Source organism: Natator depressus, chromosome 6 (assembly GCF_965152275.1).
Source record: "Natator depressus isolate rNatDep1 chromosome 6, rNatDep2.hap1, whole genome shotgun sequence".
Taxonomy (NCBI): domain Eukaryota; kingdom Metazoa; phylum Chordata; order Testudines; family Cheloniidae; genus Natator; species Natator depressus.
This window is the reverse complement of record NC_134239.1, coordinates 67,304,299-67,547,669: the sequence shown is the minus strand read 5'-3', so window position 1 is coordinate 67,547,669 and position 243,371 is coordinate 67,304,299. Positions and strand designations below refer to the sequence as shown.

The window sequence follows — 243,371 nt, the reverse complement described above, 5'->3', positions numbered from 1 at the left end:
AAAACTCTGTTCAATGTGTTCTCCTGAGAATTGAAATCTTGAGTTTTAAAATGCAACACTTAGCTCCCAGGGAGCCTGATGTCGCCAGGGTATGAGTGCCCTTCTCTAATGGGAGTGAAAATGCTTGATACCTTGCAGGATTGGGCTCATGATCAGTCTAATTTTTTACTTCTTTATACACTGGAAGACCATCCTCTTTAGGGTCAAAATGTATTTGATAGGCCCAAAGTAGGCTTTATTTTTCCACCCCATAAAAGCCCTACTCAGCTCACTATAGAGCAAATGGCCTGGCACTTTCTCTTTGTTTCTAGCAAACAGTCACTTTTAGGAAGTCAAATTAAGTTACATTCTTTTTCTCATTCTTACTTTGTTAGCAACCTGCACCCTACGCTATCATTTTTGTTCTGGCATCAAAAGCAACACCCACTATGGAAGAAGAGCATTTCAAGCCTGCTGCAGTAGGTTTCCATAAACCAGAGTCCTAACAATCCTTTCCATTCAACCCAATGACACCCGCTGTGTCAGCACTGTAAGGACACTGGGCAGGATTGTGAAATCTGCTCCTTATTGTTGTCACTGTAAAGTCTACAGCCAGATAACAAGACTAAGAGCTAATTCACAAGCCTGTTTCTCAAGAGCTATTCAGTAATTTCCACACACACCCCCACCACCACAATCATATGAATGCACTCACTCAGTGAAGCATCTCTTACCAGTAATCTTGGCCTATCTCCAGCTGCATTTCTCTCTCTTAGGGATTTTTCTTATCCTCTGTTAGTTTGTGGTCTGTAATCCTGGTTATCTTGTACACAGAGCCCCAGCAAGAAAATAGTTTTTCCCTAAATTTGAACAGTACAATTAAAATAAATTAAGAGAAATAATAATTAAAAGGGCCAGGGTCACTGTGAAATAACCAGATGGAAGAGGAGAGAAGTCTAAACAACTTCTTCCACCCATCAAAAGGAAATACATAAAAACTTGCAAGATAAAGCTGAAATTGTGCAAAAGATGTGAGCCAGATCCCCAGTTGAGTTGTCACGTCTCATTCCCAGTGGGATCCTGCAGTCTATTTTATTGGGATTTATTAAGTTTATTTTTATGCTCACAATACAGGCCATCCAAGACTTGGTAATATTGAACAGATAGCATCTGCAGTGTCTCTATAGCAAGTGTATAAACACAAAGCTGCAGACTCCCAGACTCCAGCCTTCTTGCTTTTCATGGGAGGGAGGAGGAGTAAGTGTGCATGAGGGGGAAATCCACATAATAAAATGAAAGAGAAGAGAAGCTGGAAGAAGTAATTGCACTATAGGATTACCTTGTGTATGCACAATTGAGACACAGGGTACAATCTAGCTGACCCCACCCCCATCCCACTTCTAGTATCAGCACAATAGACTTTTAATGTGCACAAGGCATGTTCTTTACAAGCTATTTGGGCAAGGCTTTTTCTCCCAATAACTATGCTAAAGGTAATGGTTTCAGACCATGTGACGGGGGTCCCAGGGAGCCAGGCTGAGGTTACTCAATTAGGGTGAACTGCAAAGAATGGGGTAGACAATCCCCAAAGCTGGTGGATATTCCAATACTTAGATTTACCAAGCCAGCACAAAACAGCTTCTGTAATACCTTACTGGTTACCCAGAAGCTAACAACATAGTTCCCTTAAAGCAACCCAGCCTCAGGCCTCCACCCAGCCACCCAAGTCAACTATGATGAGGATTACTGAAAATCTTATTCATCATATAAGAAAGTTCTACGAATCCCAAAGGATTGGACACATTACCTCCCAGGTTAATGAATATTTCAGATCTGACCCAAATACATGCTTACAGCCAATCCTTATTATCTAAACTAAAGTTTTATTAAAGAGAAAAGAGAAAGAGTATTGGTTAAAAGATCAGTATACATATAGACATGAAAACAGTTCTGAGATCAGATTCATAGTAGTGATGGTGAGCTTTGTAGTTGCAAAGAGTTCTGTCAGAATTAATCCATATATTATAGTCCAATGTTCATATTCAGGGTGATCCAGATAGAACTGGAGATCTCAGCCTTATGACTTAAGCTTCCCCTGCATGAAGCATCAAGCAGATCTGAGATAAAAAGGATCAGGACCCAAGGGTTTTTATACAGTTCCAGGGCTTCTTTTGACAGCTCAGAGTCCTGAGGCAAACAATAGGCAATCAGGGAGACTTCGAAGTAGACCCATTTTCTAAGGTTTCAGAGTAACAGCCGTGTTAGTCTGTATTCGCAAAAAGAAAAGGAGTACTTGTGGCACCTTAGAGACTAACCAATTTATTTGAGCATAAGCTTTCGTGAGCTACAACTCACTTCATCGGATGCATACTGTGGACACAGTATGCATCCGATGAAGTGAGCTGTAGCTCACGAAAGCTTATGCTCAAATAAATTGGTTAGTCTCTAAGGTGCCACAAGTACTCCTTTTCTTTTTGCTATTTTCTAAGCATCACCAGTAATTAGCTACAGGGGTTAACATAAGGCAATTGCCTGTTTTCCACCATTTGCAGGTGATTTGCTATACAATTCAAAGAGGGATGAATACAGTGATATCACTATTTTTACAGTTCATTTAGATGTTAGGATTTCCTTTTGATCTCTGAATTAGCAGAATACAGCATAGACAGGGACTTCTCAATTACACTGTTAGCCTCTAACAGTATATATGTAAACACACAAAAACACAAAAATCTACCAATATGTCCCTAAAGGTTGAATCTGGGTCAATTAGCCTGAAAGCTGCTTAACCCTTTCTGGCCGTGCATCACAGACCGTTTTTTATCCTAACCCATGGAGGACATACAAAGAGCAGCCCGGGAGAGACAGGGATAGAAAAGTTTTGTTCATGCCTTAAGCAATGTCTCATGGCACAGGAATTATTCAAATTCCTTCTGTATTAACAGTGACCAATTGCTGTATAGCAATTTATCATTCACTCTTTAAGCAAGTTTCTGAAGATGAAAACATCCTATGATTTTAGTGATCTCTGTTTTGACATGACTGCTGGACTATAAGATCTTGCACACACTAAGGATTTTCTGAAATCCTCCCACCACCCCTCTAGCATCAGTGCAGTTCCACCAGTGGTAGAAGTGTAAATGGGAAGCCAGTGTTTTAACCACCATGTCATCTAGATTTGCTCACAGCACAGTTCAATGTCATGGTGGTAACAATGTCTGCTGACACAATGCTTACACCTTTGCTAACACCGGTGGAGCTGCTCTGGGACTAGAGGAACAGTCAGAAATTTTGAAAAATTCTCACTGCTCATCCACACACATGAATTGTACCACTTGAACTATACCAGTATAGTCAAAGTGGTACAACATTTCCCCCCTGCTCACCCTGTTGCGTGAACACAGTTATATTGGTATAAAGGTGTTTTCATTGGTTACATTATTCCTTACTGGAATACGCTTAAGTCCTTGCCCCATTACACCGTTCATAATGTAATTAAAGAACTGAGATTTATGTAGTAACAGTTCAGAATCAGAGTCATAGAAGTGTAGGTCTGGAAGGGACTTCAAGAGGTCATTTAGTCCAGCCCTCTGCACTGAGGCAGGACCAAGTATACTACTATATACTATACTGAGGTGACACATTTGGGCATCTAGCATACTGCAGTGAGAATATGGAGCTTGTACAGTATGTTCATGCAGGTATAATAAATTTGTGCAAATGTTCTAAAGACCTTGGGGACAGGGTACAAATCTTACCTCTTCCTCTGTAACCAAGGAGGGCCCTGTCTGGAATGGAATTTAATCAAAGTACTTCCACTGGGTAGAAAAGGGCAGGACTTAAGGAGTACTTAGTCCACATCACCTGTATGTCACAGGGAGCCCTGTTCTGCAGGGATTACTCCTGAGTGAGGTTTGGGGGACAGGACAGGGGACACTAGGGTTTGGGCTTTTAGATCGTCTGCTATGCAGACTTTACCAGTCATTAATTACCCCTAGAAAGCATAAGCAATTGCAGCTTCAGAGCTTTGCTCCCAACCTGAGGCCTTGAGGGTAGATTCCTTTCTCCCTCATCTGTTTCAGAGTAACAGCCGTGTTAGTCTGTATTCGCAAAAAGAAAAGGAGGACTTGTGGCACCTTAGAGATTAACCAATTTATTTGAGCATGAGCTTTCGTGAGCTACAGCTCACTTCATCGGATGCATACTGTGGAAATTGCAGAAGACATTATATACACAGACACCATGAAACAATACCTCCTCCCATCCCACTCTCCTGCTGGTAATAGCTTATCTAAAGTGATCATCAAGTTGGGCCATTTCCAGCACAAATCCAGGTTTTCTCACCCTCCGCCCCCCCACAGACAAACTCACTCTCTTGCTGGTAATAGCCCATCCAAAGTGACCACTCTCTTCACAATGTGTATGATAATCAAGGTGGGCCATTTCCTGCAGAAACATTGTGAAGAGAGTGGTCACTTTGGATGGGCTATTACCAGCAAGAGAGTGAGTTTGTCTGTGGGGGGGCAGAGGGTGAGAAAACCTGGATTTGTGCTGGAAATGGCCCAACTTGATGATCACTTTAGATAAGCTATTACCAGCAGGAGAGTGGGGTGGGAGGAGGTATTGTTTCATGGTGTCTGTGTATATAATGTCTTCTGCAATTTCCACAGTATGCATCCGATGAAGTGAGCTGTAGCTCACGAAAGCTCATGCTCAAATAAATTGGTTAGTCTCTAAGGTGCCACAAGTCCTCCTTTTCTTTTTTCCCTCATCTGTGGAAGTCCTTGATATAAAGCTTGGCTACATGCTGCAGGAATTTGCTCTTGGACCACTGCAGTGAGTGAAAGTGCAATTCTATGAAAGACTCCCTTTATAGCCATCTTTCTTCCTCCATCATATCCTCTCTTCCCCTTCTCTGTCATAAAACAGTACGTAGGGGAGCACAGTTCAGCACCTGGTGGCACCAGCAGAGCGAAGAAGAGAAGCAGCAGTGAGTTAATTTAAAATCTAAAGACTGGCTTCAAGATAGATAGTTGTATAAATTGAATATAACCATATTGTATATTTGGGCTTTTTTTTACATCTGATAGCAATACCCTTGGTTTATACTTACCAACTAAGTATGACATCACCTATGGAAATGAAAGTCACCCCATGACATAAAGATAATATATTCCTTTGGAGTCTGGGTTTAAAGCTCAATGCGTAATCTCAAATTCTTTGTTAGTGATAGTGAGTCTAGAGTCTAGCTTCAGTAAATTGGATGTAGAATACAACCAAAGCCACTTGGGACATACCATATTTGAGGGACGTCAGGTCAGAATTGACTTTAGATTTTGTAAAAATAAGATTTAAAAAAATTAAGATCAATAGATTAGTTTCCATGATTTATTAAAATTTCAGCTGAAACATCTAAAATGTATGTTAACACATGCCCTTGGAATCTAAACCACTGGTTTATTGTGTTAGTGTATCAGAATTGCAATGTGAAAGTGACTAGAAGCTGACTGTAAAAAGTGAACTAGTTGTTTTCACTCTCCAAGCAGAGTGATCCGCAAAGGGATAGTGAAAAAATAAGACTTTTTTCAGTGTTAGCACTGAAAAATGTTAATAATTAATGTTATTATTTCTATAACAATAATGTTAATAAAATAATAATTTTGTGGTTAAGGCACTGCACTGAGGGTCAGGAAGTCAGAGTTCACTTCTCCCTTCTTCCACAGACTTCCTATGTGACCGCGGGCACCTAATTTAGCACAACATTTTCATAAATCATCACTAATTTTAATTCTCATTTTTGGATGCCCATCTTGAGACCCTGTGGGCCTGTTTCTTTGTTGCTCCAGTCCTATACCTTATTCAGAAAAAAGTGGTGGGAGAGTTGCTTTAAGTAACTTGCACTTTTCTATTCTTGGGGCAGCTGAAGGCTCTGGGTTGCTGTAATTTATATTTTGGCTGAAATAGCCTCCGAGAAGACTTCAGTAGATGAGAATAGCTACTGCACAAAGTGTGGGTCACTTGGACACTGCATGCAAAACATTACCATGTCACTTCTGCTTGATTTTTTGTCTCCTTGCTGAATAACACGGCTGCTACTCTGAAACTTGCTGAATTTAGCAACCGAAGATTGCAGGGAGGGACACTGGTTTTTACTTCCTCAATTTAGGTGAGGAACTAGAGAGAACAGTGTCTTGAAAATGCAGAATCAAAAGGGTTAATCTACCAGGGGTGATAGGTAGTATTCCCTCTTGATCATACAGGCCTGGTCACACTGTATGTCAAGATCTGTCCTCTGGATTAATGGCTTCTTTATTTAAAAGTATTCTATAGAACTTATTATTGTGTTATCAAAACAGTTCATAATGCCCCTGTGAGGTAGAGAAGTCTTATTATCTCCATTTTATAGATTGGGAAATGGAGACACCACTTATGTAACCTGTCATTCAGGAAGCGTTTGGTAGAGATAGGAATAGAACTCAGATATGGTGCTTCCCAGTACTATGCCTAAAGCACAATACAAAACTCCCTTTCTCAGGAGGATGAAGGTGGCTGCTATCCAGTGCATGCTGAGTCAGGCATGGTGACTCCTACTTTGAGAAAAATATGGCTACAAGTAGAAATGTACAAAATGGGCAACATTTTCTGTGAACTTTAATATGCAAGTGATTGGTTTCATTTTAGAACTCTTGCACCTCAAACATTTTTTTTTATTACACAATTTGGTTTTGACAAAATAACTAGTTTGGTATCAAATTTCAGAGTAACAGCCGTGTTAGTCTGTATTCGCAAAAAGAAAAGGAGTACTTGTGGCACCTTAGAGACTAACCAATTTATTTGAGCATAAGCTTTCGTGAGCTACAGCTCACTTCATTGGCTCAAATAAATTGGTTAGTTTGGTATCAAAAGCAACTGATAATTAAAATTCCAGATCTGAAGCCTCCTTTTGGTGGACAAGTGTCCCCTTTCAGAGTGAAAATGTAGAGAAACACAGCAAATTGTTTTGGGTGAAATGGGCTGTTATTTGAGTTCATACATGTGAAACCCTTAATATTTTAATAGTTTCACCTTGCCTAGTGAATTTGAAACCCATCTAGAGCTCGACACCTTCCCCCCACCCCCCGAATTAAAACGGGTAGGGGATTTAATCCAGGAGCACATTAATACACTTAAAATCTCCATGAGCATCCATAACTCTGTGGGGACAGAGGAATTGCTTGAGCGAAGTACCTCCCGCAAACAGATAGTTAATTATGTCCAGGTACTTTCTTCTCTCGCCTCCTGCCGCCCTGTCCCTCCCTGCTGTGCAACCAAACTCAGCATAAGGGAAGTACATCCACCTCTACTGCAGAGGAGGGAGGGAGGCAGGTGGGCGCATCGAAACAGCTGGCATCCCTACCATCCTATCCTAACTCTCAGCCTCAACGGTTTGAGCCAATCAGGAAGACGTAGGGGGGGTTCTAAACTCTAGAGTGAATAAAATACTGAGGGTGGGGTGGGGTCGAGACCTTGACAGGCATCTGTTTTCCCCAATCACAATCAGGATTTGCGGCGGGGGCGGCCAATGGGATGTGAAGATGGGCGCGGAGGGCAATAGGGCGGGACTGGTTGTTAGGGGCGGGAGGGGGCGGCTGCGCTGCTTGGTGGCGACCGGCGGCCGAGGCGGCACGGAGGGGAGGAGGTTGCGGGCGGCAGGTGAGAACGGCAGGGCCTGAGAAACTGGGAGGGGCCGGGGGCTCGGGGTGGGGAGCGGACCCCAAAGCCGGAGGCGGTGAGAAGGGGGGGTGGGGCCAGGGGGGCTGAGGGGAGGCCCGGAGCCCCGGGAAGGGGCAGAGCTGCCCCGGGACCGGGCGGGCGGGGCTAAGGGCCGGAGTCCGAGGCGGGTTGGCCAGAGCAGCTGGGGGAGGTGAGGGCCTGAGCTCCCGCGGCAGAGCGGCGGGTTTGGCTTGAAACACTGGGGTGCGGGGGGCGCACAGGTTTGCGCTCCAGCGCAGGGGGCGAAGCGCCTGAGCCATCCCGGGGGGGGGGGGAAGGTGAGCCTGAGGAAAGTGGGGGTCGAAGAGGGAGGGAACCGGAGTCCTGGGGAAGAAGAGGGGCGTTGAGCCCCCCGGAGATAGGGAGGAATTGGAGGGCCCCGGTCGCCGAGCCCCAGGCACCAAACCCATCAGCTTAGTTAGAAGAGTTACCCAGTTGGGAGTGTTTCAACTTCCTGATTCACTCTCCTAGGGTTGCCTGGCACTTGGCTTTCTTTTAGGCCCTGAGTTCTGCCCATCTCTAGGCTTTGTGAAGGGGGCTTTTCCCAGCAAGATTACCCAGAGGGCGCCTCTTAGGGTGTGTGCTTATGCCCTGCACTCACTGTCTGTGTGTGTGGTGTTTGCGTGAAATGTTTCTGGATTCTGAGTTTTAGTACTTGGGACTTTGGAGGTCTAGGGTAGGAGGGAGAGAAAGGCAAGTAACTTGGTTGTACTTGAATCTAGAGAAATACGTTTCTCTCCCCCCCCCCCTTTTCTTTTACTGTGGTTGTAAGAAGTGAGGTTGGAATATGCTTTGATAAATCTGAGATTAAAATCTTTTAAACCCTTCTGGTGAGAGCAATATAAAAATATTGGTGTCTGAGATAATGTAAAACTGACTAGATTTCAAAATGTGTGTGTCCCTGTAAGGGAGAGCATTGTTCTTGACTTCATAATTAACTTGTTTCTGTCACCTGTTTGTGTTCATGTAATAAATAGGCTGCAAGATGGTGCAGAAACACGTACAGGGTATTTTTATTTTTCATGCAAAATGCAGCAGAAATTGAGGTACAAAGTGCATAATACTTGTGACTTCTTTAAGTACTCTATGAACACTATTTCCTGATGTAACTTTTTTGATTATTAACCAGTTAGCTACTGGAAACTTTAAGTCAAGGGCTAAATGCAGCTTCTGTTTCAAGGAATTAATTTATTTTATTGTGGTATTAATGAAAGTGAACAGTCTTGAAGAATGAAAGGATATGTCTCCCTAGCTACAGCTAACATGTCTTGCGGCAGCTGTCATCTAAAACTCTGCTAATCCTCAAGATTTATGTAACCTGCTCATTAATGTTTTATGAAACTGTAAGGGAGCTTCTGGTTATATTCTGTTTAATGTGTGCATTGTCATCTTTTCCAAGGTTAATCTTTGTCATTTGTTCACTATCTGGTTATAACAAATGGTTGCTTAAATGTTTTGTGGTCTTCCTGCCTGTACCCATGTCCTCATCAGCACAGAGACCGTTATAATGGGAGACAAGTTCATACAGTCCAGCTACAATATTGTTCTGGGTATTGCTTGTAGCATAAAATGTAAACTTAAATGGGTTAACCGACTTACCAGAGAAAAACAGCACTTTGTTACTTTTCCCACTCAATATAGGTCTTCCATTCCTTCATTTATTGGCCATTCTTTGTGGAAACTCTCAAAAAAACATTTGAATGATCTCAAATCATGTGAACAAAATTTAAACATAAGTTGAATTAGGAGTGTGAGATCAATCATCCTTGCTGATTATCCTTAAACAGTTTTGCTTATCTCATCCTACAATGAACTTCATTAATTTATACTTGAATAAAATAGTGGCTTTAAGCATCAGTGAAAACTTTGATTTGCAGAACAACGCTGTAACAAAACTCAAAGATCACATAACAAAGAATGCTTTTTCAGGTAAGAAATGCAATTAGCATCAAGCGCTTAAATCTGTTCACATTGGCAGTTCCTGAACAAAATACATTTTTCACACTGAGTTTTATTTCCTGAACTCTTAGGCCTGGTCTATACCTAAAACTTAAGTCGACCTAGCTACGTTGCTCAGGATTGTGGATAATTTCACACCCTGTGTGATGCAGTTAGGTTGACCTAACCCTCAGTGTTAGCATTTGTCTGTACTGCTGCTGGAGGCATGCCTCCTAGCCTGGGTAGACAGACATTCGCTAGCTCTGTTTGCTGTTTTTAGCACTTTAGCTTAGTGTGGACATGATGGCAGAGATTAGCCATAAGCTTGCTCTGTTTGAGCTAGTGCTCTAAAAATAGCTCTGTGGATGTTGCTGGCAGAAGTAGCCACCTGATTACAGACCCAGGGGGTTGGGTGCTCTTGTACTTGGGTCACTAGCTTGTGCTGCAATGTCCATGCTGCTTTTTTTTTTTTTTAAGCATGTTAGCTTGACCCTTATACTATTTTTCTTTCCCATCTCTGCTAAGTTAGACATGTGGAAAATGAAGGTGCATCTAAACTAGAAAGTGTGTAGTCCTGTAGACCCATTGTTTTGAAGCATTGTGATTAAAAAAATGTCTGAGGAAGCAGTTTCTGTAGTGGAGGACAAATGCTCTGTACACCAACAACTGACTGGGGTTGCAAATGCCACAGTCTAAATCCTCTTTCTTGTTGAAGGTCTGGAGCTGAGCAATTGTCTTCCTCAGGCTCTAGAGTGGAAACAAACCTTCTTAGTTATTCTAAAGCAGTGGTTCTCAACCAGGGGTATGCATACCCCTGGGGTTACACAGAGGTCTTCCGGGGGTACATCAGCTCATCTAGATATTTGCCTAGTTTTACAACAGGCTATATAAAAAACACAACAAAATCAGTACAAACTAAAATTTTATACAGACAGTGGCTTGTTTATGCTGCTCTATATACTATTCACTGATATGGAAGTATACTATTTAGATTCCAATTGATTGATAATTATATGGTAAAAATGGGAAAGTAAGCAATTTTTCCGTAATAGTGTGCTGTGGCATTTTTGTCTGATTTTTGTAAGCAAGTAGTTTTTAAGTGAGGTGAAACTTGGGGTATGCAAGACAAATCAGCCTCCTGAAAGGGGTACAGACATCTGGAAAGGTTGAGAGTCACTGATCTAGAGTATTAAATCTAGGGCATTCCGGAAAAACTGTTTTGGATCTAACTTCAAAGTCAAATTCACCAGTCTTCTGATTACTAGGTGAAAATCAAGTAATTTCAAATCTTAGCCTAAAAGTTTATCTGCAGAAAGAGAGATAAAACAGCTCAGAATTGTTTCTGGGTAGCATACCTTTTCTTGAAGATTTAAAGTGGGGATTTTTGGTATGTTGGGTCCTAAACACAGCCCTTTTCTGTTCACTAATCTATTGGTCTGTATGCCAAAAGAATCTATTAAACTGAGCTGTTTTTGTATAATATCCAATTATCTTGGGCTTCTGTGCCAGCTGGAGATCTAGAAACCACAAATGCCATCATCAGGCAGAAATTCTATATTGATGGATTGGTCCAGAAGCAATTACATAGAATATCAGGGTTGGAAGGGACCTCAGGAGGTCATCTAGTCCAACCCCCTGCTTAAAACAGGACCAATCCCCAATTTTTTGCCCCAGATCCCTAAGTGGCCCCCTCAAGGATTGAACTCACAATCCTGGGTTTAGCAGGCCAATGCTCAAACCACTGAGTTATCTCTCCCCTCCATCAGCCAATTCTGACCTCAACTCAACCACTTTTCCTAGTCAAAACAAACTAAGAGTAGATTGGGGGTGGGAAGAGAGAAATAGCTTTTTTTTTCCTTTTCTTTCCAAAAAAAAAAAAAAAAGTTAGTTTAACAGTCTTAAAGGTGCTAAATTGTTAATCAAGTTAGCCTTGGTTCCATGCTAGGTAGATAACTTTTTAAAATTCCATTTCCTCTAATCCCCACAGACCCTGAGAGATTTTGATTTTCCAAAGGCCACATGCCAAGTCAAGAGCAGAGGTGGGTCTGGAACCCAACTTTTCTAATTCTGTGTGACTAATCAGTGATACTGTCTCTCAACTTAGGGCTTGTTTACACTTGAAAACAAAGCAGTGGTTTTCAACCTGTTTTTGTTTGTGGATCCCTGAAATTTTTGAAGGGAGGTGCGGACCCCTTTGGAGATCTTAGACATAGTCTAGCTTCAGAGGCACAGCTACACCGTTTGAGTACGCATTACCTATGCCAATGGAAGGGGGTTCTCCTGCTGTTGCAGGTAATCCATCTCCCTGGGAGGCGGTAGCTAGGTTAATGGAAGAATTCTTCTGTTGACCTAGCACTGTTTACACTAGGGGGTTAGCTCAGCTTAATTACATCCCTTGGGTGTGGATTTTTTGTGTTCCTGAGTGAAATAGCAGGGTCAACTTAACTTTTTAGTGTAGGCCAGGCCTGAGTCTTTCCAGTAACAGTTGACAACTTGTAGCTCTGGCTAACCTAGATGCTAAGTTAATTTCTTTAGGAGTTGTTTACCTGCGATCGTAGTGAAGATAGCCTGTCTACAAAGGCATTCTTCCATCTATTTCAAAAGTAAAATTTTGTGTAGAGGCTTATGAAATTCCTCTCTTCCACTACAGAGTAATGATACAAAATAGCTTCTTGTTGCACAACTGGTGAGTTGGTTCTGTTTTTGTTGGAAGCTGCCATAGAAACGTGAGCTCGAGGGAACTTTTATGTTTTACTTCTGTACCTATTTGATTCTTGATGGTATTACTTTTTCCTCAAGATCTTCAAAAAAGTTAAGTCCTTTGTAGTTGTTTAGCTGTACAGTTTTGTAACTTTTGTTTTGGACTTTTCTGATATTTGAGCTTGGTATCATTAGAATATGTAGGTGAAGCATGTGGCTTGCCAAATAAAAATCAAGTTCCCTCAGATCAGGTTGCTATATTGACTTTTTGCTACACTCCTTCCCCCTTCTCTTTTGTTCCTCAGAAAGAGGTGAACTAAGTTTTTTGTGGAAAATCACTAAATCAACTAATTGTTTTTCCTCATGCAAACATGGTTGGTATGTAGTTGACTTGTACTGACTTCTGTGGTTTTGTGGCTGTAGAGTTCAGTATTTCTCAAGTAAGGTATTTTTTGGGAGCGGAGGAGGTTGGGTTTGTGGTCTGCTCGCTTTTCTTAACTTTGATTTAAAATCACTTTGAATGGCTTTAATGGGCAATATCCTTGGTGTGTTATCATTATATGAGGGTAGATGTGTAGGTTTCCTTTTGCAGAGTTGACATGTTTTATGGCTAACTTGCAAGTCTGCTTTACAAGACTTTCTGTTCTGTTACCTGTTTTTCATTTGTGAGAAGATGTGATAAATGCCTTTACTAAACATCAGTAAGTATGCTGTAGAGTTAAGTACTTTAGAGATAATTTACTTCGTTTGTAGATGGGGGTATGACTAGTATTTTAGGTTAGAATTCTGTTCACATTTCTTGTTTCAAAATATGTGTACAGAAACTTGCATCTGTGTTTTATGCAGGTAACCATCTGAGACACCCAGGGAAGAGTTTAGAGACCAAAAATGAACACACATGTGAATTCCATATGGTTCTGTAGTTAGTTGTCTAATGATTTATGAGCTGTGTTTGAGTTTAAGCCTCAGTATATGATCAGAATGTACATATTTGGATCATAAATACCACTGATTTGAAGGAAGTCAGTGACTGCAGCATTGCCTTTTGCTATTCTTCTAGCAAATGTTTAAGTACTTGATTTTTTTTGTTTAAATTATTTGTTAGGATTATTTTTTCCTACTGTACAGGTAGTTGCTTTAGTTTTACATGCTGTCGTTGTACCTTTTCATAAACTGACATCTTCAGAAACAATGATTTGTCCTGTGAGCTCTAACTGTAGTTAGATCACTCTTACTTCATCTACCTAAACTCTGTTTTTTATATTTATAACTTATTTATTTAGAAGGTTGCAAATCATTGCCAAGTAAATGTCGTCCAAACCTATTTTGCTTAGAGAAACATTGTGCAGTAATATAATCAAATCTTTCTGCTTAACATGGTGGTGTTATATTACAGTGTGCCACCCAGGACACATTTCTGGTAATTTTATTAAGTTGAGTGAAACTACTGACTCTACTCATATTTACTAAACCAGGTGTGTCTAACAATATTTTAAAAATTGACAGGTATGCTGTTTTTTTTGCAGGTGAATGTACTTTGTCTGAGTACTGAACAAATAGTAATTCTTTTTCTTGGGTGTACGCACTTCCACTCAGAAGCCCTAGAAAGATTACCAAAGGATGCTTTGTTGTGATATCCCACCGTCTGTAATATCTGGTACAAATGCCATCAATACTCTGGTCGTGTCCACTACATATGCATAAAATCATCTTTTACCAGAGTTTCTTCAGCATTTATTCTCATTCCTCTTGGAGTAATTTGTCTGTCCAAACCACTTTCTATATTGTCATTTATATGGATGAATATGTAGGTGAAGCATGTGGCTTGCCAAGTAAAAAAACAAGTTCCCTCAGATCAGGTTGCTATATTGACTTTTTGCTACACTCCTTCCCCCTTCTCTTCTGTTCCTCAGAAAGAGCTGAACTAAGTTTTGAAAGTACTGACTCTACTCATATTTACTAAACCAAGTGTGTCTATCAATATTTTAAAAATTGTCTTTCCAGTAACAGTTGACAACTTGTAGCTCTGGCTAACCTAGATGCTAAGTTAATTTCTTTAGGAGTTGTTTACCTGCGATCATAGTGAAGATAACCTGTCTACAAAGGCATTCTTTCAATATTTTAAAAATTTTGTTAGGAAGGTTGTCTGCAAAGATTGAGGTAAATTAGTTTATTTTTTGTGTTGTAATCATCCAGAAGTCCATCACTTGTATTAAAGTTAACTTTAGTACATAAAAGAACTTTCCTAGAGAAGTTGAGAAACATAGTGCCTAACTTGAAGGTACTGATACCATTTCAGAGTGAGACAGTTAAAGTTAGTTTTGCTATCTAAATAAGTTAGAAAAGTTTCTTTGAACGGGTGGCCGACCATATGTAGTCCAAGGCTCTCCTAGGCCTTAACATTCTGATTTTTATTTCTATTTGCTTATGGGTTTATCTTAGTGGAACTATGATCATAATAATTAAAAATTGTTGCATTCAGGTAAACATCCTGAATAATCATCTCTAACAAGCCTAATTTTCTTCAGCACTTTTATACTTGATCAGATACTCTTCCTGTCTGTATACACTTTGGTGTTTGTTAAAACTAAAATTGGAACCTATAATGTGTAATTGGTAAATACAGGCAATATTATAAAAGAAAACTGGAATAACTGAGTACAGCATAGCCGCACTAGATTAAATATATTCCTAGAATTGACTATGTATGATGCCAGGTGAGGCCCTGATCTGACTTTGGGCCTTTAGTCCCCATGACAATGTGTAAATAGTCTCTATTGAATGGGTTAATGGGAAGTTGGGACTACTGCTAGTTAAACTGAGGTACCAGTGTAAACCCACCTAAAATATAAGACACATCTTGCACATATACAAGTTGAGAGCATAGGCAAGTAGTGCATCATGAGAATTCTTCAGTTTTCCTCTTTGCATTTGAGCAGCCTCAACACTCAACCTCTGGAGTTTTCTTTACTACAGCTGGATCCATGGTGATCTGTGGGTTATAGTGTCCAGGTAAGGAAAGGTCACTAGAATTTCTTCCAGTACTAAGACTCAAAATTACCCAAGGCAGTCCAAGGAAAAATAGCTATGCAGAGTGAAAGGTTGTAAGATTAATTTGGTAGAAATGTATTTTAGGTGAAATGGTAGTTCTTTAAATTTTTTTTTTTAAACTGTAAACTTCCTCTCAGGTAGGGAATGTGTCTATCTGCTGTATAAATGTATAATGCTACAGAAATTTTTAACTTAAAAATGCAAAGTCTGATTCTCAGAAATGACACTTGCTGTTTGAAAACTATTTTTAGATAAAGTTATTGACATGGACAAGATTGAACTTCATGACAGTGCCCTCACATGACAGCACACTGTCAGAAGCAGAAAATTAAATTAAAACACATTAATTATATTAAAATACTGCTTGTATTCCACTACTCTGTGGATAACTGAATCTTGCTTCTGTGGACATGACACTTACATGAAAAGAAAAGGTTTTCAAAGTAATCAGGATCCAGACAGACAAGACACTAATGGCTTGTCTACACTAGTGTACTGAGCCCATGCTAAAAAATTTAGCTTAGCTTATATCTGCCTTTAGTTTATTTAAAATGCCATGTTTTTTAAAAGTAGGAGACTGCAATAAATATGATTTCAAAGAAAGCAGTATTTTTGTGATTGGTTCAGATAAATCAAACTGAGTCTGTTCCATGTAAATGATAAATGAAAATGCTGATCTATCAAAACTCTTTTTGGTGCTGTAGAACTCTGTCCTACCCACTTTCTTCCTAGACCCTCAGTGTGTCTGATGTATCCCATCACTATAATATCTGAATGCCTCACAAATACTAACCAATGTAGCCACGCAAAATCCGTGTGAACTGAGAATAATCTGTCTTACAGATGGTTAAGATGTGTGCACAGAGGTTAAGAGACATGGCTAAGGTTACACAGTCTTCAACAGAACCAGGAACTGAACCTTGATCTCTTGAATGTTTACCTTAACCATAAGACCATTTTTTGTCTCCTGGTTGGTCTCGCTATGGATTGAATTACAAAAGTATAATTTCTGTGTCTCTGAAAGAGATGAGAATGTTACTTTACATGTGATGGAAGGAAGATAAACCAAGAGGTGGGGGAAAGGGAGGGAGTTTCTAAATTGCAGAGAGCTATTTGGGTCTGTTTGTGTCTCCTACCCACAGGAATTTGAACCATCAGATGAGACAATCTCAGAAACTTGTACCTGTGCTTTGCACCTCCTGCAGTTTACAAACCTGTCTGGGCCACTCAAGTCCACAGAAGAGGTAGGAAACTCTTGGTCTGTAACTTGTTAGATGTAGCCCTACTTCCACCTTTGCTTAGCCTCATTAAATGTGTTGAGTATTTCATGGGTTCTAGACCTACCCCATTTGAGCTGGTTATTGTTATCTTTGTCTTAGCTCTGTGGAAAGGAATATAGAATCCTGGTTACTGCTAGGTATGTAAATGTTGTTTAAAAAGTTAACCATTTAAACAGTTACAAAATCTTTCGTTTAAACAGTTAACCAATTAAAAGGCCGGCTAGCACAGCTGGGGCTGCTCCGGCTGGCCGGGGGTTAATGGTTAAGACGGGTTACACAGTAAGACTAATGCTTACCGTTTAACATTTTACATCCCTAGTTACTACATGGCTTCTTATTCTGAGTCAAAATGGTCAAAGCCATTTGGTTTAGGAGAATGGCCTTTGGTTTAGGAGAATGGCAAAGCTCTGAATATCTTTTTAGGACCTCTCCCAGAAAAACAGCACCGTCCAAAAAGGTCAGTACACTTACAGGGGTCTTCCAATATCCTATCTATAGGCCATGCTTGTAACTTTTTAACAGTCTGGAATTTTCTAGTTTTTTTCACTTCTGGACAATATGCACCTGAAGCCTCTTTTCTTCTGTCATGGCAGCTGATGTAATCACCTTTTAAAGAGATCTCTGGAACATGACTTGTCTGTAGCGAATACAGATACCAGTCTGTCGTGGGAACAGGTTCAAGTTGTCTAATTCTACAAGAAAAAAATATCCGTTTGGAGAAAAGGATGTACATAAGTTAATCAGAATTTGGGGATTGGGGGGAGGAGGTGCTTTAGCCTTCAAAGTCCTTAGTAGAGAAGACAGTACTTTAGTTTCCCTGTTTGAACAAAAGTGGACTACCCAGCCTATTCTACAGAGCTGGATCAATTTTCTCTTTCTCTGTCAGAGAAAATTGTTATGAAGACTAATGATCACTCAGGTGTGACCATGCCTGTATGGTCTTGTATTACTTGAACTGAAAGGACCAGGCCTATTGGTTCAAAGGTGGTAAAGACTGGCAAAGCTCTAATATGGTCTAGCCACTAGAGCAGCATTCCTTAAATGTGGCCACCACAGCTGCCAAAGTGCCCCAAAAATCACTGAGACATTAAGTATTAAAGTTGCCTTGTAAATGCCATAAATCATAATGCGCACTCATTCCCTTCTAAGTATTATGGTACGGTGCAGGCAGAGCTGAACTACATAGGCTTGGTTTTCTTTCAAGTCACAAAGTGTATACGTTAGCTAATTACTGTTTACATCTCGTACTACTGTAGCTCTGTAGGCAACTACTGGCCAACACCATCGTTGGCAAGATCACTGCATGGTGTTTGGGTAGGTTGAGATTGTTTGTTTGTGGCAGAAGGTGGAAGAGTTAAAAACATGAATGGATATAAGAAAGTTTTCCCAAAAAAATCAGTACCAGAAAATGACCCTGAATGTGATAGACTGTCCCAGAGGAGCCATCTGCTGCAAAGAGAGCAGAACATGGAAAGAAGAAAAACATTTCAGGACCAGTGGGAAATGGAGTTTCTTGTGGTTCTGAAGCCATCTGATTTAGTTTCCAAGTTGCAATGTGCACTGTTTGTAAGAGAAATTCATCAAATTAGAATTTACACAATGCAATGTCATTATTAGCATTCATGCAGGGGAAGTTGAACAGAATTACTACGGTGAGTTTCAGAGGCACAAGCTGTTAAATAATGCAAAAACAGAGTTTGGAAGACCATGATGGCTCAGATTTTTGAATAAAGTGAATCAGATACAAGTGGCTACTTTTAAAGTTGCACTACTTTTGGGAAAAGCAAGGAAACCATTCAGCGATGAAGAATTTGTGAAGAAAATTGTTCTGGCCATACAACCAGAAAATATGCTTGTAGAGAGATACCACTGAGCAACGACACATTGCAGAGGGAACACGAGATCTGGTGAATTTTCTACAAAATGAAATAGCTGAAAAAGTCTGAGTGCCCTTACTACAGCCTTTGCTTGGATGAGAGCCTTGATGTCACAAGGAATCCCAAGATAATCGTATGCGCTCTTTTTTTGACTGTGATTGCCATTGTTTTTCTGAAGGTGTTTTATGTCAGTTGAGTCTCCATGACAGGCCAACTAGAAAACGCATTTTTAGGCGAGAATGGAGGAGTGCCCCCATTCACTTTGACAATCTGTGCAGCTTGACAGCTGCTGGGGAAGTGGTTTTGCAAGGTACATGAGTAGGGGTGCTGAACCGCTTCCAAGAAAGCGCAGACTTTTTTGTTATACTGTTTTGCCCACCAAGAAGTACTTGCCATCAAGGCTTCAATGAAAAGTATGATTGAGGTTGGATCCATAATGAAAAAGTGCATCAATGCTGTCAAAGCCAGCAGTCAATAAAGGGAGATACAAAACTGGCTGCGAGACACAGGGTGCTGCTGAATTATAATTATCCAGTCTGCTGGCTTAATTTTAATGATGGTGTAAACAGGCTGTTTGAGCTCCAGGAAGAACTCATTGAGGTTTTGAACACAGTTTCACTGTCAGTTTTGAACTGTCCCAAAAGGTGCAAGATCCAGAAGTACATGGTTGTATGCTCCTTTTGAAAAAGTTTTTACCAAAGCTTGCTTTCTTGAATCTGGAGCTTCAGAAACCTCAGCAAATGATATTTGACAGTATTGAAATAATACATTCAGAATGACAATTGCTGATATTGTCCTGCATCTACGAGAGGAACAGGACTTTTCAGTTTTTTACGAGCTTGGTCAGTTTCTCAGCTGTCAGGATGAGAATGTGAGCGAAAGCTCTAACCGAATACCAGAGTATCCTCTCAGAGGATCTTTGAAAATAGTTTCAGTGAGAGAAACTCTTTCCATCAGTACCCCTTTCTGACTGACGCATTCAGCAATTCTGGTTCAGGTTTTTTGTCTGCAAACAAGCTGTCTTGCATGACAGATTAGCTTCCTTAGACTCTTTGGATTTAAGCAATCTTGGGTACCTCATACTGCCAAATGCACAATGATGCAAGAATGAAAACATACTTCAGTCAGCCTGGTGTTACAGTAGAGGAGCTCTGGAGTAATGTGTACCTCTTTGAGGACACCCACAAGCCCCTAGCTAAAGTTGCTTTGCTTTTCTTGTCCCTATTTTCTGCTACTCTAGAACTCCTGCATTAGAGGACAAAGAGCTACCATGTTTTAGCATGGGATGCACAGGGAAATCAAATCACTGATACTACACATGTCAACTTCACTTTTGAAAATGACAAAACTAAAAATGTGGGTAATTAAGTGTCCTTTGGTGAGACTCCTTCCTCCTTCTCTCCCCCCCCCCCCCATTTGTAATATCAAAGATGCCTAATGGGACATGCATGGGTTTGAGCACTAGTAACGGGCGTTGTTTTGGAGCATATTCCTCCCCCCATGTGCTCCTGGTGAGTGTGACGCTCGTTAGATTTCCTTTGTTAGCAGGACAGGTTTGTATGAATAATTCTCTCTTCCCAGAGCCCCCAGGGAATAAAGATAATCTTCCGCCATGCCCCTTGAAATCCCATAGATGCTCCTTGTACCCAAGAGTAATTTTCTCTTTCCCCAAGTACCTTGTGCCAGTTCTTAATTCCTTCTAAACAAAGCTGGGAGTGAAGACTTGCAATTGCTTCTGTACTCTTAGCCCTCATCTACACGGGGGCTGGGGTCGATCTAAGTTATGCAACTTCAGCTATGTGAATAATGTAGCTGAAGTCGAGGTACTTAAATCGACTTACCGTGGTGTCTTCAACGCAGTGAGTCGACTGCTGCCGCTCCCCCGTCGACTCAGCCTGCGCCTCTCGTGGCGCTGGAGTACTAGAGTCAACGGGAGAGTGCTCAGGGGTCGATTTATTGCGTCTATACTAGACATGATAAATTGATCTCCGCTGGATCGATCGCTGTCCGCTGATCCAGCGGGTAGTGAAGCCATACCCTTACTGAGCCTGGCTGCTCAGTACTACCTGGTACTACCAGACTATGTTGCTAACACTGCTTTGCCAGCTGAGTGGAGGGGTCAAGAGAAGTCTAGAGGCTCTGCTGTATCCTGGCTTTATTTTCCTCCTAATTGTATGGACACCTGTCTGATCTTGCTCCTTTCTCTGGCTTCTGTGGGGATATAAGGCCTGATCTACACCTAAAAATTAGATTGACCTAGCCAGGGTAGATTTGATTTAAATCACTAGTCAGGAAGACTCGATTTAATCATGGATTTCTACATAAAAGTGCATTCTTGTTGGTTGTTATAACCTTAATACATATTCTTCACAACTCAGAGATAGATGTAGGCTTCATTTTTAGAAGGTACACACTATACATTTTTAAACAGTGATTTATTTTGAAAACTTTTCAGATTAGTTCTACAGCTATCTCAGAAAATAAATGATTGTTTGGTTATTTCATTTACCAAAGGTAATTGAAGCAGATATTTATGAAGTCATTGGGAGGTGAACTATCTCCAATTCAACAGGCTAATCATTAACATTTGGAGGATTTTCTTACCATGCTGTATTAGGAGAACGTCACCAGACAGACATTTAAATTTTTATTTAGCTAAAACAACATTATGTATTCTGGATTTTTTTCTTCAACAGCAAACATAACAAAACAAGCATATGAATTTTTGAATTTAGCTAAACATTCAAGTTTTTTAAAATTAGGTTTGTTTTTGTTTTAACTAAAATAATTAAATGAAGAAATATTTTAAAAAAACAGCAAAAAAACAAAAAATTAGACTGTCAGCCAGGTCAACACGAGAAACTTAAAATATTGGCTTCTGCAGCTAACTCGGTCATCTTCACCTTCATTTTCCTGTTTGTTCATAATCTGGAAAAGAAAAACAAGCTCTCCTGCTTTTTCAGGTCCCAAACGGTTTCTCAATTTGGAATGAATTAGTTCAAAGGAAGAAAATATTCTTTCTACACCGGCAGAAGAAGCTACTGCTGTTCAAAGTGAGATTATCACATCAACTGTCTCTGAATAAGTGCTTAAGTGACTTCCACCAGTTTACTGGTGTGACTTTCTTAGCATCACCAGGAAACATATATTTCTTGAATGGTTCACCCTTCGCTCTGAAGTTTATTATAGTTGGCATTATGGAGGGATGATTGCTGGATGTCCATGTCATAGCCAACTCCTCCTCTTCAGCAGTTAAGGTTTAACCCTGCTACTGAGTATTGAGAATATTTGCAAGAAAATGAGCTGGAGATAGTGCTTGTCCCATTTGTTTTTTTTAGTGCTTGTAATTTAACTCTGTCATTGCATATTTCTCTTTTTAAGATCTCACTCAGTTCTTTCCAAATTTCAACAGCATCAGCAATAAAACAGCTATTTCCCTGCATTTTGTTCAAGGCTACAGAAATAGGCTTCAGGATACTCAGCATGTGTTCAACATTTCTCTTAAGCCCAATGTTGAGAACTTTGGCTGTGACAGTGCCATCTATTTTTTTCATGATTTTTGGTTCACAAACTGTCATCAGATTAGGCCAGTTCTTGATATAGTGCTCAACACAGTCCACTAGTGAGTTCCATCACACATTTTGTGGGAGAGTTAGCTTGGTTCCTCCACTTTTTTCAGAGCAGCTGCTGCAAAATGGTTGTTACGGAAGTATTTTGCAATTTCAACAACATTAGTCTTTATTTCCGGAACACTGAAGTCTTTGGCTAGGAGGTGCATCAGATGAGCGCTGCAACCGTATGTTATTAGCTTGGGACTCTCTTCTCATCTTGGGTGCATTGTCTGTGACCAAGCTGCGTACTAGACATTTGAATTTTTTTTCCAGTTTGTTATAGCTTTTACTGCTACTTCTTGTAAGTATTCTCCTGTGTGTGCATTTCCTGATGTATCAATTGTTTCTGTAAGGAAGATATTCCCTTCTGTTGTCACTAAGCACATACAACAGAATCATTGTGGACATTGCTTCACCCATCAAGACTCAGGTTAACAATTTCACCCTCTAGACCTTTTGCACACTGCTCAATTTCTCTTTCATACACTTTATCCAGCAATTTGCCTGCGACATCTGCTTTGTTGGGCGGACTGTATCCCGGTCTTAATGACTGAACCATGTTAATGAAGTGTGGGTTCTCAATCATATGGAAAGGAGAGTTTGTTGCATAAACAAACCAGGGAATTTTTTCAACAATTACCTGTTCTTGTAATCTGCTGGTTCTTATCACAAACTTATCTCTGGTTGTTTCCGCATGATGGAGATTTTTTTCTTTTTGCTACAGGTGAGATACTGTGGCTATGTGACATACATGATGTGACTGAAACACTATCGTTGGCAGATAACTCTGAAACTAGAGAAAATGATGGTGATCTTGAAGGTGGATAGTTTTCAGAATCCTGTATGTTGAGGATGGATTCTCCTAAACAAAATAAGTCAGTGCAGTTATTTAATTATTACCATACTGCTCATTTAGTATTACTCATTGCATTCACTGGCACTCAGTACTACTTTAAAGATGAAATTGTAAAAGGAAGATCTGCCTATTTCAGCTATTTAGTTTTTTATCACAACTGCATCTAAAATGATAGTACCACAGGGTAACAACTATATTTTTTTGCTCAAACATGAGAATTCAAGAATAGTCCAGAAGGAAGACAGGCAGTCCTTAAGAAAGAAGTATGAAATTAAAAAAAAAAAGTTTACCAACCTGAAGATCCTGCATGTTCAGACATGTTCCTTTCATTATCTTCAACGCAGCTTCCTGCTGAGAAGGAACATGTTTCATTTGCATTTCTTTGTTGCACTGTTTGCATTTTGCACACATACCTGTCTTATCCACACCTAGATGAACTTCATTTAAAATATTCCCAAACTGGGTCTCTTTTACAGCCTGCTGCCATTATAGGTTTTCCCTTCTAGTGAGAGAATGGTATGATAGATCTCAAATCAATGAAGGCTACATTGAGAAAGACCTCAAGACTTCTGGAATGTGCTGCTCAAACAGTTTCACTTTTGTTTCTGCCTTCCCCTCCCTTCTCACATTTATCATCAGACTTCTCTTTGTCCAGATCTATTCCGGCTCCAACAATCTTCTATTCATTGAACTTTTTTTGAAACTTTGCACTTTTAGAGAGGTAAGGGATTGACTCTGTGTACACAAATTTGCAGAGGGACAATAGGGTTGAGGTCCGTTATTTCTCACCTCTATATATTAGTTATTGATTTATTTAAAAACATTGTTGCTGTTAACAAGCATATTATCTCTGGAGACACAAATCCCAGTTTGAGAACTGCAAAATTAAGCATCTCTGATATCTTCTAGACGGAGCACTGAGTCCCATTGGGTAGCTAGAAAGATTAACCTAAATCTATACAGAAGCCCCTGGAACCCCATAAGATTGGGTCCCTAGTCCATGAACTGTTGGAACTCATTTACAAAACTTTTCTTAAACATTACATGAATATATTCTCATATTATAGAATTAGAAAGTATAATTGATATTCCATTGAGATCTTTGAGCTATAATATATCTTTATCTTAGGTTTTTTTCCCTCAAAGCATTTTATTAAAAAAATTTTGATTTTTATCCACCCTGGACCTAGCTATGTTATGCAGAGCTGTGAAAAATTTTTTGCCCTGTGCTACGTATTTGGGTCAACCTAACCCCTGTTGTAGATGCAGCTAGATCTACAGAAGAATTCTTCTGTTGACTGAGCTACTGCCTCTTGGAGAGGGAGATTTCCTACATCAACAGAAAACCTCTTCTGTGGACGTAAGAAGCATCTATACGACAGCTGCAGTGCCATAACTGTGCTATTGTAGTGTACTCATACCCTTAGAGGGTTAAACGCTTTCCTTGGCTCCTATAGATATTCTGGTGGTTGGGAGCTGTGCTGTTGGTTCCCATGCCAGGCACCTACAATACCCATAAACATTGCATGACAGTCTTTCTAAAAAAACAAAACAAAAACTTTGGATATAGGAGCCCAATTTCAGCCATGTGGGTTTTCATGATTGTCTAGAAAGTCATGCGCTACCATAACATGAAGATTAAAGGCTTGTCTACACAAACACTTAATTTGCAGTGAGCTGGGCTGTAACTCTCTCCCACACTAACTTGCCGCACACTAAGTGTCAACGTGGACCCTATTGATACCCGCTAAAAGATCGCTAGAGGACTTTGATCTACTCCTGATTAAAGTGCAGTACAGAACTTTTAGTGTGCAGCAGCCTGGTCCATGTGGCACTTAGGGTATGTCTACACTTAAACTGCAACAGCAGCACAGCTGCAGCACCATATTTGTGCCTTTCTAATGTAGACATACCCTTAGGCAGCTCTTCAGTGTAGAGATTACTGGACACACACTGACAGGAGGCATTCTCCTGTCAGTGTAGGTAATCCACCTCCCCCTGAATGTGGATAGCTTGGTCGACAGAAAAATTCTTCTGTTGATCTAGTGCTGTCCACATTATGGGTTAGGTCAGCATAGCTATATTTTTCAGGGGTGTGAATTTTTGTAAGTTCCCAGTGCAGATCAGCCCTTAGTGTGTGGGAGGCTAGTGTGGGGGTAGAGTTACACGCCATCGTGCTGTGAACTAAGAGCTGGTTTACACTGGGAATTTACATTGTCATAGCTGTGTGTCTCAAGGGGATGAAAAATCTAAACCCCTGAGAGAGGTAGCTATCCTGACCTAACCCCTGGTGTATACAGTGCTAGGTTGATGGAAAAATTATTCTATTGCCTTAGCTACTGCTTCTCAGGGAGTTGAATTACCTATGCTGACAGGAAAACGCCTTCAATTGGCATAGATAGTGTCTATGCTGAAGTGCTGAGGGTATGTCTGCATTACAAAGGCACAACTGTAGGGCTGCAGCTATGTCATTCTAGTGCTATATAATAGACACTTTGATAGAAGGGTTCTTTTTGTCAATGTAGTTAATCCATGTCTCTGTGGGGGGGCACGGCTCAGGGTTCCGCCACTGCCAGGGTGGGGTGCGGCCTGGGGTTCCGTTGCTGCTGCTGCTGCTCTGGGTGTGGGGTGGTGGGCCGGGGCGCTGCTGCTCCCAGACCACTGCTCCAGGGCAGTGCCCAGGAACAGCTTCATGGGACTGTCTGAGCAGCAGCCGGTGCGGCTGTTCCTGCGGCCACCTCACCTACTCCTGCAGCCCTGGGGTCAGCTGCACTGGCCACTGCAGAAATCATGGAGGTCCTGGAAACTCATGGAATCCATGACTTCCGTGACCTCCATGAAAGACTTGCAACCTTAGTTACAGTTAACAATAGTTACTAAAAAAAAGACCAGACGAATATGACCCTTATTGTTCCCTCATGAAAAACGAAGGTCTCTTCCAGCTGTAGGGAAGAAAGCTGGATAGAGACCTGGAAACAGTCTCTCTAGTATAGTACATGTTCTGAAATGCCAAATGTATTGGCCCTAAATTCCTCCTCAACTACAGTGCAACAAAGTACAGAACATGCTATGAGGTGTAATATTGCAAAATTACTTAAGAGGAAATAGCTGTGTGCTCTTCTGTGTGTCATACTTATTCCTTATGGTAGAACAAAACTAACATTTTGCTGGCAGGTTTCAGAGTAGCAGCCGTGTTAGTCTGTATCTGCAAAAAGGAAAGGAGTACCTGTGGCACCTTAGAGACTAACACATTTAGGTGCCACAGGTACTCCTTTTCATTTTGTTGGCAGTTGACTGACTCCCTGTGACACTTATTTGCCAAGGACTTTCAAAATAGAGAACCTTTCTTAATCTTGCATCTGAAGTTTCAGATACAGCAGTGTTTCTTCACCTGTGCTAACCTCTTTAAATTTTCTGTGAATAGCAGAAGCTTTGCCTGTGGCCCTGGGCACAAGGGCTAGTATCTGTTGGGGGTGGGGCAGAGAGAATACTCTTGCTTACAGTAAACTAATCATTCTTGTTTTCAGCAGTGCCTCTCATGTTCTAGTTCTTTTTCAAGCATAAAAAGCATGGCCCCTGTCCCAAGGATCTTATAGTCTAAAAGACAAATGGTAGGGGAAGGGTCTGTCTTGAATATCTGAGGTCAGGTCAACATTAAAAAGTTAGATTGACTCAGCTACATTGCTCACGGTTGAAAAATCCACACACCTGAGTGAGGTAGTTAAACTGACTAACTGCTGGATCAACAGAATTATTCCGTCAATTTAGGTGCTGCCTCTTAGGGAAGTAAATTACCTATGCCAATGGGAGAACCCCTCTTGTCACTGTAGTGAGTAGCTACATTGAAGTGTTACAGCAGTGCAGTTGTGCTGCTATAGTGGGTTAAGAGTAGAGAGAGCCTGAGATCTGATAAAAATTAAAACTGAGTCATGGTTGTTGAGTCCTCTTTATAATGATGAGCTTAGAAACATCCTTTTGTAAGGGATTGGCGAAACATCCCTTTCTAGGTCTAAAATGCAACTACCTGTTCATCTGTAAAAGCAACTGGTTTTGCTTCCTCACCCTCTAGTAAACGGCTGTAACTCCTTTTTACAAGGGTTTGATTCTCCATATTTTCTAAACTCTAGAACCTCTTTTCTTTCAACTCAGTAGAGTTGCTCACTCTTTATCTTGAGAGTCCTCCTTGGTTACAGTTGAGTCTCAGGATGTGTCTACATTTAAACTGCTACTGCGGCACACCTATAGTGGTTTAAGTGTAGACCCTACCTATGCTGACAGGAGGGGTAGGGTCTTGGGACCCTTACTAAAGTTCCTGCAGGTCGATGGAAGATTTCTTCCGTTGGCCTAGCACTACCTACATGGGGGTTAGGTTGCCGTAGTTGCATCTCTCAGGATGTGGATTTTTCAAACCCTGAGCGAAGTAGCTATGCCAATGTAAGTTACCAGTGTAGACCAGCACACTCACTCCATTATAAATTCAATTTTGCCACTTCCAAAGTCTTGAATAATGTGGCTGAGCTTCTAGTCTTAACTTTAGCTTAGTGACTCTTTGCCTGGGATCTATTTTTTCCAAGAGCTGTTGCATAGAAGTCAGGAGGTTCTGGTGAATGAGGGTGCACCTGAGCTTCTGCCACTAGTAGGTCGGTGGTGAAAAACCTACAGCAGGCATTGTTTGCCTTTTCCCACCTCCACACTGTTTAAAGGCATTCTGCAAAGGAATAAACAAAATGGGGCTTTTGCCTTTTTTTGCTTTATTGTACATAAAGGAGATCTGGAAAGTTTTTCCTCTTCAAACTTTCTGCTTTTCCAATATTAGAAATGCATATCTTACCTATCCTAGAACATTTTGGAAGAAACTAGAAAGATTATGGCAACACAGCTACCAAAGAAGTGAAACCAGAATTTATTGTAAGGGGAACTTATTTTTCTCTGGACTGTTCAAAACTTTTTAAATTGGTGGTAAACATTAAGGATTCAACAATCTTGCCCATTCGATTAACAGCACTGCTTATTGCTCATTTTTGAGTCATCCAGTATTTTCTCAGGCAAGAAGAAAATACTGGCTATGCTTGATTTGTTTAAAAGGGGGAAAAACAACCTTTTTATTACTGCAGAAGCAAAACCCCACAAACCTGGTTTATTTTGTTGCAGGTAACCTTTAAAAATCTTTGATTCTCAAGGTAGCTTTCAAATGATTCAGAATTTTTTTGATATACAGCACAGGGATATTTTCTTTCTATTACTTTGGGATGAACCATATGGCTGAAAGCAAGTACAGGATGAATTTAAAATCACATCTACTGGACCTATATTGGAGATGGTTCACTGAAACTATACTCAGTTAAAACTCCACCCAGCTGTTACAAGTTATATTAATATTGGTAATACAACACAAATTGTAATCACTTTTTACATATCCCCGTAATCTAAAACAGACATTCTCAAACTCTAAAGTGGTGCTCCACTTTCTAATGATAGGTTCCCCTGGGTGTGCCACCTGGAACTGGGATACCACTGAGCCCTCTGACCCACCAGCCTGGGCTCCTTCTCACACTGTTCTGATGCGACAAGTTGCAAAGCCCTCCAAGCTTTCACTTTCAAAGGCATTCACACAGGTAGGGACACACCCAGCTGCAGTCACATGTGGGCTATCTAACCACCAGCCTAGGATCTCAGAGCAGTACCATTCTGCTCTGGCCAGTATATGGGTTTAACACCCGGTCTACCTCTTCCTCAATATGAAGAGGACTATGCACACTTGTGGTAACCAAGCTGAGATTTTCCCCAGACACCTTAATCAAATGCACAATGGTTTGGATTAAAACATAAAATAAGTTTATTAACTACAAAAGGATAGATTTAAAGTGATTATAAGTGATAGCAAACAGATCAAAGCAGTTTACCTAGTAAATAAACAAAACCACAAACTCATCTTAACATACTAGATAGGTAGGATATGAATTAGCAAACTCTCACCATGAGATAAACAGACTGGCAGATTCTTAGGGCATAAGCTGCCTTGGCTTTTCAGCTTGGGTTTCCCAGGTTTTCATACACAAGCTAGAAATCCCTTTAGTCTGGGGACCATCAGTTCCCCCAGTTCAGTCTTTATTCCTCAGGTGTTTCCAGGTATGTTTCTTTGTAGAGAGAGTGAGGTCCCCCCATGATCTCATTTCCCCCCTTTTATATCTTCCCACTTGCTGGAAAGCTATTCTGCTGTGACCTGGGTCAAATAGTTCCCATTGTGTAGTTCTATCTCTGAGAGGTTTCTGTTGTACACAGTTCCTGGGGTAATCCTTGTGTTTGTGTGCATTTCCTCAATAAGCCATTAACATTGTTTGGCCTTTTTACTGTTATACCTGAAAGGCTGCTTGTGGGTGTTTTCAGCCTCGCAACATGTTTCAGTAACACATACATAACCTAACTTCACGTACGACAATAGCACATACAATCCAATTAGATATTACTATCTGGCAGATCAGGACTTTTAGAATTACACTTCACAAGGTATACTTTTTATAAGACATACCCTAATTACATGACAGTGGTGAATATTGGGGTGCCAGGGTGTCACGGATGGCTTTTCCTCACGCCCATAAATTTGCACTGACAGCTAAAAATTAATAAATTCTTCCTTAATACCATTTTGCCATGTAAGCAGTTGCTGGACACACATGAGACTGAACAGAGGTGGTCCATGGGTTTGCATATGAGATGTTGGCCATAACGTGAATAAGTTTGATAAGCCTTGCTTTAAAATAACTGCCTGACCTATTCACCCTGCCTGGCATGATCACTGAAATGTCATGTTTTTGTGTTTGAAGTTTCATGTATCTAAATATTTGCTCTGCACAGTTTTTTGGAGTGTATCAAAACTAGATATCAAAGAAGAATTACTCTGTCGACCTACTCATCGCCTCTGAGGAAGATGGATTTCCTATGCTGATGGAAGAACTCCTCCCGTCTGTGTAGTCAATATCTACACTGAAGCGCTACAATGTAGCATTTAAAGTGTAGACAAGCCCTAGGAGAAAGTAACTTCAATCTGCAAAATGGGGATAATCCTTTCTTCCATTGTCTGTCTCTCTTCTACTCAGATATAAGACAAAAGTAAGTTCTTAATGGCAGACTGCCTCTTCTTTTGTGTTTGTACAGTATTTAGCACAATGGGTGCTGATCTCAACTGGAGCCTCAAGGTACTATCATAATCTTAATTTTAATCTTAAAACATTCCCCCACCCCAACTTGAAATCAATCTTTATGGATACAGCAGCTGAGTCAGAGCCCTGCTTAGAGAAGGCTAGCAGCCAGCAATTGCAACTCTCAAATGTGCCCAAGGATATATGGGTACAACGCACTTTGTCGTGTTGCAGTCAGTTCATAAAATGGCTCAGATTGCTGCATCCATTTGACTGTTAGAAATTAATAAACTCTAATTCTTCTTCTAATCTTAGTCCCATCTACGCAGGGTCAGCTGTTCGAGTCCTTCTCCATTCCTTTCTGTCTTGAAGCTGTTGTTGGAAAAGCCACAGCTAATCAAACTAATGCTTAACTCTGAGACCTCTAATTCATTAGACAAAAGATGGAAAAATAACTGCTTTGTAAGCATAACAAATGACTGCAGCAAATCTTGTAAGATTCTCCCAAGTTATCTCTTGGCCTTTAGCAACAGGTAAACACCTTGATGTAATAGCCCTTTTTTGTAGTGCACGGGCATCATGTTATCAAATAACTCTTATCTTAGTAGCAAATGGGATGTAGACTATATCATGGTGGTTACTTGCCAATAAGACCTGCCAGTAGAGAACAGAGTTTCTGAAATGCATAGCAGTTGTTCGTTGTAGACAGCTCTGGCATGGATACATAAGGCAAAAATTAGCCTACTTGGTTTTAATTAAGCTTTGGAAGTTTCAGAGCTAACTTCTCTTTTAGTGGAGCAATTGGCAATGTCTGTCTTGAGGTGCTAATCAATTTTAGCACTTGAAGCAGAAGTATGATACATCAATTGCACACTCTAGAGTGTGCACCATGTGTGTTAGGTGCGAAAGAAGCATTTAATTTCAATCTGTACTCTGATAAATTTCTGCTGTTGTATGAAGCAAACATTTTTCAGGTTGAATCATAGTTTTTAAAACTTCAAGATGTTTGTGTTAATTGCATTTGCTGCTTTGCCTATTTACACACACAAAGTTTATAATCATATTTTAGTTGTTTATCCTTTGTATTTTTGCATTATATTTTCTAACCCAGATAGTTCATAGTTCATTACTCTAGCTGCATATTGGGAAAGTCAGAATTGCACAAAAAGCAACATTTGAAACGTAGATTCACGCTTTTAATTGTTTCCACATTTTTTTTGCTGTGACTGCAGCTGATCTAGAAATTCTAACGGGTTTGTATTTAATTATATTCATAATGAGGGAGGTAGACTTGGTTTGATTAAGGTGGTGGTATTTTGCCAAAAATTTCTCATTTCCCACCATAGTTATCCCAGGTTCAGCTCTACCAGTGGTAGCAATGGTAGAAGTACTAGTTGACAGGCTTCTGGCATTCTAATCACTGTCCTCTAACCCTACTGACTGTGTTTAAAAGGCTAGCAGAATTTTTTTTCAGCGCTAGTGCTCCCACTGATATTAGCATGAGTGAAACTGACCTTATATTAGCAATGGTCAGAAATCTTTTAGAAGTGTTAGCGTGAAGACTCATAGCTCAAAGTTCTTATTTTTTCATTTTTACTTGCTGCTATCAGACAATGCAGGCACACTTATTTTACAATAATGTATCTGCTATTGATTTTTTCCCATCTAACAGGGAAATAGTTTTCTCCCTTCTCCACAGCTAAGATTGTAGATATGTCAGAACTTTGCATGTTTTTTGGCCATCCTTACAATACATTAAAGATGATGGCGGCTGTAAATGTGGTGGGGTAGGGGTGTGTGTCTGTCTGTGTGTGTCTCTCTCTCTCTCTCTCACAGTTTTGATCCCTCTTCATAGTCTAGCGAGCCCCTTAAATAATCCAGTGTTTCCTTCTGCATACACAGTGTACCAGTTATAGGAAAACTATCATAGTTGAAGTATTTTAAAGCTAAATATTTAGAAATTTATACTTTGATAAACTCCCAGGCTGTAACATGATTTGATCCAAGCAAAACAGAATTAGTCTCAAGTGTTGCGGCCCTACTATGTTATGTTTAGAGCCATACCAAACTCATGGCCAAGAAAAACACACCATGGACTGTGAAATCCGACCTCCCCGTGAAATCTAGCTATTGAAGGGCTGGGGAGGGATGGGACTTCCTCTTCCTCTGGAGGCCGTTCTTGGGGGAAGATCAGACCCACCTCTGTGTACCTCCCCTGGCTACAGGAAGCTCCATGACTGCCAGCAGCTGAAGGCTCCCCACAGCACAGGGGAGATCAGACCCACCTCCACCTCCGGGAATCTCCCCTGGCTGCGGGAAGCTCCACAGCTGCTGCTTTCTGAAGGCAGCGCAGAAGTGAGGGTGGCAATCCCGCGACACCCCCCGCCATATCAGCTTTACAAGCCTCCTTTTGGGTCGGGACCCCCACGGTTACAACACCATGACATTTCAGATGTAAACATCTGAAAATGTGAAATTGACCAATTAAAAAACCCTCTGGCTGTGAAAATGATCAAAATGGACTGTGAATTTGGTAGGACCCTAGCTATGTTTCCCCAGCATGTTTATTTTTGCTATAGATAGGAACCAAAACCAGGACTGTCATCTTGAATTTGTCCAGTTAATTCTGCATTACTATATAATAACTCAGTTACTTAAGTCAGCAAGGTGTTTAATGTGTAAAATAGCGTATACTTGGGCACAAAAGTAGTTACTTGGATTTGTACCAGTGCAAGCTAGCTTGGACAGTGAAACAGAAAACCCACCTTTAGACCTGGGCTTAGTTTTACAGATGTGGTTCTAAAGTTTGAGAATTACAAAGATATATCTGCCAGGTGTCTGGGGGAAGGTGCAGGTGCTGTAACTTTTTGAGCAGCAATTTAAGCAAAGGACAAATTCACAGGATAATGTGGTAGTGGATAGATCTCAGTTTTCTTAAGACATCTTTGTCCCACTTCAAAGAACGAATGGATAGGTAAAAATACCATCTGAGGTAGTGAAGAATGTAGTGAGTATGAAAGCAATTGATTTTAAAAAATACACTGAGGCCAGTTTCATTTAAAAACATTAATTTGAAATTCTGGTTCAGGTTGCAGCACCTCTTAGGTGAGTCAGACTGTGGTAAAGGGTCATATCTTTGCTGCTGGACTGGAAAATGTTTGCAAGACGGAGATGTGTCCAAGTTTGTAATGGAAAGTTTGAAACGGTAAAAGCTTAGAGACTCTTTAAAATGAAAACTTAAACTTAGAAGGATCTTTTGAATTGTTGGGAGTTTCCTATATCTTGTTCAGTTTTTCAGTAGTCCTGACAATGCCTTATACTCATTAAAGGTAACCTGCAAAGCTTTTTAAATTTATTCATGTTTTCAGCTTGACTCATCACCCATGAAAATGCGCTCTGTCAAAACCCTTGTCTTTATTATTCTTAACTTTAAACAGTGGTTCAGAACCCCAAACTCCTAGAGAAACCTGAGTGACTGTCACTGCTTACTTAGCCTGTACTGAGAGGTAGCAATATTTAAGTCTTAATCAACAGAGTTAACTCAGGCTCTTATTTGAGTGTTGCCCCTAACCTCTCTCCTGTCCATGCACAAAATCCTCTCACCTGAGTTTAGTAGTGCTTTCAGTCTGAGCTATATGGCCCATCGTGGGGCATTGGTTAAAGGTTAGGTGCTCCTTTCACTTGGGTTGGTAACTTGCCCACTGAATTTTTAGCAAGGATGTAGGTTAAATCATTTGAATGCTGATAGTCCTTTGGTGCCTTTCCACAATTCCCGTATGTGCCCAAAAGGACAGACAAGTTCTCCCACAATTAACTGGGAAAGAATCAGAGTGGCTCAGGTTATTGCGACACAAAGAACCATGGGATAGGAGCCCAGAAGTCCAGTCAATTCAGGATGCAGAATTTGGGTATGGCTGCTCAGACCTGGGTGTCAGTCATCTGAGTTGCTTCTGAAATGAAGACAACCCAGAGTGTGGTATGAGGAAAAAACTCAGACTTCTAGGAACTCTGACTACTGTTCTATGATTAGTGTGTATGGGGTCTTTGATATTTCTATTTTGTGAGCATAAAAAGGTGTGTACAAAATGCAAACTTCAAGGAATTAACTTGTAAGTTTCTTGTTTTTTTAATTTGGGTGACTTGAACAAATGTTAACATATAAGGGTTCTCTTATTTCAGTAAACCTTTGCAGATCATGGTTAATGAATACAAAAGTCATAAGATCTATCCTGATGCTTTTAAGATCTGTTTTTTGGATCACAAATGGGAGAAATTACTTGAGTCATGACTAATTGTGAAACCTGCATGCAAGTTTACTCTTGTGATTAGTTCAAGTCATGTCAGCTAAAGCTTTTTTATCCAATAAATTTAAGTGTGCATATTTAACCATGTAAAATTCCTGAAATACTGCATCATCAGGTTAAGGTATGTAGGAAACTCAAACTCAGCTGCAGTTATGGCGTAACTCATTGGTTCTCCATCACGGGTCCGCGAGCCCTTTCAGGGAGGCTGTAGGGCCCCACAGCTGAAACACAGTGCCCTGAGCCACGATGCCCCCCCTTTCCCTGTGGGGCTGAAGCCAGGAGCCCTGGTGGTCCCCCTCTTCCTCCCTGTCTGAAGCCGGGAGCAGTGAGGGACTGAAGCCCTGAGCCCATGGGCAGAGTTGGGGGGAGTGAGTACAAAGGGGTTGCCCCCTCAAACTGCAGTGCCTTACCCAGAGTGGGGCAGTCTGGGGACAGCTCTGCCCCTCAACCTCCTCCTCTACCCCAGCTCCCTCAGGCAAGCCTCTGGCCAGGTTGTCGCAGGGACACCAGAGCCAGGCAGTGCGGGACAGGTGCTCCTCTGGCTGCTGGTGCCATGGAGTGTGCAGCTGTGGCATTCCCCCGTCTGCTGCTGCTGCCCAGGGTTGCAGCTGCTCCTCAGCTCCCAGCCCCCTTTGACTGCTTATGCAGCCAGTACGAGCTACCTGGGTGGCGGGGACCTGGCTCTGTGGTTGGCAGAGCCCTTGGGGAGCTGCCAACACAGGGGAGCCCTCCCTGCACACAGCCCCTAGCTACCCCTCTCCCTGCACCGTGAGTGGTTTTCAAACTTTCTGAGCTGAGTCCCCTTTGAGTTACATTTTTTCAGTTGCGTCCTCCCACAACCCAGATGGACTAGGTGGCCTGCTGAGGTGAGTCGGGGGTGGAGGTGGCACACTCTCCTTGGACCTAGCTATGGGGAGTTGGCCTGAGTCCCACTGGCCCTTGGCCGCCTCCTCCCCTCCCCCCCAATCAAACTATGCCTATGCCCAAGGGTCCCGCCAGGCCTGGAGCCCTGAGTCTCCCCTCTCCACTCTGGAGTTTCTATAGCATGTTGAGGGGGGTGCTCAGAAAGAAAAAGCTTGACAATCCCTGACTTAACTGACCTAGAGGTTAGGACCATCCGACCAAGTGGTGTGGTTCTTGAATGCTGGGGACCCTGGGGAATCAAAATTGTAAATTAGCAACCTTTTTTAATCTAAAATTTCTGATATGAAAGTGCTATAGACCTTGTTTTAAGTCCTGCTTATATAAATAAATGTTGCCTCTCAACTCAGACAAGGGGAGAGTTTAAAAATAATAAAAGGAAATAAGTTTTAAAACTTATGTGGTATTCATTGTCACAAGATTACTGAGTCCTAGAATTTAGCAAGAGTCAAACAGTATTTTTATTTTAGGACCTAAGATTCCTTAACACAGCAGCTTTTGGGGAAACTTCATACTTGTGCAATTCTACCAGTAGCAGTAATGAGGTAAGCATTGGTACAGACCAGCTGATTGCATTTTTACTCTACTGCCCTCTAATTCTGAGCAGGTCTGTATGATAGTACACCTAGTGGCCACCAGTCTACTGTAGTGATTCTATTATTGCTGCCACTTGGTGGTGCAGTGGTGGGGGATTTCTTGAAAATATTCAGTATGTAAAAGAATTAGCTGGGTTTCTAGGAGGAAACTGTCACCTTCTTCTGAAGTATAGATACCTGGTTTTGTGTAGCTCCGTATGTGGCAAATTAATGACCTAACTTGCTTATTGGTAAATTTGCATATAGCCATAGACACTTAATCTTCAAAGTGTGCCTTTGCTGCTTGTGAAAGGAGTTGTTTTGACAGCCTTGGTAAAATAGAAAACACTCGGCAGCAGGACAAACTTCCTATGACTTGGTGGTGCTGGCAGGGCAACTTCGTTTTAGGGTCAGTTCAGTCTGTGGCCCTTGCAGGACTTTACCTGTCTGAATCTGCCAGTTATTACTAAGTGTGGTGACATGGGACAAAGTTTGACTGAGGAGGTAGAATTGAGACCCACCAAATACCCTATAGATGGGAGCAACTTTGAATCCCTTCTGAGTTGGTCTGGATTGGTGATCTCCAGGAGAAAGGCTATAACTTGTTGAGGGATCCAGCTCCCTGATAAGTGCTAATGTTTCTTCTTCAAGAACTAGGGTATGTCTTCACTACCTGGCGGGCAGCGATCGATCCAGCAGGGATCGATTTATCGCATCTAGTCTAGATGCAATAAATTGACCCCCGAGCGCTCTCCTGTCAACTCCTGTACTCCAGCGCTGCGAGAGGTGCAGGTAGAGTTGATGGGGGAGCGGCAGCGGTTGACTTACCGCAGTGGAGACACCATGGTAAGTCTATCTAAGTACGTAGACTTCAGCTACATTATTCACATAGCTGAAGTTGCGTATTTAGATTGATTCCAAAAAAAAAATGTAGACCAGGGCTAAGACTTGCTTTTTGGAAAGACAAGCTTCTAAATTCTGGTCTTTCTTTTTGGAGCTTACACGCACACAGGATCTTCTCTTCTCTGGACATATGGGCAAAGCTTCCCTCACACTGTACAACTAAGTAGCTCACAGTGGTCTTAAAGGGACAGCTTGCTAACAATACAAACCATTAAAAATACACTAAAATGTTTAACACAACATCCTAATTCATTTTTTAAAAGTGTTTTCAATATAAAATTACTAACAATTACTATTATTCCAAGGTCTTTACACTTAGGGGTCATTTTATAGAGAGACTTACATAAAAATTCCCCATTTTGTGGAGGAGATGGGCATAAGCAGGATTTGAACCTGCAGACCTGTAGTATGGACCCATTTCCCTCTGGTAGTAGAAGCAGGCTGTTTATCCTATATGGGTATATATACACTTCAAGCTGGGAGTGCAGTTCCCTCTAGCGCTCATCAAGATAGCATGGTAAAACTAATGTAACTGTAGTGGTGGGACGCTAGCTGCTCTGAATAAATGCATAGGGTCTCAGGTGGGTATGCACTTGGGGCTGCTAGCCCATCCTGCTACTTGTGCTTCCATAGGATACATTCTGTTTGTAACATGCTAAGTCTGAGAGCTAATGTGAGTGTGTCTCCTTGAGCTGGGAGTTGCACTGAGCTCAAAGTGTAGACATAACATCTGTGCACCCATCTGTAGAGGGAAATGTAACCCACTTTGCCAGCGGGTTACAAAACTGCGTGTGCACGTTCTGTGAATTAGGGTTTTCATCATGCTACCTAATTTAAAAGCAACTGAAGTTTCCCCAGTTCTGCCAACTTCATCTCCAGCAAGTTCCCTTTATTTGCCTCATTCAGCTTGATATTGAAAGCTACACCCTACTTAAGCACAGTTGCATTGTAGGATGAGTTTCAGTAATAACATTAGTAACACAAAAAAAGGAATGAAGTCTCATTTACTTTAGTCTAGCTTCATGGGCACACTAATGCAGTCTTCCATCTAACTTTCTCCCTTCATTTCCTTTAATTTATTTGACATGGATTTTTCTAAAACCAAGTAAAACAGTAGTATTGTTCAAGTTTAGTTTTTGAAAGTCTTGTATTGATAATGTAACCAAAAAAAGAAATATCTCACAATGTGATCTGCCCTGCTCACTGTGCTAAATGGTGTAATGTCTTGTAAATTTCACCTCATTGTTTCCTGAGTCTAGTGCCGAGTTTTCAAACACCAGTCTGAGGACTATGACCAAATACCTTAAACAGCTATTATTTCTTCTCTAGTGTGGGGATCTGCCTTGATCACCGCAACTGGGATCAATATCTATGTAGCTCTATTGGACCAACTGCTAGAATTGCAGCTTTGTCTGTCTAGAGCAGTTCACCCTGGTTTCAAAGTTTTGCCTAATTACGGCTGGGGTTGAAATGTTCTGCTGGCTGTAAGTGAGGCAGGTTCAGACTGCACCAGCAAAATATTTAATCCAGAGAACAATGCTGGATTACTACCTCATCTTGACACTGTGCATGTACATTTTGTTCTACTCTGAGTGTAACTTGCAAGATTGGTAGGCTTGTGGCTATTTTCTGGAGCTGACCTGCTTTCTGAAAAGATGCAACTAAGGGTATGTCTACACTACGAAATTAAGTCGATTTTATAGAAGTCTATACAGTCGATTGTGTATTTCCACACTAAGCGCATTAAGTTGGTGGCGTGTGTCCTCACTACTGTGGCTAGCATCAACTTAGAGTGGTGCACTGTGGGTAGCTATCCCACAGTTTCCGTGGTCTCCGCTGCCCATTGGAATTCTAGGTTAAGCTCCCAATACCTGATAGGGCAAAAACTTTGTTGCGGGTGGTTTTGGGTACATGTCGTTAGTCCCCCTCCCTCCCTCCGTGAAAGCAACAGCAGACAATCGTTTCACGCCCTTTTTTCCGGGGTCCCGTCCACCATCCCCGCTCAGCCCGCTGCCTGCCTGGATGATCGGAACCCCAGGCAGGCAGCGGGCTGAGCTGCTCAGCTTGCTGCCGGTCTGGGGCTCCATCTGCTGGCTCCTGCCAGCCAGGGTCCTGGCTGCCGGCCCCGCTCACCCTGCTGCCATGCTTGCTGTACCACAGCAAGCATGGAGCCCGCTCAGCTCACTGTCACTGTATGTCTCCTGGGTGCTGCTGGCAGATGCGGTACTACGTTACTACACAGCAGCAGCTCCTTGCCTTCGCGGCAGACAGTGCAGTAGGACTGATAGTCATCGTACATCTCCTGGGTGCTCCTGGCAGACCTCGGTGAGGTCGATCAGGGGCGCCTGGACAGACATGGCTACCCTCTTCTTAGAGCACCGAATGGGAGTGACTCCAGGTCGTTCTCTTCAAGTTTCGTCTCATGAAGATTCAGTCCTGCCTGGAATATCATGCGAGCTTGAGGTTTCTGTCTCAGGCTGCTCTCCCAGCCGGCAGCACCGCATGGTCGCAACTACCCCAGCCTGCCCCTTGCTCCCATGGCTCATGAAGCCTGGACAGTAGTAAGGAGCAGTTCAACTTGTGGAATGACAAATCCATAACGAAGGATTGCACTCTATGGGCCATGTTAAGATTATTTTAGAGTCCTAGATAGCATTTAGTCCCTATAAGACTTCATGAAAATTTTCCCCCACCCTTAACAAAAATGTTAATTTATCAGAGGAGCTGAAAGGGTAAGGAACCCAGGACTATAACTTAGAGACCGCTTCCATATTACTTAACTCATAATTGATATAATTCAAAGTAAAATTTCACAGTGCGGTCTGTTTTAAGACTAAAAATGCAGGAGGGGAGTCAGAAAAAGGAACAGTGACCTGTTTCCACCCAGTTTCGAACCAGGGACCTTTCACGTGTTAGATGAACATAACCACTACACTACAGAAACCCAACTTGAATGTATCCCTCGCGTGGTCCCTATTATATTTTATGTAATGTGTGGTTGTGTATTAAGTTTGTGTCACGGGGCTTCTTTTTTTGCCACAAACTTTGCCGAAGGCACAGGAATGTTTTCTCTAGCTACAGAAGCTACCTAATGCAATGTCTATATCTATGGCCTTCCTGCTCAGAAAGCAGTCATGTCCCCGCCCAAGGCTGACACAGCGACCTGGCTCTGGCAGGATCACTAGCGAGGCATGGTACTTTCGCTGTTAAGCAAACACAGCAATTCTTTCCTGGCCTCTGCCACTGAATGCCTCCATGCATTAAGCTGTGCCCTATCAGTGCGGGAGGACTGCATGAGCTCGGAAAACATGTCCTTGCGAGTGCGTTTTTTTTTTGCCTTCTAATCTGCGATAACCTTAGGGACAGAGATGATAGGGGGAGCGTAGAAACATTCTATGCTCTACGATTCTGGGGGGACTGCATGGTCACCTGTACTGCTGAGTTCGCCACGCTGACCAAACAGGAAATGAAATTGAAAAATTCCCAGGGATTTTCCTGTGTACCTGGCTAGTGCATCAGAGTTCAAAGCACTGTCCAGAGCGGTCACAATGGAGCACTCTGGGTAGCTCCCGGAGGCCAATACCATTGAATTGCATCCACATTACCCCAAATTTGACCCGGCAATGTCAATTTCAGCACTAATCCCCTCGTTGGGGAGGAGTACAGAAATCTGTTTTAAGAGTCCTTTAAGTTGACGAAAATGGCTTCATCGTGTGGACGGGTGCAGGGTTAAATCAATCAAATGCTGCTAAATTTGACCTAAACTCATAGTGTAGACCAGGGCTTAATTGCTGTTCATTCCAGATATATTAGGCTGTTGGAGGCTTAAGTCTATCAAAGCCTATTGACTGTGCAATGTGGGGAGTTACCTTCTCATCATCTTTCTGTCGGACTGTAAAAATCACTGAATGTTATAGTCTCATCTCCAATCCAGTGGGATGAGATGGTAGGGAGTTTGTGTTTTTTTCACTGAATTATGGAAGATGTTAGCAGATAAGAACGTAAGAATGGCCATACTGGGTCAGACCAAAGGTCCATCCAGCCCAGTATCCTGTCTACTGACAGTGGCCAATGCCAGGTGCCCCAGAAGGAGTGAACCTAACAAGTAATGATCAAGTGATCTCTCTCTCTCTCTCTCCTGCCATCCATCTCCACCCTGTGACAAACAGAGGCTAAGGACACCATTCCTTACCCATCCTGGCTAATAGCCATTAATGGACTTAACCTCCATGAATTTATCAAGTTCTCTTTTAAACCCTATTATAGTCCTAGCCTTCACAACCTCCTCAGGCAAGGAGTTCCACAGGTTGACTGTGCGCTGTGTGAAGAAGAACTTCCTTTTCTTTGTTTTAAACCTTCTGCCCATTAATTTCATTTGGTGGCCCCTAGTTCTTATATTATGGAAACAAGTAAATAACTTTTCCTTATTCACTTTCTCCACACCACTCATGATTTTTTATACCTCTGTCATATCCTCCCCCCCCCCCCCCACTCGTCTCCTTTTTTCCAAGCTGAAAAGTCCTAGCCTCTTTAATCTCTCCTCATCTGGGACCCGTTCCAAACCCCTAATCATTTTAGTTGCCCTTTTCTGAACTTTTTCTAATGCCAGTATATCGTTTTGGAGATGAGGGGACCACATATGTACGCATTATTCAAGATGTGGGCGTACCATGGATTTATATAAGGGCAATAAGATATTCTCTGTCTTATTCTCTATCCCTTTTTTAATGATTCTGAACATCCCGTTTGCTTTGACTGCCGCTGCACACTGCGTGATCGTCGTCAGAGAACTATCCACGATGACTCCAAGATCTTTCTCCTGATTAGTTGTAGCTAAATTAGCCCCCATCATATTGTATGTATAATTGGGGTTATTTTTTCCAGTGTGTATTACTTTACATTTATCCACATTAAATTTCATTTGCCATTTTGTTGCCCAATCACTTAGTTTTGTGAGATCTTTTTGAAGTTCTTCACAGTTTGCTTTGGTCTTAACTATCTTGAGCAGTTTAGTATCGTCTGCAAACTTTGCTACCTCACTGTTTACCCCTTTCTCCGGATCATTTATGAATAGGTTGAATAGGATTGGTCCTAGGACTGACCCTTGGAGAAGACCACTAGTTACCCCTCTCCATTCTGAAAATTTACCATTTATTCCTACCCTTTGTTCCCTGTCTCTTAACCAATTCTCAATCCATGAAAGGATCTTCCCTCTTATCCCATGATGACTTAATTTACGTAAGAGCCTTTGGTGAGGGACCTTATCAAAGGCTTTCTGGAAATCTAAGTACACTATGTCCACTGGATCCCCCTTGTCCACATCTTTGTTGACCCTCTCAAAGAACTCTAATAGATTATCTCCCTTTACAGAAGCTATGTTGACTTTTGCACAGCAGTTTATGTTCTTCTATGTGTCTGACAATTTTATTCTTTACTATTGTTTCAACTAATTTGCCCGGTACTGATGTTAGACTTACCGGCCTGTAATTGCCAGGATCACCTCTGGAGCCCTTCTTAAATATTGGCGTTACATTAGCTATTTTCCATCATTGGGTACAGTAGCTGATTTAAAGGACAGGTTACAAACCATAGTTTCAGAACTCTTGGGTGAGTGCCATCTGGTCCCGGTGACTTGTTACTGTTAAATTTCTCAATTAATTCCAAAACCTCCTATAATGACACTTCAATCTGTGACAATTCCTCAGATTAGTCACCTACAAAAGACAAAGATTTTTGTCTAATTCCTAGCTTTTAAAACCTTGTAAAGTAAGGATAATTGCCTATTTGGGGTGGGGGGAAATCAGTGGAATATTTTTTGTTAGCCCTGTTATGCTAAAGTTTAATGAACAAATATTCTGTTTATAATATGGAAACTTTCAGCTAACTATCGTTTTCTAATCAGATTTTTGATGCAGGGTTTTCTCAGTTCAAATCCATAGCTTTTTGGTCACAGATGAAAATGAGTTTGGGCTGGCATCTCATAAATCCTAGAGAAATATTGTCCTATATTGCAAAAATTGACGTAATTGACTACTTTCCTAAAGTTTCCTATGCTTGTAGATTAAAACTATTATGACTGTCATGTTTGTAGGGCTAGCTACATCTGTCCCCTCTTGGTGTCTGAGTGCACCCTCACCTATCCTGGGACAGAATTCCACAGTTCTTTCACTGTTACACCAAACTCTGGGCTAGAGTATCTGTGTATTTACCATGCTTACGGAGCAGGTTTTACTGAATTCTAGCACTTGGATTCTTCTGTTTGGGACTAGTGGTGGTTGTGTGACATTCCCCTGGTGTTATCTGGACCAGTGATCTGCTAGGTTACTCCAATCCTTGACTCTGGGGGCCAACCTTACTCTGCTCCACTGAGAACCCCCACTCCAGGCTGTTCACACGTAGTGTCTAGTATGTAAGCTTCTTCCAGCTACGCAAGTGAGCACTTTTGGCCAACCGCTGCTTGGATTGTGCAACCGAATGACACTAGCCAATATCTCCAGTCCCAGACACAACTCTAGAAACCTCCATCTTGCAGTGTCCAGTTATGTCCACTGGACGCTGCAAGCTTATATGAGTTCGTCAGTTTAACAAAGAAAATTGATATGTACCAGGCTTGTTATCCGAAGGGGAGTCTCTGACACGCTTCAAACGCACTGCTTCAGGTAGAATAAACAAATGTATTAACTACCAATGATGGATTTTAAGTGATTATAAGTTAAAGCACAAGAAGTCAGATGAAATAAAAGCAAAATGCATTTTAAGCTGACATCAACACTTTCAGTGCCCTTACAAATTTAGATGCTTCTCACCACAGGCTGACAGTTGCCCTTCAGCCAGGCTCTTCCCTTTGATCAGCGCTTCAGTTGCTTGGTGGTGGTGTCTGTAGATGGAGGTGGAAGAGAGAGCATGGCAAATGTTTCTCCCTTTTATCATGCTCTTTCTTCCCTCTTGGTTCCACCCCCCCTTTCAGAGTTAAGGTGAGCATTACCTCATCGTAGTCCCAAACTGACCAAGGGAAAGGGGGGGGTGACTCACTCGAGAGTCCAACAGGTCCTTTTTTTGCTGCCTAGGCCGGTGTCCTTTGTTCTGTGAGGCTGGGCTGGGTTTGTCCCATACATGCCCTGATGAGGTGTGAACTGCCCCTCTGCTCCTGGAGAGTTTTGCCTGGGCTTGTTTTAAGCCATGAGGACGCATTTTCAGCCTCATAACTATATACATGAGATTACAACGTATAACATTACTATAGCAACAATGCTCAGTGCATCATGAGCCTTCAGAAGACACCTGACATGACAAACTTTGCATTGGATACCACACAATCATATTCTAAGGATGAACATGGGGGTGCAGGGTGCTCTCCTGAGGCACAGAGTGTTACAGGTGGTCAATGACAAAACAGCTTTCTTAAGAGAGAAATATTTTGGTTTTAACTGTAGGATCAAAGCAATTAAAAAGACTTGCCAGCGTGCACAGGTCTTTCTGTCCTGGCATTGTCTCTTGTCCCTCAAGTGTCTGAGGAGAAATGGCTTCTCTTTGTTTCCTGCATGTTTTTCCCTGGTATCCCATATTAAACTGAACCAATATATTCATATGTTAAATCTCTTAACCAGATCAACATACATTATTCATAAATTATTACAGAGCAGCTCCACTTCATCACAATTATCTAGACCAGTGGTTCTCAACCTATTTACCATAGTGAGCCGCATCCAGTGCTACCTGTATGGCCCTGAGGCTGTCACATGGGCCGCAGCTCTGTGCTGATTGGGCCGCAAGTGGCTGGTGGGCTTCAGGTAGAGAACCATTGATCTAGATTGACTTGTGTAACATAAAACAAAGTACATCACCTATTAATTTCTGCATCAAGGCTGTAGTTTGAGCTATAGCATACTTTTAGGAAGATATCCAGTTGTGATTTAAAGACTTAAAGTGAAGGAGAATTTATTACATCCCCAGGTAAGTTGTTCCAATGGCTAATTCCCTCACTGTTAAATTCAAACTGAAAATAAAGTGCAAAGTTTTTGTCAAGCTGCAACTTCCAACCACGGGATCGTATTATGCCTCTCTGGCAGATTAGAGCCACGTACAACTTGAAATCCCTTCCCCATGTAGAAACTTGTAGATCAGGGGTTGGCAACCTTTGAGAAGTGGCGTGCCAAGTCTTCATTAATTTAAGGTTTTGCGTGCCAGTAATAAATTTTATATTTACGGGGGTCCCCCAACAGAACCCCAGACTGGCAACGGGCTGAGTGGTGCCGGCAGCCGGGACACCGGCTGGCAGGGGCCGGCGGCCAGAACCTCAGACTGGCAGCGCACTGAGCCGCTCAGCCCTCTGCCAGTTTGGGGTTCCATCTGCCGGTCCCTGCCAGCTGGGGTCCCGGCTGTCAGCCCCACTCAGCCCGCTGCCGGCCCAGGGTTCCATCCATCCAGGCTGGCAGTGGGCTGAGCGGGGCCAGCGGCCGGTACCCTGGCTGGCAGCAGTGTGCCACTAAAAATCAGCTTGTGTGCTGCCTTTGGCACGCATGCTGCAGGTTGCCAACCCCTGTTGGTAATAAGTCTTCCCTGCTGTTGCTTGACATTCCCCTACTTACACGACAAAGGATTATGTTCTCCCTCTTAGCTGCAGCATTACATTGGGAACTCCTATTCAGTTGGCTGTCATTTCCCTGAAGTACTTTCCACTGTCACTGGATTCCCAGGATACTCCCCAATCTTGTAAGCGTGACTTACATCCTTTGTTTCTAGACATATAACTTTACATTTGACTATATTAAAATGCATGTTGTTCAAATGAATACATTTAGAAAGTGATCCAGATCAGTCAACATAACTCCTGTCCCCATTGTTTACCTCTCCAGTTTTTGTCATCTGCAAAACTTAATAGCAATTCTGTACTCCAGGTCATTGATTGCTGTTGAATAGCATTGGACCAAGAATTATCGGGTGACTGTTCTCCATTTACAATTACTTTTTGCAATCTGTCAGTTAACCAGTGTCTAAAAATTTAATATGGGCTGTTCTGGAACAATTGACATAAAGATGTGGTGGATTCTTCAGTTTGAGTCTTTAAGATTTGGATATCTGTCTAAAAGGTATGATCTAGCTGAATAAGAAGCAATGCATGAATTACTGGGTGAACGTTATGGCCTGTGCATTGTTGGATGTCAGACATGGTGATCATGATGGTCACTTCTGGCCTTAAAAATCTCTAGGACTTTCTCTTCACTATTAAAAGAGTAGCAAAATTGTAGGCCAGGGCAGAAGTGCATTGGGTAAAGTTCTTTTGGCTGGTGCGGGGAGGAGAGGCTCTGAGAGACATAGGAGGAAAACAAAAGGAAGTATTTCAGTGCCTGCCAGCACATGGTTTTGTTAATTCTGGTACTATTAACTTGAGAAACAAATGTAAAAATAGGCACCTTCTTTATTTGACAGATATTGAATATAGTGTGTTGATACTAAAATGTTGCTACAGAAGCTCTTCAAAAATATGAAGCAAATATATGAACCTGCAGAATGCTCCACCTTATTGCATATTTCATTCTAATTAAATGTAAGGTTCTGTATACATCAGAAAAAGTGGTATTTGAAAACTAGCTTTTCAGTCAGCTTACCAGGTAGCTTGTACAGATCTTGGTGAATTGTGTTCACCAGTTAAAGTCTACTCAAGGAGTGCTTCTACCACATGCGTATAGTATATCTTATGAATCTCATGTAGTGTACAGTTCAAACTGATCCATGTAAGTTGGTTAAGTAAACTTTTTTGTGGGGTAGGGTTAAGGGGAATAGAACTGAGCAGTATTCTGGAAAAACTGTTTTACAGATTTTCAATTTATCTCACTCTTCCAGAAGTAGAAAGGGCTATGTCAAAATCAAAGTTAAAGCGCAAAATACATTCCAGTCTGTTTCAAAATCAAGCAAAAAACAGAAAATCAAAAATTTTGACATAAAATGCTTTCAGACATAAGGAATGAAATGTTATTGGGAATGTTACAAACCAAAACCCTCAATGGGCATTCTCCAATTAAAAGTAATAGTGAAGCAAACTAGTTTCAAAGCATTATCTGTAGTATTACTTGCCCCAGAAGTTTGGTTGGGGTATGGGGTGGGCGGAGAAGATTTATTCTACATCTAAACTACTGCATGCATTAATAGTGTTCATACGGATGAAATTACTAACCTTGTAAAATGTCCAGAGACATCTTTGGCAAGCTGTAACCCCATACACTGCTTCCTCCTATTAAGAACCTTTGTCTCCACGCACCTGTCATCTAAAAAAAGAGAATAGTCTTGGGTTCATAAAGATTTCAGAGCCTGTCACCCAGATCTCAATTTGGTATAGGGCTAAATTTCTTTTTTTTAATGACAGATTCCGGAAATAGCAAAATCCTCACACTTCAGCTCTATTCCTGTTAAATAGAAAAAGTGAAATCTTCAAAAATTAAATCAGGAGCTATAAGACAACTGTATTGATGCAAGTATGATGAGACTTACTGGATGTAAGTTAACTGATATGGTGTATGTGTGGATACATTTTTGTGGATTAAGAGAAACCGTTCTCATTGCTGATGTGGAAGACTACAGTTGGGTAAACTCCGAATTTGAGACTGATGTCTCAGCTAACCATGTAGACCAGTGTCTTTCAACCTTTCCAGACTTCTATACCCCTGTAAGGAGTCTGATTTGTCTTGCGTATCCTAAGTTTCATCTCACTTAAAAACTACTTGCTTACAAAATCAGACATAAATACAAAAGTGTCACACTGCACTATTACTGAAAAATTGATTACTTTCTCATTTTTACCATGTAATAAAATAAATCAATGGAATATAAATATTGTACTTATATTAGTGTATCGTATATACAGCAGTATAAACAAGTTGTATGAAATTTTAGTTTGTACTGACTTTGCTAGTGCTTTTTATGTAGCCTGTTGTATAACTAGGCAAATATTTAGATGAGTTGATGTGCTCCCTGGAAGGGTCTGCGTGCTCCCTGGAAGGGTCTGCGTGCCCTCTGGTTGAGGACCGCTGATATAGACTGTTTAGAAAGGAGGATCTTAGTAAATATCAACTACGCCCACAGCCTTAATTCAGGAGGTGCAGTAGTCCATGTTGAATACCTGTGTGGTGGAATTGAGGTGTACAATAAGGCCTTGTCTAAACTATTCATATTTTTAAAACCTTTTCTGATAGAATTTTTAAAAACATTCCTACATGGTATCTGGAGCCCAAACATTGCAATTCTATACTAGTGTACAAGAGCATAGTCTGAACAATGAAAATCTAAAGGGGGGGCGGGGGAGAACACCGTAAATGAAAATTTTATTTCTAAGCTACAGTAGAAATCACAAAATAGATAGAAATTTCTAAGTAACCTAATCTGGTGCTCTCTCCCTTTAAAAATGACTAAACTATAGCACTGTAACTGGTACTATAAGTACAAAAAAACTTAGTGTTCAGTGTGGTTTTACAATGTGTTCAAATATCTCTATCGATATTTTAAAAGCTTGATTACCATTGTATAGTTGTGTCCAAAACAAATAGTAAACCCCAACACAGTCTAACAGGTTAAAAGGCCAATTAATTCATGGGATGTTTCTGACTTGTGGTTTGAAAGGATGCTGTAAGGTAGGTTAGGACCAATATTTTGATGGCTAATTTTATTAAACTTGTTTAAAGAAACATTACTAGTGCACTACTGTTCAAATATTTCCTTTATACTAGTTATAATTATAAGATTAGTGAATTAGAATTAACAAAAATGACTAAAAGAAGCCAGTTTAGTTTTACTGACTGACGTGTAAAAGCAAAATGACATATAGGGTAAACTAGGTACCTTCAGAATTCCCTTTTTATATCTTCAGTTTTCAACTAATCGTTAGAGGATCATCAGGAAATAATTTAGCTGTAGTAGATATAGCTTGAAGATGCAAGTGTCTCTTGGTCTTGTGAAGAATTTGGCTGTAGTTCACTTTATGAAGGCTGCAGATTCTTACTTTTTAAGTAGTGATGACGGCCTTTCCACAGGTAAGGAAAACTGTTAAAAAATCTCTTGACATGGCTGCACAAACATCTTTTGGACCTGTATATATTTGAAAGTAATATATTCAATAAATACATCTCTGCCAACCAAACTGTTTGATATTTACAAAATACTGCTCTTCAGAACTAGCATTTCAGAATTTTTGGGAATGGGCACCCCAGGTGTTCCTGTGATATTAGCCAGTTGGCATTCGTGTCCTCCAATATTTCAAATTTGTAAGTGCTGGTCCCTTTAGTGCTCGTGTAGTATCAAATGTTTTTGTATCTGAAACAGAGTGGCTATTTAACGAAGTTGACTGTAAAACAAGTCTGGCATCTTTAAGACAAAGATGGGATTTAAACTAGTGGTGGTAGATATAAAGGAAAAGAAGGGGGAAAATGGGGAACTTCTACACTGCATCACAGAATTTTCAAGACTGAATATTTAGAAGTTGTCTGTTAACCTGACATCTTACGTTGGTATCAGCATGGCAGCACAGTTCCGGTATTTTACCTACAGAGGATAGGTAAAATACCGGAACTGTGCTGCCATGCTGATAACCTGACATCTTACGTTGGTAACAGGCAACTTCTAAATATTCAGTCTTGAAAATTCTGTGATACCTCAGCCTTTGCAGTATTGAGATCAGATTTACATTGGAAATGCTGCTACAGCAGCACAGCTGTTGTGTAGACACTTACTGCATTGACAGGGGTTCTTTTGTCACTATAGTAAATCCACCTCTCCAAGAGGCGATAGCCTAGTCTACATAGAAGAAATCTTCCTTTGACCTAGCGATGTCTGTTAGGGCTTTCGCAGCCCTGAGGGTATGTCTACACTACGAAATTAGGTTGAATTTATAGAAGTCGGTTTTATACAGTTGATTGTGTGTGTCCCCACACAAGTGCTCTAAGTCCATGTAGTCGGCGGAGTGTCCACAGTACCGAGGCAACCGTCGACTTCCGGAGCGTTGCACTGTGGGTGGCTATCCCACAGTTCCCTCAGTCTCCGCCGCCCATCTGAATTCTGGGTGGAAATCCCAGTGCTGATGGGGCTAAAACATTGTCGTGGGTGGTTCTGGGTACATATCGTCAGGCCCCCATTCGTTCCCTCCCTCCCTCCGTGAAAGCAAGAGCAGACAATCGTTTTGTGCCTTTTTTTTCGAGTTACCTGTGCAGACACCATACCACGGCAAGCATGGAGCCCACTCAGCTAACCGTCACTGTATGTCTCCTGGGTGCTGGCAGACATGGTAGTGCATTGCTACACAGCAGCAGTTAATTGCCTTTCTGCAGCAGACAGTGCAGTATGACTGGCAGCTGTCGTCATCGTTGTCCTGGGTGCTCTTTTAATCGCACCTGGGCAAACATGGGAGTGACTCAGCCAGGTCATTTCCCTTTTAAGTTTCGTCTCGTGGCAATTCAGTCCTACCGGCAGTGCACGGTCTTTTAACCTCCAGCCAGCAGAAGATAATGGCTAGTTGTCACACTGCACTGTCTTCTGCCGAGCACCCAGGAGATGATGACAGCTAGCGATCGTACTGCACAGTCTGCAGCCAGCAAGATGTATAAAGATAGATGAAGTGGCTCAAAACAAGAAATAGACCAGATTTGTTTTGTATTCATTTTCTCCTCCCTCCCTCCTTCCCTTTGTGAAATCAACAGCCTGCCAAACCCAGTTTTGAGTTCTATCCTTGAGGTTTTGAGTTCTATCCTTGAGGGGGCCATTCAGTTTCTTGCAAAGCCACCCCCTTTGTTGATTTTAATTCCCTGTAAGCCAACCCTGTAAGCCATGTCGTCAGTCGCCCCTCCCTCCGTCAGGGCAACGGCAGACAATCGTTCCGCGCCTTTTTTCTGTGCAGACGCCATACCACGGCAAGCATTGAGCCTGCTCAGATCGCTTTGGCAATTAGGAGCACATTAAACACCACGCACATTATCCAGCAGTATATGCAGCACCGGAACCTGGCAAAGTGATACCGGGCGAGTAGGCGACATCAGCGTGGTAACATGAGTGATGAGGACATGGACACAGACTTCTCTCAAAGCAGGGGCCCTGGCAATGTGGGCATCATGGTGCTAATGGGGCAGGTTCATGCGTTGGAACGCTGATTCTGGGCTTGGGAAACAAGCACAGACTGGTGGGACCGCATAGTGTTGCAGGTCTGGGACGATTCCCAGTGGTTGCAAAACTTTTGCATGCGTAAGGGCACTTTCATGGAACTTTGTGACTTGCTTTCCCCTTCCCTGAGGCACAAGAATACCAAGATGAGAGCAGCCCTCACAGTTGAGAAGCGAGTGGCAATAGCCCTGTGGAAGCTTGCAACGCCAGACAGCTACCGGTCAGTCGGGAATCAATTTGGAGTGGGCAAATCTACTGTGGGGGCTGCTGTGATGCAAGTAGCCCACGCAATCAAAGATCTGCTGATATCAAGGGTAGTGACGCTGGGAAATGTGCAGGTCATAGTGGATGGCTTTGCTGCAATGGGATTCCCTAACTGTGGTGGGGCTACAGACGGAACCCATATCCTTATCTTGGCACCCGAGCACCAAGCCGGCGAGTACATAAACCGCAAGGGGTACTTTTCAATAGTGCTGCAAGCACTGGTGGATCACACAAGGGACGTTTCACCAACATCAACGTGGGATAGCTGGGAAAGGCACATGACGCTCGCATCTTCAGGAACTCTGGTCTGTTTCAAAAGCTGCAGGAAGGGACTTTATTCCCAGACCAGAAAATAACGGTTGGGGATGTTGAAATGCCTATAGTTATCCTTGGGGACCCAGCCTACCCCGTAATGCCATGACTCATGAAGCCATACACAGGCAGCCTGGACAGTAGTCAGGAGCTGTTCAACTACAGGCTGAGCAAGTGCAGAATGGTGGTAGAATGTGCATTTGGACGTTTAAAGGGGCGCTGGCACAGTTTACTGACTCGGTTAGACCTCAGCGAAACCAATATTCCCACTGTTATTACTGCTTGCTGTGCACTCCATAATATCTGTGAGAGTAAGGGGGAGATGTTTATGGTGGGGTGGGAGGTTGAGGCAAATCGCCTGGCCTCTGGTTTCGCACAGCCCGACACCAGGGCGGTTAGAAGAGCACAGGAGGGTGCGGTGCGCATCAGAGAAGCTTTGAAAACCAGTTTCATGACTGGACAGGCTATGGTGTGAAAGTTGTGTTTGTTTCTCCTTGATGAAACCCCCCGCCCCTTGGTTCACTCTACTTCCCTGTAAGCTAAGCACCCTCCCCTCCTCCCTTCGATCATCGCTTGCAGAGGCAATAAAGTCATTGTTGCTTCACATTCATGCATTCTTTATTCATTCATCACACAAATAGGGGGATGACTGCCAAAGTAGCCTGGGAGGGGTGGTGGAGGAGGGAAGGACAAGGCCACACAGCACTTTAAAAGTTTAAAACTTATTGAATGCCAGCCTTCTGTTGCTTGGGCAATCCTCTGGGGTGGGGTGGTCGGAGGCCCCCCCCCACCGCATTCTTGGGTGTCTGGGTGAGGAGGCTATGGAACTTGGGGAGGAGGGCGGTTGGTTACACAGGGGCTGTAGCGGAGGTCTGTGGTCCTGCTGCCTTTCCTGCAGCTCAACCATACGCTGGAGCATATTGGTTTGATCCTCCAGCAGCCTCAGCATTGAATCCTGCCTCCTCTCATCACGCTGCCGCCACATTTGAGCTTCAGCCCTCTCTTCAGCCTGCTACCTCTCCTCCTGGTCATAGTGTGCTTTCCTGCACTCTGACATTGTCTGCCTCCATGCAGTCGTCTGTGCTCTGTCAGTGTGGGAGGACAGCATGAGCTCAGAGAACATTTCATCACGAGTGTTTTTTTTCGCCTTCTAATCTTCACTGGCCTCTGGGAAGGAGAAGATCCTGTGATCATTGAAACACATGCAGCTGGTGGAGGAAAAAAAAAAGATTTTCTAGAACAATGGGTACACTCTTTCACGGTAAACCTTGCTGTTAACATTACTTACACAGCACATGTGCTTTCGTTCCAAGGTCGCATTTTGCCTCCCCCCACCACGTGGCTAGCCCCTCTCCTCTCCCCTCCCCCCTCCCCGTGGCTAAGAGCGGGGAACATTTCTGTTCAGCCACAGGCAAACAGTCCAGCAGGAACGGCCACCTCTGAATGTCCCCTTAAGAAAAGCACCCTATTTCAACCACGTGACCATGAATGATATCACACTGCTGAGGATAACGCAGAGAGAGAAAGAACGGATGTTGTTTGAACGCCAGCAAACATACACTGCAATGCTTTGTTCTACAATGATTCCCGAGTATGTGCTACTGGCCTGGTGTGGTAAAGTGTCCTGCCATGGTGGACGGAATAAGCTGCCCTCCCCAAAACCTTTTGCAAAGGCTTTGGGGGTACATCCAGGAGAGCCGCAAATGCCAGGGCAAATTAATCATTAAACATGCTTGCTTTTAAACCATGTATTGTATTTTAAAAGGTACACTCACCAGAGGTCCCTTCTCCGCCTGGCAGGTCCGGGAGGCAGCCTTGGGTGGGTTCGGGGGGTACTGGCTCCAGGTCCAGGGTGAGAAACAGTTTCTGGCTGTCGGGAAAACCGGTTTCTCCGCTTGCTTGCTGTGAGCTATCTACAACTTCATCATCATCTTCCTCGTCCCCAAAACCTGCTTCTGTGTTGCCTCCATCTCCATTGAAGGAGTCAAACAACACGGCTGGGGTAGTGGTGGCTGAACCCCCTAAAATGGCATGCAGCTCATCGTAGAAGCGGCATGTTTGGGGGTCTGACCCGGAGCAGCCGTTTGCCTCTCTGGTTTTCTGGTAGGCTTGCCTCAGCTCCTTAAGTTTCATGCGGCATTGCTTCGGGTCCCTTTTATGGCCTCTGTCCTTCATGCCCTGGGAGATTTTGACAAATGTTTTGGCATTTAGAAAACTGGAACAGAGTTCTGATAGCACGGATTCCTCTCCCCATACAGCGATCAGATTCCGTACCTCCCGTTTGGTCCATGCTGGAGCTCTTCTGTGATTCTGGGACTCCATGGTCACCTCTGCTGATGAGCTCTGGCCAGCATGGCAAGCTGCAGGTGACCATGCAAACAGGAAATTGAAATTCAAAAGTTTGCAGGCCTTTTCCTGTCTACCTGTCCAGTGCATCAGAGTTGAGAGTGCTGTCCAGAGCGGTATAGCTCTGGGATAGCTCCCGGAGGCTAATACCGTCTAATTGCGTCCACAGTACCCCAAATTCGACCCGGCAAGGCCAATTTAAGCGCTAATCCACTTGTCAGAGGTGGATTAAGGAAATCGATTTTAAGAGCCCTTTAAGTCGGAAAAAAGGGCTTTATCGTGTGGACGGGTGCAGGTTTACATCGATTTAATGCTGCTAAATTCGACCTAAACTCCTAGTGTAGACCAGGGCTGAGAGATGTAGTTAGGCTGACCTAACTTTGTAGTGTAGACGAGGCCTTAGCTTAGAGGGACTTTACTGGAGCTGTAGACTCATAAACTGGAGCAGCATCATGATACAAGCATCACAGAACACAAGGTTGCATCAACATGCAGTTTTATGCAAAAACTGTCATAAATGTTAACAGACCATGATTTTAGAGCACTTTTACTTTTAGGCATAGTGTTAATAAGTAATTCAATTTTGACTTTTTTATGCAGTGGATTGTAATGATGGAAGGTGATACAACATTTACACTGCTGTGCATATTTCTAAAGAAGAAAATCTTGAATGACTTTGATGTCAGAAAACTATAAGCTGTTCACTATTGTGCCTACACTCTCGTCATTTCCCTGTTTGCTCCATTATGGTTAAGTTGTGATACTATAACTCACTGGTTCTCAACATCTGTTGGAGCCCCTCTTAGATAACTCATCTCTTGACCCAGTTGCTTCTCTCCCTTTTTTCCCTGCTTCTCTTTTCCATGTTTATTACATGATCTTTCTGATTCTACCATTTACCAGAAGATTGTTTTGGGTAGTGGTGCGGGCATTCATTTGTGTTGTCCAAAGTTGAGGTGAGTGCTGTGGCAGCAGAGATGCCCAGGCTGATGCTGAGTCTGCAGTTTTGCATATGTGAACTGTTCATGCAGTCAACTACAAAGGCAACTTCTTGAAAGCAACCTCTCCTTGTCTTCCTGTTCCTGTTTTGGCCAGTCTCTTTACCTGCAGACATGTGAGCACATGTGGAGGAGGAGGAGTGGGGTAGGTGGTGGATCTGGAGTTCCTGCAGCTTCCGTCTCCACAAATGAATCCTGTTCTTTGCCTCTCATTTGCTCTCCACTGTGGGAGGTTCTACTATACTCTAAGGCAGTAATTTTCAGACTACGGTATGTGAGTTCTTATGGGGGTACATGATAAAAATCCTGTAATGCCAGAAAACACATCTTACTTAGTAAGACTTGGCGATAGGTCATAATATACTTATGATTATATCTCAGATGGGGGTACGTGGTATACTACATTATTTGGAAAGGGGTATGCAATCCTAAAAACATTGAAAACCACTGCTCTAAACGTATGTCTACAGTGTAGTGTAAGCCCAAGGTTTGAACTCAGGCTCAAGACTAATCCCCTTCCAGCTACACACACATCCTGGTAATTAAGGGCTCAGATAGAGGGTCCCAGGTCTCTGTTCATCTTAGTAAAGTGGAGGGTGTGAGCCTGAGTCAAACCAGGACCCAGGGTTCAAGCCCTATTGCTTTGTAGTGTAAGTGTTAACCCTCTGGACTTATGCTCTGGGAGGCCATCAAAAGCATCCCACAGGATGACTTTGTCCTCTGAACAGTGAAGTTTGGTGGACAGTAAAGTTTTCTGACACTGCATCATGAACAAAGGGTTGCAGCAGCCACATTTTGGGAAGGTGCTAGGAAATCTGGGATATGGGTGGTTGGACTCAGTCAGGCCTGCATAATGCAGTGTAGATGCTGGAGGCCCAGGTTACGACCCAGGATACAACAGTTACTAACTTTGGGTTACAAATGAGTGTGTAATCTCAAGCCAGGTTAACAAATCCAGGGTCTGTTAAGAAGAGTTCTGCTAACCCTGGGCTTACATTGCAGTGTAGAAATAGCCAAAGAGTCCTTTGAATTTTAATTGTTTGTCACCACATGTCATGAATTCATTATATGAAGTTGAAAATGTGGCATTGCTGTCTGTTCCATTCTTTCATGGTAGTATCTTTCACTCCCTGCCTCCTAGGCATCAGAGTTCTTATTCTTGTTAGAAGTGTTAGTATCTACAGCTGCAGTTGAAAAGCTTTTATAATAGTTAAATACTCCCAGGCCATTTCTGTTTTGGTTCTGGAGCAAATCTAGCTTTGTCTTTTCCAGGACTTTTCTGTTTTGGTTTTTTTATTTCTCTGCTGTCTAAGGGGTTGACTAGATGAAAGTGATGGCACTTCGAAACAGAAATAGATCAAAGCACACTAGGGTACTTTAGTGCATGGTAGCAGCATACACATGGACAGTTAATGTGCAGCATTCTAGTATGTTGTAGATTTACACCCCAGCTTGCCATGCACCAACTAGTCATCTAGATGAGCCCTTAGTTTATTTACCATAGATTAAGAGCCACTACCCTAATCATCTAGTGATCAATGGCTCCATGTCTAGTTGGCAGCCGGTGTCAAGTGGAGTGCCCCAGGGGTCGGTCCTGGGGCCGGTTTTGTTCAATATCTTCATAAATGATCTGGAGGATGGTGTGGATTGCACTCTCAGCAAATTTGCAGATGATACTAAACTGGGAGGAGTGGTAGATACGCTGGAGGGCAAGGATAGGATACAGAGGGACCTAGACAAATTGGAGGATTGGGCCAAAAGAAACCTGATGAGGTTCAATAAGGATAAGTGCAGGGTCCTGCACTTAGGACGGAAGAACCCAATGCACAGCTACAGACTAGGGACCGAATGGCTAGGCAGCAGTTCTGCGGAAAAGGACCTAGGGGTTACAGTGGACGAGAAGCTGGATATGAGTCAGCAGTGTGCCCTTGTTGCCAAGAAGGCCAATGGCATTTTGGGATGTATAAGTAGGGGCATAGCAAGCAGATCGAGGGACGTGATCGTTCCCCTCTATTCGACATTGGTGAGGCCTCATCTGGAGTACTGTGTCCAGTTTTGGGCCCCACACTACAAGAAGGATGTGGATAAATTGGAGAGAGTCCAGCGAAGGGCAACAAAAATGATTAGGGGTCTGGAACACATGACTTATGAGGAGAGGCTGAGGGAACTGGGATTGTTTAGTCTGCAGAAGAGAAGAATGAGGGGGGATTTGATAGCTGCTTTCAACTACCTGAGAGGTGGTTCCAGAGAGGATGGTTCTAGACTATTCTCAGTGGTAGAAGAGGACAGGACAAGGAGTAATAGTCTCAAGTTGCAGTGGGGGAGGTTTAGGTTGGATATTAGGAAAAACTTTTTCACTAGGAGGGTGGTGAAACACTGGAATGCGTTACCTAGGGAGGTGGTAGAATCTCCTTCCTTGGAAGTTTTTAAGGTCAGGCTTGACAAAGCCTTGGCTGGGATGATTTGATTGGGGATTGGTCCTGCTTTGAGCAGGGGGTTGGACTAGATGACCTCCTGAGGTCCCTTCCAACCCTGATATTCTATGATTCTATGATCTGTTTTCAGAGAATTTATCATTCTTAAGTACATAACCCATGACTGTAGTGTCACTTATCTTCAAAGATGTTGAGATCTCTGTTCATCTTAATAAAGTTAGCTTATAGAAGCATTGTACACCCTATAAGGACAAAGAAAAACTGCTATTTTTGTCTGTCCAAGGCAAAACCAGCTTTGTTCAGTGGTAACTAATGGAATACAGTAAAGGGATGCACTTACATCTCGTGAGCACCCTCTTGCTGAATGTGTTCCTACAGTTTTTTCCTCAGTTTTTTCTCCTCTGCTCACAGTGCCACCCCGTCGGTTGCTGTGGTTGTCGGGGGGGGTTTTGGTGACTCAGCCTTCCAGCCAAGTCACACACAGTTCATGTTAAAAATAAACAAATCACTTCCAAAATGTCCTGCAGCCCTCCCCAGGCTTAGTCCTTTAAAAGTCCAATTGGGCCCATCACTGTACCCCTCTGTTGGCAATGTTTCTGTTGCCCTCCCTGGGCTCAATCCTCAGTCTGACTAACAGGGCCTATCTCAGTACTCTGCTTGGCCAGCTTATGTGGAAAGGTTCCTGCTCTGGGGTGGAGCAGCACTCCCAGGACTTCCTCCCGGGAGGCTCTTTGCCTGTCCTTTAGTCCTCTGACCCTGGCTTGCCAGCTGGGTCAGTCTCGGTTCAGCCCTTACAGCTCCTGCAGCCAGCCCAGAGCACCTCTTGCTCCCTCAGTCCCTACCAGCATCCTGAACTCGCTCTGTCCCTGCAGCTCCTTTTTATATGAGCCTGCTGAGACCTGATTGGCTGCTCCCTGCAGCCTCTTTCATGATTGACTGCCTGCATCTCACATAGGTGCTCTAAGCAGGTTAGATGACCTCTCAACTGTCCTTTTCTGGGGCGGGGGACGGCAGGGCCATGAAGCGTCCGGCAGGAGGCTTTAGGGCCTAATCCACCCCGTTACAAATAGACTCCCTCCATCTTTGTGATCCATTTTCATTTGCCTCAAGTACTATATAGTATAAACATGTGCTAAACATTGACACATGATGGCCCATTATTTGATAAACTGACCTAATTGTACAGCAGAGTGCACTCGTCTCCCCGCCCCCCCCCCACTTCTATTTGCGAAACTACGTTGGCGAATCACAAGGGATCCAAATTTCTTTAGAACTGTCCCCTAGCACTATATTATAATGTAAATTGCGTAGAGTAACTCCTCACTTGTTATAGTTATGTTCCTGAAAAATGCGACTTTATGTGAAATGATGTTAAGAGAATCCAGTTTCCCCATAAGAATTAATGTAAATGGGGGGGGAGGGGGTTAGGTTCCAGGGAGTTTTTTTCACCAGACAAAAGACATATACATATACAGTATAAGTTTTAGACCATTTTAAACAAACAGTTTACTGTTGTACGCAGCAATGAATGATTGTGAAGCTTGGTTGAGGTGGTGGAGTAAGAGGGTGGAATATTTCACAGGGAATGCCTTGCTGCTAAATGATGAACTAGCACTTGGCTGAGCCCTCAAGGGCTAATACACTGTTAATATAGCCTCACACTCTACAAGGCAGCATGGACTGGGGCAGGAGGGAGGAAATACAATAGATGCAGGGCAGTAGCTGCAAACACTTCCCTGCAAAAACTGAACATGATGATGAGCCCACACTATCCAGCTGGAGTGCACACTCCCTCCTCCTGACAGCACATGCACGGCTGCACAGATGCTGACTTTCCAAAGTGTTAGGGGCATGAGTGAGAGAGAGATGTGCATTGCCCCTTTAAATATGCTGACCTCACTTCAAGTACATTGCCGTTTTAAGCAGATCAGACAGGAACCAACAGCTTCCAGCAAGCTCCCTCCTTTCCAGTACTTTTCTGGAGAGATTCTAGTAAACTCCATATATTGGAATTAAAGATCCTAAGTTGTCTTTTCCTCCCTGCAAATTTCTGTTGCCATTCCTCTTCCTCTTCTGAGCTCTTCACTCCACACGAGTGCAGTGTGACTTTACCTTAATGCAGACAGGTAACCTAGTGGGAACACAAGTTGAAATACTTACGGTAGGGTGTCCTGGCCATGTCTGAATCTTTCCATAGCGACTACCTGCTGCCATATGGTAAAACCGAACTCCCTGAATATAGCCTGTCGCTGAAATTCTGTGACTCGAAGGGTTGAGCAAAGTTTTCATTGCCCAATTAATGCCATTCCTGATAGCCTATCTGGGTTGTTTTCAATGTGTGTAATGGGCGGGGGGGAGAACCCTATTGCATTTCCAGTTCTTGAGAAAAGCTACAGTTCAGGGTACTTTTACTATAACTGAAAATATAGAAATGCTCAGGATCAACAAGTGTTCATTAATGTCACAACTTGAGTCGTCATGAATACATAATTACTGGACTATTGCTGGGCCCATTAGGTCTTAATTTGCTGGGTGACATTTTTATCAGCAATATAGTAGTAAAGACAAGTAGCAGAAATAATGAAACCCATTCTCTAAAATTTTTGTTACAGCTTAGTTTTTCATTTTTTCTTTGGCCTGTAACATAACAAATGTCTGGGGAGATGAATCTTTTCTCTCTGTGATGCTGGCCATTTGCTGTAGCTGAAGTATTCTGGGTGGCTTGAGATCCCTACATATAAAGTTCTTTCTTTGAAAAAGATATGTAATGCTGCAAGGCTGTTGACATCCACAATATAAAAGCAACTTTTTCATAGAGTTTTGAAACTTTTAACCCAGACAGTTGGTACTAACATGGATGCTAAACTAAATTACTTGAATCTTTTTATTAGCAGAGTGCAAGTGATTCTATTTTTCAAGTTGTACATCTCTTAAACCACTGGCTAATACCAGTCACTGGAAGGTATAGATGCTTTTAATCCTTTCAAAAGAAGTTTTTTTTCTTGGTACATATGGGTTTTAGTACTGCGCTGGTTAGGTCTGATAGAGATTTTTTGCACAGATTGTACAATTGATTCCAGATATCTTAATACTAAAAGAAATGCTCTCACATTGCTACTGCAGGGCAGAGCTTTTGTGAGGGATAAAGTGATAAAAATGTTTCCTGTAAACATTCATGAAACTTGACTCATGCAGTTAAAATTTTTTTTAATGTTAATGAGGCCACTTGCCCTGTCCATGCCCAGCTGATGCATTGAGACAGAGGAAGTGCTAAGGTATCTGATTCTGCTCCTGTTTCCCTTGGAGGATCACAAGGGCAATTTGGTCAGAAATAACTGATAGGGGAGTGGATATTGCTAGTACTGGTCTCTGACATTTGACTTCATCAGCAGTCTTGGCCAAAATTACTCCTGACCAGGGTTAAGAGGTCTTGGTTAGTTTAATGAAGTTTAATATAAAGACTGCAATTTCACTTCACTTATTGGCAAGATTGCCAACAGTGAGGAGCCGCTGTTCATTGCTGGATTCTATGAAATTGTATCTTTTTATATTATTGTTCTTGAATATATGGAAGTTTAAGGTGCCTAATACAGTAACTTTCTCTACAATTTAAATGCGTTAAATTTATTGTCAAAGATCCCTTATACTTTTTTGAATATAGATTCTAGCATCCATTCCAGGGAGCTTCAGACCATCGAGACCCACAAATGGAAAAGGCATAATTGGGCAAATTCACTAGTAAAAATTGTGCACGACCAAATATTTCTATTTTGCCAGTCCCCATAAAAAGCTTAAAAGCTTCTAATTCTGTCTTCCTTGCTGCATTATAAGAAGAAAACTTACTGAGAGTGAAAGTTAGGAAAGCACTTTATCTACAATTCTGTTTTTGATGGGTTGGCTGCTTGAAATCTAGCCACTGTGGATCTAGTTAAGCAGTTCACTGTGGCCAGTGTGGTGTGGGGTCAAAGACCAGAAAAGCAGTAACTGTTGTGAAAAGTAAGGGAGCTTCACTGTGCTGCTGCTACTTAAATGTTCTTGGTAAAACTGTGTGTAGTCCTTATGATACGCAATTGTCTCTGAATAGAGCATTGAAAGTCCTCCATTTCCTTTCTTCCTTTATTTGATCAAAATATTAAAATTGTTAACCAGTGGTTCTCAAACTGTAGTTTTGTAGGGTGCTGGCTGATAACAATGATGGTGTTCCTCTTCTTCCTAGCTGTTAAAGACGTTCAATCTACTTATGCCAAATGAGAACCTGGAGGCCTATAAAAGCAGCCTTATTAGGAGCTGTTGCCACAGCTGGATCTGCACTCCTGGAAGGAGGGGACTATCCAACGGACAAAGGAGCTGGGCAGGATCTCCAGGGGAGTAGGAACAAAAATAACTATATGGCTTGGCAGCATGTACAGGAGGGAGAGGAACTTTGGGAGAGGAACATTGATAATGTGTTAAAGACAGTTAAAAATACAATTGCTATAGCTTCCACAGGCATGTCTTGTGAATGACTGGGAGGGAGAAAAGTCATGGCTTGGAGCCCTGTAGGGCACTCTACTCAGGGTTTTGCTATGTTGAAAATTGGCCATATATTCCTCCTTTTTGTCTTAAGCAGTTTGTAATATGGTAGTATTTTACCTTATATTCGATGACTAGCTTTCTTAATAGCTTCTGTCAGAGTTTTTGAATCAGCTGTTTAGTTGATATGTTTAAGGAATCCTAATAGATTATTAAGGAACATCTTTATTTTAGAGAGGCTGTACTGGTGTATTCCCTGTCGTATCACAGTTTGTTCTATTTTTAATCTAATTTTTCATTTTGCCTTGTACTGAAATAAAGGTCATTGATCTAATTCTCAGGGATCACTCCTGGCGCCTTTTAGACATAGGCAGACCACTTGCTATCCCCTGGCGTAGTAGTGGACTTTAATACGTGCACATTTGTTAGTAGCTCAGCCACTTCATTAAGTATAGTCAGAGCTTATTAATGCATACCATTTAGACCTGGTGATTTTTTTCTTTAATATATTAGTTTATTCCCACACATCTCCTTTTGATACCTCTGTGTGACAATGCCATGTCCTAATCATAGGATGGGTAGCATTGTTTAGGTATAGGGAGAAATAAGACGTTTAAGGCTCTGTCTCTACTACAGTTCTTAATCATGATTCTATAATGAGTAAGAGGCATAATTACTAGGGTTGTCAAGCGAATAAAAAATTAATCGCGTGAATAATTGAAATTAATCTTACTGTTAAACAATAGAATACCATTTATTTAAATATTTTTGGATGTTTTCTACATTTTCAAATATATTGATTTCAGTTACAACACAGAATACAAAGTGTACAGTGCTCACTTTGCTTTTTTATTACAAATATTTGTGCTGTAAAAAAAACAGAAGAAATAGTAGTTTTCAATTCTCCTAATACAAGTACTGTAGTGCAATCTGTTTATCATAATTCTACATTTTAAGTTCAACTTTTATGTACAAAAAATAACTGCATTCAAAAATAATGTAAAACTTTAGAGCCTATAAGTCCACTTAGTCCTTCTTGTTCAGCCAGTCACTCAAACAAGTTTGTGTTCATTTGCAGGAGATAATGCTGCCCGCTTTTTGTTTACAATGTCACCTGAAAGTGAGAACAGATGTTCGCATGGCATTGTTGTAGCTGGCGTCGCAAGACATTTACGTGCCAGATGTGCTAAAGATTCATATGTCCCTTCATCTTCAACCACCATTCCAGTCCGTGCTGATGACTAGTTCTGCTCGATAATGATCCAAAGCAGTGCAGACTGGTGCATGTTCACTTTCATCATCTGAGTCAGATGCCACCAGCAGAAGGTTGATTTTCTTTTTTGATGGTTCGTGTTTTGTAGTTTCTGCATCGGAGTACTGATCTTTTAAGACTTCTGAAAGCATGCTCCACACCTCATCTCTCAGATTTTGGAAGGCACTTCAGATTTTTAAGCCTGGGATTGAGTGCTGTAGCTCTCTTTAGAAATCTCACATTGGTACCTTTTTTTGCATTTTGTCAGATCTGCAGTGAAAGTGTTCTTAAAATGAACAACATTGCTGGGTCATCATCCGAGACTGCTATAATATGAAATACATGGCAGAATGTGGGTAAAACAGAGCAGGAGGCATACTATTCTCCCCCGAGGCATTCAGTCAAAATTTAATTAACAAATTATTTTTTTTTAACGAGCATCATCAGCATGGAAGCACATCCTCTGGAATGGTGGCCGAAGCATGAAGGGGCATATGAATGTTTAGCATATCTAGCACGTAAATATCTTTCAATGCCGACTACAGAAGTGCCATGTGTATGTCTGTTCTCACTTTCAGGTGACATTGTAAATAAAAAGCTCACTTTCAGGTGACATTGTAAATAAAAAGCTGGCAGCATTATCTCCCGTACATGTAAACAAGCTTGTTTGTCTTAGCGATTGGCTGAATAAGAAGTAGGACTGAGTGGACTTGTAGGCTCTAAAGTTTTACATTGTTTTGTTTTTTTGAGTGCAGTTATGTAACAAAACAAATCTATATTTGTAAGTTGCACTTTCACCATAAGGCGATTGCATTATGTACTTGTATGAGGTGAAATGAAAAATACTATTTCTTTTGTTAATTATTTTTACAGTGCAAATATTTGTAATAAAAATGTAAAGTGAGCAGTGTACACTCTGTTATAATTTAAATCAATATATTTGAAAATGTAGAAATCCAAAAATCGTTAATAAATTTCAATTGGTATTCTCTTTAACAGTGCGATTAAAACTGCGATTAATTGCAATTTTTTTAATCGCAATTAATTTTTTTGAATTAATTGCGTGAGTTAACTGCAATTAATCGACAGCCCTAATAATTTCCTTAGCTGGCTAAAAGTAACAGTTCAGTTTTCAGAAACAGTAGAATTTTTGCCATCATAACATGTGCACAGCTGCCTAACAGTGTTTGTATCTGTATATTGTGCCTGTTTGTGGTGCAAAAAATGAACTGGTTATAAAAACCACTTAGTGCCAGCTATACCACTAGCTGATTACAGATGGTTTTGACATGCTCTTGCTGTGTTGCAGATGCTTATGCTTAAAGATTACTGACATGCATACTATGTTCTATTAATTGCTATTTCATTTGTTTTCAGTTTGATGGAACAGGATGGGGGTATAGCTTCTAGCTGGGTTTGTAGAAAAATGACACCAGGACAATGGTCTTCATGTAATTCAGGAATCACAAGGTCAGGAGTAGCTTTGGAGCTTGTTTCATACTATTGGAAGTGACTACTGTAGACTCAGGTTTCAGAGTAACAGCCGTGTTAGTCTGTATTCGCAAAAAGAAAAGGAGTACTTGTGGCACCTTAGAGACTAACCAATTTATTTGAGCATAAGCTTTCGTGAGCTACAGCTCACTTCATCGGATGCTTAGTTTCTAAGGTGCCACAAGTACTCCTTTTCCTTTTACTATAGGCTCGTGACACCCATATGTTTTTCATTTTTCAGGGAAGTATTGTTAAATCACACTGTTTGTATTGAGAGAGTGAATGCACATAATAGACATTTTTTGAGAGCTGGGGGTTTAAAGTAAAATATGGCACCAGGATGGTAGGATATGATGATCATGGTAGCCATTTTTTCAGGAGTTTGGAGCGGAGCCCGGAGCTGGAGCGCAGAGCAGCTGTAGAGCTGCAGGTTTTTGCCTGGAGCTGAAGCAGAGCCGGAGCACAGCTCCGAAGCCCTGCATTTTTTGATAGGTCACTTTCAGATTGTGGCTAGGTAGAAAGAGGAGCACTGCACTAACTTAGAGGAACTAAACCTGTTTCTGTGGGGTTCTTTCCTTTCTCTGGAGAACAGAATACATACAACTGCTTTGACATGTAGGTAAAACTTAGTGGTGACACTATCTGTGTTATGGTAGTGCCTCGAGACCTGTCCCCCTCAACCGAGATCAGGGCTCATTGTGGTAAGCAGTATACATACATGTAGTAAAACATGGCCCTGTCCCAAAGATCTTAAAATCTAAGTAGGGTGAGAGATAAGGGCAGAAGGGGTGCAATAACTTGCCCAAGGTCATACAGGAGGTCTGTGGCCCAGTTATGGCTAGAACCCAGGGCTCCTGAGTCTGGGCAAGAGCTGTACCCAGTGGAGCAGTACTGATTCTATTCAGTCCTGAATCAGTGCCATGGAAGCCCCTGCAGATCTGAGGGACCAATGACAATTTTAAGGTCCAAGTATCTAGCTAACAGAGCTAGAAACAATGCTACAGAATGCCACTGGAAAGTAGATTCTAGATCTTCAGTTGGGTGTATATTGTGTTTCTAGTCCTGGTGACTTCAGATCTTACAGCACTAACCAGAGTAGTGCAGTATCTTTCCTTGCTACCAAATTCCAACTTGATTTTTTTTTTTACTAGCTGCTGTAGCAAAAACAGGTATGCCTAGAAATCAGTGTGTTATACAAATGTAAATTCCAGCTTTCATAGATTCTAAGCCCACAAGGGACCATTATGATTATCTCATCTGATCTTCTGCAGAATTCAGGCATAGAGTTTTGCACAGTAATTGCTCCATTGACTCCAGTATCTTGTAACTGAAGTCGTGGAAAGCTGTATTTCCATAAATACACAAACACAGTATTGTCAATTATGGTTAGTCTACACAGAGCTAATACAAACTAAAAAGAGGAAATGAAAAGTTAAAGCAACCGATAGTGCATGCTCTACTCTTCCATTCAAACACTTTGCTGCTAGCACAATCACCATACATCATAGAGAAGGCTAAGATTTTTGTCATGGTTATTTTTAGTAAGTCACAAGCAATAAACAAAAATTCATGGAAGCCATGACCTGTCCTTGACTTTTACTAAAAATAACTCTGACAAAATGGGGAGTGGGGGGATCCAGCACCTAAGGCGGCTGCTGCTGCTTCATAGTGTTCTCCGCCACCGTGGTTGCTGGGAGCTGTGAGGTTCCCCCTTCTCCACCAGCAGATGGAAGCTGCCATGGGGGGGGGGGGGGCCCTCCACCCACAGCAGCTGGGAGCTGCAGGTTGACCATATTTCCAAAGAGAAAATGGGACATGCACAGCCACTTGCTGGAGGGCCCTCCCGCTCAGGAGGCTGTCGCCTGTTGCTGGAACCCAGCTCCAGTCCCGCAGCCCCTGAAGCTGAAGCAGAAAATGTTACGGAGGTCTCTGGAGGTCCGTGACCTCATGACATAAACGTAGCCTTAATCATAAAGAATACACCACCATCTTAACTCTCACCCAATAAGTATGCTAGCTTTTCAGCACCCACCTCTCCAAATTCCATCGTCCCCACTACCATGCAGTTCAGACTCTCCAACCCTTCTGCATAGTTCTGAGACTACATTCCCTCAGGTTTGTGCAAGAGGATGCTTTTTGACAAAAAAAAAAAAAACTAGGTTTTAACACTATAGTCAGATTGAAAAGGTGTTCTCATCTGTTTATAAAATTCTGGTTTTACCATTGTATTCTATTCCAGAAGATTTCGTTATAGGTATTTGAAGTGCTAGTGGAATGCTGTGCAACCGAATGGGTAAGGTTCCATAGACCTATATCAATACTGAGGTAATATCAAACACTGAAGTTTGCTATCTTCATGGTTCTTTGGATCTGTAATCAGTAGGTTATTGGGTGAGAAAGCAGTCATATCTTGTAGTAAGTACTTGGAGTGTATATTCTTTGTCCCCAAATGGAACAGAAATTAGAGTAAACTTAAGGATTTTGTAATCTAAATAAGTGTACGAAATATGGATTTTTTGGTATGAAAAGTTCTTAATCTTTGTGTCAATTTCTCTAGAAGACTAGTCTTGTCCTAATTTAGGACAACTACTGAAAAATCCAGACTTGCATGTCTTCCGCATCCTTTACAATACAGGTTACAAAATAAATTTCAAGTGCAGAGAAACATACCACACTAAACAGTTTAAGAGTTATCAAAGACAAAAGACACTGGAGGGAAGTGTAGTTAAGGGACATAAGAGAAATTGCTTAAAGTGAGTTTCATGGAAGGACTTGGCAGAGGAGAGGATTGTTCCAGGTATGTAGGACAGCATGATAAAAGAGAAGTAGTGTATGTGAAGGGACAAAAAGAGCTGGTAAGGATGTGAATGAGAAAATGTTTAAAATGCTCTGAGTGTCGATGGTGCTGTATAAATAAGCCATAATGGGGAGATAGCTGGAGCAGAGCTGGGGGGATGTCAAATCACATAGGAATTTGTAAGTGAAGAACATTAACCTGTTGTGGTAAGAGATTCAAGGAGAGTGACCTGGATTGTTCGCTGTACCTAACACTTACAGAAGAAGTGATAGTTGCTTAATTTTGTCTGGAAGGTTTCCATATTTCTGTTTTTCAGACAACATTCTGATCTTGTCAGTGCCTCAAGGGACTTTGATCAGCAGTATTGCTAGTGTCAACATTGAGAAACAAATGTATGAGTAAAGAGCTCACCAACTCCAGGACAAAGGATGATAATTTTTGGAGAGCTTTGACACTACACACAGAAAGTAGTGGTCCTCTCAAGTGTAAGGCAGAATAGATCAATAAGATGCCTTTAAATAAGGTTGAACATGAGTCTGCTGTAATATATCCATGTAATAGGCCAGGTGAGACCAAATGACACCTATGGATCTCTTTTAGCAGTGCAACATCTAACATTAGAAAGGACTGACTTTATCAAATGAACTATAACATCTCTAGAGTGGTGGTGCTCAGGAGTGTGCTTCAGGCAAGGTATTCCCTAGAGAGCAGAGTAATGGTGTGATTCTGCAGAGAAAAATATGAATGGCACCTCACTAATCAATAGGTCTAATTCATGCATATGCAATCCTATCTACTGACTATATTTTTACTCTTATTAGCCCTGCAGAGAATGAGCTAAGAATGAGTGGATTCTGTTCCTCCTTGTGCATTACCAGCAGATGTGTCTAAGATCAGTCAATCAGGTAATCAGGCTGCAAAGGTGTCAGTGAGGGCAGATAAGATACTTCTAGAAAGAATACAGTCTTCAACAGAAAGGGGGGGAGCTGTTGTTTGGGAAGTGCCCATCTGCCTTGGTCTAGCCAGGCTCTCAGGCTTATTTTTTTTCCCCAACCTTGAGCCTAGGATCAAAGGGGACACTAAACTTTTAAGTACTCTGTCCTAGAGAGGAAGGGGGTGAGTAGGAAGCAATGGCTGGAGGAGAGATTTGATCACTCTGAGAATGCTGCAGGGGTCGTCTTGTCTCTCGCAGCTAAGCAGTAAGGGTATCTGGGCTGAGTGGAAGTTACTTAAACTTCATTCTTTTCTTGCAAATTTGGGGCAAGATTATTACGTGTAAGCCTTTTTTGTTGTTTTTAACCCATTTCTCTGACTGCTGTGTTCCTGTTGATGAATGAATGTTTTTTTTAAAAAGCTGAACTGTGTTGCTGCATACATTTTTCTGGTTACGAAGCTCCCAAGAGAGAAGGCTTCTGTATGGAGCCAAGCCAAACTGGCCCTGTTAAAGAAGTCATGGTGAGAAATGAGTGCTGAAGCCTAGGGATTCAGTTTATAGGTCTCTGGATCCCCCTTGAGTTAAGTGAGGGCCCAAGCTTATCACTACTAGGGGAATGGTGCACTCATGAGACTGCAGAGGAACACACAGCGTAGCACACCTTGTGATCCATGACGGTTAAAGAAGCTGTCAAAACACTACATCTCAGATCATGCCATGCTTCAGAAATCACTTTTTAGACATATACACTTAATATGCCAATTGGTTCTCTAAAGTAGATGCTGTAATTTTGTCCTGGGATTTTAATACTCTTCGATGTAGGGATGTATTTTAGAGACATTTGATTATGGAACAAAGACTCAGACTATTGAATTGGGTTTTTGTCTCTCTTGAGCATCTGGTGTAGGATTTCTGTATGTAATGGTAAACTGTTTTTTCTCAGTTCTAAAGGCTTTTTTTTGGGGTGGGGACGGGGGTGGGGATGTTTATTTCCAGACAAGATCTCTACTACATCAGGTGAGATCTGGGGAGAATGTTGTCTCTCTAGTCAGAACTTTGTTTCAGTGCTTGTCTAAATACAGAAATTGCACCAATTCTGTTTTTAAATCAGTTTACTTAAATTTGTATAGCACTCTTGTATAATGCTATTAGAGCAATATTTGCTGGTCTTAAATCAATATTTGCTACTTTTAAACCGATTTATCTCTGGCTCACTGAATTAAGCTAAATCAATATAAGGCACTCTTAAACCTCTAGCATTATCTACGGTGGGGTTTTGCCTTGATTGCAGCCATTTGTGGCCACCATTGGGGTAGGAGAACTCATGTACAGACCGGCATAGTTGCTATTTGTACTAGTGGTGCTCCACTGTAATAGGCAACCACAACTCCATGGATGATGCTGGGAGAGCCAGGTGCTCAACACTTCCAAAATCAGGCCAATTATCTTTTTTTTAGGATTAAAATTGCTTTGAGATAACACCTCAGATGCCCGAAGGGCAGAAGGCATGTATATATTCATGAAAGAGGCACCTCTAGTGTTTTATGAACATAAATTGGTGCTTGTCCTATTTAAATTAGGCTGCCACCTGAAATGGCTGGAAATAAATCTTGCAGTGATATCAGGGTAGCAGGCATTTGACCAAGTTTGGTAGGCATCTGGGAGTGGAATGGTTGCTCCAGGCAACCAAATCTTGAAAATTTGCTCCAAAGGTAATTGCCTAGATTGGCCCCTTGAATATATATTATTCCTGGGGGAATTCTGCACCACTGCACATGTGGAGAATTTGTCCCCTGCATATTTCTTTGCTTCCCCACAGAAAAATGACTTTCTGATGGGGAAGCAAAGGGAAGCCACAAGAGCGGCCATGCGACCCTCACCAGCAATATGTTTCTGGGGCCTAGGGAAGCCAGCAGAGAAGTAAATCACTGGGGGGCAGTAGGCCGAACCGGGGAAGACATGGCTGGTGGCTCCTACCCTGCGCCAGGCTCAGCTGCTAGTCCTGGCTGGGCTGGGAGGACAGGACTTCCTCTTCCTTTGCACGACATCTGGGGCTGGGTCAGACCAACCCATAGATTTCTCTCCCAGCTGAAGGAAGATCTGCAAACTTCTCCCTTCCCTCCCCTCCCCTCCCCTCCCTGCTTCCTGCACCCATCGCTCCTCAGTTGCAGGGAGAGGGATCCCTGTACAGGGAGCTGCTCCCCCATCCACCCAAGCCCCTTGCATCCGGACCCTCCTGCCAAGCCTCATTCCCCCTGCACTCAGAACCACTCTCCAATGAGTCCCACTCCCCCTACACCTGGACCACCCTGACAAGCCACCCGGATCCCCACCCCACCAAGCTCCAACCAGCTGTATCTGGACCCCCCAGCCGAGCTCTCTCCCCCACGCTGAGCCCCAATCACCTTCATCTGGACCCTCCGCAGAATCCCTTTACCATTGCACCCAGAACCCCCAATAAGCTCCTGTGCATCCAGAACCCCCACTGAGCTGCCTGCACCGATTTCCCCGTACAGAACCCCCTCAACCCACACCTGGATCCTCTCACACTAAGCCCGTCCACATGTGGATCCTGTCTTGCTGAGCCTGCCTGCCCACACCTGGTGCACCTGGCACAGGGGGGCCAGGGTCCTGGGGTGTTTCTGTGTCAGGGTAGGGTGCAGCCTCACCTCTGAGTCCATGTCCTGGGGGGAGCTGCACAGTGATCTCCCATCTCTGAGCAGCCAGTGGCCTGTGCCCCTGAATGCCATGGTGGCGCCTCCACATTTATTTGACAAATGTGCAGAATTTTAAAATATTGTACACAAATTTTTATTTGTTTTGGCAAGAATGCCCACAGGAGTAGTCTATGTATAGGTTTAGGTGCCTTGTGTTATGATCCAAGTTCTGAAAATATGGTTGCATATGTGTTCTAAAAACTCATTCTTTAGTTTAGTTTTCTTTGACTTTGATCCTGGAGTTTAAGACCTGTCTGGCAGGGAACAGTTAAGAAAAATAGCTATACAGAGATGGCTGTAAGGTTGTTCCTTGTTGAATATACTGATTTCCAGATGCACAGACCTAAGCATGCATTATCCAGGTTTGAATGTGTTCTTTAAGGGATTATGATTAAGGCTATGTTTTAGTCACAGGTATCTTTAGTAAAAGCCATGGACAGGTCACGGGCAGTAAACAAAAAATCATGGCCCATGACCTGTCTATGATTTGTATTATATACCCCTAACTAAAACTTGGGGAGCGGGGGTGACCGGGGCACAGTGGGTGCTCTGGGAGGGTGCTGCGGGTGCTGGGGGGCGAGGGTTGGGGGGGCTGGCAGGCTCCCTACTGGGCTTCATGAAGCCCAGGAGTGGACGGCATGTCCCTGCAGCTCTTAGGGGGAGGGAAGACTGGGGGGGCTCCATGCACTGCCCCGGGCCATGAGCTCCGGCTGCACAGCTTCCATTAGCCGGGAACCGCAGCCAATGGTAGCTGCGGGGGCGTTGCCTCCAGGCAGGAGCAGCACGCAGAGCCCCCTGGCCCCTCTGTCTAGGAGCTGCAGGAACATGCAGGCTGCTTCCGGGGAAGCCACCCTACACCCCAGCCCTGACCCCCCTCCCACACCCAAACTGCTCCGTGACAGACCCGGAGCCTTAATTATGATCTATCCATTTCCTGGCATGCAAGCATCTTGTGTGGTGGTCTCAGCCCTGGTTTGATCTCTGTCTGTGCACAAAAACAAGTTCTTAGAGTGCTTGCTCATGTCCATTCCACGTTAGGTGTGTGTGCATCATGTGCACCGTTGTCTGAGATTTTTCCCTCAAGGGTATCCGTCAGGCCAGCTCTAGTGCCTTCTGTAGATATGCGCTCATGTGCTGGCATAAGGGGCACTGCCTGCCACATACCGTCGCAGTTCTTTTTTACTGTCCTTGATGGTTGCTGGAACGACCCCTCTTGCTTTGGCAAGGCTTCTTCCCAATGGTTTTTGGACTCTGTTTCTTAGCTTTTGTTTTAAACACAGTTTTAATGTCTATTGATGTGGTAGTGTAAATAGTTGGGCCCTATTGTTGAGGGACTCTGTCTGCCCTTGGGGCCGGGTATACCCCTGGGGCTGGGCTTCAGATCTTGTGCCTCCTGTGGCATACCTATGCCCGTGCGCAGCCTGCACTCCAGTTGCTTGAAGTGTTTGGGAGAAACGCACATGAGGGACAAGTACCAGATCTGTCAGGACTTTAGACCCCTGCGTTAAAAAGGAGAGATAAGGCTCAAGGGTCGGCTATACTAACGGATGCTACTCTCAGACTATCCTCAGAGCCAAGTTGCTCCGATTCTGAACCGAGCACTTTGGCTTCAGTGCAAAGTGCTCCTCCGGCACAGCGCTCTTCCTGGCACCATTCACCATCTCTGCTGCTGAGGAAGAAGCACAAAACGCAGCACACCGACACGGCGCTTGCTGATGCAGAAAAAGGATGAGCATGGGGAAGGCAGCACAGTGCAACCCATGGTGGGCCACTCTTCTATCCCGGTCCCATGGTGGCACTGTCCATTGCACTCAGAGCATTGAGTCCGGTGCAGGACTTTCCACTGACTCCTGGAAGCCATTGTAGTACCAGCAACTTGACTGTCCCTTTGATCCTGGAGGCCTTCACAGTGGCCAGGAACTTACTATCACTCCCAGTCCCCTCTACTCCGTTGGGACAGCGGCTGGCTCCAATGACAGGGAGCAGGATGTTAGGTGTGCCCTCACCACCTATATTGGGAGGACTAAACCCTTTTGCAAATCCACGCATCTCTCTGTAGCTGTAGCAGAAAGGATGAAAGGGCTTCCACTGTCAGGCTGGAGGATCTTTGCCTGCTCGTAGTAAGCTCAAATACAGGTGGTCATCCAGGACAACGTCCTGCTGCTGGCCATCCTAACTGCTTGCTTCATGAGAGTTCAGGCCTCTTCATCAGTGTTCCTCGCACAAGTGCCAATCCAAGATATCTGCAGGGCTGCAACTTGGTTATCAGTGTACATCTTTGCATCCCATTATGCCATCACCCAACAGGCTTGAGACAACGCCAGGTTTGGAAGAGCAGTGTTGCTGTCAGCATGTCCATGTACTCAGAACCCATCTCCTGAGGTACTGCTTGTGAGTCACCTAATGTGGAATGGACATGAGCAAGCACTTGAGGGGGGAAAAAAGGTTACTAACCTTCCATAACTGTTGTTCTTCAAGATGTGGTGCTTGTGTCCATTCCATGACCAACAGAGGAGTAACGAGGGTGGATCAGAGTTGTCCGGCCAGAAGGAACTGAGAGGGTGCATGGTTGGTGGCTCTCTTTTTATGCTGGCACATGCGTGTGCAGTTCCAGAGGGTGCTAGAGCTGGTCTGACGGATATCACTGAGAGGAAAAACCTCCAGCAACAGTGCACACGGCGCAGAGACATCTAATGTGAAATGGACAAGAGCAATACATCTCAAAGAACAACAGTTATGGAAAGTTAGTAACCATTTTTTTTAAACATGTCAAGTCTAGGAGTGTTTGTTTTTTTCCAGGGGCTGTAAATTGGGAACCCCTTGTTCAAATGGCTCCAAATTTGGATTGCCCAAAGTTTGTTCAGCAATCTGAGTACACTGTGCAGATTTTAGAACACTTAGAGTTGAGCTGTATACAGAACTCTCGTCATAACCTTAACTTTAACAGAGCTAGTGCTCTTCTATAGTGCAGCACTACACAGGAATAAGTAGTAGACTGTAATCAATATAGAATATTTCCTCTGCTGAACTAAGACTAAGAAATATAACTACAGTAGAACCTCGGAGTTATGAACACCTTGGGAATGGAGGTTGTTCGTAACTATGAAATGTTTGTAACTCTGAACAAAACGTTATGGTGGTTCTTTCAAAAGTTTACAACTGAACACTGACTTAATACAGCTTTGAAACTTTTTATGCAGAAGAAAATGCTGCTTTTAACCATCTTAATTTAAATGAAAAGCATTGATAAGGAAACTTAATCTTTTTTTTAGTAGTTTATATTTAACACAGTACTGTACTGTACTGTATCTGCTTTTCTGTGTATTTGTGTCTACTGTTGCCTGCTTGCGTACTTCCAGTTCCAAATGAGGTGTGTGGTTAACTGGTCAGTTTGTAATTCCGATAGTCTACTGTATTCAAAACAAATGTCAGTGTCACAATTCAGAGGCATACCATTCTTGGTTCCCTTCAGCAGCAGGAAGTAAGAGCATTCTCCACAAGTTGCTTCAGAGTAAGCAATGTACCCACATTCCCAGCTCATAATAATCTTTCTGGACAAAAGAAATAGCCTGCAGAATAATGTTGTCAATTTCTTCTCTGCTTTTTTACTCACCTCTGCCCCCTTTTTACTGCCTCCCATCCCACACCTTTATTACTTCCGTGGCAAACTATTTTGTAGGTTTAAGGGTGTGACTTTTTAATGGAAATGCTGGTATTTGCACTACGAATGAAGATCTTTATATGTTTTACACAGTGTTGATATATAGCTGTCTGTTGATAGTAAGTGCACTGTTAACAGGAACACTTCCTCAAATGCCTTTCTAAGTAAGTAGCAAAAGGTATCACTGTGAAAGTCTAAAAGTTCACTAAATGTGGAATGTGTTCAAAACTCACTTCAGAAAAAAATTTCTATAAGACCTTTGTCCTGTTCAGTTCAACACCTCCCACCTCTTAGTGGATGTAGCTATATTATAGAACATGTTTAGCCTGCTCCATTTGAAGCAGCCAACCAAATTAAAATAAACTAGCAAGTCAGTCTTTCAGATCCTCACTAATGTTTTATATCCTTCACCTCTACATAGTCTGGCTAGTAAGACTGTAACTGGCTTTATAACTACTTTTGGCTTTGGATGTATAAGTGGTAGCTTGATGTTAGAATACAGCTCTTCAGGGAAGACTGGAAGAAATCTGAAGAAATGTGATGTCAGAGGATTCCTCTGGCAGACTTTTTTGAATTAGAGGATGTGGGCTCTAATCAGGATACTTTTCTTATGTGCAGGAACTGTAACAGGAACTCACCACTTCCTTTGGGAATGTTCTTTCTTTCAGTGTTCGGTGGGATGAGAGAGATTACTAAATAATGCTACTTCTTGATTAATGGAATTCTCTCACTTCTGCAGCCGAGTGGAGTGGTACTAGTCTTATTTCAGTGAGTCTTTCAGTAAGACTTCTGAGAAGATATTTTAGGGGCTATCTGACACAAATAATACAGTACTACCTGGAATAATCAAGATAAAACTCACTTTCTAGCTATAAGCCCAAGAATTCTGAAAGGCAGAAAGGCAGTTTGAAAAGCGTGTACAGTTTCTAAGGTGTAGTTGTGTTATAGTGTGCATGGATTTCCACATAATGGCTTGAAAATTTTGTTGTCTAAGGTCATGTCTACACTTAAAAGCTTACAGTGGCACAGCTGTAAGATCACTTGCGTAGCTGCATTATGCCAACGATAGACAGCTCTCCCATCAGCATAATAAAACCAATTCAACGAACAGCGGTAGCTATGTCGTTGGGAGAGCATCTCCCGCCGACAGCACTGTACATGCCAGCGCTTATGCTGGCAAAACGTGTATCACTCAGGGGTGTGGTTTTTTCACACCCCTGAGTGACAAAAGCTTTGCCGACATAAGTGCTAGTGTAGATATGGCCTAAGAAAGCTTAATCATGTTCTGCCTATGATAAGGTGACTGTCCTAATGAAACAGGCTTTCAGACAAATGGAGGGGAGCTGCCTTAACTAAACTCAGATGAAGGGATTTTGAATGATTTGTGTATCTAAATCATTAGAAACAAGATTTACAAGTGCTAAGCTTTCTTTTCTCTTCAAGTGATATAAAACACTATGGTGTAGTACATTTAGTTATACTGGCATGTCCTGTGATTGAATAGCCATGAAGGAAATAAGGGAAAGTACAAAGTAGAATGCCTTTACCAAAAGGAGTAGCTACTGTATTCAAGCAGTAGAATATAGTGACAAAATGCCCATTAGAGCAAAAAACTGAACCACTTACTGCTAATACAAAACTAAGAGGATCGGCTGTAAGCTGGCCATTTATTTTTTGAAAGAAAGCTGCACACCTATTTTGCTTAGTGTAAAAAATACATATTTGTGCAGCAAGAAGTATTATCGCTTTATATATTTAAAAGCTGAAGCTAAAATTTTCAAACCTGGGTGCTTAAAATAAGGCTCCTGCGATCGGTTTTGAAACGCTCAGCTGATGTTTATTTGTAAACAAATCAGTGGTGAATGCTTACAAAAATCGTGAAATCAGAGACAATGTCCTTTTAATAAATTATGTGACTATTAGTTTGCAAATATTAGACTACAATGTGTTTTAAAGCCTTTTACCCTGGACATGGCTATATGCATATGCTATACTTTGGCGCAGCACACTTCTTAGGAGTTTTACTAATAAAACTAAGCAGAAAGTGTCAGTGGATACCTTGGGGAAATCTTTTTTTTGTTTTTGTTTTGTATTTTAAGGAAACTGATCCAGTAATATTTTTATGCACTTTCTTAAAGCTACTATAAGCAATCTTTAAAAACACTCCTTCAGACTTAAGTATTTCTACAATACAGCTGCTGGTTAAGTGAAGTGTTGTCTGTACTGATGGAATCTTAATCCTGTTAGTAACTTGATGGGGGTTTATAGTTGTGATTTCCCATTGGAAGGAAATAATAACTTTGGTGTTGGCTCATGCAAGAGGGAAGGAGCCATCTCCTTTCAGTGAGCCTTTCTGAAATATGTAAGTAAAATGTTGGATCTTCCTTACTGGACTGATGCTGATTCTTGAATAAAGACAGTCCTTTCTGAAACATCAACTACTCTTCCCACTGATATTGAATGAAAATTAAGATTGAGATACAAATATTTCAAATGATCAAATAGCTGCATCTCTTTTCCAGGCTCAGAGCTTGTCTTTGGTGCATGCCTTCCATGGTATCGATATCTTCGCTATAGAGAGAGCCTGGGTGATTGGCAACTGGGTCTGAGCCTAGCCTGGATGTGAGCAGCCACACTGCAAGGCCATACATGAGTTTCTGCTTCCTCACTGGTGCTGTATTCTACTTTGTGTGTTGCCAGGACTTTTAGGGGCATACTGTTGTGCAGTAAACTGAGGCACTTTGATTCTTTCCCAGTGAATTGGGGGAGAATCTTTCCTGTTGGGCATACTGCAGGGATGGGTAATTCTGGGATGGTATTGGAGGACTAGTAGTGCGTGAGTGATTTAACCTGTATCCTTACTGCAATATGAGTGACTTACCAGTGTGAGTGAAAGTGGATTCCAGGCACTAACCCAGATCTCTAACTCTGCTAGGTAGCCCGGGTTGAAAGCACCACTTAATTCCAGTAAATGGTTTTTGTGAAGGAGGGCTAGGTGCAATACACAGGTAAGAGCCCTAACTGTAGTGAAGACATCCTCAGTTGTAAATCCACACAGCATGGATATATTTTTGACCAAAACCTAGTTTCTATCTGTTCTGTATGAACACTGCTGACACAGAAGCCAAGGATCCTTTAATGTTTTGTTTACATAATAAACTGTATCTGAGTGGTTAGATGTTATGCTCTAAAAAGTCAAAATTATAATTAAGTAGCCCCTCCTCTAGGATACAAATGAGAAATATTGGTTCCTACCTGTTTTGGATTGCTGGTGTGGTATCATTCATGTTTCCATCTCAGTGTTGTGTAATTGCACAGATTCATTCAATAGAAATCACTTGTTTTCTTTCTCAAGCGCTTGGCTTTCTTTAAGATGTCTGGGAAATAAATGAATGCTGCTGTTGATCATTACACAGATGGGGAGGATGTTCCAAGCTGTACTTGGAACTGCAAAGTTTTCTTCCTGTTTCCATTATCTCTTATAGACATTTCACGATGAATGAGTTCTCTTCAGATTTCAATATGAAATGCAACTTTTAGCATGCAATTAAATAGTAATTGATGCTAGTAAAAGTATTTCCTGATTATTTAATGATGGGCTAGAATTAAGTGCTCTCAATCCAGTCAGTCATTACTGACCAGGCAATGCTTAACCTAGAGTTGATTTATTGTAGTTACCTAAAATGTTTTTGACCCAGTGTCTGTGTCAACAGTATGCTCTGAGGCATTTGCTTTTAATGCAGTCTTGGTCTAGTGGCTAGAATAGAACTGGCAGTCATGTACAGATGTTATTCTTTGTTACCCATGATCACACACCTGTAGGATAAGTCATTTCTCCAACTGTAAAATGGAAAGGCTTGACTATTTCCAAAGGTGGAGGCTAAATTCGGTTACTTTAAATTGCTTTTGGGTCCTCAGATGGATGTTACCATATCCTAGTCTTTTCCTAGGTGACTTGTATAATAATCAATAGGAAGCTGGGATTTCATTCTAAATTATATATACTTTAGACAGGCTTGAGAAAGTTTGAGAGATCTGATACGTTTGAAAGTTGAACACATTAATTCTTGGGAGAGCTTGTGTTTTTCTGTATGGGCCTAATGGCTTAGCCTGTAAATATCACTGAGAAAAGACCAGTTGACAGGTGCTCCAAATCCTGACATCTCTAATTTACAAACTGAGGCAGTGTGCCAGGTGTCCTTTCCACTGCTGATAAAGGTTTACAGCACACAGTATTAAACCACTGGTCTTTTGTTCATGAAAGTGGGCAAATGTATCCATCTGGCTCCAATGCTTGTGGTCAAGGTGGGGAAGACGAGCATTTTAAAAGAGCTCAGTCAGCTTGTCTTTGACAGAGAAGTCAACCTGCTGAGCTCCTGTAAAGCATTATCAGCATTCTGATATGACTGAGTTTGCTTGCTTTGGAGTCTATTAGTGAACTTATTTTAAGAAATCTTGCAGTTTAAAATATTGGCAAGGCTAAAACAAAGTGTTGCTTGGGAACAGCATCTTCAATTCCCTTCATACTACTATAAGTACTAGGTCACTCCAAATAGCAAGGCATGCCTCTTGGGTAGTGGTGGGGGGAACCTTTGTGCAGCTGGGTATATGCCTGTTGTATTCAGGCATTAATCTGGTTTTCTGTTTGTACCAAAGCACCAAACACTTCAAAAGACATTCCCAAAATATACTGATCTGTCTAATATGTAGCCTGTCTTCTGCCCAAAGTATTTTTATTACAGAGGTCATTCCTTTTATTTTGCTACATGTTAAAGAATTACATTGGTTGGATTTTATTCTTTAAAGTGAATGTTACTGTTGGTGTTTGGTCAGGTGTTAATTGGAAAGGTTTTTTTGTCTTTATTACTCAAAAGTTAGAAGCATTTTTTTTTAAGTGGCAGGCTAAATTCACCAGAAGCTGATAAACCAGCTCCCACGCTTGTCAGATAAACCTTACCACCGAGTTTATTTTTCAAGCCCTGGATTTACTGGCCTCAAATTGTGGTGTGATAAACATTTGTTAGTACTCTGCTCTAGGTCAGAGTTGCTCTGACCTTGTTTTTCTTGCAAAGTAGTCTTTACACCACTGCTTCCTTTGACCAGATGAGCAGTGTGAGGATCATCTTCTAACTTACTCCTGGGGGAATTCTGCGCCACTGTGCATGTGCAGAATTTGTTCCCCGCAGATTTCTTGGCTTCCTCACAGAAAAATTGCTTTCTGTTGGGGAAGCAAAGGGAAGCCACAAGAGTGGCCATGCTACCCTTCCCAGCAGTATGTTTTGGGTGCCCAGGGCAGCTGGCAGAGAGGTAAATCACTATGGGGCAGGGGACAGGACTGGGGAAGACCCAGTTGGTGGCTCCTACCCTGCGCCAGGCTCAGCTGCTAGTCCCGGCTGGGCTGGGAGGACAGGACTTCCTCTTCCTCTGCACGGCATCCGGGGCCAGGTGGGACCCACCCAGATTTCTTCCCCCAGCTGCAGGAATCTCTGCAAACTCTCTCCTCCCCCCCCCCCCCCCCCGGCGCTTCCTGCACCATCACTCCTCAGCTGCAGTGGGAGGGATTCCTGTACAGGGAGCTGCTCCCCCATCTGCCCAAGCCCCTGCATCCAGACCCCCTCATACCCAGACCCTCCCACCAAGCCTCACCCCCACACACACACTCAGAACCCCCTCCCGATGAGCCCCACTTCCCCTGGACCTGGATCATTCCAACGATCCACCCGTATCCAGATCCCCACCCCACCAAGCCCCAGTCAGCTGCACTGGATCCCAACCCCACTGAGCCCCCCACACCCAGACACCCCTGCCAAGCTCTATTTCCCCCCCCAACCCACACCCCCCAATGAGCCTCAACCACCTGAACGCCCTTCTGAGTCCCATTACTGTTTCACCCAGAACCTCACAACAAGCCCTTGGGCATCCAGATCTCCCCCCGCACCCGGATCCCCCACTGAGCTTCCTGCACCCAGATTGCCCCATATAGAAGCCTCTCAACTCACACCTGGATCCCCCCCACATTAATCCCCTCCACACTTGGATCTTGCCTTGCAGAGCCTGCCTGTGCACACCTGATGCACCTGGCACAGAGGGGCAGGGCGCTGGGGTGTTTCTGGCCATCCGTCTCGGATGACCCAGTGCATGTTGTTCATTTTAAGAACGCTTTCACTGCAGATTTGACAAAACACAAAAGATACCGATGTAAGATTTCTAAGTATAGCTACAGCACTTGACCCAAGGTTTAAGAATCTGAAGTGCCTTCAAAAATCTGAGAAGGACAGGGTGTGGAGCATGCTTTCATACGTCTTAAGAGCAACACTTTGATGTGGAAGCTACAGAACCTGAGACATCAAAAAAGAACAACCTTCTGCAGGTGGTATCTGACTCAGATGATGAAAGTGAACATGCGTTGGTCTGCACTGCTTTGGGTCGTTATTGAGCGGAACCTGTCTTCAGCATGGACGCATGTCCTCTGGAATGGTGGTTGAAGATGAAGGGATGTATGAATCTTTAGTGAGCACTGTACACTTTGTATTCTGTTATTGAAATCAATATATTTGAAAAATGTAGCAAACATCCAAAAATATTTAAATAAATGGTGGTATATCTTTAACAGCCTGATTAATCGCATGATTAATTTTTTTAATCACTTGACAGCCCTAACTCTGAGAGATTCTTGCCAACTTCACAAAAGTATATTTAGGTTTCTGTATTCAACAGAATTTTCCATCTTGTTTTTCCTCTGAGGAAAAAGTCTTACAATTGTGTCCTGTGTATTTTGATTCTCTTAAGAGCTCTAGATTTCTGAGCTTTTACTGTCCAAATGTTTACTGTTGCATGCATCTTGTAAGGACTTACCTGGGGGTACGTCAAGGTCTTCTGGGGGTACATCAACTGAGCTAGATATTTGCCTAATTTCACAACAGGCTACTTTAAAAGAACTAGTCAAGTCAGTACAAACTAAAATTTCATACATGAAATGACTTGTTTATGCTGCTCTATATACTATACACTGAAAAGCAGGTACAATATTTATATTCCAGATTTATTTTATAATTATATGGTAAAAATGAGAAAGTAAGGAATTTTTCAGTATAAGTGCCCTGTGACACTTGTATTTTTGTCTGATTTTGGGGATACACAAGACAAATCAGACTCCAGAAGGGGTACAGTAATCTGGAAAGGTTGAGAGCCACTCTACTAAAGGACCTCTTTAAAAGTAAGAGTGGTTAGGAACTTCTGTCTGAGCAGAAGAGTCACTTACTTTACATCTGTGGAGAGTACTAGAATCAGTAAAATGACTGGGTTCAAATGTGTCCTCCATATGTGGTGGTTAGGTCACATATGAAACACGCATAGACAAAAACCTTAGCAGAGCAGTGAAGTTCAACTGGTTGTCTATGAAGCTAACTTACCCATTCCACCAACACTGACTTAAATCTTGCTTCAGTGAAGGGAGAGCAAATCTCCAGTCTCAATTAAATTGAATCTTGCTCAGAGGATTTAATTTGCTAACTGACACATCTGATCACTGGATTCTTCTTGATGCTTTGGCTCAGTTAAATAATGGGGGGAGGGGAGAAATTGGACCAGCTGATCAATATTAGCATTTAAAAGTGGTAGGATAGAGTTAAGTGGCATGTTGCAAAAAATTAACAGTAAGTCCACCCTAAACTCTTGCAGGCAACCACTGACTCAGGACATGGCTACACTTGCAGATGTAGAGCACTAAGAGTTACACCAGCCCTCAGAGCACAGTAGGGAAAGCGTTGCAGTGTGCTCTCACTGTCAGCTGCAAGCACGCTGGCATGGACACATTTTCAGCACTTGCAGCACCATTGGGAGCAGTGCATTATGGGCAGCTATTCCACAGAGCACCTCTTCCCATTCTGGCGCTGTAGCTTGTGGAAGGGGCGGGGGGGGGGAGAGGGCATTCTGGGTCCTGTCCCAACACCCCGTGATGCATCGCTTCGCATCCCAGCAATCCCTGTGCTTCTGTCCACATTTGGCGCCATCTTTCAAAGTTTTTTGTACTGCTCGCTCTGTCTTCCCTTTCGGTCTGCGGGAATGGGGCCTGAAGTGCTGAGGAATATGCTGATGAGTCTTGCCAGCACGTCACAGTCAAGTTACTCTTTAAGCTACAAACTGACAGTGAGGACTCTGATGTCGACTCACGTAATGAATATGACACGAGATTGCTTGTGGCATTCATGGATGTGCTCACCACTGTGGAACGCCACTTTTGGGCTCGGGACACAAGCCCTGAGTAGTGGGATCACATCGTCATGCAAGTCTGGGATGATGAGCAGTGGCTGCAGAACTTTTGGATGAGAAAAGCCACTTTCATGGGACTGTGTGAGGAGCTCACCCCCACCCTGCGGCGCAAGGACACGAGATTGAGAGCTGCCCTGCTTGTGGAGAAGCGGGTGGCTATTGCAATTTGGAAGCTGGCAACACCAGACAGCTACTGATCGGTCGCTAACCAGTGTGGAGTGGGAAAGTCGACCATTGGAATTGTGTTGATGCAAGTTTGCAGGGCCATTAATCGCATCCTACTCAGAAGAACTGTGACTCTGGGTAACATGCATGACATTGTGGCTGGCTTTGCACAAACGGGTTTCCCTAACTGCAGAGGGGCGATAGATGGGATGCATATTCCAATTTTGGCACCAGCCCACCTAGCCTCCAAGTACTTTAATCGGAAGGGGTATTTCTCTATGGTTCTCCAGGTGCTGTGGATCACCGTGGGCGTTTCATTGACATTAATGCAGGCTGGCCCAGAAAGGTGCATGATGCACTCATCTTTCGGAACACTGGCCTGTTCAGGAAGCTGCAAGCCAGGACTTTCTTCCCAGACCAGAAGATCACCGTAGGGGAAGTCAAAATGCCCATTGTGATCCTTGGAAACCCTGCTTACCCTTTAATGCTGTGGCTCATGAAACCCTACACAGGGAGCCTTGACAGCAGCAAGGAGTGGTTCAACAACAGGCTGAGTCAGTGCAGAATGACTGTGGAGTGTGCTTTTGGCTGTTTAAAGGGCTGCTGGCGCTGTCTGTATGGGAAGCTGGACCTGGCCTCCCCATGGTTATGTCCGTGTGCTATACCCTCCATAATATTTGTGAAGGGAAGGGTGAAAGGTTCACTCAGACATGGAACTCGGAGGTTCAACACCTGGAGGCTGAATTTAAACAGCCAGAGAGCAGGGCTACTAAAGGGGCCCAGCGCGGGGCTGCAAGGATTAGGGACGTCTTGAGGGAGCAATTTGAGGCTGAAAACCACCAGTAGTGTTTGCCCTGCATGGGAGTGAAGAGCGGTGGTGCCAATATTGTTAGGAATCTGTGTTTGCTACACAACTTGCAGTTCTTGTTGCTTTCCTGGGGCTAAGGTATCATTTACTTAATGCAATAATAAAGAATGTTTTCAAAGCCAAAAAATCCATTTATTGAAAAGAAAATTCATTTATTGAGAAGAAACACAGCTGCCCAGGAAACAAAGGGCAAGGGGGTGGGGTGGGGAATGATTCAATCACTGATTTGCATATGTCCTGTTATCATACTCCTCCTTCCTGTCTGGAGTGCGGTGCAATGAGTGCTGCACTTCAGGCTGGCTAAAATGCATGGTGATGGGGGTTGAGTGCAGTGGGTGAGGGTCGTAGTTTGCAGGACTGGGTGGTAAAGCTTCAGGTATTAGAGGCAGCTGGTGGCGATAAGAACCCAGATATGGGGGAAAGTGGGTTAGAGGTGACATGGGGGCACAAGGGAACGAGTTTTGGGACAAGGGCTGCGGGGGGTTCAGGGAGGGGACACGCAGTAGTGCTCTGCCTGCGTGGCTACAAGTGCCTGTATCAAGTCCATTTGGCACTCCATAATGCTAGCAGCCGCTCCTTGCTTTGGTACCGGCAATCTGCATTTTGATTTTCATTAAGGGACTGCCGCATTACTTCATGCAGCATGTCCTCTTTGCTTCTGTGTGGCCTCTTCCTAATTCTTTGGAGTCTTTCAGCCAGTGATAACATGGACGGCTGAGATCTCAAGGTTGCATCTGTAAAGGCAAAATGCAACACTTAAGTGTTCACACCAGACAGAGCAATGATTCACCCCTACTTAAAGACGAGCACAGTCTATGCAATAGCAGAATTTGCCCATCCCAAAGCGAGCGCACGTAACCCGTAGGAGCCCAAAAATCATGAGTAAGCACAGGGCAAGGGGGACTGATTGTTTCACGGCCATACTGTCCTCTGGGGTTCTGTGCTTTGGAGAGAGCCAACAGCTGCAGGGGGCCCCTATACTGAACACTGTCCCCACATTTTCCACAGAAGTTCGTCCTGGAAGATATCTGGCTGCTGAGGGTGACCTGGGTAGCAAGGGAGGGTCTTCTACTACAATGCGGCTTCTGCCGTGGCCCAAATGCAGCTTGCCTGTGTGCAGCAATGGTCCCCCCTGCCCCTCACGGCACAGTGGCACGGATATGTTGGCCTTACTGGGACAAGGAGCACAGTAGCTCTCCCAAGGAACCTGTGCAAGCGCATTGGTCAGCTTCCCCATAAGACCTTTGAAGATATCACTGGGGCCGATTACAGCGATTTGAGAGAGCACATCAACACCCTATTCCGCATCTAGGAATGAATGCAGCCCTAATCCTCCTTGCCCCAAGAGCCCGCACCAAACACCTTCCTTCCCAAAATACAAGCCGCTTACCGGGCACCACCTCTGCATGTGTTTTTTGTCCTTCCCCAAGCACTGGCCGCTGCGACTGGCTACCTTCCTCCTGGCTTGAGAACAGCTCGTAGCTGCATGCATCTGGGGATGCTGGGGTGTCTCCCTCCTCCTCAACACCTTTGCTCCCACTTTCCTCCTCCTCCTCCTCCTCCTGCCTTGTTGAACTGGGCTCTGAAGTGTCTATCGTGGTCCTCGGAGTGGAGGTGGGGTCACCCCCCAAGTATTGCATCCAGCTCTTTGTAGAAACGGCAGGTTGTGGGGGCAGCACCAGAGTGGCGGTTTGCCTCAAGGGCTTTGCGGTAGGCATTCCACAGCTCCTTCAATTTAACCCTGCACTGCTGTGCGTCCTGGTCATGGCCCCTTTCCATCATGTCCCTTGATATCTGCCCGAAGGTATAGTAATTCCTATGGCTGGCGTGCAGCTGGGACTGGACAGCTTCCTCCCCCCAAACACTGATGAGGTCCAGCATCTCACCATTGCTCCATACTGGGGATCGCCTGGTGCGTGGAGGCATGGTCACCTGGAAAGATTTGCTGAGAGCACTCTAAGCCTTGCTGAGCAAACAGGAAGGGGATTTTCAAAATTCCCAGAGAATTTAAAGGGCGGGTCTTACTGTTGGTCACCTAAGGGCAGGGCAGTAGAGTTCAAAGTGATGACCAGAGTGGCTAGAACTGGTATTGTGGGACACTTCTGGAGGCCAATCAGAACGCATTAGACCAGGGCATCCACACTGGCGCTGCGGCGCTCCAGCTGGGGCGCAGCAAGTGTTATGTCTGTCTTCAAGGTAGATTACCAGGAGCGCTCCAGCTGCGGAGTCCAGGCGCAAGTGTGGACGTGTCGTGAGTTAGGGTGCCCGGGGCTGCTTTACTGTACTCTAACTTGCAGGTGTAGCCAAGCCCTCAGGAGAATTGTCAGAAGGTTAGCATAGTGTATATTTAGTTGAACAGTTCTAGTGCATTATTAGTTCAGCAACCCATACTTGGATTTCTTACTGCAATAGTAGAATAGTGATCTTCTGTTTCCACTGCTGCAGCCGTAGTCCCACTCTGGACTAGACAAGAGAATTAAGTCCTTTTATTTTTGCAGAGTTGGGTCTATAATAAAAAGAGAATGAGACTGCCAGTCACCCTACCTAGCCCCACATACAGTTCCTAGGAAGCCGTGCTTTAATTCAGATATCTTGTGCTAAAGGCAGTTTGCCACTAGATGACTAGACCAATTACCTCCCAGATCTTCTCCTCAGCCTTAATTTTATATTACTGCCTCACATTGCTTTATATACAGCTGGTTTTTGAGCTTATGTACAGATATTGAGCCAAAGGGTTGTTTCTATACAGTTAGAGGTTTACATCAAATGATTCACCAGAAGTGCACAATTTCATGGTAAAAGCAACTGATTCTGTACCCTAGTATCCTTCCTGTCAAGCCCAGGACAGTGACCAACTGTTGAATTTTGGCAAACATTATACTCAAGAGTGTAGTTCTAGAGAAGGCAGATAGCTTCAGTCATCTTGGCTCCATTACAACAATCAGTCACAGTTTATAAATACAAATTGTAGGCTATGAAAAAGCTTTTCATTCCAGGATATGAAATTGATATGGGCCTGCATTCCTTTTTTGCCTCAAAACCTCTTCACATATAAAAAAATCCAGCTTTTTCTGTCATGTAAGACTTTACTTTATTTGCAATTTGCAAACCCCCAATTCTGCAGGGCAGATTTTTTTTTCGCTGGGGGGTGGGGGGAGCATAGTAGAGAGGCCAGGATTCATTGCGACTAGAGTTGGAGGGGAAAGCTTTCCTGTCCTATGAAATTCTTTGGATTTCAAAACTTCTCCCTTCTGCTCTGGGAGAAAACCAAGACTTTTCAAAGCTTTTAGAAAGGAGCCCCCCAGCCCCAATTTGCTAGTGCTAAGGGCATTCGTCTGGGATGCACAAGATCCAGGTCTGGTTCATGTTCTGAATTGGAGAGAGCCTGTGTCTTCCACGTCCCAGTTGAGTGCCCTGACCACCAACAAGGCTACTGGATATTCGAGGGGGATGGGGGGTGTCTCTTCTTTTTTTGATCAAAAATTCCATCCTGGATATTAGAAACCTTTTTCCTGATGAATGTTGGTTTTTTGTTCTTGAAAGTGGTACGTTCCTGCACAAAGTTCTGGTGAATCTGCATTTTTTCCAGTGAAAAGCAGTTTTTGTCAAATTCTCAACCAGTTCTACTTCCAACTCCCTGCTGTCCGTAAAGTGATGAGAAGCTCCTTGACATACACCTTCCTTCTCTTTCTGCTACAGTGCCTAATACAGGAATAGTCATGTGAACAGATCTAGAGGCTCAAGAGACTACCGAACAAGTAACTTCTGCCCCCCCAATTTTTTTTAAAAAAGGGGGATACCAGGCACAGGGTGTCTATCGACCAATCTTATGACAGGGGAGAAACCAACAAAATTAGTTGCACATGACTGTACTTATTAGTATGGCTTTTCAGTGATTCTGAGACTTATCAAGGCTGAGTGTGTGATTGTCTGAGTCAGTTCAGAATGTGCTTCTGAACACTAGTTTTTCCAGCACAGAGAAACATACAAGATAACACTTCCCCCTCTGTATTATTCAGTGGTGTACCTTATAGAAGTAAGATGGATGTGAAGGGGGAACTCAGACTGTTTTATCATTCAGTTCATCTTGACAATGCAAGATTGTTCCTAAGATATGCTTTCTTACGTTATCCGTTGTGATTTTTAAAAGTCAGAAATGAGGTTTACTTAGGGAGACTTTTCCACTGTTACATTCATCTCCCTGTCAGGAAGCCTGTCCTAATATTCAGTCTACATGTTGCCTTCCTTAGTTGAATCCCATTACTCCTAGTTTTATGCCATTATGCCCACTCCTACCATCTCATACTAAATACGTTTCATCTATCAAATATATAAACTTGAATAACTGGTAAATCAAACTTTTCTAAGGACAGACTAGTTCACCAGAATAGAATGCAGTCTTCAAAATGTTTCCTTGCAACTTCATGAGCTTATTTTAGGAAATGTTAGTTTTGTATAAATGTCTGATTTTAGAATAGAATGTCTTGTTGCTACTTACATGAATAGTCTTTTCTGGCAGTGTTCATGAATTTCCCACTTGTAACCACTGGAAGCAATCAATTTGGCAGAATTTCTGACTGTGCTTTATGTGAATCATAAATGGTTTGTGGCTTGGAAAGTCACAAGATAATATCAAATGCTTTGTTGGTTGCATAACTTTAGTGACCTTCATTGAGAGGAAATTTACTGAGGAGCTATACATGTAACATTTTTTTTTTTTTTTTGTAACTTGGCCTTTCTGTTGCTACCTTTTTTGCTTCTATTGTAGATGCTGGTCTTCTGAGTAAGCACCATGCAACTTTTCCTTGAGCCTGTAGTTGTCATACTTGTCATTCCGATGCTGTAGAAAAGTTGATGAAGTAAAGTCAGTGTTCAGGCTTAGTTGCAGCGTTTGAGAAGGAGACTTCTGTTTTTAAATGTCAATATCTTTGATACTTGGTAAGTTGGTCCATTTCTGTGTAAATGGGATATTTTAATATCATTCTCAAGCATCTCTCTAATAACCTGCAATAGTAAATTAGGCTGCTGTGATTTAGTTTTCTTTTTTTAATACTGCTAAATGGGAGTCCGTGCTTTCCCTAGTTCCCATACTTCAGCAGGTAGCGTGTTTAAAAAAAAAAAAAAGCTCACCCAATGCTCTTTAGAAGAGGGAAGCTTTAAATTCTTCTCTTCCCCGTTGCCATTATATCCCTGAACATGAGCATGGAAGTAGAGATCAGTCCAAATATTTGTCTGCAAGCACCATACAGAGAAGATATTGCTGTGCAGATCATTTCTGTGGAAAGGATTTCCAGAGCAGCACTCAAACCAAATTCAGTGAACAGTAATATTATGGGTATGTCTTCATTGCAGAGTGAGCCCAGGATTGCCTAGTCCTAGTGAAGTGGCCCTGCTATGAAGCCCTTCCTGTGCCAGACTCATGGAGCTGCATCCACACTGATGCTGTACTAACCCATGTGCTTGGCTGGACTTTTCATGGGGTATCCCATGGCTCTTAGTGCAACGCCAAGTTGCACTGCTCTATTAATTTCATTTTCAGTGTAAGATGAGAAAACTTGTCTTTCCTTTCTAGCTCCTGTGTGAAAATGCTCTTACCCTGCAAATTCAGTACATTAAATCACTGATGGCAAGGCATCTATTCCATCTGTTAGTTCAAGTCACATTTCAAGAAAAAAGGGAGGTAGAGGACATTTCCGTATCAGCTTGTCACCCTGAGAAGGTAGCAGCATGCCTTGCTAAGCAGCAATTGCAGTCTGTGTGCAGATGTGGAACAGTAGAGACTAATGATGCAGGTTTTAATAGCTGTGGAATGCCCCTATGCTGGCTGGAGTTCTGGACTGCAAGCACAAGGTGGTGGGACTGCATTGTCATGCAGACCTGGAATGACTGGGAGTTGCTCCAGAACTTCTGAATGAAAAAGGTCACCTTTGGGGAGCTGCATGAGGCATTTGCCCCAGGCCTTCAGTGTGAGGTCATGTAGCAGAAAAGGTCTTCTAGTGCACATGTGGGTTGCTGTTGCCACCTGGAAGCTGGCGACCCCAGACTACTATGTATCAGTTTGGCGTTAGTTAGCGCGTCAACTGTCAGTGCTGTGGTGATGGAGATTTGCAAGCGAATTACTGCTCTGGTTTATCTGTGGGTGGTGAAGGTTGCTAGTGTTCCCAAAGTCACTCTGGACATTGAGTGAATAGACTTCCATTATGTCCACAGCCTGCCCCCAGTGCTTCATATACATAAGCCAGAAAAGATATTACAGGGAGTCCTTGGACTTACACTATTCGTTCTTCAGAATTGCATTGTAAGTTGAAACAGCTTTTAGCATGGGAATCAATGGTATGAAGGGGGGATTGGTTCCTGAACCAAAGCTTGATACACTATTTTCACCACAATAACCCAGTTTTTGTACTAAATGAATTATAGATGACGAATGTTGCAACATCAATGTATTTACTGTACACTGTTTTGTAAACAGCATTTGACTAAACATACAAACTCTCATGCTGCTCAGAATGCTGGCGGCAACAGGCTCAGAAAGCAAGGGAGAATGGCGCACATGCTGACCCTCAGCCAATCACAGTTCAAGCTTTCTGATTGGCTGAGCCAGGGGTCAGGAGCCAATCAAAAACAAGCAGCAACCTGTTGCCTAATCTGTGCCACAACGTTTGACTTAGTTGAAAAGTAGCTGGGTAATGACCTTTTTCTTTTATGTGCTCAGATATTTTCTTCTCTGAGATGTACGTGGCAGATTTCATGGAAAGATTTAGCCATGTTTGGTTATAAGTTACTCAGTTGTCTGCTAACTTTATGTATAATCATACTGGAGTTAATTTACATTTTTGGAAGCTGGTGAGAGATCTTACATTAAGTAGATGAAGCTGGGAAATATACTCTGTAATAGAAAAAACTGGTTTAATGCCTTAACTTGGGAGCCTTGTGGTTTTGAGCTGTTGGTTTAAATCTGAGCTGCAATACAGTTCAGATACTACATGTTGTTGATCCAGTCATAAAATTGAGTGGCTGGGTAGTCATTCCTGGTCAGAAGCCTGACCAGTGTAGTTTATTACGCAGTCCACTCCTCCCTCTATGTGGAGAGGATTCACGCTAGCCTTTGTAAACTGAGCTGAGATTTCCCGAGCACTTTGACCAAAACACACTGTTATATTTAAAATATAAAGCAGATTTATTAACTACAGAAAGAGAGATTTTAAGTGATTATAAATGCTTGGCACAAAAGGTCAGAGATAGTTACCAAAGAAAATAAAAGGTAAGTGCACAGTCTAAATGTTAAATGTTGTTAGATTAGGCGGTATTTGAATCAAGCAGTTTTCTCACTCCACTGGACATTGCAGGTAGGTTATAGGTTTTAATACACAGGCTTTCCCTTTAAGCCTGGGACCAGTCTCTCTTCCGTTAGTCTTTGTCTTCCTGGCATTCGTGTTGCTTTCAGCATAGGTGAGGGAGGAGAAAGGTAAAAGCATGATGCCACTGTCCGCTATTTTAGATCCTCAATCCATGTGCCTGGAAAACATTAGCTCAGACTTGTCCTGGTGGGCTTTGCTGAGTCAGAGTTGAGCAATCCCCCATTGTGTGATTCTTGTGCAGCCCTCTTATATTATTGTGAATCCCTTGTTTGCAACTCCCTTGCTGAATAATGGGAGTGGCAGTAGAGACTCTCAAATTTACAACTTATTTCAGTAACAACCATGCAGCAAAATCTCATAACTTCATACACACTAACTAGGGTTGCCAGCTTTCTATTTGTAGAAAACTGAACACCCCTGCCTGCCCCTTCCCCAAGGCCATGCTCCCTGCTCACTCCATCCCCCCTCCTTCCGTCCCTTGCTCACTCGTTTTCAATAGGCTGGGGTAGGAGGTTGGGGTGCAGGAGGGTGTGAGGGCTCTGGGTTGGGGCCAGGGATGAGGACTTTGAGGTGTGGGAGGGGACTGGGGAAGGTGGGTGCGGACTCTGAGGGGGGGGCCAGAAATGAGGAGTTGAGTGTGTGGGTGGGGGTGAGGGCTCTGACTCAGGGTGTGGGCTCTGGGGTGGGGCTGGGGATGAGGGGTTTGAGGTGTAGGAAGGGGCTCTGGGTTGAGGCAGGGGTTGGGGTGTGGGAGGGCGTGTGAGGTGCAGGCTCAGGGAGGGAGTTTGGGTGTTGGAGGGAGCTCAGAGCTGGGGCTTGGGGTGCAGCAGGGTCTTCAGAATGTGGGCTCTGGGTGATGCTCACCTCAAGCGGTTCCAGAAAGCAGCAACATGTCCACCTGGCTCCTAGGCACATACGCTGCCCAGGTGGCAATGCGTCCTTCCCCCTGCCCCGCAGCTCCCATTGGCCACAGCTGCAGAGTCGGGGGGGCAGGGTGAGGGCAGTGTCCTGAGCCTCCCTGGCTGCCCCTGCATCTAGGAGCCAGAGGAGCATGTTGCCGCTTCCAGGAGCTGCGCAGAGCCGGGTAGGGAGCCTGCCTGCACCACAACTGGACTTTCAGTGGCCCAGTCAGCAGCAATCCAGTCGCAACCTGGACACCTGGCAATCCTAAAAGTATACGTATTTGGACAGAACAATGGGTTTCAGCAGATCATTACTTTTCATATATATCATGGCATGCTTTGTATGAAATATATTGTAATTTTATGACTGTGGAAAAAACTGCAAACATTCATCTCCTTTCTCTGCAAGCCTCATTCTGAGATCTTTAGTTCAGCCATCAACTCATTCTGCAATGATAGTCATTTAGTTGCAGTAGCTTCATTGGTGTGTTACAGCAGCACACAATATTTCTGTAGCTTTCACCTGGTGCTTTTTGATTAAAATCTACTTTACCAAGTGTCTTGGGATATTTCAGTCTGTTCACAGGTGAACAAAGGTTGTTTCAATAGTTATAAGATGCAAGTGATTTGGAAAGTGTCATGCTGAAATGGAAAGCACTCTGAGGTATGTCTTGATGTTTGCCGATTCTTGATGTCAGAAACAATAAGCGTGAACAGTTCGCTCGCTGTCATCAAATAATTCTCTTAATCTTCCACCCTACGAAAAACAATCCTGTAAATTGTTTCAAAAATAGTATCTGTATCATAATGCAAAAACACAGCATTAATGTTTGTGCAACCTTAACTTTGGCCTTTCCTGATTTTGAGTGTACGGATGATCAACTTTAGTGTTTTCCCCTAGCAGTTTTTGATGGAAAATTAAAATATTAAAATCTGGTTAGATAACATGTTCATTGTCTTATTGCACTTATGGCATGGGTTGCATAATGCTTTCAGCTTCACCAATTTCTAGATTATTCTGCAAAAAGCAGTTTCAATTATTGCAAGGACATTTAAGTTTGCAAATCAATTTTGTTAAATTAAAAACTTAATGAAATTTAAATGTATTCATTGTTGAGTTTTTCTGAAAACGTTATGGGTTCTTTCTGAGATATTTGGATACAGTATTGCAAGGGAAATATGTGCAAAGACCTGCACTGGTTTAATGACATGTTCATTTCTAAGATTTTTCATAAAAAGAGAAAATTAACACAACTACTTGTATTGCCATGAAAGAAGGGAGCTATTGACATAGGGGGATGGGCAAGAGGTAGACTAAATGTAGGCGGCCAGAAGTCTCAAATAACATATGTGAAAGATAATACTGATAAAACAGAACTACTTTCTATCAAGTTTATATGCTCATGCAACTAGAAAAATGCTGTAACAAAGATGAGGCACTTACTCTCTCAGCAGGTGACACTGATCCTGTAGCAATTGTAGGCAAAGGACTTGGTTACTCCAATGCAAATAACTGTAGATTAAATCTTGTCTGAAAGCCGACACAACGAAGTGTCCTTTGGTACAATTTACTGGATAGCTCAGTTCTATTGATCAGTACAGTCTCGTTCAGTTAGTGGGAAAAACAGATTATTCATAGGGTTTTTTGGTGTAATTTTATTAATGAGCTTATTTGGACTGGCTAGTTAAATGTTACATAAGTCCTATTTACAATTTAGTATAATAAAACTGATCAAAAAACCTAAGACAGTTTTGTTGCCATGATGATGCAAAGGCAGAATTATGACTACTACTTACGGAAACTATATCCATTGGTATACTATCTACCTACCTTCTGGCTATTCCTCCCATGCTTTGATTAATATTGGTATTCAAACTTTCATATTGTAAAAGGGATTGAGTTCTTAGTTCTGTATAAGACCGAATTACTCGACTAATCACCAGAAACAATGTTGTAGTAGGCTAGATGTGCAGAGGTGTGATGTCATTGTTAATTTTAGTAATATAACCAATAAACCTTTGTCATGGTTACTTGTATGAAGTGAATTAACTGAGGAAGGGATACCCATTTCCTGAAGGTCTGATGCCTTGGGACTTGCTATATCAATAAACATAAATATATCATAAACAGAGCTATCATGCTTTATTATCAATAAACTTAAATACGGGAGGGGTGGTGGGAGGGTGCTGTGCTTGTTTTCTACACTTGTGTCTCAAAGTAGCTTAACTTAGAGTTCTTTTAAAAAAAAGTATATCTATTGCCTTGTCTCCACATTCCTTTCATTTTTATTTTAAAAACTTCCACAGTTTAATTGAGGTCTCTTCTTCAGTGCTTTAGGGAGTTGTTTAATATACAAATACAAAAATAAGTGAGATGAAAGTGTCTTGGGCAGCTACGTTAGGTCTGAGATGAGCCTTTAGTATCTCTTGATTTCTGGTAAACTTTTCCTCTAAAGAAAGAAGATTCAGCCCCAGAGAGATGAAGGTGTGACAGACTTGTAGAAAGAGTAAATCAATTCAAACTCTGGGTAGATTCTCCAGAGAAGCATATAAAAGGCTAAGCAGTTCATGCTTTTATTAATTGTCTAATGCATTTGAAGCCTTACCACTTCACTTGTAAATTAACTATTCTGTTAATATTTTGGCTAGATGCAGTAATAGTAGCTGCCTTACAAGGAGGAATTGGGGTTGTTTTGAAGGTTGTGAGAGAACTGCGAAGAGAATAGCATTGGCATCCCTGTCAGGTGGGGAGAGGGGGCAGCAAACTATGGGTTGGGAACGATGCAGGAATTTTTCTCCTGTTAAGTGGTCAAAAATCATAACCCAGGCCCCCAATAATCATGGGACTCTTAAACGATACATTTTGAATTTTTGCTTGCGTTCTGGGTTTTTGAGCCTTTACAGTTAATATTTTCAGACTTTTCTCTACAACAAAGAGAGCTATCAACTTTATGAAATCAACTGAATCAAGGAGCTGGGATTTTAAGAAAAACCGCAAATATTGCAAGACTAATGACAAAATTGCAAAAGTTGGCATTGCTTCCTGCAACCGATATAAGGCATATTAACTTCTCCTATAACATACTTGACACTTCGGAAATATCTGTCAGTTCCTGCCACAAAACATCTAGGCCAAGACTTCAAAAAATAAAGGGTTCTTAAAGTTAGTCTCTCAAATACTACTCAGGCACATGAATAAATGACATGCCTTTCAAAATTAAGCACCCCCCAGCTCACTATAGTTATATTCAGATCCCATAACTTCTGCATGGTGGGGGGGACTTAATGCACTTCACCAGTGCACATATGGCTGACATGTATATTAAGTTTAAGATCAGAGTTTAGGTTTTATGTTCTAGTGCAGTCATGAGGAATGTAATGCGTATCATTACTATACATGTTGAGGCTATATGAAACTGTATTAAGAGATGTAGCCTAATGTTGAAAGTGGTGAATATGATGTGCAGGGTTTAATCTTATTGAATAAGGATACCTGTACTGGACACTTCATTTTTAACAGTTTATGTGGATGAATGTTAAGAACCTCTAATCCTGTTTTTGGAATTAGATTCCTACCACTGAAAACATTATCTTTGTGCTCCTGTGGGGACTTGAAAACTTGGTGATGGAATTGTTGACAATAACACCTTACAAAGTAAAGGGGTACTTGTGTAGGATGAAGTGAGCTGTAGCTCACGAACGCTTATGCTCAGATAAATGTGTTAGTCTCTAAGGTGCCGCAAGTACTCCTTTTCTTTTTGCGGATACAGACTAACACGGCTGCTACTCTGAAACCTTACAAAGTGGTAGCCGTGTTAGTCTGTATCAGCAAAAAGAACAAGGAGTACTAGTGGCACCTTAGAGACTAATGGCAACCACTTTGTAAGGTTTCAGATTAGCAGCTGTGTTAGTCTGTATCTGCAAAAAGAAAAGGAGTACTTGTGGCACCAGAGACTAACAATGCCCAAATAAACTTGTTAGTCTCTAAGGTGCCACTAGTACTCCTTGTTCTTTTTAGTAACACCTTAGTTATTCACAAGACTAAAACTGCTTGCTGGGTCACTTCACTATTTCTCTTCTGTTAGGTGTGGCTGTAGAGGAAGATACAACTGTGATATCTCAAATTAATTTCCTTTGTTAAAGGAAACTGACTTGAGAAATATTGTCAAGTTCTTGGTAAGTTTTCCAGAAAGAGGTATTGTGAAAGAGTTATGAAGCAAGGGATTTGAATTGGACAGGCCTAGAAATGTTAACGTATTTACTCATTCAGAAAATAAAATTCTTGTTTAAATATTAAATAGCAAACTCTTCATGGCAGGTACTATGTTCTCATGTCTGGAAAGTGCCTAGTACATTATGGACACTGTCCTAGCATAATTAAGATGAAAACATAGTGTAACAGTCTGCAGTTTTTACAAGATTTTCAGTCTTCTTGGAAAATGAGTCCATTTATCTTCAGTTATTTTGACCATGAGGTAAAACTGCTTTTTGCTCCTTCAGTTGCTCCCAGATTTTTCTCCTCTGATCAGTCTCCCACGGTCTTGTGATCTAAGAATTGAATAGAACCCTTTTGAAGACCATTGTGTCTGTACTTCACACTTGTATCTATGGGGTTACTGTTTCTTGTCTCAATTGTCCTCTGTCTGGGGACCTAGTACGCTGGGTTCTGGGCCTCCTGAGTAGTGCTGCAGACCACTGCTGCTAGGTCAGTTGGCTGCCCCAAGGAGTGGGAATTCTTACTCTTTGTAATTTCTATTTCCTACACATGAAACTGAAAAACTACATACAGCTCACTGAAACCACCACATTCCAAACTTGGTTGGAATGGGTTACCTTCTAAAACACATTTAGAACACTCCAGACTCTGTGGATTTGTGCCAGTGAGCTCTCACTTAGGATAGAGCTCCAGCAAGACCTTGGACGATCATTTCATTTCTGGAGCAAATGCTCAAACTGAAAAATGTTGACCTGACAAGCAGTGCAAGGACATATGAGGGGAAGCATGCTTTGATGGAGTTCATGTCTTGCAGCATAGCTGCTGAGTAACCTGTGTTTTTTGTGGGACAAGCTTGCTGTTTTGGGAGGAAAAAAAATCTCCCCATTATCAAAAGCTTTTTGTAAAGTTTGAAAATGTGGAATAATTTCATTTGGTCAAAAAAGTAGAATAAAATTTTACATGGGATTTAAGATTAATGACTTTTTAAAATTTAGCAGATTGAGCCTCTGAGGAGCAAAGAACTTGTCACACTGAGTAAAGTTTTTGTATTCTGTACAAAAAGCTACTAAGGCCTTGTCTACACTACGCAGTTTTGTTGGCAAAAGGCAGCTGCCCCGTGAGGCATTGCAATCCCTTCCCAAAGTACCCTGTGACCAGTTGCACAGTGAGATAGCTGCCCCAGTGCACTGCTCTCTGTCTCAATGCAAGAGCTGCTAGTGTGGGTGCACTCTGCTGACACAAGGAGCATAGTGTGGACATGCAACGACACATTAATTAAGCGGTTGCTGTATGTTTGCATAACTATTGTCAGCAAAACTCTGTAAAGTAGACAAGGCCTGAATGTTAAGATTGGATAGGAAGCACTTAAAGTGAGATCACAGTAAATAACTATGTAAAAATGGCATTGTGAGTCTTTTGGTTTCTCTGTGATTGCTATCCAAATTAAATGTGTTAAATTTACATGTGAAAAGTGGGTTTAATCAGTGTTGCGAACTTTGTGCTTTTACTTTGAGGCTTGCCATATTTGATGATTTTTCTTAAAGCCCCAATTCCTGGAATTCTGTTGTTGAGCATGTCTCTTCTTCCATTTAAGATACTTATTTCCCTTACAGCTTTAGAGAAGAGCAGAACAACATTACCTGAACATACCCTAAAGACCTAAACTAAAAAGCAAATAAAAATAAAACAATTTATTTTTCAGTTTTTTTTTTATTTTTTTTAAAAAAAGCACCAGTCATGATTTTTTAGCAACTTGAGTCATCACATTTAAATGTGGGATTGCAAACTACCAACTCTGCCAGCTCAGTCTGGGACTGATCTACACGAGTTCAGTTTACAGAGCTATACTGGTATAGCTATAAGAACATAAGAATGGTCATGCTGGATCAGAACAATGATCCAACTAGCCCAGTATCCTGTTTTCCAACAATGGCTGGTGTCAGATGCTTAAGAGGGAATGAACAGAACAGGACACTTCGAGTGATATACCCCAGCTTCTAGTAGCCAGTGGTTTAGGGGCTCCCAGAGCATGATGTTGCATTCCTGACCATCTTGGCTAATAGTCATTGATGGACCCACCTATCCTCTATGAACTTTTCTGATTCTTTTTTGAACCCAGTTGTACTTTTGGCCTTCACAACATCCCCTGGCAACAAGTTTCACGGGTTGACTGTGCATTGTGTGAAGAAGTACTTCCTTATGTTTGTTTTTAAACCTGCTGCCTATTAATTTCATTAGATGACCCCTGGTTCATGCTATATAGAATCATAGACTTTAAGGTCAGAAGGGACCATTATGATCGTCTAGTCTGACGTCCTGCACAAAGCAGGCCACGGAATCTCACCCACCAACTCCTGTAACAAACCTCTCACCTATGTCTGAGCTATTGAAGTCCTCAAATCGTGGTTTAAAGACTTCAAGGTGCAGAGAATCCTCCAGCAAGTGACCCGTGACCCATGCCCCACGCTGCAGAGGAAGGCGAAAAACCCCTTCTATGAAGGGGTAAATTACACTTTCTTATTCACTTTCTCCACACCATTCATGATTCATAGACATCTATCATATCTCCCCTTAGTCGTCATTTCCAAGTTGAACAGTCCCAATCTTTTTAATCTCGCCTCATATGGAAGCTGTTCCTTACCCCTACTTGTTTTTGTTGTCCTTCTGTTTTCCAGTTTTAATCTTTTTTTTTTTTTTTTTTTTTTGAGACAAGGCAACCAGAACTGCATGCAGTATTCAAGGTATGGGCGCACAACAGATTTATATAGTAGCATTATGATGATTTTTTCTGTCGTCTTATCTCCTTCCTAATGGTTCCTAACATTATTTTTTTTGAATGCCACTGCACTTTAAGCAGATGTTTTCTGTGTGTTAGTAGAGCCCCTTAGTGTGGATGCAGAGGTTTTGTTCCCTGGACGACATCAGTTATGCTGACAGAAGCACTCTTTGTTGGCATAGCTGTGTCTACAGTGGGTGTTTTGCTGGCATAGCTATGTCAGCTTTTATGTAGTTTTTTCACACCCCTGACTGTTATAGCCATGCATAAAAAACTTTTTGTAGTGTAGACATGGCCTGGTTCTTGATTCATGCTGGGTTGTTTCCATCTTTTCACATTAATAATGGTTCTGCAGGCCAAATTATGCCATTTGTGGCACCTATACAACACCATTGCCTTCAAAGGTATTCCATGGGTCTACATAATTTAAATTTAATAAACAATTCTGATTCATGAGATGAAATAAAATTGAGCTTGTTCTCCCTGGCTTTGTAAGGTAAAGGAGTTAGGGGTAGTAAAGGCTTTGATTACAGAAATTACCACACTTTGTTCTCCCTTATCCTTTTGTGTATTCGGTGCTGCTCTGAAAAGTAATTATTTTAAAGAGGCCCTTTTTTGACTAGTTAGGAAATGTTACGTTTTCATGGAGATCCTTAACTCTCTCGTCTGCATTTGATTTCCTATTTCTCATGCATATGTGACTTTTTTTTTACCAGACCAAACTCTGTGGGTCAAATGGGGATTTTTATTGTAGAATTTATTGGTTTGCTGTTCAGTTCACGTGGGGCTGTATCACAATCCCAGGAAAGATGTTTAATAATGCATGTATGGTTCTTGCCCACTCAACTCTTTGACTTCTCTTACTGCTTCCCAAAAGGCTAAGCAAAGGTCACAGGTAAGATTTTTACGTCCATTTTAGATGCTAAAATGGATGCTAATTAAAACCAAATTACTTTTCAACATTTGGTGGATCTGGCAGCTTGTACAGCACACTGTATAGCTAGCTATCTGTCTGGGAAAATATTTGAGGTATATTTCATATAAAGCAAGAAGATTGCTTCTCTAATAAATTCCCTCTTTGAGATGGGAGTGAGTCATGCAGGACCATATGTCACTGGGTTTGCAAAGATAGTCGAATCTGATAATTTGGGACATTGCTTCAGAATAGTAATTACTGGATAGCTTTTGGGTTCTCTCTCTCACTGGCTGAACTCCTTTTTCTGCATAGGTTCAAGTGGGCAACTGGCTTCAATATGTAAATGAAATAGTTGTTACATCTACAGTGCATTTAATCCTCTATCTTGCAAGAAGCATATTAAAGGTCTCTTGTAAACCTGTGTTTCTCCTGACGGTCCAATATACGAAGGTCTGGAGTAATTTTTTGCATTATGTCACTGCTGACATTTTCAAAATATCACTCTTATGGAATATTAAATGTTGAGCCTGAATTAGTTTGAATGCATATTTAAATCTGCCAACTCATTGCTTGCTCCACCTACAGATTGACAATCTGTGAATGCTTTTATGACTATTCAGATGTATTGAGTATGACATTCCTAGTTTTGGGGCAGGATGCCAGGTAGCTACCGGTATTTTAACGCATTGCCATTGATGCTGAATTAGTTTAACGTTTAATAACCTAATAACAAAATCCTAAAATTTTAGGAAATAATAATTGTATTCTTATCCATAGTTGCTATTGATTGTTAGCATTTTGCAAAGTTCAAGTAATCAATTATTTGGTATGTCAAAAAGGAAATGGGACTAGACCAGTCAACTGTGTTATTTTACCATCTGTTTGTGTTCTCACAGTGAGACTTTAAGCATAGGCTCTTCAGTTCTACCTAGGTCCAACCTGGACAGAGTTTACTTACTCTTCCCCTGCTCCCACAATTCATATGCGGATGTTGGTGTCTGGGATGCTTTACAGCCACCATCAATCTTTCATGAGTAGTCTCATGCAGTCTTCTGCCAGAGTACCCCCATTCCTTTGATCTGAATATAGTTCTAGAACCTGTGCAGTCTTCAGCTCTGTGAGCAGCAAGAGTCCTGAGGTTATTTTTGATCTCCCAGAAACCATTATGTGCAACCTGCTATTACCAAAACAGTGTTACTTAGGATTGCTCCCTTCATTGTGTACCCATTACTGGTTCGGTCCCCCCAACCCAAATGAAAAGCAAAAGTACTTTACTATTTCAAAGCCAAATACAAAACATATTTAAAGAGTTGATCGAGATTTGTTAAACCAATGTACTATTAAAACGGAGAGAAGGGCAAATGTTTTGTCATCTTAGAGCAGAAAGTTTGCCTCAGTATGTACATTATTGGATTTTAATTTGGTAATGAAAGGGTAAATGGGTTGGAAAGTCCTGTAATGTATAATGTGGTTAGTCATACTGTGATGCGTAAGTAGGACTGCTGTGCTTTAGTGAGTGAGTGCTCATATGGTGCATCCTTCCATTTCCATCAGTGTGACAGAGCTGGATTTAATTAGATTTTACAGTATCCAAGCCTCCAGAAAGAATAAACTAATTCAAAACAAAACTCAGCACTGAAAAGCATACAAAGAGTGATTTTGGTATAAAAAGCAAGGACAGATTCTTTCACACAATTCTTGCACTGGAGAATAATTGCAGTGATGCTGATAAAATGTAATAAGGGTTCACTTTCCCAATAGATGTGGGGAAGGGATAGCATCAGTTTGTCCCACACTAAACTCCATTACAGACTCAACTAAAAAGAGAGAACCACCATGTATCACAACCATGTTTAAGAGTGGCTTAAGTGCTCTTGTAGAGGGGAAAAACAGTTTAGCAACCCAATGTGGCTGGAGGCAAACTATTATTCTAACCTGGTTATAACATTTTCTTTAGCTTGTATCTGTCTCTTACAGGAAAACAAAGTTTTATTCAATTCCTTTAAACTGTGGAGATTCTGGAATTGTATTGAAAAGCAAACAGTTCTGAAATTATTAAATTGACTGTTTTTTTAATATATATTTTATATACTGATCAAACTTTTTATTGTTGTGCCTTTAGTATTTTGACACAAGGAAGTGGCTTCTGTTAGAAAAAAAATCTCCTGTTTGTGATGAACATAGAAATACTGTCATGAACGGAGTCTTTTAAATTAATACTTTAGTACAGAGGTGGGCAAACTACGGCCCGCAGGCCCGTCCTGCCTGGCCGGGGAGGCTAGCCCATGGCCCCTCCCCAGCAGTCTCAGCTCGCTGTGCCACCAGCGCTCTGGGCGGCAGGGCTGCGAGCTCCTGCCAGACAGTGTGGTGGCGTGGCTGGCTCCAGAGCGGCGTGGCTGCCAGACATGCTGCTCTGAGTGGCATGGTAAGGGGATGGGGAGCGGAGGGGTTGGATAAGTGGCAGAGGGCCCTGGGGGGGCAGTCAGGGCACAGGGATCAGCTGGGGTTGGATGGGGCGGAGGTTCAGGGGGGCAGTTGGGACAGGGAGCAAGGGGGGTTGGGTAGGGGTAGGGGATCCTGGGAGGGGTCAGTTAGGGGATGAGGAGCAGGGGGGTTGAATGGGTGGGGAGTTCTGAGCAGGGCAGTCAGGGGGCGGGAAGTGGGAGGGGGCAGGGGCCAGGCTGTTTGGGGAGGCATAGCCTTCCCTACCCGGCCCTCCATACAGTTTTGGAACCCCGATGTAGCCCTCAGGCCAAAAAGTTTGCCCACCCCTGCTCTAGTAATATTAAAGCACCAACAATAAACTTTAGGTTCTGTAAGAGACTATGTAGCACACTTTGGTTGTTGCTTTACCTTATAAACTCTTTGTAGATTAAAATGTGAAATCTGGAAAACCAGAAATACATGCATATTTTTTCATATGTTTACTTATTCTGCAATATTGATTGCATACTAAAATCCTGAAAGCTTTGTGGAGTCTAATATTTCCATGAAACCTGAGATATCAGATATTGGCCACACCTTATTACAGGCAAAAACAAGGACCACAAGGCTTATGTTGGGATGCAAATCTTCCTAACAATGTAGAAGAATGTGTCAAGTGTTTTTTCCCTTCTAAATCAGTTACACAAGTAGAACCACCCTTGCTGGATTCTCAGTGAGATTGCAACAGTTTGTATCTCCTCTTGGCTCAGAAATGTCAGATGACTTTGAAAGAAAGCAGCAAAAAGTACTTATTTCCAAACTTTTAACTATCTTACACCTAACATTGAGTGTCTCCGGTACAAAGCATATTATAGACAGAATAATAGAGAGTGATTGTTGCTCAAACTCTTATTTAGATTTTAATTTCTGGGCAGCGTACCTGTCACTCTATGCTAGAGATGGTATATGTTAATTTAGCTATCAAAAAAATCCATTGATAGGTGGCAGTGCATTATTTATTTACTGGGCATGGGCGTCGCTTAAAATTGGTGTAACCAGAACTGCAGAGTTTTTTTTTCTTGACTTGCTTTAAAGAAAGACCTATCGTAAAATGTGCACGGACTTGCAATGTAATGTGGAGGCTAGACTAGTAATGCAGTTCCAGAAGAATCCTTTCAACAAAAACTGTTTTTTAAACCTTGTTTTTTCCATTAGTTGAAATTTATTTACTTAGGAGTCGGACAGATGAGTGAATCTGACCTATTTTCTTCAACGGACTTATACTTGAAAAGGCTGGTTTCCCTTGCAAAACAGGAGGATTGCACAGGGAGCTTCCTCTCACATGACCTTCCTAATTACTTTTCTATTGGCTAAAGATTTCATTGCTACTTTGTACCCTTATATGACCTGTTTGTATTTTGATCAAAGGGATCTGGAAAACATTCAGTATTTGTTTAATCCATGAGTGGGGCAACAGGTGGTACCAAGCACCCTGAACAGTTTCACAAACCTTACCCATGATCAAAGACTTGGTCTAAAATGGATCATATCCCTTTACAGTCCAAGTGGAAAAAGTGTTATTTGTATGTGGCTTGACTATCCCTGGTTCACGTTAGAATTCATGAGATTAAATTTTCGTCAGATTTGTGGTTGGCTGTGTAGTCCTTCAGAATGAGAATTTAACTAGCTGCTCTCTGAATGAGGAAACTTGTAAGGCTGCTAATTTAAACTCTACTAAAGTTTAAAAGTAGTTTCAGGTGCCCACGCCAGACCTGCCAGAGTCGCTCTGCCAACTTTTTCATTTTTATAGTTGCCTTTGCAGATTTTTCCTCTTGTCTGTTGCTGTGTGAAAGACCTATGGAAAGGGGAAATTTACGGGCTAACTGACAATACATAACAGTGAAACTGACTATATGCCAAGTGCACAAAATAAAATGAAATTTTTAAATTGGCTCATCATCTTGGATAACTTTTGAACTTAACCTCTGGTTAGTTTGTAGAAACTTGGGATTTAGTGGGGAACTGGTCTGTATTTATTTTATGGGGTAATCACCTTGATTTTTAAGAATAACGTCATTTCTATGAAAAAAAAAAAAGAGGACTTGTGGCACCTTAGACTAACCAATTTATTTGAGCATAAGCTTTCATGAGCTACAGCTCACTTTATCGGATGCTTTCAGTGGAAAATACAGTGGGGAGATTTATATACACAGGGAACATGAAACAATGGGTATTACCATACCACACTATAATGAGAGTGATCAGGTAAGGCGAGCTATTACCAGTGGGGGGGAGACCTTTTGTAGTGATGATCAAGGTGAGCCATTTCCAGCAGTTGACAAGAACATCTGAGGAACTGCAGGGTGTGTGTGTGTGTGAATAAACATGGGGAAATAGTTTTACTTTGTGTAATGACCCATCCATTCCCAGTCTTTATTCAAGCCTAACTTAATTGTATCCAGTTTGCAAATTAATTCCAATTCAGCAGTCTCTCGTTGGAGTCTGTTTCTGAAGTTTTTTTCATCCAGACCACGCCACAAGATCCATTGTCTACAGCCAAGCTCTACGATACAACCGCATTTGCTCCAACCCCTCAGACAGAGACAAACACCTACAAGATCTCTGTCAAGCATTCTTACAACTACAGTACCCACCTGCGGAAGTGAAGAAACAGATTGACAGAGCCAGAAGAGTACCCAGAAGTCGCCTACTACAGGACAGGCCCAACAAAGAAAATAACAGAACGCCACTAGCCATCGCCTTCAGCCCCCAACTAAAACCTCTCCAACGCATCATCAAGGATCTACAACCTATCCTGAAGGATGACCCATCACTCTCTCAGATCTTGGGAGACAAGCCAGTCCTTGCTTACAGACAGCCCCCAAACCTGAAGCAAATATTCACCAGCAACCACACACACCACACAACAGAACCACTAACCCAGCAACCTATCCTTGCAACAAAGCCCATTGCCAACTGTCTCCACATATCTATTCAGGGGACACCATCATAGGGCCTAATCACATCAGCGACACTATCAGAGGCTCGTTCACCTGCACATCTACCAATGTGATATATGCCATCATATACCAGCAATACCCCTCTGCCATGTATATTGGCCAAACTGGACAGTCTCTACGTAAAAGAATAAATGGACACAAATCAGACGTCAAGAATTATAACATTCAAAAACCAGTCGGAGAACACTTCAGTCTCTTTGGTCACTCGATTACAGACCTAAAAGTGGCAATTTTTCAACAAAAAAACTTCAAAAAGACTCCAATGAGAGACTGCTGAACTGGAATTAATTTGCAAACTGGATACAATTAATTTAGGCTTGAATAAAGACTGGGAGTGGATGGGTCATTACACAAAGTAAAACTATTTCCTCATGTTTATTCCTCCCCTACATCCCCCACTGTTCCTCACACGTTCTTGTCAACTGCTGGAAATGGCCCACCTAGATTATCACTACAAAAGGTTGTTTTTTTCCCCTCTCCTGCTGGTAATAGCTCACCTTACCTGATCGCTCTCGTTATAGTGTGTATGGTAACACCCATTGTTTCATATTCTCTGTATATAAATCTCCCCACTGTATTTTCCACTGAAGTGAGCTGTAGCTCACGAAAGCTTATGCTCAAATACATTTGTTAGTCTCTAAGGTGCCACAAGTCCTCCTTTTCTTTTTGCGGATACAGACTAACACGGCTGCTACTCTGAAACCTTTCATTTCTATGCCCTCCTTTCTCGCCACTTCTGCAGTGGGCAGTGTCATCTACACACTGAACTAGTAATTGTTCCTCTGTTAAGACTGATTTTTATAAAGTACATAAGTCCTAAGTCAAGTGGTTCTGCTTCCCTCAAAGCTTTCAAGTTTTTGTAACAAATTGTAGTACATTTTTGTGCATTAAACTTGGAAGTTTTCCATCTTGGCTCTTAAATAGAACTCTAAACAATATAAAATTTAATTTCTCCATAGTCCCCTATACTGGCCCAGACAAACTGGATACTTCCTTCTTCTAGCAGGTGGAAATTGGCTGATTTCATTTGTGGATGAAACTCTGAAAATGTAAAACACTAAACCATGCTGAGTACAGAAATCAGTAACTGATAATTTTTAGCCATGATAGCCCCTGAGAAGGAGTAGAAGCCATTCTATGACTGTATCCATCTATTTGGTACAGAAAGAATAAATCACCAGTCTGGACTAGAATAGGAGGGTTTACAATAATATTCTTGGATACATGTTACAACTATATGAAAATGCCAAGAATCTGCAAATGACTGGAGTGGGGGCATTTTTTTGTTAGGGTTTTTAAACTATTATCATTTAGAGAACATTGTCATAGGAATTTGAGCATTTTGTCAGTGACAGCATCTGTCTTTGTTTTCTGAATCTCAGATATGCATCCAGTGTGAGTTGCTTATTTAACATCTTAGTAAATCTAAGCACTTTACCTAGATGTACAGACACACTTTTCTTAACCTGTGTACTATATAATCTTTTAACATTAGCTATAATAATTTTAAATCGGATGGGACAGGGGATCACATGTGCATTGCCAATCAGGTGGCTGTTTGTAGGACAAACTGCTTTGGGCTGTCGGGTGATTCTGATAACAGTTCAGCTTCTTTCAGTTTTTCATTGTTTTTCTTTGTTGGGGCAAATGGTTGCTCTGACTAGTTGGACAGAGCCCGCCCTGACCCGGTGCTCTGTGCTGCATGGCACAGCGCGGCTGCCTGTCCTGGTGCAGCCACGCTGCCAGCCACCAGTGCTCCAGGCAGCGCGGTAAGGGGGCAGGGAGGGTGGGGGTTGGATAGAGGGCAGGGGAGTTCGGGAGGTGGTCAGGGGCGTGGATAGGGGTCGGGGCAGGCAGAGGGCAGGGAACGGGGTTGAATGGGGGCAGAGGTCTCGGGGGCAGTCAGGAAGGAGAGGAGGGGTTGGATGGGGCAGCGGGGGGTGGTCGGGACAGGGAGCGGGGGGGTTGATGGGGCATGGGTCCTGGAGGGGGGGCAGTCGGGGGGGGGATTGAGTGGGGTGGTGGGGGGTAGTTAAGGGCAGGGGGAGGTCAGGGAGAAGGGAGGGGGTAGATGGGGCAGGGGTCCCCGGGGGTGAGAAGCAGGGGAGTCGGATAGGGGGCAGGGGCCGGGCCATGCCTGGCTGTTTGGGGGGGCACAGCCTCCCCTAATCGGCCCTCCATACAATTTCAGAAACCTGATGCGACCCTCAGGCCAAAAAGTTTGCCCGCCCCTGCTGTAAAGGGTCTATTTCAATTCCTGAAAACTAAGTTGTGAAAGCACATGATCATAGAGCTCACTGGGAAATGGACTTGTTTTTTTGCACAAAACATTAATATTTTTGGTGAAAATGCTACCCTAGTTCCTCATGGGAGATGTAGTTCAGGGGCCTCATGTTCCCTTTCTCCTCTGTAGGCTGAGTTTTCTGGCTGAAATAAATCTGGTTGGAATGATGCACCAGTCTCCCATCTTGGTGGAGGAAGTGCATCATGAAGTCCCATAGCTGATGGGAGAAATCCAGGTAGGGAGCCTGATCCATAGAGGAGAATGGGGGAGATGAGGTAACCGAAGTACAACTTCTATGAGGCAGTGTGGCAAACAAAATAATTGTTTGGCCAAAATATTTTGGGGTTTGGCGTATTTGGTTTTCTGACAGAAAATTAAAATTTCTACAGAAAGACACTTTCACAAAAAATTGTTTTGAACTAATCTTCTAGCAACAGTTGAGATGGAAAACTCAACCAGTCCTCCTCCTGTGGTTACTGGTTAACTCTGCCTCTTAGTACAAAATAATCCCTCGACAAAATAGTCAGATGACCTGGGCTGGCCAAACTCCTATAGAAATTCATATTCCCTAAGGCTCTTGAGGCTGGAATTCTTAATCTGCATGTTTTTTATCTTAAAGGTGTTTTTCATGTGTAAAGCAAAATTCTAACTTAATGTTACTCTACTATCCTCTTTAGAACTGTTCTGCAGTTTGCTTTGCACACTCAGAATTCTTTTATTATTTAAAGAACTTTGAACTTACTTAGTTAGGACTTCATGAATGTGGAGGAGTTACTTGTTTGGAGTGATTAACTTTGTCAATAGCATCAGCAGAGTTTGTGATAAGAAATGTGATCTCTTTGCACGCAGGTGCTGAGGGTGCACTCATTTCCACATCCTGTTTTATTTTTAGCTAATCAAATCCATGTTTGGTGTTGCTCTAGTTAAATCACATACTAGTTCACACTTTTCCTCTGCTGTTAAAATTGTATTTACTACCAAACTGCTTTACAGTTTTGCCAAACACAAATTCAAAAATCAAGTCAACCCCTCATCATGAAACTCTTTAATGATTAAATCACTTTTGATCTGATTTTTGAACTCTCCTTGCTTACTCCCAGTGTGTTTGATAAGCACAATTCTACTAACTCTTGCATATTTATTAAAATTAAGGAGACTTTTGGGATAGGAAAGAGCAATGAGGACAATGTTGTTTCAAGTAGCTGCTGGGTGAGGAATCATGAATTGCAAAGATGGTATATTGAAGTACCTCCATTGGAAAACATAATCCCAACTATACATATAAAATGACGGGGTCTCAATTGGCTGTTACCACTCAAGAAAGAGATCTTGGAGTCATTGTGGATAGTTCTCTGAAAACATCCACTCAATGTGCAGTGGCAGTCAAAAAAGCAAACAGAATGTTGGGAATCATTATGAAAGGGATAGATAAGATGAAAAAATATCATATTGCCTCTATATAAATCCATGGTACGCCCACATCTTGAATACTGCGTGCAGATGTGGTCGCCCCATCTCAAAAAAGATATATTGGAATTGGAAAAGGTTCAGAGAAGGGCAACAAAAATGATTAGGGGGATGGAATGGCTGCCATATGGGCAGAGATTAATAAGACTGGGACTTTTTAGCTTGGAAAAGGGATGACTAAGGGGGGATATGATAGAGGTCTATAAAATCATGACTGGTGTGGAGAAATTTAGTAAGGAAGTGTTTACTCCTCACAACACAAGAAGTAGGGGTCACCAAATGAAATTAATAGGGAGCAGTTTAAAAAAAAAAAAGGTAACTATTTCTTCACACAATGCACAATCAACCTGTGGAACTCCTTGCCAGAGGATGCTGTGAAGGACAAGACTATAACTGGGTTAAAAAAAGAAGTAGATAAGTTCATGGAGGGTAGGTCCATCAATGGTTATTAGCCAGGATGGACAGGGATGGTGTCCCTAGCCTCTGTTTGCCAGAAACTGGGAACGTGTGACCAAGGATGAATCAATTGATGATTAACTGTTCTGTTCATTCCCTCTGGGGCACCTGGTATTGACCACTGTCGGAAGACAGGATACTGGGCTAGATGAACCTTTGTCCTGACCTAGTAGGGCCATTCTTATGTTGTCCCCATAACAATGTGCTATCCCCTAAGACAGTGGTGGATAGAGGAATTAGACTTACCCCCCAAGATAGTGGGGTAGAATGAGAGTAGGGAGGGGAACTCCCTTACCCCCACAAGACATATGGCAGATGGAGGATTTTACCTTTTTTTACACTCACACACCTCCCCACTGAGAGGAGGAAGGGATTACCTCCCATCCCCATTACACAGCCCTGGTAAAGCTTCACTAGCTGGATAGTCACCAGATTGCTGTATTTGGGTCCCACCACACTGGACCCATGTACTCTTTTATGTTTCCCTTGGCCTGAATAGGGAGCAGCACTCTTTCCTTGACCTGATTAGCACATTTCCTGGGCACAGGTTCTGTTACCTCTGTATAGAAATGGGACCTCATGTCCCAGCTGCCTTAGACCTCCAGAACTAGTGCAGGCCTTAGGCACACCCTTTCCTAGAGTTCCAACCTTGCGTGTTCTGGATTTATAGTTCACCTCTTTAGGGACATATGACAGTGAAAGCAAACGTAGACTATGTAAGGAGTCCAAAACCCAGTCACTCTTTACTTCAGCTAGAACAAGATCTATACATACCTAGACACAACACCTATAGATTTTTCTGCCTTAGTTTCTTCCGCACTCAAGCATTCTTTGGGCTTAGGTCAGAGTCATCTGAGGAGTCCAGGATCATCCTTTCTCTACATGGCTTCCCCTCTGAATCATGGTGAGTGTCTCTTTAGTGCAGCTAGTTTAATTCTTCCTCAACTGGTCCCATAGATAAATAGGATGCCTGTTCCCGTCTCCAGCTTAAGCTTCCTTTTATCTCTGTGGGTATGTCTACACCTAGTGTGTATCTCCACCTAGTTGACAGACATGGAGCAGCAGGGCTCATGCTCTAAAAATAGCTATATATACAGCAGTGTGGGGGTGGGTCTCAGCCACTGGGTTCCAGCCAAGTGGAACGTCTACATTACTATTTTTAGCCTCTTCGCGTAAGCCCCACAAGTCCAAATCAGTTGACCTGGGCTCTGAGACTCGTTTCTGTGGGGTGTTTGTTTGCAGTGTAGATGTATCCTCAGGCTCTGTTGCTTTTAAGACCTTTTTGTTCCGCTTCCTGAGAAAATTCCCCTGGTCCAAACCCCCACACTACAGACCAATTTTGTGGGGCTGGTTTCAGGAGTGCCGGAAGCTCCACAGAGATGTTTGGGCGGGGGACAGATGCCCAAACCATGGTCCCGCCCTCATGCTGCCTCTTCCCCTGAGGCCTACTCGCTACTCTCTGCCCCCACTCCCGGTCATTTGTCCTTAAGGTGAGTAAAAAATGATGGGGCCATGGCCCTCAGTCCCCACCCCAGTTCCGGCACACCTGGCTGGTTTCCCTAGTCTTTCAGCCCTTCCTTGGTGCTCCCACTTGAATGGAGCTGTCAAGGTTGTGCCTAACAGCACAGGGATGACTCCATTTACGCAGTCATTCCATGATACAGCAATTTCATAAGATAAACCGGAATTCATAAGAAACACTTAAATTCCCCAAATTGCCACATCCCACAGTTGACCCCTATGTGCAGGTGGAAGGGGGCTTGAAGATTGTTACCAACGGGAGCTTTTTCTCAGTGACAGGTGGCATCCCTGCCCATATTTGGGCTACCCCCCTCCCCAGGGAATAATTCCTCACCCTCCTGGAGGCGAAGCTTTGTTGTACTCAACTGGTTAAAAGTGGAAGCCAGCTGTGCCAGCTTGCAGGACGGGAGGGATCCCCTCTCCAATGGTGCCCTCTTGGATTCGGGGCGGGGGGAACACACTGTGCTTCCTTGGTGGCCCCAAGGCAGAGATGGAGGCACAAGCTGGTTAGTAACCCCAGAAGCCTGCAGGGGGATCAAGACCATTAACTACCCCGCCCCCCAAGAAGTTTCCCAGGCTGGGGGTATGGCTGGAGCAGTGACGGAGTCAATGGGATTAGGGGACAGAAGTACTTTGGGAGTGGGGAGGGCCAGTGGCTGCAGGGAAGGCTCAGGACAGCAGGTATTGGCTGAAAAGCCCAGCGTGTGGAGGCTTTGATTTGGATAGTAAGTACCAGCCCAACATGTAAGTGGTGAGACATTAGGGCAGGGGGAGGGAAGGTATGTGAGGGACCAGATTGCAGGGAGCTGCCAGTGCCTGGACTGCATCAGTGGGAAGGCAGTGATAAGAAGCAGGAGCTGGGAACAGGGAGTGTGTGGAGCAATGTTGGGGAGTCAAAAGTAGGCCTGGGGAGTGGTGAGGAGTCGTCAGGATTGGCTGTGGCAAGTGGGGAGGAAGGAAGGGATCATGGAAGCAGTAGGTATTTGCAGGGGCTGGGGAGAAGGGAATGGGAGTTGCTCTTAGGGAAAAGGTGAGTGCAGGCTTCTGCTCCCAAATTGCATGAGGGCCGGAAGTCTCCGCATCATTTTGCGAGCACCTGCTGCAGGGAGCAAAATTTTATGTGACTTGTGATAAATTTCTGAGAGTTGGCAATGCTAGCATTAACCAGCTATGGAAATTTTAGTTCCATGCTTGTGTTCTTTCTTTTCCCTCCCTCCCTCCCCCATTTTCATTCCCCATGAGTGCTCTTTCTTGTTTCTGAGGATTCATCTTCTAGGGCCAACCTAGGAAACAGTGTCATTGTTGCAGAGGAAGACTATTTGGTGGTATGAGGAAGGAAGTCTGGCTTGGGAATTTATCTGTAGTGCTTTTTAAATCTTCCAATGAAATTGAAGTGTGAGGCATTCCCTATTCCAGGAACAAGCATACTGCTTGATGTCTTATTGCTAGAATCATAAAGATAAAAAAGTAAAGATAGCTTTAAATGATGACTTTGACAGTGTCACTTTTTAAAATAGGCTATAGGAAAATAAAGAATGCTAGGGAAACAAACCGACTGGCAATCCAAAATTTTGTTTCCTTTGTCTGGGTTTATTAATATCACCACACCCATATAAAACAATAGAGAACTGCTTTGCTCAATTACCATATTAATTTATAACAAAAAGTGACAGTTGCACAAAGCTTGGGGCGGGGGGGGGCAGTTAATGACAACTCAGACCTTTTGTCATTTGGAATGGCCAGAGTGCTTTAGAGATGGAAAGGGGTTGACATTTCTTCTGAAAACTAGGTTAACTAGGAGTGAGGTTGGCAGCAAGTTTCTTTAATTTTTAATCCCTTCCTGTGTTCAGTTATGTGACAGCTGTGGGTTTTGAGGATTTTAAGCCGTTTAGATGTCAGGAATTGTAAACACAGACAAAAGTGAATCATTTTCCATGTAGCTCAGTATCTAATAGTTTTACTTGGAAAGCAAAAATGTTCACTGTGAAACTTTCTCCATATAAGTTTAATGTGGTGCTCTTTTCAAAATGCTTTTGAAATGAGCTTTCAAAGCCCCTCAGCTCACATATTTGGACACACAATCCCCATGCTTCCTGGGGGCCATCCCTTGATCTAAAGAGGCATGTGCCTGGCTTGCCTCGTTTGGTTTGGTTTGCGTTCTAAAACCTCCTGCTCAAAAGGGAGACTTCATTTTGGAGGTGTCTAGAAATTTCAGGATGGAAGGGGGCTGTCAAGGTTGTTCCTTCTAGATTACCATTACTTTACTCCATCTGATGTTGCTGTTGGCTAGTTGAGCATAATGCTCTTATACAAGCAGAGCCTTCAGATCCCATCTCTAGCTGGCTCCTTGTTTACTAAGCCACTTTCCTTCGAGAGACTTCCATCTATTTCTGTAGAAGCACAAATTCTTCGCATAATAACATATAGTGATATTGGTGGGCCTAAACTGTGGAAAAACTTAATTTTGATGCCTACTGAAATATATATTTTTCTTCTCTAGGACGTGAAAACTGAGAAATGAACAAATTACGACAGAGTTTTAGGCGAAAGAAAGATGTTTATGTCCCAGAGGCTAGTAGGCCTCACCAATGGCAAACAGATGAAGAAGGGGTTCGCACTGGAAAATGCAGCTTTCCAGTTAAGGTAAGAGTTTTCTGCCTTTATCTCGTACTAGCCCATGAACCCCAGTCAGTCTTTTTGTTGCAATGGATATTTTATTGCAGAATAGACATACCCTAAGTAACTCCACAGTAATCTCTAGAAACTGGTCAGCTTCTAAGGTGTTGGACACCGAAGCATTACATGCCAGTACACAGAAAGAAAAATGACATTTTAAAGGCTCCTTTCAGAGACACAGGGCATTGTGCAGTAAATAGTTCAGATGTTTTCTGCTACTTTGAAACTGTAATATATAGTATCCCCAAATACTGAGGCTTCTGAAGCATGTGCATGTCGACTATTTGTTAAGCTTTTCTATATTAAATGCTGTGGTTTAGCCTTAGACTAGAAGGGAGGGGCTGTCATAAAGAGCACACACATGATTCAAAGTTCTGATAAGATATTGTAAGAGGCTAGGTATAAAAGCTAGAATGTCTACTAACTTCTAGTCTGTTGAGCATCTGGATTAACTCAAAGTGAAACTGCTTCTGTGATCACTACATGTTGCACTGGCATGAATAGCTTCTCACATGTCATAAGTGTTATGCTACAAGTTAGGGTCTTTAGTTGTAGTAGCAGATGTTTTTCATAGAATTATAAGATGCACCAATCTTTCTCTGGACATGTGTTCCCAAAGATTAAAAACAATGTAACAGTAAATGAGTACCCTCTGGTAAAAAGGTAAGCAAATAAATGATCCTTTACATCAGTGGTCTCCAAAGTGGGGTGCGCACAGGAGGAGCGCCACCGAAGGAGCGCCGCCAGCGCAGCAGCAGTGCTCCTGGACCTTTGATTCTTTTGTGGCACGCCGGCGGCAGCCTGGCTCTCCCCGCTCCGTCTTTGGCGGCACGCTGGCGGCAGCTCTTCTTCTTTTTTTTCTTTTTTCTTTGGCTTCCCTAGAGCTGGCGCTGGGAGTGCGCGATCCAAAAAATTTCGAGACCACTGCTTTACATCATGTAGTGTTGCTGGAGCTTTATCAAAGCCATGTTTTCCTGATCTGTGCTGTAACTAACTTGTAGAATTGAACCATTTTGGTGGTCCTACTGGAAAAATGAATTAAAATACTTCTCATGCATGTAGGTTGCCCTGTGCAGGCTTACTTGGCTCCACTGGTGTATAACAGAGTTCATATTTAAATTCAGATTTAAGATGAGAAATTGAATTCTAATTGCAGAAGTTAACCAGACCTATTGATGATGGTAGCAAATTGCTCTGTCTCAGTACACTATGCATTGAGATGGGCAGTAATGGAAAATGGTTTATTAGCTTTGGGATGTAAAGTGGATGGTAACCAGTATTTAACAGATACAGGCAGGAAGTATGTCATTATGAGCAAACAAGATAAACCAAATTTGAAGTTGTTAGTTTGGTGGGTGGAACTATATTTTGTTGTTTAGAGGAATATAACCTTGCCCAGTTGAAGGAGAGCATCCTGTCAGACAATTCTTGGGGACTGTTCAATAATGCACTGTACTTCAGGAAAGCGTGCTGTTGTGTATGGGTTTATATCTAAATGGGTGTTCCTGCTTCCTGATGAACATCAGTGGAGAACAAAACATTTAAAATTGCCTTTTTTCCAAAGATCCCAACAGTCGGATACACTGTGAAAATAGAAACAAGACCTTCCATTTCAATAACCCATAAGTGAAAGTTGCAGAGACAGCATTTGTGTTAGTGTACTTATGCTGTGGAGACAATACTGCTGCCTCACTCTGCCATCAGCTTTTGTTTTGAGATGCCCAAAAGGTTACTGAACAATTAAGATGATGGATTCAGAGTCTTAAAAGGATTAGGCTTATTTTACAGAGAGCTGAGAATCATCCACATAGTGTTGTTACAATAGGATGTAAGAGATCCTGTGCTGAAGTAAAACATACACTTAGAACTTGAAGCTATATGGAGCTTAGTATTTTTAAAATATTATTGCTAAACAATTATTTAATCTATATCACTGAGCTCTGTTTTGGAAATTGGCCTATTGCTAGCATAAAGGCTAACTAAAGGCAATTAAAGTGTTTGCTATTTGTCTAACTTTTCTTTGTAAATGGGATGAAATGTAGAGATTGAGGAGGGGTAAGATGTAGCTATCAGGCTCTACTTTTTTGACCTTGCGTGGAGTTCTACTTCCTTTGCAGACATTTTTGCTCTGGAATGGGGAACTAAGACTGTGACTACATAGAGGAAAATAGAAAATTTAAGAGCACTATTGGCTTTCTCTGAACCCTCTTGTAAATGTTGTAGTCAGATTTAAAATTCTTAAATCTGTAGTTAATTGTAACTACACTAGTCTTTTTTCCTAAAGCTGCTGTTGGCTTTTATCACTGTTCACCTTGTTCAAAGCAAGTCTAGGCAACATGATGGTAAAGAAAAGACTGGTGGCAGCTGGCACCTTAGCTACACTAAAGCTCCCACCATTGCTATCCCTGCTATTGTGGGTAAGTGAAAGGAGGCAGTTTGAGACTGAGAAGGAGAACAGATAAATAGAATGGAGATGGGAGGTTGAATGACTTAACATTACTGCTTTCTACGGATTGCATTTGTGAGAAATGCAGTCCAGCAACCTTACATAAGAACAGCCATACTGGGTCAGACCAATGGTCCATCCAATCCAGTATCCTGCGGCCAATGCCAGGTGCTTCAGAGGGAATGAACAGAAAAGATAATCATCAAGTGACCCATTCCCAGCTTCTGGCAAACAGAGGCTAGGGACACTTCAGAGCATAGTTTTGTATCCCTGCCAATCCTGGCTAATAGCCATTGATGGACCTATCCTCCATGAACTGATCTCGTTCTTTTTTGAACCCTGTTATAGTCTTGTCCTTCACGGCAACCTCTGGCAAGGAGTTCAACAGGTTGGTTGTGCGTTGTGTGAAGAAATACTTCCTCTTTTTTGTTTTAAACCTGCTGCCTATTAATTTAATTTGGTGACCCCTAGTTTTTGTGTTACGAGATGAAGCAAATAACACTTCCTTATTTACTTTCTCGACACCAGTCTTGATTTTATAGACCTCTATCATATCCCCCCCTTAGTTGTCTCTTTTCCAAGCTGAAAAGTCCCAGTCTTGTAAATCTCTCCTCGTATGGAAGCTGTTCCATACCCCTAATTTTGTTGCCTTTTTCTATACCTTTTCCAATTCCAATACATCTTTTTTTGAGACTGGGCAACCAGATCTGCACACAGTATTCAAGATGTGGACGTACCATAGATTTATGTAGAGGCAATATGATATTTTCTGTCTATCCCTTTCCTAATGATTCCTAAAATTTGTTACTTTTTTGACTGTCGCTGCACAGAGTGAGTGGATGTTTTCAGAGAACTATGCACAATGACTCTCTGTTCTTTTTCTTGAATGGTAACAGCTAATTTAGACCCCATCATTTTATCTGTATAGTTAGGATTGTTTTCCAATATGCATTTATCAATATTGAATTCCATCTGCCATTTTGTTGCCCAGTCACCCAGTGACTTAACTGAAACTTAACTAAGTGTGCTTTTTTTGTCAGGAAAGTTCCAGATTTGTTGTAATTATAATCACAGGTATAGTCTTCAGTATTGACATATATTATCCCCTATCTGCATGTATAAGTTTCCACACTTATAAGTAGGGATCCATGATTTCTGCAGTGGCCAGCGTGGCTGTTTCCGGGGCTGCCCAAGCAGCTGTCCCTGGGACCAGCCGCTCAAGTGACCGCTTAGGCAGTCCCGCAGCCAGCCACACTAACTGCTGCTCTGGCGGCCCCTGGCAGTCAGCCCTGTGGACTGCCCGAGCAGCGGCCAATGTGACTGGCCCCGGGGACCAGCTGAGCAGCGGTTCTGGGGGAGACGGGAGCAACCTCAGCTCAGTGGCTCCTGGCAGAGGTCCCAGGGTGGACTAAGCGGCAAAGGGCCCTCCAGGGCGGCTCCCCCCGGCGGTGGCCAGAGTAGCGGTGTCGCCGCCCCCCAAAACACACACACACACACACACACACACACACACACACACACACACACACACACACACACACACACACAGTTCAGTCAGGGATATTTATGGTACAAGTCAGTGGTTCTCAAACTTTTTTTTTCGCGGACCACTTGAAAGTTGCTGAGGATCTTTCCAAATGTTTGTGCCGCTAGCTAACTATTGTAAAGTGCTTTAGATGAAAGCGCTATATAAAAAAAACCCTTAAGAATAAACTTCTTTTGTTCTACAAATAAAAGCACACAACTCATATTTTAATATCAGTAGTCTTACTTTTCTAATGCGATGGATGTTCCCTTTCTCCCTCGCCGTGGCAGCCCCCGAGCTGGGTCTTGGAAGGAGGGGGGTCTCTCCCTGGCAGCCGCAGCCCTGGAACTGGGGAAGGTCACCTCTTTCTCTGGCCGCTGCAGCCTTACATATTCCAAATTCCCCCCACCCCTCTTTTCACCCCACTGCCCCCGCCTACCTACCCCTTATTCGCCCCAAGGCCACCATCTCACCTTACATGTGCATCTTCTCCAGGATCCAGGCACCTAATTAGTGGAGCCACACCTGCATGGCTCCACTAATTAGGTGGGTGGCCCTTCATTCTCTAGTGTGCGGCCGCCCAGACATGCACCTTAGAGGGAACTATCCTCGGACCACCAGAATAGAGCTTGCGGACCACTGGTGGTCCAAGGACCACAGTTTGAGAACCTCTGGTATAAGTCATGGACAGGTTACGGGCATGATTTTTTGTTTCTTGCGCATGACCTGTGCATGACTTTTACTAAAAATACCCGTGATTAAATCGTAACCTTATTTATAAGCGCACTGGTAGGGAGCATAGTTAAGGGCAAGGATTTGGGTAGGGCTATAAGTGACCAAGGGGTTGAAGAGCAGTATTAATTATATGTTCTTCCAGAAACAATCTTAAATGGCCAAACATAAATGTTTTAAGAAGATATAATCTCAAGACTCTGGATCTGCTCGTTTGGGACTAAATCTGTAACAATTAAAACTATAGGGATATTCACGCTATTGATTGGAGTGGCTTTAGATCCAGAGATGAACATAAGTGAATTCCATTGAAACTACTAATCTATTACCTTTTACATGAATTCGTTTTTGGAAATGGATTTGAATACTCAGTTGTTTTTATGCTCATAGTGTGAAGATATGTTTTTGTGAACAGGGCTAGCAATATTTTTTGGAGGAAGAGACTAGAAAAATATCCTCTCTCTATCTCAGAGATTGCAAAACATTCTACAAAATTAAGTTAATCGAGGACCAAACTACTTCAATAAAATGCAGTAAAACACATTGTCGGTATTTCATCCTGTCTTTAGGAATTTAATTTAAGTTGGATACACAGCTCCTAATCACCTCTAAAGTGAAAGTCTTTGGATTAGTGGCTATGTAAGAAAGCACATTCAGGTTTTATAGTTTGCGGAGGTGACCCCCACAGAGAATCCCATGCAAAACAATATTTAAAAAGATATTTCTTGAAGTGAAGGCAGATTGGTCCTTCTGGCATTTATTAACAGGTTTCTGAAGAATGGCTCACACAAGTGTTGCCTTTGTAAACTGTCAGGGGATAACAAGCAAATACTTACTGCACGAGTCTGTTGTTCAGATGGGTTTATCATATATAATCACCCTTGAGCTCTTGTATTTCAGGGAAGTTGAACATATAGGCAGACTAGCTTAGTTGACAGAGGATCTATCTGGAAGAATGACTCCGCTGATTAGGCCTCAGCTGGAATATTGTGTCCATATCTGGGCGCCACATTTTCAGGAAAGATGTGGACAGATTGGAGAAAGTCCAGAGAAGAGCAACAAAAATTATAAAAGGTAAAGAAAACATGACCTATGAAGGAAGATTGGGGGGGAAAAATGGGTTTGTTTAGTCTGGAGAAGAGAAGACTAGGGGGTGGGAGGGCATAACAGTTTTAAGTACATAAAAGGTTGTCACAAGGAGGAGGGAGGAAAAATTGTTCTTTAAACACTGAGGATAGGACAAGAAGCAATGGGCTTAAATTGCAGCAAGGGTGGTTTAGGTTGGACATTAGGAAAAACTTACTAACTGTCAGGATGGTTAAGCACTGGAATAAATTGCCTAGGGGAGGTTGTCCCATCATTGTAGATTTTTAATAGCAGGTTAGACAAACACCTGTCAGGGATGGTCTAGATAATATGTAGTCCTGCCTTGAGTGCAGGGGACTGGTCTAGTTGACCTTTTGAGGTCCTTTCCAGTCCTATGATTCTATGATCATCTTTGCCTTTTAAAAACCCAATAGGCCCATCTGCAAAATTTGTTCACCATAGGAATCTGTAAAGCTATGTCCTTCAGCTGGTAATGGAACTATGAGAGAGTCTCAATTCTGTGAACTTGTTCCTTTCTACCTCTGGCTCTGATGGAATGTTCAAGGAAAATAGAAAGACCAAAAAAGTTACAATTATCATAGCTCCACGTTGGGCCCAAGAGAGCATGGTGCAGGTGCTTGGTGTGGATGTCCACGGAGGGCAAGGTAGTCCGTCCTGTTCAGAAGGCCATGTTGTCACTGTGTGACCTCTGTTCCCAAATTAAAGGCCCCTAGGGGGAGGGTGGGTGCATGAGTTGTATTATGGTAGTGGAGTAACTGAGCACAGTGTTGTCAAGATTATTAAAATTGAAAGGTTCATTTTCAATTTGTTTACTTTGTACACTTAAGTGTTATAATTAACTGAGCTTATAATATTACAGGAAAGCCTACTGCCTCTAGTCAAGATCAAGGCTCCATTGTGCCAGATGTTCAGACAAATGTGACTTTCAGACTGAGTATCCCCTTAGATACACAACCTTCACATCCTACTAATATATTTTTGGAATGGAAAAGTCATTTGATTCATAGACCTCTTTAAAGTTGTCCCTTAATATTAAATCCACATGCTGTTGAAAGTCTGTATGCCAAGGTGTGCAAAACTTCCCCCCTACAGAAGTGGCTGTTCTGTAGGAGGGGAAGGGAAATGGGAAAGGTACAACAGGAATGTTATGTTGCAACAGTGAATCTAACCTCTGAGTAGAGAAAAAACTGCCAGACATATGCAGTGTACTAGGGAGAGACACACTCACTTCACTTGTGACTCACTTCTCATTAGTTTAAAGTGTAGAAGTGTAGTAGTTTTTAAAAAAAAACAAAAAAAAAAACCCTCTAATTTCAGTGATAGAATTCATAAAATGTATTCTTGTATGCATACTCCATAAACTTATATCCATTACAAAATGTGAAATTAATTTACATATGCACATTTAAAAACAGGCTTTCATGCTGCAGATGCTACCTCATTGAGAATTTGCAGCTGTTTTCCGTTTTAATGACTAAAGTATTCAACATTACAGCTTTTTTTTCTTTCTGAAATGCCTTTTCTAAGGTCTTTCTGGGTAAGTAGTTTTTATTCATACAAGTGTACTTTGGAGTGACTTGTCTGTGAAATTTAGATCAGAAAAATTAGGTCATTTCCCTCCCCACATAACTAAACAAATCAGATTTTTGCACATTCTTAATGCTTTTATCCAATTGGATGTGTCAAACAGACAGTAATAAGTGATTTCCTACTTGTAAATCTAGAATGCTCAGCAGCCTGATAAATCTGGGTTTAATCCATCATTTTTACTATATTCTTTTCTGTGATGAGTGGTTTCTGATTTTAACACACCTAAGAAGGCTTTTGTGGTTGCACTTACTCCAAGAGTAATCACAGGGAAGTGTTCAGATTCTAGAGTATTCAAATGGAATACAGGGTATATTCACCAGCAAGGTCCAAGTGAAAGAGAGATGCAAAACTTTGCCACTTTGTATAAAAGTGAGAACAGAATGGGTTTACATTCTGACATTGGATCCTATACTGCTAGTGTCAAAAGACTTAGGCTTTCCATCAGTATTTGATTTTCCACATTGTGTTGATGACAACTTACTCATTTTTAATTACATCTGCATCATTAATATATCAGAATTTTCATAGTCAATTTTTTTCTTTAGCTTTCTAATTAGCCCTCAATTTAGTGGGGAGACTGAGATGAAATTTTATTGTTTTATGAAAAAAGAAAAGGAGTACTTGTGGCACCTTAGAGACTAACCAATTTATTTGAGAATGAGCTTTCGTGAGCTACAGCTCACTTCATCCGATGAAGTGAGCTGTAGCTCACGAAAGCTCATGCTCAAATAAATTGGTTAGTCTCTAAGGTGCCACAAGTACTCCTTTTCTTTTTGCGAATACAGACTAACACGGCTGTTACTCTGAAACCTATTGTTTTATGCTCAATGATGGCTAAAACAGGGAGGAAGGAAGGATGGACTGCATGAGTTTTATATTAAGATCTTAAGTTGACCATTTACACTACTGCTATCCCCATACAGCAGTGGTCACCAACCCGTTGATCACGATCAACTGGTAGATCCTGGAGCCTCTGCCAGTTGATTGTGATCTCCGAGCCACTAAAAGTCCAGGGGCGCTGCAGAGCTCAGGCAGGTTGCCTGCCCAGCCTGGCCCCACGCTGCTCCTGGAAGCAGCTCGCTGGTGGCATGTCTCTGCAGCCCCCAGGGGGAGGGGAAGCGGGGGAGCTGGTGGCTCTGTGTGCTGCACCATTCCCACAGCTCCCATTGGCTGGTTCCTGGCCAATGGGAACTGCAGGGATGGTGCTTGCGGGCACAGGAAGTGCATGGAGACCCGCTGCCTCTTCCTTCCTGCCCCAGGGGCTGCAGAGATGCACCAGCATGCCAGCAGCTGGACGCTTCTGGGAGTGGCATGGGGCCAGGGTGGGCAAGCAGCCTGCCTGAGCTCTGCTGCGCCCCTGGACTTTTTGCGGGGAGCCTGCACCTCACACCCCAACTCCCTGCCCCAACCCGGAGCACCCAAACTCCCTCCCAGAGTTTACACCCCTCACTCTTGCACCCCAACCCCCTGCCCCATACTCAGCCAACGCACACCCCACAGTTGAGAATGTTACACTAATTTGTGACAATCCCTGAAGGATTTTGGATCTATAAACCACAAATGACACTAGTGGGCGGGGCAGGGCCTCGGGGAAGGGAAGGGGTAGATCCTGGGTTGATCTTAAATTCAAAAAGTGATCTTGTGTGTAAAAAGGTTGGAGACCACTGTCATACAGTAACAGATTTCTTTGATTATAGTATTCTAAACATATCAGATACAAAGCTATTCATATCTACTGTGCACAGACCTTTAACTGTGAATCCACAGTCATGGCAGTGACCCGTCCACCTGCCACCCTTCCTCTGTATCTAATTTGCCTGCAACAATGTTATTGGTTGTAGTGACTCAGTGGTATGATATACCAGTCACATGTCAAAGTTTTCATTAGCTAATTACTTGACCAACCTGCTATTGCTCTTCATAGACTCCATGGCTACCTGTAACTTGGACATTGATGCCTAGAAGGGTACACATGGCACTGCTAGCTTGGCTCTCCTGGGCACTAAGGTACCACTACTGGGAAAGCTGATGTAGGAGCCTAGGGAAAGTCCATAGAGCAAAGAGATATTAGGACTCTGGGATAAAGCTCTCCTGCTCCCTTTCATATAATGCCAGTCTCTCCAATATAATCTTCTAAACCTGTAAATCAGTGGTCTCCAACCTTTTTAAGCCCAAGATCACTTTATGAATAGTTTATACGTAGGGCTTTGTGACTACTGCAGGGGCCAGCGTGGCTGACCCCAGGGCTGCCCAAACAGCTGGCCGCTGCTGAAGTGGTTCTGCAGCTGCTGCTCTGGCAACTCTGGGCAGCTGGCCTTGGGGACCGCCCGAGCAGCAGTCCCGGGGCAGCTGCTGGCTCTCCAGGGCTCCCCCCTAGCAGCCGCTGGCCTATTGGAATCCGCCCCGCAGCACCCACCCTAAAATTCAATCGGGTATTTATGGTATGTCATGGACAGGTCACAGGTAAGAAATAAAAACTCATGGTCCATGACCTGTCCATGACTTTTTTACTAAAAACACCCATGATTAAATCATAGCCTTACTTTTATGGCCCCAGTGGGCTTGACATCAGTAGCAAATCAGCCGCTGTCCTCATGTTCCTGTGTTCCCTTCAACTACCACTTAACCCTCTTCCTGTTTTCTCCTTTCCTCATTCTTGTCTTTAATTTGCATCCTGAAATCTTATTGGTTAAAATGCCTTAATATAAAAATATCAAAAAACAAATGTTGAATCAGTTTATTCAATGCCTTTTTAAGAATGAATTAGTCTTGAATGTCACTTTGCTCATCTAGAGCAGAAGTGTAGACTACTCTGCACAAATACACAGACCACCAAATATAAATAACTTAATATGCATTAATTTATATTATGACCCTTAGTGTTAATTGCTATTTTAAATAAAATCAGTCTGAAGTATTAGTAGCAAGTTGAGCTGCATGCTAGCAATGTATAGGACCTTCTGGAACATGGAAGTTTAAAACTCTGCAACATGTGGGAATGGCATTGTATTAAAAATAATAAAGCAAAGGTTAACATTCAAGGGTGATATAATGTCTTAATTATGCTTCATATAAGCACTACTTTGCATTCCTATTAAAGGAGTAAATGACTATCTTATCATTCTCTGATGTCAGCAGTGACTTATAACCACTCCTAAGAACAAGCACAGCAGCAAGGAAATACTAAATTTTAAAAAGGGCCACAGCAATTACCATTTGAAAATTAATATAAGGAAATAGTGTTAAGGCTATGGAAAAGAACTTGAAAGCCATATAAATAAATGTATGGAAAAGTGGTCACCACTGTTAAGGTGAGTCTCATTATCCATTGTGAGCCTAACTTTGCGTCCCTCCTCTTTGGTCTATCACCAGAACACAGTCTCAGATTTTGTTTAAAATTGTTGTCCAGGTAACCTTTTAAAGATATGGGGCATCAAAAAGATTTGTTGCTCGTAGTTTAAAAATTCTCTTGATTTGATCACACCGTATTTAAAAAACAGCTGATTTGAGATTTTAAATAGAGAGTTTATATGAAAGGTCACTGCATTTTTAGTGCACAGAATGAGATCCAGTATCTCTAACATCAAAATTCATGAGTTCAGGCCTCCCAAAATCATAACTTTTTAAAATCAAGATTCTTTTTATATTGGCCTTTTGGTTTTTGAACTTTTAGGTTATCCTGGGGTCATGCTTTCAAGCCTTTCTCTGTAATCAGGAGAGCTAGAAACTTACTTTCTTAAATGAAAGCCGAGATTCTTGCCTCATCACAAGATTCCAGGAGCTCAGGGCTTTAAGGGGAGAAAAAAACCTGAATAGAAACTCATGATAAAATTGTGAGTTCTGGCAACACTTGATACATTGAAAATCATATTTTAAAGTTAGCCTATGCTGAGTTAGGTATGTCAGAGTGTCACATAAGAGTCAAGTGCTTGGGAGCATGCAGAGTTTATAAGATCTGCAAGCTATGGTGGGACTTGGTGGTTTTCTTCTCTATACCCAAATTATTTTTACCTTCCTAGATGTTGGACTTCCCAAGTGAAACTGATCTGTTCTTCTTCGAGCGCTTGTTCATTTTCCTTTCCATGGTAGGTGTGCGCGCGATGGGTGCACAGTCGCCAGATATTTTTCCCTCAGTGATATCCATTGGGGTGGCTCTAGTGCCCTCTGGTGCTGTGCGCTCATTTGCCCTTATAAGGGGCCTGGCCAGCCCCACACCCTCTGTTCCTTCTTACTGCCTGTAAAAACAGCTTCTCTTGCCTCAGCAAGGCATTCATCAGTAGTTCTTGTTGTTTTTGCTTTCCAAGTTTCGTTCCCTTCAGTTTTTCTTTTGGTAGTAGTGTAAATAGTTGGACCCTCATGTTTGTTTAGAAGGACATCCTCTGACCCTGGGGCCGGGCATGCACTGGTCTCCATGCTTCAAACTCTGTGTATCCTATGGCAAGCCCATGCTGGTGAGTGACCCGCATTCCCGCTGTCTGGAGGAAGGTCATATGTGAAAGCGTTGCCAGATCTGCCACCAGTTCAAGCCTCATCTGGGAAAAGGACACAGAGGCTAGACTAAGGTTCATCCTGATGGAAGCTGCATTCAGACCAGCATCGGAGTCAAGCTGGCCCAGGGTACCTTGGCATCTGTGCAGAGTGCTCCTCTGGTGACACGTGTCTTTCTGCACTGTTCCCCTTCACTAGTGCCAAGGAAGAAGCACAAAAAGCAATGGTCCAAGCACAAAAAGCAATGGTCCAATGTTCCCTGGATCCAAGGAAGGACACTGGGAGTACGACCTGTCGGGCTGCTCCTCTTTTTTACAGTGCAAATATTTGTAATCAAAAATATAAAATGAGCAGCGTACACTTTGTATTCTTGTTGTAATTGAAATCCATATATTTGAAAATGTAGAAAAACATCCAAAAATATTTAAATATTGTTTCACTGTGCGATTAATTATTTTTTAATCTTGTGATTAATTGCAGTTATTTTTTTAATTGTTTGACAGCCCTAGGCAGATCACTGAAGAACTTAGACTACAATCACCCATTCCTCATGTGCTTCATTGACTACTTTAAAGTGTGATACTGTCTGACACAAGCATCTCTGGAGGGTGCTGGCAGACATGAGGATTTAAAGCCTCTTATTGGAGGTCACTACCACCAAGAGATCATGATGTGAATGGCAGTAGGTCACAGTGAGTGGTTTTCCACTGGGCAGTATGAGAGACAAGGGTGTTTTTTGTCCTAAGCGTCTTTACCATATACCCAGAATTTATCATGAGACAAGTCTTCGAAGATTTTGACAGAGTAGAAGGAGCTGGGATATCCATTGATGAACATGTCTTAACTGACCTCAGATAACATGATGAAACGATGCTCTTTGCTACAGCCACCAATGCAATGAAACAAATATTGGAGTCTGTGTAAAAACAGTTAGTGAGGAATATGGACTATTCCTGAATGACTGAAAACAAAATGCATGCATGTTGACCTGACTAACAAAAACAGGATGCAAGCAGACATCACAATTAATGGACAAGCTGTAGAGGCAGTAATGAATTTAATTATCCGAGATCATATATATCCAATCAAGGAGACTGTTCCAAAGAATTGGGAAGAAAACTAGGGCTGACTCACTCAGCTATAGCCTTCCTTAAAGTGTGGAAAAACCATGGCATCTCAAAATCTACAAATTTGTGACTTTTTTCCTTAGTGATTTATGAATGTGAATCGTGGGAAGTTAATGCTGACCAAAAGAAAATTGAAGTTTTTGAAATGTGGTCCTGGCAAAGACTTAGATGTATCCTGGATGGGGAAAAAGACACATGCTTAGGAAATATTATTGGAGAGAAGTAGTTGATATAGGAAATCAACAGACTCAAACTGTGTACACTTTGGTCATACTAGGCCTAGAGATTGAAATCGCTGTTCCTTCCATTACTTTCTCAAGGTTGAGGGTCATGTCAGTATGGGACAAACAGCGAGGAGATGGACTGCATGTTCCCTTCTTGAAAGCACCCCCCAACCTTAAAGATTTTAAGCCTCACGTTTTTCACGCTGAAGGAATAGACTGACCCAGTTCGACTTGCCTCAGCATTATCTAAAATCTTGGGGAGAAACTCTACTTAACCTGATACCGCTGTACTCCTCTTCACATATGATACAGCCAAGGCCAAGGTTTAAATCTTGTTCTCTAGAGTGGAAGGGTCAGGGTAATAATTTGCTCCATCATCCATCCCATAAAGATTGGTTTCTGAAAATGTTCAGATACACTGGTTAAAATAAAATTTTGATGACAGGTTATTAGGACAACCTTCAGTGGTATCATCTTAGGAACCTGTATTATACACAACATACTGTTTGAACTGGGCTCTGTCTACAGGGATTTTAGCTTTCTATAAAGGCATTGTTAGTGAAATCCTGGTGAAAAAGTGAAATGCATTGAGCATCTTAAGGCTGCAAGTTGATAGTGTGGTATCATTCATTCCTGGTTTTGGTTGTCATGGAAGCTAAATGGAAATATGTTCAATGCTGTATTCTTACTATTTACATACTACTGGAAAAAATCCAGCTTTTTGCAGAGAGGTTAGAGATGCCATGATCCTTGTAACAATGACTGCCTTTCACCAATGAATTTGCTGCTTCTCTACTCTTTCAAAAAAAATCTTTCACCCTGTGTAGACTTTGGTATGAAGAAGACATGTACCTGTTTTGTACAAAAGCACATTAAGCTTTTGCCACCCACACTGTTTTTGAGTTCTTGAAGGTTTTTAATTTCAGTGGAATGTTGTTGTATGTCTGTAAAATACCATGCAGACCTATTGTGCTGTGTAACGAAGAACAAGTCCCTGCCAAAGAACTTGACAATCTAAATGTAATGTTTCTCCCTCCTTTGTGTGTTTCCCAGAATGGTCATTTTTGGGGACCGTGAAAGGTTGTGCAGAGAACAATTGGACTTGTTCCAGTTTTGCCGACTCTTATGTGGCCCCCTGAATTTAGTTGGTTCTAACACAATATACTGCTGCAATGCCAACAATTTCAGTGAATTCTGTTGCCATTCACCCAACAATGCTGAAATCTGTAGATTAACTTTCCTTCATAAATTTTAGGGAATAGAGCATGTCTTAGCTCAATGGTTCTCAAACTTTTGTACTGGTGACCCCTTCCACATAGGAAGCCTTTGAGTGTGATTTCCACCCCTTATAAAGTAAAAACACTTTTATATATTTGCCTCCAGCATTTATAATGGTATTAAAGTGGGGTTTGGGATGGAGGCTGAGAGCTTGCAACGCCCCATGTAATAATCTCATGACCCCCTGAGGGGTCCCGACCCTTATTTGAGTACCCCTGTTGTAACCTAATTAGCAGTTTTTCATCAGAATGTGAAATACAGGTCTGCAGAACCATAATTGTTGCTTCATTAGTAGGTGTATTTAGCTATTTCTGTTAACATTTCAGATGTAAGATCAGACAGGAAGGTAAACTTTGTTTTTCTGATCTAAAGTTGATTTCCCCCCCCCCGCTAGTCTTCAGTTCTGTTAAATGCTGGAAATTGTAAACTTACCTTCCAAGTTTCTGGAAGCAAAATTGAAGCCATATGATTGCATGATAGCTTAAATCAGGTGATATGTAAAGTAGTTTGTAGCTTTGGTTAAATATGGGTGTTGTATGCCTCTCCTCTGAGCTGGAGGTGAATGCCACATTTTAAGAGTTGGAAATAAGGTTTCTAAAGATGAATGAGGAGAGAACCAGCTGCTACTGTTCAGTTGGAAACTATTTTCTTCAAGGCTGAGCTAACAAGACAATAACACATTGGCTATGTTGTTGAAAGTTCTTTGCAGCAGAAAAGACAAATTTTTAAAAATCTCGTTCTGTAGAGCACAACAAAGACTGCAGAAATATTTTTTTTAAATTTCACTTGTAGCATTCATCACTGAAGTCAATTGCTGCTATCTTTTGACTTCTGTCAAAATGATATGAAAATAATACACTTTTTTGTCTTTCATCCAAGGATCTCAAAGTTCAAGTGTAGAAAGTGCATTCTCTGTCCCTTCCCCGGTACATTTTGGGGGAAGGCACAGCTGTGCGATTTCTTTTTTTTTTAAATAATTCATTGATGACTGATGTCGAATGAAGTCTGGATCGTGCTCTTCTGGAGTGGGCAGATGCAGTTGATGTGTAATAATGTCCCATTCATTGATGTGAAAGTGCTATTGAGAACTGCTGATGAAACTCATGTTCAAAACAGCAGCGACAGAGCTGTATTAAATAAAATCCTGGTGAAAATCACACCATGTGACTTCTCAAGGAGAGGTTTGGCAACATTTTGGAAAATGGCTCTCTTTTTTGGAGTGGGACATGAGGCAATGTTTATCCTACTCAACTTCTTTTCTTTCTGAGCAAGGGGCAAGTTGCCAAGTACAGGCACTGAATTGGCTGTATCATGTAGATGGAAACACTCTGCCTACACTAGTGTAAATGAGATGCACAAATAGTTCCAAGATTCTTTGAACTATCCTGTATCCGTAAGTGCAGATTGGACATTTCCTTGGAAATAAAATATTGGCCAAAATCCATGGATATGTGATGTAGTTTTACTAACTCAACTCTGATACCATGTTGGCATACTTTTGGTCCTGGCTATGCTGCCTTCTAAGTAGAACTGAAGTAGTTTCTAATCTTGCTTTAAAAGATTGATTACACCCTAACCTATTTTTAACACAGTTTGGTCAGTCAGATTACAAAATTCAGATCATAATTCCCCATTGTTGCAGCTCCACCAGTGGTAGAAAACATGAAAGCAAAGCATAGAAGGGCTCAGGCATTTTTACTATTGTCATACAAGTCATGATTGAGCTGGAAGCTCAGTCTGTATATAGCTGCAATACAAAACTCTGCCTGGAAGCATGCATTTATAACTACTAAAAATGTATTGTAATTGCTATTTGAATGCATTTTTACAGAAATATAATCATATTTAAGTAAACTTCCTGTTCTAGTTAGGGAGTTTTATGAATGCAGGGCACTTCTCCCTTCTTTGATAAGTTTCCACAAAGGCCAAGTGAGGAGCATAATTGTAGTATTGCCATCTGTAAGGGATTGTCTACACTTAAAAGACTGCAGCTGCACTGCTGTAGTGCCTCAGTGAAGATGCTACTTATCCTGATGAGAGAGCTCCTCCTATTGGCATAGGTAATCCACCCCCCTGAGAGGCAGTAACTATGTCAATGGGAGAAGCACTTATGTTGACATAGCACCATCTGTACCAAGGGTTAGGTTGGTATAACTCAAAAAGAAAAGGAGTACTTGTGGCACCTTAGAGACTAACCAATTTATTTGAGCATAAGCTTTCATGAGCTACAGCTCACTTCATCAGATACATGTCACTTAGGGATATGGATTTTCCACATCCATGAGCCACATAGTTATATCAACAAGTTACTAATGTAGACAAAGCCTCAGTGATCAAAAATCTCGAGTTGGGCATGGGATTGGCATAAAAACTAGATCTTAAAAAATGTATTCTTTGTCTTGGGTTGTGTTTTTCATTCATTTTCCCACATTCTCCTCAACCATAAGATTTAATAACTTTTTTTAATGAAAGCTGAAATTGCTGCCTAATCAGATGCCTTCAGGAGCTGGGGCTTTAAAAACGCCAAATGTCATGAGTTGACAACACTGTTTGGGTCTGTCATAAATATAAAGGGAAGGGTAACCCCCTTTCTGTATACAGTGCTATAAAATCCCTCCTGGCCAGAGGCAACATCCTGTTACCTGTAAAGGGTTAAGAAGCTCAGCTAACCTGGCTGGCACCTGACCCAAAGGACCAAGAAGGGGACAAGATTCTTTCACATCTTTGGCAGGGGAGCTTTTGTTTGTGCTCTTTGTTTACGTGGTTGGTCTCTTTGGGGACTGAGAGAGGCCAGACAGAAATCCATCTTGTCCAACCCATCCTAATCCAAGTCTCCAATATTGCAACCAGTATAGGTAAGCTAGGCAAGGCGGATTATTTATCTTTTGTTTTATGTGAATTTTCCCTGTGTTAAGAGGTTTATTCCTGTTTTCTGTAACTGTAAGGTTTTGCCCAGAGGGGGATCCTCTGTGTTTTGAATCTGAATACCCTGTAAAGTATTTTCCATCCTGATTTTACAGAGATTTTTTACCTTTCTTTTTTTAAAATAAAATCCTTCTTTTAAGAACCTGACTGATTTTTCCATTGTTCCAAGGTCCAGGGGTTTGGGTCTTTGAGGATTTTTGTAACCAATTGGTTAGGATATTATTCTTAAGCCTCCCCAGGAAAGGGGGTGTGTAGGGCTTGGGGGGATATTTTGGGGGGAAGACATCTCCAAGTGGTCTCTTTCCCTGTTCTTTTGTTTAAAATGCTTGGTGGTGGCAGCATACTGTTCAAGGACAAGGCAAAGTTTGTACCTTGGGGAAGTTTTTAACCTAAGCTGGTAAGAATAAGTTTAAGGGGTCTTTCATGCGGGTCCCCACATCTGTACCCTAGAGTTCAGAGTGGGGAAGGAACCTTGACAAGGTCACTCTAAAGTTAAATCTTTAATAGTTTCACTACACCTACAGCGTGGTATTTTGGCAAGGTGAAATCTTGTGGAGCTTGTAGTACTAGATTAAAATAATTCTGATGTCCAGTTTAACAAATTTTAAAGTATTTAGTTTTTAAATATAAGTTGACCTCTGAGTTGAATGTATTCTGTCTTTCATTTCTTAATGCCCTGTGAAATGGTAAACTCCTTTTATTTCTGACTGTGTAGCTCAATGGCTGACTTCTATCTTGTGTTATGCAAAAATTATACAACTGAAAGTTTTAAAGATACCTTACAATAAAATATTAAATGGTGGGAATGGATTGCTGAAGTGAAAGATATGGTAACCTGTGTTAACAGTATCATACAGCATTCCCACATTCTTTGCTGGTTAAGACTTTTAGATTTGGTTATTGAAGTAAACTTAAGCCTTATCTTATATTGGGGGCTTTCTCTGAACATTTTAATTATGTTGCAATGGCAGTACGAAGTCTTAAAGTACTCTACTCAGTGGTAGGAAGAACATAAGGGGTAAGGCTCTGTACCATAGTGAAAGTGTCTCTCTGAGATGAGAAAAGGAGTACTTGTGGCACCTTAGAGACTAACCAATTTATTTGAGCATAAGCTTTCGTGAGCTACAGCATCCGGATGCATCCGATGAAGTGAGCTGTAGCTCACGAAAGCTTATGCTCAAATAAATTGGTTAGTCTCTAAGGTGCCGCAAGTACTCCTTTTCTTTTTGCAAATACAGACTAACACGGCTGTTACTCTGAAACCTTTCTGAGATGATTTGAGCTTAGTAAATGTTTGTCGTCTTGGTGCTGGGTCATCTTTAAAAGTGCAATTCAGTATAGGCCCGAGTGACACAGAAAGCCACTTATGCACCTGATCTCTAATTCCTGTGCCCCGTACAGTAAGAATGCAAATCTGAGTCTTAACTCACCCAGTATTTTGTGTCCTTCATCTCACCTAGATTGGTATGGGTTGGAGGTGAGTGGCTTTTTGTAAGCATGTAAGTATTCAGAGGAGCTGCCTTGAAGTCTAACTTTTTTTCTCTTTCTTTGCAGTACTTGGGTCATGTGGAAGTGGATGAATCGAGAGGAATGCATGTCTGTGAAGATGCTGTGAAGAGATTGAAAGCTGTATGTATATCTGTTTCATCAAAATGTTGGCTCATGTGCTGTGAATGTTATGCCAAGATGTTGCTGATTCTGCAATAGCATTCCAGTTTCAAGTTGTGCACTTTTCACCTTATGTAAGAAAAACAGTTGGATCATTTACAAGACCCACTGCATGTGATTATAGAGGCACATGTTAATCTGGGAGTCAGAGGGGAGAGAGTTAAGTCTATTCTTGCTAGTTGTAGTAGCTAGTAGATATTTTCAAAGAAGGGTTAGATAAAGAAAAACGGAGACAACAGTGACCTATACTGAATTGTTGTCCATAAGAGTTGTTATTTTACTGGTATTGGTTAGATATGAAGAATGGCCTCTCCCTCTGGAGTCTGCCACTTACCAGTACTATTGCACCCCTTAAACAGGGGCCTTATTCCACTCTTTATTACACACAGCACTACTGCTTGATTTGGGCTCCTCTTTCCTATGCAAAATAGACTAGTAGCATTACTTCATGCATGCCAAGCTTGGATCTGCTCAAAATGGCCTAAAAGATTACCTGGTTGTGATGTCAGTATGGTGGGCTGCTCTTAGTTTGGCTTCGATAAACATTTGTTCCTGTGAACAGCACTTGTTCAAATGCTTTCTACTCCTGCATCTCACTTTAGGAGATTGTCATCTATATCCTGTAGTGCTGTTGCCACAAAATCCTGCGAAACTAATGAAGTCCAGTCAGTCAATTTTTTATCAAGGAATCAGGCTCCAAAAACCTTGAAGGTTAGGAGGGAAAATAAAATTCACCACAGGAATAATCGTAACTGTGAAGGATACAGAACTCCAGTCCCTTTTATCATTTCCCCTATACATCTTGGCTGTGTAAGCTCTTCAGTGAAGCAGTTCATGGAGCTTCTGTTCAGTAGTGCAGCAAAATTACTTAAAGCAGGTGGTGTTTCTGCACCTTTGCAAATTTAAGGCATCTGCTGCCAGACTTCATTTTTAGCGAGTGTCACATGGTTTCTCACTTCAGTTTCTTCTCTGCTAGCACACGTAAGAGTTGTTATAGATTTTCCTTTTCCTTGTCATGTTATGCTATAAAGTTTCTGAACTGACTTCAGTGCTTTGATTAAACTTCATCTTAAATCTTTTATTTCATTTCTGCCCCAGCCAATTTATAGCAACATGTTAAAGCTACACTCCATCCGTTCTTATGCAATGTAGCAGTGATTGGTTGCTATTTTCCTAACAGGGTTACAGATAATAATGTAAATGAGGCACTTTGTCCTTTATCAGATTTAGTTTATGTAGCTAAAAACACAAATATAGACTGACCACACTATCGAGCTGCATTCATTTTTGTCCTGTTCTGTTCTATATAAGTTCTTTTACTTACATCATTGATGTAGTGTCAAAGCTCCTTCTGTTAGTATATTAAGTGACATGGCTAACATCTGTTGTGCAGCTTATTCTTTTACTTTTCCTCTCCCCGGGGGGAGAATTGTGTGCAGAATGGAGTGTTCTGCTCTGGTAGTTTTTAAAAAAAAAACCTGAAGCCCAAAAGCCAGTTAAGTATGACTAAACTTAACAAGTAGTAAAATATGTACCCATTAAAAGTTCTTAAAGCACAGTGCGTACTGTTTCTTTGGAATCCATACAAGAGCAGGTATCTGATATTAGCTTGCTTGAACTACCTATTTATATACCAAACTTAAATTGAGAATAAAAGTTAAAGGTTTACCTACTTTTCCTGTGGACAGCTAAATATATTCCTTGTAAATAGTTTAATTACCTGAATAGCCTGATTATTTTAAATTGTGGACAAGTTTCCAAACTTAGTTCAGCATTCAAGGTGGGGATAGCTTTTCTGCTTGTAAGAATCTAAAGGAGGTATTTGAATTATTTATTGTGAGTCTGATACAGAAAGTATGACAACAGCACATGCCTATTCCAATTTCTGTCTTCATAGTCCTGTCTGCCAGCTTGGAACCTGAGAAACAGACATAAAATTTTCAGCCATGCTACCTACTGTAAGACTATTGAGCCTACTTTTGGCAGGGATTTTTTAAATGGTAGAACTCCATGAAATCGACGTTCATTTGGAGTTTGTTATTAGCATTTAAGACACTGTCATTTGGGTTTTATTTTTGGAATATTTCCCTCTGTCTTAGGAATCAGATTATTTGAAGCTCTTTACTTTTTTTAAGGCTCTTGTGTGTGTCTGCCATGTGCAAGATTACTAAAATATATGGCTTATTTCCGGCAGTAGCATTTTGACATCCAACAATGGAATTCATCCTTAAGAGGGATTCTTGCTTTCATCCTAGATTGGTAAATTGAGCTGCTCATCTTCTGCCCTATAACCAAATATAACAGTTTGGCCTACAATCCTCTGACTTTGTTTAGGGAATGTCTGACCTTGAGAAGATTTACTTCTCATATGGTTACCATGCCTTTAAATCTATGTTGCCTGTTCTGATTTTATGCAACTCTGACTTTTTTTTGCAGCAAGTGTATTGTTTTCTCAAAATCCAGTCAATAGGAAGAATGGACATAGGATATACCTAGTTACAAGCAGGAGGTAACAGGTGATAGTAGTCTGGAGTTGTCAAAATGCTTGCTTGTCTGGCAGCTCATCAATAGTTACGCTTATTTTTTTCTTTCTATATTTGTTTTAATAGTGTGGGATTTTTCCAAATTCCAGTTTTCTGGACTGCAGTCAACAGAATCGAGCAAATACATTATGCATTGTCTTCCACTTCTTAGGCCTGACTCATCAGCCCAAACAAAATTTTATGGGATCCTTCAGGAAGAGTGTAAAACAGGAATCTCATTGAGAAAATAATTTTTAAATCTTTTTCTCAATGTCCTCCTTAAAAAAAAAAAAAAAAAAAAAAAATACAAACTGACTTCTCCAACACATTTTGCCTGATTTTTAGAGGGTTTTGTTGTCACCTCTTAGTTGATTGTAGCATATTGACCAGTGTATCTTGCAGAACTAAAATTCACAGGTCTGACTTTTTTCATTGCAGTAGAATAGCTTCAAAGAGCCACTTCAGCTATAGAAAGCCTCTGGATAGTGAGACCCTGCTAACCCTGATATCTGCACTGTGCCAAACATTTAGTTTGTGACCTGATAAGTGATAACTCCTTCATTTCGAAACTTGAATACATGAGGAAAGTGTCAGAGAATCAAAGATCCCCTTATAAATACAGTGCAGGATTAATCTTGCATGGGTGAGGTCATGGCCTACGAAATGATTACACTCAGAGAATGAATCTGAAGTGTTGCTTAAAACTGCACTTGGATGAGGAAATAGACTGCATCTAAACATATGATTATAATTTCTATCTCCGTCCCATGAGTAGTCAACAAGATGTACTGTAGCCAGAAAAAGATAAAAGCAAGATTGCATAAAAGCAAAAAGATACAGCTAAGATTGAGTGGTACTTAAATAAACATGTTCTTTCATGTTTTGATGTTGGAAGTTTAGAAAAATAAATTTGAAGAAAAATATTCAAAGTGAGGACTGTGTAGATTTGTCAAAGAAATTTCTGTAACTGTAGCATATTCTATTGCTGCAAGTTAATAGAGGCAGGATGATGATTTTACTTAAAATGCCTCCCTGGTAGAATAGACACTTAGTGTACATGAGAATGTCATTGCTTTTGAAGCCCCTTGTCCTATTTTGATGCAGTGGCACAGCAATCTTGTTTGTAGTTAAGGGGTCTATGTCCATTTGTCATCTTATTAATCTTCTTGTGAACAATGGGGCTTGCACTTTTCTATTGGTTGGCTGTATTACCAGTTGGATTTAAATTGCACATATATTAATGTTGTGATACTTAGACACTATATATAATACATACAATTTTTTAAACCACATTACTGTCAAAGAAAAGCATAGTGCAAATTGAAAAAATCTAACTTCATGCAGGAGTTAAACTTACAGGTCTCTGTCTGCGACTCCTGTGCAAGCAGACAGTACAAAGACAAGACTGTACTTTCTTGTCTCGTGTCATATCTGTTTTGGCTTTAAGTTGCTTTAGTGTGTACTACCAGTTTCTAACTTGTCATTTTTTTTAAAAAAATGATGCATTTCTTTTAATATGTGTTCTTGTTTTAGCAGGTAAAAGAAACATAATTTAATTGTTTTTAAAACATACATTAGTTATCTCTAAACTATTAACTCTTAGTGCTGTTTAAAAAGCATTTTGCATGTTGTCTTTCCATTAACTTTTTTTCCTGGGGTGTTTTAAAGAAAAAAATTTCATGTTTAACAAGTGCTTTGCTGAGAGCAAAATTAATGATTAACTATCCCTGTAAAAATGAGGTCGCTTCTGGTGAATCTGTTTAGCTTTTGCTACATCTTTTAAAAGCTGTTACTTAGTTTAATACAATAGATTTTACTCAACTTGGCAGCAGCATCCAGCCCCTTCTCACTAGGTACACCACAGTGTGATTAATTCATTAGTTCCCCTACTAATATTCAGTATGTCCCATCCAAATAGAGGAGGTTTTGCTTTAAAAAAAAATCTCTTTGGAGCCTCTTTGCTGATATAAACCTTATGTAAGAACATCTCCAAGTTTAAAGAATTTATGTACATTTAAATAGTAAAATGTGTAGTAAGCATTAAATAATTACATCTGAAAAGAATTACAGGCTGAGAATGGGGGCAGGGGCAGCGGGGAGTCAGAAAATGCAAGGTTAAGATTGATGCTCCCTTCTCAGTTTTGAGTTTCCTGGCTTTAGTGGTGTCACAACCTTAGCTTTGTCTAAATATAGAATTTTGTGTTTTAACAATCAGTTTGAATCTCAGGATATGTATAAACATGCAGATCTTTAGTATAAAAAGGCTTAACTATTGGAACATTGGCATAGATGGTGTCTTAAACTGCAGTGGGGAATGAGATGAGATTTTTCCCTGCCGTGGGTAGAGGTATCCTCTGCTGGCTACTGCTATGCCATTAGATTGTGAGCCGTCCTGTAGGAAACAATTTTTTGTTGGCAGAGAGATGAGCTGAATTATCTAACAGATCTTTCACCTCGAATTTGAATAATTCTGTGACCTTGTGGCACAGTGTGCCGTCTCTGCAAATAATTTGGAGGGATAGCAAAGGCAGCATCATGCTCTTTAGGAGCCAGCCATTTAATTATTGAATGGACGTGCATATAGACATGGGATATGAGTGAGCAAGTGTTTGGGTTCTAGCTCAAGAAGATTGTACCTACCTCAGATGTATCTGAGTGTTAGTCTCTTGTTAGACTTTGGCACCAAAGGTGAAGCCAGTAAAATATGAATGAATGAATGAAATGGCTTGGCAAATTACACTTGAAATTTGCACATCTTACCCAATTAACTTGTCCATTTTTGTTTAACACCCCCACCACCAAAATCAAGCCCATGGTGTGAAGATATGCAGAGCACTGGAGTTCAATTATTTCACTGAACCACCTTCCCTCTGTGAGCTGACTTCTGTTGGATATACTTCAGAGGTGCCTTGTTCATCCTGAGGATCTGGGAAGCACACTACGAATTCATTGTACCTCTTTTGTGTAAAGAGGTAACATTGAAAGGCTTCAAAACAAGTGTTGTGAGGAAACTCCTCTTGAAAGTGGGACAATTAAAGCGCAGATGAAGAGGCTCTTCAAGATTCCTGGTAGGGGGTATAGGACCCCCAGGACATAAGGAAGTGCGAGAGAAGGGTGGGCACCAAAAATGATCCATATTGTAGAGTACTTACCAAGCTTGATTCTTTGTTTAGCTTTAACAGCTTCAATTTAAAAAACAGGCTTCTGAAACAAGTGAACTTCTTGGCCATCTACAATTTAAAAGAAAAAAAAAACCTTTCAAAAACAGCAAAAATTTCTTGGCTTTCAGAGGAAACTGAGGGAGCACACAGAAGCAGACCCGCAAAACTTTGAGTCCAGAGCATGTTTTTTATGGCTGAGTTCTAAATTCCAAAAACTGGTTTATAGTGGAAATGGGGTCCCAAAAGTCTCTCTCTGTATTTAACTTTGTGCTATACGGGCAATTTTAGATGTTTCTCCAGTTTGCAAACATTCATCTTGGGAATCCTCATTTTAGTGTGAAACACACTCTTAGCTGTGATAAAAATTAAAAATTTACATTTCTCAGTGGTCTTAAACTACAGAATCTGGATTGTTTAATCTCCACACCTGCTGCCAAGTTTGATTTATAACCGTACTAAAGAGGACTAAACAGGGAGACTGCTGCAGACAAAATAACCACTTTGCATGGAATTGGGTCTCCGGTTCAATTCAGTTCTCATTTCTCTTTTTTCATCAGTTTTGGGGCTGTAGCTTGTGATCTTATTAGCACTCTGTGTAAAACCTGTTTATCTGCATTTTCATGGGATTTTTCACATTTGCCTATCGCATCCTCTATGGATAACTCTAAACTCCCCTTACTTTCCCTCCATTTCCCAACTCTTGTATGTGCTTGTTGGTTTGAAACTTTGGGACACTTTAGCTACCTACAGTAATAGCACTCGACTTGTCCCCCCTGTTCCTCCAGGAAAGGAAGTTCTTCAAAGGCTTCTTTGGAAAAGTAAGTTTAATGCCTCATTTGTGCTTGCACTATAAGGAGTTACATCCCTGGTATAGCACTGTTCTAGATCAGAGTGTTATAGAAGCCACAGCAATCCATTTCAGAATGTCTACTTCTGACTGAGATGACCTGGAATGACACCTGTCAAGAAAAGAATCTGGGTAAAAGGCAGCTCAAAATAACCATCTAATGACAATCCGGCTGATTTGTATGCAAAATTCCAGTTTTTAAATGGTTTGGTCTCCCTGACAAAACCACAGCACTAGATTGGTAATGCTGTTAACACTTCCCCTCTGGTCTCCTGAGCTCAGATTTGGACTCAGTCATATGGAAGCCAGACTGATGTATTAGAAGTTTGTCCACATCCTGAAATCATTGCAAACCTGACCATACTCTGCCCTGAACTGCCGTTTTTGATAGTGTAGGGAAAATATACTTGTAGGCACAGTGCTATAATACGCTTCCCTTTCCTGAGAACCAAATTAATTTAAGGCCATGTGAGGATGGGGCAAAAACTTAGGTTTTGTTTATTTTTCTTACTGAAGTTAAGATAGTGGTTCTCAAACTTTTTTTACTGGTAACCCCTTTCACATAGCAAGCCTCTGAGTACAACCCCCCTTATAAATTAAAAACACTTTTTTAAAATATATATTTAATACCATTATAAATGCTGGAGGCAAAGCAGGGTTGGGGTGGAGGCTGACAGCTCATGACCCCCCATGTAGTAACCTTGCAACCCGCTGTGGGGTCCTGACCCCCCCGTTTGAGACCTCCTGATGTATAACACTTTGGGACTCAGAAACCTGCTGTCTGCAATATTTCGTTTCAATGCAATACTACTCAGGAAAGCAACCTCTTATGTCGAGGAGATTGGCTGTGTGTGTATATATATATATAAACATAAACTCTCCATGTTGGCGTAGTATACCAAAAGTTATTTTGCATGGGCACACATTCTTATAGGGCAGAGATTGTAATCCTCTAACAAATCAAATTGCATTCCTTTAGTACGTCAGTAATCTGTGCCTTCCTTGTACATGGGGAACAGCAGCTATGTTAAACCATTTTAAAAGGTTTTAACTTTGCTTTAATTTATACAGGACAAATAAGAGGATTTGATTTTCAGATGTCTTGTAAAATGTAAGCTTAGCTTAAACACCTGTTAGTGGTTTGAATTTTAAAATGTTTTTATTTACTGCTTAAAGAGGAAAAGCTTTTATGGCAGATTCTCTAATCAGAAGTTTCTTCCACCTTGCTTGGGGAGTAAAAGCAGAATTAATTTCAGTAGACCTTTGGAGAAAACTAAAGTTCTTTGAGTAGATGCAGCCACGTATTCCAATGCACTGGAGCCAGACAATCTTGCCCAGCAGTACCTGTAGGGGTGGCAATTGTGGCTTGTAGCTGTAGCCACTCCCATAGCTATGAGGCTGTGCTGCCCCAGCCGCTCCCCACCCCCAGTTCCTTCTCACCACCCATGGCTGGAGTCAGAGCTCTGTGTGGTAGTTACCTCATGTTTTCTACTTCCTAATTTTCTGAGGTTTTTTTTTCCTCCATGTATATAGTCAGTAATACTATGGATGGTGTTAGTGAAGTTAATGAGTTAGGATACTTGAACACTGGTGAGTGCATCATGCAGGGCAACACTGCCTGTCGGAGGGGAGGGGGATTCTGAATCGCAATCCCTATACAAGTTACTTGCAGGGTTTAGGTGAGAGACACGCTAAGGAGTGGTGCTCCATTTGTAAGTTGTTTTCCAAAAGAACTCAGGTGGCCAGAGACTTAAGCATGCAGTAGTATTTTCTCAAGCAGGCTGTAAGGCCTGAGGGCCACATCTGATTGGTGGTCACCTTCGGACTCTGTGATTGAGGCACTCTGCTTTCCAGTGCTGGAGTCTCCCCCAAGAGATGGAGGAGCCATTCACCCTCTGTGGTTGCTGAGGAAGAAGTCCCATAAAACTAATCAGGACCATCTCAGGGCTTTTGGAGTCTCCTCCTCTTCTGAAAAGGGTACAGACTAGCACCATACCACTTTCAGCACACAGGTTTGAGCAAGTCCATCAGATACTCCTTGGTACCAGGCTGAGACCACCGAGAACCTGTACAGTTGATTCCAGTTCCGGCTTTAGGGTGTCCGTTGAGTCTGGTACTGACGACATCAACACCGACACTGACTGTCTCCATGCCGGTGGCATATCAGGTGGCTACAGATTTACTCTGCCTGTCTGTTCCAGACTCTACACTCGTCCAGCACTTTTTTGAGGCCACAGCCTCCACCATCTCGTCGACACCATCTGGTCATGTCATAGAGACACAGGGTCCATCAAATCTGCGGCCTATAGAATTGAGGCCAGAGCCAGGCCCAGCACAGAGGACCTCGTTGGCACTGGTACACTCCTCAGCACCAACGTTATGTCCATAGGAAATCCCGCCTTCTGCTTCTGTACTGCTGCTGACCTGTGTACCAATGCCTTCCCCAGCATTGGGTGGGTGCTAAATATGTAGTACTAGCTGTGCTAATACCTCGTTGGCAAGAGTACTGTTGTCTGTCTGCTTGCCCCGCGAGTCTCACTGCGTTCTTTAGGGATCATAGAATCATAGAATTGTAGGACTGGAGGGGACCTCAAGAGGTCATCTAGTAGAGTCCCCCAGCACTCATGGCAGGATTTAGTATTATCTAGACCTCGTCCCTGACAGGTGTGTGTGTTTAACATGCTTTTAAAAATCTACAATGATGGAGATTCCACATCATTGTAGGAAATTTATTCCGGTGCTTAATCACCCTGATAGTTTGGAATTTTTTCCTAATATCCAACCTAAACTGCCCTTGCTGCAATTTAAACCCATTGCTTCTTGTCCTATGCTCAGAGGTTAACGAGAACAATTTTTCTCCCTCCTCTTTATAACAACCTTTTAAGTCAGGGATGGACAAACTACAGTCCGCAGGCCAAATCCGTCCCGCCAGCCGTTTTAAGCTGGCCCTTGAGCTCTCAGTGGGGATCAGGGTCTGGGGCTTGCCCTGCTCTGTCACTCCAGCCAGGGCACAGGGTCAGGGGCCGCTCCGCGCGGCTCCCGGAAGCAGCTGCATGGCCCCTCTCCAGCCAGGGCGCAGGGTCGGAGGCCGCTCCACACGGCTCCCAGAAGCAGCGTCATGGCCCCCTCCGACTCCTATGCGGCTCCAATGACCCCCCGCTCCAGTGGGAGTTGCAGGGGCAGTGCCTGTGGATGGGACCAGGTGCAGAACTGCCTGGCCGTGCCTCCACATAGGAGCTGGAGAAGGGACATGCTACTGCTTCCAGGAGCTGCTTGAGGTAAGCGCCGCCCAGAGCATGCACCCCTGAGCCTCTCCCTAAGCCCCAACCCTGATCCTTCTCCTGCCCTCCAAACTCCTCAATCCCAGCCCGGAGCACCCTCCTGCACCCCAAACCTGTCATCCCCAGCCCCACCGGAGAGCCTGCACCCCGAGCCAGAGCCCGCACCCCTTCCCACACCTCAACCCCCTGCTCTAGCCCTGATGCCCCTCCCACCCTCAGAACCTCTCAGTCCCAGCCCAGAGCATCCTCCTATACCCCAAACTCCTCATCCCCAGACAGAGCTGTCCCCACACCCCATTCCCCCTCCTGAGCCCGGAGCCTCCACCTGCACCCCAAACTCCTCATTTCTGGCCTCACCCCCTCCAACACCCCAACCCAAATTTTGTGAGCATTCATGGCCCACCATACAATTTCTATTCCCAGATGTGGCCCTCGGGCCAAAAAGTTTGCCCACCCCCGTTTTAAGTACTCAAAGACTGTTAATCATGTACCCTCTGTCTTCTCTTCTCCAGACTAAACAAACCTAATTTTTTTAATCTTTCCTCGTAGGTCAGGTTTTCTAGACTTTCAATAATTTTTGTTGCTCTTCTCTGAACTTTCTCCAATGTGTCCACATCTTTCCTGAAATGGAACTGGACACAATACTCCAGTTGAGGCCTAATCAACACGGAGCAGAGTGGAAGAATTAGTTCTCGTGGCTTGCTTACAACACTCCTGCTAATATATCGTAGAATATTTATTTTTTTTGTAACAGTGTTACGCTGTTCACTCATATTTAGCTTGTGGTCTACTATGACCCCTGGTATACTCTGATGGTGCAGAGGCGCTATTATGGCAGTCAGCCGCAGCACCACTCACTGCACTTCATTAGGCAGTCTTTTTCCACAAGGCAGCAGGACTACCCTGGAAAGGGTCTTATGTCCTGGAGGCAAATGCCTTTTGGTTCTGGTTTCAGCCAGTTGACTTGTCCCTGTCCCCGTCCCCATCCTTTGGCATCTACTAAGCGCCAGTTTTGTCTTGTGTATCCAGGGCAGCGATCCAGTCATGATTTTTACATTCCTGTCCTCTCTGTTTGGGGACAAGATGGCTCGTTTTTACGATGTTTGGGACTTGATTACCACGGACAGCTGGGTCCTAACTCGATCTGATATTGCTTATGCTATCTAGTTCCTTTCCATCCTTTCTCCCCACCTTCCTTCCCGTCCCTTTTCAGCAACCTCTTTCGTGAGACACTGTTCCTTGAATAGGTTCAGTCTCTGCTAGATTTGGGAGCTGTGGCATAGGTTCCTCCGCAGCAACAGGGTTGGGGGTTTTATTCCTGGTACTTTCCAGTTCTCAAGCTCAAGGGAGGGGTGAGACCTGCAAAATTAACAAATATATCAGTTACGTGAGGTTCTGGATGGTCACCCTAACAACTGCCCTCACATTAAATCACAATGACTGGCTTGCTGCCCTGGACCATCAAGATACTTATTTCCACATAGTGATTTTCCTGAACCACAGGAGATTCCTATGGTTTGCTGTGTCGAACCAGCACTATCAATACACCAAACTCAGTTCCCTGGATCTTTACCCAATGTATGGTTGTGGTGACTGCGTACCTCAGGAAAAAGGAAATTCATATCCTCCATATATGGAGGATTGGTTACTGAGAGGCAAGTCCAGGAAAGATGTCCTTTCTTACGTGCACATCTCAGTATACTTACTTGATTGCTTGGGCCTCACCCTAAACAGGAAGTCAGCATTGATCGCTATTCAAAAAATCTAGTTCCTTGGGGCCTTAATAGATTCTAGTAGTCTGAGACATTTTCAGATGATTCGTCGCCTTTGTCTGGAGCTCAACCCTCTACCACAGTTTGAGTGTGCCTGGAGCTGCTGGGTCACATAACTGTACACACAAATGCTCCATTTTGCCAGATTGCATCTTTGCCCCCTCCAGATGCAGCTGAAGTCAGTCAATCATCCGACCCATCATCCCTTGGACAGACTGGTCCAACTTCCTCTACCAATCCGGGGTACCTTATGGTGATGGAGATTCAGGGCAGTGTATGCCAGGGCATTCCTCTTGCTTGGTCCCCACCGACTAGGATTATTGTCAATGACCTCTCTTTAAGAAGCTGAGGAGCACATCTGGGGTCACTGAAAATTCAGAGCCTGTGGTCAGAACAGGAAGTTTCACTGCATATCAATGTCCTGGAGCTTCAGACCATCTACAGTGCCTGTCACACTTTCCAAGATCACACCAAGGGCTCAGTGGTTCACATACTCACTGACAATACCACCACGATGTATTACGTGAACAGACAAAGGAGGAGCACACAAGTGTTCTGTGTCAGGAGATGATCTTGCTCTGGCAGTTTTGCATCGGGAAGAACATTACTTCGGTAGCCGATTGATTCTTTACCTCAGGTAGAGTAATTTGCGGATTGACTTAGCAAGTGTTTTCCCCTGAGTTATGAGGGGTCTCAGAAGCCCAGTGTTCTGAAGTCCATCTTTCCAGTTTGGGGCATTCCAGTTGACCTATTTGCCACGAGAGACAAGAAATGCCATCTGTTTTGCTCTCTAGAAGCGATGTTCAGTTTCGACTTCCTGACTGATGCTTTTCACCTCAGTTGGGAATTGGCACTCCTAGAGGCTTTCCCTCTGATTCTGATCAGTCATCCTCAAACAGAAATTGGACCATACCCAGCTCATCCTCATTGCTCTGGCATGTCTGAGGCAACATTTGGTTTTCCATCCTTCTTGCATTATTGGTTTGGCCTCCCACATCCCTTCCTGTTCATCCCGAGCTCCTGACTCAGCATCAGTCAGATTTTGCATCCCACAGCCTGATCTCTGCATCTCACTGCATGGCTGCTCAATGGTTAAATGAGGAGGAAGATCAATGTTTAGAGGCTATTTGACAGGTCCTATTCGTAGTAGGAAGCCTCTACCAGAATGGCCTATTTTTGGTCAAATGGAAGCGTTTTTCGATATGGTCATTGGCCTGTGGAGTTCAACCAAAGCTGACAGGTATCCAGGGCATCTTGAAATACTTATGTCATCAGTTGTACTTAATTTGTTGAGGGCACATCTGGCAGCGATTCTGGTGTTTCCAGGGGCAGTTGGTAACAAGGTTCTTGAAAGGAGTCCCTCATCTCCACCCACCAGTGAGAGAGAAGTTCCTTTGTGGACCCTTAATACAGTCTTAGTGGCTCTGATGGGACCGCCATTCAAGCCTCGGGCATCTTTTTTTCCTCTCCTTATGCCAAAATATTGCATTTCTGGTAGCAATAACATCTGCAAGGAGATTGTGAGAGTTGTAGGCTTTGATGGCAGAGCCTCATGACACGCAGCTCTCCAAAGATATAGTGATCTTGTGGTCACACACTAAGATTTTATCTAAAGTGGTTTCTCAATTCATTTTAACCAAGTGGTGTGCTTACCTATGTTCTTTCCTCAGCCACATTCAACCCTGGAGAGCATCATCTTCACATGCTGGATGTCAGGCAATGCCTAGCCTTTTACCTGGACAGGACTAAACCTCTTCATGATTCTCCATGTCTGTGTTGTATGCAGACTGAATGAAGAGACAAGGAGTCTCTTTGCAGATGATTTCTAGGTGGATAACTTCCTCTATCAAGACAGCTTACAAAATAGGTCTGCTACACACCCACAAAAGGTGAAACCTCATTCTGCGAGAGCTCAAGCTATGTTGATGGCATTCTTAAGTTCTGTTTTAATATTGGACGTCTGCAGGGCTGCCATTTGGTCAGCTGTGTGTATGTTTATGAACCATTATGCCACTACCGCAGCATCCAGAGCAGACACAAACTTTGGAAAGGCAATTCTGCAATCCTTGTTTAGATAGACTCCAAGCCCCATCTCCTGTGAGTACTGCTTGTGTCACCTACATGGAATAGGTGGCTGCATCTGCTCAGAGAAGAAAAAAGTTACTTGCCTGTATTGTAACTGTTCTTTGAGATGTGATACAGAAGGGTATTCCACAATCCTCCGTCTGTCCCTTCTGCATCGGTCTATGCGCTTGACCTTTGGTGTGAAGGAACATAGTGAGGCTGGGGCGGTGCCCCTGCAGATAACTGGGGAGGAGCTTCAGCCATGAGTACAACCATACGGGTACTGCTAGACCAGATTCTCTGGCTGCTGGGCACACACACACCTGCAAAGAATACACTTCTGTATCATGTCTCGAAGAACAGTTACAATAGAGGTAAGTAACAGTCTTTTACAGTACATGCCACTTACAGAAAGAGCTACATCTCCATCCATATTTCTTCCTATAAGCTGGGAAACGCATATTCTGCTGTGATGGGTATAAATAATGAAGTGAGAGTCTTTCACTCAAGGCCCACATATCATATGTGAGAGATCTGTCATATAGGACAGATGTAATTAGATTGCTCTGTTGTAAAAGCAGTGTTTAGAAAAGACTCTGCCTAAAACAGCCTACAGTGTTTTGAGTGGAGGTTTGTGCTGTTTACAGCTTAGAATTACAAATATTTCTTTCTTAATGGTGAAGGGAGAAACCACAAAGTTATCACATTAAATGAGATGTCTTTCTCTTTACTATATATTGGCATTCCTATCCAATGTCATGCTATAAATACAAAAGTAGAGATGTGATTGCGTACAGGAACATAAATTGCACACAGCAACTCGTAAAGAGCAATATCTTGCACACACTTTCAGGAAAGAGAACTTACTAAATACTTGAACTCATAAGACTCAGCAACTCCTTTTTCTGATAGGCAGTATTTTGCTACGGTTTTCTCATCTTGCTCTTGGTTGTATTACAATTTCCAAAAGGAAAAAGATTTGGTTCCTTTTAGTCAGTTAAGCTTTCAATCAGCATTTAAAAACAGTTATACTAACCACTAGTGGAATTTAAGAAATTGGTACGTTAACTGCCTAAATTATGACATTGGAAGTCATCATGCAAATCTAGCGGAAAAATCTATTTTTCATATAACAAAGTGTAGCTTTTACCAGGAATATCTGTAATAAATTGTGTTTAACATGCACCTCTGGTACTTCATCTGTATGTTCCCTACTGATCAGCTTCCACTGAGACTAATTAGGTGTTCCAAATCTTCTAGGAGCTTAAAACTACCACAAGTTTTTTTAAAAAACTAAGCAAAACACTTGCCTGCTGTGATAAGAAATCAAACCTGGACCAGTGACATATGAATAGATCTGTCTTTCAACCGCCAGGGCTTGTGCTTCTAATGGGGGATATTACTTGTGGCTAACTTTGAAAGGTTCCAAGGTAGTACACCTTAAAATCATAAAATGAAGTATGAAAATTCTATTTTAAGGTCATTAAAAGTTCCTAAAGCTTCATTTTCTGAGCGCTGTGCAACACATAAATTAATGTCCTGCCTTTATAGGTGGAAGGGTGTAATTTTTTTAAAATAAAACTTGTCTGTGGTGAAGTTGTGATGAGTAAGCTCAGGTGAAATGGTCAGCACATGTATTCCACTGCCACATGTGTATTTATGTGTAAAGTGTAGGCATGCATATGTCAGGGGCATATGCCTGTGTTTGCCAAAAGCTGGGAATGGGCGACGGGATGGATCAGTTGATGATTAACTATTCTCTTCATTACCTCTGGGACACCTGGCACTGGCCACTGTCGGAAGACAGGATGCTGGGCTAGATGGACCTTTGGTCTGACCCAGTATGGCCATTCTTATGTCTCTGTATATATACATAGAAATTATAAATATATCTGTGTATTTTTGTATAGGGTTCAGACTTGAGTTGACACAGCAACAAAATAAATGGAAGCAGCTCGTACCTCTTAAGGTTTGTCTACACTGCAATTAAACAGCCCCTTCCCAAGCCAGTTGGATAGGTCAGCTGCAAGTGTTTAATTGGAATATAGATGTTTGGGCTTGGGCTGGAGCCTGGGCTCTAGGACCCTTTGAGGTGGAAGGATCCTGGCAGCCAAAGCCCAAACATCTGTACTGCAATTAAACAGCCCCTTAGCCCTCGCCCTGTGAGCCCGAGACAGCTGGCACAGGCCATCCACATGTCTAATTACAGTGTAGATATACCCTTAAACTACATCTACACTTGGAGCTAGGAGTGTGATTCCTGGCTCACACAGACATACACTAACTCTCATCAAGCTAGCATGCTAAAAATAGTGTAGCCACAGCACCACAGGCAGTTGTGAGCAGAAGCATGGGCTAGCCACGCTACAAACAAATCTGTGGGGTCCAGATGGGTTTGTATTCAGAGTGACTAGCCCATGCTGCTGCTCACCTCTGCCTCTGGTGCCGTGGCTACTCTACTATTTGTAGTGTGCTAGCTCAATGAGAGCTCCTTTGAGTGTTACACCCCCAGCTCCGAGTGTTGGATGTAGCCTGAGCTATTGTTCTAGTCTAAGGCAGTGCTAACTGGCTGACACTCAGAAATCTGTCTTAATCTAACTGGCTGGAAACTTGTATTTAAAAATGAAATCTTTTATTTTGCAATATCTGAGTCAGCTAGATGCATAGTGGTCAGGATTGTTTTACTTTGCTGTTTTAAAGCTTTTAATGTCACAAAACTTGCATATAGACATGTGAAAAAAAGAGTACTTGTGGCACCTTAGAGACTAACCAATTTATTTGAGCATGAGCTTTCGTGAGCTACAGCTCACTTCATCGGATGCATACTGTGGAAAGTGTAGAAGATCTTTTTATACACAAAAAGCATGAAAAAATACCTCCCCCCACCCCCCCATGTGGCACAAGCTGTCAGCATAGTCTGTGTGGTATGTATATTGTAATGGATTTTTTTACCTTCAGTCCTTTTGGTACGATGTCCATCTGTTTGCATTTGGAAAGGAAGATGATGTCTGTCTGTATCTGTACAAGTTTTTTCATGCAGTTGATAGATTTTCACTCTATACGGCTAAATGCAGTGCCTTGCATAATGACAGGTTTCAGAGTAACAGCCGTGTTAGTCTGTATTCGCAAAAAGAAAAGGAGTACTTGTGGCACCTTAGAGACTAACCAATTTATTTGAGCATAAGCTTTCGTGAGCTACAGCTCACTTCATCGGATGCATACTGTGGAAAGTGTAGAAGATCTTTTTATACACACAAAGCATGGGGTGGGGGGGTGGTATTTTTTCATGCTTTGTGTGTATATAATATCTTCTACACTTTCCACAGTATGCATCCGATGAAGTGAGCTGTAGCTCACGAAAGCTTATGCTCAAATAAATTGGTTAGTCTCTAAGGTGCCACAAGTACTCCTTTTCTTTTTGCGAATACAGACTAACATGGTTGTTACTCTGAAACCTGTCATATAGACATGTGACTCTAATTCCATATTGCCTCTTAATTTTAACACCTTAACTGCCATGAGAGAAACTATTCTTTAGAAAAGAACTTGCACTTCAGTCTGCTGCTTTCTTCTACTACTGATGTCCATTTTTAGGCATTGATGTAACCCACTGGTCAGGGGCCTGCACTTTAACAGCATTGATATAATCCAAAAGCTACCTGTGTGGCGTTGAGAGGCTGCTATAGTCTCTGCATATATCCTTGGTGGAGATCAAGATGGAGTTACCTAATAACATAGGTTGAGACTTTTGGTCCAGCATATCTTGTTAATTTGTGTGTCTAGTACTTTCAGTGCCTATAACTTTTGGCTTTTGCTCACTCACGCTTTGTTGATTATACTTGATGTAATACACTGGGGTCTCTGGCACAACTTAATCTATATAGCCTGGTGAATAGGATATCTTCTGTCATGGTGGAGTCAATACTTCATGCACTCTGTCTTGGCAGCCCCAAATATTGCTAACACAGTAAGTGCCATATGTACAGATAGCCATATCTCCATTCTGACCATTGACACAATCCTCTCATTTTGCTCCACTAATTATGGGAGGAGTTCTTTGCACTTTGTGCTTTGTTAGGATTCAAGAATGCTATCAGCATTCCCTTCACACTGTTTAGTATTTTGAACCAAGCTGAGAAGGATAAGCTAAGGATTCAGCAGATGGAAGAGCTGTAGAAAGTCCACACTTCTAAGGGGACAGAAAAGGAGAACGTCACTAGCTGAATTTTAGAGGATCTGGGACTGTGCAAAAAGGATAAACAAAGCTTTCCCATTTTTAATGTAAAGACTATCAAGGATCTCCAGCGAAAATGGGAGTTCCTTGCTGAAGTCTTCCGATAATCGGGCTTCATTATCTACCTAATTCTTGACCAGGTGATAGAATAAGAGTGCAACAACCTTTGGAATAATTTTCAAATCAGTATAAAAAATAGCAAAACAAACATCTTGTGCTAAGAGACTGCAGGCTATGTCTCACTACAGTTAGAATACAGACTGCAAGGACTATAGTAAGAATTCTGTTAATTTGTTTTTGAGGTAAGTCTTAAAGGTGGGCTCTAGTAGGAAAGTTTCAATCCTTGATTTAGGAGGTGACAGTCCTATGCTGGCAAACTTGAATTTGCGCTGTGCAAGAAGTGGCATACATATTCTCATCTTCCAGTCTCTTCACTCTGAGAAATACATGGAGGAGTTTCATGGCTTCATTAAATTGGGATTTGGCGATATGTGAGTAAAGGATGAGGATATAGTTTTCTTGGGATCAATGCTTGCTTCTCGAAGCACATGGCTGAGTTTGTTTTCTAAAAAGAGTTGTAACAAGTTTTGCTTCTTTAGTAGCTTTTGAAAAGACCCTTCCCCGAAGCTTTACTCTCCTGGAATGAGGTCGTATTTACTCTTTGGAGAAAGTTGTTTTCCTTATTCTTCCCACCCAGCTTCATCACATACCTTTGTTTTTTCCTGACTTCTATATTTGCTGGAACAAAGATATTGATTAACATTATGGATGGTTTAAAAGAAACTGGTATCCATTTTAAAAGAAGTCAAAGGAGAGACATCTAGATTTGTGAAGAATTTTGAAGTTATGGAAGTTGTTGATTGAGAGCTGGGAGCACAGGCCCAAAGAGTGTGGCTATCCCATATTTACTGCCTTCTAAAACAAAGAATTTTAGAAATCATTTATTTATATATTGCAATATTTTCTGTTTGTTCAGCCTGGCTGATAACCTACATTCTAAAACTGGGCCCCTTCCCATAGCTTTCTTCCCTAAAGTCCTCTAAATTAATCTTCCTTACAATTCAGTTCCAGGTACCATTATCAGTGTTTATCTTAATGTGCTGGTCTTCCCCCTGTGTCTCGCTGATTCAGAAATCAGGGACAGTCGGTTGCAGTTACAACAAACTACAAAGTCCTCCCTCTCCCTCTCCCCTCCCCCCCACTTCATCTTTCCTCTGATAATGTAACCACTGTAATACAAGTGAAGGCTTACCACTCCAGCACACCCAATAGAATATCCTATCCATACACTAAAAGAAAAGGAGTACTTGTGGCACCTTAGAGACTAACCAATTTATTTAAGCATGAGCTTTCGTGAGCTACAGCTCGCTTCATCGGATGCATCCGATGAAGCGAGCTGTAGCTCATGAAAGCTCATGCTCAAATAAATTGGTTAGTCTCTAAGGTGCCACAAGTACTCCTTTTCTTTTTGCGAATACAGACTAACACGGCTGTTACTCTGAAACCTATCCATACACTGTAATTCTAAAATCAGTATTGCATAAATGGAACATTTATTGGCTTTAAATTGGGATGAATCGTGGATTTCAGCAGTGTTCCAGTGCTTTATGTATGAGGATAAGTAACTCATGGAAATCCATGATATAGCCATAGAGGAACCATTTTAAAAACCGCAGTTCTTACACAGGAAGACCACCAGAGATCACTCATTCATCCACACTTCTGCTGCTATGCTCCATTGCAGTGGCCTGAGGGATGATACCCAAAGGTCTCACTGAGATGGCTGTTTATAGTACTGACCGTTGTGGCGTGATGGAAGCTTAGTGTATAAAACAAACCAGGAAGAAAGGAAATTGTTTATCTGGCTGAGACGTGAAAAGGATAGGTAAGCATGAAAACCTGAAGTATAGATCCTTTTTATTTTTTTTATTTAATTTTTTAGTGAGGAGTAGGAAAATGCAATACTTTGGAAAAGAAATTTTTCTTCTAGCCGCATTTCTGAGTAACAACCAGCAAAATGGTGTTTTTAACTAAACTGAGAAACTGCTCCATCTCTAATGTGAGATGTCATTCTTTAAAAATTGTTTTATCTGATGATTGGTGTTATGCAGTATTTTGCAATTTTCTCTTAAATGAAACAGTTTAATATCCAAAAAATAAATGGCACTTTTAGCTTTTCAAGTTCTTCCTCTCAGCTTCCCATGTTTCTGTTGGTCTCCACTCAGAGCAGGTAAAAGCTCCCACAGTCAAATTTTGGATGCTTGCCAAAGTGCTCCATGTAAAATATTAACCTTTTCATCTTGTAACACAATGCTGTCTAGACATATTAAACATTTTAATAAAGATTTCCTTAAGTGTCACTGCACGTTTAGTGCATAGCTAATAGCTGAAAAACACATTTACCGTTAATGCTAAGTGCAAGTATTATGCATTAAAGGTGCATAGCACTAATAACATTTTGCAGGTGATTCTAATACTGTGATTTAAGGTGATGCCGTGATTCTGCCACACGATTATTGGGGGAGAGGGCTAGGGTGGTGGAAAGATCAGGTAAGAATTCTTACATTGTTTAAACTTGTGCTATAGAAGCTACCTGTGGTGTAACTCCTTATGCATTAGTGTTATCTGACTTTTTAATTTTCTTGGTTGACCTTTTTAAATGGGTGAACAATTCAATCTTGAATTCTTTGCCTATAAATGAATGTATTAACCTGTCTTTAATTTCACCTGTTCTATTCCTTTCCCTTCCCCTGTCCCCCCACTCATTTGCATTGTGTTTCTGAAAGACTGGCTTTGGCTTGGTTCTCTGAATGTTTTGCAGTTTGATTTGAGTATCTGGCTTTGGGCATCTCTACTGAACTTGGACTTCATCTGCACTTACTATTGTGGTTCTTGGAAAGCGGAAGTAGCTGTACAATCTGAAAACACTGCTGTAATACTGTGTTTTTCCCTTTTTCTTCCCTTGAAAGACTGGAAAGAAGGCAGTTAAGGCAGTCCTGTGGGTTTCGGCAGATGGACTCAGAGTTGTAGATGAGAAAACTAAGGTGAGACTTTGATTTTACATTGTATCAAAATGCCTCTAATCTTTGGTACCCCTATTCTTTTTTGGACAAGTACTTGTCCACTGAAAGAGAGGCCTACATGCACGTGACCAGTTTGTTTATTCATTACGTAGTGAAAATAAACTGAAATTTGTAGTGAACCATTTGAAATGCATATTTTTACTGTCATATTCTGCAGTGCACCCTGTGCTCATCTGACTAAACATAGCAGTTAATGTGAGCCTGGAATCCTGTTTTTGTTTCATCTGCCAGAAAAGCACATTTTCCTAATCATTTCTATCCATGTAGTACATGCAGAGTTCCCCTGACCTTGATGTCCTTTATGTACTAGTAGAGATACATGAGAGATTAATGTATAAAGAAATTTATATTGATCAATCCAGTTTACAGTGCATCTGAAGTTCCAGATCATTGTATCTTATGAGCAAGCTTCCAAAAATGCAGCAAGGGAGTTAAATAAAACGTACAGTAAGGAGAATCATATGTCTCTGAGATTTAGGTAGGTAACATGGAAAATGACTTGTTTTTTTAAGTAAGCACCTGTTTACACTCTTGTTTTTTTGGGGTGGGGGTTTCCTTTAGGATCTTATAGTTGATCAGACAATAGAGAAGGTTTCTTTCTGTGCTCCGGATCGAAATTTTGACAGGGCATTCTCTTATATCTGTCGAGATGGCACTACCCGGCGTTGGATATGCCACTGCTTCATGGCTGTAAAGGACACAGTAAGTTGAGTGTGATAGGGTCTGCATTTAGCTTCTGCTGTGGCTAGGAGGAGGAAGAGCTGCACCCCACAGATTTTTGAAGTCTATATATAATAAAACTTAAATTTACCTAGAGAATATGCTCCAAAGGGTTTTTACCCTAAACCAAAATATTGTATTACTGTTTGATTGCAATTCTATGGTTGCAGTTCTAATTCTTTGTTTGAATTGTTTGCTTCCCGATTTGTGGTAGCCTAGTCATCTTATGGAGAGAGATGGTACCCAGCACGGTGTATAAATGGAAGGCAGTCAGAACAGAACTACACATTTAAAAATAAAGACAGAAGATACTTGTATCTGAAAATGTATACAGCTGAAAACTGAAATAGAAATGACAGTCTGAGGTAAAAACTCTATAGAGGGTAATTAAATATAGACGTGGTGGTAGTGTTTTGAGGCCTCTTGTGTGCAAACACACATAGAAGGCCAAGTAATTCTGATCCTCAGAATTAAAATTAAACTGCATAAATTGTGATCACCTTTGGCTTATAAAAATTAAAAGGAGACTGGGAAGCCGGTTACTTCTGTCGCAACTTATAGGACAGTAAGTTTTTTTGAATTCCAGACATCAGCAGTAATATTGGAGTTGTCTTTTAGAAGGCTTGAAAGCTTTTTATACAATAATAAAATAACTTTGTGTGCCTACATCCAGGCCAGCCAAGGTCAAACTAGACTGAGTCATGAAGATTCTTAGCGTTTCACTGCTGTTGTGATGAACCTCCCTTCCTGGCCTCTCATTTTCTAAATAGGGGGATAAGATGTGGGGAAGCTCCCTTTTGTATCACAGTAGCCTTATTCTTTGTTTAGTAAAACTGGGGTTGTTATGGAACCATTGTAAATCTTAATCTTGAGCATATTATGGACAGCCATTTTTCAAAAAGTCTGCCTCTAAGTACTAGTTTAGGTCTGCAGTCAGGGTCATTACAGGAACAAGTACTCAAGATTTGTGAGTCAGAGAGAGCCCTCTGAAAATTTTCTACCTCTGTAACAGTGGCAACCTTTTGGACTTGAGTGCTTGCTACTCCAAAAAATGGCTTTACGGAGTTCCTCTGAGCACAGTTGAACCCAAAGGCAAATTATTCCACTAGTATCTTAGTCGCAGTTGAACTAAACAGCATATCTGCAAAACTCTTACGCTGGGCTTTTCCAGCAATATTTGTGTAGTAACAGAAGAGAGTCTTTGTACGCAAAGGGTTAATTTAAACCCATGCAGTATGACCAGGCCTAGCAGTTATCTGAGGCTCCTTAATTAGATTCTTCTTGGGAAAGGCAACTATCACTGAGTAATACACAAAACACATGTATGTATGGTTGTGCCAGTTCCTATATGATGCAATGTCTTCTTGTACAGGGGGAACGGTTGAGTCATGCTGTGGGCTGTGCGTTTGCAGCATGCCTGGAGCGAAAGCAGAAACGAGAGAAGGAGTGTGGAGTGACTGCCACCTTTGATGCCAGCAGAACCACATTCACAAGAGAGGGATCTTTCAGGGTCACTACAGCTACTGAACAAGCAGAAAGAGAGGAAATAATGAGACACATACAGGATGCTAAAGGTAAAGGACTGCAAGTTGTGTGATTTTTTTTTTTTTTTGCTTACCATGGACAATCTGTACAAGTGACTCATAGTCTATGCAGAGAATAAAGGATTAACTTCCCCACAAACTCGTATAGTTCTGGGAAAAACAAGGCTAATCACATGGTGCAGCATGCTTGTCATTCGCTGAACATTTAATGTCCGCGTAAAGGTATGAAATGATCCCAGCTGCCTTCACTTCCCTACATGCCCCCTAGAAAATCACAAAACACTGATCCAGGTGTGATTGCAACTAGAAAAAGCTTCTACTTTTTGTTTGTTTTCTTAGCAGGTAGGTTAAAAGGCCTCTTGTAGAGGGAAGATGGTAGGTCCCAGGGTAAAGGGATTTACAATGAAAATGGTCCAGGGACTTCTTTTTAAAAAAAAAAAAAAAAAAAAAAAAAAAATCAGTAAGGAAAAAAATAAAATCCAGCCATTTTTTAAGAGTTTTAAACTCTGGCTTTAGACCAAAAATATCTCTCTGGTTTTGATGATACTGTTCAATTTGCTGGAAAATTGATGGCTTTATACCCAAAGAGAAAATAGTGGAGATGTAAAGGTATCCTTTGAGTCAGTTTTCTTCATTAGTCAGATGAATAAGTGATAATGGGGTTATACAGAATTGCACAGTCAGAATGAGGGACCTGAAGTAAAGGTGTTAAAGGGTCTAGAATGTTTTAGGGTTTGTGTAAAGATGGCTCCATCTTCAGACCCCAATTTTTTTGTCAAATAAATAAACTATTGAATGAGTTGGGGCCTTCCGTATTTTCTAGTAGCCTAGTAATATTACAAAAAGTAGTATTCTCCATTGTTTATCTGACAATTCAGTAGAAGTTCTCTAATAAAAACTCCCATAACAAGTTTCATACTTCCACTCTGAACTTGCTAAACCTTAATCTTGATATATCTTGTAGTCTTCATCAGCTACCCACTATTCCCGATACATCAATTTTAAAACTTACTAACTGAAGCTTTAACTCAGAAGTCAATGTAACTCCAGGGCATGAATCACAGAAAATATTGTCTCAAGGTGTGAAATCTTTTTCCAGGAAGACTTATTAAAGTTTTTTCAGTTGAGTGAACAGCGTTCTGAGTAGTTGTGGCTAATAGGAATTGAAGGGGGTGGGACAGCCCAGTAAGTTCCTTCTTTTAATACTTACGACTTTAGATATCTCCAGAGTAATGTTTGTCTTTCAGATCTCTATTTGTTCTGTTGAAGCCTGTTGGAAGAAATTCACTTTTTTAAGAGAGGCTTGGAAAGCAGCAGCACTGTACAGTTGAGAGGGTTCTGTGCGTGCTGGTTTCTCTACTTAGTGATGTTTAATTCTCCTAAAAATGAATGACGTATGCCACAGCTAGAGAGGTGCATTTTTATACCATATCCCATCCATCATGAGTTGTAGCACATCTAATATTCTAGTAAAGAGTGCCTCCTAGGCCGGAATTATTGTTGTAGTGGTTTAGTATTGTCAATCTGATATGTGGACATTAGTTTGTAAGTGCATTCACTCGTGACCTAATCTGGGCTTAAACTTCTACATGTCCAAAACTAAGCTTGGTCCACTGCTTCACCAGGAAGTAGGTTTCAAGTGACATAACTAAAAATTAAGCATCTGTGCTCTTACATTTTCACCAAAAGCTGCTCAAAGTAACTAGTGACTGGCAGCTGCTCTGTCTGGAAATGTAAATAGAACTGAAAATCTGCCTCTTCGTCCTGTTCTGAGGTAAACCAGAGACTTTGGCTTTCTGGGACATGTAAATTGTTTAGTGAATTAATTGAATAGAAGTAACACTAACAATTCTGTCCATATGCTGTTCACCTCACAATTTTGCACAAGTTTATAAAATAAGAATGGGGCTGTATTTTTAATCTTACAAGTTTTTGTGTGTGTGTTTGTTTCGAATTTTTTGAGCCACAAGTAAAACTGAATTCCTGTTGGTTTAGGAACACTTGACATATCACCACCACCAAGCAGCTAAAAAGGAATATACATTTTACACAGTGCCTGTCCATGTAAAGTGCATGGTCTTACTTAGTGTTAAATACACGTGTGTATAAACAGTTGCCAATGGTGAAATGAATAGCTGTAGAGAACTGATTTTTCTGTTGTAATATTAACACTTTGATCGACAAAGGCAGTTTTAACTATAATTACAGCAAGTTTATCCTCTGAAAACACACCAATACTGCTGACCCGGGAAAAGTGTTTAGCAGTGCTTCACTTTCCTGAACTTTTATGTTGTTTCTTTTCACAGCTGAAACAGAAGTGAAAACAGCAGCAGCTCCCAGTGCTACACCCAGCAATACTGCCCAATCTCCTGGCTCCCCAACCTCTCCCACTGCTGACATCACTGCTTCTCTAGATAAAGAGATGAACCATCCCCATGCTATCCCACGAAGACATGCCCCTATAGAGCAACTTGCCAGGCAAGGCTCTTTCCGAGGTTTCCCTGCCCTTAGCCAGAAGATGTCCCCCTTTAAACGCCAGCTGTCATTGCGAATAAATGAGCTGCCTTCAACAGTGCAAAGAAAGACAGACTTCCCCATGAAGAACTCAGGTAAAAGCAAGTGTGTGTTCTACCACAGTGGTTCTCAACCAGGAGTCCGGGGCCCCATGTGGGGCCATGAGCAGGTATCAGGAGGTCCACCAAGCAAGGCCAGCATTAGACTTTCTGTGGCTCAGGGCAGAAAGCCGAAGTCCCACTGCATGGGGCTGAAGCCTGAGCATTGTAGCTTCACAGGGGGCCCCTGCAGCATGGGGTCCCAGGCAGTTGCCCTGCTTGCTACCCCTTAATGCCAGCCCTGGCTTTTATATGCAGAAAAACAGTGGTTGTGACACAGGTGGCCCGTGGAGTTTTTATAGCATGCTGTGGGGGGCCTCAGAAAGAAAAAGGGTGAGAACCCCTGTACCGTAACATTGTCCTTTGCAAGTGCAGAAGACAAAAGCTTCCTGCATGCCTCTTACCTCCTGGTTTTAACCATGCAGCTAACTTGCTCAGTGCTGTTTAATGTGCCAGTTCCTTCTTTCCACTTCACTTCAGATGGCCTGCCACTAACAAAAGTGTCACAGCTCAGAAGAACTGTGTTGACAGGGAAGGGATTAGGGTTTCACATGTAAATCATCAGCACAAGGTAAACTGACTTGTTCTTGGTGTTTGAGACTTCCAAGAAAAGCTCAGGAAGAGGTGTTGGTGAATTAGTAGGTGGCACTCTTCCCTCTGTCATTAAACCAAAGCCAGGTGTGATGGTAGGGGGCTCTGTACTAATAACGGCTTTTGAGATGTAAAATGCTAAAGTCTTGACCACTTGTGATCATTAAAGATCCTATGACCTTTTTCGCAAGTGTTATCCTAGAGGTCCCTGTCAAATTCTGACTCCCTAAATTCTTCTTCAGAGCAGTTAAATGAGCTGCTTTTGCCTCCCCAATGAAAACAACTTTGTTTAGTATTAAGTGGTGCAAAGTGGCTGTATTTCAGTAGTGTGTGGTGCCATGTCGATTAAACTTCGAAGCTTTCACACTAAATCATCCCAATACAAATGTAAGTAGTGACGATTATGCAATATAGTAATAAAATTATATACACACTCTAGAATCCCAGTAAGTAGGATATCCTGCTGCATGGCTTATATTCTGATAGCCCCATTTTAAAGATCTGTAACCTTAAAGTTTTAAAAAAAAAAAACTGAATAACAACCAAAATAGGCAGTATTTACGTGTCTTCATTTGTTAATCTTTTCATCTTTAAGCTCTGATGTTAAAGCAGAAGTTGCCAAATTTCACATCTGTTTAGCATCTGGTAATGAACAACTTAGTACTAGCTAAATACATTCATGTTAAGAATTTATTCTGTTACTGTCCCATTTTTGCAGTTGTCATTTCCTTTCAGTGTCGGGTTAAATGGGTTCTTTGGGAGGTGTCCCGATAAAGTACTGTCTTGATTAAGCATGTACCATTTAAGTGGCATACACTCCATTTGCTTTAGCCCAGTCTTCCTTTCAGAGTAGCAGCCGTGTTAGTCTGTATTCACAAAAAGAAAAGGAGTACTAGTGGCACCTTAGAGACTAACCAATTTATTTGAGCATAAGCTTTCGTGAGCTACAGCTCACTTCATCGGTGAAAGCTTATGCTCAAATAAATTGGTTAGTCTCTAAGGTGCCACTAGTACTCCTTTTCTTTTTCCCAGTCTTCCTGAATTTTTCAGGTCACTTGTAATCTCTGCAATCCTGTTTTGCTTCCATTGCTTAAATGTACTGCTGAATGGTGTAGGGCTGATATGCAGAGGCACTTTTGGAGAGCAATGCAAGTAGGAATATCTAGAAAATCTGACATTGCCGCACCATTTGCCAAAAATACCTCTCACTTTTTCCACACACATACGGACACTGGGAAATGTGGTCAAGTCTAGTTATGGAATAGACATATAAAAGCTTAACTGTCATAGTTTTATTAAAAAGAAATATACACAAATTTAAGCTGACGTAGTAGTAAGGATGTGGCACAATCAAGGTGAGTTCCCATTATACATCAAATGGGTCCTTAACAAATGATATTGAATTATACCACATGAGCTGTAATGCCTAGGCAGTGTCAACCTCACTTTGTATTTCCTGGCTTTTAACTGTCACAGCCGTAATACTGTACAAATAAGGAATTGTCAGTGGTGTTCCTTACAGCTTCACTTTCAGGAAAACCCATCCCACAATATACCTTTTAGAGGGCAAAGTATGTGATCATTTCCTGAATGGCAGCTACACCTACTGCTAATACATCTTCTTAGCCCCTGTGAGCTGCTGTCCTGCAGTTTGAAGCATATCATTTGAATAGTAACATCCATCTTACATCTTGAATCAGATGCCTTGTGAGCCATTGATACGTTGCATAAGACAATATAATGTACAACTGTCTTATGTCTGTAACAAAGCTGTGTTAGAACTTATTGTCTGAACTTCCTGGGAACAAAACCTGATACAATTACATGTTAAAAATGGATGGCCTGTCCTATCAACCAGGAGATAGACCATGAGAAACTCGCTTCAAAACTGGAAAACAAATACTCCACTTTCTCTCAAGGATAAAACTCCCCAGATATGCTGGATATGGCTTTGTATTTCTACTGCCAAGTCTTCACCATGGATTGAGAGGGTGGTAAACCCAATCTACGTATAAGGCTGTCCAAGTCAACGGAAGGAATATCTTGTGAGATAAGGACAATATTTACTTCATCTTGTCTGTATCCCTTAACTTTCCATGAGTAATGATCTGTGTTTAATTTTCAGTCCCTGAGATGGAAGGGGAAGTGGACAGCATTAGCTCCCTGTGCTCCCAGATTACTAATGCTTTCAGCACACCGTCAGAGGACCCCTTCTCCTCTGCTCCTATGACAAAACCAATCACCGTAGTTGCACCACAGTCTCCTGCCTTTCAAGGTTTGTAACTTTTAAGCTTGCATGGACATGCTGGATGATGCTTGTATTTATGTAATGTTGCTTTCCAGTAGCATGCCATCACCATAATGTCTCAGATTTCCTCTTGCACAACCATTATATCATCCGCAGTTTGAAGACACGTTCTGCTTTATTCATCTCATGTGCATATAACTGTTTGTTTCCTCTGTTTTGTTTATCTCCCAAAAAAGATTCATACACCATCCCCAAAATTGTATTATGTCCATGGGTTGGAGGGGGAGAGAGATAATGGCTACCTTACTATTCTGGCTACTGAATTGCAGTGCGGTCTTAAATGTGGTGCCAGTGTATGCAAATCCGATGCAGAGGGAGATCGAACTGGAGATCACAGATGAAGCATGTATATGACACCCAAATCATCAATTTGTTCTAAAATGTGGAGACATTTTAACATGAGGGGTGATGAGTGGGAGTTATATAATTGTGTTACTGGCCTCAGATTTTTTAGTATATATGAAATCATGTGAATGGAAGCGAGTATTATTATGGGAGAACTTCATTTTTTTAAGCACAGAGAAAACAATCAGTTGCATTTGAGTGTTCTGTTGTGACTTTCACTGCACTGTAATAATTTCCATTCTGATTCTCTCTGCATACCTGCTTTTATTTCAGCCAGTTTGAAACAGCTTTATTCATAAAACTAGCTTCTTATTTACTGATAGGATTTTAGAAAATCCACAGTCCAACTGTGTAGCTAACAGTTGATTTGGTAGAATTAAAATAACTGGCTTTATAAAGTTTGAATGGGCTGTAAATTAGTCACTATTTCAAACTGAGCTAATTTACACAAGCTTTTGTCGTGTGTTTGTACAAGTGGCGTATGTTGGCAGGAATGACAAGGCCCTTTCCTCCAGCCAGCTGCATGCCTTGCCTTGCATGAATTAATTGCAATGATGTTGTCTGCTCCCATTTTAGTTAATGGCACTGCCTCTGCCTTCTGTGTGCTTGCTGTTAAACCATCCCAAGCTGCTGTAGCACCCACAGCTATGCCAGTTCGTGAAACCAATCCTTGGGCTCATGCTCCTGCTGCTAATACTGGAGCTGCAGCCACATTCTCTGGTAAGATTGGGTATAGGTCCTCTGAGTTGTTTTGAGAACTTAGGGTCAAAAGTATGATTGAGCCCCTGGGACAGCTACAAATGTGTCTCATTTAAGGAGTGGAAGGGACAGTGACAAAAGCTGGAAGTAGAAGGTTTTTACCCAAGTGGTAGAGGGAAGCCATGAACTGGGTAGTTATGGGATTATAGGCTGTACTGGGAGTTTTGTTTTAGCACCTGTTGATTTTCTTAAGCTGCAAAAAGGCAAGTCATGGAAATTTAGAGCAAACAAAATTTGGTGTTTCTATACCTAAAATACCTTTTTATTGGTGCTAATAAGGGGAGTTTAATCTGGTGCTATACTGTCTTTAGTGGTCATTATTTGACCCTTTTGGAAACTAAAGCTGCCCCTGAGCAGTTGATCTGGTCCTCGAGGAAGCCATGGCCTTGTATACATGGGAAAGGTTTTTTGGTATAAGCTATGGTGTGAATTTAAACCAATATAGTTATACCAGTATAACTACCCACACATAGGCACTCTTGTTCCAGTCACTTTTTGATATAGCTTATGTTGCTTGGGAATAGATTTAAGCTAAATGAAAAAGCCATCTTTATATCAGAGTAAATGTCTACATGGGATTGGAGGGTTGTTTTACCTGCAGAACTTTCCTAATAGACAGGCCTTGAACTCCTGCTCTGATAGCTTCCCAGGCAGCCAAGGGTTTAATTTTGCCACTCAAATGTTTTCAGCTGTTTAGCATCACATCCAGGGATGGATTATCCACAGATCCTTGAATCCAGGCCCTACACACCAAGGGAGCTCATGTGTAATGACAGCAGTAGACTCTTGATCTGTGGATACAGTGTCTCCACTTATTTCTGCCAAAGTCAGAGAGCTCTCTCTGCCTGATTTTAGGTATTAGACAGTTAATAACTCACTGTTCACAGAGATTCTCTTCTATTTCAGCAAAACACTAGGCAGCATTTGCACTATAGTACTGCCTCCTTGCCTTCCTGGTTCCCCTTTCCTTTATGGTTGGAAAGTTGGCATGGGGAGAGGAAGAAGGGAACCAGGGGAACTTGAGAAGGGAAGAAAGGAAGAACATGAGAGGAGGGAGAAATGATATGGAATCTAAACTGTGTTGAGAAATGAGTTAAAAGTTGAACTGCTAGGGAAAATATACTGAAATCTTGAGAATTGAACATTGCAGAAAAATTAGACAGAGGTTAACAGACTGAATTATATAGGAAAAGAGTAAGGAAAGAGTGGAGATGAAGGAAGAACAAAACGAAGGTGTCATAGTAAGTACAGTTTAACTATTTTATTGAATGTTGCAAGTTGTTAAATACACATCCCAAAGGTTTGAGTGTATATATGCAATACAAAGAGTGTCTATCTTGTCTACTATTTTAAAAATACATTTGCAATCCCACATTTAGGTCATGGAAAATGAGTACCTTAGGAGGAGCCCTAAAGTGTTCATGAATTCCTAGTCCCATGAGATCCAACCTCCTGTAAAAATCCTAAAATCCATCAGGGCAAGGATATTCAAACAACCCCTCCCCTGAGATCCCTCCACTAAATAATGGAATTTGTAACAAGTTCAGTCTTAATCACTAGGGGATAGAGCATTTTGTCGCTAGGTCACAGATTCCAGTCTGGCCTCAGTTATAATGCTAAAGTTTTATTGCCATCTAAAAGCCTTGGCCTGTGTACAATTGGTGGTTGGTCTGAGTGGCCAGGATTTCTAATAGGCAGGTTATCAGCACTCTTGTGGGCTGTAAGTAGAAAGACCAAAGCTTAAATTGGCTATACGACAGAACTACCATCCTTACCCAACTGGGATGGTTCCTCTCAGCTCAGGGCTAATAGGCAGTGGAGAGAACTCATATAGTTGCCTGTCATCTACATGTTCTGTTGATGAATAAGACTTTAGTCTCCAGGGCTTCCAATCAAGCACTAGTCAGTCGCTTAAATAGTTTTGGAAAATGAGGGACAAGAAAGAAGACAAGATAAAGAATAGGAAGTAGAGGAGAGAGATTTTGTGATCCTGCTAATTAAGTAAAAAAAAACCAAAGATACTGTTGTTACCACCATAGCTTGCTACAGCTTGAATTCAAAGGCCTTGTCTACACTACAAAGTTTTATCAGTAAAAGCTGCCTTTTGCTGACAAAACAGGGTAGGTGTACGCACTACAGAGCTACTTTTGGCAGCAAAACGAAACCACGTTGACAGAGGCATAGGGCTTTCTGTGGCAAAGTTAAAGTGACAAAGCCTCAGTGTAGACACTGCTGTTTGTTTTGTTGACATAACTGGCTTCCACCAGAATCCTACAATGCTTGCCAGGACTGCTCTGCTCACTGTTATGAACTCTGCTGCCCTGCAGGCATGCCCCTCTCCTCCCTTTCCCCCCTCCCCCCCCCCATTTCAAAGCTCTGGGAAGTATCTGACAGCTGAGCATGCTGCTCTGTTTGGGGAACAAAGAGCAAATCATTGGAATGCTCCTGTTCTGTCCTGCACTAGGAACACGGGCATGCAGACTGCTGCTGCTGGGGGTGGGGAGGGAGGGACTGTTGTGCTGCTTTGACATTCCTCAGCACAGAGAGCTCATGGAGCTGGTTGCTGCTCCTGGCAGCTGAGGCGGCTGTGGGAGAACTCGGCGGGAATCCTAGAACTGCAGGCAGAGTGGGCTGCTTCAGGAGAGACTGCTGTGCTGAGCAGAGCTGGGGCCTGATGCTGATGTGTGTGTGGGGGGGGTCCCCCTCTGCCTGCCTCAGGATAGGTCTGTCAGCCTGCTGTCTCCCCTGCCCCAGACACACCATTCTCCTCTCCTTCCCCCGCCCCTTCAGTTGAAAAGTGGCTGGCAATCTAGAAGGATGCCCCTGGAATGATGGGATTGAGAAACCTGCATCATGTGACGTGGTACCTGCCCCATGAGGCATTGCAAACCCTTCTCAATGCATCCTGCAGCCAGTTGCACAGTGGGATACCTACCCCAGTGCACTGCTCTGTGTCAACACGAGAGCTGCTAGTGTGAACGCACTTGGCCAACACAAGGAGCTAGTGTGGACGTGCAACAGCGCTTTTAATTAAAGCGGCATAACTTTTGCTGACAAAACTTTGTAGTGTAGACAAGGCCTAAGAGTCACCAGGCCTGACTGGCATGTTCAAAAGCTATTTTGCTCTGAACAGGGAAGTCTTAAATTGCCCTTTCCTATGCCAACGTTGGAGCAAGTAGTAAGGGAAGGTAGTGCTACATTTTCCTGCTTGCCTCTCACCTTCCTTCTCCCTTTCCTTCCCCCCCTCCCCTGTTGGAAAACCAACCTTAGATCTCTGCTGTAAAAGGATGATTCAGTGCTGCCAGTGTCCCCTCCTGAATGGAGGTGATGGGAGTGCTAGTGGCAAATTTGTTAGATAAAATCTCTTCTGGAACAAGGGAATTCTTCTCTCTCCCCTTCCTCCTCCTGCTGCAGAGATTGCAGCATCCTCGCAAGCTGTGGGGGTTGAGAGCCTGGGGCTGCATTTGAGTACACATCTTTGGAACCCTTTGACTAGCTTTGATAAGGCCCACCTTGATTATCATACACATTGTAAGGAGAGTGGTCACTTTAGATAAGCTATTACCAGCAGGAGAGTGGGTTTGTGTGTGGGGGGGGGGGGGTGAGAAAACCTGGATTTGTGCTGGAAATGGCCCACCTTGATTATCATACACATTGTAAGGAGAGGTTTCAGAGTAATAGCCGTGTTAGTCTGTATTCGCAAAAAGAAAAGGAGTACTTGTGGCACCTTAGAGACTAACCAATTTATTTGAGCATAAGCTTTCGTGAGCTACAGCTCACTTCATCGGATGCATACTGTGGAAAGTGTAGAAGATCTTATTATATACACACAAAGCATGAAAAAATACCTCCTCCCACCCCACTCTCCTGCTGGTAATAGCTTATCTAAAGTGACCACTCTCCTTACATTGTGTATGATAATCAAGGTGGGCCATTTCCAACACAAATCCAGGTTTTCTCACCACCACCCCCCACACACACACACACAAACTCACTCTCCTGCTGGTAATAGCTTATCCAAAGTGACCACTCTCCTTACATTGTGTATGATAATCAAGGTGGGCCATTTCCAACACAAATCCAGGTTTTCTCACCACCACCCCCCACACACACACACACAAACTCACTCTCCTGCTGGTAATAGCTTATCCAAAGTGACCACTCTCCTTACATTGTATGATAATCAAGGTGGGCCATTTCCAGCACAAATCCAGGGTTTAACAAGAACGTCTGGGGGGGGGGGGTAGGAAAAAACAAGGGGAAATAGGCTACCTTGCATAATGACTAAGCTACTCCCAGTCTCTATTCAAGCCTAAGTTAATTGTATCCAATTTGCAAATGATACTGGGAGTGGCTTAGTCATTATGCAAGGTAGCCTATTTCCCCTTGTTTTTTCCTACCCCCCCCCCCCCAGACATTCTTGTTAAACCCTGGATTTGTGCTGGAAATGGCCCACCTTGATTATCATACAATGTAAGGAGAGTGGTCACTTTGGATAAGCTATTACCAGCAGGAGAGTGAGTTTGTGTGTGGGGGGGGGGGGGGTGAGAAAACCTGGATTTGTGTTGGAAATGGCCCACCTTGATTATCATACACAATGTAAGGAGAGTGGTCACTTTAGATAAGCTATTACCAGCAGGAGAGTGGGGTGGGAGGAGGTATTTTTTCATGCTTTGTGTGTATATAATATCTTCTACACTTTCCACAGTATGCATCCGATGAAGTGAGCTGTAGCTCACGAAAGCTTATGCTCAAATAAATTGGTTAGTCTCTAAGGTGCCACAAGTACTCCTTTTCTTTTTGATAAGGAGGTGAACATAGCTGGCAAACTGATGTTTTACTGACTTCACCATGTTTTTCTTTCCAGGTACTGAATGGAGCACCTCCTCCAGTGCAGCTTCACCAAGTCTCTTCCAGATGACTCACAGACGCACTCCCTCAGAGGCAGACCGCTGGTTGGAAGAAGTATCCAAGACGGTCAGAGCCCAGCAGCCACCACCAGCGGCCCCACAGCCATTAGTACAGCCTCCCCTTGCAGCTTCCAAGCCAGCACCACCTTTTCCAGTGAACACCTTTGTTGCTCCTCAGCCAGTGCCAGTTGGTGTGGTACCGCCAATGCAGCCAGCATTTATCCCTGCTCAGCCGTATGCTGTAGCAAATGGAATGACCTTTTCCGCTCCCAGTGTGCCTGTGGTTGGAATCACTCCTTCTCAGATGGTAGCCAATGTTTTTGGAACTGCAAGTCACATTCCAGCATCCCATCCCCATCAGTCACCTAGTCTTGTCAAACAGCAGACATTCCCCCAGTCTGAAACCAACAGTGCTACTACCAGTCCATTCTTCAAATCTTCTGCTCAGCACAATGGCTCCGCAGCTTTCAATGGCGTTGACAGTAGCAAATGGGCCACTGAGGACAAGCAGTTACAGCCTCCTGCATCTGGCCACCAGGTAGATCCATTTGAAGCACAGTGGGCAGCACTAGAAAGCAAGGCAAAGCAGCGCACTAATCCATCTCCAACTAACCCCTTCTCAAGTGATTTACAGAAGACGTTTGAGATTGAGCTTTAAACATGTATTGTGTGCTAGGATGGAGGGAGCAGAGGACTATTTCTAATTTGAACATTTTGATAAACTAAAAAGGTCCCTACAAATGAAGAGGGAGCAGTCATGGGAAGGAGAAACCTACGATGGACCTGTTATGCAGTTATTAGACAGGAATAATGGAAACACCCCTTTCTGCCCTCCCTCCCTCCCCACTTGGAAAGCTAAATGGTAGAGGAAACCTAAGAGATCTGAGGTGGGGGTTGAGCCCTGAAGCCCATTTGCTGGAATATCAAGAGATCTCACAGGATGAAAATCAAATGATCTACCTTTGTCTTTAGGTTCTTTCTACTTTTCTGTGAATTGTGAACATTCCCCTGGAGGAAAGAGGAAGCAAAGTTTTCTAAGGTGGGGAAAGGAGTTGTTGGATGTATTAGGAGAGGGGGGAGTTGTCAACTGCCCAGCAAAAGCTGTTTGTGGAAAAAGTTGAGCTTCCATTTTGAGTAACAGAGCGAATATTATATATATAAAGAATAAAATAAAGCCAAAATCTTTATTTTTATGCATTTAGAATATTTTAAATAGTTCTGGCTATTAAAAGCTGTCTGAGTTGTAAGTAATCTTGCCAAAGGTAAAAAGGGGTGGGATGTAAGAAATTGTACATAAGATTGATTTATCACTGATTCTTATTGTAAGTAATATAGGGGAGGGAGGAGATGGGTCCCTAGCTTGTTCTTGTATCAGTTCATTTGTAAGTGGCATATTGCAACAACAATCATGAGTCATGACCAATAAAGTCACTATAGAGTAGTTTTAAATAAAAAAAAAATTAAAGAACAGTATTGCCATGGTTTGAAAACCATGGTGAAATTCTATTGTCTTTTTTTAATGGAATCAAACTAAATATTATATTGTATGTATTTTTTCTTGTATTGCTGCAGTTTCCTTGTCTTAATTTTAACATTACTGTGATTTACTGTAACCATATCTACAATCTGGGGCTACCCAGGAACCCATTTTGTGTTTGCTCCATAGATTCGTTTTTTAACTTTGTGAAACTCTGTGATTAGGGCTGCAGCTGTTCCAAGTTCTGCCTCTGGTGACTTGTGAAATCCATCTCATTTTAACTTTACTTTTAAACTTTGGCCTTACAAGCAAAAGTAAGTTATATATTTGTACTGATGATGATGATGATTTATAATCTGCTTTAACAGAAATAAATGTTGGTGGTAGAAACTTGCATTTTGCAAAGTTTTCCTTTCTCCCTCTGCATGCCTTCTTTGTATCCTATGCACTCAGTTCATATCCTTACTTGCCTGATAAGCTGAGAAGTCACTTCAGTGTCTGTGTTAAACAAAATATTGATTCTTTCAACAGCTAAATTCCTTTTCTCATATTTTCTACATACTATTAAAACTGGTTACCTAGAGCTCTTGGACCTGATTTTTAAATGTGCTGGGCACCCAAGGTTCTCATTGACTTCATTTGAATGTTTTGAGTATTTTGAAAATCAGACTCATAGCATTTTTCACTGCCTAGTGAGATCCTTGATTTGCATCACTGATTCACATATCAGAGTGAATGTCTCAGGCTCTTATTTGCTTCCAGGGGGTGGATACCCTTCTGTTCCATGGCAGTTATGCCCAAAGCTATCAGTCTTGCTGTGTCATGTAACAGAATGGGAAAGAGTAGAGAAGGTGTTTTTCTCTTACCCAGCATAAAGGCATGAAGATCCTGGCAGCCCCTGGAGAAGGCAATCAATCTCTGTTCTCCATTTTTTCTGAGGTTCTTTGTATTCCACAAATGTAAGCTGCTGCCTATGCTATTAAGGTAAGTGGTGATGCAATAAGAGCGTTGGTGAATGTGCTTAGATTTCCTGTGCAGAGAGGCTAAGTATAAAACACAAGCCACTACGTGGCTCATATTTCCCTTTTTAAGAAGTTCATCATTCTGCTGAATCCAGTAATTTGTATCTTGAATGATAAGAGAAGTTTAGTCTCAAACACTAAACCCAGGTAAAGGGAACTTGTGCTTTTATTTTTCCATTGAAATAAATTGGTACTTTCTGTGACTGCTAGAACCTGATGTGTGTCCATGGGGTAAGACACACCTAGGCCATGTTCCTCAAGACTTAGCAAGTGCTACCTTTTTTAAAAAAAAAAAAAAAGTCCGTTTATTGTGTTACTTTAAAGTTGCATGGCTAAGCACTCAACTCAGGCAATGCTGAGTTTAAGATTGGCTGTGCAACATTAACTCTGCCCCTTGTGTTGTCTAATACCATGAATATACCATTTCTCAAATACAGCGTGACCACTTTTTCTGCAACATCAAATACAAATGCTACCATAAATGTCACTTTTCATTCCTCTTGTAGATAGCCAGTCAAGGGGAATACAACATTCAGATTTATCTGATACAGCTACACCTACCATTTGATGTCAGTCCAAGCAGAATATGATCTTCCTGCAGTCCACTAACATTCTTCCCTGAACAGTGAACATATTTTACTTCATGATATTTAGAGACAGTCCAAAAAAGTAAACAACCTGCTAGTTTGGTTACTATACAATTAAAGCTTCAGCAAAATCTCAGAGAATTAAATGGGTAGGGGAAAGGACATCTTCATTCAGTTTGTAAGACAGTTGTATGTCTTTTTAAAACAGTGTGAAGTAACAGGTCTATTTAGGAATCCATTTGAAAAATCAAATACCTGGACAGCTGCTTCAAAATATCTATACTGAAACTGGCCATCATCCATCTTTCTACAGTGAAGAGAGTATGAGCAACTTAATGTAACTAACTCCACTTCATCAAAACTAGATGGTGACATCAGCTGCTTTAACCAAAAAAAGGCCTTTACTTCACGTGGAACTTATTACCAGTCCTGTGCTGCAGGAGCTGACCATTTACATGAGTGCTACATAATTGTATAACTTAACCAAAGGTTGACTCTTGCTAACATGTTTTAAACACTAGTAAATCGTCTTCAGCTCAGCCTGGGGAAAGTGTGGTGACCACTCAGTTTTAGATAAAGTTCTAACTGTGTTTCGTTCACTTTTCTCTATATGCTTGCTTCAGGGCATTGCAATGGTAAATCAGAAGGGGGCAGAGCTAGCCTCTAGTGGTGGTCTCCTGCTGCTGGTGCTCTGTAGAGAACATGCACAGCCCCATGAGAGGAATCTTAATATTGAGAGATTTAGGAATTGAATTTCACTAATTTATATTTCTCCACATGGTGACTGCCAACCAGAAAAGTGCTTAACACTCCTGTGTGGCAGGTGGTGTCCCTATTTCACTAATGGAGAAACTGAGGCAGAGAATGGTTGGGATTTGCTTAATGTCACAGCAAGGCTAGGAAGAGAATGCAGACTTCAATGCTGCCTTATACAGGAGCAAAGAAAGTCTGTTACAGGAAAGGATGGCTAATTTTGCTTAGTACCCTGCATGGGAGGAGAAAAGGTGATGGGATACGCTACAGTAAAATTTTGCTCAACCTTGTTAGAGTAGAAAATAGACACTTTCCTAGCAGATTATTAGGTTTGTTGACTAGTTTAGACCTCAGCATGTACCCAGCACACATTCACTACAACCCACATGAACTGACCAAAATCCAGTTTTATGCTAGTAAAATGGACTTGGCAACACTGTGTGGGGACAGCTGGCTGGGAGGGAAAAGCAGTGCTTCAGGACCCAGCATAGAATCAAAGAGGGAAATACCAAAGGTTGAATAACACTGAGTAGGTTAGGCCTCTACACATGCTGAAATGTAGCATAGGGGTGTAGCTGACCAACTCACTCAAGCTACAGCAGGCATGTTGGAACAAGGAGATGGTGCTCCATATGCCAGTAATTCTCTCTAGAGGAAGCTTTATACATAATACACTAGTGTAGGAGGCAATAATTGTTTGGGGATGTTACTGTGTCTTGGCTTGAGCAAGGCACTGCAGTTTTCTTTCACAGTCCTGTGTATACATTTGATGGTGCCACCCTTTGTTGGTCACAGAATGATTGATGAATGCTTCTGTTCTATTTACACTGCATGTGGAATTCCTTACCTGTAGTACCACCCTGCTGGAATGACTTCCTCCACTGCTCCAAGAGGGTGGGGTCCTAAAGGACATGTAGTCTTGTGGCAGTTAAGCGAGGACAGAGCTCTAAAACACTGGGGAGTCAGTTGGCAGAAAGCAGTCTTTGCGCTAAGCCCCAGCATGGTGCTGGATGAATTAAAAAAGCAGGAATGGTTAAAGCACAGGGACTTGGCCCACCTGAAATGCCCCTGTTGCTGTGATCAGTTAAGCAATATCTGTTTCTTCCCAAAACTCGCCATATTTCAGTGGACGCTGAAATGACCTGTGTCTGGAATTATGTTTGTGAAGTGTGTTAGGATGAAAGAAATAGCCTTCGAGAAACACTGAGGCTGTCATGGGATTACAACACCATGTTTACATGCAATAGGTTCTGTTGGCCTTCGGTGCCCACAGGCTTTTAGATGGGAACATTCTGCCTCACTGTTCAGGGTATTAGTGGATGGTGGTTGTCTTTCTCCAAGTGGCTCACAGATTTTGTTTTTAGGAAAGCTTTCTCTTGCTTGCATGAAGTGTGTGTCTCCCTCTCTTTCACACTGCCTGTTAAGCTTCTCTAAAGTAACAGGATTCTTTGGTTCTTAGCATTTCTTCTATGAATGAAGGCAGGTGTTTGTTGTAGCAAAGTGTGTGTGAAAACAAGGAGCTGTGATGTGTTTAGGACAGTGGAGCTTCTATGACCTCTGAACAATGGCACTGAGTAGCATTCGTATATTGGCAAAACAGCCCACCTGAGTGACGAGCAGAGCAAGGCTCCTAGAATGTGTTTTTTGGAGTAAAAAGGACAAAGTCCCTGTTCCTGTCCAGTAATCTTCCTAGGCCGCCATCTCTTGGGAGCTGGGCTAGAGCTGATTCTCATCCCTGTTGGTGAGAAGGATTGTCCTGGGGTTGGTACTGAGAACAGCTGGCACAGCAGAAGCTGGAGTAATACTCATTAGTGCAGAGCTGGGCCTGTATGATCAGATCACAGTTGGCAAGGTGTGGCTGGTCAACACACTGGGTGGTCAGGTCCACAGCTGCAGCAAAACAAATGGCAGGAGGAGAATGACAAGTTAAATGGGGGAGGGAGAGGGCATCAGTGCTGCACAGCAGTAGCATAATTTCTGACAAACACATTTATATTTCTAAATAAATAATTAGTCAAAATTCAGTTGATCTGCCAGGTCCTAGAGTCAGGATTTTCTTTGTCTTTAAACACCATAAGCACCTAGGAGAGAGCATGTTCCTGCCTTCCCCATGCTGACTGTGTAAACAAGTCTTTGCTACCTTCTAAAACTGTTCAGTTGGGCTCTAGAAATCCAAAGTTAGATACCAAAGTAGGTGGCCTGGTTTGCTGAGCACCAGATGCACAGGGAGTTGTGGGTGCTCAGCACCTCCTGAAAATCAGGCATGTCATTTATAGGTGCCTGAACATGGATTTAGGAGCCAACTTCTGGTTGCCCAAGTTGAACATTTTGGCATTAATGATTTCAGCCTCCCAGCTCCCTCCTGAAGTTAATCATCTTTGTTTCACAGCTGGGGGAAACCGATGCTCAGGTCTGATGTGAGTTCAGTGTTACATAACAAACTGATGGCAGAGTTTGGAACAGAACCCACAGTCCTGCTGCGCCCCCCCCCTTGTGAGGGCAGTAGGGGAGGGAGAGGTGGGTGATGGACAGACACAGAACCCTGATTGGAGGGTGTCAGGGAGTCCAGGGCCTGCACCCCTCTTCCTGGGATTCACTGTGACTCTCAGCCAGCCAGTAAAATGGAAGGTTTATTGGACAATAGGAACACAGTCTAAAACAGAGCTTGTGGGTACAACCAGGACCCCTCAGTCAAGTCCTTCTGGGGGAGCAGGGAGCTTAGACCCCAGCCCTGGGGTTCCCTGCATTCCAGCACTAAACTGAAACCAGCGCCCCCCCCCCCCCCCCCAGCAGGCTCTCTCCTGCAGCCTTTGTCCACATTCCCAAGCAGGTTTCAGAGTAACAGCTGTGTTAGTGTGTATTCACAAAAAGAAAAGGAGTACTTGTGGCACCTTAGAGACTAACCAATTTATCTGAGCATAAGCTTTCATGAGCTACAGCTCACTTCATCGGCGAAAGCTTATGCTCAAATAAATTGGTTAGTCTCTAAGGTGCCACAAGTACTCCTTTTCTTATTCCCAGGCAGGTGTTACCTCCCCCTCCCGGCTCAGGTTACAGGCTCTCAGGTATCCCATCCCCAGTAAAACTCCCCTGCCACATTCCCAGGTCAACACTCCCCCCTCCCTGCTGTGTCACAGAGGGCTGCAAAGGCAAGTAAACAAATAGCTTTTTCTAGTGTACCCAAACTGTTCTAATCAGTCTCTTTCAAAGTAAATGTAAAACAGGCCTAGAAGTGGAACAATAATGTAGTAATGAATCCAGGTGATGTTTGGGGGGAGAAGAGGGGAAGAACTGGTCTTGCTCACCTTCAGGTCTGCTCTTAATCACTTTCACCTTGGTGCTGGCACTGACAGAGTTGCTGCCCCTGTAGGCATTGCATGTGTAAGATCCCTCATCACCAGCCTGAACATTGTTTATAATCAGGCTTCCATCTTGTGACAGGTGGATGTGGTGACCATCCGCTCGCATTGGAACTCCATTCCTGTAGTGGAAAGCCCATTCTGCCAGTTACTATGATAAGAGTTTGAGGGCCTAAGCTTCCTTTGGCATTTGAACTGACTAATTTTTCAGGTGAATGACAGAATCCCTGTCATTTCTTCTTTTGAAAGGCAAAGATAAGTAAATCAAGGTAAACACTTCTGCCATGCCAGGGGCCCTATAATTACAGGTGTATTTAAAGCCTGAATCCACCAAAGTGGGGAAGAGACAGCAGCATGCTCTGTAAAACCACGGCTTCTCTCCAGTATCAAAGGGCACTGAGTGGTTGGCTAGCAGTGATCAGCTGTGCTACCTGCTGCTTGCTATCTCATACTCCTCCAGGCCCCTTCTGACCATGAGACCCAGGCATGTGGCCAGTAAAGGGGGTGGAAGAATGGGGGATTGGCCCCTTTTTCTGCCTCCTTCAAGAAGATCCGAAAGACTGCTTGTGTGTTTGTTTTTTAACAGTAGAAAGTCAGATATTGGCTAATCTGTTTCTCTTGGAATATGCTATACAGGACTGGAGAATAATAGAGTTATGAACTCAGTTACAAAGGAAATGAAACCTGTTCACTGAAAAAGGTGAGTTTTATTCAGACTTTAACACTTTGTTTCTTGTTTTGTAAATTCAAATACCTAACGCTCATGGAAGAAAATCTTTGTTATAGATTCAACAGCCCTGCCCCTTCAATTAAGGACCAAGACCATTCCCAAGCCACTTCTCTGGTCCTCCACCAGAACAATGATACTGTTTTTTAAGCAGAAAAAATACACAAAAATTTATTTTATTAAATACACCTTGTAAAGTAGCCCAAAAAAAGGGGGGGGGGGGAAATGTTTTTCCCATTGTAATTGATCTTTAATTCTTCCCTGTCCATAACGGGGATGGGCACGAATGGCTCCTTCCAGTGGAGCTAGGAGAATTCCCTGCCATTAAAGTGTTAAAGGGTCTGACAAAAAGCTCTCTCAATTCTTCAGCCTCTACTTTTTGCTGAGGTAAATGTCACTATTATGCATCATAGCATCTTCCAGTCTAGCCAGGACCTGAACTTCTCTGCAAGGGGTTCTTAGCTCTAGAATCTGCTTTCTTCCATGGCTCACCAGAGCCCGGATGTGTTGCAGGATGTACCTGTCCTGCCCTGCTTTTGCAGGGGAAGAGTAGGATTAATCGGGGGGGGGGGGAGGGGTTGAGATATTGCAGGAGGCTCAGAGCCTGGTTGGCTGCCTTGTGTTAATATTTCATGCAGGTTCTGCAGCATGCCTAGAGTGGGGGATAAATGACACCATTCAGAGAGGAAAGAGGGACAGGAAATGCTGTTACCAAGGGTTGTACTGCTCACCTTGACCATCTGACGTTCACATTGTTGCCTGTCACCATGCACTGGAGCTGGGCATTCTCTCCCTCCGACACAGTGAGGCTTGGCAGCAGGCCCATGATCCTCAGCTCTCCTGGGCAGAGGGGAGATCATCAATAGCAGGAAGACCCTTCTATCCTGTCACTGATGGTAGGGACCAGTCCTTCATAAGAAAAGTCTTTCCACTGTGGCTCTAAATGCCCAACCAACACTTGGGTAGGCTCCTGAGCCCTCAGCCAGCTTTGCTCTCCCAGCTGGGCACTAGCATGTGGGACAGGGGTAAAGAAGAGGTATCCCCTTGATTTCTCTTCCCCACCCCTGCTGAAATCTTGTCCACACTAACATCCTTTCAATGAACCATTATGGTACAGCTGTCAACCTACAGTCAGCAGCATAATTACACGCTGTAGCTATTCTAGTCACATATGGACTTTACAGCCATTGGGGAAGCAGTAAATATAACTACCCCTTTCTCCTAGCCTAGTCCTGAATGTGACCTGACTGTAACACAAGGTGGGGTTTATAGAGGCCAAATCCATGAATTCAGCTGGGGCACTCTACACTCTTTCCCACTCCCTTCTTTTAATAATCTAAAAATACAGTGGGGCCTTTTCCTCCTCTTGTTACCTAGAGTCCGAAGTTGGATCTGCCGTTGATCCTGGTCATGGCCGTTCGAAGCGATGCAGGTGAAGAAGCCAGCATCTTCAGAGCCAACACGACTGATCACCAGGGCACCATCTGACTGCTGCCTGTGCCTGGGGACAACAGCCACAAATTCCCCTGAGTGTCGGGAGAGGGAGTGTGCAGTCATGGTGTTAGGAGCAGCGCTGCACGTGAGGTCTTAAGCAATGTTTCTACTAACACCCTCTGGGCAAACATTCAGCAGCAACACAGATTTAAGTGGGCTACGACACCCCTTAAGCAATAAGGGGAACTGTGCCACCACATCCCTCAGCCACTCCACAAAAATAGATCCTAGTGCTGTGATTTTCAGAGAACGCTCAGAACCATCCTCTAGGGGTAAGCTATTACAAGGTGACCCCAGTAACTCTTGCAGTTCCCCTTAAATGTTCTTATACCTTGTACCTACCAGGTGAATTTATCCCCTTTCTCTGTGATTTTTTTTTTTAAACTAATTTGGTTTATCGAATGACATGTGGCAATCTTGCATATGAACAAATTTCAGCCTCTGGCTCGCTGGTGAATTATTCACCACACCTGTTCACTTGTGTCAAGGTTCCTCCCCCACTCTGAACTCTAGGGTACAGATGTGGGGACCTGCATGAAAACCTCCTAAGCTTACTTTCACCAGCTTAGGTTAAAACTTCCCCAAGGTACAAATTAATTTTATCCTTTGTCCCTGGATCTCCACTGCTGCCACCACCAAACTCTAACTGGGTTTACTGGGAAACGTAGTTTGGACACGTCTTTCCCCCCAAAATCCTCCCAACCCTTGCACCCCACTTCCTGGGGAAGGTTTGGTAAAAATCCTCACTTATTTGCATAGGTGACCACAGACCCAAGCCCTTGGATCTGAGAACAATGAAAAAGCATTGTTTTCTTACAAGAAGACTTAATAGAAGTAAAGAAATCACCTCTGTAAAATCAGGATGGTAGATACCTTACAGGGTAATTAGATTCAAAACATAGAGAATCCCTCTATTCCTGTCTGTGTGTCTTTTTTGTAACTTAAGGTTTTGCCTAGTCATTCTATTCAGCACAGTTCTTTTCTCAGCCATTTAAAGAAATCATAATCTAACACATACCTAGCTAGATTACTTACTAAAGTTCTAAGACTCCATTCCTGGTCTATCCCCGGCAAAGACAGCATACAGACAGACACAGACCCTTTGTTTCTCTCCCTCCTCCCAGCTTTTGAAAGTATCTTGTCTCCTCATTGGTCATTTTGTTCAGGTGCCAGCGAGGTTACCTTTAGCTTCTTAACCCTTTACACGTGAGAGGATTTTTCCTCTGGCCAGGAGGGATTTTAAAGGGGTTTACCCTTTCCTTTATATTTATGACAACTTGAAAATGATGTTCACAGCTTAAACTGTGGGCCACGCCACCTAAAATCACATGGTATTGTTTCTATTCCCTGATGGCATGGAATAATCGTTATAAACCAGTGCAAGGCCTGCCTCCATCATCAGGGCCTTGATTCTCTCAGGTAGAGAATGCATTATGCACCAGGAGCCCCAGTGTTGTCATCACAGCCACATGAACTCACCTGGAAGAGGAGACAGGCTGCCCGTCCTTCTGCCACTCGATGGTTAAAGCAGGTGAGGCTTCTACTCTGCAGGGCAGTCTGACTTGCTCCCCAATGTTGGCATCCACCACCGAAGGCTCATTCTTATCCATTATTAATCTGCAATACAGACCCCCACAAGCACAGAGATACAGCAACGTCCTAGTTCAGCATTTGCAAATCAACCCAGCTTTGTTGTATTACTGCTTGCTTTGTCCCCCTGGGGAGGGAATGAGGACCTGTGCATTCCCCTCAGAATCTTGATGCTCCAACCCTCTCTCCCTCTGGAAAAAATAGCCTCAGTTTAACCAGGAGCCAGCTGAGTGTGACTTGCTGAAATGCATTGTCTCCACATTAAAGCTTTGGAGATTGCAGACCTACATACACATCCTCCTAAGCATTCCTTTGGCTGTTGGCCTAGAAATGTCAGGAGGTCACTTTGAGTGATGTTAGGCACTGCTGATCAGGGAACCAAACGAGCTTCACCTGTAAGTGCCTGTCCGTCACACACAACTGAATACATTCATAGGTTTAAAGGCAGGCAGGAATAATTATTACACTGATCACCCTCTACATAGCACCAGCCATAGAACCTCATCCCCCAGGGAATGTCTGCATCAAGCCCTACCCTGCTGTACTGTCTGGTGTCCTGTGACAGTACCTAGGGTGACCAGAGGGCAAGTGTGAAAAATTGGGATGGGGGTGGGGGGTAATAGGTGCCTACATAAGAAAAAGCCCCCAAAATTGGGACATCTGGTCACCCTACCAGTAACATATTTGCCTCTTCAGTCTGCATAAAGATCAGGTGATGCAGCCAAACATCCTTTCAGATGGGACTAAATCAGCCCTGTTTTATCCTTTGGGATGGACAAACTAGGCTAGAGTAAAGGGAAAACACCAACTCCCATCCTTTACTCAAAATTAAAACCAAATCCTTCTTGAGCTTCAGAAAAAGTTTAACACCTTCACCTTCTGCCTCCTGCTTGCAGCCAGAGTTGGGCTGAGGGTTTTGGAAGCCCTCAGTGACTGGGGGTTTGGATCTGCAAACTTGAAAGTAGGGAAGGCTCCGGTCCTGGTCCCATTTTATCTGAGCCACCAAAATTGTGTGGTTAAGGTGAATAAAAAGTTTTCCCCCTTCTCTATTTACAGCAGGACCCAGAAGTATCCAAGTACCATGTAAGCAGCCGTTCTTGCCTAACGCCCAGCCCAGCCATTGGGAACTAGGCAGGACTAAAAGGCTCACAAGACTCTAGACGAGTGGGGCTGTGTTGGAGCTATGGTGCTGGGCTTTTTTTATTCAATGGGTCTGGTTTGTGGTTGTTTAAAATAGTCCTGGTGTGTTTTCTTTCCTTATGGCAATGAATTCAGTTGCTAGCCAGTGCAGCCCTAGTGTTCTTCCGTCATTTAAACCCTTCTCCACTGCCAGGCACCAGGTACTGCTCAGCCAGGAGCCTGGTTGTTATGAATGGAACTCTGTGAAGTAAAGACAGTTTGTCGCTCTCATCGTAGTATGGCTGGGACCTTTGCTAAACTCCACTTCCACCCATCCACCACCTCCCATCGCCCCCCAAAGCAAGAGGCACCTCTCACCCTGATCTTCCCCACATGGGTACCAGGTGGGTGTCACTTGGGCATGCCAGATGACAGTTGCTGGCCTTACCTGTACATGAGTGGCTGGTGTACAGAGGAACCAGATGACTGTACAGTATTAACTCCTCTGGTGAGATCTCTGTGTTGGTGATTCAGACCATGGAGGAGCCGACCTCTAATACCCTCTCTCAGAGGAGATCCACGGTCCTCTATTCAAAATAAAATGCTGTATGTGAATAATACGATCCATCCCCCATGACCTCTTGTGCAGAGGTGGTGTGAACTTGGGAGAGTTAAAGCAGCTGCTGAACTGGAGCCAAGACCCTGCAGCATCTGTTCTCTGATTGAGTGCTATAAGCCTGCGATTCCTATTAATGGGAGCTACAGCCATGCAGGCAGTGGATATTAGACTCCTTCCTTGCCTGCAGCAGTATCCCTTAGGTAAGGAAGTTTTTGCCATTACCACAAAAGAATGGCAGAGAGAAGCCGATGTTTCCCATCCCCCTGCAGAGGCATGAGGGCACGCTCTGGAGAGGTGAGGGGAGGCTGCTTAGCCTTCTTTTATTAAGAATAGTCATTTTTTTATAATGCACTTTTTAAAAAAAGCATAGTAAATAGTTCACTCTCCGGCAGGCCCATTCTGGGCAAAACTCCAGCATCTCCCACAGGCACCAAGAATCAAAGTGGAGTTGTCTGTCCCAGCAGAGCATACAACATGATATGGTGTAGGACAAGCAGCCATGGCAGTGATTTCAGATCAAGGCCTGCAGGATTCCCCTTCTTTAGAGCCCTCTCTGCACCCAGTAAAGTGTTAGAGGAGAGAAGATGGCAGTCCAGGATGAAAATATATTGAGGCAGCTTGTCCTGCTGGAGCTGTGACTGGCATTTGGCAAGTCACCGCTCCAGTTATGATTGGCACTGCAGCATTTCTCACTGCTGGCATCAGGGCTAACCCTCGGCAGTCACTGCGCTGAGGAAACGTATTGCTGGGATTATGGCTAGCACTCAGCAGGCTGTGGCCACTGCCATGGAAGAAGGTAGCAAGACACTGCAGTGGAGAAAAAAACCTGTTACCTACCTGTAACTGTTGTTCTTATAGAGGTGTTATAGCCATGTATTCTAATTAGGTGTGCACACACCCAGTGTGCTGGAGCCAGATAATTTTGCCTAGTAGTCCTTCTCATGGGGGGCACACACCTTGCAGCCATACTCCCTCCCCTGGCCATATAAGGGCAGCACTGTGCCAACCCCCTCTGTTCTTTTGCACCAAACATCAGAAGTACAGACTCCGATGCAGAGGGAACAAAGGGTGGGGCATACAATACATGTCTGCATCACACCTCCAAGAACAACAGTTACAGGTAGGTAACCAGTTTGCTTCTTCTTGGAGCAGATGCAGCTGTGCAATCTATTCAGGTGAGTTGCAAGCAGTACTCGTAGAAGGTGGGCTCGGAGTCTGTTTACACAAGGACTGCAAAATTGCTTTCCCAATGTTTGCATCTGATCTGGGCACAGCAGTAATGCCAAAGCGGTTTGTAAAAGTATGTACAGAAGATCAAGTGGCAGCCCTGCCCAATCTTGGAATGGCACTTAGGAATGCTGTGGAAGGCGCCTGGGCTCTCATGGAATGAGCTTGCACCCTTTGAGGTGGTGTAGCTTGGGCTCTTTCGCATGCTGTCATGATACAGGGAATTATACACCTCAAGACTGTTTGTGAAGAGACCACTTGACCCTTCATGTGGTCTGCATGTGACACAAACAAATGAGATGAGGAGCAGAAAGCTTTGGTCCTATCCAGATAAAAAGCTAAACATCGCCTGGCACCCAGTGTGTGAAGATGTTGTTCCTCTGGGGTGGAACGTGGCTAGGGATGAACACTGGTAAGTATATAGCTTGTTTCAAATGAAACTGGGAAACCACTTTGTGGCTGCAAGGTTACTCTTCATGGCAAGAGCACCTAAAGTCCCAAAGCATGTAAAGTAGCTGAGGAGCCTTAAAAGAGTGCAGGGTTTTGTCATTTTTTTCTGAAAACAAAACCTGTCCACCACATGGTAATTCCTCAACCATCTGCTGCACATCAGGCTCAATGACTAAATTCTGCAGCCATGAGGCCCTCGTAGTCACAGCTGATGCCATAATTCTGGCCATGGCATCTACCACGTCCAGAGCTGACTGCAATGAGGTCTTGGCCACTATACGGCATTCCACAATGAGTACCATAAACTCTTCCCTAGAGGGTTCTGGCAACTTGTCCTTGAACATAGACATGGCCATCCAATTGACAAAATCATATTTAGAGAGCAACGCCTGCTAGTTCACGATGCGCATTTGCAGGGAAGAGGGGAGATAAATCTTCCTTCCTCCTATTAGTCCATCCTCTTGGACTCTTTGTCCTTAGAGGTAGACTTATACCTCCCCTACCATGCCCTGTCATTTGCTTCAGTTACCACCAGAGAGTTAGGAATCAGGTGGGAGTGGAAACCCTCAGAATCCTGCATGGGAATGAAGTCCTGCTTCTCCAGATGCTTCACTGTGGGAGGCAACAGAGTGTCTTTGCAGGCTTCAGAAGAGCCCCATTTATTGGGATGCTTACTCTCCCTGGATCTGATGACTGGAGAATATCCAGCAGCTTATACCGTATTCTCCTGCAGGAATTCTGCCTGGATACCTAGGGTAGTGGCCACACGCCTCAGGAAGTCCTGATCTGCTTTAAAATCATCTGTAAAATGGCCCTCCCACATGATGGACAATGCTTGAACCCTGGTGAGGGCAGCCAACTACTCCAATTATTATTACACTAACACTAAACTTGAGTTACTACTACATACAAGAAAAAGTCTCTCAGACCGAGACCAAGAGCGCGCGGTGAAAAACACCACATAAGAACAGCCATACTGGGTCAGACCAATGGCCCATCTAACCCAGTATCCTGCCTTCCGACAGTGGCCAGGTGCTTCAGAGGGAATGAACGGACCAGGCAATTATCAAGTGATGATGGAGCTCCAATTTTAGCCACGGGTCATGAGAAGAAACTGAGGGGGCTGGGGTGGTGCTGCCCTTATATGGCCAGAGGCGGGGCTAGGACAGCAGGGCGCGAGTGCAGTTCCTGTGAGTATTGCTAGGCAAAGTTCTCCAATGCCAGTGCACTGGGCATGCACATACCTCCGCAGAATACACAGCTGCGTCTACTCAAAGAAGTTCCATTACAAGTTGCCTCTGCAGCTGACTTTAATTGTTCCTGTTACCAATGACTCTTAAACAGGGACAGAGAAGAATTAATGTTCTGGTTTTAAATGGAAGATAATGAGTCACCTTTGATCCTTAGCTGAATCTGTCGGCTCTCCATCTTCCCATTTGAAGTTATGCATGTGTACATCCCAGCATCCTCAGCCCTGACACGGCTGATCACCAAAGAACTGTCAGACTGGTAGGCATGCCTACAGATGGAACACATGCCGTTATGTATGAGAACCTGGCTGTGGGTGCTGATTGTCCAAAGCCACATTCTGATGGGCCAATTGGGCCTGCTTATGTCACAGCTGCAATGACCTCTCTGTGGTGAATGGCTGGGTCCTCAACACTGGAATACAAAACTCCCCAGGTTATTGAATGGGTGAGAGGAGGGGAAACAGCTGTCAAAAGAGGAAACTGAGATGGGGAAACAAAGGGGGGGGAGGAGACACTGTGACCGTTTTAAATTGTCCCCTCCCCTGAAGTCCCGAGCTGCTCTTTCAGCCATAGTGTGTGGCCCTCCAGTGTAAAACAAGACTGGGAACTGTTCAATATTCCCACCTTAGTTTTTACAATAGAAAGTGACTGCTGGGCAACACACTGCCACAAGAGAGCTCCTAGAAAACCCTGTAAAGCTGAGATTTAAGAAGGGTTTCTCTCAAAGGTTAAATTTTAAATGGGATGAGCCGCAATCAGATAGCATTAAGGCTCCCCAAGATATATATGGTTGGCTATTAATGCACTTCCTGGGCAACTCTACCATCTTCCGACAACACTGAAAAGGACTTCACACTCAAAACTCACTTGTGTAACCACTTGTGAATTGGGTGTTGTTGCTGAAAGTTGGTGAAGTGATAATCCATAAGTGTTCAGCTGCAGCACATTGAACAATTAACAGCCTATTTGTTATTGCTATGCCTAGGCCTTTCTGGTATCACTTAGTAGCAGGGTTCAGTTAGGAGGGGATTTTCCAGTTTACCAAGTTATTTTCTTTGTATTTTGTTTTTTGAGAATGTCCTAGAAAAAAGATTCTGCAAACTAATGGGGGAGGGGTGGGATGGTGATGTTGGAACAGGAATTGCAACATGGGACCAGATTTACCTGTCAGATGATAGTGGCTTCCCATCTTTCTGCCACTCAATTCTGGGGAAGGGAGAAGAACCTGCCTTGCAGAGAAGATGAATGGTCTGTCCCAAGGCTGCCTCCACGACAGAGGACTCGGCTCCTTCCAGGATGACTCTGACAGAGATAGAGATGATTTCACTCCCTGTGTCCATCTCTTGCTCCCCCACCCTGTCTTTGTTTTCTCTAAGGATATATCTACACTGAAGCTGGAGGAATAATCTCCAGCTTCAGTAGATATACCCATGTTAGTTCTGATTGCGCGTGAGTGCTAAACAGAGAAGTGTAGCAACAGTGGCAGGAGGGACTCGCTGCCCATGTATGATCCTGTCTGAAATCATAGGTACCTACTTGGGCAGCTATGCCCGCTCACTGATGTGGCTACTCTTCTATTTTTAGCACACTGGCTCAACCAAAGCTAGTGCAGGTATGTCTACCCAAGTTGGAAATCACGCCTCTAGCTCCAGTGTAGACATACCTGTAAGATAGGCCGTAAGGACAGGATGGGAGCTACACAATAGTGATCTAAGTAACCCAGAGGTCAGTTATATATAGCTCTATTAGAGACTAGAGGCTTGAGAGCCTGCGCTCGGCAATCCAGGGCTAGACCTCTCCTGTTGCGGAGAAGACCAATCTTGACAAGCTGAAATGCTGTGGACAGCCAATCGATGAGGTAGAGGCAGAGACCATTAAAACCCTAGTCTGGGAGAACAAAACCAAATCTGAATCCAGGTCCCCGAAGACACCAAGCTAGTGTTTTCTCTAGACTTACAATTGAACCAAATTCTCAAATCCAAATGCCTTGGATTTGTGGGGCATTCATCAGCTGGATCTGGATCCACCTCCAGTATTAACCCCACTGCTGTTCCCCTACCATGCCAAAATAAAGTCTTGAAATCACACACAGGGCCAAATTTAACCCTGGTGTAAGTAAGCACAACTCCTGTTGATTTAAATGGGAGCCAGAGCTGGCCAACAAGGATCCCTGTAAAGTGCCGACTAGATATAAAGGATAGAGATTAAGGGCCAAATCCTGCATTCCTTACACACCCAATACTTCCACTCAAGTCAATGGCTGTATGAGATGTGCAGGAGTGGGCCCCAGAAGAGGTAAAGTGGGTACTAGACATCCCCATTGCATGGACAGCTGGCTTTCCACAGGGACACTACTGTAAGTAATCTGTAGTGGGAGATTTCAGGAGAGTGAGTTATTTGTGGATTGGAAAACATTTCCCCCTGTAGAAGATGGCACTTGGTGCTTTGGTATCACAGCGAGGTAGTATAAAAGCATCACCTGTACAAGCTTCGCTGCAAGGTGGAACCCGGCAAGGTTCGATGCCCAAGTCCATCCACCCCCGGAGTGTCTGCTCCAGAGGAACTCCGCCACTGCTCATGTTCATGCTGCACCACCTGCCCATTGACAGTTAGCTGCCTCTCCGAGTGCCCAGACACCATTGTTTCTCCCCTCCCATGCAGCTGGCTTGATTGGTCTGTCCTCCTTTCCCCAGGAGCTGAAGAGTGACGAGAGCCCCAGCGCTGGCTAACCAAAGTGCCATTCCTCTGTGAAGACTCTGGCAGTATATCCACATTCATGGTCCTGCTCCAGCCATTCTCCCTGTGGTGCAGCCCTGTGCCCTGCCATGCTGTATGGCTATCAGGCCCAGGTTGGACAACATGGAAGGACCCTCGTGTTCCTCCTCCTTGGCTATGACTCTCAGTCCCTCTTGCAGATGGCTGCGGCTGTCCTTGGGCTTCTCCCTCTCGTGTGTGGGAGCCAGAGTGGATGTGCGAAGTCCCCCTGTGGTGCTGGTGCCCCACACTGCTTGTTCCAATGGAGCCTTGGCAGGCCCTCATGCACTCCTCCTCTGAGGCAAAGTTGTTTGTGTTGCCATGGCAACCACCATACCAGAACCGGTTGCACTTGCCGACAGCAGTTACAAAGTACCAGCGAGTGGTCCAGTCTGTGCAGGGGCCCTGGGCACTGGGCAGCAGACACTTGACAGGATAAGCTACCAACAAACGGCAGAAAAGAAAAAGATCTGATTGTGAGGGTTGACTCCTGGAGTCCCCTTTTTACTGAGCACATAGCCCCGATAGCTTTATCACCATGCTACCCAAGGCTGCTGTCCGTGGAAGGAGAATGATCTCATGAGTAGCACACCCAGCTAGGAGATTGGGGTTCTGTTCCTAACTCTGTCCTTGACTCCCGGGGTAACCTTGAGCAAGACACTCTCACCTCTCTGTGTCTCAGTTCCTTATGTGTAAAATGGAGATACCACCACTTACCTCCCAGGGGCTGCTGGTGTTCATTTAGGTTTTATAGCCCAGCACAGTGTTACACTATTGTGAGTTATTCTTGAGCTCTGGGGTTCCTGCTTTAGGACTGGAGAGGGAGGGTGTCATTCCAAGGTCATCCACCCGAAGCTTGGAACCAGAACTGGTCACAAAACCTAGGGTAACACAAGGTGCTCTGGCCCCCACATGCTAGGACAAAGGAGTAAATGTAATTCCGTGGCCCTATGAACCTTGGGCTTTCTGCTGGCTCACAGGCACTGGTCTGACTCCCTAGAGCTAGGATGCATCAGAGAAGCAGCTTCAGATGCTATGGCCCAGATTACAAGTGGCCACTATAGGGGTGAGGAGGAGTGTGCAAGAAGTTGTCCCTTCCTGGGGATGGCTGGGCAGAAATGCTCCCAGTGGCTGTCCCTGTGCTCGAGAAGGGGGTTGGGGAAGGCGATGTAATAGCACACTCCTGATACTACTCTGCCAAGTACAGCTGGTGTCCTGGGGGACCGAGCAGCTCTATCCTAGAATGGGGCAAACAGCACTTCTTCTGAGCTAAAGGAACAAAACCGAGTAACAATTTCCCTGGAGCTCCTCGTGGAGCACCATGGCTCTGCAGTGCCCCCTACTCAGAGATGTGGCTTCAGATCTTCAATTGAAGCCTTAAGTGACATGTTCGACCCCTAATTATAGCCCTGAAACCATACTGGGGTCAATAGGATTGTTTGGGGGGTAGGATATGGCCTACTGATAATAGGATGATTCCTAGCTTGTCATGGATCAAGGCAACTGACAGGGATCAATGCAAGCAGGGATGCATGAGTGAGTCCTGGCCTGCAGAGTGGCCCTTACGAGGAAGTCCTATAGACTCCAACAGAGATGAAATCAATAGGATTCTAAAGAAAGTTAATAGGGGTTGATAGGAATTTCTCTAATGTTTTTTTCCAACCATCATACAGAATCCTATTGCAGGGAGAGTATTTTTTATTACATTTTACAGGATAGGTGAAAACCCCTATACAAAGCTTCACATTTTCTATTACAGACTGTGGGACTTTCCTTTCAGGGGAGGCACATTTCTAAAGCAGGAAGCCAAAACATCACTTACGTTGGCTGGGTCTGTTGAGGCATCCTTCCCCTTGAGGTCCTGAAGCTGAAGCAATGTTGTCATAGCAGCAGCCATAGAAAGACCCTCGACACTCATCAGACGGGTTCTGCTGGGACAAAGCTTGGCTTGCCTTAGTGAAAGGAATTCAAAGCCAAAAGTTACTGGGCAGCTACTGCTACCGCACCAGCTGCTGCACAGGTGAGAAATCATACAGTTTGCCCACTGGATTGGTCTAGCAGCTCGAGGAGCCATTATCAACTTTGATTTTCTATGAGTAAGTGTCATGCCGGGGGGGGAGCTGGACTGACAGCCCTGGAGCCAAGAGATTCTCTGCTTATCTCCAGAACAGATACAGCAAGTTCCGTGGCAGTGCAAGCCTCCCTATGCTGCCCACCAATGTGCCTGAAGGAATCAACTCTAGGGATAAGAAGGGAGTTCTTTCTCTGTGGCCACTCCTGCTCTTGGCTACTCTGTTGAGACTGCGAAGAGGGGAACTGCCAGTGGCGATGGTGGTGTTTTCCCCTGTCCACAAGGAATGGGATGGAGATCACTGTCTCATGTCACATAGACCACCGGATAATTGAATGGTATGGAATTTCAGTCATTATTCACCTAGGCTAGGTTAAAATGGGCAACTTCGAAGTGTGAAACTCTCGATATCTCCTAAGCCATCTGTCCCTGTTTGCATTTTGGCGTGCCCCGCTAACCTGTTCTGGACCACGAACCACCTTGTTAGCCTGAACTGACTCTACACAGGTCCGGAATCTAGCATCTCCCACTGCAAAGACCTATCAACTTACATTCTCGGAAAAAAACAATCAAATCAAAGTTAGCCTCATAGAATGGCAGGAACCATACATCAAACACAGGCCCAACAATCAAATACTTCCCTCTCCACATGCAGTGCTGCTGATTTCCAGTTGCCTTGAGAGAGGGAGTTTGGTTCAGTGTCCTATAATAAGGAATATTGAGTCTCTTCCCCAAACGAGGGTGCTCCATTCATCAACCTGGCAGCACAAATTGCAGCTTCTACACCACTACCCGGGACCCATTGCACGAGGGAATTCCAGTGGGGCTCACTGAGCGGCAGCAGATAGGAATGTTGGCTTTGTGGGCATCTAGCATCCTCCCTCTATCAATTCCCCAGAGTTATTGTCAGGAGACATAAAGAAAGAGTAGAACAGGAGCCAAAAACCTCAGTCTCCAGGGCCAGAGCCAAACCCTGAAAACAATGTGCTATTTCAACCAGATCTCAATATTATTAGTAAAAGGTTCTAGAGAGTTCTGGCACTTACCGTTGGGGAGGCTGCAGCGGGCCTGTTTCTGCTCACATAAACATCACTGTAATATTGCGTGCAACCCACATTGTTGGGGCCCTGGGCAGCTGATATTCCATCAGGGCAGCATCCATACCTGCAGGGAAAAGACAAAGGGCTTAGCAAAATCTGTCTTATCTGGAACCCTGACCCAACAAAGGCAGTCTGTAATCATCAACTCTGCCATAGAGGGTGGTTCCACCAGCCCAAACCTCACTGTTTCATCTAACCTGCTCTGATGGCATGTGCTGAAGGGGCAGCCTTGCCCAAAAGGGCCAGAAGCCGGAGTGCGGCCATCTGAGCAGCAGCCATGAGGGCTCTGGCTGCAGTCCCAAGGGCCAGTCCCTGTGGCAATATCCTGATGGGAGCTGAACTGCCGGGATCCTGAAGAGCTTGAGTGGGATTCCCAACGAAGAGGCAAGAAGTTAGAGCTATGGTCTTCATTGGGCTGGAGCTGATGGTGTGTGGAGCTACCTTGGATTGTTCTTTCATTGCTATAAACTGAAAAGAAAATTCCTTAATGCATGCAGCCATTTCAGGTGGGCAACAAAATCCAGTCTCTATTTCCTCTGCCTCTGTTCAAAGCACATTGATAGACGAAAGAAGTCCTCTACCAGTCCGACTCTGAGGCCAGACTTGTTAACGTACACTTTCCACCTGGGAGAAAGTCACAGGGAACTTTCTGACTGAAGCTTTGGTTCCCATTCACAATGAATTCTGGTTCCTTAAGATTACTGTGCTACCAGATGACCTATTACCCTTAAGAAATGGTCTCTAACAATATTCTTCCTGTCCTCCCACTAGTCCAGGAAACACTGTTAGCTACATCATATGGGCAGTTTTCCCCCTCAAATATTCCTATTATAAAGTGACTGAGGGCAAGTGTTTAGCAGGTTTCTCAATACACACGGACTGGCCTTCAAAAGAATGATGACCTTCGTGAAGACTGAATATGGCATCAGTCACCTCAAATCACTTGCTGGCTACTCCCTCCCTTCTACAAACCCACCCAGCTCAGTAACAGACCTGAGATGCCCCCACCTGTTTCACTTTCTCCCCCAAATGGGGGTTCCCTGTTCTCTCAGATTCTCTGGGTGTCTTTAGTTCCCAAATATCTTTTGTATCTGCTGCAGTAGTGGTTCAAAATAAGGCACTGGAGCTGCCAATGCAAGATTCTGGGTCAGACTTGAAACCTAAAGATGCCTGCAGCACACAACTGAGTGGAAACAGGGGAACTCTTCTAGAGATAAGATGGGGAGCAAGTCTGCAGGTGGCAAAGAAAGGTTTGGGACTGGCCCGCTGGCGAGGGACCATAGTAAACTTATTATTCTCCTGGCAACCTCTTAGACATGACTGCCAAGGAGGCACTCCATTAATGCCGCCCATATCAAAGTCTAGGATTTATGCACACATATATACATTCCTTTTTGAATTTGTATCTAGATACAACTCAATATAGATATAAAAGGATCTGTAAATTGTTCCTTGCCCTACAATTCCTGGCAGCCCATGGAAGCCACATAAAGAAAACAGTAAAGAGGACATCATAAAAGAAAACACACGACTTCCAAACCTGCAGTGCCACTGTCTGGGTAGTAGCGGGTCAGCAAGTACTCTCGGCTGATGTCATAGCCTGTGGTGTCCTGCATACTGGGAACCTCTGCAAGGAGATGGACAAATAACAGAATATAGGCAGTGGGTTGGACTAGTCAGTGAATACAGGTGTCTGTATTCACCTGTGCCATGGGATTGGACAGGAGAAGAAATATTCAGATTGGGATAAAGCGTCCACAAAATTATTCCAACTCCTGGGGGGACCCAGTGTGGGAGGAGCTTGGCATCGTTCTCTGTCAACCTGCATAATCCACTGCCACATTCCTATAAGGCCAGAGGAGGGAGAGAAAGACCCTAGCCAACCAGATGACATGTGGAAACATGTCAAATCGTGGATCTGCCATGACACAGCTGTGGGCAGCAACATCTCTGCAGCCTTTAGCTTTCAGGCCAGGAGGGGCAATATCCTAACTCTGGACATCTCTCATAGTGTGCCAAAAATTAATTGCCCTGCAGGGGATAGTGAGACAGTAAGACGGATTAACAAAGATGCCTACAGTTAGCACTATAAGCAATGGTGAAACACTGTCTGCTCTGTCATGTCAGACTTCAGGTAACTAATTCTGGGGCCCATTGTTAGGCTGCTGTTGCTTGAAGCCAAACAGACTTGATAAATGAACCAATCAGGAGTGGGTCCTATGGCTTTGAGGGTGGAATCATAGCATTAATATAGCCAATAGGAGACCTCAAAGCTCCTGAAGCCAATGAGGAAGTTTGTTTGCTCAGAGCATCCATGCTGATAGACAGCTTGGACTGGATGGAACGTCAAAGCAATGCCCCTAGTTCTGAGGCAATAGACCCAGTAGGGCAGGTTTTGGTACATTTGGTTTGATTCCCCTATCTGGCTGGAGGGAGAAGTATGGAGAGCAAGTGTTTGTAACAACACCCTGGTCCGTGTGTTGTGTGCCCTTGTCTATACCTGATCCACAGAGGATGAGACCGTTACAGCCCCCAGCTACAGAGCCATGCCCACGTGGCAGAGACTCACACTTTTAGTTCTGGTGGTCCCTGATGCAAACCTCAGTGTCACCCAGGACAGAGGCCATCAGACAGGCAAGGGAAATACAGGAATTAAAAGCATCAGTCTCAAAAGGGGTAGGCACTGGTGTTGCTCACGTGCCTGATTCACACGTTTCAGACAGCACAGGTAGCAGGAAACCCATTCCAGGCACCGTGGGAAGATGGAGCAAACTAGCTGCTCTATGAAAGTTGCACAAATGGGCAGGCAAGGAGCAGAGGCCTTGAAACAATCAGCCCTGCTGGCATGAGATACTGGGAATTTTTATTCAAAAGCAGGAACATCCTAGGAAAATCCAGAGGTCTAGTAATGTCACTTACGCTGCGGCAGATAGCAGGGCTGAGTGTTGCAGCTTCCCAGCACGGCTGGGGTCTGCGGCTGGCTGGCCTTGCACGTCTCAGGGGGGTAGAATTTGGAATCGCCATCAGCACAGATGACCTGGCGTTTTCGGATGCCTGAGTCACAGCTCTTGGAACACTTGGGCAGAAAGATGAGATGAGAGAGCAGGGAGACAGAATACAGTAACCCCACGAGCCTGGCATGCTGACCAGGAATATGGTTAGCTGCTGGCAAAACTTGCCAAAGCATAGCCCATGGCAGCCTGCTGAATGATGGTGTGACCAACCCTGAGCTGTTGAACATGGCTAGGAGCAATTTGTCTGTTACTGGGGTCCAATGGCCCTGGTAGGCAGAGTCCTAACGTCCCCCTTCCCTGGGGCCAAGTACCAAATTTCAATGGGGCTGACAATGGAGCAACCAGGTTTGATGGTTCTGGTAGCATAGCTGACTGGCATTGCCACCCTTGCTAGGAAGTAAGGTGGGGGTGGCAGGGAGGGATTGGCAGCAGCCAGGAATGAAGGCAAGGAAGTCGGGGAAGGGGGATTAAGTATCTGTGTAACACATCTGCCCCAGCAAGACACTTCTCGCCTTTAATCAGATAGAGGACATCATTTTCAAAATTAGACACCCAAACCAAGCGCTCGTTCCCTCATTTTGTTGGAATCCTATGCATCAGACAGAACCAGATTAAGGCATAAGGGCTCACCTAGCCTTGTTAAGGCCCCATCTACATGGTGCCAGGAACCGTGCTTAGCATCTTTTAAGCCAGTTCAGGCTAACTCAGCTGGCACAGATGGGGCAAAATTGAGTTTGGGAAATTGCCTACTAGCTTTGGTGCTGATCCTGACCACAAGTCAGACTAAACACAGTTTGGCCCTCTACCTAAAGGCAGGCGACCCTCTGTCTAAATTGGGTTACCCTGAACCCTTTCAGAAACATACTTCAATTCACCAAACATGATGACCAGCGAAATAGAGATGGAGCCTCTCTCATACTCCATCTGTCACATTCAAATGGGTAGCTGTGATGTTGATAATGGTGTCACAGAAATGGGAATAACGAAGCAACAGGAGTGGATTGTTTCAGTGTATCAGCTGCATGCTGCCACAGTCACTAAAACATTAATCCCCCCAGAGGGCTTGTTTTTGGAGAAGACAAAAGCTGTGACAGTGAGCCATGGAGCTGATAACGAAGGAGTATGTGCTCCTGGCCTCAACCAACATGCGGACCGATTCAGTCACAGCGCAATATGTGAGAAACACTGCATGAGTACAAGTTAACTGATGAAGTGAGCACCATGAGGGTACGACACTCACCAGGCCCCAGACTCCAATGTGCCAACCAATTTTCTGGATGCAATTCTCCTTGCTGCAGGGCTGTCTGAGGAGTGGTTTAGGCTCTGTCAGGCAGGCAAAGTCTTGAGTCTGAGATCCCAACTCGGTTCTGCAGGTGACAGTCCGGGTCTGAACACCCTCTCCACAGCTGGCTGAGCACTGCAAGAAGGGGCCTGATTGTTACAGGGAATGCAGCCAGGTACCTCTGAGTTTCCTGGCTCTGCTCCCCAATTTCAAAATAGACGTCAGCTTTGAAAACGTACAGTATGAACCACCATCGGAGAAGCAGCCTAACGCATATGTTACTGGGATGCCATCATTCTTCGGCTGTATAGGAGTCAGAGTACCCTGATGGACAGGGCACTGGCCTGGGACTTGGGTTCTATTCCTGACTCTGCGACTAGCTTGCTAGGTGACTTGGGCAAGTCACTTCACCTCTCAGTTTCCCCATTGATGAGGATACTGACCCTCTTTGTAATGTGCTTTGAGATCTACTGATGCAAAGTGATACACATGAGCTACAGGTTATGATGTTAGTGCAGGGGTGGGCAAACTTTTTGGCCCAAGGGACACATCTGGGAATAGAAATTGTATGGCGAGCCATGAATACTCACAAAATTGGGGTTGGGGTGTGGGAGAAGGTGCGGGCTCTGGTTGGGGGTGTGGGCTCAAGGGTGGGTCCAGAAATGAGGAATTCAGGGTGCAGGAGGGGGCTCCGGGCTGGAGTGGGAGGGATGTGGGGGGGGTGAGGGCTCTGGCAGGTGGTGCAGGCTCTGGGGTGGGGCTGGGGATGAGAAGTTTGGGGTGTAGGAGGGTGCTCTGGCCTGGGATTGAGGCATTTGGAGGGTGGGAGGGGGATCAGGACTGGGGAAGGGGGTTGGGGCGCGGGGGGAGGCTCAAGGGCTCAGGCTCTGGGCGGTGCTTACCTCAAGTGGCTCCCAGAAGCAGTGGCGTGTTCCTTCTCCGGCTCCTACGTGGAGGCACAGCCAGGCGGCTCTGCATGCTGCCCCGTCCGCAGGCACCACCCCTACAGCTCCCATTGGCCGTGGTTCCTGGCCAATGGGAGCTGCAGGGGCTGCACTTCGGGTGGGGGCAGTGTGCAGAACGGAGCCCTCTGGCTGCCCCTACATGTAGGAGCCAGAGGGGAGCCATGTCGCTGCTTCTGGGAGCTGCATGGAGCGGCCCCCGACTCTGCTTCCCGGCTGGAGAGCCGGAGCGGGGTAAGCCCCAGACCCCACTCCCCAGCAGGAGCTCGAGGGCCGGATTAAAACAGCTGGTGGGCCGGATCCAGAAATCAGCATAAGGTAAGGATTTCAGAGCAGGGAAGAGGACATAGGTTCTTGCATTGTCCAGATCCCTGGCCCAAAGACCTTGTCGCACTCAAGTGATCCACAGTCTGGCTCCTAATTGGTTTCTCCTGATGACAGAGGGAGAACAGAAACACACTGTTTTTTCACATGGTGGGGCTGTGTTGTGACCGCTATGCTAGAAATTACATTTTATATATATTTTTAGTGTTTTTCAATGCGACATTCCTCTTTTAATTTCACTGTCATGATTCCTAGTATCCAAACCATTCTGGAATCTGTGGCAATCTCCATATTTATATATTTTTCCTGCATCTTTCAAGACAAATGTAGAGTCCTGAATCTGTTTCAGGAATTGCAATGCCATGATGTTATGCCACACTGTCATATTATATTGTTCAACATCTTCATTAATGATCTGGATGATGGGATGGATTGCACCCTCAGCAAGTTCGTGGATGACACTAAGCTTGGGGGAGAAGTAGATACACTGGAGGATAGGGATAGGGTCCAGTGTGGCCTAGACAAATTGGAGGATTGGCCAAAAGAAATCTGATGAAGTTCAACAAGGACAAGTGCAGAGTCCTGCACTTAGGATGGAAGAATCTCATGCACTGCTACAGGCTGGCTAAGTGGCAGTTCTGCAGAAAAGGACCTGGGGATTACAGTGGACAAGAAGCTGGATATAAGTCAACAGTGTGCCCTTGTTGCCAAGAAGGCTAAGCGGCATATTGGGCTGCATTAGTAGGAGCATTGCCAGCAGATTGAGGGATATATCAGAGAGATAAATACCACAGAGGGAGAAGAATTATTTAAGCTCAGTACCAATGTGGACACAAGAACAAATGGATATAAACTGGCCATCAGGAAGTTTAGACTGGAAATTATACAAAGGTTTCTAACCATCAGAGGAGTGAAGTTCTGGAACAGCCTTCAAAGGGAAGCAGTGGGGGCAAAAGACATATCTGGCTTCAGGACTAAGCTTGATAAATTTATGGAGGAGATGATATGATGGGATAGCCTAATTTTGACAACTAATTGATCTTCGACTATTAGCAGTAGATATGCCCAACGGCCTGTGATGAGATGTTAGATGGGGTGGGATCTGAGTTACTACAGAGAATTCTTTCCTGGGTGTCTGGCTGGTGAGTCTTGCCCACACGCTCAGGTTTGCATGTTTAGCTTGCCACATGTTTAGCTGATTGCCATATTTGGGGTCGGGAAGGAATTTCCCCCAGGGCAGATTGGCAGAGGCCCTGGGGGTTTTTCACCTTCCTCTGCAGCATGGGGCACAGGTCACTTGCTGGAGGATTCTCTGCACCTTGAAGTCTTTAAATCACTATTTGAGGACTTCAATAGCTCAGACATAAGTTAGGGGTTTGTTACAGGAGTTGCTGGGTTAGATTCTGTGGCTTGCGTTGTGCAGGAGGTCAGACTAGATGATCATAATGGTCCCTTCTGACCTTAAAGTCTATGATTCTAAGTGATTATTCCCCTCTATTTGGCACTGGTGAGGCCACATCTGGAGTACTGTATCCAGTTTTGCCTCCCCCCACCCACCCCCACTACAGAAATGATGTGGACAAATTGGAGAGAGTCCTGCAGAGGGTAACGAAAATGATTAGGGGGCTGGGGCACATGACTTAGGAGGAAAGGCAGAGGAACTTGGCTTATTTAGTCTGCCGAAGAGAAGAGTGAGGGGGGATTTGATAGCAGCCTTCAACTACCTGAAGGGGGGATTCCAAAGAGGATGGAGCTAGGCTGTTCTCAGTGGTGGCAGATGACAGAACAAGGAGCAATCATCTCAAGTTGCAGCGGGAGAGGTCTAGGTTGGATATTAGGAAAAACTATTTCACTAGGAGGTTGGTGAAGCACTGGAATGGGTTACCTAGGGAGGTGGTGGAATCTCCATCCTTAGAGGTTTTCAAGGCCCAGCTTGACAAAGCCCTGGCTGGGATGATTTACCTGGGGTTGGTCCTGCTTTGAGCAGGAGGTTGAACTAGATGACCTCCTGAGGTCTCTTCCAACCTTAATCTTCTATGATTCTATGGTGCACCTTTTCAGGCAATGCAATGTCTCAGCACAGCAATACAAATGTTGCCAGGCTGTACTGCTGGACTGAACGTAAATTCAGGAGAATAAATTTCAGCCCTGCACTGAAGATGGATTAGACAGAATTTAATAGGTGTCCTCCATCTCTCCTTTCTATGCTTCGAGGATTTCAAATGTCTTCCTCATTGGCAGGCTTGCATGTAAGTGGTTCAAAGAGTTCCCCCTTGTGGAGACACAAATACACCCAGGCACCAACAATCCAACTCGCAATATCGTGTATGGGCTGAACTCTGCCCAGACATACAGTTTAGTGTAATGCCTTTGTAGATTAAGGACAAGGCAGGATTTGGTCCTCTGTCTGCACAGAGTATGTTCTACAAGTCCCTTTCTCTGCCCAATCTGCACAGGATCTAAGTCTGTTGCAGCCCTAGGTGGAGAACCTGTCTCTTTAGCTCAAGCTGTAGCATTTCACACTTCTAGCTCTGAAGGTCCCCGGTGCAATCCCTGGTATGCTAGCTCAGACGGTGGTTGTCTGATACGTACATTGTATTCAAAGTGTAAACTCACCTCTGACCAGGGCCCTGCGCTCCACGTTGCACACTGTCGCATGTTGCAGGGCTGCGTGCTGCGGGGCTGCTCCGCAAAGGCCATGCACTTGGCATCATCCACCACCCCCGGGGAGCCTTGTCCATTGTATGACATGCAGTAAACGGAACGCGTTTGGGTACCTCCCCCGCAGGTGGCTGAGCAGGCTCCCCACTCCCCGGTTTTCCAGCTGTAGGTAACAGAAAGCCGTCACAGAACCAATGAACAAAGAGGGCTAGCAAGGAAGACCCTGTACATAGAGCTTGCTGTATCACAGCTGGTGCCCAAAGGGCCAAGGTTAACTCTTAAATCCCCAGTTCAACCAGTTAGGGGAAAATCTCTTTTTGTGTTGTGACATCAGCAACAGAAAGAAAGAAAGACACAAAGGGCCACCACAGCATGACAGGACGTCACAGGGGCATATTTTTGTCTTTCACTCAAGAAAATTGGCAAAGGTGGCAATTTGCATTATACCTGCATGTCCAGGAGGCAGCCATGAAAGTAACGGATGACTACACAAGCTGACCATATGTTAAGTGAGTTTCACCATAACAGTCAGTGTGGAGCTGATCACCATTACATTACCAGAGGCAGAAACTCAAATGTAGCTGGAGTAAAGTTACAGGTGAGTTTAAACATGAACAATTACTGCATAGTGTAGGTGAGCAATGGGGCAGCCCTGTGGAACCAATCCCTGAATGCAACCCACTTGGCTTTCTGATTGTGTGGGGACCCCTCAGGCCTGGTCTACTGTTAAAATTTAGACTGACCTAGTTATGCCACTCAGGGGTGTGAAAAATTCATACTGAGTGGTATAGTTAAGCTGACCTAACCCCCAGTGTACATGAGGCTAGGTCGCTTCCATTGATGTAGCTACCACCCCTCGGGGAGGTGGATTACCTATGTCAATGGAAAAACCATGTCCATCGATGTAGGAAGTGTCTACAGCTGTGCCGCTATAGTGCCTGTAACGTAACCATGCCCTTAGAGCACCACTTTTATTTATTTCTAAAAGGAAGAGGGGGAAAAAAGGCATCTCTCCATCACACTAGAGTGCGATCCATGAAAACATCTCATACAGGACTGCACAATAGAAGACAAGCAATGCAATCAGCCCGACCACCTAACAAACTCCAGCCACAAGCTACAGTATAGAGAAAAACCAAAACCTCATTCTGTCTCAAAGCCCATTCTTAGAGTGTGGGTGGTGACCCTTCGTTGGTGGTCGGTGGACAGCTTCCTTGTCACAGGGTGCTGGCTTATGTCCTTATTTCCAACTGCTGACTTGCATTAAAAAATGCTAAAAATTCATTAGACACACTCTTTGTCATGTAAACAATTGCAGTAGTTGCCACCGAGTTGGGAGGGGAGGGCTCCTCACGATAATCCCACTGTTAGGATGAGGTCCACATTGGGAAAGTTTGAAAACCCTTGCCCTAGCCCTTTCCACCCATGCTCCAACCCTATGCCTGGGAACACAGATGGGCCTTGCAGCACACCTTGAAGGACATCAGATAGGGGTTATTTTTGACATAGGCACCGACTTCCCAATTTCTGGGGGGGGTCGACCCCAGTTCCGTCCCAGGCCCTGCCCCCACTCCATCCCTTCCCCCAAGGCCCCATCCCTGCCCTACCTCTTCCTGCCCCCATTCTGTCCCCTCCCAAGGGCGCCCCATAGACAACTGGTGCCTCCCCATACTGGGAGGCATGATATAAAGGGGAGGTCACATGTCCCCCTGACCAACCACTCCCCCACACCCAGCCCTGGGCCACCATGCTCTCCCCACTGCACATTACCTGCAGGAAGGGGGTGCTCTGTCCTCCCGCTGCTCCTGCCCAGCCTCCTACCCCCCGGCATGTCCTGCTGCTCTCCCTGGCAGGATGGAGCCGGGGCAGGGAGCAGAAGGGAGCCACTTCTAAAGTTGTCCCCTCCTGGTTGCTGCCCTGCAGCCCAACAGCTGCCTGAGAGAGCCTGGCTGGGGAGGTGACTTCCGCTCCCTGTCTGGGGAGGCAGCTTCTCCTCCCTGCCCAGGCTCAGCCACCGGGGACTACAGCTGAGCGAGTTGGAAACATGCTGGAAGCGGGAGCTCTGGCTCGCTTGTCCCTGGTCCTTGGCACCCAAGCCCAGGCAGGGAGTGGAAGCTACCTCCCAGCCAGGCTCTCTCAGGCAGCCACCAGCCGGCCACGCTGCAGAGCAGTGTCCCAGCAGCCGGAAGGGGTTGGTCCCTTCCATTCCCCAGCATCTGGGGAAATCTCCCCTGATGTCACCCAGCCCCGCCCTCACCCCACCTCTTCCCGCCCTGCCTCTTCCTGCCCCATTCCACCCTCTCCCTTGCCACTTCCTGCCTCCCGCTCCTCCTCCTCCTCCCCCACAGTGCCTCCTGCACACCACCAAACAGCTGATTGCAGCGGGCGGGATGCGCTGGGGAGATGGGGAGGAGCTGATTGGAGAGGCCCCCCGGCAGCACAGGTGCTGAGGAGGAGGAGGGGCCTGCCGGTGGGTGCTCAGCTCCCACTATGTTTTTTCCATGGGTGCTCCAGCCCCAGAGCACCCACGGAGTCAGTGCCTATGATTTTGGACCACAGTGGTGTGTGGAGCCCAAAGTCGGCAGTAGGGGGTGCTCATGGAGAACTTCCTGTCATCAGCTACCTCCCAGTTAATCAAGTAAGCTCCAGCTAAAACAGCTCCACTGATTAGTCAAGACAGCAGATATAATTTCTGCCATCTCCTTCTACTTGTTCCCCCAGCCTGCCATTATCACCTCCATTTTAACCAGGCTGAGCCCTCAGCCCATCCTCCTCATTAACTCCACTCAGGGTCCCATATACTTACTGAGTAAGAGAAGCGACACAATAGAATCCCGTATAAGAATGACTTCAAGGTCAATGAGCAATTTTCCAATATAACTCTGTGGGTCCTCTCAGCCAAGAAGGAACAGAGCCACTCAAGAGCAGCCCCATCAATTGCTACCTGTGCCTGTAGGCCAGTCATAAACAACTCAAAGTCAACTGCAATTACGGCAGTTGATAGATCTAATAGTATTAGTGTGGACACCTGATCATTCATTATCCATCAAGTTGTGTTTCTGTACCGTACACAAGTCTGCAACCAAACTGACAAGGGCCAAGAAGATCTGAAGCACGTAGATACCATAAGAGCATCTTTTTGCAACCTTTTCAGTTATCTTGCCCAAAAGAGGGAAGATTAAAATGGTTAAATAATTGCTCATATTGTTAGTGTCAAGCAAAGGTTTCTTTTGTAAAGGGCATATGCAAGTGTCCTTCAAAGCAGATGGCAACTTGTGCTCTACAAAGGAGGCAATGACAATTTCCACCAACAATGGACCTAGTTCTTCCCAAATGACCTTTAGCAAACAGGAGGGACATGGGGCTAAATCACAGACTGTGGTTAAAAATTCACCCAACACCTCCAATACCTCAACGAGTGCCACAGGATGAAATCTGAGCAAAGACGACCTTGTGTTTGTTCCCCACCAGATATAATTCTGTGCTGCCACAAATGCAAATAACTCAGTCTAAATCTGCAAAATAACTAGAAATTCCCTCAAAAAAGGAATCAGCAGCCAGGCACAGGCTGCCCAGGTTAATCAGGCTGCCAATCACTCAAAACAAATTCACTCATCAAGATTTTGCAGATGCTATAGTGGAGTTAAAAAAACAATTTTTCATTTCCCCATAAAGCCACAGAATAATATGCTTAATAAGCAGCAGGTTTGAAACAAACAAAAGAAAGTATTTCTTCATACAACACAGAGTCAACCTGTGGAACTCCTTGCCAGAGGATGTTGTGAAGGCCAAGACTATAACAGGGTTCAAAAAAGAACTAGATAAGTTCATGGAAAATAGGTCCATCAGTGGCTATTAGCCAGGATGGACAGGGATGGTGTCTCAAGTTTCTGTTTGCCAGAAGCTGGGAATGGATGACAGGGGATGGATCACTTGAGTATTACCTGTTCTGTTCATTCCCTCTGGGGCACCTGGCGTTGGCCACTGTTGGAAGACAGGATACTGGGCTACATAGACTTTTGGTCTGACCCAGCATGGCCACTCTTGTGTTAAAAGGTCTTTATGATAATTGGCCAAATTCACCCAGAGGCTTTTGCAACTGGTACTCAAGGCATCTTCTGCCTCACTTCTTTCATCACAGGCCATCTGTAAACCGAGGTAACCTGCGAGATTGAAGCCATGAAAGAAGATGCCTAAGGGCCCCCCTATTGACAGTAGAGGGCAACATGGTGGTAAGTCCCACTCAGCCATTAGTAGAGTGGTTTGTTGGGAGGACAATTATTCTCTTTTTTGCTTCCGGTGTTAGGGTGGAGAGCCATATCATTGCAGTAAACACTGCATCCAGGCACTTTTGTGCCAGCACTGGAGCACATGCTGTTGGGAGAAGAGCTTTGGAGGAAACTTGAGGTTGCAACAAAGGAAGTTTGGCATTCTGACTAGTTATTAAAATAATGTGATTCACTGCAGTCCTCCGCATTTCTTTTTCTTTCTATGAGTTTATCATCTTGACAAATTGAGGAAAATCTTCAAAAGCAGCCGCCTTGCCCAAGGGAAATGGCAATGCTTATTTCAGGGTCAGAAACAGAAAGATACAAAGAACTGTCTGTCCCCTCCAACAGTCAAATCAGAAGAGCAAATCACCAGTAGGGCTCACCACTGTCTGAGCAAAGCTCCCCCTTTTCTAGTACCCAGGACCCTCCACCATCATTTGTGGGCAGTGAGAATCAAAAGCAAAGCACCATCCTAAACCATCACCAAGGATGAAAACACCCAGTGGGGTTCACCAAGCAACTAGATTTTCTAGGTAGGAAGTGGACAGAGAATAGCTGAAGCTCTGCTTTCTATAATCTCTATCTCCTTCTTGTTACCTCTTCATTTGAGAGCTCCAGGCTCCGCTGTGGCTCCACATTCCCGGCAGATAGATGTAAGATATCCTTTATACACAGAACAAAGGTTTTAAAGGACTTTAAGCAATATATAGAATCCTAGAGCTACAGCCTATTGTGTAGGCAGAAATGTTTCCAGGTCTCCAGGTGCCCTCAAAACACAGGGGCTCCATCAGGCCTCACACTAATTCCACTGGATATACAGAGAGGTGACACCAGGGTGTCCCAGGGTGATAAAATGGTACATGCTGCGGATTCCCTTGTTGGAGCCATGTGGCAGCTAACTGTAAGTGCAATGGAAGGGGGAGCTTGACAGCCGAATAGGAGGAAGGATTGCAGGGCTCAGCCCTCTCAGAAAGGGCCAGGACCTGGGGAATGCAGCAAGTTAACTCCCTTTGCTCTTACATTTGCAGCTCCAAGTGAAGGGAAGAATGAACACTAAGTGAATCCTTCTCCTTCCCCAACTTTGGCTAGGATAATATCTCCAGCAACTCTACCTAGGCAAAGTGAGAGCCCCTGGTTTTGTACACAGACTCAGGCCATGTAGATCCATTCCTTATGGGCACAGAAATTCATTCCCACATCTTGGGTAAAACATTTCAAAAGTGCCTAGGGCTACATCTACACTACAGCCCGATTGATGCTCTGAGATCGATCCACCGGCGGTCGATTTAGTGGGTCTAGTGAAGACCTGCCAAATTGACAGCAGATCGCTCTCCAGTCGACGCTGTACTCTACCCCCAATGAGAAGAGTACAGTAAGTCAACAGGAGAGTTTCTCCCGTCGACCCCCGGCAGTGTAGACCTATGTTATCCACGTAGCTGGAGTTGCATAGCATAGGTCGACTTACTACAGTCGTGTAGACATGGCCTTTAGTAGCCTATATCCCACTTTTTAAAGTGAGCAAGGCACTAAGTCCCGTTGACCACTGTTCTGTCAGTCACAGCTCAGGTATCATCTACCCCTGGGTGGTCTAGAAATGTCTGTTTCCACTGACATGTGAAGTGTATGATTCTTTCATCAGCTCCAGACTGGGGTGGCAGTGGGGGAAGCAGAAGGCAATCAGCATTCTTTTTCCTGGGTCTCAAGATACTTCACAAGGGGGTTGAAGAATCCAGAGAGGTGGAAAGAGAAAGTCTCACCGTTTTGTCTGGGGACAGGCTTGAAGACCACATGTCCGGTTATTGGCTGGCTTTGGTTTGTCCCTGCACATATAATCTGGATAGGCTTCATTGTCTATGGTGCAGAACATCAGGCGTGACTGGTAACCTAAAGGAGAAAAGGAAAATAATATTCTGGTTAAAGTGGCCCATCCATAAAAGGGATTTAAATGCAATCGTTTGGGGAATGGCACATTTCTGAGGTAGTCTGGGGCCCCCACAGCATCTGCATGCTGCAGAGAGAACTGGGTCAGATGCAACTCCAGGATTCTCTATACAACCTGTTCCCACATAAATGGTCCAGTGGTTAGGGCAGTAGCCTAGGACTTGAGAGACCTAGGTTCAATTCCCTGCTGCTCCATGGACTCTCTGTGTCTCAGCTCCGCAACTATAAAATGTGGATCTTAGTATTACCCTACTCCAGGGGGGTGTTGGGAGGATAAACACACAAATGATTGTGAGGTGCTCAAATACTCTGGTGAAAGAGGCTATAGAAGTACCTACCCTAGATAGCGGCTGGGCCCACAGGAAGGGTAAGAGAGACCGAAGAGGAATTTTCCTTTAGCTCAGATGGCTGCGCCCTGTGTTTTGGAAGTTGAAGAACCAGGATTCTAATCCTGGCTCCTGAGGAGTGTGCCCTGCCAGACATAATTTATCTAGCAATTGTGTCTGTTGTCTACAACACATGGACTTGTTACAGTAGCAGAGCTGTGGATCAGCCCAACAAGGCTGGGTCTAAGCCAGGATGAAAGTGGATCAGCCCCTGGGGAAAAGGGCAACTCTGCATCCCTATTCCAGGATTATAACAGCAGGGGAGGTGATGTCACCTTCTACAGAGGCATCCTTGAACTCATATTATGGGCAAGAGAGGTAAGTCACTACAATGGCCACCAGCAAAGAAGGCGAGAAAGGGCAGGCAGGAGCTCAGCATACCGTGAAACTGGTTTTCAATGAGAATCCATGAGTGTGTTGATGTGTACATGGTGTGACCACAGGGGAACTCTGGCAGCCTCTCTGCTGGATGGATGCTCCATAGGGAGGCACTAGAGGTGGCAGGCTCAGTCACGTGGGGTGGGGCAGCAAGGAGATGGGCTTGGTGAGGACATGTTTTGGGTGACTCGAGGGGGCAGAACTATGTGTAAAGGGCTGAAGCTAAACGAAAGAAAACGTAGGCTGCCTGTCAGGAAGAAATCCTTGACAGAGAGATCTATCGGTCTGGAAAACTGTCCCCAAGGGAAGCAGTGGGAGCACCATCACTCAGGACATAGAAAACTAGACTGGACAAAGCATTAAAGAACAGAATGTAGGGAACAATCCTGCAGTGAACCCCGGCCTGGCCTCCGATTTACAGACCCTTCATAGCCTACTGCAGCTGCCAATGCTCCTTAATCTCTCTGTGGGACAGCCCTGGGGAAGGGGCTGCTGACAGTTCTTCAGATGGCAGCATGTAGCGTCTTCCCTTTTGGATACTGGCTCTGCATTGGGCACTGTCTGCTGCTGGTGAGGGTGCCCCCAACCCTCTTACCTCCGCCACACTCAGAGCTGCAATCACTCCAGGAGCCATAGCTCCAGCTGTAGCCCGAGCTGTGCCCTTGCAAGGGCAGGTAGTATTCATACTGCACCCCCTGGTTTGGCTCCTGGCTGATGAGCTGCAAAGGAAAGAGAATGAAGTAAGAGCCAGAAAACAAAACAGTATTTTCTCTCTCCTGGCCATTCTTCCTGCCCTTACCTCAGGATCCAAGCAAGGTAAACTCCCCCTACTGCTCCCTGCACCCCTCTATTCATTGGCCATTTATTTTCTGTGCTTTGTTTCCTCCCTAATACATCATAGACTCTGAGGCTTAGAGAACTCTTTCCAGTGAAGAGAGAATGTGCATCTTCCTCAGAGCTGGTTGATTGTGCTGCTCCTCTGTTAGGCAGCAGGTAGTATCCTGGGCTGGCCTTACGCACAAGCATAATGAATAGCTACTTGGGTGCCCCCATCCTATACCAGATCTTTAATTCATGAGTTTCCCCTATTATCTTCTTTAGCTTCTTGACCAGAAAGAAGAGACAGCTAGTCACTACCAGGTCTCCTCCTACTGCCTCTCTGGCAACAGGATCAGAGCAGACAGTGAGTGGTGTGAACATGGCTTGATAGTTCCCCTTCTTACAGGTGAAGGCCCCACAGATCAAAAGGCTGGCCCTGCTGATATCCCTGCTCACAGGGCTCAGTACAGGTGTATTGCCTCCCCCTGAAATCTACTGACATTATCCTGTAGAAACCAAGCACATCATCTCTGCAAAATGTGACGTGCAGCTCAAGACCAACAACCACAGCATGACAATATTAAGAGAGGGTAAACACAGCTGCTTACCTCAGTGACTAAGGGCTCAGTGGTGGGACCCCTGGAGTGAAGCAGCTCAGGGGCCAGGTCCCCCTCCGAGCCTCTATCATAGTGCACAACTGTGCTAGCGATGTGCAGGTCTCGGCTGAAGTCAATCGTCCAGTGCCCATTCAGATAGTATTCCCCCTGCACATTCTTGATGGCTGGACAAAGCCACAGAGCACAAAAGAGGAGGTGGGGGATGAATGATTTGGAAGATCCACTATTCACATGACATGCTGACACCACTTCAACCAGATGCCATATGACATGGCTTTACGCTCTGCTCTAGATCTCACAGGACATCAGCAACTCACAAAGCCCTCGGTTCAGCTACTTGAAACCCAGCTTCCTCACACAAGCACCACAACCTTCCTGAAAGCTGTGAGTAACTGCTGGGATAACCACTTAGACAGTGGCAACTGGTGCGTGCATCAAACATGGTAACTCATGGGAAATGAATGCCCTCTTGTGTTCAGTACTTTCTGCATTGGAGATAAACATCTGTGCTTCCCTTCGGTGTTTGCTTTCAACAAATGCCAAGTGAAATCAAGTCCCTGCAGGAAATCATTATCCTGTGACAACATTCTAGCCCTACTGATGCTCCCTGCTGTCTTGCTCAGGCTCTCTGCTTTTCTGCACATCGAGCCTTTTTCACTGCATGGTCCAACTCTTTGCCGCAGATTCCATTCCAGCATTGCTGTATTCTCCCTTCCCCACCTGATTATTGCATGTTCTGTTTGCAACATAAAACACTTTTGCCTGTCAATGTGGCATAGAACATTTTGACACTGTAATGAAAACCCGGTCATGTTTGTATTGTACAAGAGCATGTCAGGAGTCCACCCATAGAGCATGGGGAAGATAGGGCCTAATGCACAGGGAACTGGACAGCCCAGAAGATGCTTGTGTGCTTGGAGCCCATCCCTAAAGTAGGGGTGGCAGGAGAAGTTTGGATTTGACTTTACCAAGCTTTGTGGCAAACAGACAAACCCAGACCCAAACTTTGCCATGTTTGTCAGACCCTTAGAAGTTCCAGGCGGAAGGTTTAAATAGGGCTTGGTCTTTTTATCCTCATGTATGTAGAGTAACAGTAGTGGTGCTGGGCCAAGACCGAGTCCCAGGTCTGAGCACCCCTAGTTCTCTAGTGGTGTTCCATATCCAAACCTGGATTTAGAATTGAACTTTGTGCCCAGCTCCTCCCTTTGCAGAGGGCAGGAGCAAGCTTCCGCCCCATATGCCTCTGAACTCCAGTGTGTTTGAAAGTCAGAATAGAATTTTGTGGCTTGAGTCCATCTCTATGGTGTAGTAATAAACTCATTACAATGTCAGTCTTACCCAGGAAGTTCCTGCTGGGCATAACTTCCTTAATGCGGAGGCTTGTGGCTCCCATGGGAATGATGAAGATTTGATTGTAACCTGAAGAAAATGAAGGAAGTTGGTCAAAGGTACTGAGAGACAGTGATGGAGGATGTGAGATGGTCGCCCATGTGCACAGGAGCTGTACCCAGCTGCGCTAGTGGCTGCATGGATGAGTTATGAGATAACCGGAAAGAACTCAATCCAGCTGTTGCAGCTTCATTGATTTTAGGATGGCTGCACCCAGATTTGTTTCACCCATGGAGTAGTCCACCCACTTCATGGCTAAAATACATCTGAGAGCAGCATTATCAGAGCATTGCACCCTGAAAACAATACAGTCAGGGGCCGGTTTGGGCTTCCATTATAAACCCTGATTTTCAGGGTTTCCTATCTCGGACATTTCAAAATGCATCAGATTGAAACTCAGCAGACAAAGATTCATCCCAGTTCAATCATTAGGCTGAAGTAGTTCAGAGCCAGCCAATGTGGGAGAACCAGGTTCCAAGTCCTGGTCCCAGTCTCCCACTCCTTTTGGAGGTTCTGCAGACCTTGGGTAACCAGCTCCATTGCAAAGAGCACTTCCAGCAGGCATGCTCTGAGGGACAGTTCAATGGAGCCTGTCACCTCTAGAAGAGTTGTGGTATCCACAAGAGACTAGGAGCTGGGGAAGATACAGGAGGAGTGGAAGAACCTTAGGGCTTCAGTGGGAACTAGGAGGGGACCCCCAGATAAAGGTGGTCAGTATGTTTTCTAGCTCTAGCCCACTGTATGGGTGGGCTTGGGTGAGTGTTCTGGTCTAATGGCTCCAGTGAACAGAGAGAGCAGATAGCTCCATGCAAAGGGTCAGAATGAGGCTAAGCTTCACTCTGTCCTTCTCCCCTGTTCACCCTTCCAGAAAATCCAGACTACTGTACCTTTGGGGAGGTTGAGCACATCAAAAGTGCCCTTCACTTCATAACAGGCCCTGCCATCCCCTCCACACTGCAGGCACTTGTCTTCCTTCTTGGCAGAATTGAGCATGTTATCACAGCCGACAGCCTGTCAGAAAACAATGGCATTAATGTGCTTAAATCAAAACCAGGGCGTGGGATGGGATGAAGAAAGAAAAGGCCAGGGCCTAGACTGATCACTAGGAGGAGGATAAACTAGATAGCTCTGGGGTGCAGTAGAAAGGGGGATGATCAGGAGCTAGTGGTTAACTCGCCCCAAGAGTCCACAGAAATGTATGCACATGTTCCCCACACTTCCTTCAGTTCCCCAGAAATCAAATGCATTTGGTGTGCTGTCAGATAACAAGGGCATTGTTTGGGAAGGGCTGGGTAGGACAAAGGGAAATGCTAAGAAGACTGACATACACCCTCTCTCAGTCTCTCTCTCTCTCTCTCTCTCTCTCATAGAAAAGGGATAAGGTGATAGGATGACTTACTTGGCAGACTCCCTCGACACAGACATCCCGTTTGCCTGGCTCACAGGGCGTCCCATCAGCCACTGCTTCCTTGTGCCTGTAGTAGAAGTTCTCTCCCTTGGGAATACAGTTTAACTCGCATTTATTGGGAGCTGGAAGGGAAGAAAACAGCAGGTGTCATATGACATAGTTAGTCCCTTACAAACACATCATGAGCCTGAACCTGAAATGTGGGATTAGGCCCTGAGGAGTGGATTGCTATTAACATTAATGACTGGTTCCTGCAGAATACATTCCCATGTAGTACGAGGCTTTTCAGAGAGACAGAACAAATGTTAACACAGAAGAAAACCAGTAACATATCAACAAGCAAAGAGTGAAATTCTTCAGGTAAGCTTAATAAAACCCAATAACTCAGAGGTGGCTGGGTGAATATGGAAGACAGCAGAGTCCAGTGGTAAGAACAGAGAGCTAGGCCTTCTGATTTCTATTCCTGCCTCTAGACCTGGTTCTCTGAGTGTCCTTGAGCAAATCACATGCAGCAAGATTTTTGGCAGTATTCACTAACGTGAAGAGCTTTGATTTGGGGGGGGTCCAATCTAAGATATCTTTTGGCTGATTATCAAAGGTGTTGAACAGCTGCTGGAGCTATAGATTTCTGTGCCTCAAAGGCAGCCCTTGCCAGAGATCTTGTGCAATTGTAACCCACACACCTTCTGGGTGTGGTGTTCTGTCCCATCTAGTGGCACCGAGACCACTGAGAGACAGATTAATGAGTTTGCTCTACAGCCTTAGCTAACAGGCAGTTGGCTTTTGGCTCATGCTGTAGAGGCTCATGCATTAAGTTCCAAAGGTTCCCAGTTCAATCCCGCCTGCCGACGACTGGGGTCTGTTGGCGTTACACAATTGTTCTGAAAGATGATCCATTCCAACAGACCCCTCTAGCTGTTCCAGAAGAGGACAATTCTGGACAGACACCTATGCATGTAGGACTCTTTCCAGACAGAGACCCCCTACTTTCAGGCAAAGTCAAATACCCCCACATCAAATAAGTTTAACACCTTCTATCTGTTACCTCCATAATAAGGCAGCCACTTGTATCTCTTTCCTTGGAATTCTGTCCCATCAAACTCAGCACACTGCTCTGCTCGGAAGTCCCTGGAGCCCTCAGGGCAGCTCTGTGGGGGAAGAGAGAACCCAGGTACACAGAATTCGCACAGGGAGGAGGGAGGTAAAGGAAAGGATCTCACTGGGGTGTGTTCCTCACAGCTTCCCCACAGACTGGCAATGACAAAGTCACTCCTGAATGCAGCTCTGACACTTGACAGTGCATTACGCTGTCTCCAGGTCAGGCCAGCTTCATTCTTATCTTAAAGCAGGTGATTAGGGAACTGCTTCTTCCCAGACAGAAGGTCTTTGGGCGGCTACCAAGCTATAACCATGAACATCAACAGTATGAGTGCTCCCTGATTCCTTTCCATGGCATTGTCCATAATAAACCAGACCCATCTCAGTCACAGGATTCAGACCCAGAGCCCTAAACATTTTCTCATATTGTCTTCCTGCTCTCTCTGCTCCCCATAGTCTCTCAAATGCAACCTTGATGCTCCGTATGTGATGGGAATCTTTGAATAGGCTGTGGATAATAGAAGGAATTCTCAGTGTAGTGAGCTGACACTGGGGTTTTCAGAAAACTGAGGGTGAGATAACTGTAACTATACTAATCTCTACATGCTGCAATCACCAGACAGAGTTGGTATGGGCCCAGAATCTATTGCACAAGGGCACAAATTCTAGCCTGGGGCCTAGTCACCTATGAGCATCCCCAAGCAAACAGTGTCCATCAACAATACTGGCACTGGTGCTCCAGGGGAGGAGAAGAATCCCATTGGCACTGAGTGGGCTCAGCACATGGCTTCTGAAGAAAATTAAGTTCCTCCAGGAGAGAAAGCATCAGGAAGGAGAGAATGTACTGGGCACTGTACCTGAATATTGCACAAGCGATGGTTTCGAGTTGGTCCAATACAGTTAGACCCACCATCTGTCCTGAAAGACAGAGAAACAACATGAAGTAGTTCTGAAGAGATTGTAAATATCATCCCCAGTACTATTTATTAATAATCTCCCAGGTAACACTGTGAATTTATCAGCACCTTGCACACAGCATGCAGCCCTAACATACATTCCCTGTCCCACAGAGCTAACAACCTAATATATCCTATTTCTTTCCTACAAAACTGAACCTGGCATCTTTCAGCGCATTCTCTTGCTGTAATCTTGTTATAGATACAGGTAGTGTATACACTATGTATTGACACAGGGTGGTTTTTATATTTTCTGGGGGGCAAAATTTTCCCCCTACCAATTAGTGGAAACAGTTTCTTTTATTCTTTGTCAGGCTTTTTATTAACACACAGCTCGAAGTCTCTAACAGCACCTGTGTGATACAGCATGTCTACCTGGGGGTGAGTAGGAAGAGTGGGTGGGGTGAGTTATGAAGTCAGTGTGTGTGCACACTTCAAACTACCCTGCCATTTACATTCCTGCTGTTATGGGACTCATTAGCTGGAAGAACAGAATGGCCAAAGGGAAGGGAGGTAACTATCTTCCCTTATTCTATACCTGACTCTTCAAAAGGGGAGGGAGAGGGATACAGCTCAATGCCTAACAAGTTCATATCCAGGGAGAAACTGGATTTGAAAAAGCCGTCTGTTGCACCCAGAGGCGGATTAGGGGTTTGTGGGACCCTGGGACAGAGCAAGTGGGGAACTCTCTCCACCCACCACCCTGCAGTTCCCCAACCCCACTCCCCAGCGCTTCTGCCAGAGAAATGGGGTCGTGGTGCAGGGGCTTGTCCAGCCCTGTTCCCCTCCCCCCCACCTGGCACTCCTGCCGGGGAGCAGGGTTCAGGCATGGGGGCTTCCCCTGGTCCCTGGCAGGAGTGCCAGGCAGGCAGAGCAGGGCAAGCCTGTGGAAACTGCAGAAGACATTATATACACAGAGACCATGCAGTTTCCACAGTATGCATCCGATGAAGTGAGCTGTAGCTCACGAAAGCTTATGCTCAAATAAATTGGTTAGTCTCTAAGGTGCCACAAGTACTCCTGTTCTTTTTGCGAATACAGACTAACATGGCTGTTACTCTGAAACGGGTCTAAAATAGAGGCACTGGCCAGAAAATAGAAATCCCCTCCTGTGAAAAATGTCACATTTTTTGAGAAAAAATTGTCCCGACATCAAAAATGCAAAATTCTTCAAGGGAAGGGATTTCCAGAACAATTCCATTTGGGGAGAGCCGAAGGATTTCATCTAAGAGCAGCTGACTGAGGCTGCCAGAGGCCAAGTGCCCCTATTCTCCGACTTCCTGGCTCTTAGCCTCCCCACCTCCTCTCTCTGGCAGCCAGGCAGCAGGGAGAAGAGAACCGGGGGGCTCAGCTTCCCTACCAGAGAGACAGCCAGGTAGGGGAGGTGGCAGGAAGGCTGAGCACTAGGGAGGTGGAACGCCTGGGCACTCAGCCGCCAACAGCCTGCCTGGAAGGCTCTTGTCAATTTTACTTTCTCCCTGAAACAGAAAATGAAATTGACAAGAGCCTCTCTGGCAGAGAGTTTGTTTCAATTTTCCTGATGGACAATCAGAATTTTTCTAGAAATCCCTTCCGGGTGAGGGAGTGTTTTTGACTTTTTGTCCCAATTTGGGATTAATTTTTTTTCGAAAACGTGAATTTTTTTTGCAGGAAGCGATTACCCTTTTCTGGCCAGATCAGTTTCACACCCATGATTCCCATTAGGTGCTGCCTCACCAAAGGAAGCTGTCATGTGGACATATCTTAGGCACTGTTAACATCGTGTCATCAAAAATCATTCCAATGGAAAATTTCCCACCAGCTCTTGTCTGAAAAATCTTAGCATAGAAATGGCTTTCAGCCCTCAGGAGAATGATAGGCACAGTGCTGTGCACATTTCCCTCACAGGGCTGCCAGAGTACCATAATCCTGACCAGAATGACACCCTTTTGCCATATCAAACTTGTGCCCCAAACACAACTTTTCTTGTCCAGTTAACCTCAAACTTTCCAACGATGCCATTCTCCTCTAGCATGGGCATTTCAGACTGAAGAGAGCCCTGTTCAGAAAGTTAGAGGAAAATCCCCATCAGGTTTATAATGAAAACTATGTGAAAAGCTTCCTATATAATGGAGTTTTTACTGTGACTCCATTATATATTAGAGTTGGACCCAAACTGTAACCTCAGATAAGAACCCCCCCCCATCCGCCTTGAATGTGGGGCAGTTTGGATTTGTTCCCCTGGATCTGAACCCACCACCATAATTTTAGCTGTGGCTAGGGCTGAAAACTGGAAAAGGCCTATTTTCTGGATCCAGTGGGAACAGCTGGTTTCTCAAGATTTAAGATATTTGGGCTGAAATTTTGACAGAAAAGCAGATGCAATTTTGGCATCACCAAAACCAAATTTTAGCCTTGTTCAGCTTTGAAGCCACACTTCAAACCCTAATAAAAGAAACCTAAGGTCAGCTCCTAGGCTGGTGTAAATTAGTGAAGCTCTATTTAGATTAATGGAGCTATGATGATTTACACTTGCTGAGGATCTGGCCCCATTCTGGATCCAAACTCTGCCTCTCAAATTCTTCTTATTTATATACACTATATTCCACTTCATCTAGATGAACTCTTTTGGGGGAGAGCTACTTATTAGAGATGCCTTCCAGAAAACAGATTTAGCCTTATTTCCATACAGGGAATAAGAGAGATCAAACTTTCTTTGGTAGGTGATTGACAGCTCATTTCACCAAGAGACATTAGAAAGCTACCCTGAGCTACCTGGTGATGCCTCTTATGGGAGGAGAAAGAGTGCAGTAATATAAAAAGAAGAAAGCCCTCACCTTTGTGAGTAGCAGCGCCGTTGCCGAAAGCTGATGCCCCCGCCACAGCTCCGACTGCACTCGCTCCATTCTCCCCAGCCCCCCCAGAAATCAATCTGCCGCTTCGCCTTGCGGGCCTGTGAAAACCAAACATTCAAGCGAACATGGTGAGACAGAACAAAAACAGCAAAATTGAACTAACTACAGCATGCTGTACCAAGCAAAGGTGTTACCATTCCCTCTCCCTAGCTAATGGGTAAGGAGATAGAGGAAAAGGGACAAGAGCCAGGAACAAAAAGCCTTAAGTACTAGAAGAAGCATCTAGAGCCCCACCCACACACGGGATCTCAAGCCCGAACATCTAAACTGCCATTTTATGGCCCTGTAGACCAAGTCCTGCGATCTTGAGCCAGCTGATCTGGGCCCGCCATGGCTGTGCCACAACTCTTTTATTGCAGCATAGACATACAGGCCAACTCTATTCACCTTCAATCCATTCGGCTGCCTCCCAGAAAGGATCCCAGCTCCTTCAGATGTTACCTCTCTTTCTCAACACTCTAGACCAGCGGTTCTCAAACTGTGGGTTGGGACCCCAAAGTGAGTCGCGACCCTGTTTTAATGGGGTTGCCAGGGCTGGCGTTAGACTTGCTGGGGCCTGGGGCTGAAGCCAAAAGTCTGAGCCCCACTGCTCAGAGCTGGAGCCGAAACCTGAGAGCTTCAGCCCTGGGCGGTGGGGCTCAGGTTACAGCCCTCACCCACCCAGGGCAGATGCCCTCAAGCTTTGGTTTCGCCCTCCCAACCCAGGAGGCAGGGCTCAGGCTTCAACTTTGGCCCCCCGGCCTGGGGTGGAGGAGTTTGGTCTTCAGTCCCCATTCCCAGGGTCGTGTAGTAATTTTTGTTGTCAGAAGGGGGTCGTGGTGCAATGAAATTTGAGAAACCCTGCTTTAGACACAAAGCACTACTTCCCAGATTAGACAAAAAGATATGCTGACATAGGCATCACCATCCCAGACAGATCAATGGTGCCATCTACTCCTTTATCCTGTCTCAAGGCCCGATTCTTAAGAGAAAGGCATAAAACACCCACAATGCAGCTGTCTGCAATAAGATTCCAGGGAGAGACATTTTTTCCTGACTATCCTTGCTGTGCGCATCAGCACTGATAGCCCTAATCGTTTTTGTATTATAGATGGTATAACTGAGGTATGGTGTCAAGGGAACCCATAGAGGTACTTTAGACTAAGATAAGATATTGGTACTAAGCACAATGCTACCAGTAAGAGAACATTGCCCCAGAAGGGTATAGAATAATGTAGCTGGGGGAAACCTGGCTCATCACAGTCAGCATGATCTGTACAGAGAAGGATGTGGAATTCAGGGAGGAGGGAGATATTCTGAGAAGGAATAATGATTGCAGGTATGCAAGGAGATTACTTACTATGAGACTAATTGGAAGGAAGAAAGGGGGAAAACAGTGCACCCCATGGAGAGATGGGAGTCCTGGAGCAATAATACATTCTGGATTTCGAATGGTAATTGAAAATAAGGTTTGTAACTAGGGTTGTGTGTCTGTGTCCATAGGGCTCTGTTTGAAAATCCTGTGGTTGAGAGGGGCTAAGCGTGCTGCTTGGCCAGTGAACCAATGTTGCTACCGAGAGGACGATGGAGCTGAGACAGGTATAAAAGGTTGCAACAGGAGTCAGGAGCTGTCTTTACAACCCCTCCATTTCTTTTGCCTTTTAATGTTATAATTCTATCCAAAAAGCAACTGAGTTTATTTGGCAGGATTTATGAATCAAGGATGCTTTCTGCTAATGGTTACATCACTCTCAAGGGCCGAGAGCCTGGACTGCATCCAAGCTATATTGGGTACAGCTCAGGAAAGGAGGGGTGAAAAGGTGACGGTGTCTTTAGGAATATATCCAGAGCTTCCCTAAACATTCCTTGGCACTTTAAATATGAACACATATAATAGTCAAATCTTAGACTATTTACAGCCTTGCAGAAAAGAGCAGCAAAAGGCTATTGACCCACTGTGTGTTAACTGCCACTGCAACACCTGTGCAATGAAGGCATGTGTGTTCTTGATAAAGCTGGCATTCCCCTGCACCCAGACGACATCTTCCAGTCGCACTCTGGGAATGGTCTCCTGCTGAAGAACAAGCTGTTGCAGGCTGGCATCTCAGCATGACGACATCACTCATTGTGATTTTATGTTGTAACAGAATAGCTGTTGGGTTGGGTCGGATCAGGCTGATCCTAAGACAGTTGTTTCAGATCTCCAGTACAACTGTTGACCAAGCCATAGCTTGACCTGGCCCTTGTAAACTATCAAATTAGTCCTTCCCCAGAAAACTGGGTGTGTAAATTCCCCCTTGTCTCCTGGAGATGGTTTTTTTATTTTCTACCTATATTTCCCTGCTTGTATATGAGTCCTTGGTGTAACACCCATAGCTGTCTCTCCTCCTCTTTCCCTCCTGTACAGAATGTTTCTCCCTTTGCTGATACAACTGTCACAGGAATCATCCCACTATATTCCTGTAACTGTTACCAAATCACACTCATGATTGTCTTGCTGCAGCATCCCCTTGAGTTCTTCCTACCTATTTCCTGTGATGCCCTAGCATCTGTAAGGATGCACTGGAAGAAGTCGTTCCTTCTCCTTGCACTTTGCTGTCCTGTTTGCATCATATAAGCTATGTACAACCCTCTTCAACCTCTTCCACTATAAGTCTACAATCCAAATCCCTTGAGATGAATCCCTTGGTGCTGACCATCTCTCTCTTCCCAGCTACAGCATGCCTGACTCAGTGAAACTGCTCTCTCTGCATTACAGGCACTTTCGTGCACTTTTCCCCTTCTAGTCAATATCTCTCTGGCCAGACCACCCATTGCTGGTGCATAGGGTCCAAAGCTGATCTCTTATTTATCAGTCTGTCTCACTCATTCATGCATTTCCCCTCGGTCAGAAATAACCTGCTGGATGTCTGTCTCTCCTTCCCACCTCGCCATTTTAGGAATGGTCCCATCTGTGCAGTTTAGGGCCTCTCAATCTTTTAAATGATCCTCCAGACCCCTAATCCTGTCCTCTGAACTGGTATCAGTCTGTATACTCCTTCTCTCTCCTCCTACCTCCTCTGCCATATACACAGATGAATGAAACATGCTACAGTTCTGTTGCTCTGCAGTGTTTCTCCTCTCTACCAGCTGGCTGATTCAGAAGCAGCATTAATTCACTCTGGAAACAAAGGAGCTTTCAGTCAGCAGAAAGAGGAAGAAAACATCTAGACCAAATCCTGACGCAGGGCAGCTGAGAATCAGATAACTGGGACGGGGGTAGAAAGGCAGCAGCTGCCCTCAAGCCCTCCCTTAGCACATGGCCCTGTGTGATAAATATTCAGGTTTTTCTGCTATAAGTGTATTATTGTTCTTTCTTCTCTGTACACAAATGGACATCCCCAGGGGCGCTTTACATTAAGGTTTATGGGCCTGCAGAGCCCAGGAGCAACCACCAACTCAACACTACTTCGTTTAGCCACAGCGCAAAAGGGATATCTCAGCAAAAGAGCCCTTGCTGAGCGGTACAGCGACAGGGGAGTTTCCCATTCTGAGCTCACTGTTCTCATATATTCAAAACAATACACTGGGCTTGTTTTGTGTGCATGTGTACAGACTTGCGTAAATATAGAGATATTTTATAGGTCTGTGTATTTATGACAAATACGAAATCTATTATTATAGGATCCTTATAATGAGCTGTTTCTAGATGCCATTATCCAGTTTTTGTCCCAACAGCCTTCCTTTGCTCTGCTCAGCCTCTGGTATGCTTTCATCTATTGTCAGCCACGATGACTAAACCCCTGTCCCTGCTGGACCCTCGAGCAGAATCTACAAAGTTCATTATTAATGTACCACCCAGCTCCATTTTCCTGCCTTCAGCAACACACATCCACAGAGTTCTCTAATTTGCAATGGGTGTGCCTAGGAGAGCATGTTTTAACATGCCAGAGAAAGCAATACAGGGTACAGAACTGCCCTGTCTGATACATAAAGGCATCAGAAATACAAGCCCTGGTTAGCTCTCCTTGTTGGGCAGCTGTCCATTGGGTTAAAGCAGTAGAATGACCTATGCCCCCTTGCCAACTGTCTCCTCTGCTTGGACGTCTTGTACTCCAAGGACATGGAGGATTTTAAAGAGTCAGATTACTCAGGAGAATGGGATATTGGGGTGACATGCTCTCCGTGGTCTGTGGCAGAGTGAATGGGCTGCTGTGCTCCAGAGCCAGCACTAGGCATAAGCAGACTAAGCAATTGCTTTAGGGCCTTGAGCAGCTCAAGGGGCCACCTATTAGATTTTTATTATGTTTTAGTGGGGGGGGGGAGGCAAAATATTCCTGTTTATGGCCCCTAATGGGCTAGCACCCCCACTGCTGTGCTCTGAACCAAGTGGATCTTTTAAAGAACATTTCTAAGTTTAGTGTAACATTTGTAACTCCTGGATTAGGGTATTGCTGGCCTGATTTGTGTCATCTTCTGCTTATAAAGACAACTGTGTCCAGAGTAACCAGTTAGCAGTGTAAAAGGGATGCCTCCAGCTCGCGTGAGGATTGGTACTCACCCTGCCTCTGAGAGCAATTCCAATACACACATTGCTCTAAGGAGCCCATGAACCAATCAGGATACAAACAGAACTTATAGTACAAGGTACTGTGGGGAAGAGTAGAGAATGTTGGCAGTACCTGTGTGGTGTTGACCTTTTGGAGATTTCTCAGCTGCTCAGGGAGACGAGAGACAGATAAGTAGATAAGTAAAGAGAGATTTACTTACTCTGTGTATTTCAGACAGATAAGGTGGGTGAGGTAACATCTTTTATTGGACCAACTCCTGCTGGTAGGAGAGGAAAGCTTTCGAGCCACACACAGAACTCTTCTCTGAAAACTTCATAGAAAGCTTGTCTCTCTCACCAACAGAAATTGGTTCAGTAAAAGAGATTACCTCACCCACCTTGTCTCTCTAATGTCCTGGGAGTGACATGGCTACAACCACACTACAGATTGCAAACAGAGACAGAACTGGCAGGTATCAGGCATAAAATTCCTGTTGGAGACACAATGATTTTATAATTATAGCATCACTTTATGGCTAAGAAGGAACTTACATTCTAAGGTCCTATTTTTTAGCATTTAGGGTCCAATCCATGTCACTTGAAAGGTTTTCATTGGCTTCAAAGAGCTTTGAATCAGACCCTTTAGAAGTTTCCCAAAGAACTGCACTGGGCGCTGTATTTAATCAGCCCTGTTCGCCACTAAGTTGGCAACTTTATATTGTGAGCTGCTGTTCAAAACTCCTTGGAAATGCCTCAAAAAAAATCTGTTACTTGAGCCACAGTTAGCATTTCTGGGGCTTACTGAACCCAATAATCCAATTGTTAAGACTCTTCATTGATCTGGTACAAACCTTGCTTATTTGGGTGCACAAGCTTATTTCCAAAAAAAGAGATGATGAAAAGTGCCTTCACACTGGAGGATTAGCTACAAGAGTCTGCACAATGTTACCTGCTGGAAGAGAAGGTATGGCTATCCACTTCAGTGATAAAAGATTAAAGTGGACTTGGTTCCCTATGTCTCATTGTCAAGTCACGTAGAACATTTGTAGCATAAAACTACAATCATACCCAGAGACTGCATAGGTCATTTCTCATATCCAGTTTGATCTTACAGTACTTTGTATTTCTTAGATAACTTTCCATGCTTTTATTTGCTAAGTCTGTTTAATGGCATCAAGTTTATCTTTGTATTGATGTACACTTGAAGTCTAATCAAGGGCAAATGTTTCCATTTGGCCATTGTTGAGATATGTGATTGTGGGGTTGGGGGAAACAGTTATTTCAACACACACAAAAATGTTCTGATTCTGCAGGTTGATCTCAGTTTGTTTCATAATGGATTCACTGTGACAGTCCACTCTTGCCGTGCATGGAGTCCTCAGCAAGGAATGTGACTTTGCTGTGTTTGCATAATAAGTTGCTGAGAAACAAAGAAGTTATCAATGAGAAAAAATGCTGTTAATGGTCTTGGACCAGGTCTTCCTCCACATGTGGAAAAATCCTAGCGTCTATGGCGCATTATGATCATCTAAGTAATAATAATCCGCATAACATTTTCCTGAGTGACTGAAGGCCCAATCCTACAAGGTGCTGATCCCTCAACTCCCATTGACTTGAAGGGGAGTTGATGGTGCTCAGCGTCTCACAGGCCTATCCTGTAGAAACATGACAAGTGCAGTTATCTGGGTATTGATATCTGGGCAGATGGATTGATTTGGGATATACAACTCATTTTAGGCTATTGGTGGAACAAAGCAAATCAGAAATAAATGGATGTTCTATATAAAAGAAAAACCCTCAACACAGAGTACTGCAGGAAGCTGGTGCTGCAGGCAGGAAGTGAAGAAACAGATTGACAGAGCCAGACGGGTATCCAGAAGTCACCTACTACAGGACAGGCCCAACAAAGAAAGTAACAGAACGCCACTAGCTGTCAACTACAGCCCCCAACTAAAACCTCTCCAGCGCATCATCAAGGATCTACAACCTATCCTGAAGGATGATCCCTCACTCTCACAGACCTTGGGAGACAACCCCTCCAACCTGAAGCAAATACTCACCAGCAACTACACACCACACAACAAAAACACTAACTCAGGAACCTATCCCTGCAACAAACCCCGGTGCCAACTCTGTCTGCATATCTATTCAAGGGACACCATCATAGGACCTAACCACATCAGCCACGCCATCAGAGACTCGTTCACCTGCACATCTACCAATGTGATACATGCCATCATGTGCCAGCAATGCCCCTCTGCCATGTACATTGGCCAAACCGGACAGTCTCTATGCAAAAAAATAAATGGACACAAATCTGACATCAAGAATTATAACATTCAAAAACCAGTAGGAGAACATTTCCATCGCCCTGGACACTCAATAACAGACTTAAAAGTGGCAATTCTTCAACAACAAAATTTCAAAAACAGACTCCAACGAGAAACTGCAGAACTGGAATTAATTTGCAAACTGGACACCATCGTATTAGGCCTGAATAAAGACCGAGTGGATGGGTCACTACAAAAACTAATTTTCCCCCTGCTGATACTCACACCTTCTTGTCAACTGTTTGAAATCAAGGGCCACCTTGATTACATTGAACTCATTAGCATGACAAAAGTGATTTTTCCTCCCTTCTTGTCAACTGTTGAGAATAGCCCACTTCCACCTTAATTGAATTGGCTCACTAACACCCCCCCTCACATTTGGTAAGGCAACTCCCATCTTTTCATATGGTGTGTATTTATACCTCTCTACAGTATTTTCCACTTCATGCATCTGATGAAAGCTTATGCCCAAATAAATTTATTAGTCTCTAAGGTGCCATAAGAACTCCTCGTTGTTTTTGATGATACAGACTAACATGGCTACCACTCTGAAACCTAGTGCTGCCTGCCTGCATGTATTGCAGACAACAGCTAAATCTCTGCTCATTCTGGCCATGAGTCTCAGACACTCTGCTGGGGCTGGACCCAGGCAATCATTTCCAGTAATTCTGTCTTAACTCCTTATTATTCTTGCCTCAGAGACACAACATGTTTGTAAAGAGCTTTAAAGGAAAAAAGTGCTAAGTATCATTATTATGAATAATACAGAAGTCATCAAGGAAATGCATTCAAACAAAACAGGAACAACTAAAACAAGGTAGAGTGAACAAGGTGGTGGCAGCAGGAGAGGAAACACTAAATGGTATAGAAGTAGTGAGCACCAGATTAAAGAACATCACATTAACCTATGCACGTAGGTATAAATCTAGAGATACCAGTGGAAGGTAGGAGTCTCCAGATTAATATACACTGGGCAGGATTTTCAACCAGACTTCAAACAGCCTCCTGTTGCAATTCAGAGTGGGGGCAAATATGAGTCATTAGACATCCTCTAACTACCTGAGGGGCCAGAGCGTATACCCCTTACAATGATGAGCAGTTACATACTGAAATAGCCTGAGTGACTTCAAAGGGACTGCTTTGATGATTGGGATTGCCACCAGCATGGGTAAGGGATTTGTAATCTGGCCCAAAAGATGCAAAACATGCAGGGTGCAGTTATTTTCAGGCACAAAATTACACTTGCAAAAATGGAAGCCAGGACAAGGCCTGGCTAGAAATCAGGCCCATTATGTGCTAGACAAACCTCAACATGATAATCAAAATCTGCATAGCCAAGAGGGAAGGATGACTCATGTGCAAGAACTTGAGAAAGTGGCTGTCATCTGAGGCTTTGTCTACAGCAGGAAAATTCACTCTAGTCTCCCGTGGCACAGCTCCACATGCAATAGAAGTGGTGGAAGCTGTTCTGTAGACAGAGTTTGGGCAGTTTTACTGTTGTGTTATCTCCCCCTGCTCTGAGTCTCAGTGATAAAAAATGCCTCAATCCTAGCCTCCACCATCACTACCATTGATCCCAACTTTCCTAGAATAGAAGCAGCTTTAGGGCTTGTCTACACTGAGGCCTTTGTCTGTGTTGTCCATCTGTCTTGTCTTGTCTGACACCTAGAGCGTAAGCTCTAGGAGGCAGGGACTGTCGTCTTTGTTACTTGTCTGTACAGCATCTAGCACAATGAGCCTGTATCCTGCACCTAGGCACTACTAATACAAACAACAACAAGGAGATGCTGGCAACTGGGCTGGTCTCCCCCCTGGGTCCCCTCTATGGAGCCTGGGGTCCCTCATGTGTTGGGAAGAGGAGGGAGAGATCCTGCCAGTTCTGCTTGGTACCAGCATGTTCTGGCTGGCAAGGAGGGGAGGCAAAGCCTGGGACAGCAGGTGCTGCTGAGGATGGAGCACTGGGAGAGAAACTCATATCAGCCAGCTGGTGCTGCAGGCAGACAGTTCATCTCGGGAGCTACCTTCTGCTAGCTATTGCAGGCTGCAGCTCACTCTGGCCATGAATCTCAGACACCCTGCTGAGGCTGGACCCAGACAAAATTCTCAGTTGTCGCCTATGCCAGCACCTCCCCACTCGGTTATCTGCTGCCTTCCCTGGTCTGACAGTTGATGTCATTAAAATAAAAAAGTTTGCCTACTTCAGACTAAAACCAGGAACATGAAAAGGGAGAAGAGAAGGAAAAGAGCAGCCACTAGGACACACCCTTCAAACAAATTAGTTTAAAGGAGTGCTGTTCACAAGCAGGCACACACACGTAAGCACACACCCCTGCCTGCAGCTCACACCAAGTTGATTTCTATATTTGCTTTATCATTATTAATTTGTATCGTTTCCAAGTCCATGCTCTCGAGCCACCTCCACTGAAGGCAGTCTGTTTTGAGGCAATGTCATCACATGGAAGTGGTCCCAATCAGTGTAGCCAGGCAGCATGCGTCCTTTAGGGCACGCGGTTCATTGTCAGAAGGTCTTCTTCCCAAATTCCCCTCCCACCCAATGATACCCGGGAATTTCAGAAGCCAGCAGACTGTAATTTTTGTAGAAAGTTTTGTAGATTTGTGTGGGCACACGCTCAATTTTGGAACGCACTGGGCCCACTCCTACTCTCAGTCATGTCAGCGTTCAAACTCCCATTGACTTCAGTGGGAGCAGATTCAGACCCATGATGTGATTCATCAATCTCCACCCGCTGTTCTCAGAGCTGAGACAGCTGGATTTTCCACAACATTCATAGCTACTAAAAAGCTGGGGGGGGGGAAGGGAGGAGGCAAAATCCCTGTGTCCGCATACATCCTTTTCAGCACCCCTGCACACATCCTCCTTATGCGCTTTTCCTCATACTGTTAATCCATGAAGCCATAAGGGGTTTGCTGTCATATGCTAGCCTGTCCATGTACCCATTCAGCTGGGGAATCATAGCATTCAGCCAATGACACTGTGGAAGCAGGGCAGGGCATGTAGATTCTTTTTCAGGCACTGGTGTGGGAGGCAGGGGAATTAATTTGATTAATTTTATTGTCCATGAAAGAATTAAAGGCAAATACTGTACAGTGCAGGAAGGCACAGCACAAGCCTCTCACATATAGCTCTCCCAGAGCCCCTCCAGCTCAGCTGCATCATCCCTATTATTCAATCCCTACACAGCTTTGGGAATGGACCTCTTTACTGACTTGACACCTCAACTATGTTTTCGATCCGAGCACATTGCCCACGAGGCAGTGATAGTAACTCTGTAAGTTCCTATCAAGCTGACCCTCCAATGCCCCTGCTACTCCAGCTCTGGCTCCTCTCAGAGTTTTGTCAATATATCTCAGTCCTGCACTGCAGTACCCCATCTCTTTCAAACCTACATTTATTCTGAGCAAAGACTGGCCAATAATACGGACATGTTGGATTTGAGACTAGGTAGGGACACACATGTCACTTATGACGTATGTGAAGCATGAAAATAGGTTTCAAGAGGTAAAATATTTATTATTATTATTAAATTATATATCAGCAAAAGTATGCGTGTGTTTTGGGGAGCTACCTTCTGCTAGCTAGCCCCTTCTAAAAGACTACATATAGAGAGCTTTTAATTCATTTCCTGGGTTTAGATTTTCAGCAAATGTGAAGGTAACTCCTAAAGTTCTATCCTTCTGGCACCTACCAGGGAATGTTCTAAATTTGGGCTCTTTTAGAATAGCAAAAACCCAGTGTCAGCTGGTACAGCATGGACTTTTGACCTGGGGCTTCTATAGAAGAAGAAACATTAGCAGTAATCTGATATTAGTGGTTTTATGGCCCAATGGAAGATATGTGCTTGACAGTAGTGATTAGAGGTATTTAGCCAGATGTTTTTGTCCAAGGGCCCTGGTTTGTTACTCAACCCTTGACAGAACATTGTGCATTTGTATAACACAAAATGTCAATAGCCTCCAGCAATGACAGTTGCCTATGCTCTGATTCATCAGAAAAACTTCTGTCTGTATTTCTAGGCAAAAGGTTGAGAACGGTTTACAACAGAAAAGTTACTGTGTCTACAATGAAGCCCACACATGATGGTTAGTTTTTTTTTCATGCTGCCATGTCACTGGACAGTCCTTTAAGCCCCTTTTGGAGTACTGTTGACTTCAGAGGTCCATATTACTCTGGCAAGCCTGAAGGGTGAATTACCTTTATACAAATACAACCATCTCACCTGACTCCTATTCTGCATGTGACTTGTTTGACAGTGAACACAAAACAACTGTTCCTGCCTCAGCAGCAGAGCTGCTCTGGGATTAGCTCCTACTACATCAGAAGGGGAGTAACAGAGCTCCACCATTTTAAAGACACAATACCTTTCATTAGAGGAAAACTGTGCCTCCAGCAAAATATTTAAGTGCACCTTCCAGTTCAGTTATTTTCAAATTCTCACTGATCTCTGTGATTGCAGGAATCACAAATGGGGGAGGGACATTTTTAATGCCACATGAGGCAGATTAAGCCTGACATTCCCTTTATGACTATGAGGAGTTATGCCTTTAAACTGTCATGGAAGGAACTAGGAATGACCCATCTGAATGCGTTGGTGCTTCCATTCCTCTCTCGGCTATTAAAGAGCATCTCCTCACACCTCCTTAGCTGGGCAGTTCCAGCATCCAATGTGGCTCTCACACCACAGAGGCACTTAAGGACAGACTGTTAAACTTTCCCTCCTCTACAGATGCACCACCGTTTCCATCCATTACACATTCTTTCAAGAGAAGTTACTGACTTTAGGACACATTGTCTAATATCAGAGATGAGCAGCGTAAAGCCATCCCCCAGAGATTCTCCCGCTTCACAGTTTCATGGAACAATGTGGTGCGTTGCTCACATGGGATGAACTTTTTTGGCCAAGGGTGCTGGTTTTGAGCCAATTGTGTTAGCAGCTAGCAAGGAGAGATTGTGTAGCATACCCAACTGCCTCATGGACCTTCTAATGCAATGACTAGCATGTGTGTGTACCACTATCCTCTATTGTGGGGTGGGCAAACTTTTTGGCCCAAGGGCCACATCACAGTTGCAAAACTGTATGGAGGGCCGGGAAGGGAAGGCTGTGCCTCCCCAAACAGCCTGGCCCCCGCCCCCTATCCGCCCCCTCCCACTTTCCACCCCCTGACTGCCCCCCTCAGAACCTCCGACTCATCCAACCCCCTCGCTCCTTGTCCCCTGACCACCCCCTCCCAGAACCCCCCACCCCTAACCGCCCCCTGGGACTCTGCCGCCCCCTATCCAACCCCTCCCTGCTCCCTGTCCTGACTGCCCCAACCCCTATCCACACCCCCGCCCCCTGACAGGCCCCCCAGGACTCTCACACCTATTCAACCCGCCCACTCCCTGTCCCCTGACCACCCCCCCTCAGAATGTCCACCCCATCCAACCGCTTGCTGTCCCCTGACTGCCCCCGGGGACCCCCTGCCCCTTATCCAACCCTCCCCACAGCTCCCCGCCACCTTACCACGCCGCTCAGAGCAGCAGGAGCTCACAGTCCCACCGTCTGGCCAGAGCCAGCCACACTGCTGTGCTGCCCAGCAGGAGCGGCAGGCCTTAGCGCTGGTGGCACGGTGAGGTGAGGTGAGGCTGCAGAGGAGGGGCTGGGGGCTAGTCTCCCCAGCCGGGAGCTCAAGGGCCTGGCAGGACAGTCCCGCGGACTGTAGTTTGCCCACCTCTGCTCTATTGGATACTAGAAAGTCAGACTTGCTCAAGTGTAGATGATCTAGTTCCCTGCTATTGGCTGGAAGTGCAGAGCATACAATCCTTATGACAGCTAACAGAGATTCTCCCTTATCTCAAGTGGCAGAAGCCTGTAGTTTTGGAGCAGAAGGTTCACAGTTCTAGCCCCACTGATGACAACCATTAGGTCTAGGTGGCATACCTCATGATTGTTTAGTTCCATGTAGCCACAGAATCACTATCAGTGACTTACTATTAAAACTGCCAGTATAGACTTTAACATATATACCTCAGTGTGTGTGGTGACTGGGCCCCAATACCTTGGTGGAGACGTGGAGGACAGACACATCATCAAGTGTATGTCAGTCAAGTATTAACTTTTTCAAGTGCATGTATGTAGTCATTTTCAAACAGGACACCCATTACCCTAAGTTCTCTACAAACACTTTGGCTGCCAAAGTTGAAACCCTCTACTCCAAGTTTCATGCCAGCCCTGGTAACAGCCACTCTTGAGAAAAGGTGCTTAACTTACTGAAGATGCAGGAAGTGGCATCATTGTTAGCGTGAGCAGGAGGAACAAGTTCTTCATCGTCCTCTGTGGAATAAAGAGAACATTGATCAGAACTGCTGATTTCTTGCTCCTTCATGGCTAGAACTCTCTGTGGAGCGCAGGTCAGGGATGGAAGGGGGCAAGCTGGTCTGGTGGGAGATCTGATGGAAGGGACTATGGAGTGAAATAGAGATTTAACAGGAAAAGATGATGGACTGAAACCAAAGGCAAGTAAAAGGTAGTTTGTCACTATGTATCCCAGACAAATCAAGGCAACTGTGAAGACTGAAATTATCCTCCACAGCAAGCCAGCATGTAATTACTGATCCCCAGCATTTCTCCTAAGCTTGCCTTTGGCACAATGAGAACACCATCACAGGGCATGGAGGGGAGGGGAGAGGGAGAGACATGCTGTTTCTTGTCCTCCCACCCACCCATTTATGCATACAACATACCTTTTAAAAAAAACAAAAAAACCCCTATGTATTTAAAATAATAATGTTCTGACTTCAGCCAATCAAAACCAGGAAATTCGCAGGTTAAAGATTCTTTCTGCATCTGACTCACCCTGTTTGAGTTGGAGGAGTTTCAGGAGCAGGGTCTTAGAATACAGGAGGTGATCTTGCATGTCTAAAATCTTCAAATTTGGCATCTAAAATCCATATTTAGGCATCTAAAGATCTAGCCTGATTTTGGAGAGGTGCTTACCACCTGCAGCTGCCTTTGAAGTAAATGGAAATGGTCAGGTGCCTACATTTATTTAGATGCCTAATATGGAATCAGGTGTCTAGCTTTAGGCACCCAAGTTTAAAAGAATGTGCCCCATATGAGCAGCACCAAGATACAAGAGTTTGAGTGAAGGGCTGAATATGGAAAGTTTAGAGGGAACATTGCTACAGCAGGATCAAACACCTGACTAGATGAGATATATTGTCAGGTGTGGGCTCCTTAGCAAGGTGTCCCATATTTAAGATGCTCAAGCTGCATGAGTATCATTTGCCAAGCCCATCCAGCAACGCCTCTGGCCTATAGGGCTCCAGAGTCACCGGGTTTGCTGGCATTAACACAGTCAGCAAGTAAATACAGCTCACATGCTGTTCCTGCCTCCAGGTTTCCGCAGAGACATTGCTTAGTAGTGAGGACAGTATCAGGTCTCTTCACCATTCCAGCACAGGCTCTACCATGTCAGCTTATATTTCTCAGAACAAACTTCCTCTTTTGAGCGTTAATGCCATTTCATTCCTTCGAACTGCCCTGCCCCACTGTGCCCACAATAGCCATGACAAGGCTCATTGCAGCCACTGGGGAGTGTCAGCAGTGCTCAAATTTTAGGAGGAATTGGGGGGGGAGGGGGGAGAGAGAGAGAGAGAGAGAAACCAAGCCCTAAAAGTAGTAAGGTGACTATCTCACTTCTGTCTAATGGCCCTCTTACTTCTCACTGCTGTTTAAATAAAATCAAGGCACTTGACATTCAGGGCCCCCCTACCTTTTTCTCCAAAAGTCAAGCACTGATTGTCATAATCCAAGGATGACTTGGTCAAGCCATCTTTTCTCTTCATCAGCCCCAGGAAGTAAAGGTGACATAGGAGCTGCTACATGGGTTCAATGCCTCCAAAGCATCTCTTCCTTCTCAAGCACAGACATGGACCTAAACCATAATTTTTAGCCTGTCACTTTAATACTCTGTCCCTTTAATATTAATACTTAATACACACAATTAGTTCCAAGCTCCCAGTTGGCTGAGATGCAGAATTTATAATATTATTGAGAACAGTGTTGGTATTTAATAATTATCATCAAGACTAAAACCTTTCCTGCAGGAAAGTATCAAGTCAAGAAAAAGACACCTGAAAGTAAGGCTGTCTAGAGTAGCATCTTTTTTTCTAGATGCTCCCAAAGTTGCTTTGAAACAGGAAGCTGTTGTTCTGGGAATTTCACAGCTGCTGCAAAACTTCCATGGTGCCATGTCTTGCGTCTGGGGAGAATCTCATTGCTCTTAGCACTGACACATAGCAGATAACATAACATACTACAATGCATTGAAAATATGCACATGGGTTCTGGTAATGCCCACTATCCCTGTATACTGGGGCAGAAAGGTTTACTCTTTAATGTTTCTTCCATGGGCCTTAGAACTACAAAGTCCCTGCAGGAATCCAGTTATACAAAATTCCCAGGGCAAAATAATAGAGTAGAGGGGAGAGGAAACAGAGAAAACAAGCATGAGGAGATCTCTCTTGAGAAGCTAACTATGTAGATCATGAGAAAATGGAACTTCATGGGGTTTTTTTAGATGGACTTCAGTGGGCTTGAATCAGGCCCCTAGTTCTTCCTCTGAGACCAGTGGAGGATTATGCACGACTGTATATGAGAATCTGTCAAGTGTTCTCTATTCACATTTTCACTTTTTCACATTCTTAAAATCTAGGGAGAAATGGCCTTGACATTCTCCTAGGAGAGATAATTTCGATGTCCCCATCCCAACCAATCTACTGACTTCTGGCTGGAGAGGTGGAACAGGCGCACAAGGCTCTCTTTACCCAAGTGAATCCTGTATAGTGAGCAACCCTGAAATAGGACTCAGGTCTTGTGTGAAAAGAGCCGCAACAAAACTTGTTTTTCTAATACCTCCCTCAGTTGAAATGTTCAGGAAAGACCATGTGTCCATGCTCCTGACCACGACTTTGGAACAACCAGAGTCAGGACAGTCACTGAATAATCCCAGGTCTCCAAAGAAACCAGACTCTGCATGCTGGGACAGGACACTGTGTGAGTTTCAGTTAATTCCAGTGATATGCCTAGCCATGCCTGACAGATTCAGTACACTTATTTGTTCTGTCTTTTAACACTGAGTCTTACTGTAAGAATTAAAAGCTCCTACTGACCAGGGTCACAGTAGCAGCTCTGTTCGTTTCCCATTTCTCCTTGCATTGGGAGTGTGGGGTGGAGTTTTGCTGCATGTGGGCTGTGAACTGAAGCTATGGGAAATGACTGGCCCAATGCTGCTGCCTTATGTGACTCCTGTCCCATTATAACTCATTACACCTTTCCTTATGGTTCAAAAAACACTCCCTTTTCATTCTGTGCTGGAACTGCATGGCCTCTCCTTCCCCCTCCCTCCATCCAAGATGCAACAGCAGAATGTGAAACAGCTGCTGGGACACTCCCTATATGAACATTTCTGCCACAGGGCTGAATCCTGGTCACATTAGGAACAGGGATAAGAGGAATAAGTTCAGCATAAATAAGCAGCCTGAACCTTTGCCCAGAATTAGAGAAGGGCCTGGCCAAAACCTCTGAACATTGCTGAAGGTTGGGAAGAATCCAAACTTTGTGGCTATCTTTGAAACGAACACCTCAGAGTAGACTGGTGAAGGGGATGAACTAATGCTTTGGATCCAATCACTTAAACTTGGTTGAAGTTTGGGTCCAGAGCCAAACTTTGAGACTTTCTTGCTCTGTAATTGACCAAACCAACACTCCAGAACCGAGCACCTTGAATGTTGGACAAGATCTGATCTGGGTGTGAATTTAGCAGCTCAGGGCCACCTGTCTCTGTCCCGAGAACTCAAACTGAACCTTTTTGAGATTTGAAAGGGTGGGCCTGGAAGCAGAAGTGCCAGAATACTAAGAGGGGCTGCTTGGTTTGAATCCAACCTGGCCAGAACGAGATCCCACTAATTTTGTGAGAGGTGGCACTGGTGAAATTTGTAGCCCAGCTGTGCAGTCCCAAGAGGCTGAGATAAGCATCCAGACTCTCAGGTTTAACACTGAACTCACCCAACACTGAAGATTTTGAGGTTCACCCATTGCTAGCAATTAGGAGGCCTGGAAAGAGCTGATAGTCTGCACTGTAGCAGTACCTCCACCGTAGCTTTGACTACACCAGTGGAACACTGTGGCAATGGAAACTAGAAACTCAGTGAATCTCATTTCATTGCAAACTCGGACCAGGCTCAGTAAGGCTCGCACCTTTCAGCGAGCTCGGGTCTATGTTCTGACACAGCCTCGGTCCAACTTATAGCTTCATGTGAAATCCTGGGCACCTTCACCCAGCTCTATGGGTGTCTGCCTAAACAGCTTGTGCAAAAATCATATCTGCATGTGCAAATGAGGCCATAGGAGCTCAGGATGAGTCACTGCACACCATGCCCTTTTGGTCATGAGGAAATGGCTGATACGATTTAGCAGCTGCTTTTCAAAATGGTTTACCCATCTCTCTCTCTCTCTCTTTTTAAACTATATCTTTTCACAAAATCACTGGACAGACAGCAATGCCTGGTTTACATGGTAAAAGTCCAGACAAGAGCAACAAAAATGATTAAAGGTCTAGAAAACATGATCTCTGAGGGAAGATTGAAAAAATTTGGTTTGTTTAGTCTGGAAAAGAGAAGACTGAGTGGGGATATGATAATAGTTTTCAAGTACGTAAAAGGTTGTTACAAGGAGGAGGGGAAAAAATTGTTCTCCTAAACCTCTGAAGATAGGACAAGAAGCAATGGGCTTAAATTGCAGCAAGGGAGGTTTAGGTTGGACATTAAGAAAAACTTCCTGTCAGGGTAGTTAAGCACTGGAATAAATTGCCTAGGGAGGTTGTGGAATCTCCATCATTGGAGATTTTTAAGAGCAGGTAGACAAACACCTGTCAGGAATGGTCTAGATAATACTTAGTCTTGCCATGAGGCAAGAGACTGGACTAGATGACCTCTAAAGTCCCTTGCAGTCCTAAAATTCTATGCGAGGACAGATTTTCTGGGAAGTCTAGAAGAAAAAGAAAAGAAAAAAAAATCCCAAGAAACATACCAACTAACCAATCAGAAAGGGAGTTTTAAAATTATGGAGCTTGATTCTTAAACTGGTTTAGTCATAGCTGAAAGTTTACATGAACAGAGAATCTGGCCCATGATGTTTTAAAAAAAAGTTTCCCTGTTTATTTTCTTAAAATGTTCCTAACTTTTGTTTTGCTCACCATATCCCCAAAATGGTTCAACTCCATGGGTTTTTTTTTTGGTTTGCTGGCCTTGCCAAGGAGAATCAGGTAACTTTTTTAGGGTTTGTGGAGGGATTAGCATAGGAATTAGAGATTTAACATGAAGAGTGTGAGATGGGGTGAGCACGTCCTATACAGAGGTAGGCAACTAGGGGCTCACTAGAGCAGCGATATAAAGAGGCTGGGAGAAGCCATATGAGGGTTAGCTCTCCCCTGGCTGGAAACAGGGTTGGGAAGGTCTGAGGACCAAGCCAGGAAGCATAGAGAAACTGATCCTTTGCCTTAGACAGGAGGATTAAACTGGGTCCAAGAGACTTCTTAACTTAATCGCTGTTTCTTTTCTCCCCTGCCTGAAGCAAACTGTCTTTTATTTGACATTTCTATCTCTGTTTTTGACCAAGCCAAAGCAAGCCCTGGTCCTGACTCCCTTTGAGCCAAGGTGGAAAAATACTATGTATAGAAAATGAGCAAGCAAGTGTGTGTTAAAATGGTTGTATTGTGTTTCCCTTCCCACTCTCCTGTTACCTGCAGCTAAGGCCTGGGACACACTCAGACAGAGCTACGTTTAAAATTTTAAAACGTCTGTACATATAAACTGGCTGGAAATGCTAGGAGAGAATGGAGGGATGGAGCACGACTAGGAGACCAGAGGGCAAACAGTGGTGCGACTTGGTGCTTGAGAAAGGTTTACATGGCAGTGGGGAACTGGCTGGATCCCCTAACTCTTCATTTCCATACTTGTTAATGTTTGACCTTTTGTAAAAAGGTGCAGGATTCTAAAAAAGTAATTTTATTTTTGTATTAGTCATCACTGAAACACGCTTTCAGCTGTAACTTTTTTCTTAAATGAAGTTGTTACGTTTTTAGATTTGAGGTGAATTCTGAACTTAAAATAAGATACAGACGATAGCAGCAACAGTGAGAGCACTCTCTTACTTCATGGTTAAGGGCAGGTGCTTTGTAAGTTTCCCCTGCACAGCTGTCAACATACTTTAATTTCAACCTGCAGCATTGCCTGCTATTCCAATCGGGAACCCATGCAGCTCTGCCAACACACCTCAATCCTGACCTGCAGCACCTCATGCTATTCCAGTCCTATCCACCCCTACAGCTCTGCCAATGCACTTCAGTTGTGATCTGAACCACGCCTGGCAATTCCAGCCCTGTGAGTAAAGCTACGTTTGTGGTTTTGTATTAAGGACTAAACCAAGACACCCATACAAGCTTCTGACCCAATTAGTACTGAGGTCTCCAGTCACTACCCCATCACTTTGACACCTAAGTCCCCTGCAATTTGGGAGGGAGAGATGGTGAGATCTGGGGCACTGTTCACAATAGACATATGATTATATCTAGATCACTGATAGGGCCCACCCAAGCTGGCCACATTATCACAAGGGACTCTTACAACAATGCCAAGCTTAGCAGAACTTCAGGAGAATCGATCAAGAGTAACTCATGGCAGACACTGTTGGACCTGAGAGTCAGGAACAGGCGTGGACAGGCAGACAAGAAGCTTGTTTCAATCCCACCACGTAGGGACTGTGAAAAGAGAAACTGAAAAATCATCAGCTACAACAGCGATGTCAGATTCTGGCACCTCCTGACCAAGAGGATTCCACAGTGAGGCTTCACCTGCACACACCCACAAGGGGTGGGATGGCAAAGCGAGATGAGGCTATGTCTTTGCAGAAATTGCACATCTGTGGCTTTGCTACCCCATGAAATCCACAGTACAGTCATATTAGTGATGTAGATTGAACATATTTGTAGGTATGCCTTGTGCATCAGAGAAGAGGTAGTGGTTGTCCCAGCCTGTAATGTTCCATTACAAGGAAAAATACAATATTTCATGAGGATAGTAATAGGCAGACAATAAGGGATCTGTTCAGGTTTAGCCCTCTGCAACAAGCCTTCCAGAGTTAAGGTTGCAACCAGGGTTCCATTACAAATTTCTTCAAAAAAATAAAGATGTAATTGTAAGTTGTAGTTTAGTAATCTCACCGACTACACATGTTGATTAAGTCTCTATTACATTCCCCCATGTAAAAAATTTAGACAGCTACAAGCCACAATAGAATAAACCTACAGAAAATACATGACAAGAATTAAAATTAAAAAAGCCTAAGCATTAAAAGGAATGAAAAAGACTAGCTAAGGATTTACATTCATATTCTAATACTGCTATGGGTCATTAATTTGGGGTTTGGATAGATTAGGAAAATGAGTGGGGTTTTAAAAGTTTTAGCTAACGTGTATTAACTAACATGATTTTAAACACTAGCACTGAATGTAGACAAAGACAGTGATGTTTAAAAACTTGTTATCTGGCTCTGGTTAACACACTTAACTTTGGGAAACTTCTTAAGAAGCTAACTAGAGTCTAGATGCTGGGTAACTACCTCCTATTAAACTATTCCTCCCTCCTCAACAACAACAACAAAAGACAATTTTCTCAACCATACAAGTATTGTAATAGTCCAAGTGTAAACGTAAAAATAATCTGTTTTTTTTCTCTCTTTGCGCCTGTGGGGCCCAAGTCTCCTCTCCCTTAGTGGTGTAAATCAGAAGTATGTCTGAGGAAGTGATGGAGTTACACCAGTTTTACATTGCTGTGTAAGTGGCAGGAGACTAAAGCTAGCAGAATTGAAAAATCCTTTTGACTCCACTAAAAAAAGTTAAGAGGCCGTACCTGCGCTAGGAGAAACGGAGCTTCCGTCTCCAGGGCTGCCAGCCCGGCATCTTTCAGCAGTTGCTAAAAATTACCTTTAAAAAAATAGGTTTATGAATGTGTGATCACTCCTGGCACTGCAGTGTGATATGAAAGGAAGCGCATATGGGACTGTGATATCAGAGAAAAATGATAACTGTGTCATCTAAAAATAAACCTGCTGTTTGTTCCGCAAAGACCCATCACTGTGCTTCCCTAGTAGCAGCCAGAGCACAGCAGTCACTGCTCTAATAACTAAGTAGCAAAATAAACAATTCATGGGTGGTACAGTTTTTCCAGACATCATCATACATTTGCATGTTGAGTGTGTTTGTGCATTTGCGTGAGCGAGCAGGAACACATGGTGTGTACATATGCACAAGCACATGTGTAGTTAATCATCCAGTTCCATTCATATATGCCCCTCTTCAGAAACCAGAGATGCCTTTTAGTCACTGTCAGAAACAGGATACTGGATTTAGATGGACTATTGGTCTGATCCTAATGGAGTCAAATAAGAGACAACCTTGGGTGGATATACACACAATGAGCTCCTGCAGAGCAAAGATTACAATGGGAGATGGCTCTATTATCCTCACAGAACAGTGTGTAAATTCCTCAGGATTAAGGGACACCTTTAAGGATTTACGAATGTATGTACTGGATCAGACCAGTGGTCCATCTAGCATCAGTATCCTGCCATTAACCATAACCAATATTGGATGCTTCAAAGGAATCCATGTCTACACTGCAATAAAAGACCCACAGCTGCCAACTGACTCGGGCCCACAGGACGTGGGCCAGGAGCACCGGAACCTGCATAGAAGTGGGCTCACCACCAGTGCCAGAACCATGCCCCCATCCCTGCTCCTCCTCTTCCCCAAAAGTTCCCTCCCCCTACTCCTCCCCTTTCCCCCAAGGCCCCGCTCCCTAGGCAGGCCGGATAACCGGAGCCAGGCCATGGTAAGAGCTGCCCAGGGAGCCTGTGCCACTGTGGGGAGCCCCAGATCCTCCACCTGCTCTGGACAGGGAGCTGGAGAGCAGCCTCCAGCCCATGTCCCTGCCCCCTGGTGCACACCACCCAAGGCAGGTGGAGGGTCTGGGGCTCTCTACAGCAGCCTGGGTTCCCTGGGCAGCTCTTACCACAGCCCGGCTTCAGCTTCCAGCCTGGCCAGGGGGCAGAGCCTCAGGAAAGAGGAGGAGCAGGGGCGGGGCCCCATAGTGGGGGGACTAAGGCCCACCTCAGCCCCCCCACCAGGAAGAGGCAGGCACCACTAGCAGGGGCTGCACTTTGTGGCAGGGGAGCTGATCACCTTTTCAGCTCCCCTGCTGCAAAGCGCAGCCTCTGCCAGGCCTGCCTGAGGCTACTACACCCATGTTAAAAAGTGGATCCGATGAAATGCGCTGTAGCCCACGAAAACTTATGCTCCAATAAATTTGTTAGTCTCTAAGGTGCCACAAGTACTCCTGTTCTTTTTGCGGATACAGACCAACATGGCTGCTACTCTGAAACCTGTTAAAAAGTGGGAGGGCCATGGCTCCCCTGCACACACACCCTGGTTCCGGTGCCCTTGGCTTGAGTCACAGGTCTATAACATTGCAGCGAAGCCATTCAGGCTTGTGCTGGAGCAGTATTATGTCTCTGGGAGAAAAATTATTCCTCCTGATCCCAAATGGTGATGAACCTATAGCCTAAAAGGAGAGGATTGATAACGCTCGTAATCCCATCCTAGGTACTATAATGCCAGATGCTATTCTTATTCACAGAAACAGCTCATTCTTTTATGAGACTTACTATTTGCACATACTGTGCTCTGAAGAATCACAAGGCACAGACTTGGTTTCTTTAACAAAGTGTTTATCATTTTACAGATAAACTTTCAAGAGTGAGATAACCATCAGCAGCCTAAGGAGTAAACAAACCCTTCAGGACAGGGATTCTCTCTTTTTTATGTTTGTACAGCACCCAGAACAATAGGGCCTCAATCCAGATTGGAGCCTTTGGGCAATACCGTAATTAAAGTGTTGTTAATAATAATAAAAAAATTCCCAAGTTGCTCTACAGAGCAGCTGGGTCTCTAGACTAAACACAAGGCAGCACCAATGTATCACCTTTCCTAGCACATCATGCAAATTGGAACACAGCTACTCACATGCACTCCAGCTGAGTCCACGTGCATATCTTGTGAGATAACTAACCCCTTAATGACTAGATGAACTGACACTGCAGAACACTTACATCACACTTGATAAACACCTGGACTCAAAAGGGGGTGAGCCAAAACCAGAAACAGACTGCATCAGAAGGCAACTAGCTTATAAAACACCACCATGCAGGTTATCCATTCTCTAACTTCTGTCTGATGCTGCATCCCAGCCTCAGAGTTGCCATCCTTCTGTTTAGAGAGAGACATTCATTTACAGCTTATTTTTAAAAGCAAACAAATTCAAATGTTTTTTTAAACTATTAAAGGAGAGAGAGAATATGGAGAGACCTAGCAACAAAATTTTGCACCCCTGCTTGACATTTGCCACAAATCATTTGGAGTTCTGTCTCACAGGTTACATTTACAGGGGATGTCTTACTAGCTTAGCCTTAGGTGTGTAGATTCTATGGAATCAGAGTCTCCAATATCAGGGGGTCAACTCAGGCATCCATCTAATGTAAGTACATCAGGTTCCACACAATTTACTGTGTGGATGCAGTACGACCTTATGGGGTCATTGTAAAGGCAAATTTGGCCTCAAAGTTGTTTTTTGTTGTTGGCTTTTCTTTTTTTTTTTTTTTTTTTTGGGGGGGGGGGGCAAACAACACAGGACACTTACAGAACTGAAGAATCTGAGAATGAAAGTGACTTAAAAAAAAAGTGAAACTAACATATCCTCATTGTTCAACCAGAGAGAAATAATAAAGTAAACACAGAACATCTATAGTGGAAATTTTAATTTAATTTTTGAAAATTTTCATTTTAATCTGTTTTAGTAATGTAGGTAAAGCAATTTATCTTTTTAAATGATGTTTAAGTTACTATGCCTTTAAAAACCATGGCCCTATAAGTTTTGGTAGGCATTAAAAATCCCCCAGCACTTTCTATAAGAGCAGTGTGTTTGTCCTGCTATCCCTGGACAACACTGCCTATCACACACACACTGTTGTACAGTGGGCTGTGCTCTTGCTTGCTGACCTCCACCCCAGAAATAGCTGCATTTTACTGGACCTGTGTCTATACCATTTATGAAACATTCCAGGATCAAAAAGCATTACAGAAAGAGAGGGGATCACATCTATCAAAGTACAGAGAGGAATGGGAGTATGAGTCCCAAAGCTGTCCACACACAATCTTGCTGAAGGGCTCTGCGCTGGTGCAATGTAGAAATGGGGAGCGTACAACCTAAATGTAGTGCAAAAGTTTCCAAGATCACTGAGTACAGAGGTACAAATCCTTTTAATCAAGCTTTACAAACAGACCCACCTAGCCTTCGTCCCCCTCCCCGTGCTCCTATACCAAGTCTAGTACCTCCTGATCTTGGGAACTCCTTGCTGGACAGCCATGAGGGTTTTCTGAGCTGTGTAAGTCCTTTAAAGCAGCTGGCCCTTCCCCAGGGAATACCATGGCACTTTGCAAATCCAATGCCTTTAGATTTAGCACAGCACTTGTCACAACAATAGCCATCCTTTTACCATCTCTTTCTCAGAGTGAGCTTCCAAAGTAGCCTTCTCAGCTGACATGTTCACTTGCTTAGCAACAGGAAAACCACAAGAGATGTCAGCGTGGGGCCTGATCCTGCAAACCCTTCCTTGAGAAGAGGTCTGCAGGATCAGGTGTAAATTCTGAACAGGTGAAATAGGTGTGTAATGATTAGGATAGAGAGACACTTCCTCTGGAAGTAGGCAGGTGCTCCTTCAATCCACATAGCTGTCTCCCATAGTAATGGTTATTTGAGTATTAATTACCAATAGGCACAGGAATCCACTGGCACCAATACAAGCCCTGCTAAACTTATATTGCTTTCTACACTCATGCTGGCAGGATCTATTTAGGCACCTAGCCCCTAGGGTCATCCAACATTAACTGATACCTCTTCCCTCTCCCCCAAGAATGTTAGTAATGGCTGTTTGATTATATTAGCCCCTGGACTAATTAACCTGGGAGTGTGAAGCAGCAGGGATTAACATTCACTGAATATATGGGTGCCTTCTCCTTCCCTCTCTGCCAGGAAATCTGATTTTGCAATCACAGGACTCCATTCAGCAAACATCTCTCTTGCCCTTTAAACTGTAGCCAGGCTGATAAAAAGTAGTTGGAAATAAAAAGCCATAAATGGCAAAGGAAAGACAAATAGACAAGTGGTAAATGAGATGAAGAGGAGAGGAAAGAAGCGACCCATAATGCAAAACTAACTCTTACCTTCTGCATCAGTTTGTTTGAAGGTGAGTGTAAGATTTAGAGGCACTAAAGCCACCCTGTAGCCCAGCTGTGTGTCCACTTCCCCACTTCTGTAGCTTAATCAGTGGCTCCAACACTCTCCTCTCCCCAGCTTCTGTTTGGTTACTAATCCTTACTGCACAGGAAAAGGAGAGTTGGATTTCATTTAACCCCTTGAGCCTCAAAGTTTCTTCATGAGTTTCCTGTTTTGCTTGTGAAAGCCAGAGTTGTAGCCGTGCACACATGGAAGAGCCTGATTTGGGATGATTTCCAGTTCCCTTTGAATGTGTGCGTGCTTTAATTGAAAATTGTGCTGCAAGTTATTGCCTGGGTGGAGCCCTTCATAACTAGTTTTATTGTAGCTGCCGGCAGCATTTCAAGAGACAGATACAGTAATTCCTAGTTCCACTTACTGTTCCTCATTTTCAATAAATTCCCAAGTCTAAATAACAAAATATTGAATTTAATCACATTTCCTTTGAAACTAGAGAATGGCCAGAACCACAAGTCATCAGCCAGACATCCCCCAGACCGTGGGAAATTTGAATCCAAATCCAGTTCACAGCTGGCTCCATATCTATGACGGGCTTAACCAGACCCTCAGATCTAAAGGTCCAAGCATTTTGGAGGAGTTAGGCTATATCCAGAGATGAATATTGCAGCTCGGGTCCATCTCCATTTGAGATGCTCTTTTCTCCTTTAACATGCACCATGTAGTTCACATCCCTTGTGAAAAACCAGCAGGGAGAACAATTTAGCAACAGTAAAAACTGCTCAGGAGGAAAGAAGCTGACAGAATGCCAGTGTAGCTAATGGAGGACAGTGAGTTCTTGCTCATAGTTCGTAGAATATCAGGGTTGGAAGGGACCTCAGGAGGTCATCTAGTCCAACTCCCTGCTCAAAGCAGGACCAATCCCCAACTAAATCATTCCAGCCAGGGCTTTGTCAAGCCTGACCTTAAAAACCTCTAAGGAAGGAGATTCCACCACCTCCCTAGGTAACGCATTCCAGGGCTTCACCACCCTCCTAGTGAAAAAGTTTTTCCTAATATCCAACCTAGACCTCCCCCACTGCAACTTGAGACCATTAATCCTTGTTCTGTCATCAGCTACCACTGAGAACAGTCTAGATCCATCCTCTTTGGAACCCCCTTTCAGGTAGTTGAAAGCAGCTATCAAATCCCCCCTCATTCTTCTCTTCCGTAGACTAAACAATCCCAGTTCCCTCAGCCTCTCCTCATAAGTCATGTGTTCCAGCCCCCTAATCATTTTTGTTGCCCTCCGCTGGACTCTTTCCAATTTTTCCACATCCTTCTTGTAGTGTGGGGCCCAAAACTGGACACAGTACTCCAGGTGAGGCCTCACCAATGTCAAATAGAGGGGAATGATCACGTCCCTTGGTCTGCTAGCAATGCTCCTACTTATATATCCCAAAATGCCATTAGCCTTCTTGGCAACAAGGGCACACTGTTGACTCATATCCAGCTTCTCATCCACTGTAACCCCTAGGTCCTTTTCTGCAGAACTGCTGCCTAGCCATTCGGTCCCTCGTCTGTAGCGGTGCATGGGATTCTTCCGTCCTAAGTGCAGGATTCTGCACTTGTCCTTGTTGAACCATCAGATTTCTTTTGGCCCAACCCTCTAATTTGTATCCTATTCTTACCCTCTGGCGTGTCTACCTCTCCTCCCAGTTTAGTGTCATCTGCAAACTTGCTGAGAGTACAATCACACACCATCCTCCAGATCATTAATGAAGATATTGAACAAAACCGGCCCGAGGACTGACCCTTGGGGCACTCCACTTGATACCGGCTGCCAACTAGACACGGAACCATTGATCACTACCCGTTGAGCCCAACAATCTAGCCAGCTCCATGGTGTGCTAGAGAAGATGCTGCAGCCGGCACTGGATGGTCGTACGTTGTCTCTGCTGTGGCCGGACCAAGCGCTTCCTGAGCAACCTGGCATACAAGCTGTGGGTGGAGCAGCCCAAGGCCCTGCTGGAGAACCATCCCCAAGCTGACCAGAAATCTGTGTTGCCAAGTCTCATGATTTTATAAGAAGTCTTGTGTTAGTTGATGTTTTTCTTAACCCCCCAGACCTTGGCATCGTGTGAATATACCAGCCTCTCAGATTGTAATATTTTTTTAAAGTAAATTTCTCGGCTCACAGTTGTGGAGAAAAGCTTGTAAACATGATCCCTAAAGCTTCCAAAGCCAGTAGGCAAATAAACAGAACTCCAAATGCCTTGTTTTAGAGATTACATGATTTTTAAGCCATTCTCACAATTTTTGAAAGCCTGGGTTAGGCAATGCTGCTCTTGTGACTGACAATTGAAGTTACAGGAGGAATTTTGGGAGGAGGAATGTAATTGCCCACACTGGAATCTAGCCAGGACATAGCCAAGAAACAGCTATGCCTACTTTGCTAAAGCAGACACTGGCTGAACACAGCATCTGGAGATTTTTAACCATAAAGATTGAAGAACTGCTCCCTGGGGATGTTGAAATAAAATCAGAACTGACCAGAACTTTCACTCCAAACTCAAACAATCTGAAACTTTGGTGAAGTTCATTTTATCAACCAAAAAAAACCCCCAACAAAACCAAAAAAAACCCAAACCCAACCACCAGCCAAACAAAAAAGGCCTTGTACCTCACACTTCCTGATTCCAACAGGAGGGCAGGAACATGGGAAAACAAAGGCTGTTCTTGTGGGATTTTGATCCAGGCCCAGCTCATCTCAGGAAGTCCGTACTATAAGTCTCACAAGACAGCTTGAAATTGCAAAATTTCCAGGCCAAAGTGGTGCCCTAAGGATACATTGTAAGCAACGAAATGATTGTGTATAAATGTGCAACAAATGTCTGCATGGTGACCCCACGCTTGCTATTGTAAGTAGTTAAAGCGTACACTGTTTCTGTGAAAGAGGAAGTGATCCCTGTATACCTTGTAAGTACTGGAAACACTTTTGAATGAAAAAAGAGGTGACAATGCACTGATCCAATTTGACAGTGAACCTGAGATTTATGATGCACCAAATCTACCACCAACTGGAGGAGAATTTGGGTGGGTCAGGTCACCGGTTTTATATTGTTAATTAAACATTTTTGGCACGAAGCATGTTGTGAAGGAGATCCCTTCTGTTGTGCTGTTGATCTCTTAGGCAGGGGTCTGTCCTGGCAGCAGCAATTCCAGCTTTTCTTCCAACAAATCCTCAGAGCACTTTTAATGGAAAGGAACCACCAGACTCCCTTATTGCCAGGGAGATTCCTTTCTCCTTTCAGAAGGACTGATTCATATAAGAATACAGAGCTTGACAAGCTTCACATGACTGATGGGCTGTTGCTATTTAAGTTTTCCTTCATTATTTTAGCAGGATCCAGTAATATCTGTGTACTTCCAGCAGGGAACAGAGACAGGGACTTGGGTTCTAACCCCAGTTCTGCCATGACTCACTTTCTGATCCTGAGCATGTCACTTGATCCCTTGGACTCTCTGCTTCCTCATCTCTAACACAGGGATGACTATACTTACCTACCCCCAGGAGCACTAGCCTGTGAGGAGTCGTTAATGTTCATGAAGCACTTTGAGCTACTCAGATGAAAGCTGGAAAGTATTATGAGACTTCCCTTGTAGATGGACTCTGCTGTGTGACTACAGCAAGGTGTGACCTGCTGAAGTGAAGAAACAGATTGACAGAGCCAGAAGGGTACGCAGAGTCACCTACTACAGGACAGGCCCAACAAAGAAAGTAACAGAACGCCACTAGCCATCACCTTCAACCCCCTACTAAAACCTCTCCAACGCATCATCAAGGATCTACAACCTATGCTGAAGGATGATCCCTCACTCTCACAGACCTTGGGAGACAGGCCAGTCCTCGGTTACAGACAGCCCCCCAACCTGAAGCAAATACTCACCAGCAACTACACACCACACAACAAAAACACTAACCCAGGAACCTATCCCTGCAACAAACCCCATTGCAAACTCTGTCTACATATCTATTCAAGGGACACCATCATAGAACCTAACCACATCAGCCACACCATCAGGGGCTCATTCACTTGCAGATCTACCAATGTGACATATGCCATCATGTGCCAGCAATGCCCGTCTGCCATGAACATTGGTCAAACCAGACAGTCTCTACACAAAAGAATAAATGGACACAAATCTGACATCAAGAA

At 43.5% G+C, this 243,371-nt stretch overlaps 2 protein-coding genes across 8 annotated transcripts; one reads left to right on the top strand and one right to left on the bottom strand.

Annotated features, from left to right (window-relative positions):
* The first annotated feature begins 7,578 nt into the window (after positions 1-7,578).
* On the top strand, positions 7,579-169,788 carry NUMB (NUMB endocytic adaptor protein). Of its 7 annotated transcripts, XM_074955602.1 has the most exons (12): positions 7,598-7,671; positions 16,563-16,664; positions 113,892-114,034; positions 133,064-133,138; positions 139,646-139,678; positions 154,028-154,102; positions 154,703-154,843; positions 156,234-156,435; positions 158,712-159,014; positions 161,734-161,883; positions 162,838-162,981; positions 167,888-169,788. In XM_074955602.1, the coding sequence occupies exons 3-12, from the start codon at positions 113,909-113,911 to the stop codon at positions 168,586-168,588; spliced, it is 1,950 nt and encodes a 649-aa protein (XP_074811703.1). In that variant the 5' UTR covers positions 7,598-7,671; positions 16,563-16,664; positions 113,892-113,908; the 3' UTR covers positions 168,589-169,788. The 7 variants fall into 7 exon arrangements, with proteins under 7 accessions (XP_074811704.1, XP_074811703.1, XP_074811707.1 ...); XM_074955603.1 differs by lacking the exon at positions 16,563-16,664 and having other exon boundaries at positions 7,579-7,671; XM_074955606.1 differs by lacking the exon at positions 139,646-139,678 and having other exon boundaries at positions 7,605-7,671.
* Positions 169,789-172,473: 2,685 nt separating this feature from the next.
* On the bottom strand, positions 172,474-239,255 carry PAPLN (papilin, proteoglycan like sulfated glycoprotein). Its single transcript, XM_074957046.1, has 29 exons — positions 239,163-239,255; positions 227,036-227,098; positions 213,852-213,967; positions 210,937-210,997; positions 210,027-210,129; positions 208,973-209,103; positions 208,461-208,584; positions 207,523-207,603; positions 206,176-206,348; positions 205,344-205,467; positions 203,801-203,927; positions 202,641-202,706; positions 201,513-201,566; positions 197,728-197,935; positions 193,784-193,960; positions 192,449-192,605; positions 191,070-191,156; positions 189,727-189,997; positions 189,476-189,593; positions 188,181-188,310; positions 186,084-186,798; positions 184,769-184,906; positions 183,749-183,873; positions 180,507-180,645; positions 178,829-178,966; positions 177,229-177,356; positions 176,587-176,695; positions 175,075-175,250; positions 172,474-173,659 (listed from the first exon to the last, which is right to left on the bottom strand). Exons 1-29 carry the CDS (start codon positions 239,169-239,171, stop codon positions 173,499-173,501), a joined length of 4,209 nt encoding a protein of 1,402 aa, XP_074813147.1. The 5' UTR covers positions 239,172-239,255; the 3' UTR covers positions 172,474-173,498.
* Between the last annotated feature and the right edge of the window lie 4,116 nt (positions 239,256-243,371).

What these genes read in the sequence shown, in the direction of transcription:
- NUMB (XM_074955603.1), top strand. Translation starts at nt 113,909, where the DNA reads ATGAACAAATTACGACAGAGTTTTAGGCGAAAGAAAGATGTTTATGTC. An exon ending in CTGTGAAGAGATTGAAAGCT is followed by an intron (nt 133,139 to 139,645) that starts GTATGTATATCT and finishes CTGTTCCTCCAG; the next exon opens with GAAAGGAAGTTCTTCAAAGG. An exon ending in AGCTGCAGCCACATTCTCTG is followed by an intron (nt 162,982 to 167,887) that starts GTAAGATTGGGT and finishes TTTTCTTTCCAG; the next exon opens with GTACTGAATGGAGCACCTCC.
- PAPLN (XM_074957046.1), bottom strand. An exon ending in CCTCAACAGACCCAGCCAAC is followed by an intron (nt 186,799 to 188,180) that starts GTAAGTGATGTT and finishes GTTTGTTGGTAG; the next exon opens with CTTATCCTGTCAAGTGTCTG. An exon ending in CACCAGCCACTCATGTACAG is followed by an intron (nt 178,967 to 180,506) that starts GTAAGGCCAGCA and finishes TCTGTATTGCAG; the next exon opens with ATTAATAATGGATAAGAATG.